The 253011-nt window shown below is 40.1% G+C and overlaps 3 protein-coding genes and 1 non-coding gene across 4 annotated transcripts; 2 read left to right on the top strand and 2 right to left on the bottom strand.

The window, feature by feature from the left end:
* Positions 1 to 14591: 14591 nt before the first annotated feature.
* On the bottom strand, positions 14592 to 230198 carry LOC128738665 (cell adhesion molecule Dscam2). Its single transcript, XM_053833977.1, has 20 exons — positions 230147 to 230198; positions 172537 to 172658; positions 158211 to 158332; positions 157103 to 157161; positions 75784 to 75860; positions 56984 to 57173; positions 55229 to 55846; positions 55024 to 55151; positions 54762 to 54898; positions 36335 to 37221; positions 35199 to 36278; positions 34980 to 35132; positions 33771 to 34916; positions 33542 to 33691; positions 33254 to 33424; positions 26895 to 27046; positions 25566 to 25644; positions 25336 to 25500; positions 15918 to 16089; positions 14592 to 15790 (listed from the first exon to the last, which is right to left on the bottom strand). Exons 1-20 carry the CDS (start codon positions 230196 to 230198, stop codon positions 15571 to 15573), a joined length of 5880 nt encoding a protein of 1959 aa, XP_053689952.1. The 3' UTR covers positions 14592 to 15570.
* Positions 230199 to 235466: 5268 nt separating this feature from the next.
* LOC128736443 (uncharacterized) lies at positions 235467 to 238579 on the top strand. The gene is made up of 2 exons (XM_053830927.1): positions 235467 to 238359; positions 238572 to 238579. The coding sequence occupies exons 1-2, from the start codon at positions 235467 to 235469 to the stop codon at positions 238577 to 238579; spliced, it is 2901 nt and encodes a 966-aa protein (XP_053686902.1).
* A 1252-nt stretch (positions 238580 to 239831) lies between these two features.
* Positions 239832 to 240956, top strand: LOC128736442 (uncharacterized). The gene has a single exon (XM_053830926.1). It carries the CDS (start codon positions 239832 to 239834, stop codon positions 240954 to 240956), a length of 1125 nt encoding a protein of 374 aa, XP_053686901.1.
* A 1552-nt stretch (positions 240957 to 242508) lies between these two features.
* LOC128739016 (U6 spliceosomal RNA) lies at positions 242509 to 242615 on the bottom strand. Its single transcript, XR_008412161.1, has one exon. It is a non-coding gene; the product is annotated as a U6 spliceosomal RNA (small nuclear RNA).
* Between the last annotated feature and the right edge of the window lie 10396 nt (positions 242616 to 253011).

Here is a 253011-nt window from a genome sequence, read left to right as displayed (position 1 = left end):
TTTGCTGAATAAGGTTAAATTTATCACGCAATTGTCTCAATTCTGTTATCAGTCACAGTCAGCCACTTCACCGTTCTACTACATATATCAATGGGAGCATTGTCTCGTTGTACAATTATTTTCGTTCGTTTATTTTTGTCGGTTGAGAGATTTCGAATATAATTGTATAATCTCTACTGTTCATCTTGTTAGAAAAAAGCCTTTTGCTTAAACGTCGTTTAAAGCCCTCTGTTAGAATACGGGACAGTTCTGGAGTTAGTGCAACAATTCCATTGACTCTATCTAGCGGCACCGCCTAGCTGAGATTCGAACATAAAACGACTAGCTTGTCAGACAAGTATCGTACCTCGAAGTTAACTGGGCGGTTTCCTGTTTTGTTCGAAATTAGAAATACTGTTAAATCTTGTTAGAAATAAATGGTAAAATGCTTCCACCATCGAAATTACTTTAACCAAATTTATTAGTTACGAATTTTGTACAAATTTTCTTTACATTGGTTCCAGATCAGCATTTTTGGCTGGAGCAGCACGTTCCTCACAATCATGTTAATTTCGAGATACGAGACTGATCTAACATGACAGTTGTCGTATGTTCGAATCTCGGCTGGGAGAGGCTGTTAGAGTCAATAGGATCGTAGCATTATTAAGCATTGTCGTGCTGTCTTCACTTCACTCGATCCTGGGCAGCTCGTCACCAATACTTTGAGCATCTCGACATTCGCAAGTTTGCTTCGATTTGGCACACAGGACAGCTCTATTCCTGGTTCCGGCCCTTTTAGAGAATAAAATTTGTTGCACTATCGTCCGAAATCTTCGCGATATCGCCGACCCACCGGAGCCCTTCTACTTTCGCCAGATGTGCTGTTGGAATTTCTCCAACGAATTCCTACAGCTCATTATTCATACTACTGCCCTACTCTCCGCTTTCCGTTTGCACTCCGTCAAACATAGACCGCCTGCTACCCAGAGTTTAAGGCTCAAATCTTCCATACGACCGTGAGGAATGCGCTGCTCGAGCCACAGATGCTGCAAGAGCACAATCTCTTGCTTGTACACTCAAAAAAATCGGCACGTCAAGTTTACGTGAAAACATATGTAATTCTCATCCATCCTACTTTTCATATAACATTCACGTGAATTATTGGTAACTTGCACTCATACTAACCAGTTTACGTGCGATCCCGGTAAATTTTATCAGCTTTCCCATTAACTGGTACATGAAGTGCATGTAAGTTGCTGTACAGAAGTTTACATGACTTTTCACGTGGATGCGATGTGTCGATTTTTTAGAGTGTAGATAACCACCGCACTGGTCTGGTTAGTGTTCCTACATCGTCATCGTCATTGGTGTTTCGTGCGATGGCGTATGCTGCTTGATCACAATATTTTGCGGAGGGGAAAGATGGCCACATTTCCAGTTTGAATTTACTTACTCTTGTTGCTGTAGGCGGTAATCGGAGATCCCAAATATATATGAACCACGTCAAGCTCACTGCCGTAAATAATCATTGCTGGTGGAAAGCAAACATTTTCCACACGACAGTCTTTTGGACCTCTACATATCATACAGGTTTTCGGTGCTTTGATTCGAAAACGGAATCCGCCATCTTGAAATATCTAGTAATAACATCGCAGTCGTTGTTAATCGAGCCTCTCGTTTTGATCGTTCATCGGATCACAATCTCAACGGCGATGTTGAATAACATAGCTCATCTTCTTGACGCAAACCTCTGCGTTACCCGAAGAGCGTCAAGAGCGTCGCTGAGACAAGCACACAGTACATAATTTGTTTGACCTCTCTACTCTTTTGGTTAGCCGTCTCAGTTTGTGTGGAAATCTGTTCTCGTGCATAATCTGCCAAAGCTATTCCCGTTTAACTGAATCGATTCTTAATTCAGTAATCCGCTCCTAGTCTGACGCTATCGTAGGCCGCTCTTAATATAGAGTAGTACAGACGCGAACCAGGTTAGGCAATCGATGTACCACTTTGCAGTGCAGTGAAAGGATCTAGAGCCGTCCCTGACATGCTGACATGCTCAACGCTGGCAAAGCTATTCTTCGTGCCAACACTCGATCGTTCGCATAAATGATCTCTTTTCTATCAACATACAACTTTAGTTTCTAGCGTGGTTGATTACCCAATCTCCACTTAGGATTCTCGTATGATGGCTTGTACCACAAGGCATGATACGAGATATAAATTTAAATATCCAGATATCCCATCCCAAATGGGGGTTCGCCAAAAATGCAAGTCGCAGCAAAATATTATACGGAACTCTGCCAGGGGGTCCGCGAAGCAAAAAAGGTTGGGAACTACTGTCCTATGTCACTATGCAATTGGTGTCTACATTAAGACAATATTACAGCACATTTTGGCGTGTGAGGGTTTCAGAAAGCAAGAATTTTTTCTATGGTGAATTGAGACCCCTCCCCTCTTTAGGAGGGGGGCTCCCATACAAATAATATACAAATTTCCCCATAACTCGAGAATGAATCAAGTAAAAGGAACCAAATTTGGCATATGGCGGTTTTAGAAGGCAGGAATTTTTTCTATGGTGTACTGTTATCCATCCATCTTTTGACAGGGGGGGGGGGAGGTCTCATACGAATGAAACTCAAATTTCCTTATCACTCTAGAACTAATCAAGCAAATGAAACCATATTTAGCATGTGGGGGTTTTTGGAGACATGAATTTATTTTATGATGGTTTGAGACCTCTCACCCCTGTGGTAGGAGGACAAGGACTACAAATAAAACAGAAATTTTTGCGTATGTGCCATATTTTCTGCTATGTAACAAGAGGTAAGCTGTGAAAGTAAACTAGTAAAATCTTCTCGGAGAAAAAGACTAAGACAGTGAATCGACGCCGCTAACTTACGTGCCTGTTGCCTTTCATGTCAAAAGAGAAGGACATTCGAATGGTACGTCATATTTGCGATGAACGTGCTTTGGCTTTAATGTGATTTGTAACCAATGGCGCTTTTAAAGGACACAAGCGAGTTTAAGTAAGATTATTGAAACATTTCAAGCTACGCATAATCATATTTAATACAATAATCTGAGGGCTGGTCATTCATTACTATTTCAACCTTTATGATGCACACAAGTGATTTTCAAAAGAAATCTCTCAGTCTCAATGGTTGCAGGCTTATGAACCCTCATCCACGTATTTTCAAAGCCGCCATTGCATTTAGTGAATAATTGAACCTGAATATTTCGCTCTTCTCTTTTAAACATTCACTTAAACAATGGCACTCACAGATTCTTATAAACATACATACATATGCCAGAAATGCAGTTTATATTAGTCTTTGATCTAATGATCTGATATAGTCCTACGTCACCCTTTCGTAGAACCCTTGAGCGTGTATACCTTGTAGTTTTTGCAATGACCTTCCTGAAAGACGTAGTCCTACGTCAAAATAACCAAAAGAGTGCCCATCCATCGATAGCTTTTCATCAGATTGGAGGACATAATTTTAGCTATCTTTAAAAAAATAGGCAAATCGGAGAGGAAGGTTTTGAGGTAATTGACATTTTATAACTTTTATCATGGTTTTGAAAAGTTTTTTCTTTCAGTATAATTTTTTGCTGAAAATATATTTAATTTCTTCCAACTTTTCCTTTGACGTCATTTGGATCAAATAAATAGTTTTTAAGCTATGATTTTTTGAATTTTTTTTCGTATTTGCTAAATACGCCCTTTTAAAAAGTTAGTCTTGGCGAAAAAAATCAAGTTTAGTGGAAAATGAATTCTTGCGTGGTATCTAACACATCAGGAAATTTTCATTCCAATCAAAAATAGTCGAGTCAAACCGTTTTGTTAGTTGAGCTGGAATTGCGTTATAGTGTCAGAAAATTATCCTGACTCTAATGACTGGCTGCGAAAACTGCCGATAAAGAAGGATCAATTTTTTATAAGGACGTTTATACTCATGATTTTGCTTTGCTTTTTGCCTTTAAAATATACAGCATAAATTTACATGGAATGGGAATGGGAATAGTTTATGTTAAAGAAAACAATAGTTAAAAATTTGGTCTTACACTTTTTCAGAAATTATTTAAGAAACTTTCTGATGTTCCATGCATCGCTTATTTTCAAAATGCATAACTTTGAAATCAATCACAATGACTTGTTTTATGAAAATGTAAGCAAATTTGAGAAACAGGTGACTTTGAATTTTTCATTCATAATTTTGCGTGCAAAATTTCACGAAATTCCAGGACCCTTTGACCCAAGCGTGTATGTTAATGTTGTTGCAGAAATTGCATAGTATTGTGCTAGTGGCTATATCAGATGCTGACTACAGATTTATTTCTGTTGACATTGGAGGTTATGGCTCAGAACGAGATGCTGGTGTATTTGCAGGAAGCTTATTTGGCAGAAAAATTATAGATGATTCGTTATCGTTACCGGAGGACACATGTATTTCCATGAACGAAACGCTGTTTATTTATCGTCTCAGCCGTGCACGACGTTGTATTGAAAATGCGTTTGGAATTTTAAGCGCCAGGTGGTTATACTTAAGCAGAAACTTGCTTTGCTTCCGTGAAAAACCTCAGTGCATTGTAACTGCCTGTGTCATTTTGCACAATTTTCTTACGCGTGAAGCAAAACCTACATACTGACCAGCAAATTGCGCCGATAGCTACTACACAAGTAGAAACCTGATCGGAGGAGTATGAAGGGTTAATGATAACCAATTGCGCCTGCTATTTGGTAACCGATTTCATACACAGAAAAATGCTGTGACAATTAAGAACCACCTTAAGCAATCCGTAATTTCATCTGATCTAAATGGATTCGAAAGTTCGGTGGAAAGCTGGAAAAATCAGTGCGAATTGGACTGACGAACAAATTAAAAGATTGATTGATTGATTCAAAGAATTGTGTTTGTTTCTACGGTTTCAAACAGTTCGGTGGGGTATATGGATAAATTTAAACAAATTTTTATTGCAATGGAACTTTTTAATTTGTAACGAAGTAATTTTCAAATTCCTCTCTGAATTGTTTGGCACCATCATACGACATGTTAGATGGTAGAATTGTTATTGGTACATACTAGGTGGAATTGCTACGTACTAGGTGGAAGGGATACTTCCCTAAGACTAAACGTAGCCGCAAGTGCAGGAGAACATTTAACCATTTAGATGAGCCGAGTAAGAAATTAGAAAGAAAAACAAGATCGTCTCGCCAACAGTTTCGGCATTGCTTGATTGAACCTTAAATAAGTTGATGTCCTGAAAGTAAATCGTGGTGTAACAGTCGTTTCAATCGATTTTGTTGATCTGCTGTTGGAACTGAAGCTCATTTTACGTCCACTATAGGGGGATGTTAAAAAAGAGGACGTCATTTCAAGTTTTGGGCCTAAAAAAAGACCTAAAACGAGATGACGTTAATTCAAATGTGTCACGTAAAAAGAGAGGATGGTAATTCAAATTTTGGACGCAAAAAAGGAAGACTTTATTGCAAGTTTCGGACGTTTCACGTCAGGAAATGACCTTGAAATGAATTCTTTAACTCCCTCATCTTTCTCCGTTAGCTGGGTCACTCATATTCTTAACAACACAGTCTCCGATTTCCTATACGGAAATAAAATTCGAAGTTTTCAATCCAAAGGCGTTTATTTTTTTTTTTTTTTTTTCATTTTATTCACATTCGTTTTTATTATACTTTTGCTTTGTTTTGGTTTTGACTTCTGTTCTGTTCAGTGACAATTCGTTTTATAGTGTACGGTAAAATTCCAAATACCAAAATGAATTTTGAATGCCAGCCAGTTGTATGTTTTAGTAGGTTAGTCCATGGTGCTACACTAACTGCGCTCTTTTTTATCCTGACAATCAATAGTCGCTGTCGCTGTGATATATGTGTTGATAGATTTAGGTCGAAAATTAACTGGCAAATTATGTAGTTCTATTTAGAATGGTGTTTGCTTGCTCGAACGAATCTTTTACAATTATTCGCACTGTAATACTGTTGCGGTTCTTAGATGTTTGCACTGGTTAAGAAAAAATTAAATTCGAGGTATATTTTTTCTATTGTTTTTTTTTTATTCTTGTATATTTTTCTTGCTATGGTTTTGCACGGCTTGTGATGATGCGTTTTTCTGTGTATGGTTGATGTACAATTGATTAGGACTAGGCTATTGATTTGGTTTACTATAATGTATTGGTAGTCTATTTTGGACTTTTCTCAAATATAATCCATCGGCTTCAGCGTGCTTTATCTGTTTGCTTAGTTTAAAAACTATAATATGCTAAACACACCTGGAATGGGTTCATTCAATATTGTCGTATCAGTGTTGGTATCGCTAATTCCAATTCGCACTCTTGCTACTAACCGTCTTCCTATAGTGGTAGTTCACATGCACTCAAGTCTTTCCGGCCTTAGGCTCACGTAAACTCTATCAGTCATTGTTTTTTTTTCTTCTTGTTTTAACATTGGAGTATAACGTAGTATAATAGAAGCTACCTTCTTTGGTGAGTAAAATGTCAAGATAAATAGTTCCACTGAAACTGAAATAGTGCTGAAGCTGCAAAACACAATTCATTTTTTTTGCAAATAGTTTACGACTTTGCATAAACAACAAGCAAAGTAGTTCGCAAAGATGGAGTGGCTTTTCCTATTTACATTTGGTATGGTTTTTATCTAAGGCGCTCTTCTGTTTTCAACCACGCAGTACTGCACTCGCAAAATGATTTTGGTATTTCGAAATTTCTCTCAACGTCAGTGGTTTTTGGTTAAAGGATATGTGCACGAAAGGAACGATCCGTGCCTGTGGCAACTAATAGTGGATTCGGGTTTATTTTATTTCAAATTTTCTTTCTGTGACAGATTCTGTGGTGGTTTTGTTCTGATCTCATCATTCAAACTGAGGTGCTACTGTTAAATTTTAGTCATCTTTCCGATAATGCGCGGGTAAATGAGTTCCGTATCTTTTCTGTTGTAACACTAAACAAAAAATAATAAATATAATAAAAATTGAAAAATTTTGTTTTGTTGATTTTTTTACAGCAGGATTTCTGGCCATACATGATAAAGAAGAATATCTATCTTCCATCGCTTATTTAAGCTTTATTTTTCCTTAACTTCACGAACCAAAAGCGATAACTTTGGTCCTAGAGATTTGCAATCTTCTGAAAAAACGTGTATTTTGAGTCCTTCAATAATCGTCTAGAACCATATGTTCTTGTAAAAGGCAACCAGCTTATGTAAGTATGAAAAATTAATTTTTAAAGAATTTCTAAAGAAAATACTCTATAGCTCTGCACTCGATAGAGATAGAAGCGTGATTTCTTTAACAAAGTTGTTTGCCTTTGTATTTTCTACAAACCATATATCTATCTACTAACACAAAAGAATTTTACCCCATGAGCTATAGAAATTTAAAGCTTGAATATGCGATAACTTAGCCAGTAAAGGTCCAAGATTTTTGCGGTCTTTTGCAAAAACGTGTATTTTGTGTGCTTTGGTAATTGCCTAAAACATTGTATTCTTGTAAAATGCAACAAAGTTAGCTTTTCTGAAAGCAAACCCCAAACCAATTTTTAAAGAAGGTTTAAAGAATATGCCCTCTGGTTCAGCACTCGATAAAGATAGAAATTTTATTTCTTGAGCAAAGTTGCTTGTTTTCACATGATTTACAACATTGACGAAGAAATTATGTCTATATTTCCTAACACAAAAAAGTTTTTTTTTTTTCATTTTTATTATAGAAAGCGATGACTAACTGTTGACAATTTTAGATTAGGGGGGATATTCATACGAACAAAAGTGCTGAAGACCATAAATGATAAAATGAAAGCAAAAGAAACTAGAAAAAAGGTCCGCTTTTCGCCCTTTTGGACCACTGTGCGACGGTATCATTTGCAGCTTTCAAATCGATGAATAGATCTGATTGTGCCTGGGGGCTTTTACGGCCTTTTTGGATGATGGTCTGTCACTGCGTAAACAATTGGTCCGTCGTTAACTGTCCTCCAACGAAGCCAACCTGATAGCTTCCCATAAATTTATTTGTAACTAGTAAAAGTCGGTGGCAAATAATTCGGTCTTTGCTTTGTCAGCAGCCTTAAGAACGGTGCATCCACGTTCCCACGGCTTAGCTTATCGCCTTTCCTGTAGATCGGTGCAAACAAACAAACTAAAAAGCTCCACTAATGACACGCGCAAGTTTTATGAGAAGGTGAATCAAACTCGGAAGGGCTACACACCGAAACCTGACATGTGTAGGGACGAGGGAGGGAATCTAATCACAAACGAGTGCGAGGTGGTCGACAGATGGAGACAGTTCTTCGATGAACACCTCAATGGCGAAGTCGCAGAAGGAGGCGGAACGGAAATTAACCTAGGAGCGCCCATAGAAGATAGTAATGTCCTAGCACCTGATCTCCAAGAAGTCAAACGAGAAATCGGGCTGCTGAAGACTAATAAAGCCACTGGTAAGGACCGCCTACCGGCAGAGCTTTATACACATGGTGGAGAAATGCTAGCAAAGGCTCTACACTGGGTTATTTCGAGGATTTGGGAGTAGGAAAAGCTACCGGAGGAATGGATGGAAGGAGTGGTTTGTCTCATCTACAAAAAGGGTGATCGGTTAGACTGCTACAACTATCGCGGTATTACGCTGCTAAACGCCGCCTACAATGTACTCTCCCAGATCCTGTTACGCCGGCTGTCACCGATAGCACAAGGTTTCGTAGGGAATTATGAGGCGGGTTTCATGGGCCTCGCGCAACTACGGACCAAATTTTTACTATCCGACAGATCTTGCAGAAATGTCAGGAGTACAACGGGCCGACGCATCACATCTTTATTGATTTCAAAGCAGCATACGATTCAGTCAATCGAGACAAGCTATGACAGATAATGCACGAATACGGTTTTCCGGACAAACTGACTGATCAGAGCTACATTGGATCGAGTGATGTGTTTCGTACGTATCTCTGGGACACTCTCGAGTCCCTTCGAGACGCGGCGAGGGTTGAGACAAGGTGACGGTTTAACCTGCATGCTGTTCAACATCGCTCTTGAGGGGGTGATCCGACGAGCGTGCATCGAAACGAGAGGCACGATTTTTACCAAGGGTAACCAACATCCAGGCTTTGTAGATGACTTCGATATCATAGCCAGGAACTTTGCGACGGCGGAGGCAATCTACGCCAGACTGAAAGTGGAGTCTAGGAGAATTGGGCTACAAATAAATGCGTCGAAGGCCAAATACATGAAAGGAAGAGGCTCAAAGGAAACAAACGCGCGTCTCTCACGGACGGTAACCGTTGACGGTGACGAACTAGAAGTGGTAGAGGAGTTTGTGTATTTGGGATCGTTGGTGACCGCGGACAGCAATACTAGTAAGGAGATCCAGCGGTGCATCCAAGTGGGAAATCGAACCTACTTTGCCCTTTGTAAAACGCTACGATCAGGAAGCATACGCCGCCGCACGAAGCTAATAATGTACAAAACCCTTATTAGACCGGTAGTTTTTTATGGACTTGAAGCCGTGACGCTGCTCACGGAGGACATACGCGCCCTTGCCGTGTTCGAGCGGAAAGTGCTGCGGACGATATTTGTCGGAGTACAAACTGAAAGCGGAGAGTGGCGGAAGCGTATGCATCACGAGCTACAGGTACTGCTTGGGGAGACTTCTATCGTACATCTAGCGAAATTTAGTAGGCTACGGTGGGCCGGACACGTCGTAAGGATGCCGGACGACAGTGCGACGAAAATAGTCCCTCTATAACAACCCCACCGGCACCAGGAACAGGGGGCCCAACGTGCACGATGGCTCGACCAGGTCGAAAGCGATTTGCGACTTCTGAGACGACTAGGAGATTGGCGACGAGTGGCCCATGATTGATTGATGAAATGATGAAATGTTGAACAACAAATTCGATAGTCCATCACCTTGCTTGTCCGATTGCTCACCCGCTATCCTGACGCTGGATTTTGAACTAGCAAGGATAGCATGTATCAGCCTAGTCAGTTGTGCTAGAAAATCATGTTCTAGCACGATCCGCTACAGCTAATTTCGTTTAACTGAATCATACGCCGCCTTGAAGTCTATAAACAAATGATGAGTCTGCTAGTTGAACTCTTGGAATTTATCGAGAATCTGTCTCAAGGTGAACATTTGGTCTGTCGTGGAGCGTCCCTCTCGAAAACCGCACTGGTATTCGCTGACAAAGGTTTCCAGCAACGGCCTCATTCTGAGAAACAGGATGCGGGATAGAAATTTGTATGCAGAATTAAGGAGTGTAATGTCTTGGTAATTGGTAATTGCATTCGAGTCGATGGCCTTTTTTGTAGATAGGGCATATGACGAGACCTTCCAACCAGTCCGTAGGTAGTTCTTTCTCAGTTCATACCTTTAGTATCCTTTACGTCCCCGACATCAAAAATGAAGGTACTTTCAGTTACACTTTTGGCTCTATCTCCACTAATTTTCAATCGATTTTTATGAAACTAGTCTTAAAAGAACCACATTAGATTGGCCTTTAATGAAAAATATGCAGGTAAATTATGGTTCCGTTTTCCCGGAGATATTCCAGATCGCGGTGGGATTTTTTTGACGTCATAAGTAACAGATGAAATAAAATTAGAAATCTGTTTAATTGACAGCGCAAAAGTTATCCATTTTATTTGTAGTTACTAATAATGACTTGTACACTATCCTGTAGAGCGCTGGCTTACGCCTCACTCTCCGGAACATCCGTTGTCGGTTCTACCGGAACTCAAAAGTGGTCATTCAGTATTCTCTTCGAAAATATGGCAAATGGGGTATCAAATCACAGGATTTTTCAACACGAGCTCGTTAGTGGACATTTGGATGTATTTTGAGTCGATCTGGACATTCCGGAACATTCGGCATTGGTTCTACCGGGCCTCAAAAGTGGCTATTTGGAATTCTCTTCGAAAATATGGCAAATGGGGTATCAGATAACAGGATTTTTCAACACGAGCTCTTTATTGCTAATTTTGATGCATTTTGAGTCGATCTGGACATTCCGGAATATCCAGCATCGGTTCTATCGGAACTCAAAAGTGGTCATTTGGAATTTTTGTTGAAAATATGGCAAGTGGGGTGTGAAACTGTCCAAATCGGCTCAAAATACATCCAAATGCCCACTAAAGTGGTCGAGTTGAAAAATCCTGTGATTTGATACCCCATTTGCCATATTTTCGAAGAGAATTCCAAATGACCACTTTTGAGTTCCGGTAGAACCGATGCTGGATATTCCGGAATGTCCAGATCGACTCAAAATACATCAAAATTTGCAATAAAGAGCTCGTGTTGAAAAACCCTGTTATCTGATACCCCATTTGCCATATTTTCGAAGAGAATTCCAAATGGCCACTTTTGAGGCCCGGTAGAACCGATGCCGGATGTCCGAAATGTCCAGATCTACTCAAAAAACATCCAAACGTCCATTAAAGAGCTTGCGTTAAAAAATCCTATGATTTGATACCCCATTTGCTATGTTTTCGAAGAGAATTCCAAATAGCCACTTTTGATTTCCGGTAGAACCGATGCCGGATGTTTCGGAATGCCCAGATCGACTCAAAATACATCCAAATGTCCACTAAAGCGTTCGAGTTGAAAAATCCTGTCATTTGATACCCCATTTGCTATGTTTTCGAAGAGCATTACAAATGGCCATTTTTGAGGCCCGGTAGTACCAATGCCGAATGTTCCGGAATGTCCAGATCGACTCAAAATACATCCAAATGTCCACTAACGAGCTCGTGATGAAAATTCCTGTGATTTGATACCCCATTTGCCATATTTTCGAAGAGCATACTGAATGACCACTTTTGAGTTCCGGTAGAACCGACAACGGATGTTCCGGAGAGTGAGGCGTAAGCCAGCACTCTACAGGATAGTGTACAAGTCATTATTAGTGACTACAAATAAAATGGATAACTTTTGCGCTGTCAATTAAACAGATTTCTAATTTTATTTCATCTGTTACTTATGACGTCAAAAAAAATCCCACCGCGATCTGGAATATCTCCGGAAAAATGGAACCATAATTTACCTGCATATATTTTCATTAAAGGCCAATCTAATGTGGTTCTTTTAAGACTAGTTTCATAAAAATCGATTGAAAATTAGTGGAGATAGAGCCAAAAGTGTAACTGAAAGTACCTTCATTGTTGATGTCGGGGACGTAAAGGGTATAACCAGATGGATTGCACAGTACAGCCGTTCGCTTCCGACTTTCAAAAGTACGGCGGGGATGCCGTCTTTTCCATCTGCTTCGCCGCATTTCAGCTCTCTCGCTGCTTTTCTAACCTCGTCCAAAGTTGGAGGATCCACAGTTTGTCCATCATCCTCATTCGTTTTCCTATTTCTGTTAATCGCTCCATCTTGTTCGCCATTCAACAATGCATCGAAATGTTGTTTTCAACGCCCAGCCGCTTCCGATCTTACGGTAATCAGGTTCCCTTCCTTGTCGCTGCACATAACAGGATTTGGCACGGTCCGGTTGCTGACTCCATTGATCGTATTGAAGAAGCTTCTCGTATCGTGCCTCTCGAAGCAATTCTGTGCTTCCGCAAGATCTCGATCCCAGTGCTGGCGTTTCTTACGATGGTGAAGTCTCTTTTCTGCTGCTCTAGCATCTCAGTATCTTTTTCTGCTCTCAGGCGTTGCAGGCTATTGCCTTCCATGTGACTTCTGGCTCGATTCTTCTCATCAGTCACTCATTGGCACTCTGCGTCAAACCACTCACTGGAAGAGACTGCAGCAGTAGTATCCAACACTTCTCGCACTACACAAATACACTCATCATCAAACTCATCATAAAAACGTTAGTCAAATTCTGTTACCACTTATGTTCGCCGACGTAGATTGTTTTCGTTATAGCAAAGTTCCTGGTAACCAAGCCATCTGCGAAGCATATGAATTGGCACCTTTTAATAAAAATCGTGCCTCTCATTTCGATGCCCGCTCGTCGGCTTATCCTCTAAAGGGCGATATTAAATAGGCTGCAGGATAAGCCGTCACCTTGTCTCAACCCTCGCCGCATCTCGAAGAGGCTTGAGTGTCCCCCTGACTTCATGACTGAGCTCATATATATCAAACCACGCTTTACGTGTGAGGCTGTATTCCATAGTTTCTCGTGCATTCAGTAATACTGTGATGCCCCACAAGGCCGTACCCTGAAGCCTTTCCTATTCGCCTTGTACTTCAACGACATTGATGTCACGTTTCAAGGAAGGATTTGGCAAACCGTCGCCGATGACAAAAATCTGTACGGTAATTTGTTCGAAAGTGTCTACCGACCAGTAGGTCTCGAAGCTTCCGAGTTTTACCTCAGTAGTTTACCATCGTATAATATTCACCGGACCTGACGGTCTCTCGCCTTTACTCTTGAGATAGTGTGAAAATCATCGGTTAATTCCTGTTTGTATGATTTTCAATTCATTTATCATTGAGGATGTGTTTCCCAATGATGTCAGATTGTCAATATGGTTTTATTAAGAGACGCTCAACTGTTTCAAATCTCAGGACGTGTGTGAGCTGTAATGATTGCCTTGGGCAGCAACTGCAAGTTGACGCAATATACTTAGATTGTTGGAAGGTTCAGCACTTCTCCTATGAGTCGCTAGCGTTGGAACATCTTGCTTCATTTAATAATTTGATTATTACAAAATCTGTTGAGCTGAAGGGAATCGTATTAAAATATTTTGCATAAGGACCTACCTTTATGACAGCGGAATGCATCCATGCATTCTTCGAAATCATTTTTTTTATCTATCAGAATCAGAACACAATCGATACTTTGAACACACAAAAAAACTATTTTTGTGAAATTAATTTGAACCTCAAAAGCTGCCAATTTGTATCGTTTCCAGTGTGCCCGAGTCCAATCCTATTAGTTGCCGCGAAGGTGGCGGAACGTTTCATTTGGAATCTGTCCAATCTTAGGAAATCACTACCACGCGTTCTGTAGAAAGTTAGGTAAAATACGAAAAATGACATCTTTTTGTTTTCTACAGTTACAGAGGTCGATGAATACTTTGGAATGAGGAGAGGACAGATTGCAATATCCAATATTACGTCATTGTGTGTTTTTTATCTTTTCAAATCTGTATGATTCCTGTTTTTTTTTCTTCTTGTTTTGTTTAGTTGCGAATTTTATGTACATATATTTAATCTACCAATTTCATTTCAATGTATATATATTCTGTTGTTTGTGTCTATTCAGGACTGCGTGTATTCGTTTGTTGTAATGCAGGGTTTTTCGACAACCTACGAATAAATTTTTACTCCGTCAGCGTATCATTTTGCAGAAAACTAATCGCAGATTTGCTTGCACCATTCATTGTTTTGTGAATCATTTTATCTAGTTGCGTTCATTGTAATCAGTTCGATCCAATATCTTAAATCTATTACTTTTCGAGAATTGTTCTGAAACATTGAAAATGACACTAGTCAACAAATCTACTGAAAAGTTTTCTGCCGTAACGACAAATATTCTTCGCGCGGACAATTTCATTCTTGTTTTAATTTTTTTTACACATTTATTAACAGCTATCAATCTCTCGTTTATAAATTAATCGATTTCGTCAACGTAATGCGCTACTAAGGACAAAACGGAACAGGAATTGCTCAATTGCAGGATAAATCCGCGAGAGACTCGCTACACAGTACGATCGGTTTGACAACTACACTTCGCTTGTCAGTCATGTTTCGTGTGCGTTTGCTTTACCGAATAAATCAACGTTTTTCTAAACCTTCGATTCGTGAAACTATAATTATTGTACTTGTCACTACTGTCAAAACAATAGAAATGAGCGCGTTTCCTCTGCTTTTGTTTGAAGGAAACAAGATTAGAAACTGATGCGACGTTAAATGCAGTTGAAACCACAGCTTTAAGGAATGATTCGCTTAACGTATAGATTGAAACAATTTGTTGGCCTAATACATTTGACTTTTCCGCTTTGAGCAGAAAATAACCGCCTACTCTAAAATAGTATTTTAATATAAAATATTTAAACTAATGACATTTCTATGTTGTTTTGGCAAATGCTGTGTAGTTCCACTCTGATAAATTTTCGTATCAAATAACTATCTATTACAATTAAATTCTAAATTATTTTTCAGTAACAATCTGTGAGTTTTTCGTCGTCTTCTTCTTCTTCTAGAATGTTTACTATTCCCCATCGATTTCACTCATACTTTGACTGGTTTGCGTTCATACGTGATGGATTGTTGCGATTGGTTTCGAATATGAACGGATATTTTGAGAGAACCAAAAATATACCAAACCGAATCGTCCAATCACAACAAAACTCAAAGGAGCATTCAATCCACCCAACAGCTCACGTGGTTTTCTGCTCTGCTAGCTCGTGTATTCCATCCTGATTTCTAGTTTTTTTTTCGTTATGCATTTTTCTCAGCACATTGCGTTGTACCGGTAAAAGGGAACTTGTCTAATACTAAAGTCCCATTTATTCGTCGTTTGGTTGCGAGTGCTTCTGGGTAAAAGTGTCGTGACTACTACACAGCGTGTGAGAGTGTAAAATTAGCTTCAGACGTCCTGAAAGTCGCTGTAACAATCCCATCACACATTGATCTGGAAAGCTTCCCGCTGAAGCTTCTGATTGGCACGCGGTCGGGGCGAGTGATTACTCGATTTTTTCGTACTACTGAGCTCGCTGGCGCTGCCCACCAGCCCGGAAGGGTTCACGGACGAGACGGCCAGCGTTGCGTCCCGCCCGAGCAGATCGGAGAACCTGGCTGGCGGTGTTATATGTTCGGAGTAGTTCGGATAGTTAGATATACTGGAACGAGGAAGAAAAGCGAAGTGTGGCATTGGTATTTTGGCTATTAGGGACCGACGGCTGCGTCAGTTGGTGTTGGGACGGTGGGTTGTGGTGGTGGTGGTGTGTTGGAAAGCGTTGCAAGTACCTAAACGTAGTTTCTTCGTTGTGGCTCGAGTAACCGCTGGAACTCCGGACGTGACGCTTCGACGGGTTCGCCGACGATTTAGCCGACTTCCGCGGTGGGTACGGTGGTTTCGACTTTCTAGTTAAACTAGAAGGCGAGTTCTCCGAAGACGAAGACGTTTCGTCTTGGGTTTCTGGAATAAGCAGATGGCGAGAGTCAGTATCATGCTTGTATTATGTGTATTGTTGTTGGCAGAAAGGGACAGAAAAGCGTTATTGGTCAGATTTTGCCAGTAGATAATAATAGACTCTATAAACAAAACAGTTTTCTTTGCTGTTCCCGTACGAACCTTATGGGAGAAGTAAAGCAAACTCTTTTATCATATGGGCTCGTGTCATTATTTGGACAATATTTTCGATTTTTTTTAAGCTTCCAATGGTTTTTTTTAAGCATATGACCTTTTTTTGAGCACATATCTTAGCTCGATTGAAAGGTTGGTTAAAGTATTAAATATTTTTCATATTTTTAAGTTCATAAATCTAAAAACTGTCACTAATTTAGCGTTTTTGTAATGCTCAAATTCTGTGGCGAAATGTTAGCTGGTAATGATAAATGAGCTTGGAATTTTAAAAAGCGGTAAATTTCATTTTTTGTCACACTGTTATAGCACAATAAGTTTCATCCAAAGTAAGATATTGTTGTTGACCGATAAGCCAAATAGAATGGCTGATAAATGATAATGAGAGTTCGCACTAAATTAATTCATTACTAACTACCACCCACTAGAAAAACACCATAGTAACATTTCAATTGTTTCATTATACTATTTTAGAGGTCCACCAACGGTGGAGAAGGATGCAACTAGGAGCGCTAGTGTCGGTGGCAAAGGCAGCGGTATGCCTACCACGTCGGACACAGCGATGAACGGCCCAGCGCTAATCAGGGCGATGAAGAAGAATAGAGACGCTGTACCTAAAGTGGTAGCAGCGTCACAGCAGCTCGATATAATAATCGAGTTCACGTCAGGTCGCGGCAATTTCTCCAAGGACCTGAAGCAGAGCTTGCTCATGCTTCGGAGAACCTTGAATGCAGCGACTAAAACGCACAACGACTTCGTGGCGCGTGCAGGAGAGGCGAACAAGGTAACCGTGAAGGCGTCGAAGGCAGTACAGACGGACGCTTGCCCGTTGACGGAGTGTCGCAACGCGGCCCAGGAGGCCACTGAAAGCGCTACCAGCAACGGTAAGGCGTCCGCCAAGCGACTGAGACAGTCTCCGGGGGATAGCACCCCTGGTGGACCGAAAAACCGCCTGATCGGTGAAAGTCCTCAGGCTAGCGGGTTGGCAGAGCTAACCGATGAACCAGCGGGAAGCTCCAAGACGGGTGGCACGTGGACCGAGGTTAAGGCCAAGAGGAAAGGCGGAGGAGGCTCCAGTAAAAAACAGCTCCACCTAAACCGGGAAGGAAGCGAGCGAAGAAGGGCAACGCTCTTATCCTGAAAACCGACGGGTCGAAATACTTGGAGGTTCTGAAGGCCATGAGAGGAGACGCCCTACACGGGCGATATGATCTTCGAGTTAATGAAGGACGCCACCAAGAAGAGTTCCGCATACAAGTCCATAGCGAAAGGAGTGCTCGGGGACGGAGTGCAGATACGTGCTCTCACACCAGAAGTGACTCTCTACCTTAAGAGCCTGGACAAGATCACCGAAGTGCGCGAGGTCGTACAAGCTTTCAAAGAGCAAAGTGGAGTGATGGTGGCAACCGAGGCGGTTCGCCTACGCAAGGGTCCGGCCGGGACCCAGGTAGCCACCATACGACTTCCGCTGACTGACGGAAACGAAGCCCAGAAATCTGCTAGGCTAAGTGGGGTGGTCGGTATGTCCACTGAGCGTGCTCAAGCAGTCGGAAGGTTGCTTCCGGTGCTTCGAGCAGGGACATAAAGCCTGGAACTGCAAGGAGCCAGATAGGAGCCAGTTGTGCAGGAGATGTGGCAGTGCTGGCCATAAAGTAACGGACTGCGCGGAGTCTCCCAAGTGCCTGATCTGTACCGGTAAACGGGACGCAAAGCACGTAGCGGGAGGTCCAAGGCCGGCCAGTGTGCCGGCGACGAAGCCACGTTCATAGTGCAAGTGACAAAACTCAACCTGAACCACTGCAGCACGGCTCAACAGCTGTTACACCAAGCAGTTTCTGAGTCAGCAATGGACATTGCCATAATCTCGGATCCATATAGCGTCCCTGCCGGAAACGGCAACTGGGTCTCGGATAGGTCTGGGACGGCGGCTATATGGACGACAAGCAGGTTCAAGAGGTTGTGTCAACTGCAGACGATGGATTTGCGGTTGCCAAAGTTGGTGGAGTGTTCTACTGCAGCTGTTATGCTCCGCCGAGTTGGTCTATCGAGCAGTTTACGCGGATGGTAGACCGAGAATCAGTTGTGCTGACTGGTTTAAGGCCGGTGGTTGTGGCGGGCGACTTTAACGCTTGGGCGATAGAGTGGGGAAGTCGTCGCACGAACCATGGGGGTCGGATTCTGCTTGAGGCTCTGGTAAAACTTAACGTAGATCTGGCCAACGTCGGCTACACAAGTACCTTCAGTAGGAACCGTGCGGAGTCTATCATCGACGTGATTTTCGGCAGTCCTGGTCTTTTAGGAGACTGGAGGCTAGACAATGGCTACACTCACAGTGACCATCAGGCGGTCCGCTATGGTATCGGTCAGATAACGAGGCGGCAGGCGGCGGGTAGAGCCGATACTCCAACCACCCGTGGATGGAAGACATCATACTTCGATCCCGAAGTATTTGTGGAAGCGATCCGAAGAGACTGCGGTGATCGCAGTATGCCTGATCCGAACGCTGATCATTTTGATTGAGGTACTGTCGCGAGCGTGTGACGCTGCCATGCCTAGGAAAAGCCGACCTAGGTAAAGGGAGGTCACCGGCTTACTGGTGGACAGCTGAAATTGCGGAGCTACGCGGAGCGTGCTTACGTGCAAGGAGAATTATGCAAAGAGCTCGTTCGGACGAAAGTAGGGCTGAATGTCGAGTAGCACTGCTGCACACGCAACGTTTAAGAATGGGATGAAAGCTAGGAAACGAGCCTGATTTGAAAGGTTATGTGCTAATGCTAATGCGAAATGTAGGGGTGATGCCTATAGGGTCGTAATGGCAAAGACCAAGGGCGTGATGTCACCCGCAGAGCAATCGCCCGAGATGCTGGAGTGGATCATCGAGGGCCTCTTTCCGCGCCACGAGCCAAGGCCCTGGCCCCAGGCCGCTGAGTCGTCCCACGGCCGACGTTCCAGTATCTCAGACCATAGCGTAGGACGGTCGGCCTCCCAGCCGAACAACCAAAGTAACGTTGGCGACGGTGGTTTAGAGGTCGGGGAGGAAGTGACGGTTACGAACGAGGAACTCATTGAGATCGCTAAATCCCTAAAAGTGAGCAAAGCACCGGGGCCAGACGGAATTCCGAATTTGGCCATTAAAGCGGCTATTTTGGAGACCTCCGGGTGTCCCCTCGACATATAGGCCGATCTGTCTGCTCGATACTGCCGGCAATATGCTGGAGAGGGTTATCCTTAACAGACTCGTACAGTACACGGAGGGTACAAACGGTCTGTCAAGGAACCAATTCGGCTTCCGTAAAGGCAAATGTACTGTGGATGCCATCTTGTCTGTCACTAAGACAGCCGAGGTGTCAATCCAGCGTAAGAGGACGGGTATCCGCTATTGCGCAGTTGTCATGCTCGACGTGAGAAATGCGTTTAATAGCGCTAGTTGGGACTCCATAGCTAACTCGCTTCGGAACTTTCAAGTGCCGGTGTCGCAGTACAGGACTCTGTGAATATGGGGTGCGTAGAGACTTGACTTGGGAGTGCCTCCCAGTTGGCCTCCAGGTAAGACGCTGGTAATAAGCCAGTCATCGTATGTTCGAATCTCGGCTGGGAGAGGCTGTTAGAGTCAATAGGATCGTAGCACTGACCCCGCACTGTCCTGCATTCTAATTTCTAACAGCTTTTAGGGACTTGGTATTCACGACACTTTTGGACCGTCCACAAAACCAGCTTGATAACCTCCCTCGAATCTACTTGCTAGCGGTGATAAACGGCGAAAAATAATCTGAGAAAGCACTTAAATTGGTTGATGACATTGAAAAAATTTATCGTCAAAAACAACTCCATAAACCATTCTGTGTCACCAAAGCACTCCAAAAACTTCCTTAAAATGAAAGCCATCGATTACCCATAGGCCAGAAATCTATGTCGATATTTCTATGTCGATATTTTTTGTCTGGAGTCCCAAACATCAACACAGCTCTCCACCTTTAACAAGATGTCTCCGTAATGCTCGTTTTAGGACATTCTCTCAAGAAGTAAACATCGACGCCAAACTTCCAGGTCCAATTGGCACCAAATTTAGGTTTTTTTCTGCTGACCTGAAACAAACAATCTACCGAAATTTGGTTAAAATGCGTGGCGGTCGATTACACGGGTGATCCATACACGACATTTCATGAAAGCGACCGCAAATGCTCCAGTTAGACACTGAATACAGAGGAACTACGGTCAATCGCAAAAATCCTCTGTCGTCTAGTCCCGCATGGTGCGCTTTCCAATGAACATAGCGTTCTTCCTGTTGGTGATTTTGTTTCCAAAAATCCATCCCGTTAGGCTCACGATGGCAACATTCATTTGCTTCTCGACATGAGCCATCCATAAGGGGCTCGTTCCTAGGCACCCTTCGCCGAACAGAGATTTATTCCTACAAGGCGACGCCTCCCACGAATTTCACTACTTGTATCGTAATGATAAGAGATATTTAAAAACAACCAAGCGGTACGTACCAACATTTTTACATGATGTGCGAATATTGAGATTCGATAAAAATTCATTCCCCCATACGTCCCACTTCGGAGGGCTATGGGAGGCCGCCGTAGAGCCATACAAGTTCAGCTTCTCAAGGAAACCGCTCCATCATTCCATTCTCAACGAGAACGGATCGAATAAAAGATCTGCAAAAAGGGTTTTTTTTTGGAAAAAAGTTCGTTTGTCTCAATATTTCCTAGTGACGTCAATTTTTTGACGTCAACAGAAATGATAGGTTTTTTACGGTACGTGTCGTTCTATAGGCCTTTTCGTCACATGCAGAGCATTTTACTCTAGTTTTCTTGACATAGAGAGATGTAAGTCAATATCTCTAGATTCCGTTGTGGTATATTGATCTTTTTTCTAAAAGAAAGCTATGTTGACTTGGAATCGATACGCTACATGATTGATTCTTGATCAAATGAAAGACAGTTTCGGACCTAATTTCCTCGATGTAAAAGTAAAAATTTTGCTGCGCTTGATTCAATTGGTATTTGATAGTCATCTTGTAATTTTGACCACATAAGGATTTTTTCCCTACGTTTTCGCGATGTGTTAACCGACGTAATTTATTGCCACAAATACCGTGCCATCGTGCCAAAAAATGGCTATCTAATAGTAAATTTTTCATCTCGACCGTTTTCAGAAATATTGATCAGTACATCCACACCAAGTAAAGTCAGGTAAAATTTGTTGAATTTTGCCAGAACTGCTAAAAACAGATGCGTTCCGCAAACAATAGATGTAATTTTTTTTTGGAAAAATCCCAACTATGCACCGAAACTGTCAGTGTTTAGCATATTTGCGTCAATGCATCCGTCAACGTTATTTAGACTTTACTGTCAAATTGACGCCAACGGTTGGTATTGTTTAATACATAATTCTGTTAGGCCCTTTAGAATTGCCGGTCACCTTCGATTGAACAGGTTCAGCATTCTGGAAAAAGCCGGTTAACACCTTTTTGTCGCCTTTCCTGACGTTTTTGAGCTTAGGTGTCTTCAGAGAAGTTTCTCGAAATACTATTTTGCATCTCTTGATATGTTCATACAACTAGATATTAAAGGGATATTACAGTTGAAAAATTTAAGTTTTTGTAGGAGGTACAAATTTTAATAAACTTTGGTGAAGATACAAAGTGTCTACATCATATCGTTTGCGAGATATGAAAGGTTTTCTGCCGTATAACTTTTTTGCACCCAAAATCTCTTTATGTTCATGTTTAACATGTTCTGGAAACATATTGATTTCATTGAAATACTTAACTTTTTAGAAGACGTAAGTATCGTATGTCTATAAAGCAAATTTGAGGGGCTTTAAGTAAAAGAATTACCATTTTTATAAATATTTTTTTCTCTAAATAGGTCATAATAATAGGCCAATACTCCTATGTAGATACGTTGCATCTTCAGCAAAGTTTAATTAAATTTTTACCTCTAGAACTTTGCCGAAGACATAAACTTGCTGTCTAGCTCCTAGAAAAGTCTAATTTTTATCAAGCGTAATACTGCCCGATGTCAAAAGATGCGGTATAGTATTTCAAGAAACTTCTCCGAAGACACCTAAGCTCAAAAACATCAAGAAATGCGAGAAAAACACATGCTTTTTTTCCAGAATGGCCTCATTGTGTGACTGATCTTTTTTTCAGATAATATTTTTTCTTGATTGGTGAAAAATTGTGTTGACATTTTCGTTAAAAAAATTGTTTCGCTTGATTTAGAGTTATATTTTTTTTTGTTGAATAAGGGATGTCACCTATTTAAACACACGTTCGATGAATCTATTTTTGTCAGGTTTGAAATAACTAAAGTACCAATTTGTACTATAGTTTATCTTTCAAAGCTCAATTGAAATTTATTCCGATTTGGTTTCGATGAAGTTAATTTTTTTCGAACACTAACACTAACACTAACCGCATTGCTTGTTTACTTGCTGACGAGTGATTTTTCTCTTGTAACCCTTATCTTTTAGTTATTCTTGCATAGGGATGGTTGATGTCATACCTTGTTGGGGTGCATGGATAGCTCCGAGGCAGCAAAGATATATATTTTTGGATAGAACTAAGTGTAAACTCAACTATCTGAACAATTTTAGGTGAAATTAAAGCAAAATTGTAATTGTGTGGTACATACATATTGTACCGGGATGTTGAATCTCAACATACTGTCGATAATTGTAAGCGGTAGGCACCATATAATTGTCATAGAGCTATCGAAACATCAGTATTCAGTCTACATTTGAACGCTTTTGAACATCTTTTTAGATAATTTCATTTCTTAATGAGAAATTATTCGATTTCTTATCACAATGATTTAAACCGAGCTCTTGTGAAAAAATGGTCAGCAATTCACAAAGGGATATTTGAAAACTTGTTAATTTTATCCCAAACAGATTAAAACAGGTCATCAAGAATGTAAATGGACCTACAAGGTAGTAGTTGAGCGAGAAAGGACATTTGTTTCAACTAATACAGCGTTTCTCAAATGGGGGTTCGCGAACCTCTGGGGGTACGCCAAAAATTTAGTTCTCTGCAGAATAGCATAGGGAATTCCGCCAGGGGGTTCGCGAACCAAAATAGGTTGGGAACCGCTGAACTAATAGGTAACTGTCCGAATACTTTTTTGGCTGCATTTTTGAGCAATTCAAACTATATGTACCCTATCTTCAAAACGGAAAGGTTTTCCCCGAATTTTTGTTGTGCATCTAAATATGCTTTAGTTAAACATTGTTTTAAAAAATATGTGTTACCATTCTTTGCAAAAATACTGTGCAAAATTACTAAAAGAAAATTGTATGCGCTGCTGTCCGAATACTTTTTTGGTTGACTGTATATAGAACTTTCGCCCTTGAAGCTGCCCAAAATTCATCTTCACATACGTTTCGGCGTTCATAAGCATCCCTTGAACTTTGTCAGAACTTTACTGTATAATTTCCGAGCGCTACTGCGGCTTCAGTGTTCGGTATCGTTACTTGATAGCCTTATTTTTATTTATTTATTTACTTTTTAATGGGGCTTTCAACCGGTAGTTGACTCGCCCCAATATTTGGCAGCTTCTTTCTAAGTACTGAGCAGTGCCTCTAGTTGTCGTATCAAGAAACTAATTTATTTCCCCATGAAATAAAGTGAAAATTTCATGTGGCGAAATTCTAAATGAAACAGACTTTACGCAGAAGGATTCTCCGGACGGCACTCATCTGCCATCTTGCCATCCGAGATTCTCAGGTTTGCCTACAATGGATCTTATATACTTCAAACGAATCTACGGATCCTAAGTTCGACTACGTCGCGACGTTTACTGTAATCAATTCGAACGATAGTTTTCTGTTCACAAAACTGTTTGAAAAAATGCACACGGCAGATTTGGTCAAATCCAATGATTTCGTTATTTGTGAATCTGACCATTTAGATTTTTAATGTGGGTGTCCAGAATTAAGTTTTTCTTGACAGCTGTCACAACTTTTTTTTAAAACGACTGAGTTGTTTCAAATCAAATTTCTGTCAAAGTATTCCAAATCCGACCATTAGGAGCGCTGTAGTAAAATGAGCAGTGTGTATTAAGTTAATCGATGTTTATGTGTCGCAAAGTGGTTATTGATGTCAAAAGTAAATGCAACAGTGTTATTGAATCTATTTCATGACGTTTTCATATCCATTTCTACTCCAAGCAAAGGCTTGCTATTTTTATTCAAGTCTAAGAAATATTTTGAACATACAGCAGTGTTCAGAAGTTTTTTGAAAGTAAATCGTTCATTATGTTCAAGCAGTATTTGTTCTACTAACTGCAGGCTTGGTATATACTTTTCGCTTCACTTTTGCTCTTTTGATTAGTGCATCTCAGTCAAGCCAAATTTGAAAAAGTGATGTATGGGGCGCTTGTTGAATTAGTTATTATCTACAATATTGCTGAAGTAAGCATTACTATGCCTTTTGTATTTATGGCGCTATAAGGCTGCTACCCTCTTGGTAGCAAAAAGGGCGCTTTTTTTTGCAACCAACGGCATTGCAGCCCTACAGCGTCGTAAATACTAAAGATAAAACTTTGATTTCTTTTGCAATATTATAGATAATTACTAGCTCTACAAATGCCCCGTATTCCACTTTTTCAAATTCTGCTTGGCTAAAGTGCAGTAAACAAAAGAGCAAAATTCGAAGCGAAAAGTGTATGCCAAGCCTGACCAACTGATTACTAGATTTTTTCCCCCAGTTCCATGAAGATGAGATATATAATTAAAAAGTTATGACATAAAATGCGACTAATATAATACTTTTTTAGAGAAGAGATTTTTTGCATTTTGATGCACTTAAATGTAGTTATTTTTAGTCACAAGTGATTTTGTGATGCGTACAAAACAGTGATCTAAAAATTTTCAAAGATCAGCCATATTATTAATCCCTAAGACCCTTGAAATCCGGTAGGTAATATCAGAGAAATCTATTAAGTATTGATGAAAACCCAACGAAAAACCTTTTGCGCAATACTGTGTAAAATAGTAATCCCCACAAAACCGGCACTGGCGCAAAACGCCGAACGCCGTAGCAGAATTGTCGGAAAACCGACGCCCACTCACCTCTGTGATGTCGATAGTTGGACTGATTGGAACGCGAGGCCATGTCGTTGTCGGACTCGGAACCAAGCGTATCATATTCTGTAATCGGTATATGAAGTGTTAGTATCTTCCTAACTTCGGAATCTGTGGATCCGGGATTGTCAGATTCTATAAATTGATTTATATCTAAAAATGGTTTGCTTTGCGGGAGACAGCGAGAAAACGACAATGTTATCGAATGGCGTACTCACCTATCGGCTCCGAGGTGGCCGAATCCCGCAGCCGAGATCCGCCCTTTCTGCGTACTTTAGTGTACTCTGGTTCTTTGTTCTGGTTGGTTAATTCGTTAATTCGTGTCGTATTTTTTTGTTTGAACAATTGGATTTTCGATTGTACGGTCAATTTGAATTTGAATGTTTGTTTCGTTTTGTTTTTGTATTTGGCAGGTTGGGAGAGATTCGATTTGTTTTGGCCGCGAGACGTCGAGATCAGGAAGGTCACGTAGTGGTGATCAATTTAATTGATTTTGATTTGAGAAGAGAAAAAGAAAAAAGAAAAGAAAAGGGGCTTCTGGTAGTTTATTCAAAACATTTTCCTTTTGATGGCGTTAGACATTTTTTCTCTGCACTAGTTTAATGGATGATTGGATGATCGAATTGGATGCCAATTATTCTATGTCTTGTTTTAGTTCAAACGATGTTGTTTTAGAAAAAATGAAAAAGGTACGCCAGAAAGAGGAAGATGGAAAATGCTGGCCAAAACAAATGTGAACTGATTACGTGGTTATGCTCGTAATGGAGGATGACGGACTGATAATGAAATGACTATGGAATCAATTCGATGGCGACTTTTGCTGAAAATTCTCAATAAAAATAGCTATTAAAGTGGATGATAAATGTAGATGGATAATACTTAAGACAGGATTGTTAACAGCTGAGTCTAACTTTAATGACGGAACAAAAATCTGTTGACAGAACTCACGATTGAGCGTGATCTTTTGCTTCATCATCAAATGTCCGGTATGGCCATAGAAAATATATTATACCAGATAAATGTTACATACAGTGGCTTGAGAAACACTATGCGTATTCCTTCGAACCTAAAAGTCGCAGTTTCAGCACATATGCGCTAGGTTACCGTCTCACAATCTAATTCCACCGTAGAGCAGAACCAGTTGAGATAGAATATATAAACAACATTGACAAACAGATTTTCTAATAATTTCGAAGAAAAAGTAACAAAAAATGTCAGTTCTCATACTATTCAATTGTCAACTTAAAGTGAATGAATAAATATAAGAATTTGTTTGTGGAGAAATGCAGCTTGATCTGCTTCAGGAAAAGAAAGCTAAGTACCTTATTTTGTACGATCAAAACCTGCCTCTAGAGATTCTGTTCGATGATGAAATTATCCAAAACAAATGCTACGATATTTAGGTATTGGAACTAAAGCGCATCAATTGGCATTTTATCCTGCTTATCTGCTTGATCGTTGCTCAAAACGAAAATGAGTGCGAGATAGATGTCTAAAATATACGAGTCAAGGTACGAAAAAGAGTGATGATATAAAATTAAACTTACATGACAGCTTTCGGTTTTTACATCATGATACACAAATGATCCTCTTACCGAGTGATAAGGTCCACTGTAGACATTTCCGCTGTATGAACTTTCGCTGTACGTTTGCTTGTTCAGCTGAAATGTTGCATACGGACAAATGTCTTCGATATATTCTGGAAGAAAATGAGAGCAATCGAAAGAACAGATGAGTATGAATATATAAAACTGGTTGGACGTGGTTTGTCAACCGATCGACTATTTCATATAAATAAGCAATTATAGGCCTTACAAAAAATAATCTGTGGATGACTTTCAGAAAATATTGTGAATTTTTATAAAAAAAATACTGAAAATAGATTATTATGTGGCCTAAAAGTTTTTCATACATCGCAAAATGCGCATATTTAAGGGAAAAGAGTTTTTCTAACAAATACTTTTTCATGTCCATATTGAAAATAATACCTAAATCCTAAAATCTAAAACCCTAAAATTCTATGTTCTAATATGCTAAAAAATTCGAAAATCCACAATTTTATAATACCAACCGTTGCAAAGCGAGCGAGAAGCAAACGACGCCGACACGTACGCAAAATCAGTGTGAGAAGCATGGCATCTAACGCTTGCACCACTGACGCAAGTGTACGACTGTAGCGACCCTGCCCGCTACCTAGCCCGATTATGCTAATCTTGCCTGGGTCCGGATGCTGAAATCCCGGATAAGTCAGGCTAAGCTTATTCAAACCTACCGTGTTAATTCGGAAAAAGTAGAACGATCAACACCGGCATAAAATAAAATTCTAAAGAATGTGAAATTAAGGCCGCATAGGTCGGTTTACACTATCATATGCGCCTTTGAATTCAATGAACAGGTGATGGGTGGGGACTCGGAATTCGCGGCACTTCTGGAGGATCTGCAGTAAGGTGAAGATTTGGTCCGTTGTAAGCCGACCCTCCATGAAGCCGGCCGGATAACTTCCCACAAATCTATTGGCTATTGGCGATAGCCGATGGAAGATGACTTGGGACATCACTTTGTAGGCGGCATTCAGGATTGTGATTGCTCGGTAGTTCTCACAATCTAGCTTATCACCTTTCTTGTAGATAGGGCAGATAACCCCGTCTTTCCACTCCTCCGGTAGTCGTTCCGTATCCCAAATCTTGACAACCAGTTGATGCAGACAGCCGGCCAACTTGTCCAAGCCCATTTTAATAAGTTCCGCTCCAATGCCATCCTTTCCCGCTGCTTTATTGTTCTTCAGCTGCTGGATGGCTTCTTTAACTTCCCTTGTCGATTGGGGTGGCACATCTCCGTTACTTGCTGCACCAATGAGGTCACTTGCTCCACTGTCATGATCTTCTGCCTGCACGTCATTCATTCGCAGGCTCCCTAGACTGCTAACAAAACTTAGAGATACCCAGAATCTTCTGATAGCAGCCATAAACCCATTATATTACCAAGTGGCCCTATCTCTCTAGAAGGTTTTTATAACTTCTTTAAAACTAAGGTTATAAGCTCGAGTAGTCTCATTACATTCTGCTGAAAGCAGCAATAAAACCGATTATATTTTTCGCTGCTTGACAGATATCACCAAATTACAATGAAGCTTTTCGCTGTGTTCGACCAGGTTATAAAGCATAAAGCTTGCTGTGGTAAAAATGCTAAATTAGCGAGCTAGCTTTGTTAACTTGAAAATATATAGCCATGATTGGAAAAGGTAAAATTTTACTGTTATGGCGACCATAATAAAATATCCGAAAGAATGAATAATAAATTTTCAGCAGCTTCACGAGTTGTGCAGCATATGAGCATTTAATTTTATCGTCCATATTACAGGGTGAGTAGTAATAACTGTCAGTAAAGTGAACGGTCACAAAAACAAGACGTTTGCATAACTTTTAATTTTGAGCGTATTTCGTGTAAAGTATGTCCATAACTCTTGGAAAACAGTAAATTTTTAATGCGAAAAATGTAGATTTACGCATTTAAAAAAAGAGAAAGAAGTACATCCATAACATTTGTCTAAAGTTAGTCCAATTTGTATCTATCTCCCCTTTGATTTAATTACCGCAATCGTTGTTGCAAAGCGTTACAGCTGGCACGTGCGATATCCTGAGGCATTTTATCCCAAATCTTCTCCAAATGTTGCTCGAAAGTATCCACAGTCAATCCTTTGGTGCTCTCTAGTTTGCGTAGCTTGTAACCTCATGCATACAAGTCGGAAGGATTCAAATTAGGCGAAGAGTTCTGTGTCACTTTGCCGAAGAAATAAAATTCGAAAAATTGTCCTCACACCAAGCCTGCGTAGCTTTCGCCTGGTGAGACGGTGCAAAATCTTGTTGGAAGCATAATGGTGCATTCTTGTAGTGTTTTTGACGATGGGAAGTAAATAGTTCTTCAAAACGTTGTCGATGTAATATTTAGTGTTGACTTTAACACCAGCTACAATCAACAGCAATGGAACCTTCAAATTTTTGGACAACCATCGCCATACCATCACCCTGGAAGCATTCTGGAACCTTTGAACTGCCAGTTTGTCCCGAGGAATATCCGTAAGACGTGTTGCATATAACTAGTGTTCGACCTCGGAACGATTGTTGAAGTCCGGGTTTCGGTCCGGGCAAAAATCGGAACGAATTTTTTAGGTCCGATTTCATTCTGGTCCGATTTGGCTCTGTTCCGGTTCCGGTCCGAAAGTTTGAAATTGTCCGGATGCAATATTTACCAGTATGTATGTATGTAAAGTATGTAAAAGTATGTTAAAAAAATGTCAAAGTTTTGAATGTGTGGAACCTGTAATCTATAACATATAAAGTGTAAACATTTTCTCCGTCCGTTAAGGGTCTCCATGCGATCATTTAAAAAAATTGAAAAATGCGGCACGATGCGGTGCTTAGCAGTTGACCCATAATGGAAAATTTCAAAACGATGTTATAATATATTCAAAATTTCCTATTAGTTAGAATATATGGGTTTTCCGACATTGCTGCATTTTCTCCAACGTCTTAGAAAATTTTATGTAAAACTTGTTACAACTAATATTTTTTCGGGATTGCTGAGAAAATTCTACTGCATTTTCACAAAATAATTTGTTTTACTATGCCTGGTTTAAGTTATAAATTTTTGAAATAAGTGAAGTTCGAGAAAATCGGAAAATTTCTTTTGAAGTTTGCCGGGAAAATAGTACGGAGTAATTCTCGCTGAAACGGGGCCACTACTGACACGAGGTTTTCAAATATTGTAACCTTTGCGCTTAATTGGTTGAAAATGGTTAAAAAATAAGAATTACACTTTTGATACCTCGAAATAGTGGACCCCTCGTGCGGCAAGGGGTCTAACAGATTAAAAAAAGTTGAATTGTGAGCAAACCTTGAGATCAATATCATGTGATATTTCATAAATTTGCCATGAAACAACTAACAAATGACCCGGTTCTGTAAACAAGAAGAGCAGGGCTTTCAAATGGAGTAAAATTTTAGGCGGCCATCTTGGATTTGGTCGCCCCCCTTCCCTCCGATTTTTATTTGAAGACCACCATGCTACAATGCTACAAGAAATATTCATAAAATTAGGTGTGCAATGGCATTAACTGAATAAAACAACCAGTTATTTGTAGCAAGGTTCACAATTTTCATATAATTATTGTGATATTTCCAAAATTTGCTATGAAACAAACTACAAACGACACGGTTATGTAAAGAGGAGAGATAGGGCTTATAAACGAAGTAAAAAAAATTGGCGGCCATCTTGGATTTGGCCGCCATGTTGGATTTTATCAAAAAATCGCCGTTTTCGCCATGTTCTCCCAACCAATTTTAATTTCAAGACCACCACCAGAAAGCTGAGAAAAAATGCAATAAGAAACATTCATCAAGTTAGGTGTAGCAAGATATTCCGTTATATGAGAGTTGTAAACCTTGATACAGATAATAAATTGTTTCGTTTATTTAATGCCACTACACATGTAATTTGATGAATGCTCCTTATAGCATTTTTCTTAAATTTCCGATGGTGGTCTTAAATTTGATAAAACCCAATATGGCGACCAAATCTAAGATGGCCGCCTAAAATTTTTTTACTCCATTTGAAAGCCCTGTTCTTCTTATTTACTGAACCGGGCTATTTGTTAGTAGTTTCATGGGAAATTTATGAAATTTCAAAATTGCTAAAAATTCAACTTTTTTTAACCTGTTAGACACCTTGACGCACGAGGGGTCCACTATTTCGAGGTATCAAAAGAGTAATTCTTATTTTTTAACCATTTTCAACCAATTGAGCGCGAAAGTTCCAATATTTGAAGACCACGTGTCAGTAGTGGCCCCGTTTCAACGAGAATTACTCTGCGGTAGCTCGATTTTTTAAATATTGTTTTTAATAAATCCTTATCCTATACTCGCGACTCGCGAAGTTCGCGACTTCCATGGACGGTAGCCCAGTACGGCGTCAAACTAGAAGTGGTAGTGCGTTCGCATAGTTGGGATAACTTATGACCGCGAACGACAACACTAGTCAAAAGATCCAGCACCGCATGCACACGGGAAAGCGGGCTTATTTTGCTCTTTGCAAAACGCTACGATCAAGAAGCATATGTCGCCGTACGAAACTGCCAATGTACAAAACCTTTATTAGACCAGTAGTTCTTTATGGACTTGAAACTGTGATGCTGCTCACGGAGGACATACGCACCCTTGCCGTGTTTGAGCGGCATGTGCTGCGGACGATATTTGGTGAAGTACAAAGTGCAAACGGAGAGTGGCGGATGCGTATAAATCATGAGGCATTGCTTAGGGAGATTCCCATCGTACATTTGACGAAAGTCGGTAGGCTACGTTGAGCCGAATACGTGGTCTACGAGGATGCCATACGTGTGGACATTGACAGGGGGACGTCTGGCACGTGATGGCTCGACCAGGTCGACAGCGACTTGAGACTTCTAAGACGCCTGGGAAACTGGTGACGAGAGGCTCAAGATCAAATTGTATGGCGATGATTGTTTAAAACAGCACGAGCCACCACGACGTTATGCTGACGACGACGACCGACGGCAGGACATATTGCATGACTTAATTGTTAAATTGCTTCTACTATAGTATACCATAAAGCTCCGTACGTTTGATCGTATTTAATCTCCACATTTTTTAATTTGAACTCTGCTAATTTGCACGACGTGCCAATTGAAAATTTGTTTGTACTGATCTTGCGTGTTCCATGTTCGTTTTCTCGACTATTCTGTTAAAAGTTTGATACGAGAACGAAATATTCGCCGCTTGTAATAACCAACTAAAACACCTAAACAATATTAAATAGCAAGGCTAATTCATACAAGTGCAGCATATTTAAGGTCGCCAGTTATTCAAATTAAAAACAAACCCCGTTAGGTTGCTGAGCAATCGTTCAAATGAACGGCGGTCCCCGGTATAACAAAGTTATTTAGAACCAAATTAATACAAAATATACATAAATTTTTCAGTTGAATGCACTTGTTTCAACAATAATTCATAAACAGGAAACTTCTCGAAAACCTCTTAGAACTCATCTGTAGCATTACTCTGAGAGTTTCAACATTCAACTGACACGATTAAAAAAATCATCAATGCGGGACACTTTCCGGGACGCCTGGCAATGGATGGGACAAGCCATCCAAACCGGTTTCTTTGTATCGCTTGATGGCAAAAAAATGAATCTTTCGATTACAGTGGACCCCCGTTCGTTTGTACGATTCCTCATGCAAACTAACGGGGTTGGTTTTTAATTTGAACAACTGGCAACTCTACATATGCTGAAACTTGTGTGATCTGGTCGCCCTGCTCTTTGTTATTGTTTTAGGGGTTTGATTCAGTTGGCAGTTGTAAGCAGCGAATATTTCATTCTCCGATCGGATTTCTATCATAATCGTTAGGAAAACAATGTGAAACAGATTAACACGCTAGTTCAGTACAAACAAATCGTGTTTATAAGCATTGTCTGCATAAGCAAATGATGTCATGTTGAGAATGACATTTGAACCATTTTTAATTTGCACGTCGAGCAAACCAACGGGGTTCAAATTAAAAAGTGTTCAGATTAAAAGCGGTCGAACGAACGGGGGTTCACGGTCTTCCGAGTGGCTTCAGCATCTTTAAAATTTCGAAAATTGTTCAAAAACAGACTGATCACAAGTCCCATTTTTGCTTCCATGATTACCACGATTCTTAAACGAATGAAAATTCAAAACAAACTTGTAAGCTGTGTTGACATTTGAATACACTCTAAACGGAAAATATGCAGACACAACTGTGATTAACCCATTTTTAATTAAACACGCCCAAAAACAGTATCAGTTATTACTATTCACCCTGAAGCACCAATTTAAAGCAGATAGACAAAAATATACCCAATTTACCATTTCCTTCGGCTTTAAAGCTGCCGGAATCGACCGAGTTGCTGTTGCGGCTGTTCTGCTGGGCACGCACCGCCAGGTACTGCTGGTCCCGGTTGTGTTTGTTCTGAATATTGGCAATCGACGGTGACTCCGACATCGACGTTGACGGTATCCGGTTCTGGTTGCTCAGTTCTGCGATGATTGGTTGAATGCGTGTGTGTGGGTGTAAAAAGGGCAAAGAAAATTTATTATTTAGTAGGTTTACATATGCACACAGGTGTGCGAAAGGACAAAAAGCAAAATATTTACTTCTTTTGCGAATTAGCAGCGCCACAGCTATCAGTGCGAACAGAATTAGGATTGAAAGGCAGAGCGGTAGCAGCACTTTGAAATTGGCGTAGAATGGATTGTCCCCGAGGTGCGGTGAAACGGGATTCGTTAGGTCTGGGTGCACCATTACTGGAAGATGAGAAAAATAAATGCTCGGTTAATGCGTACGCAAATATCCATATACTCGTGGCATGGAAGAGAAGTTTACCTCCAGCAGCGGTGAGGGTGGTGTAATTGTAAACCGCCATCGTTGCTCCGGCATTGTTATAAGCCGTCACCCGCAGCTGGTATTTGGTTGCGGGACTCAAATCGGCAACCGTGAAAATTCGTTCGGTTGCCTCCACGTGGTTCGAGATCATATTCCACAGCGAACGGCCGTAGATTCGGTTTTCGATTGTGAAATGTAGAATTCCACACCCACCGTCACCCCAGGAATCCAGCCAGCATGTCACACTGGTCGAGTTGTTGGTTATCATCTGCGAATGCTTCGGCTGAACCGGTGGCAGTCCCTTGGTTTGCGAATGCACTATGTCGCAGGGCAGACCCGTTCCTATCTTGTTGTAGGCTGTGATGTACAATTGGTACTTGGTTCCACACCACAGGTTCACCAACAGATGAGTGTTTGTTTTGGAATCGATTTGAATCTCTTCCCAATCACCGTGCTCTCGTTTGTAATTGATGACGTAACCGAGAATCGGCGAACCGCCGTTCTTGTTGTCCAGCCACTCCAACAGCAGACTGTCGGTGTAGGTGTTGATAACCGAAAGGCTGGGCGGATCGGGCGGAACTTTGATCTTAATGTGGTATACGACCTCATCTCGACCCCAATTGTTTTCCACGCTGCACGTGTAATTGCCCGCGTCCGAATGCTGGCAGTCTTTGATGTAAAGTGTCCCATTTTTAGCGATCAGTTTTCGCGTTCCGGTTTCCATCGGTTGATCGTCTTGGCGCCAGATTGTTACCGGCGCCGGAACTCCCACTTTTCGACAGGGTAGTACGAGCGTTTCCTTCCAGGGGGTCACGATTTCCTGACTGAACGACACAATCCGTGCGGGCACTTTGTTGTTCGGAGGAACGGTAATTATTTCGGACTTTTCCCCTTCGCCTACTTTGGTTGAGGCTGTCAACCAAAACTGGTAAGTGCCGTGCTCCTGCAACCGGACCGTTTCATGTATGTCTGCGTAGGGAACGAGGGTTCGCTTGTGTGTTCCTTCGTCCCGGCCTCCATCCACCAGGGACATGTAGAATGTGTACCCGGTGATGATGCCGTTCCGGTTGGCAGGTGGCAACCACGAGATGAGGATTTTCGTGCTCGATGCTGGGACCGCTTTGATGGCACGTGGTGCCGATGGGACTGTTAAATACAATAATAATTGTTGAAATGTAGTTTGAAAAAAGTGACAGAATAATAGCTTACCATCTTCGTGAGTGGTACAGAAGAAGGAAGTGGTTCGGACACCATCGCCAACCTTCGTGAATGCCAGCACCCAGAAAGTGTAGTTGGTAAACTTTTTCAGATTCTCCAGGGTCATGTACTGATTGTTGGTTTTGGCAGTGTATGGTTCTTTTTCTGTAAAGTAAATATTAAACATTCCTAAGTGACGTACAAGAGAAAACATTTTAAGAGTTTATTCACCGAACAGATCCTCAATCTCAATGTAGGAAACTTTGTATCCACGTATCTTTCCATTCTGTCCCTCGACCGCCGGTGGTGACCAGGTGATGTAGATCGAGGTCGAACTGAGTACGTCACATTTCGGACTGTCTGGCGGAGTCGAAGGCACATCTTCCAGAGTGCTGAGTGAAATTTCTTTGCTCGGTGGTCCACTTCCTTGGCTGGTATACGCTTGCACTACAATATTGTACTGGGTGCACTTGCTCAGTCCGCCCAGTGTGGTTTCCCCTCCAAAATGCGTTCGCACTTCGACGGTTTTGAAGTTGAAACCTTGTGTAGGATTGATCTCCTTATCATTCGGGCCAGTCGCTTCCTGGTAGCCCACATAATAGCCCAACAGATTTCCATTCCACTGCTCCCGGTCGGGAGCTTCCCAAGAGAGAAAAATTTCGGTAGAACTTTTCGGTTCACCCTTGATGTTCAACGGTGGACCAGAAGGCACTTCTTCTAAGGTGGTCACTTGAATAACTTCCGAATACTCCGACGCACCGAGCTTATTTTCGGCCGATATCCGAATGTGATATGCTTTTGCTGGTTTTAGGTTTTGCAAAGTGATTACCGTTTGCGTCCCGGCTACGGTAATGTGTTCAGCCGATTGCCACGAATCGGTTACGAGTTTGTACTCAACGTTGTACTTCTCGATGGGACTATTGCCGGCGAATGGTTGACTCCACGAGAGCTGCAAAGTCCGCGACTGTTGTGAGTTTATTCGAAGATTTTTCGGTGATTCCGGAACTTCCTGAATCACCAGCTGGATCGACATCTCGTCATGCCCGAAGGCGTTCGTTGCGTGACAAATGTAGACACCCGTATCCTGGCGATAGGTATGGGAAATCCCTAACTCCGAAACCATCCCGTCGTCCAACACCTGCTCACGGATATTGTATCGGTTGTCCAACGATTCGTCAATATGCTGCTGGGAGTTTTGCATCTTCCACTTGATGTCGATCGGATTATCGCCCTGAACGTTGCACTGGATATGAATCTGCTTGTTGCGAGGTGAAGTAATTTGTTTACTTTTGGTGTTGAAATGAGCAGGCACTACGGGAGAAACGAATCAATTAATTCTTGCTGTTTACTCCAATCAACCAACTTACCATTAACTTTGAGAAAAATCACTTTACTGACGCCGGTTCCGATGGAATTTTTGGCTTCGCATAAAAAATGGCCCTGCGATTCTTTGGTGATTTTGCGAAACTCCAGCGTCCCGTTGGTGTGCAGTGAAACGTTCGGTTCGTATAAAAAATCCTTATACTCGCCGGGTGTGTTACCGATTGCTTTTTTCCACGCAATCGTTGGCTTCGGATGGCCGCCGGCTTGGCAGTGAAGAGCGATATCCTGGCCGGCTTGAGCGCTGGAATCTTTCGGCTCGAGAATCCATTTCGGTGGTACGTTTACGGTTAGCGGGACAGTGAAACTTTCACTGCCGGCTACGTTACTCGCGATGCAGGTATAGTTTCCCGAGTACTCTGAGGTGATATGTTCTATTACCAGACTTGCCGAATATTCATCTAATCTTCGTATCACTTCGTTTCCGGTTCCGAGAATCGGTTTACCGTTGCGTTCCCAGCGGAAATTCACCGGCAGGTCACCTTCCAGTATTTGGCAGGAGATAGCCGCACGCATGCCCTCCCGCAACAAGTTGGTCATCGCTTGAATGGGCATAATTTTCGGAGGCACTATAACCTGAATCTCGACGTTCCGTCGGGACGTTTGCTTCTGCTTGTTCTGCGCCATGCACGTGTACGTGCCGGCATCTTCGGTCCGCTGCAGCTGTTCGATGATTAGCGTTCCATTGTTGTAGGCCCGTTGGCGTCGATTTATGGGCAGTGTCTGTCCGTCCCGTTCCCAGTGTATCTTATCGATCGGATAGCCGGCCACCGGGCATTTTATCACCAGGTCACTGCCCGACACGCCGGTGATTTTAGGCATCTCTCGAATGTATGGAAGACCGTAAATGTTCACCCGGGCACTGTGCGAGACCCTGTGCAAATGAAAGAAAAAATGGAAAGGCGCATCAAAACGAATGAAAACGAAATCATTGCCAGATAGGTCAATAGTAATTCGAGATGGTGTCCGTCTGTACAAAAAAATGGTCTCTTTCTCTTCCAGCTGAGTAAGGAAAAATGTAAAAGATTACCGGGTAAATATTTCATGAGATTATGATTGGTACATGCATGAAGTACCGTAGTTTGTCGGAGGTTTGTTTTCAGTGCTAATGTTTTGCGAAAGATTGAACTATTACAAAGCATGTACTGTAAAATTTTATTAAGTACTAAAGCGTATGAAAGTACTCAATTACATACTAAAGTATTTGAAATTTAGAGAAATCGGAATAATGACAAATATTTTATTTCTCTCTAAGTCCCTGTTAGGAATCAACAAAACTCACATATTTTAGATATTTTTGTAAAGAGTCTGTGACTGGTGTAATTCTCCTAGAAGATGTTAAGCAGATTGTACTAATACTCAATAATTTTTGAACTTATATAAGTTTTATAAGCTCGCGACCGGTATGCCAATGCAAGCGTGCTAAACAATGCGTCTCCATTGATTCTAATGAGACAACAAAGACTATGGTGAATGACGCACCTCCATCAATTATGCCGTTTGCGACGTTGAAAATATCAGACAATTCTATTTTTCACAGACTTCCAAGGAAATATAACAAAATATATTATTTCACGGTTTAAAATTTGTTTTTTAGGTAAATCCAATGCTGCGTCATAAACCTGCATAAAAAAATTGCATAAGATTTTGCCTAAACTGAGGCTCTTGTTGTCCGCCAAATATAGTCGATCCGGCATTTACAACATCCTCTCCTTTCTGGAGGAAGGCGAGAGCGTCGAAAGGATGCCTGACGCCGGCTGCTTGACGATGTTGCGCAACCGTAATGTGCAGCAGAAGCTGAAAAGAAAGTCCGAGAGTAATGTGGCCCCATCACAACCACCCAAAAGAAGCGGTTGAAGGTGCTGATGAGAAACATCTTCGACTGGCAGGAGACTGAGTACTTTACGTCCTCCACCGAAGTAAGTGTTTACATCAAATATATCTCCCACACCAATTTCTCAAAGAAGGATCTTCTATGGCTGATGATCAGCGAGAGTTCAACCAATACAGTACGAAGTGCTTGCCGGAAGCTTCCGTCCTAATCGAGAATTATCACACGAAGGAGGATGTGATCTTTTGGCCGGAACTGGCTGACGCCCATTAAATCAAGAGATCAGTGGAGGAGATAAACCGGCTGAAGATATACGTTGCACCGTAGATCGCTAACCCTCCCAACGTACCCCAACTGCGACCAAAAGAATCTTTTTCGGTGAACCGCAAACTGCAGGATCTACTGCAATAATTAAACTGCAAAGTAGAGAAGCAGCTTGTCGCCAAGGCCATGAACGAACTGCAGAACAAGCCGACATTCATCTTTTCATCGGCTATGGATAAGGTTCTAACCATCTGCCGTAAGGCCACCCGTCGTCGTAGAAATTTTTTCGTAGAAGGCTTAATAAGCGTTTAAGCGATTTAAGGAAAATTTATTCCATTGAATTGTCTTTCATAGTTTTTTTCGCCATCCGAACTTAGTCTATTTTTTTAATGCATACGTTCTGCATACTGCACATGGAAACCAGTTGAAAAAATTAAAATAATTATTGGAAGCATTTATGGAAATTCAAAGGACGCAACTCTATTCCATTCGAAGGACGGCTGCTAGTGGGATTGTTCTATTTTTCCCATAAAAAAGCAAAGCCATAAGTATAAACGTCCTTCAGAACTTGACCCTTTTTTATCCACAGACTTCGCAGCCAGTTATTAGAGTACAGAAAAATTACTGGGCTAGTGGTAGTCCTATTAACTCTGAGTCTGTAGCGGCACCGTCCAGGCAGGAACCGAGCCTATGACGACTGGTTTATTAGGCCAGCCTCATACCCTGGAGCTAACTGGGCGAGCAGTTTTGCCCATATTTACCACAGTTCATTTTAATATCATACTAGAGGACCCGGCGCGCGTTGCTTTGCTACGCCATTCTAAAAAGGGGGTGTACGAGACTCGACACGGTCCGGCTCCTTATCGTCGGCGGAGCCTGAAGGGTTTTCCGGTTCACCGGTTTTAACGCGAGACTGGAGGGTTCGAATTAGAAAAATAATTTAATTTTATCCTGGTCTGATTTAATCGATAGTCAAACGATAACTGGTCGGAAAATTAAAACTAGTGGCCACTTATATCTACAGTTTACAATGTATATCGGTACATAAGCATGTATATTTTGTTCTTCGGTTCTTCGTGACTTGCTGCAGCAATGTATATGTGCGCACTCGGGACAAAATCGCTACGATGTGCAATGTTCGAAACACGACGATAAGACGATAGGACGATAGCGCTGTTGCATCTTTCACTCGTTATTGCAGTGATGCCGATTCGATCAGATTATTCTGAACATCCTCCCGCCGTTGAAAGGTGTCCCTTTCGAAACTCTGCTCTGGGTCGATGGGTAGAAAGCACAGCTTCGATACAGGTCTTCGCAAAATTCCATTCTCTGTTTTGACGTCGACGACTCGTACAACACCTTCGGTACCAGGGATGACCTCGATAATACGGCCAAGTAGCCATTTCTGAACTGGCATGTTGTCCTTTTTGATGAGCACAAGTTGACCTACTTCGACTTCTACCTTCTTGTGCCACTTGTATCGTACTTGTAGCGACGAAAGATACTCCGATTGCCAACGATTCCAGAAGTGCTGAATGATAGCGGTGATGTGTTCATTTCGTTGCCTAGGATGCTTACGTTGATCGATGACTACGGGACGTGCGACAGCGTTCAAAGATCGAAATACCAAAAAGTGTCCCGGAGTTAACGCCTCAAAATCCTCTGGATCGTCCGATAGCGGGGTGAGCGGTCTCGAATTTAAAACCGCTTCAATTCGACACAAAACGGTTGAGAACTCTTCGAAACTCAGAGCTGCTGCTGCTGTATGCTTCAACAATAACACCTTGGTTTGACGGATGTTTGATTCCCAAATACCGCCGAAGTGCGGTGCCTCTGGGGGATTGAAGTGCCACTCGACACTGTTGCCGTAGGCTCGTAGAATGTCGTCTTGGTTGTCGAAACTCTTAAAAAACTTCTCCCATTCTTTCAACAAATTAGCGGCGCCAACAAAATTTGTGCCGTTGTCGGTCCAAACTGCGATAGGTTTACCTCGACGGCTAACGAAACGATCGAATGATGCCAAAAATGCTGCGGTTGATAACTCGCTGACCAACTCGAGGTGGATCGCTTTTGTTGCCAGACAAATGTAAAGCACAATCCATCCTTTATACTCGACGGTGGAACGTTTATTGCGCTGCTTCAAGAATACTGGTCCACAGAGATCGATACCGACTCGATAAAACGGATACTGTCCTTCCACACGGCAAGCTGGCAAATCACCCATGTACTGTTGAATTGGACGGGGATTGCTCTTGAAACAAACGACACAGCTCTTGATGACCTGCCTGACCACGCTTCTTCCTCTGATGATCCAAAATTCCCTTCTGGTTGCAGCAAGTGTGACCTGAATGCCGGCGTGCATATTGGACTCATGGAAAGACCGGATGATTGCACCTGTGACGGGATGGTTCTTGGGAAGGATCATCTGGTGTTTAGTATCATATGAGCAGGCCGATTTCGATAGACGTCCACCGACCCTCAGTAGTCCGTGGTTGTCTACAAACGGAGAAAGCGGTATTAGCGAATGGTTCTTCGATGTTACCTCCTCTCGTAATTGGGCGAATACTTCCGGAAAGCTCTCCTTCTGGACGAGACGAACAATTGTAAGCTTGGCGTATCGCATTTCCTCTGCACTAAACTCTCCACGACGTTGATTCTCTGCACTACGCTGACGATTCTGGAACATGCGCTTGATACGCGCGACGACTCGAAGCATTATGTTGTACTTGCTGCAATTGTCGAATAAATGCAGCCTTTCGACCACTGCGGGCATGGCGGTAACCTGGATCAATTCTGGCAGCTGCATGGGGTCAACCAGCTGCACTCCCTTTGGCCAGACGATATCGTTTTTACGTAGGAATGGCGGTCCACACCACCAAAGTTTAGATGAATGAAGCTCTTGGGGCATAATTCCACGTGAGGCCAAATCTGCCGGATTGTCATGCGTGCTGACGTGACACCATTCGCTTGGGTCGGACAGCTGTTGTATTGCAGCGACAGGGTTTGATACAAAAACATCCAGTTTACTGGGGCAAGTGTTGATCCAGCTGAGAGCAATAGTGGAGTCGGACCAAAAACGAACTCGGTTCACGGTAACTGGTAGGGATCGTCTTACATTATCTGCTAATTGAGCGAGCAAACGAGCTCCACATAGCTCTAGGCGCGGAATCGTGGTTCGATTTCCCTTGATAGGTGCGACGCGAGATTTTGAACATAGTAAACGAATGGAGATTTGACCTTGCGAATTTCGCGACCTTAAGTACAAACATGCTCCGTAGCCCTTCTGCGATGCATCACAGAACCCAGCAAGTTCTACAAATTCTGTTTGCAACAATGGAAGTACACAGCGACTAATCCGAATTGTGTTCATCGTCTGTAACTGTAGTCGATACTCGTTCCACATGTTTTCTATACCAGCTTCCAGCGGCTCGTCCCAATTTAGTTTCTCTTTCCATAGTTCTTGCATGATGAGTTTACCTGTCATAATAACTGGTCCTGCTAGGCCAAGTGGATCGAATAACTTTGATATGTCTGAGAGAATTGTTCGTTTGGTCGGTACTCCTTCGTCAAAGGCAATTGACATAACTTCGAAACTGAATACATCTTCATCGGGTTGCCAAGTTAACCCAAGGGTTTTAGTTCGGCCTTCTTTGTTCAGCAGTACCTTTTGCTCCAGCCTGGCTTCGGGAATATCAGCCAACACCTCTTTGCTATTTGAGCACCACTTATGCAACTCGAATCCTGCCTTTTCGAGCATAGCAGCTAGTTGCCCTTTCAACTCTCGTGCTTCCTCTACCGTATCAGCACCGAATAAAACATCGTCGACATATACCGATTTCTTGCCAACTTCTGCTGCAAGGGGATACTGCTCTGCTTCATCTTCACAAATCTGCCTTAGTGTCCGGACTGCCAAAAACGGGGCGCTGGCAGTACCATAGGTAACTGTCGTTAACTGATAAACACCGATTTCATCCTTGGTACTGGATCTCCAAAGAATCTGCTGGAAACGTCGATCTTCTTTGCGTACTAAAATTTGTCGGAACATTTTCGAAACATCGGATGTGACCGCGACCTTGTACGTTCGAAAGCGAAGCAGCGTATCGACAAGCTGGGGTTGCAACGTTGGTCCCACCATAAGTTGATCATTCAGCGATTTTCCATTGCTAGTTTTAGCCGAAGCATCGAACACCACCCTGAGTTTCGTCGTACTACTATCTGGGCGTTTGACAGCATGATGCGGCAAAAAATACTGCTTTTCCGATTGCAACTCTACTGGGTTGAACGTGCCAATTTGTTCCATATGGCCCAGGTCGATGAACTCCTGCATAAATTGTTTATAATCAGCGTAAAGTTTCTGATCCTTCGTGAGTCTCGCCTCCAAAAGAAGGAACCTGCGGTGAGCCATATGTCTAGAGTCTCCAAGGTCAATTTCCATGCTTCTGAACGGTAGCGCTACAGTATACCGACCTGTAACATCACGACTGTGGTTCGATACAAAATGATCTTCCGCGGCTTGTTCTTCGACGGACCAACTATTTTCGGAACCGTAATTTTCGATACACCAGAATTTCGAAACTTGTTTGTCTAATTGTTCATTCGTCACTGAGAGCACTTGCACTTGAGGGTAACTATCTCTCTCCTTTACATGACCACCTGCAACCCAGCCAAATACTGTCTGTCGGAAGGTCGGAAGCTCTTTCGATAGTGTATAGGACTTAAACAGCATCATTTTGTCCCATTCAACGATTCCGAAAAGGATATCAATTTTCGCTGTTTTATTAAACTGTGGATCCGCAAGATCTATCCAGTTGGGAATATTCCAATTGGCAATATCAAAAGATCGCAACGGTAATTTATTTGTGATTCGAGGGGTAACCAAAAATTCAGCCATCGATTCGAAATAAGATGACCTTGAACTAACATGGGCGACAACTGATTCTGTAATTTGCCTTCCTGCTCCCCCAAATCCAACAACAGACACGTTCGATGAAAAGGTTTTAAGTCGCAACCTCTTTGCACACGCAGTTGTCATAAACGTCGACATCGCACACGAATCGAGAACAGCACGGCATTCTTGAAGTTCACCACTACTGCTGCGAACCTGTACTAAAGCAGTGTGCAACAATGCTTGATCGTTTACTGCCATCAACTGAACCTTTTTTGACACTGTACTTTCGCTCGGAAAACAATACGCCTCTGGTCCGTGCGTATTCATCGAGGCAGAGTTAAATTGCTCACACGACTGGACTGGTTGAAGCATTGTGCACAACTCGACACGAACGGGATTGGACTTCGTGTCGGTGTTCGCATCCGTTGACTTCGTTTCAAAGTGTAGCAAAGTATTATGACCAGGGCTTGAAAAGGGATCGCAAGTTGAATGTGACTGCCGTGAATGCGAACTTTCCGCATTCAAACTCCGCTTTTTGAACGATCATTTGACTGTTTTTCTTATCCAGTCAAGCTGCCGCTTGCGCTGCTGCCGTCTTACAATTCATGCGGCATCTCAGCAAAAGCAAACAGTCAATCTCCCGTTTTGCTTTGCGCTTTGAGAATATAAACTGCAAACTGACTGGAAGCATACGGTGACGTATTTTTTCGTTTCTCTTTTCGTCTCCAAATCGGCTGCTCACAGTAATAGTTCGTCACCCGGACGTCGGTCCGACGCAAGCAAAATATTCGTTTGTATTGGACGGAGTCCGACCGACTTCTTCCATGCACATGTAGTGGTTGTTTTTTTGTAGTATTGAATCATTCGATTGTGCGGTTGCTTTTCGTAAGCGTGGTGAATGCCAGTCATTTGACTGTTTTGCAGTCATTCGCTGCTCCAAACGGTAAAGGTAACTTGATCGAAACGAAAATGTCAAAAAGCGTTCATTCTGTTGCGTGCATTCGGCGTTTGACTGAGCAAACTGCCAGTTGTTTTATGCATAGCGTTCGTATTCCACCTCTAAACGGACGGTGTGAACTTGAATGCGCGTTGGTGTGACTGCGGTAGAAAAAAAGGATCGGTCGAAGCCCTGATTATGACGAAGATCACATTCCTTACACGTACCACTTTTACACTCGGCGACAATGTGACGGTTGCTGAAGCAATTTACACACAGTTTAAGTTCTTTCACTCGTTGAAAACGTTGGGTTGGGGATTTCGACAAAAAGTTGCGGCACTCGTTTATATAATGCCCGCCCTTACAATTGAAACAGGCAAATTTGCTTCTATAGTCTGAATCACGATTAGAGCTCACTAACACATTCGGCTTCCACTTGTTTGCCGACGGTTTTGTATTACTGTGGGACGCCAACTTATGATCTTGCTCTAGATTTTCTAGAATGCGACAACGATTTTGCAAAAAGTCAACCATTCCTTGCCATTTCACTAGCTTTGTACCGACCACGTGGGACTCGAAATCTTTATGTGTCTGTTTATCGAGACGAGAAGCAACCACATGCACTACCATACACTCGGAAAGTGCATCGAGCGGCAATTTTAACGACGACAAAGCTCGGAGATTCTTCTGTACGATGTTAATTAGTTCGCGCAGGGCAGAAGAAGATTCAACTTGAATTTGCTTGAGTTGAAAAATGTCTGCAAGATGGCGGTCAACTAGCCAGCGACGATTTTCGTAACGTGCTTCCAACGCCATCCACAAGGACGCAAACGATTCTTCTGGTGTTTCAATTGTGGCAGCTTCACCGGACAGACACGACCGCAAATAATGTAACCGCTGTTGATCGTTTAACGAATCATTTCGACGAACAAGCAGATTGAACTGACTGCGAAAATATAACCATTGTTCATAATGGCCATTGAACTTTGGCAACGAAATTTCCGGTAGTTTTATGCACAAATCGGGGTTAGGTTTCTGGGCGAAACTTGTATCTGAGGTCATTGCTTCAGGAGGCTTTGACAACGCCTTCACCTTTTTCATGATTTGGTACCGAATTTCACTCAATAAGTCGAAAAACTCTTTACTTTCCTTTTCGATTATAGGGACTTCATCGTCTTTAACTAGTCCATACAACTTGCTTTCAGTCTCGAAATAGGTAATTCGCATCTCGTCTAAAACCTTTCCACGAGTTTCTAGCATTAAAGGATCATCTTCATCTTTGAACGCGGTCACGAAAATCATTATTTTAGAGGCACGCTGTTGAATCGCACTTAGCGTCCTCTGTAACGACAAAATGGTGGCTTTTTTCTCGGCAGCCATCGCGAAACGCGCACAAAGGAATCAAGCCGTCTATACACCGAATCGAAACGGCAATCACGAAACGTATCTCCAATTAATTTCTTCAGCTCACTTTTACCGGTGGTCCATCCGGTTCGAAGGACCGATTGATGTACGAGACTCGACACGGTCCGGCTCCTTATCGTCGGCGGAGCCTGAAGGGTTTTCCGGTTCACCGGTTTTAACGCGAGACTGGAGGGTTCGAATTAGAAAAATAATTTAATTTTATCCTGGTCTGATTTAATCGATAGTCAAACGATAACTGGTCGGAAAATTAAAACTAGTGGCCACTTATATCTACAGTTTACAATGTATATCGGTACATAAGCATGTATATTTTGTTCTTCGGTTCTTCGTGACTTGCTGCAGCAATGTATATGTGCGCACTCGGGACAAAATCGCTACGATGTGCAATGTTCGAAACACGACGATAAGACGATAGGACGATAGCGCTGTTGCATCTTTCACTCGTTATTGCAGTGATGCCGATTCGATCAGATTATTCTGAACAGGGGGTATGCATCTACCCCAATCAACCCCCATCAATGCTGAAGCTAATTGTAATCTTGCAACCAACAGCTTTCGTTTTAACAAACTAAGATATTCCTAAATCATACCGAAATTTTAGTTTTAGTTTAGTTTAGCAATTTTAGTTTTATTACCAACCCTTAAAATAGTGATGTTGGCAAAATCACAATAAATATCAGTGCAGTTTGTTTGAAAACAGTTGAAACTGGTCAGAAACCATAGACTTAGAGTAATCTCAACATTTTTGCCTTTCTACTATATAAATATATAGTATAAAGGTATAGAAATCACTTGGAAAACCGAAAATGGAAAGAAGGTCCTGCGGGCCGAATGTCATATACCATTCGACTCAGTTTCGAAAACTGAGCATTTTCTGTGTGTGTGTATGTATGTGTGTGTGTGTGTATGTGTGTGTGTGTGTGTATGTGACGCTTTTAATCTCACTCACTTTTCTCGGAGATGGCTGGACCGATTTTAATGTTCTTAGTGTCAAATGAAAGGTCTAGGTGTCCCATTGGTCGCTATTGAATTTCATACTGATCGGACTTTTAGTTCAAAAGTTATGTATAAAAATATGAAAAATATGGGACTTCATTATCTCATAGGTCCCTTAACCGATTTGAACAAAATTGATTGCATATGAAAGAGGAGCCTTGCAAACCCTTAACTTCCAAATTTCATGACGATTGGACTTGTAGTTTGAAAGTTACATAAAGAAATGTGAAAAAATAGTATTTAAAACATATTTTTGTAACATATAAGCAATAATTCAATGAAAAACATCACACATTTTATTATTATTTGAAAATAACTGCTGAGATCTATCAAACGAAACCGAGTTATTTAAAATCGGACGGTTCATTCAAAAGTTATTTAAACTTTAACACTTAAGCACCGTATATTAAACCGTTAAAACGTGTGAAATCAAAACAAATGTTGATTGTATTTAATGTGTGTGATGTATGTATGTATGTATGTATGTATTATGTATGTATGTATGCATGTATGTATGTATGTATGTATGTATGTATATATGCATGTATGTATGTATGTATGTATGTATGTATGTATGTATGTATGTATGTATGTATGTATGTATGTATGTATGTATGTATGTATGTATGTATGTATGTATGTATGTATGTATGTATGTATGTATGTATGTATGTATGTATGTATGTATGTATGTATGTATGTATGTATGTATGTATGTATGTATGTATGTATGTATGTATGTATGTATGTATATATGTATGTATGTATGTATATATGTATGTATGTATGTGTGTATGTGATCCCAAGCAACAATGTGAGTTTGATTGTACTCTTATGGTGGTTTTCATGACCAATTGTGGTCTTGAATGCTATCATAAGAGTGTAATAAAACTCAAATTGTTACTTGGGATGACAATTTGCAATTTTTAAATTTGCATTGAAATTCAAGAAAAGATGTTTCTCACTTTTCTGAATCAATTGTCTAAAGTTTTTGAAGCCTCTTAGTGGAATACGAAATTTGAAATTAAAGAAAAGAAAAAACTTTTACCGACTAAATTCCACTATTTAATATTTATTCGCGACAGATACGTATACGCTTTGAAATAAGACACTGACGAAGCCTGCGCGTCGTAGGCGAACTACGTATCTGTTGCAAATAAATATTAAATAGTGGGATTCAATCGAAAAGCTTTTTCTTTTCTTTGATTTCAGATTTCAATTGTCATTTTGTTCACTTGCTGTTACTCACAATTGTACAAGAAAAGCAAACAGCGAAGAAAAGCAGTTAATTTAAGCATGTAGGTCTTTTTAATCAATAGATACTAGAGCTTAGAAATGTTATATGAAAAATAGGAAGTAAACGTTGCACGGTAGTAATTTTGTAAGATTTGTTTTCGTTAATGACATTTTAAAGGACAGATGTCTTATGCCATGTATCATGTTTCAACAAATAAATCAAAAATGACAAGCACTGGAAATCATGTCGATCATATTTCCTATTCTCAAGCATGTTTAAGGCGCAGCTTGCACTATTTTTCGACCTCATCTTGTTTTCCTAACCCTCTAACATTGTAAAAACGATGCGATCAAGCTAATGACTATCTTTTCATGAAAGTACATTCAAAAGAAGCTTAAGTTTTGATTTTCATGCAAAAATAATTATCTGAAGGAGCGCCAGCTAAGAAAAAGTTCAATTTCTCTTTTTCATATCTAATGCTCTATTCAGTTATTTTTTCTAATTCAGATATATCGCAAAATTGAAGCCAAGCAAACTAATAGTAAAATTTTGAGATTAATCATTTTGTTGTCGATATCCTTTGTCTTCAAAAGCGAAGTATAATAATAATTTTTCTGAACTCTTGTTTTTCAAAGATGCTAACTTTTGAACGCATGGTATTAATTAATTATCAAAAAATCTGTTATGAACACATATTTCATATTGTCAATTCAAAACAAGTTTCGTATATGGCTCTGAAACCCAAAAGTTAAGGCCGACCGATTATAAAACTAAATAAGGTTTTACAAGTATTTACGCACCCAAGGAAAGAAAATTTAATTATTCTACGCAATACGTTGGTAATTTGACTGGCAAATAAGGATTTTGAGGAATACGGAACGGATATTTAAAAATATAGTCAAGTTAATTATACATAGACGTTCCTGAGAAATTAAATAATGATTATTATGGCAGTAGAAAGGCTAGGTCACGCCGCTAGGTGGATTAATTCGGGTTTTTTCTTTATATTTTCATTTCAACAATGTATTTTTTCTTCAATTTTTTTTAAATAAGTATTACATTTTCTTACTTTTATTCAATTTGACTCATTATCTAGGCTTCACCGATTTATTATTTTGTTTCAAATTTATTCTATCTTTTCGTATGGACGGCAACACTCGCTCTAAATAATCTAGTTTTTGGTGGTATTGTTGTGCTAATGTTTTATGGAAGAATCTAGAATTTCTTGACCTCGATTACTTTTTGAATTATGCAAAAATTTCTGTTTAATTTGTATGAGAGTCACCCCTCTTAAAGGACAGAGGGGGAAGGGGTCACAAACTACCATTGAAAAAAATTCTGTCTCTAAAAACCCCCACATGTCACATTCGGTTCCATTTGCTTGATTGACAGTCGAGTTATACAGAAATTTTTGTTTCATTTGTATGGGAGCCCCCCCCCCCCTCTTAAAGGACAGAGGGGTCTCAATTTACCATACAAAAAATTTCTGCCTCCCAAAACCTTCACATGCCAAATTTGGTTGTATTTGCTTGATTAGTTCCCGAGTTATGCAGAAATTTTTGTTTCATTTGTATGGGAGTCCCCCCTCTTAAAGGGCAGAGGGGTCTCAATCTATCATAGAAAAAATTTCTGCCTCCAAAAACCCTCACATTCCAAATTTGGTTTCATTTGTTTGATTAATAGTCGAGTTAAGAGGAAATTTGCGTTTTATTTGTATGGGAGTCCCCCCCTCTTAGAGGAAGGAGGGGCCTCAATCCACCATAGAAATAATTTCTGTCTTCAAAAAGCTTCACTTTCCAAAGTTGGTCCCATTTGCTTGATTAGTTCCCTAGTTATGCAGAAATTTGTGTTTGATTTGTATGGGAGCCCCCCTTCTAGAGGGGGAGGGATCTCAAACCATGCTAACAACATTCCTCACATCAGACATAATGCGTATGCCAAGTTTCATCAAAATCCGTCGAGCGTTTTGCGAGTCTATACCGGACACACGAACAGCATTTAATTTTTATATATATCATATTATTATTAATAGTATTATTATTAATATCATATATGTGGAAGGCTGGGAAATGGAGTGGATTGCCAACCAGAATCCTTAACCCTCTAACGGGTAAGACTTTCTGTAAACGGTCTTCGCTTTTGGAGCCCCAGAGCCACATACGAAATTTGAAAAATATGTTCAGTACAGATTCCCTGCCATTTGATATTAATATCACAACATTCTGACCATGCGTTCAAAAGTTATCATATTTCAAAAACAAGAATCCCGAAAAATTCCAAAAAATTATGGTGCGAATATTCCCTTTTTTAATTTTGAAGAAAAGGACATCTAGAACAAAATGTTCGACCTCCAATTGTTTCTATGAGTATAATTTACATGTTTTATTTTAATTTTGTGATATATTTGAACTGAAAAAATATTTGGGTAGAGCGTTAAAAACAATCTGCCAAACTAATTGACAACGCCAAAAGGCGACGGTGGACATCCGAGGTTTAATTTATTACTTTTTATTGAAATCGCAAAATGATTTGATAGTATTTTAACTTGTTTAGAGGGATTATTACGGATAACCTATCTTGATATCCGTGTACCATATCATGTTATATAGAAATATTCATTAAATAACATCAATATAATATATTGAGTTATCCGTTAATAAAACAAGTTATCTTGTAGATATCGCTTTGTGATCAAACTTTGTTCGAGTTTTCTCTTCGGGGGATTTTCTTGGCTATCTACTTTACTTACTTATTCAGCCGAGAGCCGGGTGGCTCTTGCCGTATCAAGAATTCCTCTCCATTGTACTCGGTCCTGGGGTACTTGTCGCCAATTCCTTGCGCGTCTCGACACACGCAAGTCGGCTTCAATCTGGTCGAGCCATCTAGCACGTTGAGCCCCTCTATTCCTGGTGCCGGTGGGGTTCTTGAAGAGAACGGATTACACTACACAGTCGTCCGGCATCCTTGCGACGTGGCACGCCCACCGTAGTTTCCCAACTTTCGCCAGGTGAACGATGGGAATCTCTCCAAGCAGTGCCTGTAGCTCGTGATTCATACGTCTCCGCCACTCTCCGCTTTCCGTTTGTACTCCGCCAAAAATAGTCCGCAACATCTTTCGTTCAAAAACGGCAAGTGCACGTATGTCTTCCGTAAGCAAAGTTACTGTTTCAAGTCCGTAGAGGACTACCGGTCTTATTAGCGTTTTGTGCGGCGGCCTATGCTCCTAGACAGGGTTGCCACATGCACAGATTATTCTGTGTTTAACAGATATTCGAAAGAAATCGCCTGTACAGAATCTGTATGCATAGAATACAGATTTTCGCCAAATTACACAGATTAAACAGATTTTTGAGCTTTTACATGAGAGTGAAAGAGACGGAAATAGTCAGATAAAAGGACTCTATTCTTTCACTCTCATTGTTTTGCATTGGACAGATTTTTGCACAGATATCTTTCCTCGCCGTACAGATTGTCAGATTTTTCCAAGAAAAAACACAGAATTATATGTGGCATCCCTGCTCCTAGATCGAAACGTCTTGCGGAGAGAAAAGTAGGCTCGATTTCCAGCTTGAATGCGTCGTTGAATCTCCTTACTCGTATTATTGTCGGCGGTCACCAGAGATCCCAAATATACGAACTCATCAACCACTTCCAGCTCATCGCCGTCAATAGTCACTGTCCGTGGGAGCCAAACGTTACTTTCTCGGGAGCCTCTTCCGACCATATATTTGGATTTCGACGCTTTAATTTGTAACCCTATCCTCCTAGCTTCCGTTTTTAGTCTGGCGTAGATTGCCTCCGTCGTCCCACGGTTTCTAGTAATGATGTCGACTTCGTCTGCAAAGGCTAGGAGTTGGCTACTCTTGCTGAAGATCGTTCCTCTCGTTTCGATGCCCATACAGGACAGTCCATTCCCTTGCCGTAACCCTCTGCGCGATTCGAAAGGACTTGAGAGTGTCCCCGAAACGCGCACGTAACACATCACTCGTTCTAGAGTAGCTTTGATCAGCCGCTTCGGTTTATCCGGAAAACCGTACTCGTGCATTATCTGCCATAGCTGTTCGCGTTCAACGGTATCGTATGCTGCTCTGAAATCCACAAAAATATGATGCGTGAGCACGTTGTACTTTCGATATTTCTGAAGGATTTGTCGGAGAGTAAAAATTTAATCCGTAGTAGCACGGGCCCCCATAATACCCGTCTGCTACTGCCCGACGAAATCTCTTGCTATTGGGGATAGACGACGCAACAAAATCTGGGAGAGCACCTTGTAGGCGGCGTTGACCAGCGTAATACTGCGGTAGTTACAGCAATCTAGCCGGTCGCCCTTTTTGTAGATGGGACACACAGCTTCCACTCCTCCGGTAGTTTCTCTTCTTCCAAATCCTTGAAATCAGCCAGTAAAGTGCCGTTGCTAGCGGTTCTTGGCCATTTTTATGGAGTTCAGCCGGGAGCTTCAGCCACCTCACCATGTCAGGTCTTGGTGTGTGGGCCTTGCGAGTTTGGTTCACCTTCTCGTAAAACTGGCGGGTGTCATTAGCCCGGAATAGTTGTTCTAGCTCCTCACGATCTCTGTCCTCCTTCTGGCGCTTTTTCCTCCTTAGGATCGTGGCCAACTCATTCCTCGCTCGTCGATACTTGGCCAAATTCTCTCTCGTGGATATGCTCAGATAGTTTTCCCAAGCTCTTTTTTCCCTCTCTATTGCTTCTTGGCCTTCCCCGTCAAACCAGTCATTTCGTGCACTCGAGGTTTCGACACCTAGCACCGCGGTTGCGGCCACGTTGATGGCCGAGCGAATCCTACTCCATCCGTTTTCGAGGTTCGAAGAATCTAGCTCCACAGAGGAAGGCAGAACTTCATCCAGTACCCGCGCGTAGTTTTCGGCAGTTCGCGGGTTGTCTAGTTGCCGAATGTTTAGCCGAGGAGGGCGACTTTGTCGCGAGGTATAAACCGTCGATAGTTTTGAGCGCACATGTACTGCTACTAGGTAGTGGTCGAGTCTACCTTCGTGTGGACAATGCACGTTTATGATGGTATAGTTGAAGAAACGGCCTTTTATCCTCAACACGCACATCCTCTTGTTGCTCGCTTTCCAGTCCATTACGGGATCCTGCATTTTGCCCAACACTACGAAGCCCGTTCCCAGCTCATTGGTCGCTCCACCACTCTGGAAAAATTGGGCTTTGCCGCCACGGATCCTCCACACCTTCTCGCCTTTGCGACAGATCTCCTGCAATGCCACAATGCAAAACTTTCGGGGTTCTAGCTGATCGACAGCACCCTGTCGCCACCAACGAAGTTTAGCGATCTGCAGTTCCAGGTACCAAGTCTCCATTCCATGTCCTTATTTCGTCGCCTTGGTCCATGCCGAATATTCCGAGAAGATTTCTTGACTCTTGTTGTTAGTTTTTTAGGTTTAGATAGGTAGCCGTACTAGGGCTTACGCTACCGAGTCTCGGGATGGGGTTGCCATCTTTCAGTGTCATGACAACACTGAGCCTCCTCCCCTGTTAGTATACGACCTTAGTTTCCACCGGGGTTGATTACCCGATCTCCGCTAAAGTTGCTCGTTTTTCGGCTGGTACCACGTGGAGGTAGGGGTAGGAGTTGCTAGATAAGAGACTAGGGACCACAATGGGGTCTGTTTTACGCATTATCCAACGATTTACCAACGAAAATTTGCCGCTTATCAGCATGTCTGGCATTTTTTTAGTGCACATTGCTGCTTCTTAGCCTTTTGGCTGCGAATTGCGTTAATTTAACGCCGTTAAATTGGCATTCAAAATTCTTTTTAAATTGTTCTTGTCGGTAATCAGCTGCAAATAATCATTGTCACTACTATAAGAGGATTAGCAGTACAACAAGCCGTATATTTTGCCAGAGTAATTTTTAAGTAGCATTTGAAGTGATTTAACTGCTTATTGGCTTGTATTTGACTGGCATTGGTAATGCTTATTGGTTACTTGGGCGGCGCTTCTGACGGTGGGTCAGCGGCACATACTCGCGGTCTGCGGCCATCTAACCCTGCATCATCTAGGAAAGTGATCATTTAGAATTATGTCAAACAACATTGTGCCAAAATTTAATGCCATTTAATGGGCAGCCCCCATCAGAAATACGTCGAAAATTTGATATCATCATTTCATCAAACTAACATCACTTTCTGAATTACCACAATGCTAATTAGTTAACATTAAATCAACCCAACTTAATTACTTCGGTGACTGAAAGTATACTATTTCAACACTCTTAAGTGTATTTCCCTGCCTGCTATACGAAGTAGAAAGACATTATCGCTTTTAGTTTTCAAATATTGTGAATTATCAATTAATATTATGAGACGCAACTAAAAGGTCTCAAATCGAGGCGTTTCATTTTTAAACGCAACCCTACTTAATTGCGTTTGTTCTGGAAAGTTTCAATGTTTTGTTTTGAAGTGCTAAACATTTCAACAACCAAATACCCATATGTTTACACTATAACCGGTTGAATCCATTAAAGCCCACTTGGTTTCTCTTTGCCGTTCCAAGTTAGAACGGTTTTTCCGCTATCAGCCTACTGCCGTTCTGGACTGTAATCAGCAGTGAAGGATATTTGTTTAGGTACACCTTCATTCCAGTTGACGGTGAGCAGGTGTTCCCTGTGTGTAGCCCATTTTCATTTGCTAGCAATATTTGCACTATAACGAATGAAAATGGTAGGAAAATGGATCGCTTGATAAGAACGCCCAGCAAGCGCCAGTGCCAGCGCCAGTGATTCGGCTGGTGCGAATGGGTGTGGGCGGTAAGAAATCATTTCTCGCAAGATTGGGCGCTGCTGATGTTTCTATGCCTACCTGCCGATGCTGTTCTGGGCCACACAGGTGTACTCTCCGCCATCCTCCTCCTTGACGTTGGATATATTTACATGGCTGATTACGTCGTCGTGTATGGTTACGTACTGGCCAACGACGAACCGAGAGCTGTCGGGAATCTGCAGAAAAATAAATGTGGTCCGAGAAGAGGAAGAGAAAAAAATATTGATGAATATGCGCTACTTAGCAACGGAGTAGGCAGGTAGCTGTGGGAAAATCGAAAAGAAAGCAAACATAACCTTACCGGGAAACCGTCTAATTTCCAGGTGAATTGTGGTGGCGGATTGCCAGTTCCCACACACTTCAACGACACCGTTGGACCTGGTTGCAATGTTTGTTCTGAGAACCAATACAACAGCTCTGGTGTGGCATCTGTGATGATAATTTCGTAATTACGAAGGATTGATGTGTAATTGATTAGTGAAATGAAATAAGCATTGAAAGTTTACCTCCCAATTGTAGCTCGGCCGTAGACTGGATTTGTTCCCATTCGTTGGACACAAAGCACTGGTACATGCCCTGGTCTTCCTTCTGAACGTTCTTGATCACAATGCGCGGCGTGTCGGTGTAGATCTCTATCCGGCTGTCCCGCACGATGGGCTTTGCGTTGTGCATCCAGAGGACCTCGTGCGCCGGAAAGCCCGAGATAATGCACTGGAACTGGGCGTCCTTACTAACATCTACGGTTTGTACTTGTGGCTGCAGGTGTGCTGTCAGGGGTGCGGTAACGGTTAACGTTACCTGGATTGTCTCCTCGCCGGCCGTGTTGTTCACCCAGCAGAGATACTTCCCGCTGTCCTCCAGGCGGGCTTTGGCGATCTTCAGCAGCCCGGCCGACACGATGCCGATCCGTTCGTTCAGCTGCAGCGGGATGATCTGGTCCTTGACCTCCTTGAACCAGCGGTAGGTCGGCACCGGGTGGCCCTGGGCCACGCAAGGCAGCGTGACTTGTGCATTCACAACTACGTGCTTGAGCGAGTGTTTCTCTACATTAATTCTAGGTTGTACTAGTCCTTTCGGTTCAGTCACTATTACTCTACCTGGATATGTTGAAATTTGTATTTCACCTGGGAAGTGAAGAAAGTTGTATGAGAAAGGAGAATTTTCATGAGAATTAAGTAAAATTATAAATAGTATAATTGTTGAAACCGTTTAACTATTTTCACAGGTCTCATACGGCAAAAGGATGCCTAGCGGTCATCCACTGTTGTCGCTTCACAAGGATACCACTGGTTAACTGGATAACATTCAAATCATTCAACATTTAAATTGCTACCGAAACGTAACTCTCAGGCAAATTTCAACTTGATTCGAAAAATGCATTCGACATTATAAAGGAGGAAAATTTTCAAGTTGTTACGTGTTCTGTTGTTGATATAATACTTCTACATAAATTGCAGTTCATCAAGCATCCACTGGGACTGCACGCGGGATGGATGGATGGTTTCGGACGGAAAATGCGTTTAATATCTTGCCCAACCGCCAACTCGTTGCGAACGGTGGGTGCAGTGGCTGCAATGGAAAACGGAGACCCGAATGAATGACGAAAGATGGCAGAGTAAGCACAAATGCTCTGAATGCATCGTTAGCCAGCCAGCTTTTGTGCCCGATGGGAAAATGTTACCCCAACGGTCGGAATGGAAGGACGACGTTAAAGCAGTTTTCAGTGTGATTTGTATCCACAACCACTTGAGAGCAAGCCACCAACAACCCGGCGCTCGGCCGCAGTCGCCGTCCCAGAAGAACCGAGCGAAATTGGAATTCTATCTATTCCATTACGTTGGGACCTTTTAATCGGTTGGCCTTTTCAGCGGTTGCAGAACTCCGTTTCAATTCTGTGTGTTTTTTTACCTCTTCCAGAACGTCAAGAGTCTCGGTCGGGTGCACGTAAATAAATGAATAGTTGCTCGCATTTTGTAACTAAAGCCCTGGCGTACATAAATATTGCAGTGCTATTAATGAGTAAGCTTTGTAGAAAATCATGATAAGCAGACTATTGAGAGATTCACAGTAATTTGTGGAAAGTACACTGTTACATTCATCGGGTTGTTATTTCGTTACTGGAAGCGCAAGTATTACAGTAGGTACGTATATGGCAACATAATTTTATCACTCCTGAACTGTGAGCCCAGCCCAGCTTGTCGCACACGATTAGCTGCTGGAGCCATGGCTGGACACTGTGAGTGGACAGGTGAGCTACTCACCTGTTAGTCTATTTACAGTTCTGCACGAGTACGTTTTGTACGCATCGCTTGCTCCGGCGTTGTTGATGTACAGATCGCCGTTCGACAGCACGATGTACTTGCCACCGATGTCGGTGTTCGGGTACAGATGAACGCCGCTATCCTGCACCCAGGCGGTGACCACCACGTAGTCCAGGATGTAGCTGGGCACCTAAAAGGAACGACCGGAAAAAAGGAGAAGAAAAGAATAGATTTATGGAGCTTCGAATCGAACAGATGGACGCCGCTGGGCGGCTATCCGACATGCATCATTTGATGGGAACGTGCCCAGATGAATGATTCCATAAAGTTTGATAAACCATGATTGATTGTAATCGTCAGAGCACCGTATGAAGTGTTGGAAATGTATGGGGGAATAACACTTAAAATATGGAAAGATATTGGCGTAAAAATATTCCCTCCATGAGAAGATGCCACAATTGAGTTTTTTTTAGCAATTTATATGTCGAAAAAATGCATTGCAGGGGAACAGTATCTTATATAGTGAGATTAATATCATGTGAGGTGGAGCTTTTCCGCATGCGATGAACACATAATACAGTTATGGGTTGGGCTTACGTCGTTTGTACTTTGGCTTGCTAACTCAATTTTGTTTTTTTGCGCTATGGGAAGGGATAAAAACTTTCCCGATTGTGGTTTTATCCTGAACACGCACAGCTTTACGCGAGCCTATGCTCTATGGATCATGTTGTCCACAATGAGCCGAAAAGAAAACAAATAAACAAACAAACCCATCGCTTAGGGATAATAAAGTTGGACAAAGCACATGTGCACATAGGTTTAGCCAACCCTAAATACATATCAAACTTCCCTTCATCACATTGTGCTGGGTATTTAATAAAATTTTTTCACTGCAATCAAAAATCTTTAAAAAGACCGTGATTTGTGACGCAAAGATGCATCTACAACAGAGAAGATAAAAGTTAGCTTTTAGTTTTGTGTTAATAATTCATTCCCTTTCAGTTTCTGGTAGCATCCACACTTCCCAAGTAACAATTTGGGTTTTAACGGGTGGCAACTAAAATTTTGGAATTTTTTCGCGGCCGTTATGCTCAACAACAAACAAACTCAGAGAGAAATGAGAGTATGTATGTGTTAGCTCTCTCTCTCTCTCTCTCTCTCTCTCTCTCTCTCTCTCTCTCTCTCTCTCTCTCTCTCTCTCCTCTTTTTGTTAATATTTTTTGTTTAGTTTATGCTTGCCCAGTTTTGTTAAAAATAGCGTCGAAACAAGAAGCATTTCGGGAGCGCGTTGTACATTTCTACGAACTGCAACAGGAATCTCGGCAAAAAGTATACGGTACAAAATTTAAAAAGCAAATATGTCGCGGCTTCGACTGTTTACCATATTCTCAGATGCCCAACAACTATCCGCAAGCAAAGTAGTGGAAGACCAGCCAAAGTTATGGACGCAGAAGGACATCGTTCTCTTTCTCGTTTCTTCAACAACAAGCCCTCTGGTTTGGCTATCAATTAAGATGCACCAGACGAATGTTTGAAGAAAATTTTGAGCCCGTTTCTACAGAAACATCATGCAGATGGACAATGCGTGTTTTGGCCGGATAGAGCATCATCGCATTACGCCAAAAAAACACAATCGTTCCTGAATACCCATTCGATCCCATTTTTACCCAAAAACCACGACCCGAGAAATCTGTCTCAGTGCGCCCAGTCGAAGATTTCTTCGGGATTTTGAGTTCCTTGGTGTACAAAAATAACTGGAGAGCCACGAATTGCAAACAGTTGATTGGTAGAATCAAGAGATGCATTCGCAAAGTTAACATGACGGCCGTACAACGCTCCTGTTTCGACGTCAAACGAACAATGAATGAACAATGAATAATGTATCTTTAATTTTGGTAAACCAGATCTTATTTATGTATCTTTGCCTTTTTTTTGAAAGCCTGAGAAAAAAATTCCAAAATTTTAGTTGCCACCCGTTAGAGGTTTTTTTACACGGAAGAATCCCGTTTAAGTCCGCCTAGACGTGGGATCACTCTTTGTCGCATTTGTTTTATAGATTTTTTTTATTGTATTTGAAGAAAATGAATACCTTTTTGAATCAAATCAGTTCATAACAGATATGACGAAAGCCTTCGACGTTGTTGGAATTCTAGAGGTGTTGCGTGCCGCGGCACGTGCCGGTATTGGTGGCTCCTTGATAACATGGATTCATGGATATTTGACCGGAAGAAAGCAATACGTTACTGTAGATGGTGCAAACTCAGAACTTTACAATGTAACATCAGGAGTTCCGCAAGGCAGTCATTTGGGACCACTTCTGTTCATCCTACTGATGAATGAACTGCCTACCGCAATTGACAATGCCCTCGTATTAATTTACGCTGATGATGTGAAGCTCTTTTATCCAGTGAAAAAGCAGGAAGATTGCTTAAAGCTTCAAAGAGATGTGCAAATTTTTGGGCGTTTCTGTTCAGCATGCAAGTTGCAAATCAACAACGAAAAATGTGCTACCATAACGTTTACACGCTGCTCAAATCCGTTAATATTCGACTACAGCTTGGATGGAAAAATAATCAAACGAGTGAGCAGGATTAAGGACTTAGGAGTCAATCTAGATGCAGGGTTGACTTTCAACGATCACGTGAATACGCTGGTTTTCGAGTGTCTTGCACTATTTGCTGTAGTAAGACGATTCGCAGCAGAACTGGATGACCCGTATACGATCAAATCTATATATGTGAGCCTGGTACGATCAAAATTAAAATTCGCAAGTGTGGTGTGGAGGCCAATGTATGCAACCTACATGAGCAAATTGGAAGCGGTACAGAAAAAATTCGTTAAATTTGCCATGAGAAATTTGGGATGGAGAGGAAATCTTCCGGAATATAAAGATTTGTGCTGTCTGCTGGATATGGATACTCTGGAAAATAGATACCAGATTGTGGACGTTAGCTTTTTTCTCAATTTGCAGAGAGGACGATACGACAGCGATTATTTGAAATCCAGGATAACTGCTAACCAGAGTACAGTAGTTCTGAGGAGACCAAGGCCATTCACTCTAGAACACCGTCGAGCTAACTACGCGCGCAATGAACCAGCCTATCGCTTTATGCAGCTAATGAACAATTTTAGAAATGTACTAAATTTAAATATGTCGACTATATGATACTATTAAGGAAAAACTTAGGCTATTTCTGAGAGGTCAATTACATGTACACATTTTATATTATTTTGTATTTGTTATTATATTTTATAGTTGTATCCTTATATTAGATGACGGGCAAAGCCCATATATCTTGACAATAAATAAATAAATAAACTTGTTCGTTCGCCTTTCGTCTTTGTTTTCCGACTTTCATCATTTAGTTTTAGTCGTTTGGTTCTTTTGTTTGTCTTAGTTATGTGTACTCTTGTAGCGTTTTTGATTGCTCTTGGTTACGTCTTTTTGTGATCATTTGTTGTCTGTTTTGGTATTTCTTGTCGCTGTTTTGCCGTATTATTATCATCGTGCCATCGCCTTTTCTGCATCTTTTTATAGTCTTTTCGCCATTTTTTATTATTATTTTGAAATTTTTGCCACTTTGACGTTCGACGGCTTTTTATCGCACATATTTTCGCCGATTTTCAGATTTTTTTCCTCATCTTTTAGCATACTTGTCACCACTTTTCGCCAGCTTTCGGGTGACTTTTCGCTATCTTTTAGTGCCTTTTCATCAAATATTTGCTATCTTTTCGTAGGTGTTTTGTCGTCTTTTCATCATTTTATTGTTTTTTTTCATATTCGTCATCTTTTTGTCATCTGTTCGTGATCTTTTCATTCTATTTTCGCCGTTATTTTGTCGTCTTTTCTTCGTTTTCGCCAGGTTTTCATCATCTTTTGTCATCGATTCGTCGTTTTATTTTGTTCTTCTCTTTTTGTCATTTTTTTGCCAGTTTTTCGTCACCACAATTGTTGCCAAGACAGCAAATAATGTTATATTTTACGGCCCTTTCGTTGTCTTCCTGATGTACATCCATCATGTTTTTTGCATGGTTTGTTATTTTCAAGCTTTTTAAACGTTTTTTCTGTAGTGTTTCTTCTATTTTTGTCCCTGTTTTTTGGTGTCTTTTCGTCGTATTTCTATGTTATTTTGGTCGTATTTTTGTCGTCTTTCGTCGTCTTTTTGTCAACTTATCACCGTCTTTTCGCCATCTTTTCATCAACTTTTCGTCATTGTTTTATTGCCTTTTCGTGTTTCCACCATCTCTCCGTTGTATTTTGTTCATATTTTAATAATCTTTTCATTGCTTTTCTTGTGTTTTCCGAAGGCTTAAATTTTCAACAGTTTAAATTATTACGTAATAAGAGTAAAAATTTGTTGGGAATAAAATGGTGAAGGCAACTAGGATGAACTGTTCAACATAGCTCTAATAGCCAACCAACTAAAAGTAGTCTAGCTAGGAAATACGGGGTCATGTGGTTTTCCTTGGCCAATTGCAGCTTGGCTTCTGGTCCAAATGCCATTAGTTCACCCCGAGGGTCCGGAGTACCACTTAACCTTCAGTAGCAAAGATACTCCCAATGAGTCCCAACGAGTATGAATAAATCATTATTTATGTGGGAAGCGTTTGGTACGTGAATTCCGTTTATTTCAAAGAGATGAATGCAATTTGGTATTATTACTGGTTCCGTCTAATTCCTTGGAATTCTCTCTGGTACATGCTGCGCAGTTGGCCTGGCCGTTGACAAGAAAAATGATTGATTCAAATAATCGTCATTTTTCAGAATGCTTTCAAGAATTAGCTGCGTTAGTATGAGATTAGATTAGATTAGATTTACGTAATAAGAGTAAAATTTTATTCCACGCTTATGATTGTTTTAATGACCGGAATTGATCATAATTACCATAACAAGAATGCAAAAAATCTAAATATGTTATACTTAGGAATGCAAATAAGATGACCATTCCAGCTACTATTTGGTTATCAAAACAACCGTATTCGGTTGGCAGTAGAATAGGATTTTTTATTTTCAAACCACACACTGAACCGACTTTAATAATTTTGGTACCTAATAAAGGTTTTTGAAGTTTTGGAAGAAAGATGAAAACTTTCCCAACCACTCAAGTCGCTTTTTACACAAAGGATACATCCCGCGTAAATCAAAACCGCGTAAATTCCGAAAACCGCGTAAAAAACCGCGTAAATTCCGAAAACCGTGTAAATTCCGAAAACCGCGTAAAAAAAACAAAATTTCGCGTAAAAAAAACTGAGGATTTCAACACTACGTGAAAAAATAGACGTTTTGAGCACATCCGCGTAAATTCCGAAAACCGCGTAAAAAAAGTCGCGTAAATTCCGAAAACCGCGTAAATTCCGAAAACCTCGTAAATTCCGAAAACCGCGTAAATTCCGAAAACCGCGTAAAAATAGTCGCGTAAAAAAACGCGTAAAAAGCGACTTCAGTGTATTCGTCTTTCGTGTTTTCATGGCGTGAAGATCAAAGAAACCTCAGATTTTTATATTTTTCTGAAAAACTATGTTCTTTTATCATAACGTATAAAAAATTCATGGATGTAAATTTTTCAAACGTAATTAAATTTCAATAATGCAATGGAGACGCATGGTGTTTTTCGTTAATTACAGGAAAAAGCGGACATTTGTAAAAACAAAATTAATTTTTTGTAGGTAATGGCTCATTATCTTCATTGTTGTCACCATGATGAATAGAGCACTATACTCACCATGGTTGTCGCCAGGGATGGCACCTCCTCAGAAGAAAAAAAGAGAAGAGAAAAATTCAAACTGTGCTCAGTCTTCACCGCGATTTATTCTGCTCCGTTTCATTTTAACTGTGCTCTTTCTTGCTGAACGCAGTTGTATGAGCAACCGCACACTGTGCTACTCATTGAGGAGAATGTTAATACACTTTGAATACGTTGATGCGATGCGCTGACGTATGACAACTACGGGTAGTGCGTTGAGAAAAAACGACGATTGTCAGTAGCGGTCATTGCCATCAGAAAAATATTAATCCATTAATGCAGTTGAATCATGATTCTTACATTTAGTATATTCAGTTGAGTTTGGCTGCCCGTGAACGCAACTGCATCATATGGTTAGGCATGTCACAACGGCAACAGTGCGAAAAATGTTATTTAGATATGGCAACATTTGAATTCCCATACATTTGCTTCTTGACGCGCACCAACAGGAAAGTCCCATTATAAACAAAGGCAATTCTCCGCTAAGATTCAAAATTTAACGACTTTTGATTGTCTTGACGCCTCTGAGTCTATAGTTGCTGTACGCGCACCGGTTGTTTTGTTTTCACGTTTACTGCTGTAGCTACCGAGAGGACCGGGAGCAAAACCGAAAGTTGCTCATTTAAAGAGCGCATTAAGAAGTTTTTCTGCCCGTCAGTTTTTCTCATTGTGTATAGTCTGTTTCTCATTGTGTGGATTTATTTCTCATTTCTGAAAGCAGTTCTGCTCATTGTGTTTAACAAAAAAAGTTGCTCTTTTTGCACAATGAGTGAGGAAATAACAAGCCTGAGTTGTCGCTATGATATCCAAGTATATCCAAAAAAGTGATTGATTCAAACAAAAGGGTCGGAACATTCGGAATATAAAGTGAATGTAACCGATCTTCCTATTCTCGATAATGTTGAATTGCTCTTAACCGTGCTATTTTTTGCCAAACGTTATCAGACGAATATTCGAAATTCAATTTGAAATGAATTGTATGATCATGAAACCCGTGCCGAGGCTGTGCTAACGTATAAGAGGCCTACCACTTTTATTTGTCAGAATGTTGATTTCAACGACGAGTGAAACATCTACTAGTGTATGAAACTACCTATGGTAATTAACCAGAATTTTGAAATCGGAAAAGATACAATGACCAATGAAAATCAAAAACCAGCCATTTTTTCTCATCACATCCTTCCACAATCAATAGTGTACCCGCAGTAGTACTGGTACGGGTACCGACGAGTTTTGAATCCGGTGTGGCACTCGAATCGCACTCGAAAACTTGTTTGGTCTTAACGCGCGCGCTGAAAATCATGGACAAGTGTGACTGATTTACAACGGTGCCAAATCGTGTAAAAGCCAGCCAGGAAATTATGCATCCGATAAGAGCACTAGAATGATGCTGTTGTAACCGGCTGAATGTACTCGCGAGTGAAACATGGCACCAACATGGACCCATCCACACCCAACCGTATGGTCTGGCTTTCTGTTCGACGGAAAGTATGTAATTGCATTAGAAGGAAATTGCATTTGTGATTGAAATTTAGCAATCCGATGAGCGTGCGGTTTCGTCGTGTCGTATAAGAAATCGATGGTTGATTAGAATTTGCGGTTTGCCAATGAAGGTGGAAATGAAGCTGTGCTACAATTGTTTAACTTCGGTTCGAAAACAATATTCAAAAGATATTCCATTCGATAAACAAGTTCTTAACTCTGCAATCTATTTTACTGTTGAGTCTCTCCAGGGGACTTCCCGCTAGACGTTCAACGTAAGAGGTTTGATCAATTGTGGAATAGCAACGTATCCTTCGCCCGGTCTAATCGACGCACCACAAGGAGTAGTATTTCAATATATGTATAAGAGTAGGGACGTGATGGCATTGTGTAAATTATAACTTCGGTATACGTGATGACACGCGTGGGAAAAGTCGTTCTCCTTTTGAATCTATATCGTGCTGTTGTAGAGTGGGAAGACCGCGGAAGCAAATTTATTCTTCGCTTAGAATGTGAATCGTCTTTTATACAATTGGCGGTGGTGTGGTGTGAGAGGCGGTGCGTTTCATCAAATTGAATATTTCCTGTATCATTCATGGCAGGTTATGAAAATAGCCACTTTTGGGATGTTTTGACAAGTAGAATGATGATGATAATGGTAATTTTGATTGCCTGAGACTGGAGGCATTTTAGCAAAAGAGTATATAAAATATGCGTTAATCCTTCTACGAATCTGTGTATCTCGATTACTACTTGCAACAGTCAATGAATCATGAAAGAGCCGTCATTTAATAATTTGAACCATCAATGCAACGTTTGAAGTTTACGATTTTTAGTAATCAAACCAAAGTAAGCTACAGCCTACTATCAATTAGTTTCACTAATAGCTGCAGCGTTTATTAGCATTCAAGACAATAGTGTGCTATTAACTGACAAATTTATGGCTGCCAGCCGGCTCGGCCGTAAATATCCAACGTAGAATTATTACCCAATTGAGCCACGGTTGTGACCCTTGATTGACTGTGACATGTTGTGACCGGAGACCTCTGCGATGCGTGGTACGGTGCAGTAATTCAATCTGTGTGTGAGCAAATTAAATTCTATAAATCTTGTGTACCAATGTAACAGTATCACAGTTTATATGAGTGACGTATAAACATATTGTGAAAAAGAAATAACTTAATTATTTGCTTCCTCTGACCTGAAATGCAACTGATTTTCTAGAAGTTATGAGAGTACGACGCTGGCCTAACAAGCCAGTCGTCGTAGGTTCGAATCTCGATTGGGAGAGGCTAGAATCGTAGACCCCACTAAGTCAGTCGAATGAAATACAGAAGGTCAAGTTCCGAAAGCGAAATATAACCTGTGAATCCAGTTACACCCCTCTTCTACAGTTTTCCCAGCGCATTTGACCGCTATTTCTCAATCGGCCTTAACTTTGGAGTATCGGTGAATTACCAACCGATACAACTTGTGCCTTGAAGCTTCTCAAACCGGCCATCTTTTTTGCATTTCGGACATAGAATTATTGTGAAACCATTGCTAGTTTCACCGCGTCTTTCGTTAACAACTTCGGGTTCCGGTTGAAAAGTCCCACCACTTTTGAATTAATTTTAGGATCTGCCGACTTTCGTCTGACTATTGAAGACGTTATGCGGTTTTTTTCTGACGATTTACTTATTTATTCTGATAACAAGTACCTCCTGCGATTCTATAGATCATTGCATAATGACGTAATGTAACCGTAAAATGACATCTCTGGGTGGTTTCTTTACATAAACTTTGATACACCAAGCGATTTAGATTTGAGTTTTATTATTTCCGCGTCGAAAACAAAAACCTCATTTACAATTCTAACACCACGTGGATAAACCCTCCACGACTATCAAAAAAGTGAGGTTAGGTCGTCCCGTGCAATGGTCTATACATTCCTAAGGTCATTCTGATCTCGTTGAAAACTTACGTGGAGTCACCTCAAGCGAAGTCCTAACTTTGAACGCATTTTCCCCAAAACCATGTTTCTTTAGCTAACGGCACGTGTATCTCAGAATCTAGTGGACCGATTTGGCTGAAATTATTATCACCATGTCAAAATGAATTATCTAAATTGTTACATAGCTGTTTTATGATATCTCAATTTTTCAATTTTTTATGAGCTTTTAATTGGCGATTTTTGATGAAAAAACACCTTTCTTTTGGAAAAATGGCCGCCATTTGGTAATTTTCCAAATTTTCAAAAACCGCTACGTAACAATTTAAGTATTAACCTAAAGCTTCCTTGAAATCCGTTCTACGATACTAGTTGGTTCCCGGCACGTACCGCCAGCAAGGAACTATTTACTAGAGGGCATTCACGCGCCCACATGCCATCACCAATGATCACTATTCTGGAATCCAAAAAATACAAAATATATCTTCAAATATACCTTAACCAATAACCAAAAGACCCCAACACTTAACTATAATTCTAGCATCTGAAAAAAATTTATGAAAATCTATTATTTTTCGGTCTTCCAGTGTAGGGTCCCCCCTTAAGTCCAATTCCGAGTCTAATTTAGTTCCAATTTTATCTCCGATTCCGGGTTCAATTTGAGTTCATTTTCAGGTCCCGTTGAGGTACAATTCCACCCAATTGCAAACTTAAATTCCAATCAGATTTTAAGTTCAATTTCAAAGTCCAATTTACATACGATATCATGTCCAATAATCTATTTTAAGTCAAATTCCGAGCTTAATTTAATTCCAATTTTAAGTTTAAGTCCACTGTAATGTCCAATTTTGAGTCCAATTTCAAGTCTAATTTAAATTCAGTTTCAACTCCGATTTGAAGTTCAATTGTTATCTAATTTTAAACCCAAATTAATGTCCGATTTTAAAGCTAAGTCGAATTGAATTCCAATTTCAACTCCGATTTAAAGTCTTATTCTAAGTCCAATTTTATCTCCAATGCAATTTTAAGTCAATTTTAATTCTGATTTCAAGTCTGCTTTCAAGTACAATTTCAAGCTCAACATCTGGTCTTATTTAACTCAAGGTTAGTCAAGAGAGGTTTTCTGATGTTCAAATTTGTTTTTCACCCCCGCTGGGTTACCCTTGACGATCACCGAAATTTTCAAAGCGGAAACTGTTGAATGTATAAACAACGTCGATGGTTGCTAACCAATCGTTCCGCGCACTTCTCTTCTACAAACTGTGAAAACTAGATCACCTATTTTAACTCACCTTGATTTAACTCTAATTCATGTTCAACTTAAAGTCCGATTGCAACTTCTAAATCAGGTTCAGTTTAAAGTCCAATTTTTAGTTCAAATTCAAATGCTAATTGTAGTGTAGTATTTCAAGCATGTGAGTAGGCGGCGAATATGGTATAGTTACCATGTGGAAATAATAAACAGTCACTTTACCTCAAGCAGTATTCAAGAGTAGACAACAAGACACTACATTGGCGACAAGGATGGGATCTGAAGAACTCAGAAGTTGGCAAGGACAGAAAATTGGTAATGGTATACATTCTTTGATAATTATTAAATATATCCATTCCTGGTCCATTACCATGAAGTAATGTAGAGGAATGGAAATGTTTATTATAGCTCAACTATGAACTTTAAAGAAAATTGCCAACATAGGAAATTTTAATTCCGGTTTGTTAAGCAAAAAAAACGGTCCGCCATATGTCAGAGGGCAGGAAAATCTAATTTCCGGTCCGCTAATAAAGTGCAGGGAAGTAAACTTCCGGTCCACTGGAAAATACATCTGTGAAGGGAATGTAAATTCCGGTCCACTGAAACCAACGTAGGGAATGTATAGTATATCACTATTAACTATTCGTTGTTAGCAATAGCCCGATCTACCGATCAACGGATATCAGGGTTGCTCGAATGACTTATTTCTTCAGTCGGCGATAGCCCGATTGGGGTCGCATTGAATACGCTAAGTCTGAAGTCGAAATGGCTTACTTTATTATCCGAAGGGTTTGCTTCTATAGTTGAATTTTGGTGGAAAATATCGGTAATGCATATCGATATGTTCCCTATTCTAAATGCATTCTTAAAGCTAAAAAGAGATTGACTACTGGGACAGAAAGATTCTTTGTTCGATACATTTGGTTCTGGAATTGTAATTTGAATCCTTACTGAACACCGAGTCACATCGGCCACCGACGGGTCTTAGAGACAGTTCAGCAGAATGCGTGCACTTGTGAAGTGTATGCATAACGCTGGTGCTTGCGTTCGGTGCCCGCCGTGTGTCTGAATACGGTCGGAGTTTTGTCTGTTTTGTTTTGACCTGTTGCATAATATTTGTTTACATGATGATGTGTATGGCTAGGGTAGAGTACAGATAGTACAAAGTTTAATTCCGGTCCGTTATAGTGTTTTACAATGAAGGGAATGCAATTCCGGTCCATTGACATAAAATTTTACAATGAAGGGAATGCAAATTCCGGTCCATTGTAATAAAATTTCCAACGAAGGGAACGATGATTCCGGTTCGTTGCGCATAGTGTGTAGGAAAGTTGCATCTTCCGGTCCACCGAAAATAAATAAGATAAATATTTCCTATTTATTTGGTACAGAAAAAGGAATAAAGGAAGTGTTCGCTTCGATCTATTCCAGCTGTGAAAGAAGAATTTGTTTTAATACAATGGACTCATTACTGCGACCAGTATAGTTGATCTATTGTAATATCGCCCGGGTGTTTGCTGTATGACCTGCACTGCATTTCTTTTTGCTATAATCGCTATTGAGTGAGCGATATTACTCTTTGTGAGTGAGCGGGGTTTACTCTTCCTTCAAAGCTTGATCTACTTTACCCACTTGTTCTTCGCTGCCAGCACTATCCCATATTATAGCCGTCCCTGGCGAGGACTCATTCGTACCTCTGACCAGTACACTTAACTATAGAAGGGACTTTTGCACTGTCAGGAGTCTTCAGTGGGTAAATATAGAGAATTCAGCATGAAGGAAGGATATGTGGAGGGGCTTGAGAATAAACCCATGCTAAAGTCACTTGACATCGAATGGCTTGATTCTACTAAGATTCCAACCCACGACCACTAGCTTGTCAAAGCAGATTCGGTAACCTTGCGGCTACCGATCAATCAGCTGATTCAATCAGCTGTAATTTCTCTGAAACAAAATTCAACGTGACGAACTTTTCAGCACTGGCAGAGAAAACATTTCAACACAAACTGCTGTCATAACATTCCAGATCTCAGCAGTAAAATAAACAGAGCATCCAGGTGTTAAATGAGTCGAGCTTTATACATTGAATAATCTCCGGGTCGTGGCCAAAAAGTTAATCCGTTTAAACCAGATTTAAAAAAATTGTTTGCAACATGTGGAGGTTCAATGGTTCAGGAATACTTCAAAGAGGCACATAACACAACAAAACTCCAAAACCAAATAAGAAAAATAGGGTTTTGCATCTCAGGATATAAGGAGCCAGGGGACATTTGGAAAGCCTTTTCTGGAGTTTTTTCGGATGATCCTAAAAAGTAGCAACGAACAACAGCGTGTATAGTTGAACATAGTTTATTTTTCTTATAATACTAAAGCTTATATTATTATATTATATTAATTTAAACTAAAAACCACTTAGCAGAGCTTCGGACGCTTAATTTGCTGCGTCACTTCTTCGATGTTATCGTTCAACCGCCGTTTTACAGATTTCAATGGCGGCGTGCTTTTTGTGCGGTACCGTTTCATGTGGTAGGTTTCCTTTAGCGCGTCCATGACCTCTTTGGCGTAGGTTAAGCCATACAGCCTGGAGCACACCTTGTTGCTTACCAACATGGCGATCTCATCCACCGCCTTTTCATCTTCGTCTAAACGTTTTTGAAGCAGCAGAGTAGAGTAGACAACAAGACACTACACTAAACTAATATCTTAGCTTAGACTGATTGCACATATCAATGGTTGCACTCAGTGATTGATCCGAATCAGTGAAATTGCACAATGAATCAAACGAATGGGGCTGGGAGTGACCGGTCATTCTCACTGTGCAAAATTCAGTGACTCAATATATGAAGGATCAATAACTGCGCCGGCCACGTCCTTGCAATCAGGTGGGATTGGGGGAGAAGTGTTAGTGTAATCTTTGTTGTTTTAGGGACCGTGTTAACCTCTGCATCCCCGCGAAGATTACAGGAAGGAGTTGAATTTTGTTAGTAAGGTAGGGTTCTTTGGATCGGGATTCACCTTGATAAGTGATGTGATCGTTTTTTTTTATTATTTTATTTTTAGGATATTGTGTATTTTTGTATTTTTTTTCCTATAGTGTTATTCTTATATTCGCTATTTATTAAGGCGTCTGTTTCAGTAAGCCTGTTTAAGATAATTTAGTTATGTGAACCGATTTATGTTTGGAAATATTTTAAACCAACAGTCGAAATATTGTTGGGCCATTGTGCCGATACATATTGTCACTATTAGTAGCAAGTTGAACTCCAAACAGCCGGCCGAAGGGAGTTTTGCGATCTAGTCATATACGCGAATACGATTTATTATTATTAAAGTAGTTGATCCAATAGCCGTGGCAGCACCAACAGTTGCGCCACCACTCAGTGCCAATGCACATTCTCCCCACCGTAGCATCCTAAACAAAACAACCACGCTCATTACACAAAACAAGTTCCCAGTAGTATTGGTAATCAAACAACACCATCCAAAACCAAAGCGTTACTTGCTAAAACGCCGATTTTCCAAAATACAACACAACTACAGGCACAGCTGAGGCGCACAACTACAAGGGCTCACTTCCATAGCTGCACTACAACGCCCTTCACCCAGCAAAGTATACGGAAATAGAGGTTATTAAAAAATTGCATAGGCAAAATAGTAAAACTGATTTTCAAGACCGTCAGCAGCCTATCAAATGCCTTTGACGAAGTTGCAGAGTGAAGTGGCCCTAACAAGATGAAAACGAGCATGTCAAACTAGAGCATTCTTTATGAGGCACTCCATCAAACTACTCCTTTTCATGAATTCATCCTCTCACCAAGCAAACCACACAACCAGACTATCCATAAAATGCCACATATTCGAAAATTTGTGGAAAACTGCTATGAATATTATACACCTAAATTAATCAAAAGAAAATAATTATGCTATTGAACCATAAAACGCCGCAAAATCGATCAATTTCCAGGATCAACAAGATCGATCGCAGAACAGTCACAAGCGTAAATGCAAATGTTCATAAAAGTGAAAACAATATTGCTAATGATTACGGGTTATAGTCAGCATACAAAATTGTATCCCTTTTAACAGGCTGGATGTTTTTTACCAGAGTATAACCGAAGGAAAGCAAAAAAATAACGTGCAAAATCTAGCAACAGCATTAACAATTAGCACAACGTCACGTGCGTAAGGCAAATGTCATCGAGCTCAATACTTATCCCTACTGCTATATTTGCTATGCTCAAGTCACTTGTGGGAGTTAATAGAAGCTATCTCCATTTTTTCTGTATACTGCCGCCGATGTCCGTCTTCTCCAAGCATTATTCACTCCTTACCGTGCACACACTATCATTATTTTAATTTCAAATTAAATACAGGAGAAAAAGAGAGAAAAAACGCCAGGTCGAAGCACCGCCGTTAATTCAATTGTTCTCAAAATTAGAGCACTTGTTCACACCACTACAGATACTGAGAATGAAAGAGCATCGCACAATTTTCCAATTGGAATTACTCTCTATCACTTAGCTATATCACATGCTGTATAGGTATTTGTGCAGAATAAAACTGTACTAGCGTCGGATAAACCACTGAAGCTCTGCTACCAACTTCATAATTTGAGCTAAAAAACACCACTTTTCTGCCAAACTCCATTGCTTCGTACCACGATTCCACTTTTATTTCAGTTTAAGACAGCCTTTACGCAAAGCAAAACCGATTTTAAACCACTTTTTGTTGAAAATTTGGCGACTTGCGAAAACGCACACGTCGCTATGAAGGCAGCGATGCCAACCGAGAAAGACACTACACTAAACTAATATCCAACCTAAAGTTCAATTTAAAGTTTGATTTGAAATCCAATTGAAATTTACGGGTGGGCCCAGATTGGTACACACATCCCGTCTTCTCTATAAAATTTAATGTAAAATAGTCCTAACTTTAGAACTTTGGAGTTGTTAACCTAGTCGACCGGAATTTTTACGATAAATAAATCAATTACTAAGAAAGATTACTTGGAAATTTTCTGTCACAAACGTGCTTTTGAAAAGTCGGTGCCCCACGCTATGTACAAAGGCACTTATTATTTAACTTTCATGCACCTCAGATTTCTCTTTACAGGATGTTAGTATTGGTCAAAACAACTAATTTGAAGAAGGTTTAAAAATATTCTATCTTGGGTTTCCAAATCCAATTTTCAAGGTTATATAGGGGTCATCCCCTCGCAAATGATCATATCCGTTGTAAACGACCACCTCCGTTTTTAACCAAATTTGGTATAATTGCTGATTCTAACCCCACATTCTATTTCCTAAAGTTTTGAACGCATTGATCAATTCCCATTGCAGTGACGCTTCTTGATTTTTCTCAGATTTTCGAAAACACTAATTTTTCACTGCATGTCACTTCAAGGGGGATTGACCAATCCGTACAAAGCTATGGGAAATGGAATTTTGAGGTTGGAATGAGCAATTATACCAAATCTGGTTGAAATTGGAGGTGGTCGATTACAACGTATATGATCACTTTGAGAGGGGATACCCCTACATAACCTAGAAAATTGAATTTTGTAAAGAATCCAAGGTAAAATATTTTTAGACCTACTTTAAATTAATTGATTGATGAATTGAATTAATTGATTAATACGAACAACTTGTGAAGAGAAATCTGTGCTGCATGATAGTTAAATAATAAGTACCTTCGAACATAGTGTGTGCCTGTTTAGGTTCTGTTTAGGTCTGGGCACACCAGTGTGCCTGAATAAAGAGTGACGGCGGCAATCTTTATCCAGCTTTTCACGAGCCATTATAGCGGACATCATAATGCGTATTCGTAATATTTGAACAGCATTATTGAGATTTCTGTTGTCGCTTTTCAGGTAATTATTAATTTTATTAGGCCTTTGGGGAAGATACAGTGCTTTAAACGTATTTCATGATAGTAAACTTTCACGAACGCTTTAGTCGAAACTTCTGGAAGTGGCAGTTTATGTAAACAAACTAGCCAGTGTTGTCAATTGACGGTAAAATGACGTCATCTTGCAGTGATCCATTGTGTTTATTCTTTTTCCACACACGCGTTTGCTCCATTGAAATGACGTTGACAAATAATCTTCATAGAGCAATCCATATGAAGGTTTGCCAGCTCAGTACAGTTTGTTATTGTTTACGGACACAAAATCTAATCACTTATTCGGAATATGCTAATACTTACACGAAATCATAGAAACTGTCGGAAAATTTGTAATCCCGTAAGCAATCGTATTTTCTCATTTTCACTAAAGCAATGTTGTGTATTGTTTGATATCAAACGTAAAAATAGCTGGTCACAAATATCTCATGAATCGTCTTGTTTCTAATTTAATAGTGTCATCACTCTAAATTTGGAAAATTCTAATCACCGTGAAAGTTTAGTTTTAATTGACACCCACGGACAAGGAAAGATTTATTGGTGATAAAGTAAGTTTTTCAAATATTTCAATCCCTTTTTTATAATTCGTTTATATTTTAGCATGCCCTACAAACGTTTGAAGAGGATGAGCAATGTCTCAACATTGTACTTTTACCCTTCGCCTGGGAAAATAATAATGTATTATGGTGGACGAAAGCAATAAGGTTTGCAAAACTATATCCAGAAGAATCGAAGAGACAATTGAAGTAGTGTGTTAAAAAGGAGGACTCTTGTACAAGAGAAGAAGTTGAATCTAAACTCGAAAACTTAGAAGCACGTTCTTACACCGAGGTAAAGGTTAAAGTTTTTTTCCTTTATAAGAGACTGAACCACTGTGACCATTATTAGAGATTTATTGTGGCATACTCCGTCTTAATCTAAGTGCATAATCGAGGCTCATCACTATTGGTGAGTTAATGGCTGTGTCAGATTCCACATGTATCCCAGTTCGGTACTGCACTTCGTATGAAATTAAGTACTTCATACAAAGGATAAAGTAATAGTTCCTGGCAAAAAATTAGAAAGAAATGTACCAAATACAACTATTTGTAAGCAGGCAAGAAATTTTAATAAGTTTATTACTCTGCCGGGTAGCATTGAACCATCCGTAGAGGTGCTAGTGGAAAATATACCGGTAAGTCAAACAAAATGTATTAGGGTAACCAACGTATTTTGGACCCCATCAACAGCTGTGATTTTACTGTAAGTGTCCAAATTATGTACCTACAGCTGCAGATGGGGTTCAAAATACGTTGGTTATCCTAATCTGTGCTTCAAAATCCAGTATTTACTTTGTTTTAGGTGATAGTTCTAGTGACTGATGAAAATTTTGAAAACGTTCATAACAATAGATATGATTGCAGCGGAGCCCACCAACATACCATTGACAGCTTGACAAAAATTATCGCTACGCTCGCTCAATTGAAAGATCTGAATGAAATACAACATTGAAATAACTGCTCGTGACAATCTTCTAACAGTTCAGTTTGATGATTGCTTAATGCCTGTTGAATCGCTGCAAATATTAAACGATTTGGAGCAAACCTTGAAAGATCAGGCGATCATGGTAAGATATGTCAATACTACGAGCCACATCGGCAATAACTACATTACATTAGGTAGTTTATCTAGCTTAATTGATTTCATATCTGTTTTTGAAATGTCTCATTCGTTGTCAATTTGAAACAAATTTAATTCAACCACGTATTTTTTTGTCTTGACCTTGAAATGTGGTCAGGCACATATAATTAATATTTTTTGACACGATAGTTCTTTTACAATTAACGAAGGGACGGTTGAAGAAAGTAAAGAAATTTTTTAGAGTAAGGAGAAAGAGCGGAAAGGTGAGGGGGGGGGCGGTTATTAGTAGTTAACAAGTTAACGGTTAACAAGTAGTCGTTGTGACTCCTACCTTTTGTCGAATGCTGGAAGGTGCATGGGTCGAAGCAAGCTATAATCTTAGATTATAACCGGAATTTGAACCCAACACACCCGCCAGGTCAGGTACCTTTGAACCATAGAGGCGCCGGACAAAAGGAGACTGCACAACCCCCTTGTTAAGCGAGAGATGTATCTTTAAACTCCATCATCGCGGCTAACACGCTAACGGACGAACAATGTCACGTGCAGTGCCGTCACAGGTGCCTGTACAGTTTCGTCGTCCCGTGAGTAAAAATGAGTTAGATCAAGAAAGAGGAACAATTCGTGTCTACTGTCTATAAATAACTCAACCCACCCGATGGTGGAGTTTGAAGATACGTCGCTCGCTTAATAAGAGGGTTGTGCAGTCTCCTTTTGTCTAATTCGTGTCGATAAATAACTCAACCCACGTGATGGGGTTATTGAGTTAAACTACCGTGTCAAAAAATAATAAATTTATTTCAGACCACAAATATTTTTCTGTTTGCTGGTTACTTAATAAGCTCTTTGATTGATCCATTTTTTTACTTACCTGACATTTCAGGACTGCGGTGTTCCCCGACATGACATATTCGTCATGCACTTGTACGTTGTACTTCTGATTCACAACTGAAAAATGAAAAAGAGAAAAAGATTCTAAATTATACGGGTCGATTACCAGGTCAACTAAGAGCAAAAATAATATAGAAACCACGCTAAGATGGAAAAGAGTCCCTCATTAGAGTGACAATTTTCACCACATCCGGATCCCGAACGTAACAGAAATCGAAACGAGATAATCTGCTTTTAACAGTGTGCCGGCTGAAAATGTGGAACAACTTTCTGCGACGTATCATTTTCACATCGCAGGGTAATGGTTTGGAAGAGCTAGCTAGCAAGCTAGCGAGAGTGCAGGTGGAAGTAATATCACCGGCTTGTGGCTATTTTCTTCTATTCAGTTCGGTGAAGCAAGCACGAAGCTTTTATGATGATGAATATTATGTCATCTTGCCACCTGTTCTCGGCAGTTTTTTTATTCTTTTCTTCGAAAGGCTTCCCGAACCGAACAGTATCCCAGTGATTGCGTCAACGCATTCACGTCATATAATGCTTTGATCTTTCTGTGTGTGAAATAAGATGCGGCTTTAAATTTAGTTCAAAGCAAACGCAAATGTAAAATATTTAACCCTCATTTATCTTTTATTCTAAATCTTAGATATAATCCTACATAGGGTATGTTGCTACATCGTCGTAATTGCCTATTCCCGTCCTATCCAACACAAATTATTAAAAATATCAGCATTTTTATGACACACAATGCAAAACTAGTCATTCCCTAATATTTTAGTTAGTTGTCTATCATATGCGATCAATCAACGTGAGCTGAGAACTATTTAAATGCTTTTTATCATTAAAGAAGTCCTACCAGCCAAATTTCCTACGTTTTTTCGTGCGACGAAGAAGCGTTTTCATTTCCGTCATTCATAAATGAAAATAACTCACGCAAGGCATTGTCGTTATTCTACAGCCAGAAAAACTTGCCTGACCTGCAGAAATTTTGTAGACTAACATTTGTCATGCCGTCCTACACAAATACATGCGCGTTCGCTTCGTAAACATTGTTGTGAATTTTAGTTCGGACGATGAAAAATTTTGATGGACGGATTTTAAAACAGTACGACGAATTTTAGAAATAAAGTCAGTTGCGTAATTTCAATAATATGCTTTAATAGTCGCTTTTCAGTGATTTCAAAGTTCACGGATCGGATGGTAAGTGTGTTTTAGTCAAATCAGCACAAGAACTTTTGGAGTATTCATTAAATCCATCCAGCAAATGATGAAAATTAGAATGGCTTTACTTATTACGACGGGAATTAGAAAAAGACCCTATTTATCTGACGTGTAACTCTGTGATACTTTTTATTTTGCACGTAAAGCAGGTCGGATTGACAAAATATTTAGGAATTATTAATAATCGCGTCACAAGATTGACTGGGAATGTATCTCATAGTAGTCAGAGGCCCATAGACGATCGACATCCCCTGATAGTCGTGGAAGTCTTTTTAAATCCATAAACTTATCCTCAATACTTCATTCCTTCTTGTTCCTTATTGCATTTGGCACAATTATCGCAGTACATACTGCTTTTTTACGAACTCAAATAGTTAGATTGAAGAAATAATTTGCTCGGTTGTGAATTTCATCTACTCTTTGGAGTTAGTTTCTTAAATATTTGTGGCTCAGTCATTTCGTTGTGGAATCCTTCAGCTGGTCGAAAGGAACAATACACACGGGTGCTGAAGACGGTTTCTGTAATCCTTCGGTATGTTTCTTGAATCGTCGCTCGTCCCGCAGCTGTTGGCATTGCATTGTTTTCTCGAAAACTCTGTACACACTCTCGATGCAAGGCCAACGGGGCTTCGAATATGGTGCAGAATAGCAGGGAATGATATTCTTTTTTTTTTTCAATTTACTGTCTTCTTTCACTTTTCTGAGTGACACCAGCATTAACAATTGTGCCATGCCATGGCGATGCATCGCATGCAGTTGCAGAATGGATGAACCGAAACGAGAACCATACATACAATGAATGCAGCATCCCTGATGCTCGTCGTTCCGTACGGACTTCGTCATTAGAATTCGACAAGCTCCAGACGTTGCTGCGCGTTTCTTTCGTTGTTTGTTGGACGTTTTGTTTTTTAATTTATTATGGGATGCTATTGTTTTGAGCTGACTAGTATGACCCCCCACAGAATCCCAGTAGAGGAGTATGAATGGCACTGTCGACAACAACGCAACGGTGTCGATGGCGTTTGATGTATGATATTTTCAATTTAAAAGCTATGAGTAATATTGACAAAAGCGGTATTCTATCTGTCAGCTTGCACAATTACTAAAGTTTGAATAATAGTCACCCGACCTTTTAGAAGAATGTTTTGGCCTAGAAAATCGAGTAATCGTAGGATGACGCATCTATTATTCCTTATCTCAAAAATACCGGCTGATTAGGTTTAAAAACGCCGGGCTTTCAGATGCAATCGAATTTAAAATCAAAGTTGAAATCGGACTAGAAATTAAACTTACAACTGGACTAGAAATTAAAGTTGAAATTTGACTAGACTTGGGGCATTAAAATAAACTTGAATTTGGGCTAGTTTTGGCTCAAAGTTTTATATAATATGGAACTGGAAATTGGATTTGAAATTGGACTTTAGTGATTTGGAGTAATTTGGACTAGAAGTTTTATTTGGAATCAGACATGAAATTGGACTTAAAAAAGTTTTTATTTGAAATTGCACTTGAACGTCCCAAGTTCCTACCTAGCACCTCCACGTGGTTATACTCGGTAATGCTCTTTCCTAAAGACAGAGTAGCTAAGCTAGGAGGTGCGATGCTGCGTGGATCCCGGCTGCCTGTAAAATTGTGGTTTTGGGCAGACGGCCGATCCACCAGGCCCTGTTGATAGGTAAATCCCAACATATATTCTAATTATTTGTTTCGTTCTAGCTCTTCAATCACCTACTATACAATGGAATTATTTACCGTAAAACTTACTAATAATGTACATGGATATTGTTGGGCTGATGTACATGTAGGACTGATGGAAGCTCAAATGGTGCAACTATATTTGTTTCAAAGCACTACTGGTGAACTCGTTCTATTTTTATTCGTATTAATTGCATTTCATTAAATATCATTTGATAAATTCGTTATATGCATTATATGACAAATTCATAAATACAGAGGCATCATATGAGTGGAAGACTGGAGGGTGAAGTGAGGAGTCAACCGGAATCACTAGGAGAAAACTCCTGAAGGTCTGAAACACTCTTCGAACAAACAAACTATTACGTGGGTTAAAGCTGGTGCAGCGAAATTGATTGTTACATGGAAGGATCCTAATGCTGGAAGGATATTCTTATAATCCCGGAAGGCACACAAGTGTCTCTGCTTGTGGGTCCGCCCAATCCCCTTTTGGTCCTTCTACAACAGCTTTAGTTTGAAATTCATTTGACAATAAAATTTGGATCTACTGTAAGTCTACCCACATACACTGGCAGGACCTTGAACTGATGGTGGATTCCCCCCCCCCCGCATACCTACCCATACATACATACAATAAATTTTGTTTTACTTTGTGATTTTAAACATTATTTATAAAACTTTTCAGTCTGCATGAAACTACTCTGATTATCTGGGGAGACTTTTTAAATAAAATGATGCCTTTTTTGCGAGTAATTAAAAGTTCTACAGTTCCTAAACAAGCAATAAAGTTTTGCTGTATCTTTTGTAGTTACGGCGCTACAATGCCAGTAACTCTTTAGTAACTTAATGAACGTTCATTTAGTTAATAAAGAGGTACTAGCATTGTAGCACCGTAAATACAAAAGATACAGCAAAACTTTATTCAGAAAAATTGTAGATAATAACTAGTTCTATAAATGATACATATTTCACATTGTTTCACATTCCCATTCAAATTTTGCTCCGCTGAGACGGTACTGTAAAATGAGTTAAAATTGAGTCAAAGTGATCGAATCATCCTTGCCTTCAAGTGCTATATTACACAGTAGGTTAGAGAGAGCATCGCCTTGTTTCAATCCGTCTAACGTCACGAATGCAACTGATATTTCCCCAGCTACTATGACGCTTGATTTTGATTTGTCTAGCGTTATACGACATAGTTTTATTAGCTTGGTCGAAAAGCCGTGTTCGAGCATTATCTGCCATAATTCATTTCTTTTCACTGAATCTTACGCTGCCTTAAAATTCACAAGCAGATGGTGAGTCCGCAAGTTGTATTCCCAAAATTTTTCAAGGATTTGACACAAAATGAACCGCACTGGTAATCGCCGACAAAGGCTTTTTATTTTTTCTATCCCATATTTCCAATTAAATTGTTCCGTTTTTGTTCGTTTGTTGTCTATTTTTTCTTATCGATCCTGTTTTTTCACTTGTTTTTCACTCATTTTTTGTAATTTTCTTTCCCTTTCTCTTTTTTCGTTTCTAATTTTCGTCTCTTTCCGACTCTCCGGCTTCTCGATTTTCCTCTGTTAGATACCCTGTTTTTTCTTTTACGTTTATTTAATTTTTGGCTCTCTTTTTTCCCTTAGTTATCCAATTTTCCTTTCTTATCCCCCGTTTTTCGTATTTTTCACTCAGTTTTACTTTTTTATTTGGTTTTTTTATCTTTTCTTGTCCCATTTTCCCATCCTATTCCCATTTTGTCCCATCTTTCTCGTTGTATACTCCGTTTGACCTCTTTACTTGTTTTTCTCGTTTTCTCTATTGGTTTTCTTTTTTATCTAACTATTCTTCTTTTCCCTATTAGTTTTTCTTGTTTTACTTTCCCGTCTTTGCACCTTCTCACATCACAGTTTTTTTCTTTTTCTGTCCCGTCTTCCATCTATTTGTCTCGTTTTCTTTCCTTTTCTCTCGTTTTTTTCTGCCCACTGTTCCTACCCCGTTTTATTATTATTTGCGCCAGTGCCATTCTTTCGCTTATTATGCTCTTATCCTGCTTTCGGTTTCATTTTTTGCTTTCCTTATTCCTCTTTTTCTGCTATCGGTTCTCAATTTTTTGTTTCTATATTTTCTCTTTTATTCTTTTCCTCCTTTTCTATTCCATTTTTCTCCTCTTTGTTCTGTTTTTTCTCATTTTCTGTCCAGTTGGTCCTCATTTTCCTATTTTTTATCATTTATCTCATTTTGCTCTTCAGTTCATTATATTTTCTGTCCAGTCTTCTCTTTTTTGCCTCGATTTCTTTCGTTTTTCTTTTTTTATGCCTGTTTTTCTTCTCATTCTCTCTAACATTTTTCCTCTTTTTTTGTGTCGTTTGTCCAGTTTTTTGATAGGATTTAAATTTACTTACATTTTTATAAGAAACTGTTTTCTCGTATAGACTGTTTGGTGAGTGGTGAGATATAAATTGTTGAATTAGGTAAAAAATCAGGAAAACTGGTTTTCGAGCCATAACTAAGTAATCCAAAAAACTTAATTTATAATTATTCTTAAAGTTGAGTAGACTTGAGTAGACTTAAAGATTTAAAATGAATAAATGAATTATTTGAAAATGAATTTAAATTAGACTTAAAACTGGATTGGAAATCGAACTTGACATTGAGCTTGAAAGGGATTATAAATTAGACATTATGTCGGGTTTAAAACTGTACTTGAAGTTGGACCTAAAATTAGAATTGAAATTCGGCTTGGTCAGTGGCGACTCGTAGGTGTTTAGCTTACCTGTCCAATTAACGAAAAATACAAATCAAACAAACAAACATTCAAAACGAATACGACGATTCACTTTACAAGCAAATTCGTCCATCGCTTCCTCTTAAAATGACGGGATTTGCATTAGCTTAAGAAACTCACGTTCTGCTGCCATTAGCATCAACACCCGGGCATCTATTATGTTTCCTGAAACCGCCACAAAATGAGGTGGCGCTACAGGCGTTTTGCTTTTAATACGCAGCATTCACACGGCAGTGAAGTGATGCGATCATGCCAACAAAACATAATCACGTAGAAGTGAAGAATTTTACATGAATCTCAATAACAATTCATCGATATAAATAATTTACTTTCAACTAACAGAAAACGTCGCCTTTAGGACAACAAATAAATGATAATGTAGCGAAAATTACGTCTGGCGCTGCAGAAATATCGTGTGAATCGTTCTTTTACACGCACACTAGTGATCCGATACGTATAAAAGTGATCCAGTGATCCAGCTATGTTGGCTTCACCTATTTTGTTCGCAAACCTAAAAGTCTGTTTCCCGCATTGTCGTCCTCATGTAATTTTTCAGTCGCTGGAAGACAGAAAAGGAACACTCTACCGTAGCTGTTGTATTGACCTATTGCATCAAGTTCAAGCATGCACACACACGATAGCAAATCGCACTTAAAAATTTGCAGAACACCACAAGCAATGTGTGGTAGTAAGCTGTTCAATGGTATCGCTGAACCAGCAAATGTGAAAATATGACAACCGCGCTCTATTTTCATATCAAGTAGAAGTTGTTTCAGATTCTCTTTCAACCTCCGTCATTGATAGTGAATTAGAACCAGGAACAATGTATTGGTATGCTTGTTCAATGAAATCTTTGAACCAACGCTCTAGTCGTGTTGAACGTTTTACTCATCAACTTCGTAGCAATTGCCAATTGCTGCACAGCTAAGCATTCGTCTACAGCAATTTGATGATTTTGAGCAAATGAAAACAGATTTTTTTTGGAAAAGCCGCCGATAGACTCATACAAAATAGGTGACTTAATTGAAAGAAAAAAGAACTGTTAGATTCAGAAAACGGCAGGTTTGCATTGGAAACTTGAGCAAATGAGGTAAAAAGCCACTTTTGTGGGAAAATAAAATACCCAATTATTGAACTGACAAATGTGTTGCCAATTTGTGTTATAAACACCCAATTTTATTCACTTATTGAGTTTGGTAAGTTTCTATCAATACTACGAAACCCATAGAACATATATTTGCATCAAACGTTTGGCGAAAGCTTATTTTGTAAATCAACTAATCAACTAATAAACTAATTTTGACAAGAAAATCATTTGGTGAAGGCGAAATTGGGACACATGTAAGAACATTTATTATCACTTTCATTTACAGGAAAAATTGCAACATTTGGTGGATAATGAAACTGTGTAGCCAATGTTGTTGTTAAATTACATTTAACATAATAAACCGTCGAAAAAAGGTGCAAACACTACGAAGTGTGCAGTAATTGGCAAATTACCCTAAATAATATCGAATCGAAGCGCAGGCCATAAGAATATGTAGCAGTAAGTTGTTCAGTGAAGTCCCTGAACCAGCTAATGAGAATTTTCATACCGCGTTTGCAACAATGAAACGACGAGCATTTTAATAAGAATGTATGCTGTGAATAAAATTCGTATTGCGTGTGCGTCGGTGAAAGCGAAATCAAGGACGAGTGACGAAAATATTTTTATAGGGGTGACTTTTGTCTATGAACACATTGAACATGCGGACTTGGTAAGGGACATGAAATTAGACTTAAAAGTGAACTTAAAGTTGTAATTACAATCATCATAAATATAAGAGGCTTATGTCTGTCGCCGAAACGACGGGCGCGATATGTATTTTCGTGGTAATAATCGCCCACATTAAGCAAAGACTCAAAACAATCATAGCAGATTACATTCAAGACGAGCAAAAGTAACGTAGTTGCACTTCATAGAGTTACATAGCGTACCACCAATTTGCTCTCAATTAGACGCGAGGCGACGCGCGGGGGTTACAGCTAGTTTCATATAAATTGAGTACGAATTGCATTGAAACTTGAGCTTGAAACTGGACTTAAAATTGAACTGATCTCAAATCAGTTTGAAAATTGGGCATGAAATTAAAATTGAATTCGAACTTGAAATTACCCTAAATATGGTTTGAAATTAAACTTTTCGTAAGGGATTTCGTTACTCCCAAACGAAAACACCAAACATCATCAAATCTACATGAGGTAAGTATCCTTCAAGAACAACATTATCTCCATCAATATTATACTGTGCTTAATAACATACCATGCTTATTCCTTGGTTCGCTAAATCTGGAAAATTGCTGAATAACTCGACATTTTCTTTTGCTCCGTTGGTATGGTAACGCAATTAATTTACTTATCATAATAACATTAACAGATTCAACTAAAAAAAGGCTGGACACGTCAGTAATAATAGTTCACAAAAATACAAATTCATAATAACATCCTCTCGAACTACTAGGTTACTCTTCAAAATTGAAGAATTTTGCTTTCGGCTCAATAAAAAAAGAAATTTACTATTATTCGCTTCGAAAGTTGGCAAAAAGCACAGCAGCACTTTTTTCTGCCTTCTCAAGAATAATTCCAACCGTAAAAAGTTCCCAACCAAACAAATTGCAAGAAATAATCCTCTTCGCCTAGGTCTATCGGCCTAGGCCTACAGCTATGGTGAAAGATCCTCGAATCGGTCGTATTTTCCGCCCTTCGGATCAATTGTTTGCTCCGTTGCCCCTCGACGACAACGATGACGGGGAGGACGCCAGCCGCAGCGCCGCCCGGTAGCTGCGGTTTACTTCTTCGCCGATTTGCAACTCCCAGTTCCGACTGACTATGTTATTGCGGTGTGCGCGTTCGAGGACGACGACGACGACGGAAACCGGGATGTTTATTTTTATAGCTCACCGGTTACATTCATGTCGACGTGAGCATATACCATTACTCGCAAGCTTGATTGAGCATAACAGCCGTCCTATCAGCCAGTCAGCCAAATGGTAATAGGGACGAAAGACGAATGAAGCTTATTCCGGGCGGGAACTTTGATTCCGAGCTGCAGAGCAAGCGAGGAAGGCTTCGTTCGTTTATCGAGTAGAATGGCGGAAAAAGGAAAAATCAATTTCACAGACTGTTTGCGAAAACTCAAGTGTCGTGATTTGTATATTGGGTAATAAAACATGAGACCTGAGCCACTTGGAAGCGCGCAATATAAACGCTTGAAGGCAATCGGCTCGTTTTTTCTTCTTGGTAGGTAAATGGGACCATCGCACAGTGGTTCCATTGGTATCAGAACACGCGTTTTTTTAATTGCGCCGAAATGGTTGATTATACTGGTTAAGTATGTTCAGAGAAATTTCTCAGCGTTAAAAGCTCTTTGATATGGCATGAACGATTATTTGATTAATCCCCCTAAAAGTTAGATAAAAAAATTATTTTTTGAACAGTAAGAGATACAGCAAAACGAAGTTCTACAAAATTTTTGAAAAGATTATTATAAAGAACTTTTTCAAAGAAAGTAACCTTCTAGCTATTATAGTTTTAGAGATAGAGAACAATTTTTGTGGAGACTTTACGAAAATCAATTTTTTGACCACAGTTCTTTTTACAGTATTTATACGCATTTGACATGTTCGGTAAAAATTTTCTAACAGTCAAATTACATACTTTTGTAGAATATAGTAATTTGCTATCGTCAATATTTGCGGAGAAAATTAAAGTTTTCGTTTAAAAATTAACCAATTTTCAACAGCAATAACTCCCAAACATGCAAATATATTCAAGCCATTTATTACCCATGTGAAAGTACAAGAAAAATACTACAAAATGCAAAACAAATTAGCTTGACCCTGGCTATCTCTCTACCAAAACACTCGCATTGAAAATTGTTACTCGGTTGAATTTAATATGGCGTAGTGTAAAAACCGTGTTATCCCGATCAAATAAGTGTGCAAAATAAATAATGAAAATGTGTAATCCAAGCAGCTTGGATTATTAAGATTTTCAAAATTCGTTTTCGGATGAAATTTAATTACTGCAGTTCGAGGTGTACAAATTTCGAAGTGTATTTGAAGATACTTCATCCTCACTATCGCTGTTACTGTGTATATCAGACCTCGTCCAGTATTATCAGCTCGAAAGCTGCATCACTAAACACGTTTTCTGGTGAAGAACTGAAGACAGTCACTTTTTTCGTAAAATACGGTTGCGATGGAAGATGGAACCGCAGATCTTAGCGAGTATTAGCAAACATTCATTGATGATGATGACACGAAGTCCAACTCAAGCCTTTGTGTCACATCAATTGTTCCCATGAAAGCAGTAACAAATGGAAAGAATATATTCCTAAATCCACATCCATCTTCGACCAGATATGTTTCTTTGAATTAGCCTAATTAGATCGTCTTCGACCAGGTATTGCCGGCCGTTGCATCTCCAGTTTGCAAAGGAAACGACTGCACTAACGCTGCAAGAAAAAATTAACATAGACCAGCAAATCGCAAAAATTCATCCTACATCTATTGAATGTGAAGGTAGAACGGTAGTGGTTACGAGCTGGTGATGACAATGGTGGACAAGGACATACAACAGTTCCGAACTCATCACACAAGGAAGATCTCCAGAATGGCTACAAATACGGATCTTCTGCCGTCTGAATCTTCTGATCCGGTAATTTCTAGCATGAGGGAACTACCAAATAACAAAAACACCATGTCCTCTGAAGATGTACCTACTGCAACTGTTGGTCAGTACATATGATATGCACTATAATAGCGATAGTGAGGATGAAGGATCTTCAAATACATTTCGAAATTCGTACACCTCGAAGTGCAGTAATTAAATTTCAAGAAAAAACGAATTTTGAAAATCTTTTCCTGAATCTCTACAAATAATTCATGCTGCTTGGATCACATATTTTCATTATTTATTTTGCACACTTACTTGATCGGGATAACACGGTTTTTACACTACGCCATATTAAATTCAACCGAGTAACAATTTTCAATGCGAGTGTTTTGGTAGAGGGATAGCCAGGGTCAAGCTAATTTGTTTTGCATTTTGTAGTATTTTTCTTGTACTTTCACATGGGTAATAAATGGCTTGAATATATTTGCATGTTTGGGAGTTATTGCTGTTGAAAATTGGTTAATTTTTAAACGAAAACTTTAATTTTCTCCGCAAATATTGATGATAGCAAATTACTATATTCTACAAAAGTATGAAATTTGACTGTTAGAAAATTTTTACCGAACATGTCAAATGCGTATAAATACTGTAAAAAGAACTGTGGACAAAAAATTGATTTTCGTAAAGTCTCCACAAAAATTGTTCTTTATCTCTAAAACTATAATAGCTAGAAGGTTACTTTCTTTGGCAAAGTTCTTTATTATAACCTTTTCAAAAATTTTGTAGAACTTTGTTTTGCTGTATCTCTTACTGTTCAAAAAATAATTTTTTTATCTAACTTTTAGGGGGATTAATCAAATAATCGTTCATGCCACATGAAAGAGCTTTTAACGCTGAGAAATTTCTCTGAACATACTTAACCAGTATAATCAACCATTTCGGCGCAATTAAAAAAACGCGTGTTCTGATACCAATGGGACCACTGTGCATCGTCGATTTTTCGCACTTCTTATCGAAAAGGGCGACAAAGTAATCTGTTTTCGCTGCAGGTTGCGAAAATTTTCGTTGAATTAGCTCGAAGCTGGCTGGCCAGATGAATAAGTATCATTTTCGATCAACTGAATTGTACGATCAATTTTTGTTTGCTTTTCTCGGAACCGAGCGAAATTGACACTTTTCCGTGATGAAATTTTGAGCTGACTCCACACGTGTGAGCTGTCGCTGTCAGTTCGTTTAGCGAAAGAATGTGGACAAAAAATCCCATTTGGTTGATTATGCTGATCCGATTAGGTGAAAAGAACTTGAGACACGTGTACCCACACGCCCGGTCTGCTGAAAATCGAGGGATTGTTGCCCCGGGAGTTGTGGTTCGTCTGAATTTTTGAATTGACAAATCTGGTATCCGGTGGAGAATGGCTCTATTTGAACGGCTTTGCAGTAAAAATTGAACTGAATCGTTTATGTTGTCACTTAAAAGGTATTATATTTTGGTTTCAAACTATTAAGTATTTTTTGAGCTGAACTCCGCCAGTTACGGACCTTTGCCGATGAACCGCCACGTGTGGCTCCCTAAAAAGAGTGAACAACAGACGGGAAAATTGGATGGAAACCCGCGCTGTCTGTCACAAGCCAGGATAAAGGAAGTATGTTGAGATTTGTCTCTCGGCGTGCAGCTCCGGATGACTCCATGCAAATTTGTGGTGGATCCATCCGGAGCTCCACATTCAAAGCGAAATGCGGAAGAGAACCTCAATACTTGGTGTAACGCAACCCGTTCCTAGGGTTGAATGCTTGAGCGGGTCTGATTAAATTTCCCAAGGTAGAACGGAGCCTGTATGGTAGTATAGCATCCTGCAGAAAATTGCTTTCGAAGGTAGATCAGAAGTGCGTAGTCCGATCGGTACGGACGCCATAGGCGGTGTGAAGGACGTGGGGATGGAAGAGGATTTTAACCTAGACCGGCATGTCGTTGGAAGGAAGAGAGTAGCCCGGATAACCTTTCCGATACGGTGATGCTACTTGAGGTCGAGGCACCCTAAGACCTCCGGTGATGTGGTCCAGCGACTCTCCAACTCGCCATGACGACGGCAGAAGTGGTATCGCAGTAGGGGAGCAAAAACTCGTCCTTCTTCCGGCTGAAAAGCTAGGTCCCCAAGAGGCAGCGATCGAATAATATGGCGTCGCCGAATATCAGCAACAAAGGTCCCACCCACTAAACATCTGGTCCTCTGGCACCAAAACCACCCTCGGGTGTCACATACAAAGAAATAGTTAAAGCTTTCAGCGTAGCCGTAACTACGGCTGATATTCACTGCTCTCTACGGATCAGCTGCAGATTGTCCGGGTCATTCTTCTGGATCACATAGCTGGCTAGGAGACTCTAGATATTAGGCCCAAGTTCAGGTGCTGCCAATTCAAAAACAATTACTTGATTCTGGCTTGCTCTGACTTGAATACGATCAAATTGCTGGCGAGCCATGAAGGACCTGCCGAAGGCTCATACCTTCATAGGATACTTCCAGGACAGTATCGGCACCATGGACGAGAGGTTTTGCGATTCCTTCAGAATCATAACGACCGCTTTCCAACGCAAGCATGACCGTAGACTTCCAAGGTGATGTCGTTCGCAAAGCCGACAATCACCACCCCTACCGGGAACTTTAGCTTCAACACCTCGTCATACATGACATTCCACAACACCGGGCCCAGTATGGAACCTTGCGGAACCCCCGCGTTGATTGGAACGCACTTCTAACCCTCCTCCGTGTTGTAGCATAGCACACGATTCTGGAATTAATTTTCCAGAATCCTGTACAGCGACACTGGCACTTAGACGTTCCGAAGCGAATTGGCTTTCTAGTCCCAGCTAGCGCTATTAAACGCATTTCTCACGTCGAGCGTGACAACTGCACAATAGCGCATACCTGTACTCTTACGCTGGAATGTCACCTCTGCTGTCTTCTTCTTCAGCAGCATAGAGCCGGTGGTTCGTGCTGTATCAAGCACTCGTCTCCATTCAACTCGGTCTTGGGCCACTCGACGCCAATTTCCTAGTCGTCTCAGAAGTCGCAAATCGCTTTCGACCTGGTCGAGCCATCGTGCACGCTGGGTCCCCCTGTTCCTGGTGCCGGTGGGGTTGTTGAAGAGGACTATTTTCGTCGCACAGTCGTCCGGCATCCTTACGACGTGTCCGGCCCACCGCAGCCTGCTAACTTTCGCTAGATGGGAGTCTCCCCTAGCAGTGCCTGTAGCTCGTGATTCATACGCCTCCGCCACTCTCCGCTTTCAGTTTGTACTCCGCCAAATATCGTCCGCAGCACTTTCCGCTCAAACACGGCAAGGGCGCGTATGTCCTCCGTAAGCAGCGTCACGGCTTCAAGTCCATAAAGAACTACCGGTCTAATAATGGTTTTGTTCATTGTTAGCTTCGTGCGGCGGCGTATGCTCCCTGATCGTAGCGTTTTACGAAGGGCAAAGTAGGCCCGATTTCCCGCTTGGATGCGCCGCTGGATCTCCTTACTTGTGTTGTTGTCCGCGGTCACCAGCGATCCCAAATACACGAACTCCTCTACCACTTCTAGTTCGTCGCCGTCAACGGTTACCGTCCGTGGTAGGCGCGCATTTGTTTCCTTTGAGCCTCTTCCTTTCATGTATTTGGTCTTCGACGCATTTATTTTGTGGTTTTCTTGATATCGCAGGCGCTTTCGATAACACATCCTTCGCATCAATTAATACGGCTCTCTTTCGAAAGGGAATCGACCACACTACAATGAGCTGGATTCAAGCAATGCTTTCGAGCAAAAAAATTACAGCACCATTGGAAGATACATCGGCCACGATCTTGGTGATCAAAGTATGTCCACAAGGAGGAGTTCTCTCCCCCTTGCTGTGGTTACTGGTGGCTAACGCACTCCTTCATAAGCTTTCATAGCTTGGTTATGAGGCCATTGCTTACGCCGACGACGTAGTACTTATCCTCAGAGGAAAGATTGACGCACTGCTGTCAAGTCGTAGCCAAGGTGTCTTAAACCCCACTAAGTTATTTATTTATTTATTTGTAAAAAAAATTATCGAACTCTTAGTGGCTTTCAGCGGCAGTGTTATAAAATAAAATACACTACACATACAACAGAAAATACATACAAAGTACAATTACAAATGTATCAACTACGAGAGAGTCGTCGTTGAAAGTTATTAGCCGGGAGATTGCTAGTTCTGAGGTGTTGTTCAGGTGTATACAAGTTCAGTTGACTCAGAATGACGGGTCAGTCAATATCTCTTAAAATCATTCTAGCCAGGAAGATGGCTTGAGCGTTGGTACGTCTGCTTTCAAGAGTCTCGATATTATAAGGATACCAGATCACAGATTCGCGTTCCAAAATAGACCTTGCAAGTGAATAGGGTAATTGATCTTGAATGGACCTATTTAGCGCTTTTTAACACCACCACTCGCACTCCTGCTCAGTTTACTCGTCATTTATAAATAATATGTGGTGATGTTACTATTTGTTGGAAAGTACCACCTTTTTTCTACATTATCAGTACTTTAAAAATGTATAATTGATGAAACTTTTATTAAATATATCGTTTTTAGCCAAAGCCTATTTTTGATCTTGAATGGACCCAACATGATCTTGAATTGGACCTATTTTTGATTTTGAAATGGACCTAAATTTGGATTGTCATAGTTTCTTCCATGTAAATGAACAAAATAATAACAAAGAACTTTTTTTTAATAGTACAACTATACTACTGCTATTTATTAATAGGACACAAGGTTGAACAGCTTTTACCTTTCTTATACTCTGTTAGAAAGGTATGAAAGTCGGTTAAAAAATTTGAAATCAGTCACAGTCGCCGAGGGTCTTGTTTTTATGTCAGCCCAACAATTGAACAATGTTTCAGTGACTTGATATGCGTTATGTATGTATCTGTGTGTGACATTTGTATATTGGAAATTTATTATTACCTGTTGTTCAGATATGGTTGAAACGATTTCTACGTCATAAAAAAATTATGTCGCCTATTAGTTTCAAAAATTTAAACCATTCATTAAAAATATGTAATATAACTTGTATTAAACGTAGTTTATTAAGTACAGTGGGGTTCGAGTTTTTATTTAGTGACTACATATTTCGAAAGGTCAGACTTTTACTGACGTAGGACTACGTCTTACTGCAAAGTATCTAAAGGTTTGCGACAGCCCCTGTCGAACATTTTGAATATTAAACCGTTAATTAGTGGTAATTATTCAATTTTTGACACATTTATATGCAATTTTTTCAGTTAAAAAATGGTCTAGATTTTGCCACGGTTTCGATTTTGGCAACATAGGCGACACGCATTTGTTGTCAAATTCGAAATCATACTGTAAATGGTGCTTGAAAAAATTAGACTTGGTAATTCTACTAGGTTTAAAGGTAAGGTTAGATACTAGGTTTTAATTTTAAATGATAGTCGATGAAGAACTGTACCAGATAGAAAATAGGTGAACCTTCCTATTTTCTATCCGGTACAGTTGAATATTTTAGATCTCAGGGTCACTCAATTTCGGTGGACAAGAAGTTGTTAATTTTGTCACAAGTCAGAGAGGAGAGGTGCTTAAAGAAAACTTTACATCTCCCAAGAAAAAAATCAGAGGGGTTGTGTATAAGATGCGACCACGGATGACGTAGTACAACGTTAGTTGGGTTGCATGATTTTGAATATTTTACTAAACTGATTTTTAATCGATCTGTCAATCGATCAAAAGGTGATGTGAAGTCAACCTGCTTACTTATCGGCGGAATATAAGGTCTTTGCCAAATATTTTTTAAGTTTTTGTCACCCCCCCTTTGGAAATTGGCTTGAAAAATCGGGGGGCTAAAAAAATTTGTAGGCTATGAGTATAAAATCAATTGTCCGTATGCTCTACAGCCTGAAAAACTCGTAACACTTCTAGCACGAAACAGAAATGGAAATTCGAATTCGTAGTTTCCGAAAATCGTCCAAAAAAATTCTCTCGTTTTTGTCTTCTTTTCGTACCTTTTTGCATGGAAAATAATAACGTATATATTAAAAGCAAGAACAGATTTGGCCCTTGCCCCTACGGCTCCTTGAAGATAGTCGTTCAAAAAAATCATGAATTGCGGTACCATGGATTGGCGCTGGGGGCTTATCCGAATTGAAAAATTCCAAAACGACATGAAAGAACATTTAATTATCTCGTGTTTGATCCATCCTTTTTTAGAATCCGAACACATAACAAAATGGCGACAATTAATACATAAAAGTATGGTTTTTAAGCGAAAAAATTGACTTTAAACATTTCTAAAAAATACAAAAATTACAATATCAAGAAAAGGATGGGTCAAACACTAGATAATTTTGTTGGCTTTCAAACAAAAAAAAAGAATCATAAGAATTGCTTGAGCCGTTCTTGAGATATTTATGGTACCGACTTTCAAAACCTGGTTTCGAGAAAAACGACGTTGAAGTTTTTACTCGTTGTTTAATCGCTCCAGACATGCGTGGTACAAATAGCTGTAACTTTGTCAATATTTGGAATTTATGCAAACGACTTCAAACACATATGGTCAAAATGTTAATCTTTCGAAATAATCAATCAAAAAATTTAGGTTTAAAATTGAAAAGGTACTATGCCCCCTTAACAGAAGGTAGTTAGTATCCCTCTTATCTTTTGATCCATATTATCTTTTAATCAATGATGGTTAAAATTTTTGTACAATACCGATTTTGTACAAATTAAGTTTATATTATTTTAGGCATAAAATGACATATGTTAGCTAACTAATTAGGAAGACTTTTTAGTTTCAAAACTAGAGGCTACAATGTACAAACACTATGAAGCAACTACGAAAAAGGATGAGTGATAGTTAGTTTTATCAATATAATTAAGTTTTTATTTAGGCTATAAATCAAGCCTACTTTCAATATCCCGTGCTTATAGATTAATTATAAACGGAGATACTATAGTGACAACAAGCAGTTTTATGGAATATAGAACGGCGTGTTCGTTGGTGGTAGGCAATGATAGCTACCGGCAGGGATGTCTCGGAGCGCAAAACTAGGTCCATTCTAAAATCAACACTAGGTCCATTCAAGATCAAAAAAGGGGGTTAACATTTTTAAGGAATTTGAAGATTTTACTGGTTTTACTGAACTTTTAAATACCTAAATCGAAATTGCAAATATTTTAGCATCATTTTAAGAGCATTGTTTTATTTCAAACCAGAAGGGTTCCGGGTAGTAACAGTTTGAAAATACTCTTGGTGACTGCCAAAACGCTGAAAAACAGCTACTTTTAAATACGCGGCAATAAAGTAGTTTTGGCTATAATTTTAATTTAATTTTAGTATATTTACGTTCAGAAATGATTAAAGATAAACATAAAAGCTAAATACAGTACAAAGACTTGATAATTATATCCTAAAATTCTTATTTAAAAATAGGTCCATTCAAGATCAGAATTCGACTAGGTCCATTTCAAAATCATTTACCCTAGTACAAAAATCAAAAACAGTTCGAGTCACGGAATTGCTTAGCGATTTTAAAAATAAATCCAAGAAGCTTATTGCTCTGGAGGTAATGTCGTTATAATGTATACGGAAAGTTAGTGCGCTACTCAGGACGACACCAAGATCACGAATATGATAGACGCGTTGTAACACGTGTCCCGCCATGTTGTGACTAAAAGCACTAAAACCTATAGGTTTTTATAGGCTGCTATAGAGTCAGTAGGATCGTTGCACTAGCCCCGTAATTGTCCTGTACTCTAATAACCTGCTGTGAAGTCTGTCGATAAAGAAGGGTAAAGTTCTCAACAGGACGTTTATACCCATGGCTGTGCTTTGATTCATTATTCTTGAGATGCTGAGTAAGCATGTTACTCGACCACCACTCTTCAAATTTATCTAAGTGTTGCAGCTCAATTCAGTCGGAATCCATTTGGATTACCTTAAAGATTTTTACATCGTTGGCATAAAAAGACAGTCAGGTGGTACTAGAGCTGATAGTTCATTTATAAAAAGAGAACAGAGCAGTGGTTGCTCCCTTGTGGGACGCCAGAGATGTTGCGGAATGAGTCGGAAAACACGGACCCGATCTTCACACTCACTCTTCGGTGCGTTAAGTACCTACGATTGTAGCCACTTGCAGAACGATGCGGAAATTTGCGGATGCGGCGTACAGGAAACATAACTGAATCGCGGCTCAGGCTCGGACACTTTGCGTCTTTATTTATGTTTACTTTATCCAAAGCATGACATTCCTAACAGTTCAAAGCGCAACTCTTGCTTCAAGATGATGGTCCCCTTGTGAGTGCATGTTACATGCAATTCAATTTTAAAGGCAGTTCGCTTTGTTTCTCCCCGGGCAACAAGCAACGACAGTTTCAGTGAAAAGTCAGTCGCAAAATGTGCTTGGCTTGTTTATTTTTTCATTCGGCCGATGCTCCTAAAATGCATCCTTTCGGCGGACAGGATTTCTGAGTGGTGGAAAGTCTCTTCCAAGTTCGTAGGAGCAAAGTTATGGTGGCATGAAAATTTAATTATGTCTTGTAGCTGGGAAATGGCATTCGCTGTGCCAGCAGGCTGAACATAGCGCTGCTCATCATTTTAAAATAAAAGCAAAACAAAGTTTCTACAGCGCGCAGCGAATGTTGTTTTAACGAACGGTCAGAGACTTTCGCATAGAAGTTTGCTACTTTTATGTTATATTGCTTAACAACTTGAATAGTGTATGAAACGTGTTAAGTCACTGTTTGAGAATTATTTCTACTTGTATGAATACAAATTAAACAATAGGAAAAACCATTGTTGTGAAGAGCTTCCGCATAATCCGATCAAAGTCGGCTGATTATTGCCAATCCAACTAAAATTAAAAAGCTGTTCCATCATGGCGAAGCCATTATTTATAAATTGTCGTACCGTCTAATTGCTATTGAAACTTCTTAAAGCAACCTGATTAAGGCCAAACTTTCACGTGGTAAGTAGTTAAAGTATGTTCTATTCACCGGTACCGGTCTCTGTTCATCATCAAAGCAAAGCCACCACCGAAATTATCAACTTCCGGTGGCAATTAGCGTTTTCCGAGCGCTTCCAATTAAGGCTCGACTGTAAGTACGCTTTGCTCGGTGGGTTGTGTGCCCCCATGCTGAACCTGGCGGCCAAAGTGTTATAGAGGTTGTATCAGCATACTACGAAACAACCGAAACGGTTCGTCTTCGTCAATAAATCTTCAATTTGTAGCAATTAATTCCGAAATATTCTTAATTAATTATCGTTCGGTGACGCGGTGCTTGTCGTCTGGCGTGAAACAATTGCTTCCGTTCGTCTTTCGTAGAGTAGAGCAGAGCAGTAATTTCGATGTTCTATTGTGAAGAGCCCTCTTCGTGATGAATTGGAATCAAATTTCCGCTGAATTAGACTTTCCATTGCTATTTGCAAACACGTGAAAGGACGATGCTCCATTATTTAGTTTAGTGCAAAAATGTGGCGGCACTTGTTTAAGTCTGGGCGTGGGCTTCGAATTTGAAGACTGTGATGAAATAAATAGCATTTAGGAGCTTTAGGGTGGTATTAGAACGAACACTCCCTCGGGGGAATATTTCGAATCCCAGACGCCGCGCGTCCGGCGAGTAACAAGTGCTCCGAAAAGGGTAAGGTAATATTTCAACGATACCTACCGGTTTGATCTATTATCAATAAGGCTCTCCTATATTGTATGAGACGCGAAAATTTACGTTGCTTGTTGAACGAAACATGGATCCAGCGGAATCCAAAGTTGAGGAACAATTTATGGACGCGTAGCTATAATAAATTTCGAAGGATGCCTCTGCTGCCCTGCCGTCCGGCAGCATCCTGCAAATATTTTATTTATTTTGTTTCAGTGTGGAAAGCAATGTTTGTAGCTTTTGTAATACTTTTAAGCTTCTAAATAATTACAACGAGTTCTGGATATGGACACAGTGTACCACTGTAGGGCACAGCACATCCATTCAAATAGAGATATGTACTAGATTATTACTAGAATGGCACTTCTAAAGTCACTTTCTTGTAAAGAGAAATGGCAAATAACGTTTGCTTGTTCTGTGTACTTCTCGGGAGGATTTAAACAGCCAATCAGTTTAAAATCTTCCTTCCTTAACTCTCCGGGGCGGAAATGGAAAGATATTTTTCCGCATTCTTCGCTACATTCCATCTTGGCAAAGGAAAGTTAACTTTGTTGCTTTGTGCTGCAAAAGTAATTGAGATTGCCTTATCCAGGACTTTTTCCAAGAATTGAAGCTACATTGCCATTATGAAGTACTCGTAATTAAATTTAACAGATTTTACAAAATGATAAGATGACTACAATCGCCAGCATCGCCACAAAGAGAGAGTTTATGAAAGCTAAGCAAATGATTACGAGGGCTCGATCCTCCTTTTAAAAACGCAGTACCTAAGTAAGTGTTCTTTGCTTATTTTAAATATCCACCTCTTTGCATGGATTTTTTTCTGGCAGATCGGTTTAAATTTTGTTTTACTTTACCTCACTGCACTATGATCCAGAAAGCCAAATTAGGTAGAATAAATTGTTTACTCAGTAGTCGATGATTTTAGACTATTTAAGTGTTAGCAAAAAAATATTAATTTAGGATGCCGTTTTTTTGGCATGAGCATATTAGATTCCGAAATAAATTTGAAAACGAAACAAGACAGAGGGATATTCACTTCAGCAATTTCTAAGCTTGAAGTATTTTGAGTAATATTGCAGAAGACGGAATCCTTCTATCTCAAACCATTTCCATATTAGGGCGTGTTTTCTGAATAAAGTTAGGGTAACTTTGCCGTTTAACGATTTTTCACTATAACTTTTTTATTTTGCTTTTCTCACAAAACACTTCTTTAGATGACTTTTGCGGCTCAATAAGACACAAGTTTTGATGAAAAAGTCATGTATTTCTTGGCAAACTTTGAAAGTTTCTGCTTCCTTATTTTCTCCGCAACATCAAACTTGTGCTGGGTAGAACATCAAACTGTTGCTGGAAGCTGCCGATTCACAGTTGAGTGCACGATTCCTAGTTTTTCCGATGTCCCAATTGGAGCAATTGGAGTTGAGGATTTTCCAGGTGTTTGCTCAAAATCAATTCGCAGCGTTGCTTTTCCGCCATTTTCGCCAATTTTAGTGTAAGTGTAAACAATACACTCTAAAGTATTTCTACTCAAATATTCAAGAGAAATTATCTAGTGGGTAATTTTCTATAGTTTTTTTCCGTGATGAAATTTGATGTGGGACACCCTTTATCTTGGAAAGATGCAAGCAGAATTAAAATCGGTCGATTATGTTTGAAAGAACGTAGTTTTAAAAAATTGTCGAATAATTCAACTTTCAATATGTGGGGTTTTAACAAGTTTAAGTAAATAAAATTGAACTTATGGCGCCATAACTCTGGAACGCCAATAGTGCGATTATCTTGCATTTGGACCGTTAGAAGTTATGTGAATTGTTCAATCTAAAAGAGAAAGTATAAACTCAACCTCATATTTGTTGACTTAATCTTTATAATGAGGTTAAGCATTAATTTTTCCAATAAACGGAGGGAAATAAGCTTTATAGTACCCTGAGAACATGAAGTGTAAAGAACGGAAAATTAGCCAAAGCAAAGTCATTTAAGCAACACTCCTAGCATCTTTCTGCACAGCCCGCCCACGAAGCAAACGCTCGTGAGCTGTCAACAGATTATGAGCGCGAGCGGAACATTTAGATGAATGGATATAGATTTTGCTTTACTTCTTTTCTTCTTCATCTTATGCAATAGTTTACACACGCGGGTAAGAGTGCGGGCCTTTGCGAGCGATGATAGGCATCAACTGCTGCGTTACAATGGCTAACGAGAACGACGACTATGGCTGATAACTAATTACACACTGGCAAAAACTTGTAGCAGTGCATGGGAAAATCAAAAAAGGATTCCGAAATGTGTGTGCCCATGCATGTGTGTTCGTTAGAACGAAATCGCGCGTGAGAGAAAATTTGGCCACTCGAATGCGGGCTTCACAACACTACCTTTCAGTTTGGAAATCGTCATAATGCAAAATACAAAGTTTTTTTTCCTCATTTGGATGTATTGACCCCTTCTCCTGATTAGCTCTCCTCGCTCAACAGGTCAGCACCCCTTTTGTCCATAGCCTTATACGTCTAATTTCTCTCCGAAGATCTTTATAATGCAAAAGAAACAGAGCATAAATTCCTTATATAGTCCTACCCCCATAGTTGTGACCCTCCCATCTTTTCACATCCTCTTCCTCTTTTCCCCCAGCCACTTGTACAACTTCTATCGGACCAAATGCAAGATAATCGCAACCACTCTTTCTTATTTGGACCTCTCCCTCTTTTTAGCAACCACCCCCCTTTTGTCAATCTTCTGTGTTGATTCACTTATGTCAAGCAATAAGTTACGCCAAGTTAGATGAAGAACAGTAAAGGCGTTTCGGAGGTATGGCGCAACACGTTCACTTTTATATGGCAAAACCCTACATAGGGTAAAGAACCGGTTTTAAGTAATCTAAGCGGGTCACTGACTGTTTCACCTGATTACAAGCGATGGGTTGACTAAGTGGGGGATATCAGCATCAGCATACCAATCTTCTTGCTACCTTTGGTTCTTCAAGCTGTTACCACTGGAAGACACTATTATTGAGCTAAACTTTTGATTTTTCGCTTTAAAACTTGGAGCGATGGAACTAATTTCGATCAGACCGAACATATTTTCATCCTCAAGGTGCTTTTTTAAGCAGTCCTGAAATCTGAATTTTTATATGCCCCCATAAAAAATCGCTCCAACTTTTTCCCCTATTCAGTAAGTTCGCGTTCCTATCCGCGACCTACTAATCGGCATCCGCATTAATAGATTTGATATTTTTGGTCGATAGATGCGTAAAATACCATCTGTCTAAATTGTTTATCGGGGCATACACTCACCGCCCCGTTCGTCAAACGGTATTCGTCGTCTCTTTTATACTCTAGTGTTCCTATGGGAAACTGCAAGTTCGACGTCTCACTCGCTGTTCATAAGGATGGTGGGAGAACAAAAAAAGGGCAAATATAGCAGCGCACACGGGCCGACCACAAAACAGTGTTGTCAAAGCAAATAACATTGAAACACATCGTTGCTTCATTAAATCACTGAGAAAATCGTCGAAATTAATGAAAAAGCTGTCTTTTCTGTTGTTTTTAATAAAGAAAAATTAATTATGAACATATATTTCTCTTGAAAGTATTGAACCACGTTTTCACCATTGGAGGTTTCAGTTATTTTAAAACCTATAATTCTTATTTCCAGAATCGAATCAGTCTTTTGGCAACACGATAGTTTACGAATATCACTGCCGTTGCTGCTACTGCTGAACAGGGCCCATGGATTCAGAATTTATTTTCAGTTTTGTTATAAAATAATACGATTTTCGGCTAGTAACAAAATTTTAGATTATAGAAAAAACTGTATTGAATAATTTGGTATGTGAACGTTAAGTGCTTGACTTTTTAGAATCACTGAAATTAGTGTGGAAAAATGTGATGAATTGCTTAGTAGCGAGGCGGCGATTTCGGCAGCTGAAAAATGTACGTTTTTTTGACAACAATTTTTAATTCATCATATTTCCTGTCGGAAACACAGTAAATTGTGTTTGTGACCACTTAAAACTATGGTTAAGTGGTTCATGATGATATCCTTATCAAAAGATTTTGAAAAATATGAGTAAAAAAGTGCATTTTTGGCTCATTTATTTTCAACTGATAAAAACAGGTGACGCTGCTTAACTCGTTCCTTACCCTACGGAAACTATCGTAAATGTCTCTTAACAAATTCGGATTCGTAAATAAAGCCTAATAAAGCACCATCAAGTTAATATTCTATCGTGTATAATGCTAGTAACTGACAAACATACGATTTACTGCACAACTTCGTATAGCTACGTGCAGCTGGTCGCGCTTAATCGGATCTAATCGTATTGAAATACCTATATAGGGTATGTTGCTGCTTCGTCGTAATTGCCTATTCCCGTCGTATCCAACACAAATTATTAAAAATATCAGCGATTTTTATGACATGTAATGCAAAATTAGTTATTCCCTAATATTTTAGTTTGTGGTCTATCATACGCGATCAATCAAAGTGAACTGAGATCTATTTGAATGCTTGTTATCATTAATGAATTCTTAGCAGCCAAATTTCCTACGTTTTTTTCGTGCGACGAAGAAGAAAATGTCGACTGATCGTTTTACTTTCCGCCATTGATAAATGAAAATAACTCACGCAAGGCATTGTCGTTATTCTACAGCCAGGAAAACTTGCCTGACTTGCAGAATAACATTTCCCAGTAAACAATTTGGTTTGTATATTTCGGTTGCAACTGAGAGATACGAAATCATATCCGCACGAAAAAGTTATATTTCATACCACATAAGAACATATAAGTACCAAAGTGGAGGCAATATACGTGCAAAAATTTTGATATTTCTATCTTGCATTCTATACAACAATTTTTGGAACACGCAACTTAATAATCCTCAATATACGATTAAGTTATAACTAAATGTTACATAAAACATAAAAATAAAAAATAAGAAAACTTATCCAATTTAATTCTATGTAGAATTGAATTGGATAAGTTTTCTTATTTTTTATTTTTAGGTTTCGTATTCTACTAAGACGCTCCAAAAAACTTCAGTAAATGTTACAGTCATCTATACTGCTTTACGATTCAAAGCAATAAGTTGTATATGACGACACGCACGACCGCAAAACAACTTATTGTACACTTTGCCTTGGCATACTCTAATCATTATGCAATTTCAATGTAAAATTGACATGCAAACGACTTAATGTGCACTTTCTATTACGATCTTGTGTTATCTGGGTTGTCATGCCGTCCTACACAAATACATGCGCGTTAGCTTCGTAAACATTGTTGTGATTTTTAGTTCGGACGATGAAAAATTTTGATGGACGGATTTTAAAACGGTACGACGAATTTAAGATATAAAGTCAGTGGCGTAATTTCAATAAAATGCTTTAATAATCGCTTTTTAAATAATTCAAAGGGCACGAATCGGAAGGTAATTGTGTTTGAGTCAAATCAACAGCAGAACTTTTGGAGTATGCTTTAAATCCACCTAAGAAATGATGAAAATTAGAGTGGTTTTCCTTACTACGACGGGAATTAGAAATAAACCCTAAGTGTATCGCTCATAATTATTCTTCAGTGCGTATATCACCTTCGAAATGGTTTGGATGAGTGGCTTTTGCGAATATCCCTCTATCTTGTTTCGTTTTCAAGATAATTTGTGGATCTTGATTAATCTAAGGATCACCTTAAAATAGCTCACGTTACAAAAAGCGGTATCTTAAATTAAGATTTTGTTGCTAACACGTAAATAGTCTAAAATCATCAACTACTGAGTAAACAATTTATTCCACCTAATTTGGTTTTCTGGAGCAGCTTGATCAGGTTGACGTTGTTTATACTTATTTGAAGGTAACATTTGACTGGATCGATTATGATATTCTGCTAGCTAAGCTTAGTAAACTAAGAATGTCGTCAAGCTAATAGCATGGCTTAGAATGCAAACTGACCTTGAATTTGGGCTCAAATCTATTTGTTTGGAAATTTCTCAGGTGATTCTCAGAGTAACACTTTAGGACCTTTGCTATTTTCGCGGTACATGAATAAACTTTCTTGGTTGTTACGCCTGCTACAAGGCTATCATATTATCATATATCATAAATTTAGTTGATAAAGGACTGAATAATGCGTAAAACAGATCCCACAGTGGTCCTTAGTAGAGATGGTCGGGTAGCGGAAAATTTGCCCGAAACCCGCACCCGTACCCGTACCCGCCGGGTTCGGGTCGGGTTCGGGTATTGAAAAAAAAAATAATTTGCGGGTTCGGGTCGGGTACGGGTTCTTAATCTTTGTTTTTGAAACCGGGTACGGGTCGGGTCGGGTATCTCTATTGACCACATTTAACACTAAAGATGGTCGGGTACCCGAGCCCGTCCCGTATCCGTCGGGTTGCGGTCGGGTTCGGGTATCAAAAATAATAAACTTGTGGGTTCGGGTCGGGTACGGGACGGGCTTTTAATTTTTTTCTTGATCGGGTACGGGTCGGGTTCGGGTATTCAAATTTTCATACCCGACCATCTCTAGTTCTTAGCCTGTTATCCAGTAACTTTTATCCCTACCTCCTCGTGGTACCAGTCGGAAGACGTGCAACCTTAGCGGAGATCGGGTAAACAACCCTGGTGGAAAGTTCGTATACCGACAGGGAAGGAGACTGGAATGCGCTACCAGCCAGTACACCTAAGATGGCAGCCACATCACGAGACTCGGTAGCGTGGGCCTAATAAAGCAGCGTACCTAAATCAAACTACTACAAAAATTCAAGTAAATGCAGATAGGAATATTTGACATCGACGTAAATGACGAAACAAGGACAATGAAGGGAAACTCGGTACTTGGAACTGCGATCGCGAAATTTCGTAGTTGGAGGCTCGGCGCTGTTCGAACAGCTTGAAGTTCGTAAACTTGGTATCGGGACGTCAAGATCGTCATCGGGTATATGAACGCCCAGGTCGGCAGAAGACATGTCAAAGCCCTCCTCCTCTGCTGAACATTAGCCAGCTAGATAATCTGCAATCTGCCGAGAATTTCGCGCTCGGATGAGGCCCTGCGTTCTTCCGAGAAGTTGGGTGCGTCAACCCCCGCCAACCGATAGGGAATGCCAACAAGCGTTGAAGAGAAACAAAATGGCTTGAGAAAATTATCTCAACATTTCCACTATAACCACTTGGCCAAATACCGATTAGCAAGGGACCAGTTATCTAGTTAGATTCTAACAAAAGTGAAGACCACCAAAGCCGGACCGTCTACCGGCAGAGCTTTATAACCATGGTCGAGAAACGCTGGCAACGGCTCTCACTGGGTTATATTCAAGATTTGGGAGACAGATAAGCTGCCGGAGAAATGGATGGAAGGAGTGGTTCGTCTTATCTGCAAAAAAGGGTGTTCGGCTCGACTGTTGCAAATATCGCGGCATAACGTTGGTAAACGCCTCCTACAAGGTACTCGTACAGATCCTGTTAGGCCAGCTGTCATCGATAGCACAAGGTTTCGTAGGCGTAAGGCGGGCTTCATGAGTGCTCTCACAACTACGGAACAATTTGTTCCATCTTACAGATCGTGCGTTGTATACAACATGCCCACCCATCATATCTTTATTGTTTTGAAAGCAGCGTGCGATACAGTCAATCGAGACCAGCTATGGCAGATGGTGCACGAATGCACGGGTTTTCGGACAAACTAATGCGATTGATCAAAGCTACATCGCGCTTCTCGAGGACACTCTCGAGTCGTTCCGAATCGCGCAGTGGGTTGTGGCAAAGGGATGAACTCCTGAATTTTATTCAATATCACTAATGAAGGTGTGATCCAGTGAGCGTGCATCGAAACGAGATGTATTATCTTCAGGCTAAAAGTAGCCAACTCGTAGACTTCGCAGACGACCTCGACGTCAATACTAGAAACCTTGGAACGACAGAGGCAATCTACGCCAGACTAAAAACGGCTACTAGGAAGATTGGGTTACAAATCAATGCGTCGAAAACCAAATATATGGTAGGAAGAGGCTCCCGGGAAAACATTCGCATCCTACGGACAGTGAGTAAGGACGGCGATTAACTGGAAGTGGCTGGTGAGTTCGTGTATTAGGGACCTCTGGTCACCGCCGACAATAATACGAGTAAGGAGATTCAACGACGCATTCAAGCTGGAAATTGAGCCTATTTATCCCTTCGCAAGACGCTTCGATCTAGGAGGTGTAGCGAACTATTTTTGTTGGAGTGCAAACGGAAAGCGGAGACTGGCGAAAGTGTATGAATCACGAGCTACAGACACTGTTTGGAGAGGATGCCGGACGACTGTGCTGCCGGAGTTTCGTCTTTATTCAGCTTCGGTTTGAACGTATTTCAAAGATCTTTCAGTTCTGGGTAATTCGAGGAAGACCTAGCAGTAGTGGTATCCACCTAGCTAGGAATTTGTCGTTAGAGTGGTCATGTTCGTTTTAAAATAGCTTGAAACTTGATTTCACTGGTACTGGGCCCATAACCTTTTTGTGAACAAACTACTGACAGTTGAAAAAGTAATGAAAGTTTTATTGAACTAATAAGTTACATAAGGTTACTTTGTTCATTGCTTCACATCAAGACCTACTGTGATCGTATTGTCGCACCATATCAACGTGAAAAGCTAACAAAAATTTAAATTCGGCCACAACATAAACGATAGTTTTTACTCAAAGCATGAAACATCTATGCACACAATTCTTAGAAACAATGTCTCCTAATCTCGATTCACTTTGTGGTTGAATATAATATTTCAATTTATGGATGACTTGCGATAATGGGCAGCATGCCAGTATGTAGAGTAGAGCCTATGGAAAATATTTTCCCTCCCTGGCAAACGATGCCTAGCATTGTTCTGGTTGAAAAAGCAAGCTAGTCATCATTACGGTAGCAAATCTCCTGCATCATTGACCGACAGCAGTTTCCTCCCGGGCTCTCTGGCAATCATGTGCAATCGCCTGCTCCCGTAACCTAAATCGAAAAGTCAAACAAGCACTCTGTAATCCCCGTGTGCAAGGATTTCTATCCCGTCGGAGTCGGAAAATCAGATATGAGGATGCAGAAGGTGAGCGTAATAAAACACAATCAATATTCATACTCCATATTGGAAGTGGGCTTCCGTCAAGGACACGTTTTACCTTGCGTTCCTCATAGCAACAAGCCGAAGTCGAAGACGATCGCTCCGTTCGAGCGTGTATAATTTCTCATGGAAAGTCTACTACCCACATCGAAGCGCAGTACCGAAGGACCGAAGGACACGCTCCGATTGGTTTTTCAAAAGCAACGTTTGCTGTTGCTCGTCACCAGCCGAGCCCGAAAGCCGGCGATATTCGACCCTATCAGCTGTTGTAATTTCACTTGTTTATCAACAAAGGGCTCAGCCGACTGTGAACGTTGGATAGCGGATAGAGAGCATTTTAAGATTGAATTGGTAATATATCGAGCAGTAAGTCAGGACCCTTTGTTGTCCTGTCCTGCAGGAGAAAGTGCGAGACAGAGACAGAGGAAGAAAGTCCAAATAGGTAAGCGGTAAATTCAATCGAAACGTTTTACGTTTGTTCAAAGATTAATAGCCGGCAATTGTTGGGCTTTGTTGGCTAAGCGGCTTTGTACTAATAAGGATAGTGATATCTAGACAGGAACAAACAGGTATACTAAAGTGGAGCAAAACAGCAAATTCCCATCTAATCGTTGGATACCTTTGGCCATCGAGAGGTGCATGTATCCGATCTGATGGGATTAATACTTAGCTTGGAAAAGCAGTTGAATTAGTCATTTCCTAATGAAACGTGCTCCGTAACGTATTAAAATGATCAGTTCCTGTTAAATGTTGAAATAGTTGAAACAACAATACATGATTTTCAAACTTAGATGACCCATTTTCCGGATTTAAAAAAAAGCTTGAAATGCAAAAAAGGCATAGCTCTTCGCTTGTACTCGCGATATGCAATGGTTTTATCGCGAGCCCTTGAGGATAACACAAAATGCAATGTCAGTGCCAGCATCTGCACTAGATGGAGAGTAAATCGATTTGCTAACTTTCACATGCAGCTGACGGTGATCCAGCAATTTGCGCTCCTCCTAATGGAAGTGGTTGTACCTACATTTTGCATTGAGTGACTGTGATGTAACCGTGGTTTCAGATCTCAGTTTTTTTTTGTATTTTTTAACTACAACATCGATTATACAATATTAAACGAAAACACCGTACTTTAATGACATCCCTCGCATTTCAATGTAAGTACTACGTCAATAATTTTCGCCCCGCGGGAATTTAGTTCCCACAAGTTGATGTAAATATTTGTTTACTGCTGCACGGTGTACGTAGTATAATGGAAAAACCGGAGAACCAAAGAAAACTCATTTTCATTCCCGTGTCTACTGATTTCCGACATCGATAAAAATGTACACGTTTAAACCGCAAAGCAGCGGATAATATAAACAGCGCCATAATGGTTCCCTTTTTAGTCCTCACTTGCCACTGGGAAATTCCCAGCCCACTGCCTAGCATAAAAAGAAACCACTTTAACACTTAAATCATATCTTGATTTTTCACATTCTCGTTGCTCAAAATAGCTGTTTGAAAATAACGATCCTATATTATATCTCTTGTTTATTATTTCGACTGTCCATCAAAAATAAAAAAAGCGAGTTGATGTCAAAATAACACCACACCGTAACATAGGAAAATACTTTTCCGGCAAGCCGAACGAAACAGGCACACGTTTGAGGCTAGCCTCGGCAGCATCCAATCCAGAGAGCACCCGAACCAGGCAGGGAAGCGCGAGGAGGTGAACTCTATCACTGGCATACGTCAAAAATGGCTTAACATAATCAAAAAGTTCGCCCATAAAACTAAGCTCCTTCGCTGAAGTTTACCCATAAAGATCTAGATGAAAATTTATGCTTATCACGGGCAGCATCACCTGTAAACAACCACCGGTTTCGCTAACTAACTCCGGGTTGATGCATATTTTGCTCTGGACGCAAAGTTCAGTAATAAATTGCGCAAAATATGCGATGTGCAGATTGTTGGGTTGTTTGTTTGTGCACATGAGAGAGAGAGGAGAGCAAAAGTTTTTTTTAATTACAATCCTCCTTCGTGCATTTTTTTTATTCCCGTGAGCTTTCATATTTAGGGTTTACTACAGCACATATTTTGTCTTCCAAACAAATGGATTTATTTGGTGTTAAACTATGATATGCCAACAATATTAATTGTATTATTCTTTTATATATTTTGGTTAAAGCTAATTGTACCTGAAATCCTAATACATAATTCAAAACACGAAGTCACCGTTTCAAAAAACTGCTTCCAAAAAGTCAAAGCAAAAGTGTTGCTTTCCACCGATAACAATCGTAGCGGCTAAAACATTGTGTTTACGATGGATGGCGATAAAAGACAAATATTGATTGTTCATTGTTTTCCAACTTTTGGAGTAGATTTTCATTATTTTTTGCATTCAAACCTGGCGCAGAGTCAAATAAAACAACTGAAAAAAGAATTATTCAATTTCATTAAACTGTTCTTGAGTTCTCGTAAAACTCTCAAGAAAAATTTAAAGAACTACATAATGTAACTTCAAAACGTGGTGATAAACAAAATAGGACGGCTATAACACGATCCCAAGAGGTTTACACGATGTTGCTTTGGGGGTTGAATACCCGTGGCACAGAATTCTGCTTATCCCACCATCAGAACCAGGAATGCCAGATGATTTTTTGAAAAGTCTTCACGAATCAAGGAAAAATGTCTTCATTTGTCTTCCTTATTTTTTTAAGTATTCTAAATATAGGGAATAAGATTGGATGATTTTCTTGTAATATTAGATGATATCTCTTGTTAGTTTTTGGAGGAAAATAACTTGAACTTGAAGTATTTTATTAATATACCCATTCATTAAGCTGGTGGTATAAAAAATAAAACTTTGATACGACAGAATATGAGTGAAAGTTTTGGTACGTTCATTATGGAATGAAGTAAATGGTTCAATGTGACCTGGATGTGCGATATTTTATCGATAACGGAGGTATCGATATTTTGATTCGATATATCGAGTATCTGGCATTGATATTTTGCCTGGCGATATTATCGGATATCGATACCTTTTCATCCGATATTATAGGTATCGAAAGCTGAAAAAATGCCAGCTTTTCACGCATAACTTTTTGCCAGCCTGGTGTCAGCAATCTCACATATGATTTGACAATATCCCCATACTGATGGGCCCCTCGTTGCTGGGCCCCAAACAACAATGGCCGCTCCATATATTTTCTATGAAATGATTTCCCGTCCAGTGTTTTGACGTTTTAGATTGCGGTCATAGAGATGTCGTTGGGATGGTTCTCAAGCATTCCAAACAGGCATGTCTAAAAGCTGAACCATACTGCATGCCGCATTTAAAAAATTCTACAAAGTTTATTTGAGTCGATACGCTGCTGTCGTGCCTGATGAAATGAACTGCACGCTCAAAAAAGCATCCGCAACCCGTTTCGGTGTTGTCTTTCAGACGTCGATTTTTAACACTTCGGTAACACTCAGGATTGCGTGTGCTAGCTTCGTAAAAGATCCTCGGATATAGGGCACAGGAGGGTATTTTCAGCCCATTAAGCGATGGCGTCTATTTTTTCGGTCTATGGCCTAGTTATAGTGCAAGAACAGGTGGTTTTGACGTTCTTTGAATAAAAAATAGTGGATTACTTACAGTCTTGAGAAAATAGTTAAAACATATTGAAATTGTATGTCGGCAAAGTATTTTTATTGGCGAAAGAAAAGGTAAATATGGTGAATTTAGAAACCTGCTGAAAATACCCTCCAGTACCCTATGCTGGATGTGTGTCTCTTTGCTAGCGTTAGGTTTTCGTATACCCTTATCTATTTCATTCACTCACACGGCCAACTGAAATGAATATGAAGCGCCTCCAGGTGTGTTTTTGCAAACTTGAGAATACTCTTCTACGGTGGATGCTGATATCAACGGACTGTTGGGTTAATTGTTTCTTGAAGCCACCACCGAACATCGTATCGCTGCAAGCGCTGATTGATTTGCAAGAACCATTCATACTGTGAACTGTGAAGCGAGCTACGTATGATAGCTTGCTTTAAACCGATCCTGCTCTTGATCAATTATTTATTCTCTCCATAAAAATGCGTATCTCATAAATCCAGCCATACCTTGTCACCAGCGTTGCCAACCTTCCAGATTTGTCTGGATTTTCCAGACTTTTTGATGCGTAATCAGACAAAAAAAGACGTTTTCCAAACATTGTCTTTCATTAGACCAAATTACAGCCAGATTTTTCCAGACGTTTTTATTCTCGTTTTCCAGATTTTCGTAAAAACCGGTTGGCAACGTTGCTTGTCACTCAAAATATTTCAAAAAATCGAAAAACTTTTTTCTTAACATCAGTTTATTAGATGTTTCCGGAAATGTGTTAACCGGGTGCATTGAAAGCTGATGCTAGAAGTATTACAAATTCAACACCACCGATAAATTGCTAGCCACAATTCGTGTTTGTTTGAAAAAGAGATGGACGTTGTTGCGTCGTTTTAGGAAATGGTAACGACCGTATACGCTAAGTTCGGTGTTTTGCCAATGCCTGATTCTAATTTTGAATTTTATTTCTTGAGATGTAGATTATCTTAATATTTTCCCCCCTAGAATAACACAATGTGAATAAATAATGTGAGAAGGTTAACTTATGCGAATCTAAATTACATCTAACACTTTTCTGATTATAGGAGTTAATATAAGCATTTATGCTGCTTCTGTTGAAATATAACTAACTATGCAGCAAATCCCCGGGTTTTTCAACAAAGTCTTGCCAGGATATTTTGTTGCATTTTAGACCAATCTATTGAACAAAAAATTGTTTGAAACTGTTTAGTTTTAGTCCTGCTGCTTCCAGTTAAAAAGCGCCCGCCTGACCGATAAATCTGGGGTGACATTGCGCATCTCGTTTCGAGTGATTTTGGTTCGAGACGCCCATTTGTTTAACATGGTCGAAACGAACCAAAATCACTCGAAACGAGATGCGCAATGTCACCCCTGATGTGAACACTGTCGAGTGGAACGTATACGATATCTTGGAGGTGCGGAGATGCCGGTAACATAAACGAGGCAGGTGGCCACATCGCAAGCCCGTGCCGGATCGTATCTGAAAACTTTCTGAATATTTCGGATTCCGATATCGGTGAATATCGAAGTATCGATATTTTGGTTGCGATATACTCATTACTCAGTATCGGATCGGTCCGATATATTGCGATACCAAATATCGATACTTTGGCTTTCGATTCCCATCCCTTGACCATAGATGAATTAAATGATTCGATACGACCACAGATAAATAAGAAGATTCAGCACGTTCATTGTTGAATCAAGTATATGGTTCAGTGCGTCCATAGATGAATAAGATGATTAATTAGCATCATTGTTGAATGAAGTATAGGGTTCGGTACGAAGCATAGATGAATTAAACGGTTCGGTGCAACCATGGATAAATTAAATGATTCAGTACGATCATTGTTCATATTGTTTACTTCTCGTAATCGGCGGTGTGTTTGTAAAGAGATAGTATGTATAATGTAGAGTCGCAAAATTTGTAAGTTTGAATTTAAATTTAATTTGTATTATGTGTAATGTTGAATAATATAATGTTTAGGTGTCCGCAGATGATGAGTGAAAACCAGTAAGTGACTCGAAACGTACGGACAAACTGACACTTGAATTGGTATTTATTTTCGCCGAAAACCGCCGATCACAAGAAGCAAATAATTTAAATTGCGGCGATCAACTCAATGTAACGATCATCTATTTATATTAGAGGCTTATGTCTGTACCGAAAACCAGGTCTCTGACAGGACGTCGTAAGAGGCTTATCGGTAATTGAAAACAGGCCCCTTAGAGGACGTCATGTTTTCGTAGCAATGAGTTCTATTCTCTGTCACCTCACTGGTCGACTGCTGGAGTGCTCGATTTCTCAGCTGGTTGACTAGACTGCTCGATTGGACTGCTCAACTGAACTGCTCGACTGAACTGTTCGATTCGACTGCTTAACTCAACTGTTCGATTCGACTGCTTAACTCAACTGTTTGATTAGACAGATCGACTTGAACTACTCGACTTAACTGCTCGATTCGACTGCTTGACAGATTTGTTCGATTTACTACTCGACCCGATTGCTCGACTGGACTGTTCGATTCGACTGCTCAACTTGCCAGCTCAACTCAACTGCTCGCCTGGACAGCTTGATTTCACTGCTCGACTCAAGTGTTCGACCTCAACACTTAACCTGACTGCTCGTCTCAACTGCTTGACTTAACTGTTCAATTCGACTGTTCGATTCCACTGCTAGACTGGACTATTCGACTCAACTGCTCGACTCGATTCAACTGTTCGACTAAACTACTCGACTCAACTATTCGACTCAACTGCTTGGCTCAACTACTCGATTTGACTATTCGAATCGGCTGCTCGACTCAACTACTCAACTCGATTACTCGCTTCAACTGCTCGATTAGACTACTTGATTTAACTGCTCGACCTGGCAGCTCGATTGCACTGCTCGACTCCACTGTTCGATTTAAACACTCGACCTGACTGCTCGACTCAACTGCTTGATTTAATTGTTAGATTCGACTGCTCGACTCAACTGCTTGATTTAATTGTTAGATTCGACTGCTCGACTCAACTGCTAGTTTGGACTACTCGACTCAACTGCTTGACTACTACTCGATTGGACTATTCAAATCGATTGCTTCGACTGCTCGACTCAACTGCTCGATTTCACTGCGAAACTTACTTCTCGACTGAACCACTTGACCTGACTGCTCGACTAGACTGCTTGACTAAGCTGTTTGATTCGACTGCTCGACTCAACTACTCGATTCAATTGCTCGACTGGACTACTCGACTTAACTGCTCGATTAAACCGTTCGACTGGACTACTAAATTAAACTGCTCGACTTAGCTGCTCGACGCGGCTGCTCGACCGAACTGCTCGATTGAACAGCTTGATTAAACTGCTCGACTAATCTGCTCGACTCGACCGCTCGACCTAACTGCTTGACTCGACTGCTTGATTCGACTGCTCGACTCGCCTGATCAACTCGCCTGCTCAACTCGATTACTTATGGTCGGTGTTAAATCAGAACGGACTACCTCGCAAAATTTTAAAAAATGAATTAATGACAACAAACGGTCAAGAATTTTCTAAGCAACATTTTGCTGTAATCAGAATACGTAAATGTTGCAAACAGCCAAAGTTATAACATGATTCGAACGATTGATAGCTATAAACCATACTGGCCACAAATTATATAGCTAATTGTTATCATCCAACTATCTTACAGGAAGTTTTTATCGAAGTCGCTATAATACACGATTAAAAACTCGGAAACTTTTTTTCTCTCGTTTTCCTATCTTCACTTCAGCTTTGCACTTCTAACTTCGCTTCTTTGTCTTCCTTCTCTGCTTTACACTCAGCAGCAAACTTTGAATGCGTTTTTCTCGGAGTCAGAATGTTGTCGCTTGGTTCTACCTGAATTAACACCGACCATGTGAATCGGTTCGCGGCAGAAAATGAACAGTTAAAAGCCACTCACACAAAAAAGCTCTTTGCCCACCTAGAATCAGTACAGTGGAGATAATGTCTTTATTCAGTTAAATAAAATCCAATGCAAGCATAAAAACTATTTATTTCAGTTTACGGCTACGACTCTTTTATGTACAACATCTTAGAGCAATATTATGCAAATTAAAAACTCAAAGAACTAACATAAAGATTAATCATCTTCGCAAACACTGGCCAATGGAATGTATATGCAGTTTTCTGAACAGATATTTATATTTTCCGGATCGTAAGATTCAGGCTCAACTAGTTGTTCAATGAAGTATATGGTTCGGTACGACCATAGACGAACTAAATGGTTCGGTATGACCATTGATAAGTAAGAAGATTCGGTTCGTTCATTGGCGATTCAAATATGTGGTTCAGCACGACCATAGATGAATTGAACGATTCGGTAGAATCATTGTTGAATGAAGTATATGGTTCGGTACGATCATTGATTAATCAAAACGTTGGTATGACCATTTATAAGTAACTAGCTGACCCGACAAACTTCGTATTGCCACAAATTAACCTGTGTTGTACATAAATCATGAATCTCGGATGATATTTGTCACAATCTCGAGTTTTGCAAGCCCCCCAGTGGGCGGCGCTTCCGACGGCGGGTCACCGGCAATACTTGTGACCGTCTCGTCCTGAATGATCTAGTGTTACTATAGATAGTTTTTGTGGTCTTGTATTGACTAATGTTTTATGGAAGAGTCTCGAATTTCTCGAGTTCGATTAGTTTTTGAGTTTCGCAAAAATTTCTGTTTTATTTGTATGAGAGTCCATATCCCCCTACCACAGGGGTGAGAGGTCTCTAACTATCGTAAAACAAATTCAAGACTCCAAAATCTCCCACATGCCAAATTTGGTTCCTTTTGCTTGATTAGTTCTCAAGTTATAAGAAAATTTGAATTTCATTTGTTTGGAGCTCCCCTCTTAAAAGGGGAAGGGGTCTTAATTCACCATAGAAAAAATTTCTGCCATCTAAAACTCCCACATGCCAAATTTGGTTCCATTTGATTGATTAGTTCTCGAGATAAGAGGAAATTTGCATTTCATTTGTATGGAAGCCCACCCTCTTAAAGGGGAGTTGGGCCATAACTCGCTTTCTAAAGAAGAGAGGGGTCTCAATTCACCATAGAAAAAAATCTTACGTCCAAAACCACTTACATGTCAAATTTGGTTCCATTTGCTTGATTAGTTCTCGAGTTATGAGGAAATTTGTATTTCGTTTGTATAGGAGCCCCCCCTCCTAAAGTGGGTAGGGGTCCCAATTCATCATAGAAAAAATTTTTGTCTCCAAAAACACCCACGTGCCACATTTGGTTCCATTTGCTTGATTAGTTCTCGAGTTATGAGGAAATTTGTATTTCGTTTGTATAGGAGCCCCCCCTCTTAAAGTTGGGAGGGGTCCTAATTCACCATAGAATATATTCTTGCCCTCGAAAACTTTCACATGCCAAATTTGGTTTCGTTTGCTTGATTAGCTCTCGAGTTATGAGGAAATTTGTATTTCATCTGTATAGGAGCCCCCCCTCCTAAAGTGAGGAGGGGTCCCAGTTCATCATAGAAAAAATTTTTGTGTCCAAAAACACCCACGTGTCAAATTTGGTTCCATTTGCTTGATTAGTTTTCGAGTTATGAGGAAATTTGTATTTCGTTTGTATAGGAGCCCCCCCTCCTAAAGTGGGAAGGGGTTCTAATCTACCATAGAAAATATTCATGCCCTAGAAAACTTTCACATGCCCAATTTGGTTCCATTTGCTTGATTAGTTCTCGAGTTATGAGAAAATTTGCATTTCATTTGTATAGGAGCCCCCCTTCCTAATGTGGGGAGGGGTCCCAATTCATCATAGAAAAAAATTTTGTCTCCAAAAACACCCACATGCCAAATTTTGTTCCATTTGGTTGATTAGTTCTCGAGTTATGAGGAAATTTGTATTTCGTTTGTATGGGAGCCCCCCCTCTTAAAGAGGGGGGGGGTCCTTATTCACCATAGAAAATATTCTTGCCCTCGAAAACTTTCATATGCCAAATTTTGTTCCATTTGCTTGATTAGTTCTTCAGTTATGAGGAAATTTGAATTTCATGTGTATAGGATCCCCCCTCCAGAAACGGGGAGGGGTTCCAATTCATCATAGAAAAAATTTTTGTCTCCAAAAACACCCACATGCCAAATTTGGTTCCATTTGCTTAATTACTTCTCGAGTTATGAGGAAAATTGTGTTTCTTTGGTACAGGAGCCCCCCCTCTTAAAGTGGGGAGGGGTCCTAATTTACTATAGAAAATATTCTTGCCGTCGAAAACCTTCACATGCCAAATTTGGTTCCATTTGCTTGATTAGTTCTCGAGTTATGAGGAAATTTGTATGGAAGCCCCCCCTTTTAAAGAGGAGAGGAGTTATAATTCCACTTATAAAGAGGGGAGGGGTCTCAATTTACCATAGAATAAATTCTTGTCACCGAAAACACCCACATGCCAAATTTTGTTCTATTTGCTTGATTAGTTGTCGAGTTATGCAGAAATTTGTGTTTCATTTGTATGGGAGCCCCCCCTCTTAGTGGGGGGAGGGGTTTCTAACCATCACTAAAACCTTTCCTGGCCCCAAAAACCCTCTACATGCATATTTTCATGCCGATTGGCTCAGTAGTTTTCGATTCTATAAGGAACATACGGACAGACAGACAGACAGACAGACAGACAGACAGACAGAAATCCTTATTTATAGGTATAGATATGATTCGGTATGATCATTATTGAATAAAATGTATTGTTTGATACGACGATAGTTTAATGAGAAGTTATGGATCGGTAAGACCATAAACGAATGAAGTTGCTTTATATTGAAAAATAGCTTTATTCAGTGTGAATCAGCAGATTATGTACATCAGTAGTTGTACAGGTTTAAGCTATTGATTTGGATGTATTTGGATGTTTTGGTAGTTGATGGTTGATCCATTTCAAGCCATATTTTTAAAGTTGTGTTGCATTCTGGAAAACTGCGATGTATTTGAATGTTAAATGGAAGTTAACAAGAATTAGGTGAACCTTGGCTGAAAAATGCTATAGTATCGTCTCGACAAAATCCCCAGACAGAGAATCCTGCAGGTCCGGTTTCTATGCTCTTACATTAAGCAGTTTTACATAATATTTAATCTTGTGAGAAGAGGAGAGAAGTGGGGGCACAGAACATATTTCACGCAATACCCCATCTCGGTAGTGATACGTTGTGCTAGCGTCGCAACAAACGGTATGAACAGTTCGATAGGTCACCGTCGTCGTATCGGCAATCATCGCTATCGTGTAAATTCCGACCGCGTTCTAAGACTGACCTGACTGCTGAGCGCAATCCAGTCGTTTGCAGTTAGTTAAATAAGCAAGACTTGGGCGTTTCTCTGCGACTAGTAATTTCGTGTTGTACAGGTGCTAATGATGAAGTTCGATTGCGTGGTGATGGACGCGACCTACGTTTAGGAAGACCCAATACTGGCAAAGAGATTTAAACGACAACCGAAAGGGGGAAGATAGCAGACATTTTCAAGCATATGAAATTATCGAAGTTTGCATAGAATCTAGTTTGGCATATGAAAAACCTGTGGGTTGAAAAACGACATTTTCATTGCAACTGGGACTATCGTGTAGGAAATTTATTTGAACTTTTTTCAAAAGTGTCGTGTTTCTTGGCGAACGATGGGACTGCTTCAAGGTATAGAAAGTGTAATTCTCACGTTTTAAATATTTTTAACCAATCAGGCACAAACACTTGAATAGTATAAGTCCTCGTGCCAGTATTGGTGCACTCCTACAAGAATTAGTTACAGCTACCGCTAAAATATTCTAGTTGATTTCTTTTCAATTTTTTCTCGATCAAATCAGAGCATGACAATCTGTACTAACACGCTGTAAAAGAAAATCTCATATGAATCAAAGTTGTATAGTCCGAAGTTTCAGACAAAGTGTGCGAGTGTCTGACAAAACGTCAACTGTCTTATCTGAAGCAACATAATGGTCCTGTGCTGTTTTGGCCGGATTTGAGAGTTGGCATCCCAATCGAGAAATATTGCGGCATCTCCAAATAGAACATGAAAAAAGTCCACAAGACTGTTGGGAACGAGCAGTATCGTAAGGCAAACTGACGTTCTGCGGCGAATAAAGCGGACGAGGTGGCTGTACAAAATCTGATGGCACGAACGAATGGCTCGGCAGTTCGGGGTCGATCATTCGGAAGTTTAGTTGAATATTTTCCGTATTTTATATTAATAATTAAGCTGCAAAAAGGGATGCAGTCGAAAGCTTTCAATCGATCTAATCAATGCTGGGAAGCTGACAAACTTAAGAAACAGCTCCTATGTTATATCTTTGATTGGTGACAGTTTTAGCTTAGACTTTTGGGCTTACATAAAAGTCACATATGCTAATGATTATTTGAAAAGCTTTTTTTGTGGTGGCTAAACCAAAATCACTAAAGCGGAAGCAGAAAATGCTTCGAATTATTAAACGGATCTTAAATTGCCAATTTTCGTTTCAAAACAATCTTCAATTGAGTTTCAGTGTTTCTATTCGTTGCTATTCAAATTGCGAAACATTTTCTATCAGGCCAAGAGAAATATTTTCCGAATGTATTAGCGACTATAGAAAATATCTCACTGTATAACAGTGTTGAAGCTTAGGATTCTAAAATAAAACAGCAACACAATGTCTAAGTAGACAATGTGGTTAGTCAGGGTCGTGATAGTGCCCAACTAATTTACATAACGAATTCTACTGGCCGGCAAATGAAAATGTGGTCTCAACCGCAGCACCACCGACCGTGTGGGATTGCAGTACGGTGGGAATTAGCGCATATTGTACAGTCCGTTGCTTTGTCCGCTGGCAGGCGAGCCACCGCAGCTTAGTTCCACCGTCAGACATTGCATGAAAGATTAAAGGAAACGCAAAGCGGTAGATTGGAAGGAACGTTAAACAAAAACGGAAGATTTGTGAATCCCACCCCCCGCCGTCGAACCGCACCATTTCCTGCCTTGCTGGACAGCAGCACTCTGTCACATCGCATCAGCAAAGAGTTTGTTGTAAAAGTATCCCACTTCTCGGATGGCCCAAGTGGACATGACAGAGTAGTCACAGAGTAGTAAATTACTCTGGATGTAGAGTGGAATAATTAATCATCAACTAGAAACAGATGAGTACGAACAGAAGGGTTTTTCTTAATTTTAAACTTTTCCAGCTGAAAGATGCTGCAGTTAGAGCTGGCGGAGCAATTAACTAGAGGATGGTGAAATAACTTCGACTTCAATTTTTCGGATTAAACTTAAAAACTTTGCAGCAGTTCATTCCGTGTTTAAATCTATGAGCAATTTTTCTTAAACAGAAATTCGTAAAACAGGAAACAGTTCAGTAACATTTCCACTTACGTTCATATAAAAGCAAAATGTGATTGTACAATCAAAAAGAAAAAGTCTAAATAAGCAACGACTGGGAAATTCCGTACCTGAATTGAGTTTCCATCGGCATTTTCGGGAAGGCTGTCATAAATAGACAATTGCAAACCGCTTCCTACCGTGCGCTACGTTCCGTCATATCCCGGAGATTTGCGCTCAGGGTATCTCAAAAAGCAATAAATTCAATATAAAATTTCTTCGTTCTTTTTCGGTTTCGTTCTGTGCCGCCGCGCCATGAATCTTATGAACGGGCAACAACGGAAGGAAAGCTTTCCGATTTTTCCCAACTCCTGCCCAGTTCGGCACATCTCCCGGTAAAGTTGTTCCGCAAATCTTCGGTGTTGGCTTTGAAGAGGAAGTTTTTTTTTCGCTGGATTTTCGTTCCGATGGCGATGCTAGTATATGTACGGGACGGGATTGAACAGCTACGGTAGGCTTGGAAAGCACTTGAAAAGCTCCCCCAGCAGTAGAAGTCGGATCATGTTTCTTGTGTGCGGCAGCAGCACTATGTACGACTTCATGGCATATCGGGATGTGCAGGAACGGAACAAAAGCTGTTTTTGCCCGGAGGACAGGTTGCTTCATAGAAGTAGAAGTAGAAGTAGAAGCAGAAGGAATGAACTTTATATAGAACCGGAAATAACTATGCATAGATAGTACCGGAGTTGTTTCTTATAAGCAAGCAAGCAAAAAGGGGAATATGATCTACGTGTAGTTTGGGAAACGGTGCCGCGCCACGTTCGTGCAGTTCATCTGAAGATGATGGCAAACACTGCTGTTGCCGCTGAAGAGTAACTTAAAGCAAATTGGCATCATCTCATACGTGTATGTGTGTTTGTGTGTCTGTGTGGATTGCAAACAATCAGAACCAAGTTTGATTATTCTCAAACAGCATGTGAATACGTCAGCAGTTACTTTTTACTTGTGTCATTTACCGCTGGTAATCAGGCGAAACATTTGAATGGTAAAATGTTTATAATTAATTACATGCTTGATGTAAGGTATGATTGAGTGAAGTTTTGAGGGCTCGTTATTGACTAAATACAACCAAATGAGGAGATGAAACACATAATTGGTATTTTATTGGCACAATAAGTTTCATTATGTTTGCGCAATACTTACATATTTGGTTCAGATTTTTTACCTGCATTCAGGTATTGAATATTTTATAAATATTCAAACCTTAAACTATTTCTACCAAGTTTGTCTGAAATTTTCGATATTTCACAATTTTATTTATAATGTTCTAAACAGCGTATTAGTTTAAAATTTGATGCCCCCAATTTACGCTTCAGTATTGCTTTTTGTCCATTTACAAGGAAACATCACTATCGGTCACAGGCTTAGAGCTTAACCATATACACCATAGTGTAGTCCTGTCGATCTAGAACTTCACTGTGCTGCTCGTATAGGTGTAGCCTATGGAACTTTTTTGAGAAAACTTAAGGACAAGGTCGTCAGAGTCCATTTACGGCAGTCAGTATGGCACCGAATATCACCCTTCCTTTACCTTCTTCAGTGTATCAACATGCTCCCATAGACTCGGGAAACCATCACAAAAATATAAAATTAATTCAATTAACCTGCTAGCCGTAATCAGATCATGCAACTTGAAGCACTAAACATTACATTCTCTATGTTCTGTTACTTTTTGTGGCATAACTTACACTAAATACTGAGATTTCTGCCCAATTAAAATTCATCACTATATTTTCACTTTCTCGCCGTCGATTTTTCTTTAATTTTTTTCGGTCGTTCCATTTATCACATCACTCGCGAAACTTAACTTGAAACACAGAAAACTTGAATTTACCACCGGAACAGTTATCTGGTAAGATATTATAATGATTTTGCCCAAACTGTTCACTTGAATTGATATGAAAAACTTTAGTTCGTTTCGATTGCAATTCCGAATCCGCGACCGTCGTTGTTGATACGTTACCAAGGAAACGGGAGTGATGCCATATTTACGTTGAGCATGAAATTGGCCAATAATTTTCGCTATTAAATTAACGGTCGTAAAGTGTCGAAAATATACTTATAAAATTCTCTGATAATAAAATACCGTAAACAACATTTTATGTGATAGAATTACTATAGATAGAATTAGTTCAACAGCAAAAATGGATACGCGTTTCTACGTTTCTTAATTGTTCATAACAGATTATTACCTACTACTAGCAACTCAGCATAAACAAAACGATAGATGAAACAAGTACTGAAATCAGTAAAAAAGCAGCTGGTCTCTGACGACCTTCACCTTAACTTGAAATTTGTATGAGCGTTTGACTTAATGGAGGCGCATGGTACATTGTGAATATCCGGAACGTTTAAGTAACAGTTCAAAAAGAAACTGATATGGTTTGAAAAAAGATGATTTGATTACGCAACAAGCTTTTCTAAAATCCTTTTTCGTTCACCTGAAAAACAAAATTGCGCTGGTGTATTAAATTCATATGGATGTTCATCAATGAAATCGGTCCGATACCATGAATAAAAAAACTTTCAAAAACTTTCAAGCCTTGGTACCAAAGCATGTCTAGAATTGCCCCTTAAATGGACGATTAATGTATATATCTGCCGTTTGCAGAACCGAGGTTGAGTCAGGCGGAAGTAAAATGATTTTCAATTTTTTTGAGCGATTTGCGGCTACTCCATCATTTGCTTATAACCGGACCACGAATTAATTTTTAAAACTCTGTCATCTGCAACTGTGTCCAATAACACCTCCTTCATCTTTTACTTGCTTGACTTTTTTGGCGACAATCCACTTATCGAATCCATGCCGAATTCAGGAGCCGTCTCCACATTTCTCGGTCTTGGGCTGCCGCTCTCCAGAAGCCCCTAACACCCGCTGCTCTAGCAGCTACGTCAACAGCGCTCATCTAATGGGTACGCGGTCTGTTTTCGCTGGTCTCTCATCCAACATCCTTGCTACGTGACCAGCCCATTTTAGCCTGCCGTGGTTTAGTCGCTTCACAATATCCGCATCTTGGTTTACTTGGTAGATTTCATGATTCACTCTTTTGTCTGATATGCCGCCAAGAAGTGATCACGAAAATGATCAAAAACGACAAGAGCTCGTCGGCTGCTTTCTTTCAATTTCCACAGTTTGTGGCCGTAGAGTACCACCGGGAGAATTAGCGTCTTATAGGGCGCGAGTTTTGTACGGAGTTGCAGGCTACAGGACTTCAACTGGCTACGTAATCCATAAAAGGCCCTGTTGCCATTAACCGTTATGTGTGCGACAAAAAAAACACCTTTAGCAGGGCGACAAGGGTACCCGGGTACCCAAAATTGATATTGTTATAACATCAACATTTTTAAACCGATTTCGACGAAACAGGTGTCATTTGATTCGTTTATTTATCTAGTTTTGAATCATTTGGCCATTTGGCCACTAAAAGACATACGGGGCCCGAAAATCCGGAATTCCGACAGAGTGTCCGCTGTGAGGAAGAAAAATGATTGTATTGCAGGAAAATCAGTCATGCGGATATAAAAACTCTAAAAATTCATACAATGTACTATTTCATATAATGAGATGAATCAGTTTGGCCATTCCGGAGTAGGTTCCTGTGGGGTCATGGGTGGCCAGTCCAGGATTGGAGGTAAAACCTAGCAATATGGGTATCAAAGTTCTTGGAATTAGTTCGGTAGGTGATATTTTTTACATTTCGATGTATTCTGATTGGTTATTTCGAAAATGGTTTCTATGGGGTCACAGATGATACCGCAGGATTCAAGATAATGCTTAGCATTATCAGAACCGTTCAATACGTAGAACCATCCGTTATACATTTGGAACCAGTTCCGAAATTATCAATCAGTACTAAACTGACCATTTCAGTTCAAAACATTTAAAAGATCCGCTAAACCAATTCTAATATTGGATTAGGCACCCAACTCGCCATCTGTATCCCTACAGGAACCAAATTCTGGAGTGACCAATGCGATCTAAAGTCACCAATTTATATAATTAGATGAAAAAAGGGTCCACAGTGTCAAGTTCAAAGCTAATAGGTTTACTGAAAGCTGATATTCTTTCAAAACTTGCGGCTTCCCACGTTTTACCGGATGTTGCTCCGGAATTACCGATTCCCGGGAACTACTTGTCATTTGATGGCCAAACGTTTTATCTAATCAAAACTAGATAAATGTACGAATCAAATGCCACCGGTTTCATCCAAATCGGTTCAACATAACTAAAGTTATGAAGATAGCAAATCATGGGTACCCGGGTACCCTTGTCGCCCTCCTACGTAATAAAAAAATTCAAGTGACTCTCATTGCTAAACCCCTTTATGGATATGCATCAAAAAACCTCAATTACTTAAGATCAACGAGTTTTACGATGTCGCGAAATTTCAATGACGTATGTTTTAAATTGAATGAGTTATAACTATTTTAAAACTGAAAAGGTACCCGGGTACCCTGTCGCACACATAACGGTTAACGTACCAAGGTAAACAAATTCGTCGATCACTTCAAAAGTATCTCCAACTATCACCACCGCAATTCCAACACCCACGGGCCAACATATACTTTGTTTTAGAAGAATTTATGAATAACCTCATCCGCGCAGCTTCCACTTCAAGACGCGTATTCGCTGTTTTCACAGCTCTACGGTTAACACCGATGATACCGATGTCGTCCGCAAACGCTAGGAGCATATGAGATTTCGTGAAGATGGTACCGATTCTCTACATGCCTGCCCTTCGAAGGGGACCTTCCAATACAATGTTGAAAAGCAAATTCGATAGCCCGTCATCTTGCTTCAAACCATCTAATGTCACAAATGAGTCCGATGTTTCACCCGCTATCCTAATGCTTTATTGGAACCATTAACAATTATTAACATTGGAACCATTAACAACGTTTCAGCCTTATCAGTTTTGTTGGAAAACCATGTTCAAGCATAATTTGCCACAGCTCATTGCGTTTACCTGAACCGTACGCCGCCTTAAAGTCTATAAACAAATAGTGAGTCTGCAAGTTGAATTCCCGGAATTTATCGAGGATTTGTCGCAAGGTGAACATTTGGTCCGTCTTGGAGCGTCTCTCTCGAATACCGCACAGGTATTCGCCAACAAAGATTTCCTGCAACGACATCAGTCTGAGAAACAGGATACGGCAGAAAAGTTTGTATGCATAATTGAGGAAATTAATGCCATTCGAGTCAATGGCCTTTTTTGTAAATAGGGAACATGAGACCTGCTAACCAGCCCGTAGGAATTTCCTCCTTAGTCTATACCTTTTAGTATAACTTGATGGATTGCGCCCGTTCTTTCAAAAGTTTGCTCCCGACTTTCAAAAGTTCAGCAGGGATGTCATCCTTCCCAGCTGCTTTGCCATATTTCAGCTATCTCGCTGCTTTTATAACCTGTTCCAAAGTTAGTGGATCCACAGCTTGTCCATCATCTTCAGTCTTTGTCCTATTTCTGTTGAGCGCGCCATCTTGTTGACCATTCAACAATGTATCGAAATGTTGTTCCCAACGCCTAGCAACCTACTTCATCCATTGCTTGACAATTTCGTTGCCCATCAAACCAGATTTGCTGGAGTATATTTGCAAATTTCCAATTGCTGTTTTATTCCACATGATACGTACAAAGAAAAGGTAAAGAAGAATGCTTTTTTTGGTTATCCAGCATCAAAACTATGGTTTCCATAGTTTTCAGCTTTAAAAACGGTTGCCTTCATGGTAACTTTTCTCAGATGTTGCACAGTGTTCCGCCCTAAGTTGTACATGGTGGGATACAGCATAAATTGATTCACAAAAAATAAGTGAGATTAGCTGCTCATAGCTGCTCTCCCTAGATTTACACCCCCTTAAAGATTACAAGTAAAAATTTAAAAACCAGTGATAACTGCTAAAGGGAAAAAGACAGAGCTCTACTGTCTTCGACGAAAATGTGCAATTTCATGTGCTTAATAATTTCTTAGAACATTTGAAAAGCATGCGAAGCGTTATTAAAGAGCTAGATCGAAAAAACTGTTTTGAAGGGTGTCCCTAAGAGTTTGGCTCTATAACTTCTTTCATGTAAGAGATAGAAATCTTCAGTATTCAACAAAGTTTCTCAAAAATAGTTAAGCTACAACTTTTCTGTAGGTAGCAATCATTTTTGACTTAAAATAGAGAAAATATTTTTTGTATCTGATTTGGGACACCCTAATGTCCGAATATTTTTTAACCTCTAGAAAGTGCTTTTCGAATGAAGTATTTATTATGTTGTGTCTTCAGGTTTCGATACTATTACTTATGTCTCACTATTTTTGAAACCGTCCCACTGTGCACCGTGGCCCTCGCAACTACGGAGCAGTCCAACGACAACAAGGTATCCATCAAACGTGCAAGGCAGTCCACAAGGGAAGAAACCCCCACGGGTCCGAAGAAGCGCCTGATCGCAAAGGGTCGCAAGCCAACCGAAGAACCCACTAAGGGTATCGAGTCGCAGTTGGCGTCCGACAATCAGCGAGAATTAGTGAAAAAGAAGAAGAGGAGGATCGAACTCCACTGAAAGTGGTCAGAAAAAAGAAAAAGAAAAGCAAAGGCGATGCCCTTATCCTCAAAACTGAGGGGCCGAGATATTCGGAAGTTTTGAAGGCCATGAGAGGGGTCGATCAGTTGATGGGTCTTGGCGCGGATGTGCGGAGTATCCGCCGCTCTCGCACGGGCGACATGACCCTTGAGCTTAAAAAGAATGCCACTGAGAAGGGTTCTGCCTACATAGCGCTGGTAGAAAAGGTCCTCGGCGATAGCGTAAAGATTCGCGCACTAACGCCCGAGATGACTCTCCAGCTTAAAAACCTGGACGAGGTAACGTGGTGGTGACTACGTAGGCATTGACGCTTACTAACACTAACAAAATAGTTACGAACATGCGTATACATTAGAGTAGGGCGGGGCATAAGTGCGATGTTTGAAGTTGCTATCAATTTTCGTGAGATATAAAGAAGGACTACAACAAAATATATTTTATAGTCATGCAGTAACTCAATGTCTTCACATTCAACTATAAATTATTTGGAATGATAGTGTTATGCAAAATAAATTCTTCATACTTCTGATCAAGTGCCGATTCGCACTTTTACCCCACTAGCGGGGCAAAAGTGCGAATACCGCGGGGCAAAAGTGCGAAGCTCGAATCCATGAAATTAGCACAGCAGTAGCTAACAAAACCATATTATCGTCAATCTGCGGTATGTTTCGGCAAGGAATATTCTCAATTTGCACCTTTCCTATTTTTCGCTGGTGCATTGCAGCCTCCGTCAGATCGAAACTTTCTGCAGATCTTCGATTTCTAGTATCTGTAATATAGTGCCTAAAGCTGTATATAATTAGCTATACATTTTTGCCTCGTCCATGAATCGCACTTTTACCCCGCTAGGCGCTTGACGGGGTTTGAATAAATTTTGGAAAAGCGTAATATATTTTGTAAATTATTTTCACCATATTTTCAAAACAGATATGTGAGTGATATCAAAACGCTGCTACTAATTTTCAACAAGTAATATCCTCCTGTTGATATCGTATTTGCCGTATAACGAAAAATTACATCCAAACCGCTCTAAAATAATATTTATCCATAACTCAGCAGCTATGCTTCGTAAACAACAAATGTTTACGATATATTCAAGCTGTCACAGCAGTTACCTATCTATGCCAATGTAGTCAATTTACTCGGAATCTGCACCGATAAATCATTGAATCGCACTTTTACCCCCATCGCACTTTTACCCCTCCTTACTCTATACGGACTATTATCACACCTTCCCTCTTAATACACTTTGACTGCGACTTTGCTGGCCAATCGGGAGGCTGACTCGGTGTACAAGTGTAGAATTTTATACAATTGAATGCACTTTTAAAATATAGTTTATTATTTAGTATATGACTGCGATACATATGCGAATCAATGCTACTATAATAGATATTCTTTATATATATTGTATATTCATATTACTCATTATTTAATACATTTACATATACATCATTAAAAGGGAGGGAAGGGAACATCAGGGTATCGAATGAGTCGAAGACTGGATGAGGGATGTGGTAACCAGCCTAAGCCATACAAGGTCGGAGAGGATTTTGACGCGTCCTTCTTGCACACGCAAGATAAGTTTGCACGGCGAAGTTATCCCAAGTAACAATTTGGGCTTTATTACACTTTTATGAAAGCATTTTAGACCAAAATTGGTCATGAAAACCGCCATAAGAGTAAAATAAAACTCACGATGTTACTTGGGATGTATCTAGAAACTGGAGGTCTATGCTGGAAGGAGTATCTTATATTCCCGGGGAATAATATAAGCGATATTGCTTATAAATCTACCCAACCCCTTTTGGTCCTTCACGAACAGCATTGACATGAAAGTTGCTGGGGAAATTCGATTCTGCAATAATTGAGGTGATGGTGGCTACCCCCATACATACATACATACACTGCAACAGCCCAGTTAGCATTTTCATATGTATAATTAGATTGCAAATAAGAGTTGCGTACTGATATGTATCCAACAAAATCTTATTCGACGCGCAAAAGCCGCTTATTCGTACCGTTTTGGAGGCGATATACGCGCTGAGGAATAATTTTGAGCGATACACTTATATAGGTGTTTTAATACGATAAGATCCGATTAAGCGCTACCAGCTACATCTTCTTCTTCAGCAGCATAGAGCCGGGGTGGCTCGTGCTGTTTCAAGCACTCGTCTCCATTCAACTCGGTCTTGGGCCACTCGTCGCCAATTTCCTAGTCGTCTCAGAAGTCGCAAATCGCTTTCGACCTGGTCGAGCCATCGTGCACGTTGGGCCCCCCTGTTCCTGGTGCCGGTGGGGTTGTTGAAGAGGACCGTTTTCGTCGCACTGTCGTCCGGCATCCTTACGACGTGTCCGGCCCACCGTAGCCTGCTAACTTTCGCTAGATGTACGATGGGAATCTCCCCAAGCAGTGCCTGTAGCTCGTGATTCATACGCCTCCGCCACTCTCCGCTTTCAGTTTGTACTCCGCCAAATATCGTCCGCAGCACTTTCCGCTCAAACACGGCAAGGGCGCGTATGTCCTCCGTAAGCAGCGTCACGGCTTCAAGTCCATAAAGAACTACCGGTCTAATAATGGTTTTGTACATTGTTAGCTTCGTGCGGCGGCGTATGCTTCCTGATCGTAGCGTTTTACGAAGGGCAAAGTAGGCCCGATTTCCCGCTTGGATGCGCCGCTGGATCTCCTTACTAGTGTTGTTGTCCGCGGTCACCAGCGATCCCAAATACACGAACTCTTCTACCACTTCTAGTTCGTCGCCGTCAACGGTTACCGTCCGTGGGAGGCGCGCATTTGTTTCCTTTGAGCCTCTTCCTTTCATGTATTTGGTCTTCGACGCATTTATTTTTAGCCCAATTCTCCTAGACTCCGCTTTCAGTCTGGCGTAGATTGCCTCCGCCGTCGCAAAGTTCCTGGCTATGATATCGAAGTCATCTGCAAAGCCTAGAAGTTGGCTACTCTTGGTAAAAATCGTGCCTCTCGTTTCAATGCCCGCTCGTCGGATCACCCCCTCAAGAGCGACGTTGAACAGCATGCAGGATAGACCGTCACCTTGTCTCAACCCTCGTCGCGTCTCGAAGGGACTCGAGAGTGTCCCAGAGATGCGTACGAAACACATCACTCGATCCAATGTAGCTCTGATCAGTCGCGTCAGTTTGTCCGGAAAACCGTATTCGTGCATTATCTGCCATAGCTTGTCTCGATCGACTGTATCGTATGCTGCTTTGAAATCGATAAAGATGTGATGCGTGGGCACGTTGTACTCCCGACATTTCTGCAAGATCTGTCGGATAGTAAACATTTGGTCCGTAGTTGCGCGAGCCCCCATGAAACCCGCCTGATAATTCCCTACGAAACCTTGTGCTATCGGTGACAGCCGGCGTAACAGGATCTGGGAGAGTACCTTGTAGGCGGCGTTTACCAACGTAATACCACGATAGTTGCAGCAGTCTAGCCGATCACCCTTTTTGTAGATGGGACAAACCACTCCTTCCATCCATTCCTCCGGTAGCTTTTCCTCCTCCCAAATCCTCGAAATAACCCAGTGTAGAGCCTTTGCTAGCGTTTCCCCGCCATGTTTATAAAGCTCTGCCGGTAGGCGGTCCTTCCCAGCGGCTTTATTGGTCTTCAGCAACCTGATTTCTCGTTTGACTTCTTGGAGATCAGGTGCTAGGACATCACTATCTTCCATGGGCGCTCCTAGGTTAATTTCCGTTCCGCCTCCTTCTGCGACTTCGCCATTGAGGTGTTCATCGAAGAACTGCTTCCACCTGTCGACCACCTCGCGCTCGTTTGTAATTAGATTCCCTCCCTCGTCCATACACATGTCAGGTTTCGGTGTGTAGCCCTTCCGAGTTTGGTTCACCTTCTCATAAAACTTGCGCGTGTCATTAGCTCGGAATAGTTGTTCTAATTCTTCACGATCTCTGTCCTCCTTTTGGCGCTTTTTTCTCCTCAGGATCGTGGTCAACTGGTTCCTAGCTCGTCGGTACTTGGCCAGGTTCTCTCTAGTGGCAATACTTAGATAATTTTTCCAAGCGTTTTTTTTCTCCTCCACCGCTTGTTGGCATTCCCCATCAAACCAATCATTTTGTGTACTCCGAGGCTCAATACCTAGTGCCGCGGTTGCGGCCTCTCCGATGGCCGAGCGTATTCTGCCCCAACCGTCTTCGAGGTTTGAAGCACCTAACTCCTCGGAAGAAGGCAGTGCCTCATTCAGTACTCGCGCGTAGTTCTCGGCAGCTTGTGGGTTATCTAGCTGCCTGATGTTCAGCCGAGGAGGGCGGCTTTGACGTGTCCGGTATACGGTGGACAGCTTTGAGCGCACATGTACTGCTACTAGGTAATGGTCAGAATCAATATCCGCACCCCGACGGGAGCGTACGTTCGTGATGTTAGAGAAGAACCGGCCCTCTATGAGAACGTGGTCAATTTGGTTCATTGTACGTTGGTCAGGTGATCTCCAGGTGGCTTTGTGGATATCCTTGCGCGGGAAAAAGGTACTTCGGATCACCAGGCCTCGGGAAGCTGCGAAGTTTATACATCGTTGGCCGTTATCGTTTGTGTCGGTGTGCAGGCTATGGGGTCCTATCACCGGTCTATACATTTCTTCCCTACCGACCTGGGCGTTCATATCCCCGATGACGATCTTGATGTCCCGTGACGAGCAGCTGTCGTACGTAGCCTCCAGCCTCGCGTAGAACGCTTCTTTCTCATCGTCGGGTCTACCTTCGTGCGGGCAGTGCACGTTAATGATGCTATAATTGAAGAAACGGCCCTTTATCCTCAATACACACATTCTCTCGTTGATCGCCTTCCAATCTATCACGCGATCCTGCATTCCGCCCAGCACTACAAAGCCCGTTCCCAGTTCGTTGGTAGCGCCACCGCTCTGGTAAAACTGGGCCTTTCCGCCACGTATCTTCCATACCTTCTCTCCTTTGCGACAGATTTCCTGCAGAGCTACGATGCCGAGTTTGCGGGGTTCCAGCTGTTCAATCAGCACCCGCTCGCAACCTGAGAAATTTAGCGATCTGCAGTTCCAAGTCCCGAGTCTCCATTCGTCGTCCTTATTTCGTCGCCTAGGTCGATGCCGAATATTCCGCTCCGAATATGCTTGAATGTTGTTAGTTTGTGTTGTTTAGGTGTGTAGCCGTACTGGGGCAACACAACCGAGTCTCGTGATGGGGCTGCCATCTTATAGTGCCGAGACTCACTACCTCCTTCCCGGTTAGTATACGACCTTAGTTTCCACCGGGGTTGGTTACCCGATCTCCGCTAAGGTTGCTCGTATTCCGGCTGGTACCACGAGGAGGTCGGGATCGGAGTTGCTGGATAAGAGGCTAACGACCACTATGGGGTCTATATTCCGCATTATCTAGCCGTTTACCAGCTACCAGCTACATACAGTTATATAACTTTGTGCTGAAAATCATGTTTGTCAGCTACTAGCATTATAAACGATAGAATAACAACTTGTGCGCGCTTTATTAAGTTTTATTTACGAATCCGAATTTGTTAACAGATATTTACGATAATTTTCGTACATTGATATACGAGTTGGTGCTGGCTGGGAGTCTGCACTGATTAGTTTGTAAATGATTTGCACTTTTACCCCTCTTTACTATACCTTTAGAAGTATTAAAGTATTGTGATTTAATCAAATCCACCTATACGGCCTATATCTATACAAAATTGTACCTATACGGCATCAAACTTCAAACAGAACACGGAGTACGTGATCAGTGTGCCCCAGCATAGGTATGCCAGTGTCAAATCACATACCGACAGACTTATTCTGTATTTTGACGGATCGGTTTATCAAATGAAAGTGGATGGTATTATCCATTCCGCCAGCAAAATCAAATGGGCGAAATAACTCTTTCGAAATAAGTCAAACGAAATTAAAATCCGTCGAATACAGAATGAATACGTCCGGCTTACGGGCCTAAAACTAGAGATTAGTTGCTTTCCAAACTCGTATCTTATCTAATCGTGTGCTGCGTGGCAAGTAGTGCCGCCTTGTTGAAATCATGAATCGTCCAAATCAATCGCTTGTATTTGGGACAAAAAAAATCCGTAATTATCGACTGATAGCACGCTTCATTAACGCATTCACCATCATCTTTGAAAAATTACCAACGAATGATTTCGCTGACTGGTAAACCCAAGTAATGCATTTTTGTAGATACTTTGGTAGTTATTCTATTGCTTGTGGCTAGTCATCACACCTAGTACGACCATTATATTTGCTGACGTTTCCATTCAATCCAAAATGAGCATCATCCTTGGACACAATTTTGAAGATTTCCTACAGACTAATCGAAACACGGTTGTATACATATACTTATTTTAAAGCGTGATCATCGCAACATTTTCTAAACTGTACATTAAACTAATTGATAAAATAATCAATTTTTGAAATAGCAAATCGCAACCGTTGCGTTTTCAATGATCGCTTTTTTATTATTCGGCACTAAAGAGTGTTTAGTGCTACGATTCAAGCTAGCATACCTAACTAGTTGAAACCTTTCTCTGATATTGGATAAACTTAAGTGCACAATTTTACGACGGAAACTCTCCGCGCTGGTACACTCCATCCACTGCCATGGTGCACGGGTAATGGATAAACATGAAACCCGTTCCATCATTTTAACACCATTTTACGGCAGCAAATCGGAGCTCACATGAATGGAAGTGTCATGTAGAAAGAAGTGTGTGTGCTTTGCCTGGTAAAGTTTGTTCGTCACTAACCGACAACACTTCATCCTGCGTTCCATTACTCTATCGTTGCTCATATATGTACTCTATATGCTTACACATGAGAAAAGGATACGTCTAATTTCGAGATCACCTAATCCCCCATCCTGCCGAACAATGAGATATTGTGGGAAAATTCCATGAAAATAAGGGGTGAACATGCAGGTTTACAACTGGATACTAGAAAAAAAATGCAATGGGCTCTCCCTCCTGTCAATGCAAGCAATTTCGGTCTATTCGTATGGTTTCGAGCCTACATCGAACGTTAGGCAGGTGGAGATACCTGTGAATGTGCTTGTTTCGTAAATTACTCAAGTGCTGACAGTAACTTGCGTGTGTTCGCATTTTTTTTTGTGCCTCGGATGTATCCCATCTAGACAAAGCCGCAGGCTTGACGAAAAATCCCTGCTAGCTGCTAGTAGTGGGAAGCTTTTAGTTTGACTAGCCCAAACTAAAACACGAGTGAATACTCTTTGCTTTTTTACGGTAATCGCACAAAACTAACTTGTATTGCCGTGCGCTGCTGAATATTCCATTATGTGCGAGCTAGATTACGAATGTTTGTTGAAATGTGTAAACTTTTTCCCATTCTCAGTGAGAGATTACTTCGCAAACAGCAGGGAAAATGTTCGTTGTGTTGCAGCACGCTTGGGTAGGTGCTTGTGATAACCCCATCCCCCTCCCACCCCGGGAGGAGGGAAAGGAGAATCAAGCATAATTGTTAACGAGTTGTAGAGAGTGTATGCTTTCCTCTGGAAATTTTCACCTAATGCATATAAAATACGCATTATTATGATCAGTTGTAAAGTTTTAAAGTTAATCATTTCTCCTAGATAACAGGCAACGGTATAACAAATGGCGAAAACTTTGTGTACGTTTGTTGTAAAATAATGGAAGTTAACCATGATGAGACTAGACGTTCCATTATTATTTTCCAGTAATAAATTTTAATTTATTTGAGAAACTTGAGCTCATGTGTCAGTTAGCTGAAAGCAACTAACGCAAAACGATAATAATCGAAATCCAAAGTTCTGTGACGAGCCTTTTCATCTGCAACCGCCATCTGCCGGTGACATTTGCTATACAACCGAACGGAATGGGTGGGTACTTGGAATCACATTCAACATAATCGCTTTTGTAACACAGCATTTGCGATGCAATTAAACTTCACCGTGTAGAGAGTAACGGTCCGGCATGGGGCAATAAAAGAAAATCGTGCCCGCTTTGGAAAGTTCCTCCATATAGGTCGGTACGAGCGAACCATTACCGCACCAAGGAAGGCAGGACGCAAAGGTGTAGGAATAAAATGTCCTTTTTACATAATTTATTTCCTTCAATTCATTTCACCACATTCCGATGGAATGAATATATTGCAAGGATCAGCCCCTTCTGGTGGTCTTCCGGAGTGTGTATAGTATTGCAGTTTAGGACCGCACGTACACCACTAAAAAGCAGCAGTCATCGGCAATTAGAAGGATATGAGGAAAGCTGGTCGTTTACTTGAAGCGAGCGCAGTAGCAGCAGCGCGGCAACGAACACAGTAAGGTGATAAAACCTCCCACAATCCACAATCCCCTGAATGAGGGGATCTAATGGATTTCTGCTTCCGTGTTCGGCCATTCGTATGTGCGCGGAAATGTGGGGTAAAATAGTCAGTGACAAAATGAAAAAGGTGATATAAATGAATTTATTTTGTGGTATTAATTTTTCAGAAGGTAACTGATTGATTTACAAAAAAAATATGAACCTGAATTTTTCATTCAAGTTTTACCCTTCCGTCTTCAGTGTTTATTTTTATGGAACATCTGTGAAGCGAGAAGGGTTGTTGTATTTGAATTTAGCACATTGTAAATTGATTCGAAGAGTCGACTTTCCCAGGTTAGATAAAATTCACCGAGGTGCCATCTATTGATATTAAATGAGAAAATATCTTCGCACGTGGGAAAACGATGTTTTATTAAAAATGCAGTTTGCTATCATAAGTCAAAATACCATTTTCGAAAGAGTCGTTCTGTAATCAGTTTGTATTAGGGATTTAATTTTTCTATTTCATTTTCATTCTCGCCAATGGAAATTAATATTATTTTAGTTTAAGATGTGTCGTGTGGTAACCAACTGAGAAGATGCACTAAATATAAATCTGTTCATCAAAAGTCCCTATCTAACTTCTACAGGTAGTCTTTCAATTTTAACATTGAGTAACCGTGCTAGGAGGTGCGGCATCGTGACAGTTTCCGACATTTATGCCACATTTATGGCAAACAATTATGCCACAAAACCTGATTCTGTCATATGATTCGCAAAATTAGAAGCCATTAAGATAGAGGATACATTTCCGCCCTGTTGTGTATGATAGTCCCAATTTGCTTGCGACATTTCCGATGGAACGGTTAGGTTTACATTTGAAAATGCTAGCCGCTCTGCTTTCGGTCGCTGCACCATCTTGATTTGGGTTTCCTAGCAGTCGACATATGATCCCCGAACGCTCTAACAATGTTTGTCACAATAGATTTAGCCACTTTCAGCGACATTCAGACACTTTAGCCACTTTCAGCGAAAGTTTTGATACGTTTCTCTTCTTGCCTTGACGTCATTTCAACAACTGATTGGAAAATGAAAAAAAAAAAAACAGAGGCAACAGTCCGTACAGATTGACAGAGTTTTATCAAAATCGATTGAGTGGTTACAGTAAGGGTTTCAGAATAAAAAAAAGCGCGCAAAAAAGTCGATAAACAGCTCGGGATTTCAGATCAACCGTATCGCAAATGATAAAAACGTACAAGGACCATCAGACTACCACGCGGAAAGCTGGTAGCGGTATAAAACACGGCACCACATATTTAAAGATGCCGACCAATCCAAGCGTCAATCCAATATTATATCAAGATTCGACATGTAACAAAAAAGACGAAAGGTTCTGTTTGACGTGAAGAAACAATGACACGTTCTCACGTGAACCGTGAAATTCGGATGGTACCGAACCGCAATGACAAACAGAACACGCTAGCTAAAGCTACAGCAAGTGGCTCATAAAACTGGTCTGTAAACCTACATTAATGCCGACATCAGGCAAATGCCGAGTCAAGATTACTATGTCGTTACTTCTAAATTTACCATTTCCAAGAGCGCACGGAAGAAGAAGCTAAGGAAAGTAACTAACAAAATTCTTGTCCAGTAAGCGATATGTGATGGATTTGGCAAAATGAGTCAAACGTTCATCACATTGACGAATGGCCCGACGGGGTTCATGAACGGGTTCAGGTCTGTCGAACTCATGAATAATCCATTGAACTTTTGATTCATCGAACTTTCGGAGTGTTGGTACCACTGTATTTTTAAGCCCATCAGACGAATCAAACTCGTAGAATTTTTTGGTTCGTCAGACTTTTGGCCCATTTAGGGCCGGACTTTAGGTCTATTCAGGTCGGACCTCAGCTCCATTGAATTGTAGGCCATTCGTTGGGATCTTGCTCTGTCGAACACATGGATTACGTCTATCGGACTCTTTAGTCTGCCGGATTTCTGGCCGTTAGTCGAAAACTCTTTATAGATTTTGGATTTTTTGACTTTTGAATTCTTGGACTCTTGGATTCTTACACTCGTTGACTTATGGTTCATCATAGTTTTAGTCCATCGGACTTTTGATCCATCGGAATTTTAGTTAATCGGACTTTTGGTTCCACCGGACTGTTAGATTCATGGACTGTTTGACTGCACTCTCTCGGACAGTTGCACTCTTGGAATGTTGGATTCTTAGATACTTAGACGCTTCGACTCTCCTTGGGACCCAATTTCTTCTGTTCGATACAGTACTATATGCATGTATTCGGAGCGTACCGTGTGACACCCACCCAAAGAAAGGGCGGTCTAGCACGCAATCGCCTTCTTTCATTCTCGTTTTATTTTGATTGCATCTATCTGATAGATAATAATGACGATCGTTATCTATAATGTTTGCTGGTACGGAGTTGAACCGAAAAAAAATCTCCTTAGTCGTATGTTTGCTTTCTCTGGAATAGCGGTAACACTGAGTCAATTACTGAAAGATCTCGTTGGGGTTCATACATGTATAGGTATCTCCCGCGCCGCTCTGAGCAAAACTTATAACAAGCCTGACTCTTGTGTTCTTGAACTTTTGGACTCTGAGTTTCTCGAAATCTTGGTTTGTTGGCTTCCTGGTTTCATGGCTTTCTGGCTTATTGACTTTTTGGTTTCTTGGTTTTCTGGCTTCTTGGTTCTTGGCTTCCTTGTTTCTTAGCTTTTTGCCTTCTTGGTTTCTCGGTTTCTTCGTATTTTAGCTTCATGGCTTCTCGGCTTCTTGGCTTTCTGGTTTATTAATTTCTCGGGTTTTTGCTTTCCTAGCTTCTCGTTTTCTTAGGTTTTTAGCTCCTTCTATTTCTGGCTTATTGCCAGAACGTTAAACGCACAAAAGGCTACCGTGGTGAGCCCTGGGGGAATAACCAGGGAAGTTCACCCTGGTGGAATGACCAGGGAAATCCAGAGTAAAATTTTGCGAAAACATTCAGACTGTACCAGCTACGCGTCTGAAAGCGATGTCCAAGGACCATAATAATGGTCTGAACATCAAACTTTTGACCCTGAACTCTTGGACTCGTGTACTCTTGGACTGTTGGAGTCTTAAACTCATGGACTGTTGGGTTCTTGGATTGTTGGACTCATGCACGGGACTTTTCACACGGACTTTTCGCGTAATTGGATCCTTCGTCCAGTTGGATTCTTTGTAGCATTAGACGCTTTGTGGAATTAGACTTTTTGTGAAATTGGACGCTTCATAGACTTAAACTTTTCGAGAAGTTCGAATTTTCACGCAGTCGCATTCTTTATGAAATTGGTTTCTTCGTGACTCTTCATGGAGTTAGACTGTTCGTTAAGTTGAGCTTCTCGTGGAAGTGGAGTTCTTTGCGAAGTTGAACTTTTCTTGAAGTTGGACTTCTCAGAGTTGCGTTTTTCGGCTCTGCAGTCGAACTGTTGTTAAAACGATAGTTTTTCTTCTATGTGCGACGTTTCGATTTATATTAAATTTTTTTCAATGCTTATAAAAATGTTGTTTTTCGTCTATTGGTTCATTTTAAGCGACATCCATACATCACGCAAATTTTGACCAAAATCAACCCCCCCTCCCCCCATTGTCACATTTGGTCACACATTCATGACCCCACCTGAGAAAGTACGTCACGTCACGGCACCCTTCCCCCCCCCCCCCTTCACAACAAAAAAATAAATATACATTCCAGCCTTTTAATTTCAAGCTATCAATTTAATTCACTTCAATCAATTCATCAAATAACAAAAATGAATCTCAGCAAATAAAAGAAGGCAAATGTTCGAACTTATAAGTCATCGATTCACGGATTTTGAAGATGATCTCCAATTGCTGCGATCGGAAACGCTTCAGAAGTCGCTGATGTGTCGATTAATGTTTTGCGCATATCCACGTCCTTTACATCCATCCACTCAAATTCGTCTGATCTATAGAACTATAGTTGAAAGTATCAGGACTTCCTGCTGACGTCTTGCAGCAACACGCCTTGGAAGAACTTTTCTGACGGATTTTGTCATTTTGTGTATTTTTTTGCAATCATTCAAAATTACTTTAGATGCGAAATTTAATCCGCAAGTGGCACAAATTGTATCCTTTCGGAAGCTTTTGAGAGAGGGGCAGTATAGGTTATACCGAAGATCTTTAAAACCAGCCGTGGAACTTCGGTATGAGTTTAGGTTCATCGATGGAGTTCAGCAAGAATATCAAGAGGAAACATTGCCATTAGAGATGGTCGGGTCTCGGGTTTTCAGACCCGAAACCCGAAAAAAAAACCGGGTCGGGTTCAGGCTTGACATTTTTACCAGGTGTCGGGTTCGGGTCGGGTTCGGGTTTGACAAAAAAAAATATTCGGGTTCGGGTTGGGTTCGGGCTCAGCGAAAAAAATAAGTCCGGGTTTCAGGTTTGGGTAATGAGAAATCGAACCATCTCCACATTCAGTTCTTGTAAAAGTATTATTTTAACATAATAAAATAAGCAGTACTTTAATGATATTTAGTATGGCTTAGATATCAGCTACACTGGACTGGTTGCTTTTTAGACGCTTTAGTGTTTTCAGATTTAGATCGAGTTTAGACCAAAAGTTATATATTCCAGAATTCGTTAGTTGTTTCATGTCATAACTGCGCCCAAAATAGTGATTGGGTGGACTGACAGAAGACTAGAATTGTCTGCTATCATAAATTATTGGTTTCTATTCCGATATCCAAAAAATTTCGTACCTCGGAATAGTTGTAAGTTTAGCTGTCTTTAACACTAAATATACCGTGAAGCAGAGCTGCTACAAATACAGATATTTGTGCATGCATAAATTTGGGACCCATCAATTATTTCACTTGCTGTGATTTCTGGCTCTACTAATGTTCCTGAATTTTAAAAAACTTCATAAACTATTTATGTTATTTAAAAGATTAGATCGAAAAAATAAAATAATCCGGAGGAAATGGTAGGGTCCCAAATTTATGCATGCACAAATATCTGTATTTATGGCAGCTCTGCCGAGAAGGGGTCATTTCACCCATTGCTTTTTTAGTTTATTTTCACGACATTATAACACAATTCTCCTTTTATTAGAAAATATATTTAAAACATAATACAAAGTTTGGTCCTCTACTATTTCTGTTTTTATCGAGAAAAATATTAACGCTAATCTATTGAGCGGGATTTCCGGTCTTGTCGCGAAAAATATTCGTAGAGTGAAGTCGGTATGTTTAGTGTTAAAATCAATCCCTTTTGTGTTTGCTACCTTTAAACTAAGGTGCTGGCCCTTCAGACTAAGAACTAGCTTTCGGTTATTAGATACCGGTATAACATAATGAAACAAGATCCAAGCATTTCAAAATAATTTCTAATGTAAATTTTTCTTTTCGCTTTTTACATGTTTCATAGAAAACTTAAGAGATATTCCCGCGAAAAGTAAAAGAAACGTTTCTAGTGAATACTTTAATTTTTTTGAATTTTCAATTCAGTTCCAAAAGAAATAGAAGGGTGAAAAAAACCTAAAATTTCAAATGAATTTTAGAGCTCGAACGTTATAGAGAATTCGAAAAGAAAACTGCCGAGATTTAAATCGAGGTGTGAGTTTTATGAAAATTAATATAAAATTCAAGATCAGGGCGGGATCAAATTTAACATAAAACAAAAATTCGGGTTTTGATTTGGCTGAAAAAAAAATTGGGTTCGGGTCGGGTTCGGGCTTAGCGAAAAAAATAAATCCGGGTTCGGGTCGGGTTCGGGTTTGACTGAAAATAAAATTTTGGGTTCGGGTCGGGCTCGGGTTTGACAGAAAATAAAAATTCGGGTTCGGGTCGGGTCCGGGTTTGACAGCAAAAAAATTTTCGAGCCCGGGTCGGGTTCGGGCTTGGAAAATATGAAACCCGACCATCTCTAATTGCCATTGGTCTCTGGTAGCACCCCGTAGCCCCTCAGGAGTTTATGCGACTACAATTTGCGTTGCAAAAATCTTTTAGGCAGGACGGTACTCAAAGAATTCTTCAATGGTGTACAGCATATGCTGTAAAGCTTTAATGGAGAGTTTATACTACAAAAATAAATAAGTCCTGTTTACACAAATATGTTTAAAAAATCCATCATTACGTTAATTTTATTGAAGCTTTCAATAGTTTTATCTCAAAATGAAGTAACCTTTTTATAAATCCCCGAATAAATTTTACAATTGAATTTTTTTTTCTTGTGACGTCACATAACTTTATGCCCCTCCTCCCCCCTACGTCACAAATCGTCACGTTTAGGTCAACCCCCCTCCCCCTATAAGCGTGACTTACTTTATGGATGGCCCCTTAGTAGAGTAGAGTAGATTTTTTTATACGGAGCTAGCTCTAGCTTACGTATTTGCACTAAAACAATTTTATAAAATTATCTCAAAAATATCACAAAATCAAAAAAAAAAATCTGAGTCTGGGACTACGCGTTTCTTTTACCCAAAGAAATAACAGTTCTTTTGAAAAATTTAGCCGAAATTTAAAAAAATGATACAGAAATACATTCGTTTTAACAGCAATGTGGACTCTTGGACACCTGGACTATTCGTGGAATTGGACCCTTCGTGGAGTTGGGGTTAAATTTTTTATTGCAGTTGAACTCTTACAGAAGTTGCTCTTCGTGGCATTGAACTCCCTCCTCGTGGAGCTGGACTTCACGGGAAGCTGGACTCTTCGTGGAGTCGGACCGTACATGGAGTTGGACTCTTCGTGGAGTTGGACTCGTCGTGAAGCTGAACTCTTCGTGGAGTTGAAGTCTTCGTGGAGCTGAACACTTCGTCGAATTGGACCCTTCGTGGAACTGGATTGCTCATGAGCAGTGTTACCAGGTCGATTGCCCATTTTCCCGCTGCCCAGAGGTTGATTTCCCGCTGAAATCCCGCTATCTAGAGTCAATTTCCCGCTAGAAATCCCGCTGAATCAAAAGTCATATTATTCTTTCGTTTCTGGTAAAAAAAGAAAAAAGAATAAAAAAATATTCATTTCAGTAAGGCTTGCATTTGAAATTAAGATGGTCTGCTGAAATTGAGAGGTTGCAATTAAATTAATATTATGCAAATTTGCTGCATTCATGTTGACGAAGTTTTTGGCTTCAGGAAACAGAAAAAGAAATATATTGTTATTCCTTATATAATGACAGTTTACTACGAAATTTCGCAAGAATTATAAGATTAAGGAGTCTAAGAACACAGGCGAAAATGTCGAAAGAAGCTTTTAGCACAAATTCTTTTTCTATGTCTAGCTATCATAAAAATCATGCAAAATTTTAGCAACGTTGGCAAATGGTTATAGTTTTTGGTGACAAAAGAAGACATGTTTCTATTTTTATAAGCACCCAAAAACCAAAAATATTTGTAAAGCTCATCGGCTCTTTGTTCTCGCTTATATTTTGTTTTAGCACCGATTTGTTTTGGTTTTGTTATCATACAAATGCTGGGGTATATAGCAAACTATGATGTATATAGATACATAAGTGTTGTTTTGTTTCTGTTAGGTAAATGCAGAAGATCTTTTTGAACACCTCAATTTAGTACAATTCGAGAGACAGCGATCTCGTTCGATCATCTGATATGCATTTCTTTCCTTATCTTATATTTGATAGTGTGAGCGAAAGATCACAAAAGCTCTTTTGTTAGCCTTCTTCAGTTTTGTCCTGAGCAGATTATAAATTGAGCTTATCATTGCCAGTCGAATCAGTCTAAATAAAACAATCGAACCATCCGTATCAAACCGTTTTATCGTGTGATAAAAGGCAGAACGAAATCATCCGTATAATATAGTTTCAAACCCTAACACTTTGACTGACCAATTTTAAGAAAAGAAATCCAACAGTTTCCAATTCATGAATCAGTTGGATTTTGCCATTGGCATCGAATTAGTTTGTGGAAAAATTAAGAATACGCAAAACGGATTGGTTTGGTAGTCTTCTTTTTTAGTAAGTTCTAATGAATATTTGTCAGAACTCATCCCATTCTAGACAAAAACCACGGAGTTTTCTAATCAACAGAATGTGCTGAATCATCTGCCAATGCATGAGCAGACATTGGAATGTCAATAAACGAAGTGTTTTGCTGCCAACCTCTCTTTCAGCACTCTTTTCGCCTACCAAATATAGCTAAATCGAGATCCCGCTAAAATCCCGCTGAGTTATTTAAGAAAACCGCTAGATTCCTGCTAGCCGCTGTTTGGTTATTAAGTCCCGCTGTCCGACTTGTAATCCCGCTAAATCTAGCGGGAAAACCGCTGATCTGGCAACGCTGCTCATGAGGCTGGACTTTTCGTGGAGCTTGACCCTTCGTGAAGTTGGACTCTTCATGGAGTTGAACTCTTCGTGGAGTCAGATTCTTCGTGGAGTTGGACTTTTCGTAAAGTTGTACTGCTCGTGATGTTGGATTCTTCGGGGAGTTGGCATCTTCGTGGAGTTTGGCTTGGGCTATCCATTAGTTGAGTTCTTCGTGGAAGTGGATTCTTCCTGGAGCTGGATGTTTCGTGAAACTGGAGTCTACTGAAAGACTATTCGTTAGTTGGGTTCTTTGTTAGTTGGGCTCTTCGTCAATAGGGCGTTTCATTTATTGGGTTCTTCATCCATTAGACTCTTATATCCATTGGACCTCTACCCGTTGAAATGTTCATTTTACTCTTCATCCGTTGGACTCTGCACTCGATGGATCGTCTGTCGAGCTCCTTATCCATAGGATATTTAAAACTTCAGCTATTCTCGCGTAATTTTCTATGGTATAGTATCGATATTACGTAGTAACCACTCCGAGTGACTGCCTAAATAAGCAGCAACTGTGCTACTAGCTAAATGACGACTTACCACTGAACTGAATAATGAACGATTTCTTTTCCGCTTACACTGCTTAGCAGTGGTGGAAAGGCAAATCAAACAAGAAGTGTAAACAAGTTCTTGAGTACACACTAACTTATTTGTGCACAATCGCAATCACGCAAATACACTGCCAGGCAAAGAAGGAAATGTAGCATTGGCAAACGGCAAACTGCTCAACTAAAGATGTCTCGCTCCGCCGGCAGGAACTGGATTTCTCTTCATTTCGTATGCATGTATAGTTGGTTAGTTAGTTAGAGGTAGGGTAGGGGTAGGGGAAGCAGTATGTCGGTTTCATCCGGTTTTCCGTTCTCATGCAACCGGAGCCGGATCAAGATTGTTGCGTCGCTCGCGTTCGTCGTAATTTGCATGCAAATGAAATTTTCGGCTCAAGAAAGCAGAAAATTTGTATAAATCGTTATTTAATAGTTCAATTTGGGGTAAACTTCAAAAGGAACAACATAATCGGTTTCTTATATAATCGGAATGAAGTAACTCTGGCTTGAATAGCCATTTATTCTGTTACTCTGTTGCCATTTATAATTAGCTGATTCCACATAAATAACGTGCAACCACAAATGAACGAAATGAATGGCTAGAATTTCGTTTTTTTCCTGGGATTATATTTGCCAAGGAAAACAACAGTAAGATCATCTACCATTTCGACAAGAACCGTCGTCCCAATTCATCCCCGAAAATCCTCGAAATGCTCGTTTGGTATAGTGTCACAACCCGGCATCAAATGGCACCGGAGCGGAAGAGAAATAATAAAGTGGCAAAAACCACAGAAATGTACCGCCCGAAATAGCAAACTTTTCTGCTACTGCTGTCTGTCTACCGAAAACCCGAGCCGAGTGGTCGGACAGATGTTTGTTATTTTTATGGATATACTGTTTTTTTTCGCACCTTTCTCAGAGCGCCCGTTCTGGCCCTCTGGCCGGGGAAAGTGGAAAAAAGTATGCCCGAATCACGCCCATTTCCGGGAGCGAACGAATGAATGGCGGCGACTGACTTGACCGACAGAGATAGGTACAAATACACACAGCAACTATACACATTCATTGTGTCAGTTGACATGCCGAGATTTCAATAAGATGTCGCATTTCCGCAGTATCCGTTTATTCTTAGTTTAGCAGCGAAAAAACAGTCTTGCTGGATACATTTATCTTCAAAGCCCTAATTAAAGCTGCCCTTAAGGCTCGGCTCATCTTTTGGATAGATGTGTAGTGATCACATCTTAATTTCCCTGAATTTTTACCCAAAAAAAGTATGTCAATTATAACTCTGGAGATGAAATAACAAACTGTATTCGACAGATTCGACAGAATAGATACTCAAAACAATGATACCGAGAGTGTAAATAAAACATTGTGATGATTATGCTTCTTTCAGAATGTAGTTCATTCATATAGTAATCGTAGAAAATGGTAAAATATCCTGCGCGTTTGTTCCCGGTGCTAACACGACAAGCGATGACCAGCCAACGATGTAGTATTTTCCATTCCAAACTTCTAAATTAATAAGCTACGCAAGGACAGTGAGGCTAACAACTTCCAGGTAACAACGGAATGATTTGAATTGTTGTTCGGTGCGCGAAATTTCCCGAAGGTAATAAATACCTAAACTTTTCCACAGTGGCGAAAATTTACTCGCGCAAAAAGAGCACCACTGAAAATTTTAATTAGGGACAAACAGGTAAGCAAGCTTATTTTGTTTTCCACTGAATATCGTGCTCTGTTTTCGAATGCAATATACCTAAACAGCCAATGAATGTGCCTCAGTCGGACCGGACTCTATAAGCCGTTTACCTCCTCGTGCGCTTAGAGGATTTTTTTCCCTTAATTAACCTAATAATTAGGGTAAGTTTGTGCCTGCTCATTTGAAAACACACATTATGAGGTAATGGAAACTGACCTCGAGTTCTGAAATTGGTTTAAATTTAAGATATTTCCGATTTTTTCAATTAAAAATATCTATCTAAGTTGTAATTGCAACGTTGCTTTAAAAAATAATAGTTTTTTAGAATAGAGAATACTTTCCTGCTCCACTGGAGTGGGAAATACGCTTATCATAATAATTGCCAGTGGCATCATTTTGTGTCTCAAAAGCCGATTAAGGTCTTTTGCGTCATCATCAGCATCACACAGTAGCTGTCCTGCACGGCGGCGGGTTGTACGGTGCCTTTGTTCTCACGGTAAATATGATACGATGATGTATGACTGTTGATTTACTGGAAATCACTCTTTGTCGGAAATTTTCGGGCTCGCAGTTAACGAATTTTCTTGGCTGAAATAGGAAGAAGTAGAAAACCAGCTTTGATGGAAGACATCTTTATTCAAAAGAGCTCGTTCATCATTGAACTTGAACATCAATAATTCAATGTGTCGTTTTATGTGCTATAAACTTATGACAAAATAAGTGCCTAAGAATAGATCATCCAATGCTGTTTATTTATTTACGAATTACTGATCTGATCAGTTGTTAGTAAATTTACTATCAGAACTATTGAAGTTTTTCAATCATTCCAGAGGCCTGCTCTGAAATCGACCATATTCCGGTAGATGGCCAGCACTTTTCTGATGGTTAAGACTTGCGGTCATTCCGAGGACCAAACGTCAACTCGTACTCGTCAACTAACTCGTAGTAAGCAAGATTTGCGCCCGGACTTCCAACGTATTCAAATCGAGACCAACGAGAAAGATAGGACTGAACATTCGGCAGTTATCGGCAGTGTTACCAGGTCGATTGCCCATTTTATCGCTGCCCAGAGATTGATTTCCCGCTGAAATCCCGCCGTCTAGAGTCTATTTCCCGCTAAAAATCCCGCTGAATCAAAGGTCATATTTCTCTTTCGTTTCTGGTGCAGAATAAAAATTAAAAAATATTTATTTCAGTAAGGCTTGCATTTGAAATTAAGATGATCTGCTGAAATTGAGAGGTTGCAATTATAGTTACTATATATATAGTTCGGCGGACACAAAAATCGGGAGCCAAATAAACGTCAAAAGCGGAGCGAAACATTTTCCAAAATTCGAATTGTGGGACTAATGTTAATAAACACACTTTATTTTCATATAACTAGTCATTTCCAACACCCACTAGCGATTATTTTCCGTAAAAACCTGCACATTTCTCCATAATTTCAAATTAAATTTCAAAAATCAGGGTTGCCAATTCGCCTGGTTTTCTATCCGCCGAACTATATATATAGTAACTATAGTTGCAATTAAATGAACATTATGCAAATTTGCTACATTCATGTTGACGAAGTTTTTGGCTTCAGGAAACAGAAAAAGAAATATTTTGTTATACCTCATATAATGACAGTTTACTACGAAATTTTGCAAGCATTTTAAGATTAAGGAGTCTAAGAACACATGCAAAAATTTCGAAAGAAGCTTTTAGCACAAATTTTATGATAAAAATCATGCAAAATTTCAGAAACGCTGGCAAATGGTTATAGTTTTTGGTGACAAAGGCAAATATGTTTCAATCTTTATAAGCATCCAAAAATCAAAGATATCAGCTAAGCGAATTGGCTCTTTGTTCTCGCTGATATTTTTTAGCATTTTTGCTTTTTGCCGATTTGTTTTGGTTTTGTTATCATACAAATGCTGCGGTGTATAGCAAACTACGATGTTTATAATATAGATACATAAGTGCTGTTTTGTGTCCAATTCATGAATCAGTTGGATTTTGCCTTTGGCCACGAAATAATTTGTGGAAAAATTAGGAATACGCAAAACGAATTGGTTTGGTGGTCTTCTTTTTCAGTTAGTTCTAATGAGTATTTGTCAGAACTCATCCCATTCTAGGCAAAAACCACGGAGTTTTATAATTAACAGAATATACTGAACCATTTGCCAATGCATGAGCAGACATTGGAATGTCAATACCGAAGTGTTTTGCTGTCAACCTCTTTTTCAGCAGTCTTCTTGCCTACCAAATATCGCTAAATCGACATCCCGCTAAAATCTCGCTGAGTTATTTAAGAAAACCGCTAGATTCCCGCTAGCCACTGTTTGGCATTTAAGTCCCGCTGTCCGACTTGAAATCCCGCTAAATCTAACGGGAAAACCGCTGATCTGGCATCGCTGTTATCGGCAGAAGGAATTGCTGCAGAGTGCTCTCGGTAAACTGAACGAGAAGCGGAAATACATCCACGATGCACAGTAGTCCAAAAGGGCGAAAAGTGAAACTTGTTTCCTAGTGTCAAAGGTTAGTCATCGCTTACTATAATGAAATTAAAAAAATAACTTTTTTGTGTTACAAAATATAGACATAGTTTCTTGGTCAAAGTTGTAAATATTATAAAAACAAGCAACTTTGCTGAAGAAATAAAATTTCTATCTTCATCGCGTGCTGAACTATAGGCCATATTCTTTAATACTGTTTTTTCATACTTAGCTTTTGTTAGTTGCATTTTACAAGAATATAATGTTCTAGGAAATTATCGAAGCTCTCAAAATACACGTTTTTGCAGAAGACTGCAAATCTCTTGGAGGGTATGAAATGGGGAAGGCAAATGAGGAGCGTCCAATATAGCTCTAGCTTTCCCAAGCCCCTACCTAGCGCCTCCACGTGGCCATATCCGGTAATGCTCTATTGAGTAGCCAAGCTAGGAGGTGCGATACTGGGTGGTTCCCGGCTGCTTGATCTGAAAATCGAGGTTTTGGGTAGACGGCGGAGCCACACGACCTTGTTAATAGGTAAGCATAAAATAAGTTATTTTAATTATTTTTTTCGTTTTAGCTTATGAAGCAGCTCCTGCTATATAGTGAAAACTTTGGCCAATACGAGTGTTAATACTGCACATGGATATTGGATACCAGAAGAAAAATTAAATTAATTATTAGAAGCACTTTTGGAAACCAAAAGGACGCAACTCTATTCCATTCCAAGGACTGCTGGTGAGATTGTTCTATTTTTACTCATATATACCACATTTCATAAATAAACTAGAATCGGGAAGAGGGAGGGACCATCAGAGCACTTGTTTGAAGCGGTGGGCCTAGGGAGAGTGAAACAGTCAACTTTCTAGGGTTAATCTTGGCCCGATTAACAACACATCGTGGATAATGAGCAGGCTCTTCTCCCCACCTGCTGGAGCCATTCTGCATTAAGACGGTTCATTCAACGATTGACTCAGGCGACTTAGCCCTTGAAAGGAGATTCTCTAAATTCCTGGTACGTGTAAGTGTTGTTGCTTATCGACCAATTCCCTTTTGACCCTTCATACAAGAGTTGGAAAGCATGACCAATCGTTGAATATGTTCAACTCTTTTTGACATGATAGGCTCATTGCTATGAACGGATGTTCTGCTAAGGCAGGTGGTAGTGCCACATATTCCTATTCATAAGACTGCAAATCTCTTGAATCTTTACTTACTGAGTTAGCGCATATTCAAGCTTTAAATTTCCATAGCTTAATGTGCCCGTAGGGTAAAATGGGGCAAGCGGATTTATGAAATCAGCGCTTCATCTTAAAGCTTAAGTCGAGTACTATAAACTTGTACCGGTTCCGCTTGTCCCCAACCACCCAAATGAGAGTACGGCAAGCATACGTTCTATGAGTTTCGCGTTCGCTAAAGGCTAGACAAAGGATAGGACAAAGACAAAGGATAGACACATGATTTCTTCGGCAAAGTTATAGAAAATATAAAGGTAAACAATTTTGCTAAAGAAATGATATCTCTATCTCTATCGAGTGCAGAGTTGTAGAGCATTTTCTTTGGAAATTCTTTAAAAATAAGTCCCAAAGTTTTCATATTTAGCGTATGTTGGTTGCATTTTACAAGAGTACAGGCATACCTCAATATAAGACAATTTATAATTTCAAAAAGTTGTCTTATATCGAAATTGTCTTATATCGAAACATGATTTTTTTCAACAAAAATTGCCTTAGCGGTCGCCAATTTTGCTCTGTGTTGTGTGTTTACATTTTTTGAACTATTTATTATTGTTTGAACTATTACATTTTTACAATTTTTAGAGTTATTTTGAAATAATGAACATCCTCATGACGCTGATTTTGGAATGAAAAATTAGCTCTGGCATCGTTACCAGCTGTGTTAAAGGGATTTGTTTCGATATAAGACAAAAATTGTCTTATATCGAATTGTCTTATATCGAGGTTGTTTTATAACGAGGCTGTCTTATATCGAGGTATACCTGTATACGGTTCCAGGCGATTATTTAAAGACTCAAAATATGTTTTTGTAGAAGGTTGCAAATCTCTAGGACCTTTCCTTACAAAGTTATCACTTATTCAAGCTTTATTTTTCCTTAACTTCACGAGCCAAAAGCGATAACTTTGTAAGGAACGATCCTAGAGATTTGCAATCTTCTGCAAAAACGTGTATTTTGAGTCCTTCAGTAATCACCTAGAACCATATATTCCTGTAAAATGCAACCAACATAAGCTAAGTATGAAAAACTAATTTTTAAAGAATTTCCAAAGAAAATACTCTATAGCTCTGCACTCGATAGGAATAGATAGTTAAGACATTTTTATGATTCTTACGCTATTCTAAGTATTCTAGATTTAAATTAACAACGTAGATAGCAGCAACGTGTAGTGCTACGGTCTATAATATCTAGTAAAAAATATGGGAATTATAAGTCGACCAACAATTGAGTATATTTTTCGTTTTGTAAGCTTATCCACGGTGCCTAATTCTGCGCACTTTCTTGCCCATGTTCCTAATTCTGCGCATGTTTGCGCATACATGGATCATGGGCTTTAGGTTGATGCAAAACTTAAAACTTAAACTTAATCACCATATCCTGCTAGCCAAACTTGATCGTCTGGGTGTGTCAACAAACCTTTACAACTGGTTCAAGTCGTATCTGACTGATCGTCGACTGTGCGTAAAACTGGGCTCAAAAGAATCAGAAGAATTCCTCAACCGCAGTAATTTAGGACCATTACCGTTTGTCATGTTTTTCAACGACGTGTGCCAATGTTTACCGGAAAGTTGCAAACTTCTGTATGCCGATGACCTTAATTTTTTTTTGGGTAATAAAAACTTCCACTGACTGTCGGTTGTTATAGGGAGTCATCGACAAATTTTACGACTGGTGCAAATGCAATTTTTTGGTGATTAGCGTAGCGAAATGCTCAGTCACTTTTATAAGGAAAAAGTACCCAATTCAATGGACGTAAAACAGGAAACGAACACATAGATAGAGAAAGCGTAGTACGTGACCTTGGGGTTATGCTCGACTCTGAAATAATCTTTCGGAAGAATTACAATCACATTTTTGCTAAATCTCGAAGAAATCTTGGGTTCATTCTCCGCGCCTCCGCTGAGTTTAGAGGTCCATACTGCACGTTGCACGTCTGGTACTTCAGCCTGGTTCAATCTGTCTTGGAACTTGGGGTTATTGTATGGAGCTCATTCCGTAGCATTTGGACAGCTAGAACTGAACAGAATTTTCAAATCTTCCAATTAAAACACGAGTGACATAACAAACGCTGTTGCTTGATCTGGTTCTATGAAAACTTAAAAAAAAACTCTTCGTTACACGCCCGTTTGTTCGCATTGTTCTGCATCTTTGGCTCGAGCAGCACGTTCCTTACTTCTCGTTCGCTCTGACAAAGGCCTTAAAGAGCAGACTCGCCATTTTGATCTTGTGTAATTCAGTTTTGCCCCATTCTAGTTTGTTCTGTGCTGTCTGCTTCCTTTTTTCTGAGTCGCGAGCTATCTAAACGTAGTGTTGAAAAAACTGGTGAAAATGGTTCCTCTTTTCTTTTATATTATTTTGTGTATGAAGATTGATGCACAGTAGCTAGTCAATCGTTTATTAATAAACGTATTGACAATTTACATCTTCTAACTTACCATCAAACTTTTTTCCATGCGCATCAATTCATAGAAAAAGTTCGCGTCAATTAACGCAGAAATCTTGTGATGTGAGAAAAACATAAACGTCAAAAAATATTAATAAACGTCTAAACCTATTAACTAATAGATTTTGATTTTATACTCATATCTTTCTGGGAAACGGAGTCGTACATCAAAGTCGGTACTACATCAGTACTGCTTTGGTAATATGCTGTTTAAAGACTAATAAAAAGCTAATGCTAATCTGGTTATTGCAAAAGCTATGAAAATTGATTTATAAACGTTAGAAAAACGTTCCAGTTCATTCAATTTTTATTCTTCGCTTCACAAAAAAAGCAATCACCTCCTCATAAGAAAATAAAACACGAAGAACTTTATTGATCTTTTTTCAGCTTCCTAAACAGTTAAATGCAGTTCAAGGTTCGACGCTAGCTTAAATTTTGTTTAATTTTCCTTCAAATACGTCTAAATTCATGCTAATTTCGTTCGGTTTCATTCCAACGTTATATTAATTTGATTCACTTTCATCTCAACTTTTTTTGCATTTGCACTTAAGAAGCTTAAATTATAAATAATTTGTTCCCAATTCACAATTTACGATCGGTTTCCGGTGCTTAAATTTTCTGCCAGCTCTGACGATCCATTTTCTGTCAAGCTCGTTGGTAAATAGTTAGAGGTTCGTGAAAACCACTTGGAGAAATGTGCTGATGCACTTTTGCTGGCTACATTTCTCTTGCTCGGTAAGTAATCATGTCTCTCCGATGTCATCAAATGTACATTTGCGAACGTTCCATGAACGCGATGGCAGAGCGTGGTTTTATTCGCCGCAAACATCTGTACAAACACTGTCAAACCGGAAAGTGCATTTGTGGTCTTGACTCACAAAGTTATCTTTTGTACTTTAACGTCTTAACTTCTGTGGCAATTTGTTTTCTGACTAACTTATAAATGTCAGCCCAAAGAAATTTTAAATTTTATCGAAGAAATTATGGGCGTGACAAACTACATCCCTTAAATGGGTTGGGTACTCAGGGCTGATAAATTATGCACCGTTTTTCAACCCCTAGGGATCGATGACGACCAGAAAAATCTTCGCTAAGGTTTGTTCTTCTGAATCACATGATAGTTCGTCATTTCAAGAAGTTCAAGTTACATACGATAGAGCCTCCTCGGCTCGGTCATCCTGCGAAGCACGAGTGGAAAGCAAAATGTTGAGTAATGCACTTAGACAGTGGGTAAACAAAGCCCCCGAATCATTGAGTTGTCGAAGGAGTTACCCACCGTTCGTCAGCCAGCAGGTGTAAGTGTGGTGTGGTTGCCTTTTTCCACTATCGACCCACGTACCATCCACCGACCCACCCACAGACCACACGGGGGCGGACGAGCGAAATATAAGCGGCTCTTCTGTCCGCATTATGATTTTTTATGATTATGTTTCGTCATGAATTATGCTTCTTTATGTATCTATTACGGATTACACATACATTTTAGAGCACACCGGTCGTAAATTGCCGGCACCAGAGCACTCTGTGCGATTTTTACGCCCTCTGGCAGTGAGAAAAATCAGAGCGAAATGTTTACGAACAGCCAGCCAGCCATCGCAGCGCCGCACGCAAAAGCGTTGAAAGTATACGGTCGAAATTTACGGTTGCACGAGCTCAAGCGGCTTTCCTGTGTGTGCCTGGGTCTGTGCCTGGGCCTGTCTCGCGACCTGCATGCAGCTAAGAAATGTTTACAATGGTAAAAGCGCCCGTTAAAATGATAACAAAATGTATAACTTTGTAAGATCGTAAATAAAAGCCCGGCATTTTTGCATGCTTGGATTTTTTTCCTGCAGTTTTTGTGACTTCTTAAGGCAAAACGTTTTCTCATTTGTACGAAATGTAAGAACCACTACACCATTGCAACAGCATCGGAAATACAATACAATCGTTTCCAGTCCAATGCAGTCCTTAACATGTTGCACTAATGAAGCTTGCAAGCCGTAACTGAGATATGCTCGTTTATGCATGTCGCATTAGATAGTAGAATTAAAAAGAATTTCTCAAAAATGCTCCGATTACTAAAACCGAACAGTATCATAAGCTGATATGAGATAATTTAGAAAACCACAATTATCATCATACTAATGATGTTGCAATTTACCACAAATAATTATAAGGAAAAACTGGGCTCCTAGTCAGTACATATTGTTATTTAATTTGAATGACCTTTCTGTATGTCCTAATAATCGCTTACAAGTTTTCCATTGGTTAGCCTTTGTCGTATTACCAGTTATTAGATTTGGGTATCCTACCATTGCCACCAGCATCTTATAGAGCGCGAGTTTCGTACTGCGTTGCAAGCTCTAAGACGTCAGCTGGTAACGTAATCCGTTAAGGACCTGTTGGCAGCGGTTCTCCGCCTTTTTACACGGCTCACATCGTTGTCACATGTCACTAACGTACCAAGGTAAACAAATTAGTCGACCTCTTCAATACCTTCATCCAACCATATCCCGGCTGATAAACGGCTGAATAATGCGTACCGTGCGGTGCCTTGTGCACGTGTTGGCATAAAATAGACCCTACAGTGGTTCATAGCCTCTTATTCAGCAACTCCTATTCCTACCTTCTCGTGGTACCTGCCGGAATACGAGCAACTTTGGTGGAGATCGGGTAACCAACCCCGGTGGAAACAAAGGTCGTATGCCGACAGGAAAGGAGGGCTCTTTTGAGCTTCGTTGGCACTCCGACGACACATGGGGTTGGTGTAGAAGGCTTTGAAAACTGTTGCCACGAAAAATACTAAAGCACGGAATTAAGAACAAGGAAATTCTTACTGGAACGCGGAATAGACCCACGCGACGAACAAGGACTATGGATTGGAAACTCGAGACATGGAACTGCCGATCTCTCAACTTCCAAGGGAACACTCGAGTGCTCTCCGACGTATTGAAGAGCCGCAAGTTCGACGTCGTAGCGCTGCAGTTGGTGTGCTGGAAGAGCTCAACGGTACGTACGTTCAGAGATGGACATACCATCTACCAGAGTTGCGGCAACACACACGAGCTGGGTACAACTTTCATAGTGATGGGCGAGATGCGGAAACGGATGATTGGGTGGTGGCCAATCAATCCTCGAATGTGCAGGTTGAGAATCAAGAGCCGATTCTTCAACATAAGCATCATCAACGTGCACAGCCCTCACCTCAGAAGTACCGATGACGACAAGGATGAATTCTACGCGCAGTTGGAGAGTGAATACGACCGCTGCCCAAAACATGATATCAAGATCGTCATCGGGGATTTCAATGCTCAGGTCGGCCAGGAGGAGGAATACAAAAAGGTGATTCAGCGCACACCAGCGGACCAATGAAATGGGCCTAAGACTTATCGACTTTGCCGCCTCCAAGAATATGGCCGTACGTAGTACCTTTTTCCAGCACAGAATCCATCACAAGTACACCTGGAGGTCACCAAATCAGACAGAATCACAGATCGACCACGTTTTGATCGACAGTCGGCACTTCTCAGACATTATCGACGTCAGATCCTATCGAAGCGCTAACGTTGACTCGGACCACTACCTAGTGATGGTTAAGATGCGCTCAAGACTCTCCGTTGTGAACAACATTCGGTACCGACGCCAGCCTCGGTTAGATCTCGCGCGGCTGAAGCAGCCAGACGTCGCCGCAAACTACGCGCATTCACTCGAAGCTGCACTGCCGGAAGAGGACGAGCTGGACGAAGTCCCTCTCGAGGACTGTTGGAACACTATTAAAACAGCCATCAGCAGGGTAGCGGAGAGCTCCATCGGGCATGTGGCCCGGAATCAGCGGAACGACTGGTTTGACGATTAATGTAGGAGGGTGATAGATGAGGAGAACGATGCGCGGGCGGCCAAGATGCGCAGTGCCACACGTCAGAACGTGGAAAAACTCAAACAGAAGAAGATGCAGCGAAACCAAATCTTTCGGGGGAAAAATGTATATGGAATATGTAGAGTTGGAGCGGCTGCATCGTTCTCAGGAAACGCGAAAGTTCTACCAGAAACTGAACCGATCCCGCAAAGGCTTTGAGCCGTGAGCCGAAATGTATCGGGATAAGACTGGCAGTATTCTGACGGACGATCGTGAGGTGACCGATAGGTGGAAGCAGCACTTCGACGAACACCTGAATGGCGCCCAGGCGGAGAACCATTGCGGCGGGGAAAGCGATTTCGACGGTGCAACAAACGGGGAAGAGGTGCCAGCCCCAACGATAGGCAAAGTTAAGGAGGCCATCATGCAGCTAAAGAACAACAAGTCAGCTGGGAAAAATGGCATCGGAGCTCATTGAAATGGGACCAGAAAAGCTGGCCGTTTGTTTACACCGACTAATTATTAGAATTTGGAGTACGGAACAGCTACCGGAGGAGTGAAAAGATGGGGTTATCTGCCCGATCTATAAAAAGGGCGACAAGTTGGACTGTGGGAACTATCGAGCGATCACCGTTCTCAATGCCGCCTATAAAGTGCTGTCCCAAATCATTTTTCGCCGACTATCACCAATTGCGAACAGATTTGTGGGAACTTATCAAGCCGACTTCGTTGAAGGTCGGTCTACAGCGGATCAAATATTTACACTGCAGCAAATCCTTTAAAAGGGCCGTGAATACAGAGTTTCCACGCATCATTTATTCGTTGACTTCAAAGCCGCATATGATACCATCGACCGGAAAGAGCTATGGAAAATCATGGACGAGAACAGCTTTCCCAGGAAGCTCATCAAACTGATTAAATCTACGATGGATGGTATACAGTGCTGTGTTCGGATTTTGGGTGGATTGTCAAGTTCATTCGAATCACACAGAGGGCTTCGTCAAGGTGATGGTCTTTCATGCCTGCTGTTCAACATAGCGCTACAAGGTGTTATGAACCGAGCGGATATCAACTCGCGGGGCATCATGTTCAACAAATCTAGTCAATTCGTCTACTCTGCCGATGACATGGATATTATCGGCAGAACATCTGTGGCGGTGACTGAACAGTACACCAGACTAAAGCGCGAAGCAGAAAAGATTGGGTTAAAGGTAAATCCGTCTAAAACAAAGTACATGCTGGCCAGCGGAACCGAGGCCGAACGACACCGCTTGGGCAGTCGTATATTGATCGACGGCGATGAGTTTGAGGTAGTCGACGCATTTGTCTACCTTGGCTCACTGGTAACGGCGGACAATGATACCAGCCGTGAGATTCGGAGGCGTATTATCAGCGGAAGTCGTGCTTACCATGGGCTCCACAAGCAATTGCGGTCGAACAGACTAAGTCCCCGTACAAAGTGCACGATCTTCGGCGGCGTACAGGAGAACGGAGTGTGGAGGCGGATGATGAACCATGAACTCGCACAGCTCTTTGGCGAACCCTGTATCCAGAAGGTGGCTAAAGCTGGACGGATTCGATAGGCCGGGCATGTTGCAAGAATGCCAGACAACTACCCTGCAAAGATGGTGTTCGCCTCAAATCCGGTAGGAACAAGACGACCAGGAGCGCAGCGAGCAAGATGGTTAGCCCAGGTGGAGCGAGGTCTGGCGGAGAGTACTCGGTGTCCGAGGAATTGGAGAGCGATAGCCCTCAACCGAGTTCCATGGAGAAACTTTGTTCAACAGGCTTTGTCTTAAGACCGCAAGTCACCTAGTAAGTAAGTAACCCAAGGCTTTGCTTGTTTTCGCAAGCGTCTAATTTTTGTGACCATTTACCTTACTTATATTTGTTACTACACTAGACCCTGTACAGTAAAGAAGATCGAAGTATGGTAGTGCCAATTGAGACAGTAAGGATAAAATTAAAATAATAGTCTGACTGTATATTAAGCTGCGTATCGCAAAGAAAATGATAGTGAAAGACTGTAATAAATAGAAAAGGTTTTGAAGGAAGAAAAGAAGGACACGTGAAAAGTAGTAAACGACAGGTAGGGCTTTCAAAGAATTTCTCTTTCATAATCCCGACCGTAACCGCTCCAAACTCCATGCTAAACAATCCTCTCTCGTAACCAGGATTTCTGAGTTTCCTGAATTAAACTGCGTTTATCCTACGTTTAACCTGGGCTTGACCAAAGCTAATCTTCACATCCTTCACCCTCCAGCATTCCCCATCGATCCCACCAACTTGAGACGCTAGACGTGCGTGCTCGAATTTGCCGTCATCATAGTTTACTATGTAATATTCAATATGCCAAGCGGAAGGCCATCCAACCTGTCCGCTAACTACCGACATCGATCTACCCCGTCCACATATCATAGACAACAGCTCCGAACAAAAGTGAAAGCGCCGCAAGAAAGATTTAGAACCAAGAAAGCAGAGAATTGGTACAAATAATTGGGGAAGTTTAGCAGAAGGAACACCTTTCATGTTTTCTTGAAAATAAGTTCCGATATGGCCGTAATGTTATTCCAACAAGACGGCGCTAGCTGCCACGTAGCACGTGAATCAATGGGCCAATTGCGAGGCGAATTTGACGAACAATTGATGTCTCGTTGTGGGCCTGTAAATTGGACACCTAGATCGTGTGATTTTACACCTCTGGACTATTTTTTATGTGATTACCCAAAATCTCTTAATACGGATAAAGCAGCCGTGATTGAGAACTACTCAAGAATGCAGTGCAAACTTTGACCTTTCGCGTGGTCCATGCGTAGTCGAAAATATCATCAAAAAGTAAATGATAGGCAGCAATTTATCAATTTAACACTCTTAAAACTTTGAGGCGCATTATTTCTAAATCATCCGAATACTAGTTTTTGGTTAGTATTTTTTTTCATATGTTTACCACTCGATTGTCTGATCTGATACCCTCTAATTTTCTAATACCCAACTCGCAACAAAGTGTCTCATCATCGCGAAACAATTTCGCCGAGACGGCAATTCTCGCTCTGTGAAAAGACATTGAATTGAAGCACTTCCAATTTGTTTGTTGCCTAGCTTTCATCTAGGGACACTTTTTTTCTGTTGCAAAATGACAGTTATATAGCGTAGCATTATGATGCCGCTCGTGTAGGTGGTTGGTAGGTAGGTAGTAGGAGAGTCAGTTTGCCTTTTCTTCTTCATTTTTTTCGCCTCCGGAGGAACGGAGGACTTCTCCGAGAATATGTTGCATCCTAATTGGATTATCGTACAGAGCGCCAGCAAGCAGCCAGCGCCGCCGCTATGGACGGTGCTTAAAATCGGCGGAAAAGTTTCCGCCACCCGAGACCGTACTTTGGCATTGTTTAATAATTAAAACTGTCGTATGAATGGAAAAACCTCTTTTAATAGAAATGGGTGTCCCATGCATGTGTGGCGGCCGATGTTGCACCGTTCGGTGTTAAGAGGTTCCAAATTAATCATAATTATAGGAAAAAGTGCTTTCTCCAGTCAGTGACTGAAAGGAGTGTAGACGACGCACAGTGGTGCCATCACCGACCGACCGACGAACCGGTAGCGGAGTATATTTATAATTATCCTAAATGACAAGTTTCTCCAATTTTCCGGATGATAGCACGGTTCAGTTCGGAGAGTGGATACCCGGTGTTTCAAGATTAGAGCGTTCGCATAAATTCGTATTAAACTTCGGTCGCAGTCACAGTCTGTGTGTGCGCGCTTTCCCAAGCCAGGACAGAGCGGGAAACAAATTGAAATTTTCCTTTTTGCTACGCTACACGTTCTCACTGTTTAATAATTGTGCAGGGCTTTCGGGACTTACCTCCTTTCACGTGCACTTCACGGCTCAGGATAGTGCCGACTAAGTTTTTTAATTTACATCTGCAAAAAAATAGAGAGTACAGAAAGAAAGAAATGTTTGAGAAACTTTAAAAAAAATTGTAGAGCAGCCGAAGAAGTGGGTGTTTAATTCAATTGTATTAGTTTAAAATTGCAAGTTGGGCGAGCAAGTTTTCTGATTAAAAAGGAAATGCAATGGTTTTGGTTGTAGAATAGAACTTCATAAAAGAGTTTTATTCTCTTCCTTGATAGCTAATATTATGCTATGAAACATTCAACTCAGACAGCCGACATTCAAAAAGGATGGTTCTTTATATAACGGCAAGCTGAAAAGCTTTTTTCGAACTTGAGTAATTCTCATCTTTGTTTTAATCAGCTTACAGCAAATAATTTAATTGCCATTAAGGATTGCCATTGTTTGGCACACCTTTGCAAGCAAGCATGCACCTTGCTGTCGTCGACTGTCAGTTGCACAACATCCCGTCTTTCGTTGTCTTTGATTTTGCGTTTGAATAATGAAATTATTTATCTCTAAAATTTTAATTAAAATCTGGATTATGAAAGGAGCTGCATTTCAGGCTGCAAAGCAGGCGTAAATAAAAATAAGTATAATGAAACTACGCTTTGGCAGCAGACGCCAACGTCATTCTAGCAGCGTCGGCGTCTCTAGAGACCGTGCCGGAAATGCCGCAGGGAATTGTGATTCCGACTGGATACTTTTTTAAACACAAGTAAGTGGCTCGCCGGTAGCCTTTAGGCTTGAGTTTATTTTTTTTGTGCACGCGAGAATTCCAGACGGAGCTGCCTTGAAAATCCACCTGATGCTAATGATTACAAGCTGAGCATGGGGCGAATGAACGGACTTTTTTTCCCTGTGCAAAGATTAGAGACAACGAAAGGACTGCGGGAATGCGGCTGGGGGGACGCGAAAGGAAAGGATAGGAAAGGATTCTTTCTTTCCCACTTTTTCCACCATTGTGATTAAGACTCTTTTGCGAAAAAACAACAAAGCCCGTTTCTTTGATGACGCCAGAATTAGATAGGATTATGCAGAAACGTTTTGAAGCGAGAATGAAGATGAAAATACTTACCTATACACCGTTGAGTGTATTTCATGGCGAAACTTATCCGCAGAAAAGGGGTAGAAAACCAGACTTCCGTTTGGCGACGCGTAAACCAGCTCGTGGTTAGTTGTCGCTACCGACCATTCCACCTGAAAGGAAGCGGATATTGAAAATAATCATCAATCCGGTTATTAATTTTACGAACATGAGGAAAACTTATTTAGATCATTTGTTAACTTGTATTTTCATGGCGCTGTCAGAATAATTATCAACTTGTGACACTCTTAATCTCAAATTTCAGCTAAATTCTCTTATCGAACGCCTTCGGTGGAATAATGTTTTACTTAATTGGATTGCGATATTTATCCTTACTTCAGCAATGTAGCTTTTTTGGAAAGGTTTTCGAGTGTCATCCAAAGACGGTTTTGTCGAAGCGCTCCAAACAGTCAAGTGAAAGCTAACTCCATCAATCCCACCTAATCGTTTGTTCATTAAAATCACTGGCGTGCCCAGGCTGAGGCACACTGGGGCACGTGTCCCACCATCTTTTTGGAATTTAATATAAAACAAAATACTTTCTGTAATCCGGAAGTCCACAGTTTTTTATTTAATCCGTCACTATTTTTGCGATAAGTAAAAATTAATTGGGAAAAATAGTTCCTTGAAATAGGATATATAGTTAAATTTCATTTATAGTTAAATATAAATTAAAATTCAAGTATAGTTTCAAGTCTAATTTAAGCTTAATTTAATGTCCAAATTCAATTCTAATTACATGCCCGATTTCAATACTGACTACAAGTCCAATTTCTAGTTTAGTTTTTAGTTCAATTCCAAATAGTGTTTCAAGTGACAATTTGAATCCTATTTTAATTTCTCCTTTAGCTTTAATTGGTCGGTGTTAAGTCAGACCGAACCAAGTGACAAAATTCTGATTCCGAGAAAAACACGTTCAAAGTTTGCTGCTCTGTATGGTTTATGGCTATCAATCGTCCGAAATCATCCCATAACTCTGGCTGTTTGCAACATTTAGGTAGTCTGATTAGAGTAAAATATAGCTTATAAAATTCTTGATCGTTTGCTGTCAGTAACTCATTTCTTTAAATATTGCGACTTGGTCCGGTCTGGTAACATCGACCGATTGTAAGTCCAATTTCATGTCAATTGCCAAGCCTTATTGCAACTTGCATTTTGAGCCTAACTTCAAGTACAATTTCAAGTCCGATTTCATGTCCAAGTTTAAATGTTTCACGTTCAACTTCGAACTTCGAAGGTCGATTTCAAATCCAGTTGCAAGTCCAATTTATAATATTAAGTTTAATACTAATAAATAAATTTTTAATTTTAAGTCCAATTTTAAGTTAAGTGATGGTGGAAAACTTCAAAGAAAAGTCAGAAAATTATATTCTGTCACACGGAAATTTTTGGTAACATTTTTCTTGTTTGTCAAGTTCATATTTCATGAACCGAATAGTACGTTGTACGAACGAACAGTTTCTTACGAAAAGGCTGGATCTAGAGAAAGTCCGTCTCTTGCTTCTCCTGGAGAAAAAAAAACACGGGGAAAAACGTGACAAAAACTGAACAAATGGGATAAAAAAAAGAAAAGAAACAAGATAGAGAAAACGAAATATAACTGGCATGCAAAAAACAAAAGAAATTGTGGGAGGGGAAACGGGGCGTTAAAAGAGAAAAAATTGGAAAAGTAGAACAACACGGCGCACAATGGGAAGACGCAGCATAAAAAAGAGGAGAAATAACGGAAATGAAAAGAAAAATGAGAGCAAGTAACGAAAAACCCGAAAGAAAATAAGAGTATGAGATGAGAGAGATGAGAAAATAACAATAAAGAAAAAGCAGAATAGAACAGATGGAAAGAAAAGTGGAAAATGCGGGAGTTGAGTTGAAAGAGAAACGCATTCAGAAAATTTGCCTGAAAACCGAAGACAAACGAAAAACAGAACATAACAGAAAAGGAGGAAAAGCAGGTCATCATAAGAGGAAGAACGAATGAACAGGAACAAAAAACGAGATTGAAAAAGCGGTAAAATGGGCCTTAAAAACGGAACTGAAAAAACAAAACCAAGGGGAAAATCAGAACTGAAAAAGGGTGAAAAACGAAACAGGGAAATAGAGAAAAAGTGAACCGCGAGTTGAAAGAAGAAAAAACGAGAATGAAAAGGAGAGAAAACAAGACAAACAGAGAGAAGACGGGACAGAAAAAGTTAAAAAACGTGGCAAAACGGGAAAGAATAAGAGGGAAAACGCGACAAGAAAGACGAGGAAAGACGAGAGACGAGGAAAACAGAAAGCAGAGGTCAAACGAGATATAAAAGCAATAAGATGGGGTAAAATGGGAACTGGGAATGGGACAGAAAAAGAAAAGAAAAACAGGCAAAAGGTCTGTAATCTGTAAAAGTAAAACTGGAGAGAGAAAAAGAAGAGATACGGGAGACAGAAAAGGAGTGCAAAAGGAAAAAAGGAAGCCAAAAATAGATGATCGTGACAGAAAAGGAGAAAAAAAACATCTAAAAGAGCAAAAACGGAACAAACGAAAACGAGAAACGAGAGTACAGAAACGAAGAAACGAGAAACGTACAGAAAAGGAAAAATGGAACAAAACGTGGAAAAACGGGACCAAAAAAGAGAGGAGGGGAAAATAGGGAAGAAAAAAACAGAAAAAGGTAAATAAAACTAGAGAAGCGGAACTGGAAAAGAGAGAAAATAAACGGAAAATAGATAAAGGTAAGTAAATTTTCTTAGCATATTCACAGATGGAGTAACGACGGATGTAAAGGAAGTCCGTCTCATGCTGCTGCTTTAGAAAAACTTCGAAAAGAGTACGGGGAAAACGCGACAAAAACTGGACAAACGGGATATAGAAGAAAAGAATAAGAAACATGAGAGAGAAAACGAAGATAAACTGGCATGAAAGAAAGAAAAAGATCGTGACATAATGAGTAAAAAAACGGGACGAACGGGACAGGCAAAACAAGGGAAAAAGGAGGCAAAAAAGAGAAGACTGGAGACGAGAAAAGGAAGAATAGAAGAGAAAAGAAAAATATTGAGAAAAACTAAGGTAAAATAATTAAGAAAACGAAGAAGGAAATGATGGTATACTGAACAGAAAAAGAGAAAAATACTACAAATAGGAAAAAGTGCAATAGCAGAGCTAAAACGAGACTGAAAAGCGGATAAATGAGCCCGAAAATGGAAGAAAAAAGACGGGTAACAAAACGGAAAAGAGAAAACAAAAAGAAAATCAAGGGAACAAAAAGGACTGAAAAGGGAGAAAAACGAAGCAGTAAAAGAGGAAACAACGAGTAGGAAAAAGAAAAACAAGAACGAAAAAGAAGAAAAAGGAGAATTAGATATAGAAAGCAAATGAGATAGAAAACAAAAATAATGTGACAGAAAATGTGGGAAAATGGAAAAAATAAGAGGAACAACGACACAGGAACCAAGAGAAAAGGAAAAAGAAGAATATCCAAAAGAGGCAATGTATCGGGAAACCGAGGAACACAGAAAAAAAAAGGTTTAAACAAGATATAAACGAAAAAGGATGGTACATAATGAGAATGGGATGGGAGTAAACGACTAAATGAATAACGTACTAAAAAAAGGATAAAACTGAAGAGAAAAAGACGAAAAACGGGAGATAGAAAAGGGAAATCGCAGATCAAAGCGAAAAATAGAAGTCAAGAGAGAACATCATCTAAAAGAGGAAAAATGAAACAGACGAAGACGCAAAACGAGAAGGAGGCGAGTTGGAAAAGATAAAAACTAGAAACGACAAAAGGAAAACGCGAAATAAAAATACAAAAGAGCGAAAAATAAGAGGAAAGACAGGACTGAAAATAAGAAAAAATGGGACAGGAAACGAAGAATAACAAAAAAAGAACAATGAAATAAAAAACTGAAGAAAAAAAGGAAAGGGGGGAAAAAAATAAGTTAGAGCGAAAATCAATAAAAAGGTACAGAAACGAAGAAAAAGACAGAACAAAAACCTGGAAATTAAATAAAAAGAAAACTAATCCAATTTAATTCTACTATGTATATTTTATTCTTGACAGATACGTATTTCGCCTACGACTTGCAGGCTTCCTCAGTGTCTGTTTTCGAAGCCTGCAATGATGGATTAAACTGTAATGAGAAGGTATGAATGTATGTTAATATATAAGAGTGAAGTAACAGGGTTTTATAGGATTTAAAGAGAAATACTCCTAACCCGCCAATTGGCGGGGTTGAGCATTAGAGGGTTAATTTCTAATTTAAATCCAATTGCAAGTCTAATTCAGGTCTAATTCCAATTTCAAATAAAAACTTTAAATTTTCTTCTCAGTCCGATTTAATGTCTTATTTCAAGCACTGGCGTGCCAAAAGGCGGGGCGCCATCCTTTCAAAAGCAAGTTTTGAACAGAAAATTACCAAGGATCTTTTTTACGTAATTAATTCATCGCAAAAATTCTGGTCGATTAGGTTAGCAATTCCAAAGCTCGGAGTTTCACTATCAGGAGTTAGGACTTTTTACATTAAATTTTATAAAGAAGACGGCATGTGTGTCCCAGTCTAGGCCCACCCGTGGAATTCAAATTAGATTTGAAATCAAACTTAAAATTAAACTTTAGATTAAATATTTTATTAGCATTTGGATTTGAATTCGGACTTGACGTTTTGTTCAAAATTGGATCAAAATTGAAGCCCAATGGACCTGAATTGAAAGTTTGCATTTGGAATTTGAGTCGAACATAAATTTGAATTAAATTAGATTAGATGCTGAGCGCAAATTCGATTTTAGATTAAACTTGAAATCAGACTTGAAATCAGAATTGAATTTGGCCTGAAATTAGACCGAACATCGGATATAAAATTGGACCTCAAATCGGAGCTAAAATTGGTATTAAATTTGGCTTGGGACAGACGTTAAAACTTAGGGCCGCCCAGTTCGCTTCGAGGTACGATGCTGGTCTAACAAACCAGTCGACCAGTTGAATCTCGGCTAGGCGGTGCTTGCTAGAAAGAGTCAGTAGAATCGTTGCACTGTTCCAGTAATTTTCCTGTACTCTTAGAGCCGACTGCGAAGTCTGTCGATAAAGAAGGGTAATGTCTAAAAACGGTATAAACCCAAGGCTTTGCTTGGTATTGGACTTTAAATCGGTGTTGAAATTGAATTAAAATTGAATATGAAATTAGACTTAAAATCGGACATTAAATTGCACTTGAAATTGTACCTGAAATCGGAGATGTAATTAGAACTAAATTAGACTCGGAATTGGATTCAGAATAGGATATTTAATCAGACCTAAATTTGATTAAATTTGAAATTAAGCTTGAAATTTAATATGAAATCAGACTGGGAATTGAACATGAAATTGGACTTGAATTAGACTAGAAATTGGCTTTAAGTTGGAATTGAATTGGACTTAAAGTTTAACTCGTGATTGGAGATGGAAATTGACTTGACTTTAAGCTCCAAATTAAATTTGAAAATGGACTTTTTAAATTGGACTTAAAATCAAAGTTAAAAGTAACTATTTGAAGCAGAATCTATTTTAACACATTTAATTGTCTTATCGTTTATTATTTAGTACCGAACTATTGAACTGACAACTCCGGACTTCTCGGTTGCATATTGAGAAATTATCAAATTTGTTATAGAAGGTGAGACACGAGCGCCAGTGTGCCTGGGCCACGCCAGTGATTCCAAGGCAAAATTTCAGTCCAAATTACAAAGTTCAATTTCAAATCCCATTAAAGGTCGAACTTCCAGTTCAATTTTAAATAAAATTTCAAGTCTAAATTAGTCCTATTTTCAGTCTAATTTAGTACCTAATTTCAACTCTATTTTCTTGTTCAGTTCCAAGTCTATTTTCTTGTCCAGTTTCAACTTCCGAATGTACAGAGTTTCAATCGAATCTGCCAGTATTTTAGTGATAAGTAATAATAGATGGTAGGATGGCGATGCCATTAATCGATTTTCCAGAACAAAACCTTCTTCTGAAAGGTCGGATGCCCCACCTTTTGCTTATGTCTGGGCACGCTAGTGATTAAAATGCTTTAATCCTGACAAAGTAGAGCGAATAAAGAAATCCTCTTACAGCAACTTTGGTCGTGTCTCTTAGCATTTCGACCGGTCAATAGATTGTCCACCAAAAAGAGATTAAGAGATTTTACAGCCTGAACAAAAACTTTAATCCATTTCAGAAAAGAAAATGGTAATGTAGGTATTTATCAGTGTCTTTGCATTCACCATTATTAAGTGTATTATTTTCTAATGCACTAACATTGAAGCGATATTTTAACTTTAATTTTAATTTTATTATTGTTGCTCAGTGACTTAATTTGACGTTAAAGGTTTACCATCCACAACTCAATAAACTAAAACCTAACAATCTTTCCTGTCATTCGATTCGCGTGAATGTGTGCTATTTTCTACCTCGAGCTTTCTCGATCATGGCATTCTTCGGTGGGAGAATTTCCTTTGTCTATACAATGCGCATCGTTTACTATATCTTCCTTGATTGACGACAATAATTTCCCATTAATTTTTCGATTCTCTGCGTTGCCCATTTTCGACTTCCTACCGGCAGCAGCTTAGCAACCGATCGTGATTGGCATAGCAATCGTTGCCGGGTGGTTGCTGGCTGGTGCTGCTGCTGCTGCTGGCGATACACGCGTGGCTCTGTTAAGGTGCCGGGCCGAACCGGGCCGGGGTCGCTTGGAAGCGCTTTCTTATTGGAGCGAATCGAGAGAAGAAAAAAACCGTACACCGGTAAACCTTTATTACCGTGAACTTTGTTTTCTGCCAGACATAAGCCCCCCACTGACATCAATTAATTGACCGTACTAAGTCGGCTTGAGCGACAGCTAAATGTAAATAATTAATTGAAACAAGATCGCCACCTATTTATACGAACAAATTTTAGATCCAAGGTACATGAAGTTACACGTTCTAAATATCATTTTTGGGCGCTAACTAAGTTGTAAATGTTTTGGATCAGTACACGGAACAAGACTTTCAGATACAGTAGCAGCCTAAATTATATTTTAATGTGCGTTTCAATGTTGTTTTTTTCGCTTCAGAACGAAACACTTCTAGACGTGCTGTCCCACCTTTCCGATTCATTTTTAGAATGTTACAATAGGCTTTGAGTTACTTTGGGGCTTTGAGGAAAACCCTGAATTGGTAAATGTTTCCAATTTCTTTTGGCGTGGGACTACACATGTCTTATTACGGTGGCAGGACCTACCGGACCTTTGAGATTAGGGTTCCCATTCTTCAATATTCTCATGACACTAAATTAACACAAGAAACGGCATCTACTCAAAGGACATCACAGTGTTACAAGGACAGTAAATCAAATAATCAAATAAGCTGATTTAATGAATAATAAGATAAAACTTATAGGATTCTAACAGTTCAATATGAGTAGCTTCCTGCGGCTCTACGTCAAAACAGAGAAAGGTATCAAGGGACTAGAGCTACTGAATAACCCACCGTCTAAAAAACGCGAGTACGAAGAGCACGTGGTCGCCGGTGCAGAGGAGAGATTCGCCAGCAACGACACACGGAGTTTCTACAAAATGATCAGGGGCAAGAATTTCGCCATGTATGTGATGAATGATAGTATGATAGAATGATTGCAATGATAGTACTGACAACCTGCTTACTGACAAAACAACGATAGCAGCCAGGTGGAAAGAGCATTTTCAGATGCTGATGAATGTAGGGGTAAACACCAAGATCAGCAGGTACAGGATATGAATTGTGAGCTACGGCCAAACTGTGGAGCCATCAGTACAGGAGGAGGTTAAGAAGACAATCAGTGAGATGGAAAACGGTAAGGTTGCTGAGAAGAATGGTATCCTGGCTGAACTTCTAAAAGCGGGGAGCGTGCAGCTGTACGAAGCAATTCGCCGCAAAAATACCAGAGGAGTGGTTGAGTTTCCCATATTTTCAAAAACAGACATCGACTCGTAAAAACCATCCAGGCGTTACGTTGCTCAATTCTGCCTATGAGGTGCTCTCCCGTATCCTGTTCTGTAGACTGAGACCCCAAGCGAAGTCCTTCGTCGGCGAGTAGCAAGCTGGTTTTCGTGAGGGTCGCTTCACGACGGATCAGGTGTTTACCCTGCGTTAGTTACTAGGCAAGTTCCGGGAGAATAACTTGCAAACTCATCGTCTTTTTGTGGGTTTTCACGCGGCATATGATTCAGTCAAACAAAACGAGCTGTGGAAGTTAATGCAATAACATAGTTTTCCAATGAAACTAGTTACGCTGATTCGTGTGACAGAATAGCGGGTGAGACCTCAGCCGCTTTCGTGACGTTGAATGAACTGAAGAACGGGACTATAATCATGAAATATCACATGCTTTTTGTTAAAGTAGTGGAAGAACCCTTTAGGCCTTTTAAATTGGGAAATTGGGCCTTATCATTAACACCGCCAAAATGAAGTATATGGTTGCTAGCAGGAAACATGGAAGTCCAAATGTTGTTGGTGCCGAAGAGGAGCTGAATAGGGAACGATATGAAGTAATGGATGAATTCATTTATCTTGGTACGCTCGTTACATGTGACAACGAGTTGCAAAGTAAAACGACGAATTGCAGCTGTGAATTGAGCCTTCTTCGAATTACGTTGTCAGCTGAAGTCCCGTAGCTTGGAAATTCGCATAAAACTGGCGCTCTACCGAACACTAATCCTTCCGGTGGCTCTTTACAGACATGAATCATGGACGTTGAAGGACGCTGATCAACAAGTGCTTGGGGTTTTGAGCGTAAAATTCTGCAAAATACACAATGGAGTATAGCGCAGTCGCATGAACCACAAGCAAATGCAAATATGCTGATATAATTAAAGTAGTACAATGTGACAGGCTGCGGTGGGCTGCGCACGTGACTAGAATGCCCGACGAAAGAGTAGCCAAAAGTATTTTAAGCAGAGATGCCGTAGACTTCGGGAGCCATAACCTTGAAGCCATAACAGTTTAATATTTTTGAATCATAGAATGAGTTTGACTGAAATAGAAACTTTGGTTTAAAATTTGCAGGCTGCTCAAGTATTTTTCGGAGTTTGAGGCCCTTACAGTGCAATTTTAAGCTGCAGAATGAATTCAACTTATATATGAAAAATTACATTTGAATTTCCAATCATCAAATCGGATGATTTCATAAATCATGGACCCCACCAGTTGAACATTCGGGAATCGTAGAAAGACTTTGACTAATATAAAAATTTTGGAAAATCTCATTTTGTGTAACGACGAAATTTTTTGAAGATGCCCCTGGTTCAAGCTCAAACCTTATAACTTCTGAAATGCCCATGATCTTACGCCGTACAATAAGTTAGACCTGAACGAGCGAAGGAGTTTCTTCGCTTGGTAGAAAGCAATCAATTGTCAAAGGTCGTGTTTTCTTACGAGAAGAATTTACGAATTGAGCAATTCGTAAACTTTCATAACGGTAGGTTTTACGTGACCGAACATTCTTACTGGAATTTAAGCAATCGGATTAGCACTAGAAAGCAGCACCTACCACAAATAATGAGTTGAGCCGCTATAACCGCGAATCGTTCACATTAAGCGGATTATAATTAAGGAACTATCGTGAGATTACCAGCCTTCTGCTATGTCATATCTATACGAAATAATCGTGAATTAAAAAGTATATATGTACTTATCTGCAGCTCAGCACGATTGTATGCCTGGTCGTTTCGTTTGCACGAGCTTTTCAATAGATGACTCTTTAGCTAAGCTCGTACTTGAGCGGAAGAGTACTGCGTGTGAAGCTTGCTTCCTGTATTTCTTCGCAGTTGACGAACATCACTGGAGTTCTGCAAGGTAGAAATATGAGGCCACTGCTCTTCTCGTTGTCAACGACGTCACTTTTCTAAACCAAGCTCGTATTTTGTCTTGACCTTTCGATAAGGTCTGGCATATGAATAATTTTTATAACGGTAGTTTTTCACAACTGACGGAAGGACGGTAGAAAAAAGTAATGAAACAAAGGTGTTCATAGTATTCAACAACAACCGCACAAGGCGTGAAGGGAAGAGAGCGGAAGATTAGGTAATGGAGGGTCATTGAAGAAACACTTAAGAAGTTGTAAGCGTTGCTTCAATTACCCTTCCTTACCTAATTTTCGGCAAGGTTCCAGCTTATCGCAGCTTCCGGATCATTGCGCAAACCGAAAATTATCGTAAACAACTGTTAACAAATTCGGAATCGTAACTAAAGCATACATACGATATTTAGCACAGAATCGTATAGCAGTACAGAGCGGGGCGGGCTTAATAGGATATTGTCGTATATAATTAGTTATATCGATGAAATGCGTATGTTTATTCCTCATCATGTATATCGCCTCCAAAATACCACGGATATGCCAATTTTGCGCATCGAATTCGATTTATTAGCATGTATATATTGTTACCGTCGATATCGGCAACAAGGCATTGAATGTACATTCAAGGCAAGCATTTAGTTTTTCTGTGGTAATTTAAATTCAATTATTCTGTGTTCCATTAATTTTGATTTCGTTTTCGTAAAAATTTTGGTGGCTCATTCTATTTGTAATAGATTTAAGTAGTTTAAGTTACTAACCCTAAACTCACCACTCACTCTAATTAGTCACCCAGACAAAGGAAATTATATTAGACTACACATGAAGTCGACAAAGAAAACAAATAAAAATACAATGTACAGACCAAAAAAGACGGCAAAGAACCGCATTAAAATATCCAACCCTGAAAAAGAAAACGACTAACATCTCTTCGGCGAGTTTCAGATCTATAGGTGAACAAAAGCTTCATTCGACAAGTAGTTGGCGCCGCGGTAAAAATGATGATATTTTTATTTCGAGCTGTCAAAACACATAGAAAACTAAAATCATAAGAAGCGAATTTGAATTTTTTTTAAAACTGCGCGCTTTGAAATCAATCAAATGTTATGGTTGGGTTAGAAAATAACATATATACTTACTATAATTTTTATTTGCCTGCATTTTATTTAAAACCATTTATAATTTTATTACATAATAAATACTAAACAATAAGGACATTGATTTAACATGCCTTGTATGAAATATTGTTATAATTTTGCTTAAAATCATTGAAATTACCTTAAACAATATATAGAACACTTTCATGAATATATCTGGATCTAAATTTTTCGGTCTGGAACCTATAAACATAACCACACACACCTAAACTAAATCCGGATCTCAATTTACTTGTCCTAAGTACACATTTCATTTGCAACCACCAGTGCGCTAGCTGGTTAATAAGATTTCTAACCCGCTGCAGAAAATTCAATGTTCGCAATATTCATTTTACTGAGATTTAATTGAAAAATGTTTTGATTTGTATATCCGTCCAGCGAAAATTTGTAACTGATCATCATTTTCCTAGTTCAGACAGCCAAATGTAGGAGTCGCATGGGCTTCATTAATTTTGCGTTTATTCGCCTATAGGCGAAATCGACGCAACACCACTGTGTCCGGTGTTCGACAAAGAAGGAGAGTGTGACAGGGTGATTGAAAGTGATGACAGATGAGCGGAAGATTCAATCGTGGTTGGACCGATCAAGAGGCAGGATCGTTGTTGCATGCTCTCAAGTAAAATCGAACAAGTTATTCTTTAATTCGAGTCTACCGGTGAAAAGTTCCATCGCCGCACGCAAAAGTCGATAGTTGAACCGTTACGAAAGGAAAAACGGCCTACCTAGAAGGTTTCGACGGAGGATTTGGTATTGTAGTTGATTGATCCACGTGTGATATTTCGTCCGGAAGAACAGCCTTCTTCTGACCGAGCTAGTGCTAACGAACGTATGCGGTAGCAAGAGGAAACCCGTATTCATCTTGTAACACGTCTTCAGTCGCCATCGTGAATTCATCATTTGGGTTCGCTCGCAAAGTGTGGATTGAAGCATCTCGGAAAACATCTTCGGGTGAAGCCCGATTCCTGGAAGGTTTTGTCATCAGCGCGGCCGACATCGGTCGGTTTCTTTATACCTGCAACCATCACGGAAATCTCGTTTCGGCCAAGTGAGAAGCTATTTCCACCACTTGTCACCGGTGGCAGAGGAGGTGCTGGTGGCCGACGAGTTACGCCATCGTCGAGTCACACGTGTTCGTCGGAAGGGACGAAAGTTTCGGAGGGGAAGGGCCGATGAGGTCTGGTTGAGCCTGGCCCCCGCTCTTCGACGCCAGAACCGATGAGTCCCTACTTCGTTCACGAGCGCCGTGGATAGAGTGACCGTCAGGACCCTAGAAGCTCGATCCACATTATTGTTCCAGCTAAAGTAAGTCACACTCTCTCCCCCTCTACGTCTGCATGTTCCTGTCATCAGGGCCCCAACAATTCCATCACATATAAATATAAGTATTAAAATGATTTGTGTGGGGGTTGAGTACCCCTGGAACAGAATATCATATTGCATATTCCAGTATCGGAGCGTGCATCACTCAGCTCTTGGCAATGATGCCCGGTGCTATCATCGCGACGGATACCATGCGTTCGGTGCGGTCTCGTGTCGGCAGTCATCGGTATCGCCGGCATTCCAGCCGTGCCGATAGTGCTGATTGCTGAGCAGCCCACAGTCGTTCGCAGCCATCCGAAGAGGTAAGTCTTGGGCGATTCTTAGTGTCAGTGCAAATAAGATATTGCACAATTTGCTTTGCATAACTTTTTCCTATACTGAGCCCTATGTCTGCCTTGCATGTGTATTTGATGTTATGTTCGCTTGATAGTCCGAGGTACGTTTCTGGGAAGTGAGTCTCCTCCAGTACATTGGTGGGCAGCCGACCCTGTAACCAAGAGTCCGACCGAGCTAGTCGTAAGTTACAATATGTACGTAATGCTGATTTTTAACATGTATAGACATATTAAAATGCTAGTTGGGTTGTATGTATGTTCACCAAAATGCCTTGACAGTTCACTACAAAACTTGGCACACATTTTCTTTGAAGAGAATCATCACAGAAGGGTTGATAAAAATGGGGGTAGTTCCTAATAAAGGGGAGATCCAAATAAGTAAAAGAGGTTGCGTTTCTCTTGCATATAGACCGAGTGGCTGGAAGCCAAGAAAATATGCCCTGGCGGGAATTGTGGGTTCGATTGCGGTTATAATCTCAGATTATAGCTTGGTTCGACCCATGCACGTTCCAGATTTGGACAAATGGTAGAAGACACAACGACTACTTGTTAAGCGCAGCTACCAATAACCTCCCCCCTCGCCTTACCGCTCTTTCCATTCCAAAATTTTTTTAATACTTTCCCCTACCGTCCCTTCATCAATTGTAGAACAACCGTTTCAAAAAATATTAACTGTCACATGAGTAGACTCCATTTTAGATAACCAAAAACAACAAACACACTATAAACAAAACTTAGCATAAATAACTTGATAACTTGATTTTGTGATTCTTGGTGTCATTCTAAGTAGGTACGTCTTACACTGCTTTTCCTAAACTAAAACATAATTTTGACCACAATTGGAACTTTTCCGACTATTATATCAAGATGCAAAAGCAAATAAAAGTAAGAAATTGGATGCTGGTCTGACACTGGTCGCCTATATGTACACATATCTTTCAGAGCAATTGCAAATGAAGGGTCTTTCCGACGACGATGTCAGAGTCTCCTGTCGCTTTAGTTTCCACTACAACAGCGAAAGCAACCTATGTCAAGCGACTTTATCTGCTGGTGACACATTGATGCCGCCTGTGTTGTTACGTTTGTTAGTATTACGGCTCTAGCTTCGTTCGGTTCGATGTTGTTCATTTTCCGAAAGGGACAAACGCCACGCCATGCTATGATTGTGACACATCTCTAAATGTGCCGTCAGGGGCCTGCAGTGTTTAGTCATTTGAAAATCCTCCGATCCTTTCGAAAATTGAAAGTTGCTTATAGGACTGTTGAATTAAAATCTTTTGAATATGCCAGTTTCTCATTTTTTTGTTGAACAAAAATTGGATGAATGCTACTGATACAAATTGAAATAAAATCGGTGAGGTTAGGTTGGCTTTTTCTGAGAGGTTTCTGCGGACTGGCTTCTAGCAAGAAATTGTGTCTCGTTGTAGATGACAATTCAACGTCTAAAACATCGTTAATTCTCTTCACTTTGTGAAAAACGTGCAAAAAGTAGTTAATATACTTTCCCATTTAATTTCCCAACTTCTTATAAGTTGGGAAAGGTTTTAGATTGAACCCATTCCTCAAAACTTATTGACCATTGAAGAAGATTTGTGTAGATCTAATCATCTAAAATTGATTGCGACAGACTAGTCCGACTAGCGACAGATAAATCGATGTTATTATTATATCATTACGAACACGCAAACGGATTACTTACATCCGGAGGCGGACTGCCATGGCCCGTGCACTCGATGTGACCGCCAGTGTTGTTGGAAAACTCTACCCGATGCTGAGGTTCGCTGAGAAAAACCGGCCCTTGGAGATCCAGCAGAATAACACCTGTAAAGGAAGAAAATAGAAACGCTTTAGACGACGGCAGCATAAATGATGGCATCTAATTAATTGGACTAAATAATGGGAGTCATCAGCATTCCGAAGCTGAATGAATCCTTTGATTTGACAACTATTACTCCCAAATAAATTTCTATATAACTGGTAGTAATTTGGAAAACATATCATCTGCCATATTTTATCATCTCCCTTCCGACGGAGAAAATCCAACGCTAAACGATAAAAACCGAACGTTCCATGTCGGAGCGAATTATTTTTCTATCTGTATCTCATCTAAAACAATAGAATCATTAATAATTTATATCGGAGGAAATATTTCATTTCCATTTGCAGCGGTGCGGGATGGTCCCTTCCATCCACCTGCCGGTCCGTGCTCGTGCAGTTCCTTTCTTTACGATGGATGGTGGTGTCGTTGTGGCAGAAGAGAAGCCCGACGAATCGTTCATCCAACTGGGACCGACCGAGTTCCTTGGCATTCAGTAGCACTCCCTTGAAGCAGGTATTTTATTTTATGAAATATTTCGCAATAAATCAGAAGCTGCTGCTCGATGGTGCGAAGTGTAGGGTGGACGAGTCACTTTGCTTAGTTCCTCAACGAAATGGCATCAAGTCACCGTTCCCGGGGAGAGGTGCGCATGGCGTGGAGGAAGATGGTAAAAGAATTTGCGATATTTTATTTACATTCTCGCACTTTGGCAGCTATCTCCTCATGCCGGTTTCCCCTGCACAGAGACACAGATACACACCGTCGTCGAAGTCGAAGAGGAAAGTTCAGGATGTACTAACCAACACTAGGGCGTGGCCAGGCTAGGGCACTTTCCCCGCTTTTTTTATTTTGATATAAAACAAAATAATTTCTGTAACTCAGAAGTCCGCAGTTTTTAGTTTCATCAGCCACTATTTTTGCGATAAGTAAGTTATTTGCGTAAATATAGTTTTAGTTTCCAGTTCAATTTCAAGTTCAGTTATAAATTAAATTTAAAGTTTAGTTTCAAACCTAATGTAACCTTAACTTCAAGTTCAAATTCAATTTCGAGTCACTGATTTCAAGTCCAATTTCAAGTACAGTTTTAAATCCAATTCCAAATGCAATTTTAAGTGCACAAGTCAAAAAATTTGATTTTTCTGAATACATATTTTCCTAATTCAAAAATTAAACCATCTCATGAACCAAACAGCGTAAAGCAAAGCAATTGCTTATGAAAATGCAGGTAGGGTATGTTGTTGCTTCATCGTAATTGCCTATTCCCGTTCTATCCAACACAAATTATTAAAAATATCAGCATTTTTATGACACACACACCCCTATTCTGTATTTCGAACGAGTTTATGTTTCGTTCGAAACTGACATTTCGTTCGAAAAAACAGCGGTTCGAACGAAAGATCTCCATATGAAAAAACAACTCGAACGAAATATTTGCCAAGTCGATCGAAATATTTCAACTCGTTCGAAATACAGAATATGGGTGACAATGTAAAATTAGTTATTCCCTAATATTTTAGTTTGTTGTCTACCATACGCGATCAATCAAAGTGCGCTGAGATCTATTTAAATGCTTCTTGTCATTAAAAATCCTACCAGCCAAATTTCATACGTTTTTTCGTGCGACGAAGAGGAAAATGTTGACTTATCGTTTTAATTTCCGTCATTCATAAATGAAAATAACTCATGCAAGGCATTGTCGTTATTCTACAGCCAGCAAAACTTGCCTGACCTGCAGAAATTTTGCAGAATAACATTTGTCATGCCGTCTACACAAATACATGCGCGTTAGCTTCGTAAACATTGTTGTGATTTTTAGTTCGGACGATGAAAAATTTTGATGGACGGATTTTAAAACGGTGCGACGAATTTAAGAAATCAAATCAGTTGCGTAATTTCAATAATATGCTTTTATAATCGCTTTTCAGTGATTTCAAAGTTCACGGATCGGAAGGTAAGTGTGTTTTAGTCAAATCAGCACAAGAACTTTTGGAGTATTCATTAAATTCATCCAACAAATGATGAAAATTGGAATGGCTTTACTTACTACGACGGGAATTAGAAATAAACCTCAAATTTTCTTAGCAAATTCACAGATGGATTACCCGTCTTCTGCTGCTACTGGAAAGAATAAACGGAAAAAAGCACCTGGGGAAAACGTGTCAAAAACTGAACAAACGGGATAAACAAAAGAGGAAAAAAGCGAGAGAAAAAGCTAGAAAATCTGACATGAAAAAGAACGAAACAAAAATCGTGACAGAATGGGCGAGAAAACGGGACATAACAAAAGAAAAAACTGAAAAAGAAGACAACGGAGGAAATAGAAGGGAAAACGAGGCAAAAAATATCAATATATGCCTGACCGCATTTCACGGTCATGACTAAAATCACGATGTTTGGTCAAATTTTCACAGGAACGGGGCCTTCCCCCGAAACCCTGCGCTAAGAATCGCGGCTAACAAGCTGAGAGACGAACAGCGTTCACACGCAGTACCTTGTAAGCAGGGATGCCACATATAATTCTGTGTTTGGAAAAATCTGACGATCTGTACGACGAGAAAAAATATCTGCGCAAAAATCTGTCCAATGCAAAACAATGAGAGTGAAAGAGATAGAAAGTCATTTTACTTACTATTTCCGTCGCTTTCACTTTCATGTAAAAGCTCAAAAACCTGTTTAATCTGTGTAATTTAGCGAAAATCTGTATTCTATGCATACAGATTCTGTACAGGCGATTTCTTTCAAATATCTGTTAAACACAGAATAATCTGTGCATGTGGCAACCCTGCTTGTAAGTCGTAAGGGTCTGCTTAGTGCCGTCGTCCCGTCAGTAAACACATAGATAGATTAAACTTCTCGGTCGGTGGTTTCTACAGTAGGTGGAGGACGAGGCACAATTTGTGTCTAAAAATAACCCAAAACCAGATACGTCGCTACATTAATAAGGGGGGTTGTGCAGTCTCCTTTTGTACAGTGCCTCTGTGGTTCATTGGTATTCAGTTATAATCTCAGATTATAGCTTGGTTCGACCCATGAACCTTCCAACATTGGACAAAATGTAGGAGTCGCAACGACAACTTGTTGAGCTTAGTTACCTATTACCACCCCTTCCCCCCTTCCTTTCCACTTTTTCCCCTCCATTCCCAAAAAATCCTTCTTCATTACTTTCCCTTACCGTCCCATCATCAATTGTAGAACCATCGTTTCAAAAAATATTGAAAAGTAAGAAAAAAGGAAAAATAGAATAAAAGTTGAACGGGAAATGAAAAGCAGGATCTCGTTTCGTTTGAGAAAAGCAGAGAAAACGAGACAAGAAAGAGAAGACGGAAGAGAAAACAAGACAAGAGAAAAGAAGAATAGCTAGAGAGAAACAGGCAAACAGAGGAAACGAGGAGCATGGGAAAAAGGCATATAAAACGAGAAAACTGAAACAAAATGGGAATGGCAAATGGGAATGGGATTGGAAAAATGGACTGAAAAAAAACGAACAAACGAACAATATAAAACGAGTTATTGATTCAGAACAAGAAACGAAACAGGAAAAGTGAATTAACGAAAAAGCGAGAGGCAAAATAATGGGAGATAAAAAGGAAAACCGAAAAGCAAAGTGAAGCATGGCACAGAGAAGAAGAAAAAGGAAGGCATTTAAAAAAACGAAAAGGAAAGGAGATTAAAAGAGTCAAAAAGGCGAAAATAGAAAAACTAACGAAACGGGAAGAAAAAAGGCAGGCAACGAGAAACAAAACGACAAAAAATTTGTAGAGCAAAGAGCATAGAATGAAAATAAGCTAAAAATGGGACAGAACAATGAAACAAATACATGCGTCAGAAAAAAGAAAAATTAGAGAAAAAAATGAAAACAAGATGTAAAATGAGAGCAAATTACTACAAATGTACACTTCTCAAACCGAAAACTCGGCTTCAAATCCGAATTCTGCAGAAATCATGAAGCTGTCACTCAAGATGTTAAATTGGCTATAGGAGGAAGTCCTGTATAGCCGGACAGGCCTCCGTGCCCAGACTGGGAATTTCTCAAAAACAAAAAATGCTAAAAATATTTGGAAAGAATGGAACAAAAGTACTTTAATGGTACTACTGTCCCATTCTTTCCAAATAATTCCGCTAGTTTCCGGGCAAAGAGGCCATACAAGACTTCTCCCTAATCAAATTATAAAACAGGAACTGAACAGACGAAAACGTAAAACAGAGAAATTAAAAAGGGAAAAAAACGAAATGGAACAGAAAATGACAAAAAACGAGATGGAAAAGACGAACCACAAGTGAAAGCAAAAGGGAAAAGAAGAACAGTTAGAGAGAAAAAACCGTTAAAGGAAACGGGAAAAAGGGGTCAAACGGGACGTAAAAGGACAAAGATGAAAAAATGGATTGGGATAGGAGAATAGGACAGGAAAAGAAAAAGAGGCAGACAGGACAGGAAAGGAGTAAAAATGGAAGAGAAAATCTGGAAAACGAGAAACAAAATTATGGTACTGCAAACGAGAAAACAGAACAATGGAACAAAAACACCGGACAGAAAAAAGATACACGATAGAAAAATGGAAAAAGAGTAAAAATGAGAAGAAAAAAAGTGATTGGGTATGAAATGGGGAAGGCAACTAGGAAGAAGGTCTAGCCATCCCAAGCCCCTACCTAGCGCCTTCACGTGGCCATACCTGAAAATACTTCAATTTGTATAATTGAGTAGCTAGGAGGTGCGGGTCGTGCGGTTTTCAGTTCCTAACCTTACAAATATAGTTTTAGGCAGCCATTAAACCACACAACTTTATTGTCAAGTATTATATGATTTAAACACTTATTTTTTGGGCAAACTAATCTATTTTCAGAGAGTGAAGTAAGGCGCTATATCCTTGGCCAATTGCATCCTGGCTTCTGGTCTAAATGCCATTAGTTCATCCCTGAGGGTCGGGAGTATCACTTAACCTTTATTGGCAAAGATACTCCCACTGACTGTAAATAAATCATTATCTATGTATATGGGAAGCGTTTGGTACGGGAGGTCCACGCTTTCTTCCTTCCCCTTGATTTCAAGGAGCTTAATGGAAATAGGTATTTTTTCTGGTTCCACTTGATTCCTTGAATTTCGCTCAGCGGTACATGCTGCGCAGTTGGCCTGGCCGTTGACAAGAAAAATGATTCATTCAAGTAATCGTCATTTTCCAGAATGCCTTCAAGAATTGGCTGCGTTAGTGTGAGATTAGATTAGAGAAGAAAAAACTAGATAAGTGAGGGTAGAAACCAAGAAAAACGCGGGAAGAAAAGAGAAAAAAGGAAGAGATAAGAGACAAGAGTAAGAGAGAGTCGTGTTAGAGGAAATGTATGTGAATATAGATTCCCGATGGACCTGGAAGACGAAGGAAATCGTATCAAAAACTGAACAAACGGGATCGAAAAAGAGAAAAAACGCGAGAGAGAAGAAAAACTGGGATTAAAAACACGAAAGAAAAACGTGACAGAATGGAAGAAAAACTGGGACATGAAAAGAGAAAAATGTAGAAAACAAGAAAGTGGGAAAAAGGACAAAAAAGCCAAAGAGGAGAACGGAAAAAGGAAAGTAAGATTATAGAAATAAAACTACAAAAAAAAATAAAACGGACATGACAGGAAAAAAATGGTATAGAAAAAGAAGAGGAAAAGAAAAAGAGGAAATATGGGAGCATGAGAGATGAGAACAGAAAAAGGAAAATGCAGAGAAATGAAAACGGAAGATAAGGAAACGGATAAAACGGCAAAGAAAAATAGAACGTGACCGGGAGGGAGGCGATGAGCTAGGTTCAAATCCTAATTCCGCAGAAGTCATGAATGGCCATCCATAAAGGATGGAACAGAATTAGGGGAAAACTGGAAAGGAAAAGCAGAAAAACGAGAAAAGAATGGAGAAACAGAACAAAAAATCCAAAAAGTAAGTCCAAAAGGGAAAAGAATGGGGAGAAAGAAACGAGGAAAACAGGAAAAAGAGGTTTAACGGGATGTAAAAGGAGAAAGATAAGACATAAATGGGAAAATGGGACAGAAAAATATTAAAAGAAAAATATTATTATTATTATTTAATGTGATTTTAACCCATTGGTCATTCACCAGTAAAGAAAAATAAGAAATAGTCAAACAGAAAAGAAAAAGGCGAGAAACGAGAGACAAAAAGGAATAGACTAATCTCATGTTTTTAGTCTTGACCTTGACCTATCTTGATGAGTGGGTTTTGCAGTCTCCTTTTGCCCAGCGCCTCTATGGTTCAAAGGTACAAGTACCAACGAACCACATTCCCTGGCGGGTGTTGTGGGTTCGAATCCGGCATAATCTCAGATTATAGCTTGGTTCGACTCATGCACCTTCCAGCATTGGACAAAAGGTAGGAGTCAAAACGACTACTTGTTCAGCGCAGCTACCAATATCCCCCCTCGTCACCTTTCCGCTCTTCCCCCTCCTTCACCAAAAAATTTTTATTTCTCTCCCCTACCGTCCCTTCATCAATTGTAGAACCATCGTTTCAAAAAAATATCAATAAAAAGGAAGACTGGAGAGCAAAGGTCAAAAATGGAGTTAAAAACAGAATAAAAGTGACAGAAAAGAAAGAAAAACGGGCATCTAAAAACGACAAGAAAATGGGATGAAAAGAGTCAGAAAAAGACGAAAATTGCAATCGAAAAGAGGGAACACGGAAGAAAAAAGACGGAAAACGGGAAAGAAAAACGAGTGAAAAAGAGGGAAAATAGAAATGAAAATTTGAGAAAAATTGGTCAGGAAATGATATAAAATGTAACAATGAAACAGAAAGTCAGAACAGCGGAACAGAAAACAGAACAGAAAAGAAAAACGGTACAAACAAAGCAAAATCGGAAGAAAAGTCGAAGAGGACGAAAAGTGAGGGCAAAAATCAAAACCAAAACAAAATGGAGGAAAAACAGTGCAAAAAGTGGGAAAACGGAGAGAACGATGGGGTAAATACGGGAAAATGGGATAGAAAAAGCAGAAAGAAAAACCAGAAAAAAAATAAAACAGGAAAAAAGCCGAAAACCGGGAAATAAAAAAGAAAACTCGGAGAGCAAAGGGAAAAGAGAGGGCCAAACACAAAATAAAAGTGACAGAAAAGTAGGATACAGGGGGCTTTTACAAGAGGAAAAACAGAACATACGAAAACGAAAAACGGAAAGGAACGGTGGTAAAAAAAGTTAGAAAAAAACGTAAATTAGAATCGAAAAAAGAAAAAAGAGAAGAGAGAAGTCGGAAAACGGAAAAATAATAAGTAATGAGTGAAAACAACAGGAAAAACAAGATTGTAAAAAAATTGGACATAAAACGAAGTAGACACGAAATAATGGAACAAGAAACACACGACAGTAAAAACAGATAGAAGGAGAAGAAAAACCAAAGGAAAAGGAATAAAAGTACACAAACAGAGGAAAAACGGAATGGAAGGTGGAAAAACTGGACGGGAAAGAATAAATTCGAATTCGAAAAGAGGTGAAACGTGTGAATGAGGAAAATGAAAAATGCCAATTCTAATTTCAAGTAAAACTTCGTGTTTAATTTTGTGTCCATGTCCAATTTCAAGTCTATTTAATTTTCAGTTTCAAGTTCAATTTTTAGTCAAATTTCAACTCTGATTACAAATTCAATTTCAGGTCCAATTGCAAGTTTAATTAAATTGCAGTTTCAAGTGAAATTTGAAGTCCAATTTCGTATGAAAACCCAAGTTTCTGTTTCAAGTCCGATTTCAGCCCAATTCCACGTGTGATTTGTAGTCTAATTTCAACTTTGATTTTAAATTCAACTGCATGGTTTTCAACCTGATTGATCGGTATTGTTTTTTGTAAAAATAAATTTGCCATCCTACGATTACTCGATGTACCAGACCAAAACATTCTTCCGGAAGGTTTGGTGCCCCACCGTTTGTTTATGTCTAGACACGCTCTAGTGCCCACCGTATACTCGAACGTTGAGATAAGCCGAAGAGTTTCCTTCGAGAAATGAATGCGGGTTTTCGGGAAAATCGGGTGGGTGGGATTAAGCACCGCAAACACCGCTCCAACTACCTTCGGTGGTAAAGGTTGCGGCGCTGGTGGTTGTGTGGTTGGTACGTTACGTGACTTTATGTTTTAGCCATCATCGTTTTGTATGCTTTGACTGAGCAAACGTTCGCAAACGGATGAAGGGATGACGATCGAAATCAAATGACCGTGAGGTAATGTCGATGGCAGCGCCCGTAAAGGAGGTAATTGAATGGAAGCGAAAGACCTTGCGAAAATCGAAAGATATTATGAGCTCGTAAAATTTCAAAGTTTAAGAAGTTTTTAATTGACTGTGATCGCTTTATTTGATCAAAATATCAACTGTTTTATAAATTATAGACGAGATAATTAAACTAGCTGTTGCCTTTCCAAGTTTAGGATGCATAAATTATCGGTCGATGAAACTGAAATACCTTCATCGAAATTCCATTCATTCATTATCGTCCCATTCGTTGGCTTATAATGACTGGTAATCGATCATTACAGTCGTTGTTCTGAAGTATTCGAGGGATGCTACCTATTTTTGACTTGTCATCTCTTGTCACATCCTACCACAAGACAGTGAGAAATACACAATCAAATACATTTTTTCCGCACAATATGTGTATCAAAAGGGGAAAGAAATGTTTCTTACATCAACTTCACTGAAATATGATAATTTCAGTTAGGATATTCGTTGAAACATAGATGAATCCTGTTGAATGGTCCCACATTTTTTGCTGCTACTCTAGAGTAAAACTTTTCTGTGTCACGTTCCGGTTCAACGCGATAACTTCTACCTTCCATGCGAGCGCCACGAAATGACTTATGATGGGAAAGGCGAAAGGCAGCAATGGAATTAATGCCGGAGAACTTTTCTTGCCAAAAATATACTTTTCTCTTCAGCATTGAAGTAAGAGTTGAACCGGTTCCAGATGATGCATGATTGGTATTCAGCCGCTTGAATGGACGCTTTTTTGTGCAGATAATTATGATGATTTACTGCTGAGTAAAGCCACGGAAAATATTTTATCGTTCAAGTTCTATGGGAGAAAGCTTGCAATTCTAATCTTATGAAGATCTTTGAAGATAAAATAGCATGGAGGTAGACTATAATTAACTGTCAATTTTTCGCCGGATTTTTTTTCCCAAAACAGAAGAAAATTGATGTACGTCTACGTCTGCAAATATACTTTTCATTCAACCAGCAAAAAGGTAACTGAATTCATTCACTCAGTAGCATTTGTAAGGAAAAAGTTTCCAAAAAGAAAAATCAGCATTCAGCGGTAAAATTTCCCTTCACAGAATGCACCTCACAAAGTATTGAATTTTTATGAGAAAATAGACTACCACAGCAAGGAAAAAAAACAAAAGAAAGCTAAAGTTAAGATCCAAAACATTGTTTTGCGACGACGACGACGTCGAAAAAAAAACTGGATCCTATTTCGGCTCACCGCTTCACTGTACCCTAGCTTTCATTCGAATTAGACGATACATTTTCCGCCCACTCGCAGCAGCAGAATGGAAGCGCAGCAATGGGAGCGCTCCTTTTATCAAGACATTTCTTATTTCACTACTTTCAAGAGCTGGCATACTTTGCATCTGCAGCAGGTAAATACCTTCCAGTGACTGTTGCTACAGTACACGGCGAGGACGGTGACGACGACGACGACGACGACGACGACGACCGACGGCGGAAATGCGGTTGTACAGCTCAACATTGTAAAAACAGGATCAGGTTGTTTGCCGGAGTTACCGCGCTATTTTACCTTTTTCCCATTTCGATCCGTCCATCGCAGCGCATCCGAACGTTGGCGGAGATGCAGTTTGGAAAATGCACGGAAGGCAAAAATGTTGTGCGCAGACAAAAAAAGAAGTTTTATTGTCTGTTATCGCTGATGGGAAGCAAAATTGATTGCGATGGTAGTTTAGTTTATTGCTTGATTGTTATTGCTGCACTTCTTTTCGACAAATGAATGCCCGAGCATTAGGTGTATCTATTTGAGGCGCTTTTGGAGCTAGAAGTCACATCGATTTGAGGCAAAAATTGTGGCTGAATACCATATGCTTTCAGATAAGTGTAATCCTTTCGGTATTTCGGCACTAAAAACAACAGATTTTGAACGATAACAACCAAATTTGTGTGGTTCGCAATCATCTGCACGAACGAATTTTTTGTACTTACCAAGAAGCGGTCGTTCGATCCAAATCACCACCATCAAATATCAACGTCGCATAATCAGTGTATGCGTACTATTTGCAGGCCTCCGACCAACATAGATCTACAGCAATCCACTTTTTATCTTTGAGGGAAGCTTCCAACCTTTTCTCCGCTCACTCTCAACAACCTACGAATCGCCTGTGATAATTCTGTAACTCCCCTAGTAGCACAGTTGGTACAAACCGGTTGTGGCAACCGATTTGTGACTAATTTTGGCCATAATTGAGTTGCTGCAACTAAAAGTGCCAAATATATGCTGCTTGAGTCACTTGACAGCTTCCAACTCCCGTTTAACTTAACCAAGTCTAAGTTCCACCCAGGGATGGCACGTTCACTGTGTTTCTACACGCGGGTGAACTACACCCGCTCTTTCCTGTGTGAATCACAGTTGGTCAGAGAAGTGAAATATTGAACCACACAGCGTCGGTGCAGCGTAGTCAAAGGTGAGTGTGTTGTTTCTTCACACTCACACTTGTTAGTCTCCTCTTTTCCATCGTGTTTCGCTAGTTCGCACAGGAGAAGGTGCGCTGGCACAGCCAAAGCTGCGTAGATATCACACAAATGCAAGACGGCACGGAATAGAAAACATAGCAGTAGTATTCGCGTAGCGCTTGCTATGTTGCATAGATGATGTATTTCGTGTATATACTGCCGCTATTCGCATAACAGTCCCAGTTTCTATGGAGATGAAACTGTTATGTAAATAGCGGCAGTACAATACATCGTATACGCAACATTGCAAGCGCTACGTGAATACCCCTAGCATATTTTTCCGTTCGATGCAGCAAATGTGAGTTTGAAAAAAATAATTTAAATTTTGTATTAAAATATTTATCAATTCGAAACAAATAATCCTTGAAATAAACAGTAATTATATTTTGCAATTTATGGTGACAAGTACCAACTAATATTTTAGGGCTTCAGCACTGTCAGGATTTTGGTTGCAGTTGCAGCATACTGCATATGCGAAGTTTAAGATAATTGAAAGTAGGGTGATTGATCGTGGTTCGGCCTATTCTCATTGTTTCACATAGCACCCATGGACTAATGTACGTATATCTACAAAATCACAATGTTTTTGAAAAAAAAATTAGAATGTTTGGGAAGAATAACTAAAGACGATTCTATTTCTTAATTTAGAAGAAACTTTGGAAGACCAGTTGATTTAGAATTTGATTTTTAATGACAGTCAAATTATGATCCTGGTTCGGCCTATGTTGATCGTGGTTCGGCCCATCGATGATCTTGGTTCGGCCTATCCCGATATAAAGTTTCCAAAACGAATGTTTTTATATATTAATCAATCAGAAATGGTATAAGCTTATTTTTGGTGCCTAATATAGTATCTCATTTAAATTTATCTACCTAGCAGTGTTAAATGAGCTTGTACATGGTCAATATTCTAACTATTTCGGGTTATATAAATTCAGACAATTTTTCACTTTCTTCGGAAGCATTACAAATAGTACAGATGTATTTTTGTTGCTAAATATAGTATCTTTTTTCACCTTATCTACCTAGCAGTGTTAATTAAGCTTGTACATAGACAATAATGTGGTTATTTCAGATAAGATTAATTTAGATATAGTTTTTAACAAGGTAGAACGCTGATCTAACAACCCAGGCGTCGCATGTTGTAATATCGACTGGAAGAGGCTGTAAAACTCAATAGGATCGAAGCACTAGCCTCGCAATTGTCCTGTATTCTAACAGGTGCCTTCGAAGAAAGACAGAATTTACATTTAATTTCAGAATATTTTCCAATAGATCAATGAAAATAGCTGCTTATGAAATCACAACTGTGTTAACAAATAACACGTCATACACCGACGTTAGTCGTTGGTTTTTGACCTAATTCAGGGACAACAAATAATGCTAAAATCCTATCGTTGAAAGAATAGAAATTGACGAACCGAAATACTTTCAAAAAAAATCAGAGGTAGAGCATACTTTTATTAAGAATTATTTACGAGAGTCTTAGTAGAACTCACGAAATATGGAAACGAATTCCCTTTAGTTCTACTATAATTTCTGCAGAAATTGGTCACGCTGATGAAGGTTGCAAGTCGTACGTAACCGAAAAACGCGTATAAGTGACGTAAGTCAATTTAGTAGAACTGAAAGGAATCCATTTCCAATTAGTTCGTAAAACTACTTTTATAAATTTTTCGTTAGAGTTCCCATAATCATAAAATTTTTGTGGAAATTTTTTTCCAGAATTTTTCTGGATTGGTGAGTAAACTTGCTTACATTAGTATGAAAAAATATTTATTTTTCAATACTTGGCTCAACAGCTATGAATTTTTAAAATCTGGGATGTACATACATGAAAATCGGAAAATTTCCATTTAAGTTTTCTAGGAAAACACGATACCATGAATTTTTTAAATATTGTTTCATGCACAAGCCCTGAAGCCGTGTATAAGGTTGCATAAAATTCTGAAACATTACAACCCGGTTTGTACGCTTCTTTGGTAAAAAATACCCTCATATTTATTGTTAAAAGAAAAACTCAATTTTAGGGAGATCATGATTTTGTTTCAGAAATGCATGAAATAATGAAATATGGAATAAAACACAACATTTAGATTTAACACAAGTGGTACGTGCAGCCAGAAATTGGTTAAAACGTAGGCGAAGCGCGGCGCCACTAGCGGTGATTTAGTGAAGCTGATAGGCCGAACCACGATCATTTGTAGGCCGAACTAAGATCAAAAAATTAAAATCGTATTTTCTCAATAAGTCGTATTCTCGCTTTTTGTTTGGAATAAAACGTTCCAATAATGCAAGAATATAGATGAATCTATGTTTTAAAATTGTTTTCAACCTATATTTCACAGACTAAAACACTTTCTAGGTGTTTAAAAAGACAGCTTTGATGGCGACATTGGAAGCCACTTTTACATATGTTATAAATTTAATTATTTGAGCTAGTTACATTAATTTATATGGCAAATAAATGAAGGCAATGCAGAGGAAAATATTATGAGCTGCTTATAAAATCATTTTTCCTTTAAATCTGTAAATATTCAATGAATTATCGATGATTAAGCTGATGGGCCGAACCAGGATCAGTTTTTGCATAGGCCGAACCACGATCAATAACCCTATCCTATTTTCTTAACATTATGCCAAAAATATAGACTTAGAGCGAATAGAGCGAGGGTAAGAGTCGAACTCACAGGTCTCAATCTTTAGTCGAATGTGTTGTTTAAGGGGACATAAACGACTAAAAATGTGTGTGTGTGTGTGTGTGTGTGTGTGTGTGTGTGTGTGTGTGTGTGTGTGTGTGTGTGTGTGTGTGTGTGTGTGTGTGTGTGTGTGTGTGTGTGTGTGTGTGTGTGTGTGTGTGTGTGTGTGTGTGTGTGTGTGTGTGTGTGTGTGTGTGTGTGTGTGTGTGTGTGTGTGTGTGTGTGTGTGTGTGTGTGTGTGTGTGTGTGTGTGTGTGTGTGTGTGTGTGTGTGTGTGTGTGTGTGTGTGTGTGTGTGTGTGTGTGTGTGTGTGTGTGTGTGTGTGTGTGTGTGTGTGTGTGTGTGTGTGACGCATGACTTTAGTTATCTGTTTCTCGGATATGGCTTATTTGATCGCCGTTAAGCTTGTTTGAAAGGTGTTACGGCCTTGCAGATCACTATTGAATTGTTTTGCGGTCCGAGGTTTCGTTTAAAAGTTAGGCCATTGCAGATAATTTCAAAAGTTTTTGTGCCCCCCCCCCCCTTGGAAATTGGCTTGAAAAATCGTGGGGCAAAAAATAATTGGTAGGGTATGAGTTAATATTTTTTTCATAAAATCAATTGTCTGTGGGCTCTACAGCCTGAAAAACTCGAAAAATGAGTGTACGAGTTGAGTTAATGCTTCTGGCACGAAACAAAAATGGAAATTCAAACAACGGAGTTTCAGAAAATCGGCCGAAAAATTTTTCTTTCGTTTTTTTTTATTCGAGCAACAAAAAAATATATATCTTCGGCATTTTTACCGATTTTCTGAAACTCCGTTGTTCGAATTTCTATTTCTGTTTCATGCTAGAAGCATTAACTCAACTCATACACTCATTTTTCGAGTTTTTCAGGCTGTAGAACTCAAAAACTTTTGAAATTATTTGCAATGGCCTTATTTGAAAAAAATCATACACAAAGTCATACACATAAGCATTCCAGTGCGGCGTAAAACAACCTCGCCGAATAAAACGCCGCTCCTGGAAAAACACGATTTTCAAACTTTATGTACCTTTTTCTCAGAAATTACACAACGTATGCAATTGACTTGTCTTGTGACAAACACCTTATCTATACCTATAAAGAAGGATTTCTGTCTGTCTGTCTGTCTGTCTGTCTGTCTGTCTGTCTGTCTGTCTGTCTGGCTGTCCTGTGTTCCTTATAGAATCAAAAACTACTGAACCAATCGGCGTGAAAATTTGCATGTAGAGGTTTTTGGGGCCAGGAAAGGTTTTAGTGATGGTTAGAGACCCCTCCCCCCACTAAGAGGGGGGGCTCCAATACAAATGAAACACAAATTTCTGCATAACTCGAGAACTAATCAAGCAAATAGAACCAAATTTGGCATGTGGGTGTTTTCGGTGACAAGAATTTATTCTAGGGTAATTTGAGACCCCTCCCCTCTTTATAAGGGGAATTATAACTCCTCTCCCCTTTAAGAGGGGGGGTTTCCATACAAATTTCCTCATAACTCGAGAACTAATCAAGCAAATGGAACCAAATTTGGCATGTGTGTGTTTTTGAAGACAAAATTTTTTCTATGATGAATTGGGACCCCTCCCCACTTTAAGGGGGGGGGGCTCCTATACAAACGAAATACAAATTTCCTTATAACTCGAGAGCTAATCCAGCAAATGGAACCAAATTTGGCATGTAGGTGTTTTTGGAGGCAAGAATGTTTTCTATGATGAATAAGAACCTCTCCCCACTTTAGGAGGGGGGGCTCCTATACAAATGAAATACAAATTTCCTCATAACTCGAGAACTAATCAAGCAAATAGAACCAAATTTGGCATGTGGAGGTTTTTGGAGGCAAAAATATTTTCTACGGTGAATTAGGATCCTTCCACACTTCAAGAGGGGGGGCTTCTACACAAATGAAATACAAATTTCCTCATAATTCGAGAACTAATCAAGCAAATGGAACCATATTTGGCAAGTGGGTGTTTTTGGAGGCAATCATTTTTCCCATGATGAATTAGGACTTCTTACCTTTTTAGGAGGGGGGGGGGGCTCCCATTCAAACGAAATACAAATTTGCTCATAACTTTAGAACTAATCAAGCAAATGGAACCAAATTTGGCATGTGAGAGTTTTAGATGGCAGAATTTTTTTTCTGTGGTGTATTACGACCCCTTTCCCTTTTAAGAGGGTGGGCTCCCATACAAATGAAATACAAATTTCCTTATAATTTGAGTACTATTCAAGCAAATAGAACCAAATTTGGCATGTGGGTGTTTTCGGTGACAAGAATTTATTCTAGGGTAATTTGAGACCCCTCCCCTCTTTATAAGGGGAATTATAACTCCTCTCCCCTTTAAGAGGGGGGGTTTCCATACAAATTTCCTCATAACTCGAGAACTAATCAAGCAAATGGAACCAAATTTGGCATGTGTGTGTTTTTGAAGACAAAATTTTTTCTATGATGAATTGGGACCCCTCCCCACTTTAAGGGGGGGGGGGCTCCTATACAAACGAAATACAAATTTCCTCATAACTCGAGAACTAATCCAGCAAATGGAACCAAATTTGGCGTGTAGGTGTTTTTGGAGGCAAGAATTTTTTCTGTGATGAATTAGGACCTCTTCCCACATTAGGAGGGGGGGCTCCAATACAAATGAAATACAAATTTCCCCATAACTCGAGAACTAATCAAGCAAATAGAACCAAATTCGGCATGTGGAGGTTTTTGGAGGCAAAAATATTTTCTACGGTGAATTAGGATCCTTCCACACTTCAAGAGGGGGGGCTTCTACACAAATGAAATACAAATTTCCTCATAATTCGAGAACTAATCAAGCAAATGGAACCATATTTGGCATGTGGGTGTTTTTGGAGGCAATCATTTTTCCCATGATGAATTAGGACTTCTTACCTTTTTAGGAGGGGGGGGGGGCTCCCATTCAAACGAAATACAAATTTGCTCATAACTTTAGAACTAATCAAGCAAATGGAACCAAATTTGGCATGTGAGAGTTTTAGATGGCAGAATTTTTTTTCTGTGGTGTATTACGACCCCTTTCCCTTTTAAGAGGGTGGGCTCCCATACAAATGAAATACAAATTTCCTTATAATTTGAGTACTATTCAAGCAAATGGAACCAAATTTAGCATGTAGGAGATTTTTGAGTCTTGAATTTATTTATGATAGTTAGAGACCTCTCACCCCTGTGGTAGGGGGATATGGACTCTCATACAAATAAAACAGAAATTTTTGCGAAACTCAAAAACTAATCCAACTCGAGAAATTCGAGACTCTTCCATAAAACATTAATCAATAACAAGACCACAAAAACTATCTATAGTAACACTAGATCATTCAGGACGAGCCGGTCGCGAGTGTTGCCGGTGACCCGCCGTCGGAAGCGCCGCCCACTGGGGGGCTTGCAAAACTCGAGAAGTGACAAAGATCATCCGAGATTCATGATTTATGTACAACACAGGTTAATTTGTGGCAATACGAAGTTTGTCGGGTCAGCTAGTGTTTGATAAATTAATATCGTACAAGCATTAGTTGAAGCATATACCTGAATGAAGAATGAAACCTGAAAAAAGAAATTACATTGTGCTTAGCTGCGTGACTAATGGAGTGTTAACTAACACATTTATTTACAGGTTATCCCTATGGATTAATGCAATTGAACACAAAAAAAATCAAAAAAATATGCATGGTGAAAGCTATGTCTAAGTGTCCCCCGCGTCTCTGTGTGTCACCGTCGCTAATAGGAATGTTTTATAAAAAATAGTGAACTAGCGGACAATATTTTTTTTAATAATAACTATTATTACTATGTGATGCCGTGCAGTAATTTTAGTTTTAATTTAATATGTATTTGTTGTTGAACATCACTTAAAAATGATTGCAAAAAAATTTATATTGACCCCCTAAAATTGATTTTTGTTGAAAAATATATTTAAAAATCAACATTTTTTTCTCAAACTGCATTATACGATGTAGGTTCACAAACTTCACTTTCCATGTAAATATCATGGATCTTGTTTTATGACTTAGCTATTCCCGTTGACTCACTGTTGACTACTCTCGCCTACTGTTAGAATAATGTCAATGTTAATTAAGGTGTGACTTGTTCATTTTTGATCAATATTACTTCTGTTGCCATCCTAATATTTGTGGGGTGTGGCCAAAGTTTCTTGGAAACATCGGGCAACATTAATGTTGGGAAAATTATAAAAACAAGTTACATGCTACATGTCAGTTTTTAGATAGTACCTACTTGCTAATACCGCGAAAATAGCTGTACAAAATCACGTCGGACTCGATTAATAACAAAATGTGTCGATTATACTACAACATGCAACATTGGTGTATTTTATTCATAATTAAATGTTTAGCCGTTAAAAATCAAATCAAAAATTATTTCGTATATGTCATAAACACCAATATCGAGACAATTAAATAAATTACAATTACAATAAATTTTCATAGTGACTAAAGTTCTTAGCGATAATGAAATAGAGAAAAACTGCTAGCCTGATTTTTAGTTAAGTCCTGTAAACAAAAATAAAGAAGCGAGAGTTTGTTTCCTTATATGGTAGTTTGGAATAACCCACGCGGTTTTTACTTTGATGGCAACAATAGAACCTATTCGAAAATCGGGCCAGAATGGTATTCTAAGAGCGCGGACAACCAGGTGTGATTTGTAATACAGTAGGATTTCGAATTAGGCAACAACGGCGTATCGCCTATGTTGCCAAAATCGAAACCGTGCTAAAATCGAGTCCCTTTTTTGAAATGAAAAAATTGAATGTAAATGCGTTGGAAATAGACTAAATATTATTAATCAACGATTGCAACTATTTTATCTTTAAAAAGTCCGCTTAGAGCTATTTGTCCGGTGCAAGTAAGTTTTTGGCAATCTGCGGTAAGACGTAGTCCTACGGCAATAAAAATATGAAATATCTTATTACCGCCAGCTCCACGCGAAAAAATCATTCATTGACATGCATCATAGAAGCATTTCAATTTCTGTGTAGCTCACCGAAATGGAAACAACACAAAGCGAACTCCCCAATAAACTGCTTCCAAGTGACTTCTCAGTATCTTTACCGCTGCAGCGCGCTGGTGAACTATACATTTCTATGAAGTGTGAATTCACAGTAAGGATCGCACAGCCAAGTCACACTTGTATCTCACAGTGAAGCCACACTTGGGGCCTTCACAGTGGCAGTGTAGTTGTTTTCATGTCCGCTTTGTGCGGTGTTTCGGAGAAGAAAAGACGCTGTCGTCAGTTCCATTGCCACTTACACTGCATCTAGGAGCCAGTGAACTAATGATTATACCTCTGCATCCTTGCTATTCGCTGAGAGAACTGTGTGAATCACTCTTCGCACCCGCTGCAAGTTGAGGTGCTGGCCATCCCTGGTTCCACCCCGTCCCTAGAGCATGGTATGACGGGTTTGTCTTAGATACGACCGCGTGTATCTTTCACGACGGAAGAACTCGTCTAACTTGTATCAGAGATTTTCAACATCAAGGGTTGCTGCAAAGGGGTGCGCGACATTAGGCATACGGACGTTAGGCATAATGGAAGCAGCCGACTTAACGACCATTTTTTTTTAAGTAATCCCTTAAAAAATATTTTACGACATTTAAACAAGATGGTCGCAGACCGAGAGTGTTGTCGGCGTTCCACCATCGGAAGCACTGCCACAGTAGTCCAAAAGGGCGAAAAGTGGAACTTTATTCCTAGTATCTTTTGCTTTTATTTTATCATTTATGGTCTTCAGCACTTTTCTTCGCATAAATATCCCCCTTAATTCAAAACAGTCAAAAGTTAGTCAAACTATAATGAAAATAAAATAAATAACTTTTTTGTATTAGGAAATATAGATATAGTTTCTTCGACAAAGTTGTAAACAATATAAAAACAAGCAACTTAAAAATAAAATTTTCTATCTTTATCGTTGAGCTATAGGGCATATTCTTTAAAACTTCTTTAAAAATTGGTTTTTCATACTTAGCTTTTCTTAGTTGCATTTTACAAGAATACAATGTTCTAAGCAATTATCGAAGCACTCAAACTGCACGTTTTTGCAGAAGACCGCAAATCTCTTGGACCTTTACTTGCTAAGTTATCGCATATTCCAGATTTAAAGTGGTCAGGGCGTCTTGGCGTCCGTAGTGATGCCAGGTTTTGCTGAAGGAAAATTCGTAGTTTTACCATCTGTGTTTTTATCACAGAGGAAAGGGTTATAAATTATAAAACTTAGTCAAATTGTAAATCAAACTTTTGATTTGAGGTTAGACCGAAATTTCTTCTTCATTTAAAAATTTGTTAGTATAAAATGTTTCTCAGTTTTGCTGAAAAGTGATAGAAGTGACATTTTTTGTCGCATAGGTAGGGGACGACGGGGTAAGACGGCCCCCCTAAGCGAATAAATTGCTAGCATAAAATGTATACGAAAATTCACCTTTTCTTGTTCCACACATGGAAAAGCATTCATTTATCTACCATTAAAATTTATATAAAGAATTAATTAGTCTATTTTTCCGTTATTTTTCGTCAATTTTCGAAACGTCTAAAAATTACTCGTTCACAACCAGGCGGGGTAAGAAGGACCACCAAAGGGGTAAGACGGACCATGGCGGAGTAAGGCGGATTGTGGCAGATTTGAAGGTTTCTTTGAGTTGTAAACACAATTTCAATATTATTAACTAAGTAAGAACAAGTTCTAAAGGGGTTTTAGGTACATGCTAAAAGAGGGTATAGTTTAATTTAGAGACCTGCTAAAAGAAGGAATTTTACTACTAGTTCAATTTTGAAAATAATAGTAGACGTTATTTTACTCCACTGGTTTTTATTTACTCTTTGAATACGTTTCACTTTAGGTGAAGGCAAAGAAGGCAACACATTAAATGAGCCGTTAAGTGGCTTGGGATCATCGAATTTTGATTCCGTTAGATCCAAATTTACATTGATTTTGTTATTCGAATGGCGCTTGTTGGCTTCTTTTGACGTGGGAGGCTCTGTGTTAGACAGGATGATCTCAGATTCAGGAATAATTTTCATTACAGACGTACTCTATTTCGAAAAAGACACTGATAAAGCCTGCAAGTCGTAAACGAAATGCGTGTCTGTCAGAATAATAAAAAAGGTAGTCAAATTCAACAGGAAAAAAGTTGGTTTTTTCATTCAATATTTTTAATATCTATTAAGACACTAAACAGAAGAACTTTAGGCAATTATGAGCACTATGACGTATGGCCCTTTTACCCCGTGAAAAATGGCCCGTCTTACCCCTAGTTAACAATTTATATTATTTTGCTTTTATCTCTCAATCTGTACTATTTTATATACCTTTTCCGCCACACACAGAACAAGAATTGCCCAATTAAAGTCAGTGGTAAGAGAAACGACAAAATACATAGCTTTTTTTGCTGAATGACCTTAAATTTGTTGCTGCTGAAATTATATCGCATGAAGACACTGCGAACGAAAAGTTTGTTTTGATTCTAGTTTTGACGTTGGATACGGCCGAGTGCCACAGGTTGTCTCGAAAGTGTTTAGATAGTCTATTAAACAAAACATACTGGGGCATTTGTAGAAAATTTAAGGATTTCTTAGCGAAATCGATGTGGTCCCTCTTACCCCGCCGGGCCTTCTTACCCCTTGTTACCCTACTGTTCTTCATTGTATTTGAAAAAAATGAATAGGGTAACTGGTGGTAAAATGCCCAGTCGGGGCAAAATGCGCCGCTGTCATATTTCACGAATTACTCGCTTTTAAACTGTAATTAAGGTCTAAAATAAAAAATAAGAAAACTTATCCAATTTAATTCTACTATGTGTATTTTATTCAATGACAGATACGTATTTCGCCTACGACTTGCAGGCTTCCTCAGTGTCTGTTTTCGAACTCTTCAGTCACTGTAATTAAGGTGCCAATCGCTTCTATTTTACATTACAAACTTGTGTTGAGCATATCAGCTTTCTAAATTACATAAATCCTATGAAAAAACAAAAAAATTATTTGCCGTCTTATTTCTTACAACTTTTTTCGTAAGACATTACGCCACCAATAAACAATATTACGTATCTGTAAATGGCTCTTGTTTTGAACAATGGTCTCGGTATCCAGCAGCCAATGTAAAATTGCTTAATTGAATCATTATTTATGTGATTTAAACGATTTTTTTAAACAAGTTCTAGCGGGGCAAAATGCGCCGTGAGAAGCATGAATTTACTTGCAGTGCAACCAAACGTTAATCGATCTAGTAGCCCATACACTTTTAGACAAACGTCAAAACGTTGTTAAAAGCAAAAGGCAAAGTGTTGTTTTAATTTTGATTCGCTCCGAAAAACCCGGTTAAGATGTCGCGAAGCTACATAAAAAACCCACCGTCGGTCTTGGCCGGAGCCTGCCACTTGCGGCGGTAGTGAAAATCAGCGAAAAACAGTGAAAGACGCGTTGCCGGCAAGGTACCAAGAAAAACCCTTGTGTGATATCTTAGCATCGACCGCTCCAGCGAAGATGGACCTGGCGATTGCAAAACCGCGATCCGGAATAACAGATTTAACAAGTAGGTAGGTCCTCACGCTGTTCTGAGTCGTGCCGGGTTTGCATTAAAATAAAACAGACAGCGCATTTTGCCAATTTGTTGTGGTGCATTTTGACCCTTTGTTGTGGTTCGTTTTGTACACACCTATGCGCATTTTACCCCTAACGAATCTGAAAACAAATTTTCAAATGCCTTATATAATTTCACGATTCAAACGTGTTTTAGTGATTTTTATGCTTCAGGACGAGCATGTTAGGTAGAAAACTGTTCTACTTTAGTTCTAGTTTCTGGAAATGCATTCCGCATTGATGAATAATATGATATTCTTCTTAACGTGGGCATTATACCCCCAGTCCCCCTACTTGTTTGAATCAAATGAGTTCATGATACATTTCAAATTTTCTCTATATTATTCAAGAATGCACACTCTTGACTTTAGTCATTCACCTTTGTTTTTTTGTATTTCATCTTTTATTTTTCGTCGTTTGATTATTTCGTATTTTACCGCCTTTTCCTGTCATCTTCTTGTCGTTTTTTTGCTTTAATTTGATTATAGTCACTTTAACAGCTTGGGTCATTCGTGATTTCTGCGGGACGGGAATTTGAACCCGAGTCTTCGGCGTGAGTGGCGTGACTACACCGTGTTGAACCCTCGTTCTTGTTGTTTTTTAACGTTATGTGGTTGTTCTACGTTATGTTCAACATCTGGTGTTCTGTCATCGTCTTTTTGTCTCTTTTCAACATTTTTTATTGCTTTTTGTGGCGTTTTCTGTTTGATGGCGTCGTAATTAGTGTCTTTTTTTGGCATAGTCGCTGTTTTACTGACTTGTCTCTTTAGACAAAGGCATATATTTATAGTTTTTTTATCGCTTTGTATTGCTGTTTTTCGGCATTTTTGTCACAGGTTTTAACCTTTTCTGGTGTCTTTTAATCGTATTTTGTCGTCGTTTGTCTTTTCGTCTACTAATCTTCACTTCTTCGTCATATCTTTTCACTGGCATTTCACTGTTTGTTCGCCGTTTATTTGCTGTCTTTCCATCATTCCTTCATCGTTTTTTCTTCACCTTATCGTTCACCTTTTCGAATCCTTTTCGTCGTCTTGTCATCGTTTTGCTGCCGTTTTCTCCATATTCGGCGTCTCATTATCATTTTTCTGTTGTATTTTTATTGTCCTTTTGCCATCTTTCCATAGTATTTTGGTTTTTTGACATTTAGCCGCCTTTTCTTCGTTTTATTGTCATCTTTTCATCATCTTTCGTCCTGTTTGTTGCCAAGACAACAAAAATGTCTTTTTCTTGTGTTTTCGTTGGTCTTTCGTCGTCTTTTTGACGACGTTTATTCGCCATCAATTCGCAGTCATTTAGCATGTTTTATCGCCTGTTTGGCAGTTATAAAATGTCTCTTTCCCATTTTTTGTCGCGTTTTTTTATCGCAGTTTCGGCACTCTTTTCGTCGTCTTTTTATCGTATTTTTGCCATCTTTTTATCACTGCTCCATTGACTATGAATCACATTTTCGTCAACATTTTGCCGTCTCTGCATAGTATTTTCTATATATTTTAGTCATCTTTTCATCGCTTTTTGAAGGTTTATATGTCGAAGCGTTTTTATTTATCGCGTGCGTAAAAATAGCATATCAAACATTAATACATATAGAATAATGATTTGTTCTACTTGATTATAAAGAATAACCTTATTCGCTTGATTTTGAAATTCTATCGCGCTACAAAAATCATATTAATGAACTGCCAAAATCTAGGAATAAAAGAAATGAAAATACTTTTCCGTTTTGCCGTAGAAAATATCAGTATTACTATAAACGTAAATATCACTACGATCAGAAAGCGAAAGCAGAGAAGTGGAAAACTTTATGCCATTAACGCATATAATGATGAAACTTTCTATCTGCCGTCAAAGTGAAAAATGTTAGTTCTTATTGACAGCATACTTCTCATTAAAGTTAACTATTCTGCTCGCTTTTTTATCTCAGAAAGAATAAAGTTATGCTTTTTGGGAAATTATTCACTGCATGTAGCGTACTTTTGGTTTTTGTCACTAAATGAAACTTTCATTTTGTTCCGCAAAGTTTGTAAAAATCCGTAGATTTGAGCACTTGATCCGTAGGTCCGAAAATTCCTAAATCCGTAGATGTGGTATCACTGTGCATAACCTCACCCCCTGGTTTCTCGCTGCCAGCACTGTTCCATATTTTAGAGGAATCATTGCGTTCCTCTGACCAGTACACTTAAGTATAAGAGGAACTTTTGCACTGTCGAGAGGCTTTATCGGGTAATATAGAATTCTGGATGAAGAAAGGGTACACGTGGGAATGCAAATGCAAGAATGGGAATCAAGTGAAATTTTTGCAGAATTTTTTGCTTCTATTTTGGCGAACCGTATTGCTTCGGGCTCATAAGCCGAGATTACGGCAGAGGATGTGCCAGCCAGTAGCAAGAGAATTCGTAGGGCAGTATCTGGCGGGCTTTATGGGGGCCCGTGCGACTACGGATCAAATTTTTACTCTCCCACAAATCCTCCAGAAATGTCGAGAGTACAACGTGCCCATCATATTTTCGTGGATTTCAGGGCAGCATACGATACAGTTGAACGAGAACAGCTATGGCAGATAATGCACGAGTACGGTTTTCCGGACAAACTGACGCGGCTGATCACAGCTACTCTGGCGCGAGTGATGCGCTACGTGCGCGTTTCGGGGACATTCTCGAGTCCTTTCGAATCGTGCGCATATGGCTGCAGCAAGGAGATGGACTGTCTTGTATGTTATTCAATATCGCTATTGAAGGTGTGACCCGGCGAGCGGGCATCGAAACGAGAGGAACGATCTTCAGCAAGAGAAGCCAACTCCTTGCCTTCGCAGACGACCTCGACATTTTTATTAGAAACCTTGGGACGACGCAGGCAATCTACGTCAGAGCAAGCTAGAAGGATTGGGTTACAAATGAATGCGTCGAAAACCAAATATATGGTAGGAAGAAACGTTTGCCTCCCACGGACAGTGACTATTGACGGCGATGGTCTGGAAGTGGATGATGAGTTCGTATATTTGGGATCTCTGGTCACCGCCGACAATAATACGAGTAAGGAGATCCAACAACGCATTCAAGCTGGAAATCGGGCCTACTTTTCCCTTCGAAACACGCTTCGATCTTGGAGCGAAGTACGATGTACAAAACGCTAATCAGACCGGTAGTCCTCTACGGACTTGAGACAGTAACCTTGCTTACGGAAGACATACGTGCACTAGCCGTATTTGAACGAAAGGTGTTGCGGCCTATTTTTGGCGGAGTACAAACAAAAAGCGGATAGTGACGGAGGCGTATGGATCACGAGCTACAGGCACTGGTTGGAGAGATTATGGTCTACATGGATATGGTCTACACATGATCGGCCAGCACGGAATCCAGCTTGTTGCCGCCAGAGAGTAGCGTCGATCTTCTCCTGGATCCAGTTGAGGATTACCTTACAGAGTACTTTGAAAGTAATACAGTGCAACGTGATGCCACGCCAGTTACCGCATTACGTTAGGTCTCCTTTCTTAGGGACTTTGACCAATATGCCCTGCATCCAGTCCACCGGAAAAGTTGCGGTTTCCCATATATTGCTGAAAAGCTGATGTATTATCTGGGCTGACAAAGATGGATCAGCTTTGAGTATTTCGGCTGAAATACAGTCTATCCCTGGCGCTCTATTGGATTTCATACTCTTGGTGGCTGCTACAATTTCATCCAGCGATGGCGTCTCCGAGTTGACGCGATTAATTCGACGAACTGTAGGCGTCATACGTTGCTGGTTTTGTTGGTCTCTAACAGTCGAAACTCGGAAGAGTTGTTCAAAATGTTCAGCTGTTGAATTATTTATTTATTTATTTACAAGTCTTCGACTAATTCGTACAGACTGTCGCTACATAGGTATTACTTATTTTATGTTTAAAGGTTATTTTACTAATATTAAAATCATAGCACTCTGAGATATTGTCAAATTCTCTATAGCAAACATTAAATGGACTATTTTGGGCATATCATTATACACGATACACAGGAAGCCGAAGGAAATGAGGCTGGCGAGTAGGCCTTGGAGGCACGTTGATTGGAACTCGGCTCAGCAAGTCGGGGCAGTCGATATTATTGCCAAGAAGGTCGAAAACAAAAAGCCGTTGCAGCAGCGTCCTTCTAGTTGTCAGCGTCGGTAGATGGATAAGCGCGCATCGGTTTTCGTAATGCGGTAGCCGAACCGGATCACTCCAGGGCAGGAGTCGTAGAGCATACACTCAAGTACTTTTTTTACACGGTTTGTTTTTTCGATTATGAAGAACGGGGCAACTTAGGGACCATTCATTTATTTCTCAATACATTTGGGAGGGGCCCGACATTCATCACGTAGTTTGTAAATGGTCCCTAAGTTACATCGTTCTAGAGTAATCGAAAAAAACAAACCGTGTAAAAAAAGACTTGAGTGTATCGAAGAAAGTGGCGTTGGATTCTTTCGATTCGATTTACTTGCACAGCATGATAAGGAGCCCAAACAAGCACTCCATACTCCAGTATGCTCCGTACAAGTGCACAATATAACGACTTTAAGCAGTAGACATCTTGGAATTGCTTCGTATTTCGTTTGACGAACCCCAATACAGCACAGGCTTTGGCAGTAGTAGACGCAATGTGCTGTGTGAAACTCAATTTGCTGTCTAGTAGAATGCCCAGATCTTTCACTGTATTTACACGGTTGATACTTGATGCAGACATTTTATAATCGAGTGTTATAACGTTACGTCTTTTTCTGCAGAAAGAGATAGTATTACATTTCTGTACATTCACTTCCATCCCGTTCAGCGAGCACCAGTTTACTAACGCGTCAATGTCAGCTTGGATTGCACAGCAGTCAACCGGTGACGTTACTACACGAAAAAATTTGAGATCATCTGCGAACATGTATTTAGGAGACTGTATGGTGGTGCACAGATCGTTTACAAATAATATAAACAGCAGTGGACCTAGATGGCTTCCCTGAGGCACACCCGATTCGATCTCAAACGGAAGCGAGCTCGTCCCATCTATGCGGACGTATGCAGTACGCTCGGTGAGATACGACATTATCCACCGTGTTAGCCATTCGGGGACTGTTCTGTACGGTCAGTCAGTAGCTGACCAGCTCTGTCCTTTAGCGGCATCTTTGTATTCATCCTGGCACCACTTATGCAGCGAGAAATATCGTACAACAAACGGATATCACCATTGGCGGCGGCAGTTTCTCCTTGTTCGGCTAGGGAGTTCATCCAGGCTCTCTTGTCCCGCCTACAAGCACGATTATCAGCCCTCTCTAGTTCGGCGTATCGTTGACGGGCAGCTGTCTTAGCCGATCTGGTTCGCGCTCGCTCAATGCCGGCTTTCGCCTCTCTCCGCTCGTCGATCTTCCTCCATGTTTCATCCGAAATCCACTCCTTCCGTCCGCTGCGCGCTTTGCCGAGGGTTTCATCACTGGTCGTGATGAAGGCGTTCTTGATGCCGGTCCATTGCTCTTCGACGGTCCCACCACGTGGCAACTCCGAGACTCGAGATTCAAGTTGTTCAACAAAAGCCCTTTTCACCTCAGGATTCTCCAATCGGCGGACGTCGTAGCGGCACCCAACTTTCTCCTCCTGTCGTTGGACACGTGCGACGCGCAGACGTAACTCAGCGATAACAAGATGATGGTCGGATGCAATATCAACGCTGTGTTTGTTGCGTACATCAAGAAGGCTCCTTCTCCATTTCCGGCTGATGCAGATGTGGTCGATTTGGTTTTCTGTTCGGCCGTCGCGGGAAACCCACGTGACTTTATGTATTGGTGTATGGAGAAAGAATGATCCACCAATGACCATGTTGTTATTACCACAGAATTCTGTAAACAGCTCCCCGTTTTCGCTCATCTCTCCTAGGTCATAGCGTCCCATTACGCGTTCAAGGTCCTCGTTGTTTGAGCCAATCATCGCGTTGAAGTCGCCCAAGTTGATTTGGATGTCCCCCTTCGGGATTTTCTCGACCACGTTGTTCAGCTGGCTGTAAAAGCTCTCTTTCTCCTGCAGGTCGGCGGCATCTGTTGGCGCATAGCACTGAATAGCTGTAAGGTTTCTAACCCGTATTCTAAATCTGGCAACGATTATTCCCTCGTTTATCGGTTCCCAATTCATCAGAGCCGCATGTGCCCCTGGGCTCAATAGGAATCCAACTCCTCTTTCTCGAGCAGTATTTTCACCTCGCATGTCAGAGTAGAGCAAGACTTGCCCGGATGATGTCTTGTGTTCACCAGTACCTGGCCAGCGGACCTCGCTCAGCCTCAGGATTTCAAGCTTCAGGCGGCTAGCTTCCCTTGCAAGTTGTGCCAGCTTGCCCTTCTGGGCAAGGGTCACACCGTCATTAGCGATGTTAAATTACATCTAAGACAGTTCATCCCCCTGCCGTAACCCTCTGCGCCATTCAAAAAGACTCGAGAGTGCCCCTGAAACACATACGTAGCATATCACTCGTTCCAGGGTTGCTTTGGTTTGACTCATTAGTTTGTCCGGACTACGGAATACCACGAAAATATGACGCGTAGACACGTTGTAGGTACTCCCGTCATTTCTGGAGGAAATGATGGAGCAAATGATTGATCTGTACTAGCACGCCCCCCAAAAAGCCCGCCTGATATTGCCTTATAATATCTTGCTATTGGGGATAGAGGACGTAACAAAACCTTGGAGAGCGTAATGCCGCGGTAATTACAGCAATCATGCCTAGTTTGTGGACGGGACAAATCATACCTTCCATCCACTCCTCCAGTAGTTTCTCTTCGTCCTAAATGCTTGAAATTATCTAGTGAAAATACCATTGCTAGTGGCTCTTTGACTGAAGCTTTTGGAGTGTCTTAGTAGAATGCGAAAACCTAAAATTAAATAAAAAGGAAAACTTTCCAACTGTATATATTCGGCAGGTCAGTCTTCGGAGAAATAGATCAAGACTGAAGTTTGATGTTTTCCCGACGTTTCGACGCTTTGTTGGTGTCTTTTTCAAGGTCTTTCCAATTAATAAATAGTAGAATTCAATTGGAAAGTTTTCTTTTTTATTTAATTTCAGTTAGTGGTTCTTTGTCATATTTTTAGAGTTCTGTCGGGAGTCAGACCCTTCTGGTGGATTCTTTAGCTGACCGATTTCGAGTAGATCCTTCGAGAAATCGGTCAGCTGAAGAAGCCGCCGGGAAGGACTGACTCCCGACAGAACTCTAAGGATCGCAGGATCTACTCGAAATCGGTACCCAGGACTAAGTTCCCGTTACCAACCGGACGATACCAAACGGGAACCTTACCAAAAAAAATCAATGTGCTCTAAAAAATGGAATGAACCCTATTCTGCGGACTCCTTCACAGAAAATAATTAGGTTTTTGAGGTTTTGTTTTCTCAACGTCTTACTCGGCGTAGTCCAGTAAGTTTAAGTATTGTTAAAAAAACAGCAGAATTGAGCAATAGGAGATACTTCCCGATGACAAATAGGAAATGGGTTGGCACCATGCCATTCTCTGTAATATCAGCTGGCCGGATGTTTCTGAATTGCGTTCATTTTTTGAGTCCCAAACGAAGTGGCATTACTGTAGGTGGATTAATCAATCCACATAAAACTTTGCGAGATTCCATGTAACTACTGAATGAACAATTACACGAATTTGAAACTTATTGTGTAAAAATATAGCAATCACTGAATATTGCTTTAAAAACGTTTCCCAAATGGCTGTTAAAGTAACTACATTTGGTTTCCTAGGTTGTCTCGAAGAAGGTTAATACTAAAATTCTCTTTTATTTACTTTAATAAAGTTGCTTATTTTCATCCAACAGGGCGAACCGTTCTCAACGATGTTCGCAGTCATTTGCAAAGCTGCTGCTTACTAGACAACTTACTTGCCGACGCATTCGTACCGAAATAATCTTCGCCAGTCGCGTGGGGGAGTATGGGAATTCACGAGAAGGTTTTCCTGTGCTATGTGCTTCAAGTCTCTTCGCCTGAATCGCAGGAATAAAATAATAATACATAACATCAACTTGACATGTCGCCATAATTAAGCGTCAACTGGAGAGCACTCTCTGCATTCATACCGGTTATTATGGAAGGAAAATCGAGAAAAAAAAAAGGAGCGCAACCGACATCTGTGCACGTGCGACTGTTTTCGCTGATTATCCCGCCCTTGTTTGTTTTTTTTCGTCTGTTTTGTTTTTGACATCCCTGCAGTGTGGCGAAGCCATTAATGTACAAACACAAAAAGCCAAGCATCCAGCCGGCTGCTAATAAATTCTTTCGCACGCCCTCCAGACCAGAATACGGAATTCTCTGATGAATGCTGCTCGTTTGATAACCTTGCTCCGAATCAGACGCGGATGCTGCGATGGATGGAGAAAGCAATACCTTTATTTCCACATTTATCTAGTTGTCATGTTTTCATCATTTTCACCTCCTGATGGATAGGGATGAATAATCATGACGTGCTCCGTGCAGACGGTTTTTGCCATCCCCCTCCCCCTGCTTGATTGTGCGATAAAAAAAAGAAAAGAGACGGCAGGGTGGGTAACTTTTGCAACCCGCGAATTTATGCTGATGACTACAAGCATACTGGAATGAGGACGCGTGGTCATTATTTATTCTTCTTTATGATAAATGCTCGCTCACTCGGTGCAGACGATATCATTTCCCGGCGTTGCTACTGTGCTGTGCTAGTTCTTGTGAAACGAAATGAGTGACTTAGCGTTTTCTGCCAGTAAACTTAAGCAAAACGTTCCGGATAAATGTGCGAACGTTCTCAATATTGTCATAACTCGTTTTTTATTTTGCTATAAATTATGTTGGAATTTTCGAGTCACGTTTCTTGTGACAGCGCCCGGCAGCACAAGTTGATGTGCCTAGCTCTGGTAGTGCAGATGAGTCGTGAGAGCAACGTCAAGCCCCTGCACGCTGCTATTCGTCTCCGCTTGCTGTGGAGTCGTGTTTATTTATTATTTTTTTGGATGGTACTTAGCATCCCCGTGGGAATAGGGCCATCATTCATCAACCGGAAGTGCTTGAAATGTTGAGTAGGGTTTGCTTCGTGCCATCGGCTCCAAATGAGAGTTTCAGCAGTCGTAATCTACCCATCAGCAGGGTATTGCGAAACAATCAGAAACGGTGCAGGCTCGTGAATTGCAATGCGATTTCATTTTACGCAAAACTGGTGGTTCGATCAGTACCGACCTTCACGGGCTAGACCGCGTTTCGTAATTGGTCGCTACATTCGATGACAGAATACAGCATGTATTCTGCACCGCACTTGTGCAGTACTATCCAAACTATGGAACCGAATTTTTATCCTTTTAAAACCATGAGTATGTTAGACAAGCGACCAAAATCGCGAAACAAGTTGAGTGGGAACCTCCATCAACTTTTCTACTCATCAGTTCAAATATAATAATTTTGACCATAAAAAGCATAAAATATCAGTGTTTGAAATCTAACTTTCTGTTACCAGATTTTCAATTTTAGCTGTCTGCCTTCGTAAGACGGAATTTCACGTCAGAGCTGTTGCCATAATTTGTGATCTCGTAATGGCGATATCATCCTCGACATAATTCCCAGTGAAACCTAACGAAGAGTTTTTCACACAGCATTGTTATTGCTGAATTGATAACAAAAACACTCACATTGTATTATATCAAGATGAGAGTCTGTACGTGATTCAGAGAAATATGCCGTTATGAAGCAAAACAAAGCTATGATCTACCTTGCCACAAGATATATGAGATTGCATGTTACTTGGCATAGTTTTCCCCTGACAGTGTGCATTTGCAGAAGTTATTTATCAACTGCATTTTTATTGAATTTAATATAAATTATCGAGAAAAATGACTAATTCACGGTTCTATTGCTAACAACCCACGCGTAGAACTGGGTATCATTTACAACTTTCAAAATAAAATATTCAGTAATCAGTACAGTGGCAAATAAAGCCCCTCCTCCTTTGCAATCCCAATCGTTTCTCATGTTCAATTTAAAATGTCAACCCAAAGCGACGAGCGTAACATGTAGAAATCCGAAGCCGTTAGACATCGGTTGGTCATTGTCACTGCCTAAATCTGTCAATTATAATTATCCCTCATCCATGAGCATGGGATTCGGTCGCTTATCCGGCCCGGAGAGCTTATCCAGTTCAGATTGTTCTCCTGATTAGTATTGAAATCACGCAGTCAGACACGTCGGAAAATAGAAAGCCTTGTTCAGAATGGTGTGGTTTTAACCCGTTATTCTTCGTTATTTTTTGATTTGTATGAAGAACTTTGCAGTTTTCGAGGCCTGATCAGATCAGAAGTACTTTATTTCTGCGTAAAGATATTCACAATGCCACCTGGAGATCACTTGACTTATGAACATTGAACATTTTTCTCGAACATCACCATCAACATACCAGTAGCAGTACATGTGCGCTCAAAACTATCGACAGTATACACCTCGTGACAAATCATCCTCCTCGGCTAAACATTCGGCAATTAGACAGTTCGCAAGCTGCCACACAGTGGGACCATTCTGGAAAAAGTCTTTTCTCGCTTTTCCTGACGTTTCTTAGCTTAGGTGTCTTCGGAGAAGTTCCTTAAAAAAGTATTCTGCATCTGTTGACATTTTCAAACCATTAGATATTAAGGGGATGACACATTTGAAAAAATAAACTTTTTATAGGAACTAGATAGCATGTTCATGTGTTGTTCAAAGCATGTTCACAGTTGTAGATCTTTGAATTTAATTAAACTTTGCAGAAGATACTAAGTATTTGCATCATATGGTTTGCGAGATATAATCGACTTTCTATCATGACCCCCTTAAAATCAATATATTAAATTTTTTCTACACAAAGCCGGGTCTGCTCGGGCATTTTGAGTTTTGCTTTAATCGTTTTGGTTATTTCAATTATGAATTTACATACGAGTTTACCGGATTTATTTGAAAATATAATTGCATCGAGCTGTGCCGTGATTTTTGGCACACTTTTTCTATATTCTACGGCGGTTCAAGCGATGCTAATTTTAGCTGCCAGTAGGTGCCTATTTACGGAAAAAATACTTGTAAAAACGGTAAAATTTATGCTTCAAATCAAGTTTTAAGGTAAATAAAGCAACATACGATATTTACACCTTTTAGAAAGTAACGTATTTTGATAGTATCAAAAAGTTTGTAGAACATGTCAAACCTGTGTGTGTGTGATGAGGTTTTGTGTACAAAAAGTTTAATAAACTGATTTTAAGGGGGTCATGACAGAAAGTCGATTATATCTCGTCAACCATATGATGCAGATACTTAGTATCTTCAGCAAAGTTTAATGAAATTCAAAGTTCTACAACTTTGTTGAACACATGAACATGCTATCTGGTTCCTATAAAAAGTTAATTTTTTCAAATATGTTATCCCCTTAATATCTAATTGTATGAAAAAGTCAACAGATGCAGAATACTTTTTTGAGCAACTTCCCCGAAGACACCTAAACTCAAAAACGTCAGGAAAAGCGAGAAAAGACTTTTGACCGTCTTTTTCCAGAATGATCCCACTGTGTGCTGTGAACTACGCGCTCCTGCGGCATGTCTTCCCTTCAATTATAGAGAAAAGTCTAACAGGGAATGCCAACATTCGACAGGGAAATTCGATGGAGGAAAAAGGCAGCTTGCAAAAACAAGGAAAGACTATCTACTCATTGGAATGAGGAAGAATATGGGCAACTATCAACGATCGAGAAATGAGTTGACTACGAACTCGAGAATGAACAAAGGCCAAAAAGGAGGGCCAAGAGGAGGACGTGCAAGTTCTATAAGAAGGTGAAATAATCTCGTAAAGAACACAGTTAAGCTGAGAGTACCCACAAATGCTCATAGCGTACCGGATCCCGATCTCGGCGTAAATTCGGACAGCTGAAGACTAAGAGGCACTGAGAAGGAACGGCTTCCGGCAGAACTCAACAAAAATGGCAAGAAATCATTAGTAATGGCATTTCATTAAAAAAATTTCCAGGATTTTCGAGGAGTAGAATCTAATGAAAAAATGGATGCCTACGAAGTGCTCTCACGGATCTAGTTGCGTCGTGTATCTCCAGTAGCAATAAATTTCGAAGAGAAGTACCGGGCCGGGTTTTCGGGCTAGTGGTATTCGGGCTAATGTTATAGAATCTTTGCTACTAACGGGTGGCAACTAAAATTTTGGAATTTTTTTCTCAAGCTGTCAAGAAAAGACAAAGATATATGAAGCAGATCTGATTTACCGAAATTAAAGATACATTATCCATTGTTGAAAAAAAATTAGTGTACATTTGAAAACGGTCCATAATCGGTTGTTCGGCGAAGCTTTCGTTTGACGTCGAAACAGGAGCGTTGTACGGCCGTTATGTCAACTTTGCGAATGCATTTCTTATTCTATCAATTAACTGTTTGCCGTTCGTGACTCTCCAGTTATTTTTGTACACCAAGGAACTCAAAATCCCGAAGAAAACTTCGATTGGGTGCAATGAAACAGATTTTTCGGGTCGTGGTTTTTGCGTAAAAATGGGATCGAATGGGTATTCAGGAACGATTGTGTTTTTTGGCGTAACGCGATGATGCTGTATCCGACCAAAACACGTATTGTCCATCTACATGATGTTTTTGTAAAAACGGGATCAAAATTTTCTTCAAACATTTGTCTGGTGCATCTTAATTGATAGCCAAACCAGAGGGCTTGTTGTTGAAGAAACGAGAAAGAGAACGATGTCCTTCTGCGTCCATAATTTTGTCTGGTCTTCCACTACCTTGCTTGCGAATACTTGTTGGGCCTCTTAGGATATGGTAAATGGTCGAAGCCGCAACATATTTGCTTTTTAAATGTTGTACCGTATACTTTTTGCCGCGATTTCTGTTGCAGTTCGTAGAAGTGTACAACGCGCTCCTGAAATGCTTCTTGTTGCGACGCCATTTTTAGCAAAACTGGGCAAGCATAAACAAAACAAAAAATATTAACAAAAAGAGGAGAGAGAGAGAGCTCACACATACATACTCTCATTTCTCTCTGAGCTCATTTGTGATTGAGCATAAGGGCCGCGAAAAAATTCCAAAATTTTAGTTGCCACCCGTTACGTATGAAATTTTCACTTTTCGGCAAATCCTGCAGGATGTCATCAGAAGATTATTGCAGGGAAACTGTTTTCCGTATACAGGAATCCCCCGAATAACGCGGTGGGTGGTGGTGTACATCCATGGCGATTCCTTAGTGGTTCATTAACCAATAAAGTTGATTTTTGGTCGTTGACTAGGTTGTACCACATACTAACAATGTACCAAAAATCAACTTTATTGGTTAATGGACAACTAAGAAATCGCCATGGATGTACACCACCACCCACCGCGTTATTCGGGGGACTGCTGTAAACTGACACGATTGGCTCGATCAAAGCTACGCTGGATCGAATGATACGTTACGTGCGTGTTTCAGAGGCAGTATCTGGGGATGCGAAAGAAACGTTCTATATGTTATTTAACATCACTATTCACAGTGTGATCCGGCGAGCGGGCAATCGAAAACGATTTCGAAAACAGACACTGAGGAAGCCTGGAAGTCATAGGCGAAATACGTATCTGTCTAGAATAAAATATACATAGTAGAATTAAATTGGATAAGTTTTCTTTTTATTTAATTTCCAGGCTTCGTATTCTACTAAGACGCTCCAAAAACTTCAGTCAAATTTAGTTTTGTTTTGTTTTTATAGCATGTGACACCGGTCATACTTGCATAGTAGGCTGGTTATATCAAATACTATGGTTTCTGGGTGGTTTAGCATTTTAATTTCGCTTGTTTAGGTAAAAACGAAGGGGGGGTGGCAAATTGGCCAGGGGGGCACGTTATACACGATTCCCCTAGTTGGGATCTCTGGCCACCGCCGACAATAATAAGTATCGCAACCTTTTGTTGTGTTGCACCAATACATTCAACTGCAGCGATAGTACGCACCTTTTGTGTACTACTCAGTGTTGCGAAACCCACACTCGGGTGGACTAATTTTCACACGCATACTCATTCTAACAAACGCGCCGGAATTAGCGTCCCTTTCGGACTCTCGCTCATACTTATTCATGTATTGCGACGAGTTTTTGAGAGTGAGTGTTTGTTAGGTAACAGCTACGGTCGTCACTTTCGTTCTTCGTTGCAGCCCGAGCTGCTGAAACCGATTGCTCGCGAGGATTTGCACTCCCGCCCGTGAGTAGAATCGAGGGCGAAAATGAAGGAGAAAAGAAAAAGTACAAGGGTCCATGTCTAGTGCCACGGGCGCAGGCTTGACGTAGGACTACGAATGTAGAGTAATTCTGATTTTAGTTTTCAGAAGGTCGCATAATAAACCCTTTTACATGCATTATGCGACCTTTTGAAAACTAAAGCTGGAATTCGACTCCCAATGCTAAAGCCGGTGATTTTTGTATGAATTTCATATATAGATGCCCAAGTTGCGTATTAAAGGATTGTGTTCTTACATCTGAGAAATTCGCAATTTCAACTCTTCAGCTAATTTAAATGGTGGACCTGACAAGGTCCGTTTGTTAATCTCGAATTCTAAAATTTCTGACTTGTGGTGTCCATTGTCTACTTTCGTCCATCAGATAGGTTATTGGTGTGAGGATTAATGGTGGGAATACTATTTACCGCGGACTGGTACGATCTGTAATCAAGATAGACTTTGTTATGTTTCGCAAGCTAGCTGCTTGCCGATGTGTCGCCAACCAAAGCCGCTGACCGAATGACGATGCGCACCAAAGGGCACGCAGTATGTTCCAAATAAAACCTTCAAAATGATACCACGGATGTGACTCGAAAGCTGCATGCCGATGTGACCTACCAAAGCCACAGACTGAATGACGATGCGCAGCGAAAGGCAAGCATTTAAATAAATAGCAGCCAAAACCATATCGTTCACTGGCGGATGAGTCGATGGATTCTTCGCTTTGTTGGCGTCTCGCTTGGTGAATTTGGATGTCTTCGTTGCCTTATCCAGGGAAGCAGCAGCAGCTAACGCTCAAAGATTTTCGATCAGATTCTATAGGGCGTAAATTAAATACAATCATAAGGGAACTTAACCCATAGCTCATCTCGTATATATTTCTGTCATCCGTACTAGGGAAGCATTGACGTGGGAAGGCAAAAAAATGAAAATAATGAAATAATGAATATTCGTCTAATATTTTCTCAATATCAAACGTCTGTTAGGGGAACATGTAATCTACTGGATTGTAATGGATTTTTTGAAAAATTTCCAATCGATTGATCTCTAGAATTTATTAACGGATGACTAAGTTATACGCGTGCAAACTATAACCACTTTTCGTTACATGTTCCCTTTTTGTTTTTCTAAAGTGCACCCACATATAGATAGAATAGAAATCAAAGACGTTAAAACGTCAAACGACGTCCTACGTCAAAAGTAATAGAAAACTTGTATCTCAGTGCGCCACTATGCCTCACGGGCAGCTGATTACTCAGGAGTGTTATGACTCGCGGGTAAGGTATGCAGGAAGACGACGTGAGGATGTGCGTGCGCGAGTGTGTAGATAGCAGAGTGTCTGCACACAGTAACGGTGGCCGTTTGTTTTACGCTTGCGTGTGCGGCGTAAATGTTGAAAGCTATGCTTCTCATACTCACTCGCGTGAGAGTAGACGTTGTTGGCTTCTCGCTCAATTCGCAACATTGGTACTACTTTTGTCCGATGCTAGTTTAACAAGCCAGTCGTCGTATGTTCGAGTCTCGGCTAGGCGGTGCTTGCTAGATAAAGTCAGTAGGATCCTTACACTGGCCCGTAATTTTCCTGTACTCTTCGACAGCCAGCTGCGAAGTCTGTCGATAAAGAAGGGTAATGTCTAATGACGGTTTAAGCCCACGAGTTTGTTTTTTTACTCTTGTTGGTAAGACGTGCTTGACGCGCCTCTGGAGTGCATCGGGATCGTGTTGAAACGTCAGTCAAGGAAAAATAAAAAAAACTGAATATCGGCACCAACTTTTCAAAAGGGCCAATCTGCAAAATGTAAACAAACTCACTCGGACATCGAGGAGGAATATTGGAGTTGTTCTGTGTGCGTGGCTGAACGGTCAACTCAAATGCTATCGGAGATCATCACAAATCTAGCAAAGGATGGAACGCATTCTAGGTCGAAGGGCGAACAGGAGCTAACTAAGCACCTCAGCAAGGCTCGAAGAACAGCAGCAGGCGCACCAGGTACTGCTTGAATAAAAGGATCGTGAGCTACTTTCCGTGGTTGAAGAACTCCAAGTCCAGTACGAGCATCGTATGGATGCAAGAGACCGGGAGATACGAGAGGAGTTGAGCGTTCCCTCCGCTCTAGCGATTGCAAATTCGACAACAGTAGGAGGATCAAATAACCGGTCATCGAATGAGGTATAAACGGCGAAGGCGAAGTTGAAAAAACAGCTTTAGATGAGCGAATAAGGGCAATGAGAATCAATAGAAGCCGGTCAAATCGCTCCGATGCTGATCGCCGAACTCCGAACTCAGCCAAAATGAACTAGCCACGCGACATGCAGTGTTGAAAGAGATGCGTACGTTTACGGTAAATCCGGAAGAGTGGCCTCTTTTTATCTCGACGTATGAGAGCAGTACAAGAATGTGTGGCTTCAGCGACGAGAAAAATCTGCTTCGACTCCAACGCAGTTTGAAGGGGAGAGCTCTTGAGACTGTTCGAAGCCGGTTGCTACATCTAGTGGGACAAAAAGGTGTCATCAAGTCATTGTGAATGTTGTACGGACGACCAGAGCTTATCGTCTACTCGCTAGTCTACAAGATTCGGGAAATCGGGAATTCGGCGGTGACAAGACTTCAGTAAATAGTTGACGTTAGTGGAATACATCGCAACCATCTAGAAAACAGTGTGTGATTTGCCAAGGAGGTTATAGCAATGTAGGATGGAGGAAATTCTAAAGATTTGATATCAGGGCAAGACGGGCAATGCTGAAGCAGAAGGATTGCTTATGGGTGGCCCAACTTATTACTAATAGGACTAAGTAAAGCTCAACTGGTTTCGACGGTTACTGACTAGGGAATGAAAATTTGTTCTCTTCAACAAGCAGAAATTGCTATAATTGGATTCGAGTTGGTTGTTTGTCTCAATTGAAATTTGCACACAACATTTTGGAGTGTCCATCAACTCAGAAAAATCTAGATAATAAATATAGTTATTATAACAAACAAATGATAAAAATTACACCTCTTTATCTTTTACATCTATTCATGATTTAGGCGTCCAAAGATAAACTTGATTTGTTATAAATTGGACGAGGATTATGCTTTGTCAATTGACTGTGCACGGGGTGCGAATATATTCTTCGTTACGCTGTGGCAAATAATTATTATAATTTTGTCGAGCTTTTTTCCAGTCTGCAAATAAATTGTTGACGAAGCGTACGATGGTTCGAAGAAAAGGTACTGTACCTGTATTTGGAATCAAATTGGAACGGAAATTATTTCGCGTCGAATCGAACGTATTTCGGTCAACTCTCCCAGGATATCATAATTTCTTTGTGCTATCAACTGGCAACTGGGCGAGAGCAAGGTACTTGATAATCCGTTCGTTCCTCCGGAAATTCATTTCCTGTCACTTTCTTGTTTCATCCCTACGCAGCTCACCTCTACCAGGAGTTAACGTCCTTGGACAAACAACAACGGTGATATGAACGGAAAGCTAGTAAACAATGTCGACTTTCCGATTCATCCGCTCACTTTATCCGCTGTGCCGGTATATTGCACTTCACCGGCAATTGCTGCTTATTGGAATTCCATTCTCTTCCGTACTAAATGTAGCAATATGTCATACAATATTCAAAGACAGCAGAAAACTTTTTCCAACCTAACACATTTCATCGTTTTCTCTAATACCTATGCGATATTGACATAGAAAAGCGTCATCGCTAACAAAATTGCTTCCATAAAGTCACGATAACGTAAATATTTGACAATCGAATAAATTACCCAGCACCTGTCATGGAAACAGCAGCTGTCAGACCAAACTCCGAACTTTCATTTAATCTGCTTCCTGCTGGCTGAAGCGTCAGAAAACTTTTATGACCGTATAAGTCTCCGTTCAAACAAAAGCAAACCTGATGACCGTTTCAAAACAAACTGCAACCGACGAGGATAGTCGAGTCGAGTCGAGTCGAGTCGAGTAAGCTACATAACAACAATAACTATTCTCTTCCATAAAGCTAATATCTTCAAATCTCGAAGTCATCGCACCAGCAACCGAAACTACATCCTGGCTGTGTCCTGTGCTGACTCCTGGCCGGCAGAGGAGCTGTGAAAGGGCAAAAGTTTTGCATACAACTTTGATCGTCGGTCGGGTCCGGCTCTCGGTGCCGGCTGCCCCGATGCCACCAACCACACGGAGTGGACGGAAAAGTGAAGTCCACCCACCGAATTGCGTCCCGCCCGGGCAGACCAAATTCCGTGTAGCCAACATGTCGAGGGTTGAGTTGTTTTTCCTCCAACAAGACAGCTATTCGATAACTTAATAAAATAAACAAACTGAAGCTCACTCTCACTCTGTCCCTCTGCTGTGAAACTGCTGTGCAAATGTGGTCCCCGAAGGAAAAGTGTAGCACAGCGGACACGGAGAAGCAGCTCCAGAATTGAGCTGAGTCTGTCAAAGGCAACCGCATCCGAGATAAAAAGTATATTTTCCACTGTTCGCCGTCACCGCCCTGGCAGGAAGTCGGTCGTCGGAAGTGCAGTTTTATCGCGTTCTGGCAGTTTCTTATCTTTCGCCTCCTATGGTCCGGGAGCTTTCCCCGCTGACGAAGCGTGTTAAAGCAGCAGCTTTTGATGTCGGAACCGGCAACGGTTTTGTTGCTGCTGCTGCTAGTACTAAAGTTGAAACCACCACCGCACTAGCGCACAGTTGGTTTATTAGGAATATACGAATTTGGGAGCTGGTTATCGGTTGCCAAAGTTTTCGAGTGAGTAATGAGTATGATTTTCGCCTTGACGCAACTCTGGCATGAATTTCGGCACTTACCGAGTAAGCGAACTGCTTCGATGGATTTGGCACCGGGTGGATTCAAGGATTATCGTATCTAATGATGCTGAACTAGTTGTCGTGTGGTTAGCGTAGTTTTAGACTCGTTTTTCGAATTTTGTTGAAAATTTTACTTCATATCAAACGCTAAAGTTTGACAACTGCCAGTGATACGCTCTCCAGTGGAACGTGGCAAACATTACAGAATAATATACGAGTTGCATTATCTTCGATTTATGAATTGCTCTGCATTGTAATCAGTGTAATTACCATAAATCATATATATTTTTCGGTGCTTAGTGAATTATGAGTTGAAGTTGATTTATCAATTCTGGTTTTTATTAAAAGCTGACTTTAGACTTGACGGGGACGCATACATTTTCCGAAAGCAACTGAGCTTGTAGCTTCTCTACGAAAAAAAATTTGAGTTATCTTCGTTAGAAAATTCAAACCGAAATTAAATAACCACTGCACTGGCGTGCCCAGACATAAACAAAAGGTAAGGCACCCAACGTGTCAGTAAAATGACTTGGTCGAGTAATCAATCGTAGGATGGCGAATCTATTATTTCTTATCACAAAAATACCGGCCGATTAGTTGTTGTTAGATCATAGTTGAAATTGGACAAGAAATTAGACTTCGAACTGGACTAACGGGTGGCAACTAAAATTTTGGAATTTTTTTCTAAGGCTGTCAAAAAAGACATAGATGCATGAAGGAGATATGATTTACCGTATTTAAAGATACATTATCCATTGTTGAAAAAAAATTAGTGTACATTTGAAAACGGTCCGTAATCAACTGTTCGGCGAAGCTTTCGATTCACGTCGAAACAGGAGCGTTGTACGGCCGTCATGTCAACTTTGCGAATGCATCTCTTGATTCTACCAATCAACTGTATCCAATTCGTGGCTCTCCAGTTATTTTTGTACACCAATTAACTCAAAATCCCGAAGAAATCTTCGTTTGGGCACACTGAGACAGATTTTTCGAGTCGTGGTTTTTGGGTAAAAATGGGATCGAATGGGTATTCAGGAACGATTGTGTTTTTTTGGCGCAATGCGATGACACTCTATCCGGCCAAAACACGTATTGTCCATCTGCAGGATGTTGTTGTAGAAACGGGATCAAAATCATCTTCAAACATTCGTCTGGTGCATCTTAATTGATAGCCAAACCAGAGGGCTTGTTGTTGAAGGAACGAGAAAGAGAACGATGTCCTTCTGCGTCTATAATTTTGGCTGGTCTTTCACTACCTTGCTTGCGAATAGTTGTTGGGCATATTAGGATATGGTAGACAGTCGAAACCGCAACATATTTGCTTTTTAAATGTTGTACCGTATACTTTTTGCCGAGATTTCTACTTTTTGCAGTTCTTAGAAGTGTACAACGCGCTCCCGAAATGCTTCTTGTTTCGACACCATTTTTAGCAAAACTGGGCAAGCGTAAACAAAACAAAAAGAGGAGAGAGAGAGCTAACACATACATACTCTCATTTCTCTCTGAGCTCGTTTGTTGTTGAGCATAAGGGCCGCGAAAAAATTACAAAACTTTAATTGCCACCCGTTAGAAGGTATAGTTGAAACCGGACAGTTAACCTTCCTAATGCATTAGAAAAAAGTTATATATTATGCATTAAGGGTCGAAAACGACCCAAGTTTTGAAATTGCCCTCATTCATCCATTCATCCATTCATCCAATCCGAATTTCGTTTTCTTTACCTCATTTGAAAGCAGTGGCCAAAAACTGGCACCCAAGGTATGTTAGGGGATATTTGTAGACTAATGGCCACTTCTGCGTCGGTTCCGGAACACCCACTACCAGGTCCCGGGGGACATGTTTATATTTTGAGATAATTCATTTTGCGGCACATCAAATCACATTGGCTTGATAAAATAAGATTAATGGAAGTACAATTTGGACATTTTGGACTCAAACGGCCATTTTCCCATTGGTTCCGGAACATCCGGTACCTGGTTTTTGAGGACAATTTTGAATTTCAGGATGATTTATCTTGCCACACGTCAAATTACGTCAGCTTGATATCATTAGACTATTGAAAGTATAATAAAGACATTTTGAAGGCAAATGGCCACATCAGTTTTGGTCCCGGAACATCCGGTACCAGGTTTTTGGGCCCATTTTTGTATTTTAGGATAACTCATCTTGCGACACATCAAATCACATCGGCTTGATTAAATAAGACTAATGCAAGTAAAATAAGGTCATTTAAAAGCCAAATGGCCACTTTATCACCGGATCTGGAACATCCGGTACCTGGTTCCGCGTGACATTTTTGGATTTTGAAATAACTCATCGTGCGGTACATCGAATCACAACGCCTTGATCCAATAAGATAGTTACAAGAGGTTTGAGGACAATTTGAAGACAAATGGCCATTTCATCATCGGTTCCGAAACTTCGGGTGCACGGTTTATGAGAACATTTTTGGATAGGTTAATTCATCATGCGGCACATCAAAGCACATTGACTTGATAAAATAACACTAATGGAAGTACAATGGAAAAATTCCAAAATGTCCTCAAACCTCTTGTAACTGTCTTATTTGATCAAGGCGTTGTGATTCGATGTGCCGCACGATGAGTTATTTCAAAATCCAAAAATGTCCCGCGGAACCAGTTACCGGATGTTCCAGAACCGATGGTAAAGCTGCCATTTGGCTTCTAAATGACACTGTTTTTCTTCCATCAGTCTTATTTTATTAAGCCGATGTGATTTGATATGTCGCTTTATGAATTATCCTAAAATACAAAAATGGCCCCAAAAACCTGGTACCGGATGTTCCAGAACCAAAGCTGATGTTGCCATTTGCCTTCAAAATGTCTTTATTATACTTTCAATAGTCTAATGATATCAAGCTGACGTAATTTGACGTATGGCAAGATAAATCATCCTAAAATTCAAAATTGTCCTCAAAAACCAGGTACCGGATGTTCCGGAACCAATGGCCGTTTGAGTCCAAAATGTTTCCATTGTACTTCCATTAATCTTATTTGATCAAGCCAATGTGATTTGATGTGCCGCAAAATGAATTACCTCAAATTATAAAAATGTCCCCGGGACCTGGTAGTGGGAACCGACGCAGAAGTGGCCATTAGTCATCAAATATTCCCTAATACACCTTGGGTGCCAGGTTTTGGCCATACCTTTCACATGAGGTAAAGAAAACCAAATTCGGATTGAAAATGGATCAATGAGAGCAATTTCAAAACTTGGGACGTTTTCGACCCTTAATGCATAATATGTAACTTTTTTTGCTGTGGCTCATCTAGATGTCGCTGAAAGCTGAAACTCCCCCACAATGCTAGTTTTCCAAAGTTAGGAAAAGTCAGAAAATTTCAAGTCTCTAGCTCGTTCCGTTACTGAGTATCAAGCTTTGTAAGTATTCCGATGGGTCGAAAACGACCCCAATGCACTAGGAAGGTTAATTAGAATTTACTTTGGAATAATTAGGGCTTGCAGTTTTAATTCAAATTGATCTGGGAATTGCACTTATAATTGGATTTGAAATTGGACTTAAATTTGAAGTAATCTAGACTGCAAACTTGAAGTTAAATTAAAGTAAAAATTAGACATGAAAATCGGATTTGAAATTGCACTCGGTCACTAAATTAGACTTGAGTTTGGACACGAAATTAGACACAAAATTTTAGTTGAATTTAATATTGACATATTTCGTCTTACTCTCTCACACGTTTTACCTCTCTTTTATTCCATTTTTTTCTATTTTTCAATCCCGTATTCTATTGTTTATTCCGTTTTTCTTCTTTTGTTTTACTGTTTTCTTGGTTTTTGTTCCCACTTTTTTCTTATTTCTTCTGTTTTTCCTCATCTTTTTGTTATTTTCTTTTGTATTTTCTCTTCCCTTCTTTCTTTTTCGTTTTCAGTTTTCGTCTTTATTAAGCCTCCTGCTTCTCGTTGTTCATCTTCGTCCGTTACGTTTTTCCTCATTTAGATGCCCCGTTTTTCCTTCCTTTTTGTGACGTTTTTTTCTATTTTTGGCTTCCTTTATTCCTGGTGCTCATCGGTTTTCATTTTCTATTTCTCTTTGTCGGATTTTCTCTTTAGTTTTATCGTTTCCTATTTCTTTCGTATTTTTATGACCCATTTTCCCATTTTCCAATTGTCCCACTTTTCTCCATTTATATCCTATTTAACCTCTTTCTCGTGTTCGCTATTGGGGTTTTTTTCTCTCTCACTATTCTTCTTTACCCTTTGAGTTTCTGGTCCGTTTTCCCTTTCTTGTCTCATTTACCTTTTTTTCATTTCGTTTTCCAACATTTCCTCACATTTTTCTTTTTTGCTTCGTTCTCTCTTTTTTCTCCCGTTTTCTGCTTTCCTCTTTTTTGTTTTTACGTAACGTTTTCTTCCCGTTTTCTGTCCCATTTTCTGTTTTCTTCATATCTTGTCCCATTGCTTCTTATGTTCAGTCTTGTTTTTTATTTTTTTTTTGCAATATTCTTTCCCGATTGCTGTCTTTTTTCTTTCCTTTTCCTTTTCCTTTCGTTACTTTTTTGATTCCAGTTTTTGTCTTTTTAACTTTCATCCTTCTCGTTTTTCGTCTACTCCGTTCCATTTTTCCGCCGCTTTTAGGCTCCCCGTATTTTCTTCTTTTTCTGTCACGTTTTCTGTTTCCAGTTCCAGTTCCAGTTTTACCTTTTCTTCTTTTTCTATCCCATTCTTTTTATGCCATTTCCCATTTATGTTTAAGCCATATTTCTCCTTTTGACCTCTCTTTCCGTTATCCTCATTTCCTCTGTCGGGTTTCTTTTTTCCTCAATCGCTATTTTTCTTTGGGTTTCTCTAGTTTTCTAGTCTTTCTTCTCTCGTTTTCCCACTTGTTCTTACATTTTACTTTTCTGCCTCGTTGACTATTTTTTCTCCTGTTTGGTTTTCCCTCTGTTTCTCTTCTTACGTCACGTTTTCCTATCTGTTTTCAGTCCCATTTTTCCGAAACAATGACCGTTTCCTTCGTTTCCGGTCCCATTATAACTTATTTTTAGTCTTCTTTTTCACTAACTTTTTTTGTAATTTTCTATCCTGTTCAGTCTTTTCTCTTCCCTTCTTTCTTTTTTCGTTTTCAGGTTTCGTCTTTTTTAACTTTCTTTCTTCTCGTTTGTCCTCTTCTCTGTTCCGGTTTTCCTCTTTTAGGTGCTCTGGTTTCCTTCTTTTCTGTTTTCCAGTTCCAGTTCCAGTTTTACCTTTTCTTCTTTTTTTATCCCATATTCTCACTCCATTTCCCATTTTCATAAGATAGAAACTGTTTGCTCGTACAGTGTACAACTATTTGGTTCATGAATTTTGGAATTGGGTAAATATTCAGGGAAACCCCCAGGCAACAATGCGAGTTTTATTGTACTCTTATCGCGGTTTTCAAGACTAATTTTGGTCTTAAATGCCATTTTATTAGAGTATAATAAAACCCAAATTGTTACTTGGGCCCAGTTATTCAGAACTCAGGAACAACAGAAAATGTTATCATGAAAATTACATCATTAAAAAATTAGATCTTTTCAAATTCCATTCTTTTTCTCTTGTTTTTCTTTTTTCTGTCTATTTTTCTGTTTCATTGTTCCGTTTTTCTGCGTTTCTTGTCCCATTTTTTCTTATTTTCAATCCTGTTTCTCCTCACTTACATGTTTTTCACTTATTTTGCTATAACTTTCTTTCTGTTTTTTCTCACCCGTGCCTTCTTTTTCCGTTTCCAGTTTTCGTCTTCTTGTAACTCTCCTTTGTCTGTTCCGTTTTTTCTGTGCCATTTATTCGTTTTGCCTTCTCTCCACCTTTTCTTCGGTCCATTTTTTCCTGTTTTTCTTTTTTTCTTTTTCTTTCCTACGCCATATCCCATTTCCATTTCATCCCATATTTCTCCTTTTATATCTCGTTTGACCTCTTTTCCCCTATCATTTCCTATATCCTATAGCATAGTTTATATTTTCTCTTGCTATTCTTTCTTTCCCTTTGGGTTTCTACAGTTTTTTGTTCCATTTTACCTTTCTTGTTTCGTTTTCCGTCTTTCTCTTTTTTCCCATTGTTTCTCACACTTTTTCCTTTTTCTAAGCCGCCTTTTCTCTCTCGTTCTTTTTTCTGCCCGCTGTTTCTTCTTTTTCTTGTTTCCTGTCTCTTTTTCGCCCTTCTTCTCTTGCTTTTCTCTTTGCTATTCCGTTTTTCGTCCTTTTCTTCCATTCACATTCCTTGTCCCATTTCCATTCCTTGTTCCCAATTCTCTCCTTTTATACCCCTTTCGACTCCTTTTTCCCGTTTTCCTCGTTTCCTCTATCGGTTTTCTTTTTTCTCTCTCGCTGTTTTCTTTTCTCTTTGGGTTTCTCTAGTTTGCTGTTCCGTTTTCTCTTTCTTGTTTCGTTTCTCCTCTGTTTGTTTTTCGTTTTCCAACCTTTTCTCACATTGTTTCGCGTCTTCTCTCTGTATCGTTTTCACTTCTTTTATCTCTCTCTAGTTTTTACTTTTTTCTTCCTGTTGTTTCCACATTTTTTTATTTTCCTCTACGGTTTTTCACCCTTTTTCAGTCCTGGTTTTCCTTTTGTTTATCTCTTTTCTGTTTAGTTTTTCGACTTTTTTCTTTCATTTTCAGGCCCTCTATTCTAGCCTCGTTTTTATGTTTCTGTCCCGTTTTTATTTTCTTTCACAAACTTTCTTTTCATCTGTTCCGTTCCTCCTTTTAATGTGTCCTCTGTTTTCCTTCTATCACGCTCTGTTTCGTGTTTTATCCCTTTCTATCCTTCTTTTATATCCCGTTTAATTTTCAGTTTTGTTCGGTTTATTTCACCTTTTCTGTTTCATTTGTCTTCGTTTTCTTTCTAGTTTTTATTCACATTTATTTTGACCAAACCTCGTGATTTTAGTCATGAATTTAAAATGCGGTCAGGCATTTTTTAATATTTTTTTGGGAAATGGAGGGGAAAGAGTGGAAAGGAAGGCTCTTTCCCCTCCATTTCCCAAAAAATCCTTCTTCATTACTTTCCCTTACCGTCCCTTCATCAACTGTAGAACCATCGTTTCAAAAAAATACATTTATTTTATTTTCTCTACCGTTTTTTCTTTTCGTGTCCTGTTTCTTCTTTTTTGCATCGTTAGCTCTTTTTTCTCCCCTTTTATTCTTCGCTTTTTACGTCACGTTTTCCTCTCTGTTTCCTTTTCATTGTACCATTTTTCTTCGTTTCCTATCCTATTTTTTCTTATTTTCAGTCCTATTTCTCCTCTTGTTTTCACTCATTTTTTGCAATTTTTTTTCTCGTCTTTTTGCACTTCTGTTTTCCGTTTTCGTTTAAAAATGTCGACATGCCTTTTTTTTCGTTATTCGTCTTCGTCCGTTCCGGTTTTGCTTTTTAACGGCCTTAATTTTTTTCTTTTCTGTCACGTTTTGTCTGATTTTGGTTCCATTTATCCGGTTTGCTCTGTGGTTTCTTTTTATCTCCATTTTGCGTCTTTTTTTCTCCTCTAGACGGGCTGGTACCGAATGACCGAAACGCAAATGGCCGAATAACAAATAGTCGAAATTCTAAATGCCATTTGTGATTCGACCATTATATTTACATATAATGCCATTTGTTATTTCCGCCATTTGCTTTTCGGAAATTTGTTGGTAATCCACAGTATCGTATAGATGATTGATACTTCTTTCTTTCTCCAAGTGCAAATGAGTTACGCTCATTATAAGGTGTTAGACATATGTACCGAGACGTAGGCCGCTCCCCCACAAAAAGCCCGGCCATTCGTGTTACGACCAATCGTTAGTAATCCTCTCTTGAAAAACAAGTAAGGCCATTGCAAATCATATTTAAAGTTTTTGTCACCCCCCCCCCCCCCCCTTGGAAATTGGCTTGAAAATCGGGGGGCAAAAAAATAATCTGTAGGATATGAGTCAAATTTCTGTTTATAAAATCAATTGTCTGTGGGCTCTACAGTCTGAAAAACTCGAAAAATGAGTCTCCGAGTTGAATTAACGCTTCTAGCACGAAACAGAAATGGAAATTCAAACAATGAAATTTACCGAAAATCGTCCAAAACAATTTTCTTTCGTTTTTTTCATTTTTCGTATATTTTTGCATAGAAAATAATAACGTATATATTATAAGCAAGAATAGATTCGGTTTTCACGTTTAAACCTTAAAAAAAAATTTAAAATCCATGTTTTTTTTTTGCTCGATTAAAAACTTCACTTTGTTTTTTTTCGCCCCCCCCCCCCCCTTTCAGTGGCCGAACACCGGAAGGACAAAAACTTTATAAAATATTTGTAATGGCCTAAGTGAAGTAAATATATGTAAATTGGTTATAAATAGAAAGTTGAGCTTGAAAGCCTTTGCCTAAAATTGTACATGAAATCTGATTTTAAAATGTACTTTAAGTTGGACTTAAAATCAAAGTTGTGTTTAGACTTTGCAATGGATAAATTCAACAAATTGATTTGAAATTAAACACAAAGTAGAAATTGAAATTGAATATTATTTATATTCAGTTCGCACTTGAAATTGTATTAAGAATTGGATTTGAAACTATTCTTTAAATAAAACTTGAAATCAGTGTTGAAATTAATCATGAAATAAGAATTCATTTTAGATTTAAAATTAAGCTAAATTAGGTTTGAAATTCCATATATAACAAGACTTGAAATAAGACCTAATACTGGAACTATTTTTAAGTATCGCAAAAACATTAGTTACAATTAAAACTGCTGGCTTCTGGGTTACGCAAATTATTTTGTTTTACATTACGCCAGCAGTTGTAACCCACAGCTTTTGAATAAATATACTTAAAAGTATGACGTTTCCTGTAGTTTCATGCAGAATTTCATTTGAGGTGCATTCGAAAAATAAACATTCCTCAAGTGCCTAGATGCGTGCAAGTGGTTAAACGCTCATGGTACCGTTGTCGCTTAACTGCAGCACTTGTGTGGTGTCTGTGGGTGTGGGGTCCTCTTTCGTCACGATGATAGTTCCTCCCGGATTGTATCCCGATGGTCCGACTCTTGTTAAGGCAAACAGTTCTGCCAGCAGCCCGCTCACGAGGTAGGTCGACGGGAGATAAAATATTGCAAGTTGTGCGGAAAATTAAATCACGTACTACTTTTCTTATGCCAGCTGGAAAATCAGTTGGCGAACACAGTAATTCTGAGTCAAGGCAGAGCTTGAATCCATGCATACAAATTATTTCGCATTAAAATGGAAATTTATTCTCCGTCCGTCCGATTATACAGCAACTGGAGACTATTTGGACAGGATCGTCGCTGTTATTTTGTTTTTGCCTTCCCCCTGCTTTACTTCACATTTGGACGGAAAATTCAATTCAATGGTAAGTCAAACTTTTCTGCTGTTTCATCGTGTACTTAGCACAGAGAACAAAGTCTTACAATCTTCTCGCTCGGTGTGCTTGATTTGAAATGCACCGACAACCCTGTTCACCAGATGCAATTTGTAATTACAAAAACCGCAGCAAAACCATTTCCTGCTACTTCCGGTTTCGCCGGCAATAATGCTAGCAACCAAAGAGGAATGTGGTGTTGGAATTCCTGGCTTGACTACAATTTTCAATGAAATATTCCAGTTTCCAAAGGAAAAGAGAGACAGAGAGAGAGAAAGCAAGGGTGAATATTCGTCCATACATCCCTACACTCTTAAATGATTCTACCTGTAAATAGGTCGGATTTAGTTAAAGCTAGATTGAAACTACTCAAAATGCCCTTAAAGTGTACAAACTCAAACTTTGGGTAAAAATTTCAACCAATTTTGGCTACTTGCTACCGATAATTGAATTATTCTCTATGACAAATAACGCAATTTTAAGTTCCTGCTACCCATTTTTTGGTTGAAAAACTACTCAAAATCTGAGTTTGTACACTTTAAGGGCATTTTGAGTAGTTTCAACCTAACTTTAACCAAATCCGACCAATTTACAGGTAGAATCATTTAAGAGTGTATAGAGGATCAGGTGAGTAAAATCGAGAAGTGCCACGAAACGTGAGAAAAGGGATAAACTCGCGCGGAATTCACACCACCCATGAAGATTTTAACTTCAATGCTTCTCCGGTTGAGGTTGTACGAGTAACGGAAGTGGATTCTTACTGCTGTGTGTTGTGTGTTGGATCTGGATGGTGCCACCGACAGAGGACCCATTTCCGACACGTTTTCTCGGTAAGACTGAATGGAGCAACTGCAGTTGAAACGTGGAAGCATTTTCGACATGTTCCGGCTAGTTGGCCGCATCGGCGAATGGAAATAAGTGCAGATGCTATGCTGTACGGAATATTCGGTGTTCCTTTGAGTTTAGCAGTCTCTGCCAAACGACCGGGGCGTTCTGTGAACGCTGTTTGCGGGCGCTGCCCCCGTCGACTGTGTGTGATCCTTTCCGTTCCGAAAAAAAATGTAACATTACGGAGAGCCTGGTGAGCTGTCGAAAGATATAGCCGGGCCATTATTTCTTGTTTTTGTGTGGCCTACACTCCTGTGAACGATTGTTGAACGATGTTTGCAGTGTTTGCTCTTCAACCCAGCTGGCTGAACAATCGCTACCGGAGAGGTCGCACTAGGCGTTCCGTGAACTATGGACTGTGGCACACGTGATACCGGATCGAGTCCACAGTTTAATGCTTGCAACTTCTCGTATCGTAAATCAGTGACCGAATGGTAATTCTTTTAATATACTTTTCTAGGGTCCACTTTTGACATGGGACTACTCGATGTTGGTGTTTGCCAAAAAAAAAATCAATGTTAGAAAATATGTGTTCAATTATAATGAAATTTATAAGTTTATTTAAGATTAATTCAATCAATTTTTAATTTAAGATTAACTTAGAAAAACTTGGGTATATAGTTGGAAATATACCAACTGAGACATCCTTAAAAGGACTTTAAATTCCACCCCTTATTTGTTTAGTTGAGGAATAATAGATTCTGTTGGGCAGAACCTAAAACTGAGCGGCAAAGTAATGCAGAGCGTTGCAAAAATTTAATATTTTATATTAAAAATCTTACATTGCGACTTTTTTTGCAAATTATTATTATTATTATTTGTTCGAGTAATTCATCCGACTTTGCGTCTTAATGAAATTTGATTGGATTGGGAAAAGCCACCTTGAGTAAGTTACATACTCTTACTCAAATGGGCACAAAAACCCAGTGTCTTTTACATAGATATACAATAAAAATGCCTAGAACAAAATCAGTAAAATAACTTAACTATGCAAAAGAACATTTTAAAACTGCACAAAAAAGTAGCTAAAAGTCCATGCTATTTCCATGACGATTGTAAAGCCATACGACGAACTGATTCATGAAGTCCATAGTTAGTGCGGTGTGAATCGACACGTAGGAACTGTTGGTCCCTTTGAGGTCGAAGGAGACAGTATAGCTGAAGCTGCGACAGAACAGCAGGGCGGTCAAGAACACCCAGCTGGATCTTATGAGCAGTCTTGGCAATGGTATCCTTTCGCCGCTACTTAAGAGGTGCAATCCAAACTAGCAGACAAAGTTCCTCATAAGGCGGAAGAGCATCATGGTTCCTCCAGGGTAGCCTGCCGTAGATCTTACGTATGGAGTGTTTTTGTATTCGTTCTACGCGAAGTATCCAATAATAATTATAATGAGAACGGCACGCACTAAGGGACAGTAGAGAGTATGTAGTGTGCCTGGATCAGATAAATCTCTACCGATTCGGAAAATAGTACCAAGCAGGCGTTTTTAATCCAAGAGATGCATCCAATTGCTTGCGAAACGAGGTACCGCAGAGGTACTTTTTCTGGACTGCAACCTCTTTTCTATTTTGCAGTCTTTCGGAATCATTCCACCGATCGAACATGGTATAAAATTGTTGTACCCTGCTTGTACGTTTCATCGTCCATAAGAACACAGTCGTATTTTATCGGCAAATGGCCGTGTAGTTTTTTTACCGTTTGTTTGCTTTTAGAGTTTGCTTCGCGTTCCGACATGTGCCTTGAAACTTCTCGAACAAGCCCTCTTCTTTGTTTACTACACATGGAATTGCAAAACTCCTGTCAGTTTTACTGCGTCTCCTAATGACAACTTCGAGTTTCCACCATTTTGCACAGGTGGATTGAGTTTTAAAATCAGGTGCTTTTGTTTATCTGCTAAATTAGGATTTCCAATCTATGATTAGATGTTCTCCAGATTTGCTTCCGGATGTCAAACATTTAGTATTTGGGAAAATGCAACAATTTCGCCCACTCGTGAGCGGATAGTCGTAAGGAAATAATAAGTTGTTAGCAGCCTTTCCGCGACTTCTAAACTGGTCAAGATAATTCTAAATGATGTAATACTGTCCCCCACAAAGAACTATATTTTATCGGTGCAGCACTAATTTGTAGGAGTTCACATCGATATGTATCTCGCAAATGGAAGACAAGAAACAAGTCCGTGTTAACTATACTGATTTGAAAGCTGCTTTCGATCGAAATGATCATGCAATACTATTACGGAAACTGCGTGGTGAATAACCAAATAAAATCACAATAAAATAAAAAAAATATTGCGGAAACTGTCTCAACTTGATGCTTCCTAACAGATAGTTGAATGGTTGAACTCATATGTCAGTGGCAGCGTGCTTCGTGTAAAACTCGGATGCGGTATTTTATCGGTATTTACCCGAAAGTCCGGAGTTCCTCAAGGTAGCAACACGGGACCTCTGCTTTCTTGCTGTTTAACTTTAACGTTGTAGTATTTCTGCTATTGACTAGATATAGACTGCATGTTAGTGACCACACCTAAAACCTGAAATTAGTCAATCTCGACACACGCAAGTCGGCTTCAACTTGGTCGAGCCATCTAGCATGTTGAACCACGACTCGAAGAGAACGGACTTCACTGCATAGTCGTCCGGTGTACTTGCGACGTAACCGGCCCATTGTTGTCTCCCAACTCCGAATCAACGCCAGGTGTACGATGAAATCTCTCCAAGTAATACCTGTAACTCGTGGTTCATACGCCCACGCCACTATCAAAGTTACAGTCTCAAGTCCGTTGAGGACTACCAGTCTTAAGTGTCTTGCGAAGGGAAAAGTAGACTTGACTTCCAGCTTGGACGCGTCGTTAAATCTCCTCACTCGTCTTCTTGTCGGCGATGCTCAGAGATCCCAAATTTACGAGCTCATCAATTACTTCCAGTTCATCGCCGTCAATACCCGAGCAGGAGTGAAGAGCAAAATAATATCAAAATGTGTGATTGGAAATCGAATAACACATATCAAAATTTGGTCTTGTTTTGGCTGACATAGTTGGTAAAATAACAAAAAACAATATCAAAGTCTTAGCCATTTAAGGCCAAAAGAATAACTACTTGTGTTATTTGAATAACAAAGCAATAACATGACTATATTCAGAGTTTAGAATAACATATTTTAGTATTATTAAGGTGTTGGATATCAAATGCATAATCAAATGTATATGAGATATTAAAAAATAATTTTTTTAAATATTTATAATCTAAAATCTATTTAATCAATAAAAAAATTGTATGAAATATATCGAATGTCATTTTAAGGCAATAATAAGATATGATAACAAAACAAGTTATTCAACTCATCTTACAACCACTGTTTTAAATATCTACTCAATAACAAAATGTGTTATCAATGTGTCTCCATATCAAAATATACCATTATAACACAGTTTAATATTGTTTTTATATTATTTTGCTCTTCGCTCCTGCTCGGGTAGTCACTCTCCGTGGAAGGCAAATGTTGGTTTCTCTGGACTCTTCCTATCATATATTTGATTTTCGACGCGTTGATTTGTAACCCAATCCTCCTAGACTCCGCTTTTAATCTGACATAGATTGCCTCCGTCGTCCCAAGGTTTCTAGTAATGATATCGAGGTCGCCTGCGAAGGCAAGGAATTGACTACTCTTGCTGAAGATCGTTCCTCTCATTTCGATTTTCACTCGCCGGATCACACCTTCAATAGCGATATTGAATAACATGCAGGACAGCTGTGGGTTCGAACTTCGAACCCGGTTATTATCTCAGATTATAGCTTGGTTCGACCCACCTTCCAGCATTGGACAAAAGGTAGGAGTCACAACGACAACTTGTTAAGCATAGCTACCAGTAACCCCCCTCCCCTTTCCACTCTTTCCCCTCCATTCAGAAATTTTTTCATTACTTTTTACTACCGTCCCTTCATCAATCGTAGAACCACCACTTCAAAAAATATTAATATACATGCTTGACCGCATTTCAAGGTAAAGACTAAACACACGAGGTTTGGTCTATACAGGACAGTCCATCCCCTTGCTGCAATCCTCTAGGCGATTCGGAAGGACTTGAGAGTGCCCCCGAATCACGCAAATAGCACATCACTCGCGCCAGGCTAGCTTTAACCAGCCGCGTCACTTTGTCCGGAAAATCGTATTCGTGCATATCTGCTATAGTTGGTGGCGCTCAACTGTAGCGTATGCTACCCTGAAATCCAAGAAAATATGATGCATGGGTACGCTGTACTCCCGACATTTCTATAGGATATTTTGGTGAGTAAAAATTTGATCCGTAAAGACAGGGTATACCCAACACCGCGAACATTTTGTGTGACATTCGGCCATTTTGATTCGACCATTACATCTATTGCGCCATTTGTTATGTTCATTTGAGTTTCGACCAATCGTGATTCTGTCATTTGTGTTTCGGCCATTCATCGGTAATCCGACTCATCCTATTATGCAATGAATATTTAAACTGAGTCGATTGGACCGAATGTAAGCTAACGGCAGATTACCACTATGCCTATCATACATTATGCCTTCCGCGCGTTATGCCTATCTTCCATTATGCATAACGTATTTATGCCTAACGTTCATTGTTCATGTTCATGTATAACATCCGTATGGAAGACTGAGTTCCATAAAGCCCATCTGATACTGCCCTACAAATCATCTTGCTATTGGGGATAGTCAACGTAACAAAATTTCAGATCCCTGTCACGACAGCTGTTAGCTGAGGCCGCCTTATGATAGTGGTTGTAATAGAGGTAGACAACAAATTTTTAAACAAAATTTATACGAGACAACGCATGTAGGGTACGGGAGGGTATTCCCATCACGCTACTAATTTCGGCGTACATTACCTTTTTTGGCTACACTTTCCCAAATAAAAACATTGCCGCTATATAACAATACTGCAACGAATGTAGCACTCATAGGCTTTAATGTGTTATAACTATTTTCATAAAAATGTAAGTAGTTTCCTTAATTTTATTCAATAAACATCAAAACCACTGTTTTTTCACTAGCACGTAACCAGGCTGAAAAAACTAGCAGCAATCGCCTATGCGTATTCACTCTTAATGATGGTTTGGAAAACACACAATTATGATCACCTTTATTTATTCTAGAAACTAAACAGCTGTAAAAATGCTATCACAGAACAATTCTACCTCTTTTTATCACGGAAGAACACAAAAATTCCGCTCTGATATGAAAATATAAATCAATTTTCATTCACTAGCCATTAGCAGCATTTTGTTTTTAATTCCAGCGTATGATGCGTTATTTACACTACTACCAATATATGTGCTGACATATCTGGTATTTGAGTGACAACTGGCGCTGGTATATATGAACGATTCAGTGATACTCTAGCGCCAGCAGCAAGCTGTTGTCATTGCAAAACTAATTATCTTCAATGAGCCCGGAATGTAGGCAATAGCGAGAAATTATCCATCGGTCTCTCTTTTCTTGTCTCTTTTGATCTGTATCCCATTAGGCATACGGACGTTAGGCATACTGAAGTAAGGCATAATGGACGTTAGGCATAAATACGCTATGCATAATGGACTATAGGCATAATGTATGGTAGGCATTAATGGTAATCTACCGTTAGATTGTAATCGGTCCAATCGACTTAGTTTAAAAATTCATCGCATAATAGGATGAGTCGGATTACCTATGAATGGCCATAACACAAATGACAGAATCACGAATGGTCGAAATTCAAATGAACATAATAACAAATGGCATAGTAGATGTTATGGTCGAATCAAAATAGCCGAATCAAAATAACCGAATCAAAATGGCCGAATTACGAATGGCCGAATGTCGGATTACCTACGAATGGCCGAGACACGAATGTCCGAATCACGAAAGGCCGAAACAGAAATGACCGAAAAAACAAATGGCATACAGTGGACCCCATTGCATATTCGTCGTGATGTGAATAAGCCATTTTACCCGTTTTCATTCCAGTTTTGACTTTGACGTTAATTGAAAAGTGGACGTAATTTTTAGGTTATGTCTACCATCTGGGCCACAAGGTTTTTTTTTAAGTAAACTGAAAATAGAGATTAATAATTTAGCTCAAAAATGTTGAAAATTGATATTGGACTCATATGCGAGTATGGGCAGTATACAACAGAGAGAATCGTTTAATTTAACAATCTAGATGATATTAGATACATAAGTTAAACCCAGAATCGTTTCACTTACCCTTGAGCGTGTACAGCAAACAAACGGCCGTCAGAAGGCCGTGCACGTCCATTATTGCTGCGCTCCGGCAGAGGCATAGACCGATGAAACTCCCGTGCAAGAAGGTAGCCTTTTGGGTGGGCACCACCTGGTTTTACGATTTCCAGCTCAAGCTCGTACCGGTATTGCTCGGCGGGCGGAACTATTGGCCCGTTCCGTGTTCATGGTAGCCAGTTGACACTAACAAACTCGCGATAATTTCCGAGCAGAGCGACGATAATTACTGCTGGCAAACTTTTACACATCCAGCGCGTCACCTAGTTTCAGAATCCCGAATAATGGCAACTCGGTAGATGATGAACTCTGAACTGTATTGTGACTGCGAATCGAAAGTTTTTCGTTCCACAGCTAGATTTCCAATTACCCGAAAAGTCAGCAGTCGGTACCTTTTGCGCTCGACACCGGAAATTTTTCAATTTGATCCTACGAATAGTGAATAAACTAGACGATCGCTCTGCGACTATGAGTGGCACTTTATGCACCTAGCTTCGTGTATGTACAATTAATTATTTCACACTTTGGCAGTCCTTGGCTTTGTTGGGGAAAAACTGCTCCCTCTTCGCTGCACCGGGCAATAAAAGCGCTCGCGCGACAGTTATAGCGACAGCGGGAAAATTTTCCTCGGCAAACGGCTGAAGGCGTCGTCAACATGAAGTCGGAGGAGGTTCGATGGCTGGGTAGTGGACTGGAACCAGGGGGGGAGGCGCGCCTTAACGGGCAGACGGTGGCCTCTTTTGCGCAAAACTTTCGGCCGTTGATGTTGATGGAGTCACTTTAGTCGCGAACGCCGCTGATGCTGTTGCTGCTGCAAGGAGAAACGAAAAGAAAAGAAGAAGAAAAAAAAAGAACAGATAAAGACGTTGCAAACTTTTTCATTACTGCGCGAGTCTGTCGAGCAGCAGGGAGCGAAATTGATTTTCTTGGCAGGAGTATCGTGATGCAAAACTTGTTCTTTTCAAACCAGAAAATACCTACTCGGGTTGTGTGACGTAAAGGCAGCGATAGCGGCTACAAGTGCGAACAATTTTGCATATTAATAATTAATTGGATAAATAGCCGAGGCTTTAGGCGGGCAGATGTTACACGTACTTTATGACACATGATGCTCGAATGTCGTGTCTTCAGAAGATCTGACGTTTTACGCTATATTTATATTTCATTTTGCGTTACTTATACTTAACTTGAAAAGAAAGTTGACCTTGTGGCAGTAAAATTTTTTCATTTCAAGTCCACAGATATAAAAAAAACTTTACCATTTTTGTAATGAAAATATAAAAAAATAATATTTGCAGTCAAAAAAATCTACTCTAAGGTTGTAGTACCAAGTTCTACTTTCTATATATAAATTTCTTATTTTCTTTGTATCAGACACTATTCTACTTTGGCAGGTTGTTAACTTTTTCCACAACAAAGACTGATTCGGAAGTAAAGTTTTTAATGTAGTTTCTCTAGTGCTTCCTGGCCGCAAAATATTTTGCTAGCTTTTTCTCGATACAATCAACCGCATCGGTTATCGCAGCATTACTTCGTCAAAAACCCCAAAAGGTGCTGAATTCTTTAAATTCAATTATTTTCCCTCGTTTTCTCCAGCTGACAACCACACACACATACAGTACTGACCATTCGTTGTTGTCATCGCCGCCGTTGTCGTAAGTGCTGGAAGCACCCGCATAGTTGGATTATAAATTTCCCATAAATCATGGAACTGTATTTGCCGAATGTCGAACGAAGTTTGTGGCCGTAGCAAGCAAACGACATTTGGCTGGGTCAAATTCGCAAGGGAAGTCCTCCGCCCCGTTGCTCGTCGTTCATTTCCCCCCGCCCCACTCGTACAGGATCCCATTAGCAGCCCACTGCTCGATACGGCCAATGGTTGCCGTTGAATCTTCACACATCTCCGCATCCGCTGGCCGCTGGCCGCTACTGGCTTGGTCCAGAGCAGGACGTTGCTGTACATTATACCGACACGAAGCTGTCGAAACCGTGCATGAATTTTGCAGCAACATGGTTGTGAATACATTTATCTATTACCCGTCATTGGCGAAGTGGCTTATGGAGTATCAAGTATTTATAACACTTTAGGATTATTCGAGTAAGTTTTGTGCTCAACTGAGCAAAAAATAAAATTTTGACAAACAAACTTTATTCAATTTACTGATCAAATTTGAGTTTAAAAATGCATAAACCTAATCCATAGTTTATTAAGAATCAGTGTGTAAAATTTAGCTTTAATCATTCTAAGCATAACTGCCACTAATTCGGTACACTCAAACTCCCAGAATAGTGACCTGCATTGAGGCGATACGACAGCGAATGTGCAAAGTAAGCGTACTGCCGAAACGGTCGCTATGACTTTGCCTCTTTCGTTGCCTCCAAGGATACGAGCTCTTGTGATGCACTATCATCATCGTTAACTCAAAAGGATCAAACTACTTTGGAATGGAAATGGCTATTGAATGGGGCTTGGCTTGGCACAGTACTGAATACTCATTGCTGCAGCCGTATCAACGAAAGGGAACAACTTATACCAGATATTACTCTGCTGAGCTACGGCTATGGATTCGTAAGCTACCAATCGAAAACTGGGTTTAGGTAGCTAGTTGCTATCTAAAGTCCTGTAAAAGTGAGTTCAAATACTTTAAGGCACCATTATACCGTTTGCACATTAAATAAATATTTAATGTAAAGGGTAATTTTTTATAAGAGGTACGTTATTCATTTTGAAATGTACGTTTACAAAAAAGTATATTAAATTTATATTTTTATCCATAAATTGTTGTTTTCTATTTACTTTCTGGAGACAATTTCACGTAAGTGTTTGCGCTGACTACGCGTTGAGTGGTCCATGGGAAAAGCCCAATTTATAACCACTTTTTCCTGCGTTTCTAATGACCTCTCACCTTTTACTCATCTCTTCTTGTGCGATATCCTTTAGAATTTCACGTATATAACAATGTTCCGCCAATTAACTCGGTCCATATATGGATATATGGCTGTCCGTCTTCAATTTCTCGAATATCCCACACTTTCCAGGTCTTGCTCTACTTGGTCTAATCATCGAGCACGCTGTGCACCTTTGCGTCTGGTTCTAGTATCAACCGGATTCGAGGCGAACATCATTTTGCAGTGATATTGAACATTAGCTGTAGTTAAGAGTTGATCATACTCTACACAGTTCACAGTTGATCATACTTGTTCCCATTTGCTGCTCTGTGAAATATCGCTAAATAACGCTTATTGATTGCATTTACCCATTCCACCACATCGACCAACGTTGATTGTGTAAAGGTGGTTTGACATCGCATCGCTATGTTCAAAGTAACTTTATTTGAAGTGGCTCACTGTTGTGTTCAAAGTAACGTGACTTAAGGTGGTTTATCTCGGCAAGAAATTGCTCACTATGGAAAGTGCCTGCAATAATTGCGCCAAACAGGTTAAATTAAAACAAATGATGAGACATTCACCTGCATGGGCTTTTGCGAGCAGGTCACTCATTCGAAATACGTTCGATTGAACTCGTCTGTTATGAAAGTGACTTGATTTGAAACGTTAATGAAATATTGTCGTGATGAGCACCTCGTGGTTGCTAAGCCGCTTCTTGAAGTTACGAAGCCTTCGACTTCTGAATCTGCAATAACTATTCCCTCTCAGAAAGAATTATTCCGGTTCAGATATCACGCTGGTGTCAAAGCGGACGCAGTAACTGATTTGGTTAAGGAATGTTTGCAGTGCGACGGACCGTTCAAGGTAATTCCCTTGACCAAAAAGTATGCAGACTTGTCTAAAACGAACTTCATCTCGTTTAAAATCGAGATGAATATAAAATTACGAGACTCCGCCCTGAATACAGCGATCTAGCCAGAAGGTCTTCTCTTTAGAGAATTTGAGGGTGTGGTCTCAAACAACTAACGGGCCTCATCAAACCCCCCTCATTGTCTATCACTTCAAGGATCATACTAACTCCTGCGACGACTTCGAATCCAGTTGCAGCTCCAGGATCTTCGGGCATGTCGTTGTTTCTGACTCTCCAAGCACCACTACCACTCCACTGTCGGCCGTTCGGATGCTGGGACGCAAAGTTTCTAGTATCATGGAGGATTCTTTTCCCCCTGCCACAGTCGAGCTTTTCCTAGCAGTGCACTTTTGTAGTCCCGACCCTGTGTACAGTTGTACGGAACGAAGCCTCCCTAAACCGTAAACCCTGGTCAGTATCAGTCTGATTATTTCTTCACTACCCCTGATACACACTTTGTTTCCAGTGACCCAAACGTCGACTCGCACGTCGATCTCTCAATCAATCCAAAGCCACTTGACGTAGCATACCACTCTAGGTAGATCATCGCGTCTAAACTGACGTCTGATAACAGTTGTCCAGAGTCGGCGTGTGGGTGTACGGAACGGGGCTTCAAAAATTTCATATCCAACAAGTGCAACGACTCCTTTAACAATTCTTTCGATGACACAGTCTCCTTTTCCAGCTCTGTGTCTGACCCGCAGCAGAACTCCTCCAATCATGCTGATCCATGCTGATTTACTACCAGAACGTGGGTGGATTTCGAACCAAAATAGATGACTTTTTTATTGCTGCAGCTGAGTCGAACTTCGATATAATCGTTGTTGGTGACGATTCATAATTTGATTAAACCTGAAAACAAAATATTAAACAAATTTCTACATGCAAAATTATATTAAATACTACAACCCTGAAATAATTATACTTACCTTACTTACCGTTGAATTATACTTACCTATTTGATACTTACTCAATAACGCCTATCTTGAAAATGTTAAATTATATGCAAACGAAAATGTTGTAACGCTAAAGGTACTAAGAAAGCTCAGAATCAAGAGCTAAAACTAGTTAACAATAAATTCTCGAACAGTGAACACACATTTTTTATTTTGTCGAGCGAAATCGTCCACATTCAGTATAATACCGTACGGTCTTCGTCACGAGTACTGTCCGCTCAAGGATTTTCGTCGTCCACCAGATAACTGGCTATTCACCCGGAATCGCACTTGGGCGATCCAACAAATTGGTGCCGAAACCCGGGATTCATCCCGTTGCAGACCACACAAAGAGCCAGGATTTGTGGAATCAAGGAGCGGCCATCATCGTCAACCACGTGCTTTGAAAGCGGCCATTCGGATCGGACAAAAGCTGAGGTTTTGAAGCAGAATTTTCCACGTGCTCGCATTGCGAACTGAGGTTAAGTAGCCGCATCAAAGGTAATATATTCGACCAGAGCCAGGTGGGTGAATCTCTTTCATCGTATACACAATGAGTATGATCAAAATGACGCCGCCTAAGAAAAGAGGCGTTCGATCAAGTGCAGCTAAATTGAAAACCCTCCTGCGACAGCGGGCAAATATTCTCGGCTCGGCTATTGTGATTAAAAGGTTCAATGATCAATATCAAGAGAGCCAAATACATCAAGTACAGGTTAGAATCGATTCGCTTAACCAGCTGTGGACAGATTTTGCGTGTGTTCAAAATGAGATCGAGGAAATCGAAAACCGAGGTGATGGTGACGATGACCTTGAATTTACTATGTCGGACGAACGAGTGAAGTTTCAAGATTTATACTACGAACTCAAAGCTTCTCTCACTAGCAAATTACCGGATCGCTTGCCCGCTGCAACGCCTACCGGTTCTCGTGGATCCGGACAGCCATTTCACTCGGTGAGGCTACCGGAGATTAACATTCCTTTATTTGGCGGAAATCCATCTGAATGGATAGCCTTTCGAGATATTTTCAAATCAATGATTCACTGTAGTGATCATTTGTCGTCAGTGCAGAAAATGCACTATTTAAAGGCAGCTCTTACAGACGAGGCTGCTCGTATTGTCGCAAATTTGGAAGTTAATACAGATAATTACTCGATCGCATGGAAATCGGTTTGTGAGCGATATGATAATCCGAATCTACTCCTCAAACACCATTTCGCAGCTCTCTTTGCCATTCCCAGTGTGAAAAAGCCATCGGCCTCGACTTTGTATGACCTTGTGGATGAGTTCGATCACCATGTGTGTATGCTAGAAAAACTAGATACAGCAGCTAACCTTTGGAACTCTGTGTTAGTTGAAACCCTCAGTAAGCGGTTAGATTCCTCGACCTTGAAAGAGTGGGAAAATAACTGCGAAGGAACAATCCGTCCTACGTACCAAAGTTTAGTAGATTTTGTGCGAAAAACGTCGAGAGTGCTGCAATCTGTTAAACTTTTGCAGACTCAATCCTTACCATATGAGCAAAAATCTATTAAACCCAAACCGATTTCCACGCATATTGCAGCTGAGGCTGTGAATAAATGTCGACAATGCAAACAAGCACATCCGTTATTTAAGTGTGATCAATTTCTCGCTATGGAAGCAAAGCAGCGTTTTGAGTTGGTGAAGAAGCATGGATTGTGCATAAACTGTCTGAAGGGATCACATCTGGCCAAAAACTGTAGCAATAGTGGTTGTCGATATTGTTCCAAAAAGCACCATACATTGTTACATTTACCTCCGCTCAACGTGGCTGCCAGAACTGCAACACAGTCAGCTTTAGCATGTTCTACAGTATCCAGTGAGGTGATGCCTTCAGTACAATGCCAGTTGTCGTATATGAGTACGCAAAATTCGCAATCGCAAACGTGCCCTTCACCACCTCCGCCGCCTATTGCGTTTCGGTCTACGGTTTCGAAAAGCGCAAATTCGTCGGTCGTCGGTGCCCTCTCCCCGCCGCCGGTTGTTCCGTCCGTGTCGCGTTCGATCGGCAGTAATCTCGAATTGGACTCTTCTCCTGTGGCTTCACTCGTAGCGCCGCAGAGAGATCTCGTTACCAGCGGAGGAGAAGTCTTTCTGTCAACTGTGGTCATAAAAGTGAATAATAATAGAGGCAGCTATCATTTTGTTCGAGGTGTTTTGGATAGTTGCTCGCAGGCCAATTTCATATCAGAATCTATGGCCAGAAGGCTGGAACTTAAGCGCAGCAAAATCGATCTGCAAGTCAGCGGTATTGGACAAGGGATCGTCCATATACGCTCCAAGGTGGTAATCAAATTCTCGTCTCGTTTTGGAAAATTTGAGTATCTACTCGAATGTCTCGTTATACCACAAATCACAGTTACACTCCCAAGCAAGCACATCGATATTTCTCGCTGGAATCTTCCAAAAAATATTCCTTTGGCCGACCCGAAGTTTAATATTAGTTCTGGCGTGGACCTGCTAATTGGAGCGGAGTTATTTTATTCGCTGCTGGAAAGTGATAAAGTGCAATTGTGTGATGGTTTCCCCACCCTTCAGCGGACGGCTTTAGGGTATGTTGTAGCTGGTAAATTGTTGGAGCCCGCTACTACGCCTTCGATATGCATCGTGAGTTCCACAAAAGGTCTAGAAACGATATTGCAACGCTTTTGGGAAACCGAGAGTATTGACGATGGAAAAAAGATGACTCCAACCGAACAGGCTTGTGAAGATCATTTTAAAGACACTGTCTCCAGAGCCGAAGATGGACGCTACATAGTACGCCTTCCAGTACGGGAAGAATTGCTTGCATTGTTGGGAGATAGTTTAGCGGTAGCACAGCGTAGATTCTTTGCGATTGAAAGGAAATTCAGAATTAATAGTGATTACAAAAGGGAATACATCACATTCATGGAAGAATATCATGATTTAGGCCACATGGAGTTGAGTCCTCGCGTCGAAAATTCCCAGTTTGTCCTGCCACATCATGCCATACATCGCCCGGAAAGCTCCACCACAAAGACACGCGTGGTGTTTGATGCTACATGCAAGGGCAGTTCTCAATTGTCGTTGAATGATATACTTCTCGTCGGTCCAATAGTCCAGCCACCACTACTAGCTACCGTGTTAAACTTTCGGGCACCACGGTTCGTTTTTATAGCGGACATTGAAAAAATGTTTCGCCAAGTTTGGGTGCATCCGGCGGACCGAAAGCTGCAACAAATACTTTGGAGATCGGATACTTCGCAACCTATACTACGATACCAATTGAAAACAATAACTTATGGAACTTCTAGCGCTCCATATCTCGCCACTCGGGTGCTCAACCAACTGGCTGAGGATGAAGGTAACCGTTTTCCTCTCGGTGCAGCGGTAGTTCGTGAAGGGTTCTACGTAGATGACGTTCTTACGGGAGATGACGATCTGCAGGAGGTGATAGAAACAAGTAAGCAGTTGTCGGAGCTTTTAGAAACTGGCGGGTTCCGACTAAGAAAATGGTGTACCAATGAACCAGATGTACTAGCACACATTCCTGATAGCTTGAAGGAATCATTACCGCTAACTGAAATCGATCGTTCCGCCTCGGTGAAAACATTGGGACTTCTATGGCTACACGGTTCTGATCAATTTGCTTTCAAAATTCCCAACCTTCCGCAGTTGGATAGGCTAACCAAGAGGATCGTAGTCTCAGAAATGGCGCAGTTGTTCGACCCACTTGGATTGGTTGGGTCAGTCGTTGTGAGCGCGAAGATGTTTGTCCAACAATTATGGTTACTGAGTCTTTCCTGGGATGAAGAGTTGCCAGCTAGACAACAAGATTGGTGGCTACAATATCGCGGTGAGATACCTGAGCTGTCAAAACTAAAAATTCCACGGCACGTTTTGGCAAATACAAGCAAGAATTTTTCGTTGCATTGCTTTTGTGACGCTTCGCAAAGAGGATATGGTGCGTGCATATACGTTGTCTCACCTGACGTCGATGGTACGGTTCATAGTCATTTACTTATATCTAAAAGTCGTGTCGCTCCAGTACGGGGACAAACTATACCAAAACTAGAATTGTGTGCCGCCCGCCTTGGTAGCCAATTGGTGGATGAAGTAATAAGAACCACGAAATTCTCTGCAGCGGTGACGTACTGGACCGATTCAAGCATAGTCCTCCACTGGTTAAAATCTCCTCCGACCATGTGGAAGGTATTTGTCTCGAATAAAATTGCTGATATCCAGAATCTAACGAGAACATCAAATTGGAGGTATGTTCCAACACAAATGAATCCAGCTGATCGTATATCGCGCGGAATTCTTCCGTCCCAGGTGCTAGGGGACAATTTGTGGTGGTACGGTCCAAAATTTCTTGTGCAACCTGTAACGCAGTGGCCGAAAAACATCGTAAATCTCAACCAAACGGATGAAGAAACCAAGGAGGCGGAATTACGAAAACTCGTTGCATTTACGGCAGTTTCTGTAGAAAACTCGTTCATATGTCGCTATTCTGATCTGGGAAAATTGCTAAGAATTGCAAGTTACTGCTTGAGATTTTGTCGTAATGCTCGAACATCAAAGCAGACCCGTACAATCGGTTCTCTTCAGCCAGCGGAAGTGGATACCGCCTTGAAATCGCTTATTCGATCAGTGCAATCCTCGGAATTTAGTGCTGAAATACAATATTTGTCGGAAAACCCTCGTCGTGCACTCACTAGTCGAGATGGAAGAATTAAATCATTGTTAAAAACTTGCAATCCCATATTAGATGCCACCGGACTGTTGAGAATCTCAGGACGGTTAGTGAAAATGCCAGCTGCCTTAGACAGCAGAACTCCAATACTGCTCCCAGCCAATCATCGATTAACCCACATGATAGCTCGATCTGTGCATCTTAGAACCATGCACGGAGGGCCAACACTACTACTTGCAACTATGAGGCAAAGGTTTTGGCCGGTTCGCGGTCGTGAATTGGCACGTAAAATTGTACGACAGTGTGTAACCTGTTTCAGATGCTCTCCCAAACCAACTGAGCAGTATATGGCACCTCTTCCGTCAGTACGAGTAACTCCGGCACGAGTTTTCTCAAATAGTGGCTTGGACTACTGCGGGCCGTTCAGTATTCGTCCGTTATACGGGAGAGGAGCAAACGTTAAGATGTACGTCGCCGTGTTCGTATGTATGGTGGTGAAGGCGATCCATTTGGAAATCGTGAGCGATCTTTCGTCCGTCGCGTGCATTAATGCGGTAAAACGATTCGTCGCGCGGCGCGGTCGGTTAATCAATCTCTATTGCGACAACTCTACGGCATTTGTCGGTGCAGATCGAGAACTGAAGCAACTTCGTCGCCAATACATCGATCAGTTCGGCACCGAGAAATGGAATAACTATTGTCTGGAGGAAGGAATATCTTTCCATTTCATACCTCCGAGGTCTCCCCACCACGGTGGATTATGGGAGGCTGGGGTCAAATCCTTCAAATACCACCTTCGACGAATCCTGGGAAGTAGAGCCTTTACTCTTGAAGAAATGTCTACAGCGGTTGCCCAAATTGAACGCATATTGAACTCCCGCCCACTGTGTCCTCTGTCCAACCATCCTCAAGATCTTTTGAGTTTAACTCCAGGGCACTTTTTGGTTGGGGAACCGCTGTATTCCATCCCTGAACCCGATTACACCGAACAGCAGACTAACAGGCTCAAACGTTTCCAGGAAATGACGCGTGGCATCCAAGACTTCTGGAAGCGTTGGTCGCGCGAATATACTAGTGAACTTCATCAACGTTCTAAGTGGCAAGTCGTCCGTGATGAGGTGAAATTGGGATCCCTGGTCCTACTAAAGCAAGAAAACTTGCCACCACTTGCTTGGAACCTCGGTCGCGTAGTGGCAGTATTTCCCGGTGCAGATCAACATGTACGTGTCGTCGAGGTACGCACAGCGAAGGGGCTGTACAAGCGAGCAATAACGGAAGTCTACTTGCTCCTAATCGAAAACGACTTGAAGAAACCGGATTTACCAATCGAATCTGTATCGAAAACTGTGGCTGAGGAAGATGGTTGAAACGCAATGGTTCAACGGGTGGCGGCGTGTTGGTGACGATTCATAATTTGATTAAACCTGAAAACAAAATATTAAACAAATTTCTACATGCAAAATTATATTAAATACTACAACCCTGAAATAATTATACTTACCTTACTTACCGTTGAATTATACTTACCTATTTGATACTTACTCAATAACGCCTATCTTGAAAATGTTAAATTATATGCAAACGAAAATGTTGTAACGCTAAAGGTACTAAGAAAGCTCAGAATCAAGAGCTAAAACTAGTTAACAATAAATTCTCGAACAGTGAACACACATTTTTTATTTTGTCGAGCGAAATCGTCCACATTCAGTATAATACCGTACGGTCTTCGTCACGAGTACTGTCCGCTCAAGGATTTTCGTCGTCCACCAGATAACTGGCTATTCACCCGGAATCGCACTTGGGCGATCCAACAATCGTTTAAACGGCAACCTGGTTTGACGGGAATATTCACTCACAAAAGCTATTCGGGATCGTATTCTCCGTATTGAGACGCGATCGTAACCAGCAGAACAGCAAAAAGTCTCGTGGCGATGCACAATGGGCAAAAATGAACTCGTAATCCCAATAATTAGAAGCCGCTAGTTTGGAATCTTACAAGATACCTATTCCTATGTAAAAAAAATGCAAGGAATCGATTGGTGATAATCCCATCTTGCGCAGACTTCGGGAAGTGGTCCATTTTGCCCTATTATCCCCAAAAATCACGATAAAAGCTAATTAAGCAGTATAAAGACTTATTTGCCACCCGTGAAATGAACTCAAATAGCTCCCAAATATTGTCAAAACATCAGAAGAATCAAATCCATTCCATACTGTGCGATATATGCAAGAATAGTACATTTTGCCCATTTCACCCCTGCATAGTAAACCCTAATTAAAGCGACTATTGCTTTGCATAGTCTTCTGTGGCGTAATCCCAGCCACCTGAGGATCGCTGTCGTTTGCTTAATTTGGAGACTCTTGGAAAAAGACGTGGCAACACTCAAGCCACGATCCTGGCTAGATTGCTTTCAGGAGATATCGATTGCCCCGCCCTTCTGAGTCAACTGAAGTCGTATGCTCCTGAACGACACCTCAGAACTACGTATTTCTTGCACCTACAAGGCCGGAATGCAAACTACGGACTGTACGACCCTATCCGATTATTTATGGCAATAGGGTTCAACGATCTCTATGGTTGGTTCAACTCACCAGGACGGCTGATAACTTTTAACGACGACTCTCTCGTAGATAATAAACTTGCAATTATACTAGGGCGAGGGCGCCAATTTTAGTCCTATTACCTATATTGGTCCTATCTTTACTACAATCATCTATATCTGCAATTTTACACAATTATCTCAGAGCTTTTCTAACCTATGTGTAATTTTTTATCCATGCTTCAATTTTTTTTGATAGATTATAGTCATTTTAAGAGTTTGGGTAATTCGAGACTTCTGCGGGGTTGAGATTTGAACCCAGATCCTCGGTGTGAGAGGCGTCAATGCTAACAACCACTATACCGGAACTGACCCCGCAAAAAATGTGTAACGCTTCACGATTTTGCGTGTCATCCTTGCGCAGGGGCCATGCTAATCTTCTCTGTATCGTCCCAATTATAGGTTATGTCCAGCCGAAGCTAGGACTTCAATCAAAATGCGCTAAATTATGGCTGATATAGTCTAAAATAACTTGGGAGCCATCTAAAATAACACGTATTAGCGGATTTGATGAGCGGCGGACTTTTCCGAGGTAGAGTTTTACGAAAGACTCGAGCTGGTCTTACTTGAGCTTAAGCCTGACAATAGCCAGTACCAATCAAAGGATTGCCAGTACCAATCAAAGGTCGCGTTGACAACATGAAGCTCAGTGGTATTTTATTTAGCACAACGTTTCCTTTTATACTAATGTTGACTCTCGAAATAATCGTTACTATGAATTAATATTTTACTGATCCTAATATGTTCTTAAGGCTTAAAAGTGATAGACTACTGGAACTATATGTAAAATCATTCTATGTCTAGTGTATTCGATGGTTAACCGATCCTCAATGAATACTAGTTGGAATCCTCGCTGGTCGCGACGCGAGCGCTGCTCGACACAGAACATCAAACAAGTCAGCACTTTATGTGTAGTTGTGCATGAATGTATCGTACGGCCAGACTCTATGTAACTTAATGAATCATACAACCGGTTGTTTGTTTTGATCTGTTACGTAATGTTTAGGTTTTATAATGAGTAATGTTAAGTGAGTAATGTCAGATTCGGGTGCGTACGTGTAGTACAATAGCCTTTCATTGCCAAAACGATTGTAGTGAAAATAGAACCAACACAGGCAATAGGAATGGCGTTCCTACCCTATTCTGTGTATTTGCTATCGTATGTATTTATCTCTTGAAGACCACCACGAGGCCGATGATTTTTTATAAAATAAACAAATTGAAATACCTTTCATTTAGAATCAAAATAGTTAAAATCGATTCAATGGATCAAAAGTGATGCATTTTTAAAGAAAGAAAGGTTGACAAAAATAATGATTTATGGGACTACCTTGAATTAGAAAGGAGAATACTAAGTGCAAATAAAAATACGAGTTTGAAACTAACTGAAAAGAAATAAGTACACAAAATTTGAGTCAAATAAGAGTCCTTTTAAATTTTGGTATGATTTTTTAACATGTATTAATAGGCATTATAGTTCATTGCTGCTACAATTAAAATGAGACGTAAAGCCTGGGTAAAAGTAAATTTGGATGCATAAAACAGCTAAATATTCCTCGCCAGATCATGGTCTTCTTTGCGAATTTAACAGCAAACACGAACTTACATTTACCTGACACATCGCTACGCCCAGTTGCAATATAGAATTTTTGACCGAGTAGTTGTCGTGAATCCATTTTCACGTAGGTTTTGTCGTCCATTAAAATAAATCCTTTGGATATCGTCAAAACTTGCTCGTACAAACGCCTAAAGGATCTTCCACATCAAATTGCATCACGGAAAAAAGGCTGTAGAAAATTAAAATTACCCATTGGGCATTTTCTCTTGACATTTTGAGTAGAAGTAGTTCAGAGTGTGTTGTTTACACTGTATTTTTATCGCTGTCAGTTTTTCGAAAATTGGAAAAAATGGCGTCACCCGAAAAGCAATGTCGCGAATTGATTTCGCGGTAGCACCTGAAAAATTCTATCTTATCAGGACATCGGAAAGCAACTCGGAATCATGCACTCAACCGTATGTAAATCGTGTGATTAAATGTTACTACGAAGCTCTGAGCATCGAACGGAAGGAGAAATGCGGTCAGAATGGATTATCCCCTTCAGCTTACAGTCCCTACACGGAAAGAAATTCGATTCCGATACCATGAATAAAATCATGAAATCATGAAGTTTGAATCGCTGTCAAATCATGACTGAACTGCCATATCAAGCAGCACAAAATCATGAATAATAATAGTTCATGATCTTGCGTTGTCTTGTACTGCAAGAAGTTCATTACATCATGATTATTATTCATGGTGTATTTTCATAAAACATAAGCTAGAAACCTAAAATCATGAGACATTTTGCTCGTTTTGGGGAATACATTTCTATCAGTGTACTCCCTAGTCCCGGTTTTCTTAAAAGTTCTTTGCTGTCCACATCTAGGTTCTCCTTATAACCTTTCGAACGTTACATACTTGATTTTGGCATTTTTATCACTTGCGCCAACTTTGATCCAGACGCTGGATTTTCCAGCTGCTTGTGCAAGATTTTTTTACGTAGTTGGAGTTCCATTCTGTACCTGTCTGCAACGTGGTGGAATATTTTGACGAAACTTGCTCCAGTTGATATTTATAAACATGCAAGGAAAGTTCCTACCACAAGGGGCGTCCAAATTTACTTAATAGTCTTTAGCCTTTATACATTACCAGCTGATTACCCGATCTTACTCGGGACCCCTTTGTCACTCAGTCACTTGTGCATCTGTTGTAATGAAAACTGTCATAATGCAAGGAACAAAACCCTTTTTTTTGTTTGAATATGTGTACTCTCTTTGCCAGTTATTCTCACGTTGTCCTCCAATCATTTGTAAATTTGTGTTCTTCTCGGTAATCCCTATAAATCGACACAAAGCCTTTTTACGTTTTTGAACCTCCCCCTTTTTAACGACCACCCTATTCCCCCTTTCAGAAATAAAACAACTTGTACAACTAATATCGTTACAAATGCAAGAGAAACGCACCCCTTTACCCATTTGAATCTTTCTCTCCCCTTGTAAGAGACCGTGCTGATTATTTTATGCCAAAAACATGTGTTTGACCAACGACGTTTGATGAAGAGCAGTCCAGAAGGTCCGGAGCTATGGCAGAACATACATTCATATTTCATATCCACGTTATTTTCACGTTTCACGTCCCACATGTCGGTTCCTTCCCAGTCAGTTCCCCTTTCTGTCACGCAGCTTATTATGCATCGGTTTGCTCAATGAAAATCGCTATAATGGAAACGAAACAAAGGTTTATTTACCATATATTCCTCCTCGGTGGAACCCCCCTCTTTTCCTAAAATGCAAGGTTTAAAGGGTTTAAATGCAAGAGAAACGCAGCTCATTTTACTTATTTAGATCTCTCCGCCCTTTGATTAGGGATTCTCATCTTTTGTCAACTTCCCAGTGCTGATTCCAGGAACTGTCAAGGAACATGTGTGCCAAGTTTGATTAAGAGTTGTCCAAGCATTTTGGAGTTATGGCCTCCCTCTTGCCCTCCGCTCCCTATTATGACCCCCCCCCCTCTCTGTTGACAACCCACTGAGTTTTGATTCCCTTATGCCAAGGAACATGTGTACCAAGTTTGATGAAGAACCGTCCAGGTGTTTCGGAGTTATGGCCTCCCCCGTGTTATGAACCCCTACCCTGCCCCCCTCTTCTTGTCTACCCTTCAGCACTGATTCCCTTATATCGAGGAACATGTATGCCAAGTTTGGTGAAGAAAACGAAAAAAAAAACAAAGAGATTTTTTTAAGGAGAATTTAGGCGTCATCGATTCTGTCAATTTCAGAAGCAGTTTTTTTTGTTTGTAACAAAAATTCTGTTCATGAAAACATATTCGCTGTGTTCAGATTGACAAGAAGAATGCAGTATTTACATTTTTATAAACAGAACCTCGCTTTTGGGCCCAAAAACTGCTTCCGAAGTTGGGCTCTCCGCCGAAAAGTTAATGACTGCTAATTTCCCGGTAATCGACCAAAAAAAATGCGTTTAAAGCATTTTTACTTTAAGTCTAAACATGAAAATCAAATCTATGCTTCTTTTTAAATGTACGTTGTTGTTTTCATGCAAAAATCAACGAAAAGAGACAAAAATCGATAGAAATTTTTCCTTTTTCGATTTTCGAAAATTCCTTTGTTTGAATTTCTATATCTGTTTTATGAACGCTTCTATTCTATTCTATAGTACTCCGTACACTCATTTTTCGAGTTCTTTAGGCTGCAGAGCTCACAGATAATTGATTTCATAAAAAAATTGACTGATATCCCAAAAATTATTTTTTTGCCCCCCGATTTTTCAAGCCATTTTCAAAGGGGGGGGGGGTGAACAAATGAGCCTTTGTTCTTGGAATTCAAGCTTTTCATGTTTCTATATAGAATTTCAATACGTATGTTTTAGATTTTCTGCGGTGGCCCAACCTGTACAACATGGCCCGACTATGACAACACTTTTTGTCTTCACGCGAATGCCTATAACTTTTTTATTTTTCAAGCAATCAGTTCAAAACTTTCCGGAAATATACCTTATTCTTAGACCTTTGCAATGATGTATTTATATTTCTAAAATTCCTTTTGAAACGAAAACTGTGGGCGAATTCCAAAACGTGGTCCAACCACGACTGACACTCCCCTCCTTTATAATTTGAAGCAACTTTTGGAAGTCGCTATAGATAGATATCGATAAATATTTTTTTTTTTCAGTGATAGGAAATAAATTGAAATCCGTCCTTTCTCCATCCCAGCTATTCGAAATTTGGCTTGAATCTCTGCATGCTATCCACACGGAAAGAAATCCGATTCCGATACCATGCAATCCCATCACGAACGAACTGCAAAATAACTCATGAAAAGCATCTGCGAATTCGCCCCTAATAATAATCGAATCGACGGCCACAGAACGGCTAAAGCAGCTACCTAATTCCTAATCCAATTTAACACGAACGACACGATCACTTAATCCCTAGTGTTATTGATTTTCCGGAAGTTTGTTTTTCCAGCCCGGTAGCGGTATTTTGCCACCGGTAACAAGTGTTATCATAAAAATCGTGTTCTTCCAAATATTGAAGTTCGAACTCCCACCGGAACAGAGAGAGAGAGAGAGAGAGAGATAGAGACACAGAAACACAGGCTCCCGTTGCGTTCCGTTGTGTGCTGTGAATTTGCGTTGCCTGTTGATTGTCGGAGGGTCGGTGAACCGCGGAGGGACCTCTCCACTAAAGACGAGGATTACCTAGATAATTGAGTGCTCTTGTGCTATTGTAAATTTTGCTGAATTCGGTCTTCGTTCGTTTCGCAGAAATAACTTTAATGGACCATTTATTACTGTGCTGTGGGCCGGAGGTTTGTCGCAGCTCGGACAAATAATTCGTGTCTAAATTCCATTAAATCTACCGCAATCAATTGATTGCCTACCGGTCGGTCCGGCCGCCCCGTTGACTGGCACGACCCTCGAATCTATGCCTATGTACCTACATAATCACTGTTTTCGTTGTGCTGAGAGCAGAACCGTGTTCCAGTCTTATTATCGGATTAGTTTACATTTTCAATATTTTCCTATCGATTTTCCATCTTTTTTTTTCTCGTTCGTCCTACTGCGTCTTGCTCTGTTTGTACAAAATGAGTCAACAATGCTTTGGTCGTTCCGGTTCAGGATGATGGCATAGATACTGTTGTACCTTGTGTGTGTATGTGTTCGTTATTCACAGGTATGTGGGAGTCGAGCAGCGGTTTTGCGCTCCATTCGATGGGAAAATGTTTAGAGAACGTGATGCGAAGCAAAATATCTCAATTTGCTTACAATTCAATTAATATTTTTCCGAAGCTCAATCGACAGGAATATCTTGTTTTCTCGATATGACGAATGAATGGTTTCTGGATGTGGGGAAATTGAAATTTCTATGTTTCAATTGTTTGCATAAAGCTGGATTTATGGCATCCGTGGAATTAAATAATTCCAATATCCCTGAATAATTGTCTTACACAGTTTAACATTGATATTTAGAAGGGTTGAAATAGCTCAAAATTCAACGACGGTGACCGACAGGGTCTAAACATTTTATATTGCTTTTAACATCGAGAAGTGCCTTATAAGTACATGCCGACACAAAACCAAACTCTTGTGGTTGGAGTATTTTCCCTACTTCTTAGAATTTTGTGGTTCAATTTACCTCTTTAAAGAGCGGTGTATGCTGAATGAAGATATCTTCAAATCGCAAATCGAGTGGTGTAATACAATTTTGATTCTTATCGCTCATTGAAGGTAGAATTAACTCTACCAAAGTGCACAAAAATTATATAGTTATGGACTGAACCGAGATTCAAAAAAAGATTTTCAGATTTGTTGGGGTTTTCTTACGGACTATGATGGCAAAGGACAGAAAACTACACTTCATCTTTCCATTATTTTCGGTTCAAGTTTCTTAACAAATGCTTGCCATTTTTGGCGAAAATCGCACAACCCAGATAAACGTTGAAAACTTTACGGAATGTAAAGCATTAGCATACGGTGATTTCAGCCAAACTACAATCCCGAACTGATGAACTAATTAAACCAAAAGTTAATTCCAACTAGGTTATGCAAATTTCGGCACCGAACGAACGTGTATCTCGTGACAAAGTAACTTTGAAGATTTTTCCTCGATGGAAGCGCATAGTTTCAAGCTTCTTTCCGCCCTTCCATCCTTCCGTCCGTCCGTCCTTCCTTCCGTTTTCCCGTTTCTAGTGCCGTTTTTCCGAATAAAGTCAGCTGATGAAGGAGAGAACATGCCGAACACCGTTTCGGAAGCAACAGAGATGGAAAGCGAGCTGAAAGCAAAAGAGCGAGCGAAAAAGAGTTGCTGTTGCAGTGCAAACATTAGCTCTACTTTTCAATCCAACTTTGATCAAATTTACACAACTGCAAAATCTCAACTTCGGGATGGCCGTCCTCTCGGTTCCTGCCACCCTCCGGACTTCGGAAAGCAGCGAACGTCAGGCTGGCGTTGTACGCTGCTTCCGCTCCGCCTCCGTGCGTCGCATCATGCTGTAGTAGCGCAGAAAGTTGCAGCAAAAATGTTTAAATAACGACCGAAGGCAGGCGAAAGTTCCTGGGAAATTGAGTTTGGAAACAAAACTTAGTAGGAAGCGGAATGAATGGTTCGCCGGCTTTCCAAATAGACCCTGAGCCCATTTCGTCATCCGTGTACTGACTGCTCTATGGTGGTGTTACTCGAAATGCTCTTGAATTGAGTTCCGAGACTGAGAATCGGTGGTAGTTTGTTGCGGTGCCACTAGTTATAAAGTTCAATCCTGTCGGCTAGGGAACACGAGCCGGATGCAATGATTTTTTTTGGGTTTGGATGTTAATCAAATAACAAACGTTATTCCACTACTGATTGCTTTGCATTTGGAATGGTTGGCAACCAGATTGGTTTCAAGTACGTACTCATTTTTCGTTTGTAGGTTAATCGGGCTACTAAAATGAGAACACGTGTAAAGTCTAAAGCAAAATCGACAACGGACTACATAGTTTTCACTGAGAGTAGTGTAAAAATTGGTTTAAAATAATTATATTACGCGTTAGAAAATAATTTCACCAAACGATTAAGCTTTCAACATTAATGCTGTTGAACGACCAAAAACGGATAGCCCAAAAATTTCAAAATGATACAACTGAAAAACTGTTTGGATAAGTAATTGGCCCCTCCTATAAAAAATATGGTGAAATGTGATGGCATCTCATTTGGCGGTGCTTCTAATTTCAGAATTTAGTTCAAACACCACGTCACAAAATTATCCAATATTTTAAAGCCATCGACTTTAAAAATCTGCTTGCATGTTTATGCCATTACTACATCATCGAAAAAAGATGAAAAACAGTAGGTCAAAAATGCTACCTTGAAGCACATTTGACATCCTTGTAAAGGCAAATAACCTTGTAAAGAACTCCAATACCCAAGAATGATTTTAGTGACGTAATAATCTCATGAATGTGATCAATTCGGTCAAATTCAGCTTTCTTCAAGTCTGCATAATCTACGTCAAGTACACACTTAAAAAAAAGTGACGAAGTCAGCAAAATTTTGCCGAGATTTGGACAGCCGAGCGTTCGGTAAAATTTTTATGATGCCAAACGTTAATAAAGATCCGTAAACGTCGATTTGCAAAACTGAAATTTTCACCGAACACTCGGCTGTCCGAATCTCGGCAAATTTTGCTGAGATTTTTAAGTGTGTAGAGCTGAATCTATCTAAAAATAAGATTGAAGACACAAATTCGAACGATTCGTTGTGACACGTAACGAGCAGGGTTAATTCCGCTCTGATCAGAAGATATGTATTTAGCTGCCATCGTACTGCTCAAAACACCAGTACTTCAATATATTTCAAACAACTTGGGAACTAACTTTTGAAGACCGGGAACATGAATGATTGCTTTTAAAGGATTCTGTTTTGCATTAAACATTGATTGAAGTTAGTTACAGCACAGTGAGTGGAGCTGCCAGAATTTCCGTGTAACCGAATAAAACAAACAGCCAGAATCCTAACCGGACCTGTTCTCGAGTTATGCAGAAATTTGTGTTTCATTTGTATGGGAGCCCCCCGTCTTAGTGGAGGTAGGGGACTCTAACCATCATAAGAACCTTCCCTGGCCCCAAAAACCCCTATATTTTTCGATTCTATAAGGAACATACGGGCAGACAGACAGAAATCCATTTTTATAGGTATAGATTTGTATGGGATCCCCCCCCTTCTTAGTGGGGAGAGGGATCTCAAACCACCATAAGAACCTTCCTTGGTACCAAAAACCCCTGCTTGCAAATTTTCACTCCGTTCGGTTCAGTAGTTTTCGATTCTATAAGGGATATACGGACAGACAGAAGTCCATTTTATAGGCATAGATTTGTATGGGAGCCCCCCCTCTTAGCGGGGGGAGGGGTCTTTTACCATCATATGAACCTTCTCTGGCCCCAAAAACCCCTACACGCAAATTTTCACGCCGATCGGTTCAATAGTTTTCGCTGCTGTAAGGAACATACGGACAGACAGAAATCCATTTTTATGGGTACAGATAAAAACTAAAAATCAGCATTACGTACATATATACATGCTAACAAATCGCATTTGATTCGCAAAATTCGAATATATAGGGTATGTTGCTGCTTCGTCGTAATTGTCTATTCCCGTCCTATCCAACACAAATTATTAAAAATATCAGCGTTTTTTATGACACACAATGCAAAATTCGTTATTCCCCAATATTTTAGTCTGTTGACTATCATACGCGATCAATCAAAGTGAGCTGAGATCTATTTAAATGCTTTGTTGGGACGTTTTCCGACCTCTTTTCATCACGCGAATTTATATATATAACGCGAGCTTAAAGCTGATTTTAATAGAAAAAGAAATAGGTTTTACGTATGTTTTACAGTATTTAAGTAGGTATTTTAAGGCTGATTATGTAATATAATGAAACACTTACAGTGTCCTACGGTTATTCTACGATGCAGGAATGCCTTTCACTACTATAATTCTAATTCTAATTGTAGCACGTCTGTATGTGACAATGGTTGAACAGGAAAAGAAAATGGCACTCCTTGTGCGGAAGCTACAGTGACAGACAGCTGTTAACAGCTGGCATTTGGCCTGTCGAAGAGTGTGACTGAACGAAGTCGTCAGTTGCGTACGACCCAGCAAACCACAAACCGTATAATAATGTATGAAAATCATCTTAAATATTGCTAAACAAACTCGAAATCGTACATAAAGCTTAATAAAGCGCACCCTAGTTTACATTTATTCGTACAAAATGATGGTGACTGATTCACATACGATTTTCGTCACAGAATTGTATAGCATTATGGAACTAATCATGTTGAGTCCGATTCAAATCGTATACAAATACTTATGAATGTGAATTGTTTTCATATAATTTGCAGTATGTATATCGCCTCCAAAACACTACGCATATGCTGGTTTCGTGCATCGAATGCGAATTTTCTAGATATATATCGGTACATATATCGTATTTGTTACTTTGATATACGTACGAAAATGTTTGCTGGGGATCGCTTAGCAGTGGTGCCGTTCGGCCCCAACATGCTTTTTTTCAGTAAAGAATTCCTAGCAGCCAAATTCCCAACGTTTTTTCGTACGACGAAGAAGAAAATAACGGCTAATCGTTTCAATTTCCGTCATTGATAAAATGAAAATAACTCACGCAACGCATTGTTGTTATTCTGCAGCCGGGAAAACTTGCATAACCTACAGAAATTTAGCAGAATAATATTTGTCATACTGTTCTACACAAATACATGCGCGCTAGCTTCGTAAACATTATTGTGATTTTTAGTTCGAATGATGAAAAATTTTGATGGACGGATTTTAAAACGGTACGACGAATTTAAGATATAAAGTCAGTTGCGTAATTTCAATCAAATGCTTCATTAATCACTTTTTAGTGAATTTAAAGGGCACGGATCGGAAGGTAAATGTGTTTGAGTCAAATCAGCAGCAGAGCTTTTGGATTATTAATTAAATCCACCTAAGAAATGATGAAAATTAGACTGGCTTTCGTTACTACGACGAGAGTTAGAAATAAACCCTACGTGATGAGGAATAAATATACGAGTGTCATCTATATAAGTAATTGTATACGATAAAATCCGTTTAAGCCCGACCCGCTCCGTACTGCTATTCAATTCTGTGTTAAATATTGTAGGTATGTCAGCTACTATCATTACATATGACTGAAAATCAACATGGGCGCACTTTATTTGGTATTAGTTACGATTTAGAATTTGTTAAGAGCTATTTACG

Source organism: Sabethes cyaneus, chromosome 2 (genome assembly GCF_943734655.1).
Source record: "Sabethes cyaneus chromosome 2, idSabCyanKW18_F2, whole genome shotgun sequence".
Lineage (NCBI taxonomy): Eukaryota > Metazoa > Arthropoda > Insecta > Diptera > Culicidae > Sabethes > Sabethes cyaneus.
This window is presented reverse-complemented; position numbering and strand designations above follow the sequence as displayed.

Excerpts from the sequence above, each read along its gene's own strand:
- LOC128738665 (XM_053833977.1), bottom strand. The coding sequence starts at position 230,198 with ATGGACGTGCACGGCCTTCTGACGGCCGTTTGTTTGCTGTACACGCTC. Across the intron at positions 55,847-56,983 it reads AACTGTAAATAGACTAACAG|GTGAAATACAAATTTCAACA; the intron begins GTGAGTAGCTCA and ends TTCACTTCCCAG. Across the intron at positions 33,692-33,770 it reads CACCCTCACCGCTGCTGGAG|TAATGGTGCACCCAGACCTA; the intron begins GTAAACTTCTCT and ends CTCATCTTCCAG.
- LOC128736443 (XM_053830927.1), top strand. The coding sequence starts at position 235,467 with ATGAGTATGATCAAAATGACGCCGCCTAAGAAAAGAGGCGTTCGATCA.
- LOC128736442 (XM_053830926.1), top strand. The coding sequence starts at position 239,832 with ATGAGGCAAAGGTTTTGGCCGGTTCGCGGTCGTGAATTGGCACGTAAA.